Genomic DNA, 288,358 nt, shown 5'->3' on the forward strand with positions numbered 1-288,358 from the left:
AAATCAGTCGAACTTCGAATTCTGATTTACTCACCAGTTATCAGGAGAGAACCCAGTGCTGCATCTTTTAGCCCAGCACTGACCCTGAAAAGTAATTCTAAATGTACTTACCAGCAACTTGTATTTCCTTCCATAGGAATCCATTGTGTGGTTTTCAGCAGAAAAGTTTCAGTGTCGATTTTTGGAACGTACAAAAATTCCTCTAAAATCAGCCGAACTACGAATTCCGATTTATTCACCTTTTATCAGGAGAGACCTCAGTGCTGAATCTTTAAGGCCAGTACTGATCCTGAAAAGTAATTCTAACCGTACTTACCAGTAACTTGAATTTCCTTCCATAGGCTAACATTGACTGGTTTCACTTGGTAATTCTTCGAAGTGTGGAGTTTTAGAACTTACAAATACTCCTCTAAAATCAGCCGAGCTACGAATTCCGATTTACTCACCTGTTATCAGGAGAGACCTCAGTGCTGCATGTTTAAGCCCAGTACTGATCCTGAAAAATAATTCTAAGTGTACTTACCTGCAACTTGTATTTGCTTCCATAGGAATCCATTGTGTGGTTTTCAGCAGAAAAGTTTCTAAGTGTCGATTTTTGGAACGTACAAAAATTCCTCTAAAATCAGCCGAACTACGAATTCCGATTTACTCACCTGTTATCAGGAGAGACCTCAATGCTGCATCTTTAAGCCCAGTACTGATCCTGAAAAGTAATTCTAACCGTACTTACCAGTAACATGAATTTCCTTCCATAGGCTAACATTGACTGGTTTCACTTGGAAATTCTTCGAAGTGTGGAGTTTTGGAAGTTACAAATATTCCTCTAAAATCAGCCGAACTACGAATTCCGATTTACTTACCTGTTATCAGGAGAGACCTCAGTGCTGCATGTTTAAGCCCAGTACTGATCCTGAAAAGTCATTCTAACCATACTTACCAGTAACATGAATTTCCTTCCATAGGCTAACATTGGCTGGTTTCACTTGGAAATTCTTCGAAGTGTGGAGTTTTGGAACTTACAAATATTCCTCTAAAATCAGCCGAACTACGAATTCCGATTTACTCACCTGTTATCAGGAGAGACCTCAGTGCTGCATGTTTAAGCCCAGTACTGATCCTGAAAAGTCATTCTAACCATACTTACCAGTAACATGAATTTCGTTCCATAGGCTAACATTGACTGGTTTCACTTGGAAATTCTTCGAAGTGTGAAGTTTTGGAACTTACAAATATTCCTCTAAAATCAGCCGAACTACGAATTCCGATTTACTCACCTGTTATCAGGAGAGAACCCAGTGCTGCATCTTATAGCCAAGCACTGACCCTGAAAAGTAATTCTAAGCGTACTCACCAGTAACTTGTATTTCCTTCCATAGGAATCCATTGTGTGGTTTTCAGCAGAAAAGTTTCGAAGTGTGGAATTTTGGAACTTACAAATATTCCTCTAAAATCAGCTGAACTACGAATTCCGATTTACTCACCTGTTATCAGGAGAGAACTCAGTGCTGCATCTTTTAGCCCAGCACTGACCCTGAAAAGTAATTCTAAGCATACTTACCAGTAACTTGTATTTCCTTCTGTAGGAATCCACTGTGTGGTTTTCAGCATAAAAGTTTCGAAGTGTGGAATTTTGGAACTTACAAATATTCCTCTAAAATCAGTCGAACTTCGAATTCTGATTTACTCACCAGTTATCAGGAGAGAACCCAGTGCTGCATCTTTTAGCCCAGCACTGACCCTGAAAAGTAATTCTAAATGTACTTACCAGCAACTTGTATTTCCTTCCATAGGAATCCATTGTGTGGTTTTCAGCAGAAAAGTTTCAGTGTCGATTTTTGGAACGTACAAAAATTCCTCTAAAATCAGCCGAACTACGAATTCCTATTTATTCACCTTTTATCAGGAGAGACCTCAGTGCTGAATCTTTAAGGCCAGTACTGATCCTGAAAAGTAATTCTAACCGTACTTACCAGTAACTTGAATTTCCTTCCATAGGCTAACATTGACTGGTTTCACTTGGTAATTCTTCAAAGTGTGGAGTTTTGGAACTTACAAATACTCCTCTAAAATCAGCCGAGCTACGAATTCCGATTTACTCACCTGTTATCAGGAGAGACCTCAGTGCTGCATGTTTAAGCCCAGTACTGATCCTAAAAAGTAATTCTAAGTGTACTTACCTGCAACTTGTATTTCCTTCCATAGGAATCCATTGTGTGGTTTTCAGCAGAAAGGTTTCTAAGTGTCGATTTTTGGAACGTACAAAAATTCCTCTAAAATCAGCCGAAATACGAATTCCGATTTACTCACCTGTTATCAGGAGAGACCTCAATGCTGCATCTTTAAGCCCAGTACTGATCCTGAAAAGTAATTCTAACCATACTTACCAGTAACATGAATTTCCATCCATAAGCTAACATTGACTGGTTTCACTTGGAAATTCTTCGAAGTGTGGAGTTTTGGAAGTTACAAATATTCCTCTAAAATCAGCCGAACTACGAATTCCGATTTACTCACCTGTTATCAGGAGAGACCTCAGTGCTGCATGTTTAAGCCCAGTACTGATCCCGAAAATTCATTCTAACCATACTTACCAGTAACATGAATTTCCTTCCATAGGCTAACATTGGCTGGTTTCACTTGGAAATTCTTCGAAGTGTGGAGTTTTGGAACTTACAAATATTCCTCTAAAATCAGCCGAACTATGAATTCCGATTTACTCACCTGTTATCAGGAGAGAACCCAGTGCTGCATCTTTTAGCCAAGCACTGACCCTGAAAAGTAATTCTAAGCATACTCACCAGTAACTTGTATTTCCTTCCATAGGAATCCATTGTGTGGTTTTCAGCAGAAAAGTTTCTAAGTGTCGATTTTTGGAACGTACAAAAATTCCTCTAAAATCAGCCGAAGTACGAATTCCGATTTACTCACCTGTTATCAGGAGAGACCTCAGTGCTGCATGTTTAAGCCCAGTACTGATCCTGAAAAGTAATTCTAACCGTACTTACCAGTAACTTGAATTTCCTTCCATAGGCTAACATTGACTGGTTTCACTTGGAAATTCTTCGAAGTGTGGAGTTTTGAAACTTACAAATATTCCTCTAAAATCAGCTGAACTACGAATTCCGATTTACTCACCTGTTATCAGGAGAGAACTCAGTGCTGCATCTTTTAGCCCAGCACTGACCCTGAAAAGTAATTCTAAGCATACTTACCAGTAACTTGTATTTCCTTCCGTAGGAATCCACTGTGTGGTTTTCAGCAGAAAAGTTTCGAAGTGTGGAATTTTGGAACTTACAAATATTCCTCTAAAATCAGTCGAACTTCGAATTCTGATTTACTCACCAGTTATCAGGATAGAACCCAGTGCTGCATCTTTTAGCCCAGCACTGACCCTGAAAAGTAATTCTAAATGTACTTACCAGCAACTTGTATTTCCTTCCATAGGAATCCATTGTGTGGTTTTCAGCAGAAAAGTTTCAGTGTCGATTTTTGGAATGTACAAAAATTCCTCTAAAATCAGCCGAACTACGAATTGCGATTTATTCACCTTTTATCAGGAGAGACCTCAGTGCTGAATCTTTAAGGCCAGTACTGATCCTGAAAAGTAATTCTAACCGTACTTACCAGTAACTTTAATTTCCTTCCATAGGCTAACATTGACTGGTTTCACTTGAAAATTCTTCGAAGTGTGGAGTTTTGAAACTTACAAATATTCCTCTAAAATCGACCGAACTACGAATTCCGATTTACTTACCTGTTATCAGGAGAAAACTCAGTGCTGCATCTTTTAGCCCAGCACTGACCCTGAAAAGTAATTCTAAGCGTACTTACCAGTAACTTGTATTTCCTTCCATAGGAATCCATTGTGTGGTTTTCAGCAGAAAAGTTTCTAAGTGTCGATTTTTGGAACGTACAAAAATTCCTCTAAAATCTGCCAAACTACGAATTCCGATTTACTCACCTGTTATCAGGAGAGACCTCAATGCTGCATCTTTAAGCCCAGTACTGATCCTGAAAAGTAATTCTAACCGTACTTACCAGGAACTTGAATTTCATTCCATAGGCTAACATTGACTGGTTTCACTTGGAAATTCTTCGAAGTGTGGAGTTTTGGAAGTTACAAATATTCCTCTAAAATCAGCTGAACTACGAATTCCGATTTACTCACCTGTTATCAGGAGAGACCTCAGTGCTGCATGTTTAAGCCCAGTACTGATCCTGAAAAGTCATTCTAACCATACTTACGAGTAACATGAATTTCCTTCCATAGGCTAACATTGGCTGGTTTCACTTCGAAATTCTTCGAAGTGTGGAGTTTTGGAACTTACAAATATTCCTCTAAAATCAGTCGAACTTCGAATTCTGATTTACTCACCAGTTATCAGGAGAGAACCCAGTGCTGCATCTTTTAGCCCAGCACTGACCCTGAAAAGTAATTCTAAATGTACTTACTAGCAACTTGTATTTCCTTCCATAGGAATCCATTGTGTGGTTTTCAGCAGAAAAGTTTCAGTGTCGATTTTTGGAACGTACAAAAATTCCTCTAAAATCAGCCGAACTACGAATTCCGATTTACTCACCTGTTATCAGGAGAAACCTCAGTGCTGCATGTTTAAGCCCAGTACTGATCCTGAAAAGTAATTCTAACCATACTTACCAGTAACTTGAATTTCCTTCCATAGGCTAACATTGACTGGTTTCACTTGGAAATTCTTCGAAGTGTGGAGTTTTGAAACTTACAAATATTCCTCTAAAATCAGCTGAACTACGAATTCCGATTTACTCACCTGTTATCAGGAGAGAACTCAGTGCTGCATCTTTTAGCCCAGCACTGATCCTGAAAAGTAATTCTAAGCATACTTACCAGTAACTTGTATTTCCTTCCGTAGGAATCCACTGTGTGGTTTTCAGCAGAAAAGTTTCGAAGTGTGGAATTTTGGAACTTACAAATATTCCTCTAAAATCAGTCGAACTTCGAATTCTGATTTACTCTCCAGTTATCAGGAGAGAACCCAGTGCTGCATCTTTTAGCCCAGCACTGACCCTGAAAAGTAATTCTAAATGTACTTACCAGCAACTTGTATTTCCTTCCATAGGAATCCATTGTGTGGTTTTCAGCAGAAAAGTTTCAGTGTCGATTTTTGGAACGTACAAAAATTCCTCTAAAATCAGCCGAACTACGAATTCCGATTTATTCACCTTTTATCAGGAGAGACCTCAGTGCTGAATCTTTAAGGCCAGTACTGATCCTGAAAAGTAATCCTAACCGTACTTACCAGTAACTTGAATTTTCTTCCATAGGCTAACATTGACTGGTTTCACTTGGTAATTCTTCGAAGTGTGGAATTTTGGAACTTACAAATACTCCTCTAAAATCAGCCGAGCTACGAATTCCGATTTACTCACCTGTTATCAGGAGAGACCTCAGTGCTGCATGTTTAAGCCCAGTACTGATCCTGAAAAGTAATTCTAAGTGTACTTACCTGCAACTTGTATTTGCTTCCATAGGAATCCATTGTGTGGTTTTCAGCAGAAAAGTTTCTAAGTGTCGATTTTTGGAACGTACAAAAATTCCTCTAAAATCAGCCGAACTACGAATTCCGATTTACTCACCTGTTATCAGGAGAGACCTCAGTGCTGCATCTTTAAGCCCAGTACTGATCCTGAAAAGTAATTCTAACCGTACTTACCAGTAACATGAATTTCCTTCCATAGGCTAACATTGACTGGTTTCACTTGGAAATTCTTCGAAGTGTGGAGTTTTGGAAGTTACAAATATTCCTCTAAAATCAGCCGAACTACGAATTCCGATTTACTCACCTGTTATCAGGAGAGACCTCAGTGCTGCATGTTTAAGCCCAGTACTGATCCTGAAAAGTCATTCTAACCATACTTACCAGTAACATGAATTTCCTTCCATAGGCTAACATTGACTGGTTTCACTTGGAAATTCTTCGAAGTGTGGAGTTTTGGAACTTACAAATATTCCTCTAAAATCAGCCGAACTACGAATTCCGATTTACTCACCTGTTATCAGGAGAGACCTCAGTGCTGCATGTTTAAGCCCAGTACTGATCCTGAAAAGTCATTCTAACCATACTTACAAGTAACATGAATTTCCTTCCATAGGCTAACATTGACTGGTTTCACTTGGAAATTCTTCGAAGTGTGGTTTTGGAACTTACAAATATTCCTCTAAAATCAGCCGAACTACGAATTCCGATTTACTCACCTGTTATCAGGAGAGAACCCAGTGCTGCATCTTATAGCCAAGCACTGACCCTGAAAAGTAATTCTAAGCGTACTCACCAGTAACTTGTATTTCCTTCCATAGGAATCCATTGTGTGGTTTTCAGCAGACAAGTTTCTAAGTGTCGATTTTTGGAACGTACAAAAATTCCTCTAAAATCAGCCGAACTACGAATTCCGATTTACTCACCTGTTATCAGGAGAGACCTCAGTGCTGCATGTTTAAGCCCAGTACTGATCCTGAAAAGTAATTTTAACCGTACTTACCAGTAACTTGAATTTCCTTCCATAGGCTAACATTGACTGGTTTCACTTGGAAATTCTTCGAAGTGTGGAGTTTTGGAACTTACAAATATTCCTCTAAAATCAGCTGAACTTTGAATTCCGATTTACTCACCTGTTATCAGGAGAGAACTCAGTGCTGCATCTTTTAGCCCAGCACTGACCCTGAAAAGTAATTCTAAGCATACTTACCAGTAACTTGTATTTCCTTCCGTAGGAATCCACTGTGTGGTGTTCAGCAGAAAAGTTTCGAAGTGTGGAATTTTGGAACTTACAAATATTCCTCTAAAATCAGTGGAACTTCGAATTCTGATTTACTCACCAGTTATCAGGAGAGAACCCAGTGCTGCATCTTTTAGCCCAGCACTGACCCTGAAAAGTAATTCTAAATGTACTTACCAGCAACTTGTATTTCCTTCCATAGGAATCCATTGTGTGGTTTTCAGCAGAAAAGTTTCAGTGTCGATTTTTGGAACGTACAAAAATTCCTCTAAAATCAGCCGAACTACGAATTCCTATTTATTCACCTTTTATTAGGAGAGACCTCAGTGCTGAATCTTTAAGGCCAGTACTGATCCTGAAAAGTAATTCTAACCGTACTTACCAGTAACTTGAATTTCCTTCCATAGGCTAACATTGACTGGTTTCACTTGGTAATTCTTCGAAGTGTGGAGTTTTGGAACTTACAAATACTCCTCTAAAATCAGCCGAGCTACGAATTCCGATTTACTCACCTGTTATCAGGAGAAAACTCAGTGCTGCATCTTTTAGCCCAGCACTGACCCTGAAAAGTAATTCTAAGCGTACTTACCAGTAACTTGTATTTCCTTCCATAGGAATCCATTGTGTGGTTTTCAGCAGAAAAGTTTCTAAGTGTCGATTTTTGGAACGTACAAAAATTCCTCTAAAATCTGCCAAACTACGAATTCCGATTTACTCACCTGTTATCAGGAGAGACCTCAATGCTGCTACTTTAAGCCCAGTACGGATCCTGAAAAGTAATTCTAACCGTACTTACCAGGAACTTGAATTTCCTTCCATAGGCTAACATTGACTGGTTTCACTTGGAAATTCTTCGAAGTGTGGAGTTTTGGAACTTACAAATATTCCTCTAAAATCAGCCGAACTACGAATTCCGATTTACTCACCTGTTATCAGGAGAGGCCTCAGTGCTGCATGTTTAAGCCCAGTACTGATCCTGAAAAGTCATTCTAACCATACTTACCAGTGACATGAATTTCCTTCCATAGGCTAACATTGACTGGTTTCACTTGGAAATTCTTCGAAGTGTGGAGTTTTGGAACTTACAAATATTCCTCTAAAATCAGCCGAACTACGAATTCCGATTTACTCACCTGTTATCAGGAGAGAACCCAGTGCTGCATCTCATAGCCAAGCACTGACCCTGAAAAGTAATTCTAAGCGTACTCACCAGTAACTTGTATTTCCTTCCATAGGAATCCATTGTGTGGTTTTCAGCAGAAAAGTTTCGAAGTGTGGAATTTTGGAACTTACAAATATTCCTCTAAAATCAGCTGAACTACGAATTCCGATTTACTCACCTGTTATCAGGAGAGAACTCAGTGCTGCATCTTTTAGCCCAGCACTGACCCTGAAAAGTAATTCTAAGCATACTTACCAGTAACTTGTATTTCCTTCCGTAGGAATCTACTGTGTGGTTTTCAGCAGAAAAGTTTCGAAGTGTGGAATTTTGGAACTTACAAATATTCCTCTAAAATCAGTCGAACTTCGAATTCTGATTTACTCACCAGTTATCAGGAGAGAACCCAGTGCTGCATCTTTTAGCCCAGCACTGACCCTGAAAAGTAATTCTAAATGTACTTACCAGCAACTTGTATTTCCTTCCATAGGAATCCATTGTGTGGTTTTCAGCAGAAAAGTTTCAGTGTCGATTTTTGGAACATAGAAAAATTCCTCTAAAATCAGCCGAACTACGAATTGCGATTTATTCACCTTTTATCAGGAGAGACCTCAGTGCTGAATCTTTAAGGCCAGTACTGATCCTGAAAAGTAATTCTAACCGTACTTACCAGGAACTTGAATTTCATTCTATAGGCTAACATTGACTGGTTTCACTTGGAAATTCTTCGAAGTGTGGAGTTTTGGAAGTTATAAATATTCCTCTAAAATCAGCCGAACTACGAATTCCGATTTACTCACCTGTTATCAGGAGAGACCTCAGTGCTGCATGTTTAAGCCCAGTACTGATCCTGAAAAGTCATTCTAACCATACTTACCAGTAACATGAATTTCCTTCCATAGGAATCCATTGTGTGGTTTTCAGCAGACAAGTTTCTAAGTGTCGATTTTTGGAACGTACAAAAATTCCTCTAAAATCAGCCGAACTACGAATTCCGATTTACTCACCTGTTATCAGGAGAGACCTCAGTGCTGCATGTTTAAGCCCAGTACTGATCCTGAAAAGTAATTCTAACCATACTTACCAGTAACATGAATTTCCTTCCATAGGCTAACATTGGCTGGTTTCACTTGGAAATTCTTCGAAGTGTGGAGTTTTGGAACTTACAAATATTTCTCTAAAATCAGCCGAACTACGAATTCCGATTTACTCACCTGTTATCAGGAGAGAACCCAGTGCTGCATCTTTTAGCCAAGCACTGACCCTGAAAAGTAATTCTAAGCGTACTCACCAGCAACTTGTATTTCCTTCCATAGGAATCCATTGTGTGGTTTTCAGCAGAAAAGTTTCAGTGTCGATTTTTGGAACGTACAAAAATTCCTCTAAAATCAGCCGAACTACGAATTGCGATTTATTCACCTTTTATCAGGAGAGACCTCAGTGCTGAATCTTTAAGGCCAGTACTGATCCTAAAAAGTAATTCTAACCGTACTTACCAGTAACTTGAATTTCCTTCCATAGGCTAACATTGACTGGTTTCACTTGGAAATTCTTCGAAGTGTGGAGTTTTGAAACTTACAAATATTCCTCTAAAATCGACCGAACTACAAATTCCGATTTACTTACCTGTTATCAGGAGAAAACTCAGTGCTGCATCTTTTAGCCCAGCACTGACCCTGAAAAGTAATTCTAAGCCTACTTACCAGCAACTTGTATTTCCTTCCATAGGAATCTATTGTGTGGTTTTCAGCAGAAAAGTTTCAGTGTCGATTTTTGGAACGTACAAAAATTCCTCTAAAATCAACTGAACTACGAATTCCGATTTACTCACCTGTTATCAGGAGAGACCTCAATGCTGCATCTTTAAGCCCAGTACTGATCCTGAAAAGTCATTCTAACCATGCTTACCAGTAACTTGAATTTCCTTCCATAGGCTAAGATTGACTGGTTTCACTTGGAAATTCTTCGAAGTGTGGAGTTTTGAAACTTACAAATATTCCTCTAAAATCAGCTGAACTACGAATTCCGATTTACTCACCTGTTATCAGGAGAGAACTCAGTGCTGCATCTTTTAGCCCAGCACTGATCCTGAAAAGTAATTCTAAGCATACTTACCAGTAACTTGTATTTCCTTCCGTAGGAATCCACTGTGTGGTTTTCAGCAGAAAAGTTTCGAAGTGTGGAATTTTGGCACTTACAAATATTCCTCTAAAATCAGCCGAACTTCGAATTCTGATTTACTCACCAGTTATCAGGAGAGAACCCAGTGCTGCATCTTTTAGCCCAGCACTGACCCTGAAAAGTAATTCTAAATGTACTTACCAGCAACTTGTATTTCCTTCCATAGGAATCCATTGTGTGGTTTTCAGCAGAAAAGTTTCAGTGTCGATTTTTGGAACGTACAAAAATTCCTCTAAAATCAGCCGAACTACGAATTCCGATTTATTCACCTTTTATCAGGAGAGACCTCAATGCTGCATCTTTAAGCCCAGTACTGATCCTGAAAAGTCATTCTAACCATGCTTACCAGTAACTTGAATTTCCTTCCATAGGCTAAGATTGACTGGTTTCACTTGGAAATTCTTCGAAGTGTGGAGTTTTGGAACTTACAAATATTCCTCTAAAATCAGCCGAACTACGAATTCCGATTTACTCAACTGTTATCAGGAGAGACCTCAATGCTGCATGTTTAAGCCCATTACTGATCGTGAAAAGTAATTCTAACCGTACTTACCAGTAACTTGAATTTCCTTCCATAGGCTCATATTGACTGGTTTCACTTGGAAATTCTTCGAAGTGTGGAGTTTTGGAACTTACAAATATTCCGATAAAATCAGCTGAACTACGAATTCCGATTTACTCACCTGTTATCAGGAGAGACCTCAGTGCTGCATGTTTAAGCCCAGTACTGATCCTGAAAAGTAATTCTAAGTGTACTTACCTGCAAATTGTATTTCCTTTCATAGGAATCCATTGTGTGGTTTTCAGCAGGAAAGTTTCTAAGTGTGGAGTTTTGGAACTTATAAATATTCCTCTAAAATCAGCCGAACTACGAATTCTGATTTACTCACCTGTTATCAGGAGAGAACCCAGTGCTGCATCTTTTAGCCCAGCACTGACCATGAAAAGTAATTCTAAGCGTACTTACCAGTAACTTGTATTTCCTTCCATAGGAATCCATTGTGTGGTTTTCGGCAGAAAACTTTCTAAGTGTCGATTTTTGGAACGTACAAAAATTCCTCTAAAATCAGCCGAACTACGAATTCCGATTTACTCACCAGTTATCAGGAGAGACCTCAATGCTGCATCTTTAAGCCCAGTATTGATCCTGAAAAGTAATTCTAACCGTACTTACCAGGAACTTGAATTTCATTCCATAGGCTAACATTGACTGGTTTCACTTGGAAATTCTTCGAAGTGTGGAGTTTTGGAACTTACAAATATTCCTCTAAAATCAGCCGAACTACGAATTCCGATTTACTCACCTGTTATCAGGAGAGAACCCAGTGCTGCATCTTTTAGCCAAGCACTGACCCCGAAAAGTAATTCTAAGCGTACTCACCAGTAACTTGTATTTCCTTCCATAGGAATCCATTGTGTGGTTTTCAGCAGAAAAGTTTCTAAGTGTCGATTTTTGGAACTTACAAATATTCCTCTAAAATCAGCCGAACTACGAATTCCGATTTACTCACCTGTTATCAGGAGAGAACCCAGTGCTGCATTTTTTAGCCAAGCACTGACCCTGAAAAGTAATTCTAAGCGTACTCACCAGTAACTTGCTGCATGTTTAAGCCCAGTACTAATCCTGAAAAGTAATTCTAACCATACTTACCAGTAACTTGAATTTCCTTCCATAGGCTAACATTGACTGGTTTCACTTGGAAATTATTCGAAGTGTGGAGTTTTGAAACTTACAAATATTCCTCTAAAATCAGCCGAACTACGAATTCCGATGTACTCACCTGTTATCAGGAGAGACCTCAATGCTGCATCTTTAAGCCAAGTACTGATCCTGAAAAGTAATTCTAACCGTACTTACCAGGAACTTGAATTTAATTCCATAGGCTAACATTGACTGGTTTCACTTGGAAATTCTTCGAAGTGTGGAGTTTTGGAAGTTACAAATATTCCTCTAAAATCAGCCGAACTACGAATTCCGATGTACTCACCTGTTATCAGGAGAGACCTCAATGCTGCATCTTTAAGCCAAGTACTGAGCCTGAAAAGTAATTCTAAGCATGCTTACCAGGACCTTGAATTTCATTCCATAGGCTAACATTGACTGGTTTCACTTGGAAATTCTTCGAAGTGTGGAATTTTGGAACTTACATTTATTCCTCTAAAATCAGCCGAACTACGAATTCCGATTTACTCACCTGTTATCAGGAGAGAACCCAGTGCTGCATCTTTTAGCCAAGCACTGACCCTGAAAAGTAATTCTAAGCGTACTTACCAGTAACTTGTATATCCTTCCATAGGAATCCACCGTGTGGTTTTCAGCAGAAAAGTTTCGAAGTGTGGAATTTTGGAACTTACATTTATTCCTCTAAAATCAGCCGAACTACGAATTCCGATTTACTTACCTGTTATCAGGAGAGAACTCAGTGCTGCATCTTTTAGCCCAGCACTGACCCTGAAAAGTAATTCTAAGCGTACTTACCAGTAACTTGTATTTCCTTCCATAGGAATCCACCGTGTGGTTTTCAGCAGAAAAGTTTCGAAGTTTGGAATTTTGGAACTTACAAATATTCCTCTAAAATCAGCCGAATTTCAAATTCCGATTTACTCACCTGTTATCAGGAGAGAACTCAGTGCTGCATCTTTTAGCACAGCACTGACCCTGAAAATTTATTCTAAGCGTACTTACCAGTAACTTGTATTTCCTTCCATAGGAATCCACTGTGTGCTTTTCAGCAGAAAAGTTCGAAGTGTGGAATTTTGGAACTTACAAATATTCCTCTAAAATCAGCCGAACTTCGAATTCCGATTTACTCACCTGTTATCAGGAGAGAACCCAGTGCTGCATCTTTTAGCCCAGCACTGACCCTGAAAAGTAATTCTAAAAATACTTACCAGCAACTTGTATTTCCTTCCATAGGAATCCATTGAGTGGTTTTCAGCAGAAAAGTTTCTAAGTGTGGAGTTTTGGAACGTACAAATATTCCTCTAAAATCAGCCGAACTACGAATTCCGATTTACTCACCTGTTATCAAGTGAGAACCCAGTGCTGCATCTTTTAGCCCAGCACTGACCCTGAAAAGTAATTCTAAGCGTACTTACCAGTAACTTGTATTTCATTCCATAGGAATCCATTGTGTGGTTTTCAGCAGAAAAGTTTCTAAGTGTGGAGTTTTGGAACTTACAAATATTCCTCTAAAATCAGCCGAACTACGAATTCCGATTTACTCAACTGTTATCAGGAGAGACCTCAATGCTGCATGTTTAAGCCCATTACTGATCGTGAAAAGTAATTCTAACCGTACTTACCAGTAACTTGAATTTCCTTCCATAGGCTCATATTGACTGGTTTCACTTGGAAATTCTTCGAAGTGTGGAGTTTTGGAACTTACAAATATTCCGATAAAATCAGCTGAACTACGAATTCCGATTTACTCACCTGTTATCAGGAGAGACCTCAGTGCTGCATGTTTAAGCCCAGTACTGATCCTGAAAAGTAATTCTAAGTGTACTTACCTGCAAATTGTATTTCCTTTCATAGGAATCCATTGTGTGGTTTTCAGCAGGAAAGTTTCTAAGTGTGGAGTTTTGGAACTTATAAATATTCCTCTAAAATCAGCCGAACTACGAATTCTGATTTACTCACCTGTTATCAGGAGAGAACCCAGTGCTGCATCTTTTAGCCCAGCACTGACCATGAAAAGTAATTCTAAGCGTACTTACCAGTAACTTGTATTTCCTTCCATAGGAATCCATTGTGTGGTTTTCGGCAGAAAACTTTCTAAGTGTCGATTTTTGGAACGTACAAAAATTCCTCTAAAATCAGCCGAACTACGAATTCCGATTTACTCACCAGTTATCAGGAGAGACCTCAATGCTGCATCTTTAAGCCCAGTATTGATCCTGAAAAGTAATTCTAACCGTACTTACCAGGAACTTGAATTTCATTCCATAGGCTAACATTGACTGGTTTCACTTGGAAATTCTTCGAAGTGTGGAGTTTTGGAACTTACAAATATTCCTCTAAAATCAGCCGAACTACGAATTCCGATTTACTCACCTGTTATCAGGAGAGAACCCAGTGCTGCATCTTTTAGCCAAGCACTGACCCCGAAAAGTAATTCTAAGCGTACTCACCAGTAACTTGTATTTCCTTCCATAGGAATCCATTGTGTGGTTTTCAGCAGAAAAGTTTCTAAGTGTCGATTTTTGGAACTTACAAATATTCCTCTAAAATCAGCCGAACTACGAATTCCGATTTACTCACCTGTTATCAGGAGAGAACCCAGTGCTGCATTTTTTAGCCAAGCACTGACCCTGAAAAGTAATTCTAAGCGTACTCACCAGTAACTTGCTGCATGTTTAAGCCCAGTACTAATCCTGAAAAGTAATTCTAACCATACTTACCAGTAACTTGAATTTCCTTCCATAGGCTAACATTGACTGGTTTCACTTGGAAATTATTCGAAGTGTGGAGTTTTGAAACTTACAAATATTCCTCTAAAATCAGCCGAACTACGAATTCCGATTTACTCACCTGTTATCAGGAGAGAACCCAGTGCTGCATTTTTTAGCCAAGCACTGACCCTGAAAAGTAATTCTAAGCGTACTCACCAGTAACTTGTATTTCCTTCCATAGGAATCCATTGTGTGGTTTTCAGTAGAAAAGTTTCTAAGTGTCGATTTTTGGAACGTACAAAAATTCCTCTAAAATCAGCCGAACTACGAATTCCGATTTACTCACCTGTTATCAGGAGAGACCTCAGTGCTGCATGTTTAAGCCCAGTACTGATCCTGAAAAGTAATTCTAACCGTACTTACCAGTAACTTGAATTTCCTTCCATAGGCTAACATTGACTGGTTTCACTTGGAAATTCTTCGAAGTGTGGAGTTTTGAAACTTACAAATATTCCTCTAAAATCAGCTGAACTACGAATTCCGATTTACTCACCTGTTATCAGGAGAGAACTCAGTGCTGCATCTTTTAGCCCAGCACTGACCCTGAAAAGTAATTCTAAGCATACTTACCAGTAACTTGTATTTCCTTCCGTAGGAATCCACTGTGTGGTTTTCAGCAGAAAAGTTTCTAAGTGTCGATTTTTGGAACGTACAAAAATTCCTCTAAAATCAGCCGAACTACGAATTCCGATTTACTCACCTGTTATCAGGAGAGACCTCAATGCTGCATCTTTAAGCCCAGTACAGATCCTGAAAAGTAATTCTAACCATACTTACCAGTAACATGAATTTCCTTCCATAGGCTAACATTGACTGGTTTCACTTGGAAATTCTTCGAAGTGTGGAGTTTTGGAAGTTACAAATATTCCTCTAAAATCAGCCGAACTACGAATTCCGAATTTACTCACCTGTTATCAGGAGAGACCTCAGTGCTGCATGTTTAAGCCCAGTACTGATCCTGAAAAGTCATTCTAACCATACTTACCAGTAACATGAATTTCCTTCCATAGGCTAACATTGGCTGGTTTCACTTGGAAATTCTTCAAAGTGTGGAGTTTTGGAACTTACAAATATTCCTCTAAAATCAGCTGAACTACGAATTCCGATTTACTCACCTGTTATCAGGAGAGACCTCAGTGCTGCATGTTTAAGCCCAGTACTGATCCTGAAAAGTCATTCTAACCATACTTACCAGTAACATGAATTTCCTTCCATAGGCTAACATTGACTGGTTTCACTTTGAAATTCTTCGAAGTATGGAGTTATGGAACTTACAAATATTCCTCTAAAATCAGCCGAACTACGAATTCCGAATTTACTCACCTGTTGTCAGGAGAGACCTCAGTGCTGCATGTTTAAGCCCAGTACTGATCCTGAAAAATCATTCTAACCATACTTACCAGTAACATGAATTTCCTTCCATAGGCTGACATTGGCTGGTTTCACTTGGAAATTCTTCGAAGTGTGGAGTTTTGGAACTTACAAATATTCCTCTAAAATCAGCCGAACTACGAATTCCGATTTACTCACCTGTTATCAGGAGAGACCTCAGTGCTGCATGTTTAAGCCCAGTACTGATCCTGAAAAGTAATTCTAACCGTACTTACCAGTAACTTGAATTTCCTTCCATAGGCTAACATTGACTGGTTTCACTTGGAAATTCTTCGAAGTGTGGAGTTTTGAAACTTACAAATATTCCTCTAAAATCAGCTGAACTACGAATTCCGATTTACTCACCTGTTATCAGGAGAGAACTCAGTGCTGCATCTTTTAGCCCAGCACTGACCCTGAAAAGTAATTCTAAGCATACTTACCAGTAACTTGTATTTCCTTCCGTAGGAATCCACTGTGTGGTTTTCAGCAGAAAAGTTTCTAAGTGTCGATTTTTGGAACTTACAAAAATTCCTCTAAAATCAGCCGAACTACGAATTCCGATTTACTCACCTGTTATCAGGAGAGACCTCAATGCTGCATCTTTAAGCCCAGTACAGATCCTGAAAAGTAATTCTAACCATACTTACCAGTAACATGAATTTCCTTCCATAGGCTAACATTGACTGGTTTCACTTGGAAATTCTTCGAAGTGTGGAGTTTTGGAAGTTACAAATATTCCTCTAAAATCAGCCGAACTACGAATTCTGAATTTACTCACCTGTTATCAGGAGAGACCTCAGTGCTGCATGTTTAAGCCCAGTACTGATCCTGAAAAGTCATTCTAACCGTACTTACCAGTAACATTAATTTCCTTCCATAGGCTAACATTGGCTGGTTTCACTTGGAAATTCTTCAAAGTGTGGAGTTTTGGAACTTACAAATATTCCTCTAAAATCAGCCGAACTACGAATTCCGATTTACTCACCTGTTATCAGGAGAGACCTCAGTGCTGCATGTTTAAGCCCAGTACTGATCCTGAAAAGTCATTCTAACCATACTTACCAGTAACATGAATTTCCTTCCATAGGCTAACATTGACTGGTTTCACTTTGAAATTCTTCGAAGTGTGGAGTTATGGAACTTACAAATATTCCTCTAAAATCAGCCGAACTACGAATTCCGAATTTACTCACCTGTTGTCAGGAGAGACCTCAGTGCTGCATGTTTAAGCCCAGTACTGATCCTGAAAAGTCATTCTAACCATACTTACCAGTAACATGAATTTCCTTCCATAGGCTGACATTGGCTGGTTTCACTTGGAAATTCTTCGAAGTGTGGAGTTTTGGAACTTACAAATATTCCTCTAAAATCAGCCGAACTACGAATTCCGATTTACTCACCTGTTATCAGGAGAGACCTCAGTGCTGCATGTTTAAGCCCAGTACTGATCCTGAAAAGTCATTCTAACCATACTTACCAGTAACATGAATTTCCTTCCATAGGCTAACATTGACTGGTTTCACTTGGAAATTCTTCGAAGTGTGGAGTTTTGGAACTTACAAATATTCCTCTAAAATCAGCCGAACTACGAATTCCGATTTACTCACCTGTTATCAGGAGAGAACCCAGTGCTGCATCTTTTAGCCAAGCACTGACCCCGAAAAGTAATTCTAAGCGTACTCACCAGTAACTTGTATTTCCTTCCATAGGAATCCATTGTGTGGTTTTCAGCAGAAAAGTTTCTAAGTGTCGATTTTTGGAACGTACAAAAATTCCTCTAAAATCAGCCGAACTACGAATTCCGATTTACTCACCTGTTATCAGGAGAGACCTCAGTGCTGCATGTTTAAGCCCAGTACTGATCCTGAAAAGTAATTCTAACCGTACTTACCAGTAACTTGAATTTCCTTCCATAGGCTAACATTGACTGGTTTCACTTGGAAATTCTTCGAAGTGTGGAGTGTTGAAACTTACAAATATTCCTCTAAAATCAGCTGAACTACGAATTCCGATTTACTCACCTGTTATCAGGAGAGAACTCAGTGCTGCATCTTTTAGCCCAGCACTGACCCTGAAAAGTAATTCTAAGCATACTTACCAGTAATTTGTATTTCCTTCCGTAGGAATCCACTGTGTGGTTTTCAGCAGAAAAGTTTCGAAGTGTGGAATTTTGGAACTTACAAATATTCCTCTAAAATCAGTCGAACTTCGAATTCTGATTTACTCACCAGTTATCAGGAGAAAACCCAGTGCAGCATCATTTAGCCCAGCACTGACCCTGAAAAGTAATTCTAAATGTACTTACCAGCAACTTGTATTTCCTTCCATAGGAATCCATTGTGTGGTTTTCAGCAGAAAAGTTTCAGTGTTGATTTTTGGAACGTACAAAAATTCCTCTAAAATCAGCCGAACTACGAATTCCGATTTATTCACCTTTTATCAGGAGAGACCTCAGTGCTGAATCTTTAAGGCCAGTACTGTTCCTGAAAAGTAATTCTAACCGTACTTACCAGTAACTTGAATTTCCTTCCATAGGCTAACATTGACTGGTTTCACTTGGTAATTCTTCGAAGTGTGGAGTTTTGGAACTTACAAATACTCCTCTAAAATCAGCTGAGCTACGAATTCCGATTGACTCACCTGTTATCAGGAGAGACCTCAGTGCTGCATGTTTAAGCCCAGTACTGATCCTGAAAAGTAATTCTAAGTGTACTTACCTGCAACTTGTATTTCCTTCCATAGGAATCCATTGTGTGGTTTTCAGCAGAAAAGTTTCTAAGTGTCGATTTTTGGAACGTACAAAAATTCCTCTAAAATCAGCCGAACTACGAATTCCGATTTACTCACCTGTTATCAGGAGAGACCTCAATGCTGCATCTTTAAGCCCAGTACTGATCCTGAAAAGTAATTCTAACCATACTTACCAGTAACATGAATTTCCTTCCATAGGCTAACATTGACTGGTTTCACTTGGAAATTCTTCGAAGTGTGGAGTTTTGGAACTTACAAATATTTCTCTAAAATCAGCCGAACTACGAATTCCGAATTTACTCACCTGTTGTCAGGAGAGACCTCAGTGCTGCATGTTTAAGCCCAGTACTGATCCTGAAAAGTCATTCTAACCATACTTACCAGTAACATGAATTTCCTTCCATAGGCTAACATTGGCTGGTTTCACTTGGAAATTCTTCGAAGTGTGGAGTTTTGGAACTTACAAATATTCCTCTAAAATCAGCCGAACTACGAATTCCGATTTACTCACCTGTTATCAGGAGAGACCTCAGTGCTGCATGTTTAAGCCCAGTACTGATCCTGAAAAGTCATTCTAACCATACTTACCAGTAACATGAATTTCCTTCTATAGGCTAACATTGACTGGTTTCACTTGGAAATTCTTCGAAGTGTGGAGTTTTGGAACTTACAAATATTCCTCTAAAATCAGCCGAACTACGAATTCCGATTTACTCACCTGTTATCAGGAGAGAACCCAGTGCTGCATCTTTTAGCCAAGCACTGACCCCGAAAAGTAATTCTAAGCGTACTCACCAGTAACTTGTATTTCCTTCCATAGGAATCCATTGTGTGGTTTTCAGCAGAAAAGTTTCTAAGTGTCGATTTTTGGAACGTACAAAAATTCCTCTAAAATCAGCCGAACTACGAATTCCGATTTACTCACCTGTTATCAGGAGAGACCTCAGTGCTGCATGTTTAAGCCCAGTACTGATCCTGAAAAGTAATTCTAACCGTACTTACCAGTAACTTCAATTTCCTTCCATAGGTTAACATTGACTGGTTTCACTTGGAAATTCTTCGAAGTGTGGAGTTTTGAAACTTACAAATATTCCTCTAAAATCAGCTGAACTACGAATTCCGATTTACTCACCTGTTATCAGGAGAGAACTCAGTGCTGCATCTTTTAGCTCAGCACTGACCCTGAAAAGTAATTCTAAGCATACTTACCAGTAACTTGTATTTCCTTCCGTAGGAATCCACTGTGTGGTTTTCAGCAGAAAAGTTTCGAAGTGTGGAATTTTGGAACTTACAAATATTCCTCTAAAATCAGTCGAACTTCGAATTCTGATTTACTCACCAGTTATCAGGAGAGAACCCAGTGCTGCATCTTTTAGCCCAGCACTGACCCTGAAAAGTAATTCTAAATGTACTTACCAGCAACTTGTATTTCCTTCCATAGGAATCCATTGTGTGGTTTTCAGCAGAAAAGTTTCAGTGTCGATTTTTGGAACGTACAAAAAATTCCTCTAAAATCAGCCGAACTACGAATTGCAATTTATTCACCTTTTCTCAGGAGAGACCTCAGTGCTGAATCTTTAAGGCCAGTACTGATCCTGAAAAGTAATTCTAACCGTACTTACCAGTAACTTGAATTTCCTTCCATAGGCTAACATTGACTGGTTTCACGTGGTAATTCTTCGAAGTCTGGAGTTTTGGAAGTTACAAATGTTCCTCTAAAATCAGCCGAACTACGAATTCCGATGTACTCACCTGTTATCAGGAGAGACCTCAATGCTGCATCTTTAAGCCAAGTACTGATCCTGAAAATAATTCTAACCGTACTTACCAGGAACTTGAATTTAATTCCATAGGCTAACATTGACTGGTTTCACTTGGAAATTCTTCGAAGTGTGGAGTTTTGGAAGTTACAAATATTCCTCTAAAATCAGCCGAACTACGAATTCCGATGTACTCACCTGTTATCAGGAGAGACCTCAATGCTGCATCTTTAAGCCAAGTACTGATCCTGAAAAGTAATTCTAAGCATGCTTACCAGGACCTTGAATTTCATTCCATAGGCTAACATTGACTGGTTTCACTTGGAAATTCTTCGAAGTGTGGAATTTTGGAACTTACATTTATTCCTCTAAAATCAGCCGAACTACGAATTCCGATTTACTCACCTGTTATCAGGAGAGAACCCAGTGCTGCATCTTTTAGCCAAGCACTGACCCTGAAAAGTAATTCTAAGCGTACTTACCAGTAACTTGTATATCCTTCCATAGGAATCCACCGTGTGGTTTTCAGCAGAAAAGTTTCGAAGTGTGGAATTTTGGAACTTACATTTATTCCTCTAAAATCAGCCGAACTACGAATTCCGATTTACTTACCTGTTATCAGGAGAGAACTCAGTGCTGCATCTTTTAGCCCAGCACTGACCCTGAAAAGTAATTCTAAGCGTACTTACCAGTAACTTGTATTTCCTTCCATAGGAATCCACCGTGTGGTTTTCAGCAGAAAAGTTTCGAAGTTTGGAATTTTGGAACTTACAAATATTCCTCTAAAATCAGCCGAATTTCAAATTCCGATTTACTCACCTGTTATCAGGAGAGAACTCAGTGCTGCATCTTTTAGCACAGCACTGACCCTGAAAATTTATTCTAAGCGTACTTACCAGTAACTTGTATTTCCTTCCATAGGAATCCACTGTGTGCTTTTCAGCAGAAAAGTTCGAAGTGTGGAATTTTGGAACTTACAAATATTCCTCTAAAATCAGCCGAACTTCGAATTCCGATTTACTCACCTGTTATCAGGAGAGAACCCAGTGCTGCATCTTTTAGCCCAGCACTGACCCTGAAAAGTAATTCTAAATATACTTACCAGCAACTTGTATTTCCTTCCATAGGAATCCATTGAGTGGTTTTCAGCAGAAAAGTTTCTAAGTGTGGAGTTTTGGAACGTACAAATATTCCTCTAAAATCAGCCGAACTACGAATTCCGATTTACTCACCTGTTATCAAGTGAGAACCCAGTGCTGCATCTTTTAGCCCAGCACTGACCCTGAAAAGTAATTCTAAGCGTACTTACCAGTAACTTGTATTTCATTCCATAGGAATCCATTGTGTGGTTTTCAGCAGAAAAGTTTCTAAGTGTGGAGTTTTGGAACTTACAAATATTCCTCTAAAATCAGCCGAACTACGAATTCCGATTTACTCAACTGTTATCAGGAGAGACCTCAATGCTGCATGTTTAAGCCCATTACTGATCGTGAAAAGTAATTCTAACCGTACTTACTAGTAACTTGAATTTCCTTCCATAGGCTCATATTGACTGGTTTCACTTGGAAATTCTTCGAAGTGTGGAGTTTTGGAACTTACAAATATTCCGATAAAATCAGCCGAACTACGAATTCCGATTTACTCACCTGTTATCAGGAGAGACCTCAGTGCTGCATGTTTAAGCCCAGTACTGATCCTGAAAAGTAATTCTAAGTGTACTTACCTGCAAATTGTATTTCCTTTCATAGGAATCCATTGTGTGGTTTTCAGCAGGAAAGTTTCTAAGTGTGGAGTTTTGGAACTTATAAATATTCCTCTAAAATCAGCCGAACTACGAATTCTGATTTACTCACCTGTTATCAGGAGAGAACCCAGTGCTGCATCTTTTAGCCCAGCACTGACCATGAAAAGTAATTCTAAGCGTACTTACCAGTAACTTGTATTTCCTTCCATAGGAATCCATTGTGTGGTTTTCGGCAGAAAACTTTCTAAGTGTCGATTTTTGGAACGTACAAAAATTCCTCTAAAATCAGCCGAACTACGAATTCCGATTTACTCACCAGTTATCAGGAGAGACCTCAATGCTGCATCTTTAAGCACAGTATTGATCCTGAAAAGTAATTCTAAGCGTACTTACCAGGAACTTGAATTTCATTCCATAGGCTAACATTGACTGGTTTCACTTGGAAATTCTTCGAAGTGTGGAGTTTTGGAATTTACAAATATTCCTCTAAAATCAGCCGAACTACGAATTCCGATTTACTCACCTGTTATCAGGAGAGAACCCAGTGCTGCATCTTTTAGCCAAGCACTGACCCCGAAAAGTAATTCTAAGCGTACTCACCAGTAACTTGTATTTCCTTCCATAGGAATCCATTGTGTGGTTTTCAGCAGAAAAGTTTCTAAGTGTCGATTTTTGGAACTTACAAATATTCCTCTAAAATCAGCCGAACTACGAATTCCGATTTACTCACCTGTTATCAGGAGAGAACCCAGTGCTGCATTTTTTAGCCAAGCACTGACCCTGAAAAGTAATTCTAAGCGTACTCACCAGTAACTTGCTGCATGTTTAAGCCCAGTACTAATCCTGAAAAGTAATTCTAACCATACTTACCAGTAACTTGAATTTCCTTCCATAGGCTAACATTGACTGGTTTCACTTGGAAATTATTCGAAGTGTGGAGTTTTGAAACTTACAAATATTCCTCTAAAATCAGCCGAACTACGAATTCCGATTTACTCACCTGTTATCAGGAGAGAACCCAGTGCTGCATTTTTTAGCAAAGCACTGACCCTGAAAAGTAATTCTAAGCGTACTCACCAGTAACTTGTATTTCCTTCCATAGGAATCCATTGTGTGGTTTTCAGTAGAAAAGTTTCTAAGTGTCGATTTTTGGAACGTACAAAAATTCCTCTAAAATCAGCCGAACTACGAATTCCGATTTACTCACCTGTTATCAGGAGAGACCTCAGTGCTGCATGTTTAAGCCCAGTACTGATCCTGAAAAGTAATTCTAACCGTACTTACCAGTAACTTGAATTTCCTTCCATAGGCTAACATTGACTGGTTTCACTTGGAAATTCTTCGAAGTGTGGAGTTTTGAAACTTACAAATATTCCTCTAAAATCAGCTGAACTACGAATTCCGATTTACTCACCTGTTATCAGGAGAGAACTCAGTGCTGCATCTTTTAGCCCAGCACTGACCCTGAAAAGTAATTCTAAGCATACTTACCAGTAACTTGTATTTCCTTCCGTAGGAATCCACTGTGTGGTTTTCAGCAGAAAAGTTTCTAAGTGTCGATTTTTGGAACGTACAAAAATTCCTCTAAAATCAGCCGAACTACGAATTCCGATTTACTCACCTGTTATCAGGAGAGACCTCAATGCTGCATCTTTAAGCCCAGTACAGATCCTGAAAAGTAATTCTAACCATACTTACCAGTAACATGAATTTCCTTCCATAGGCTAACATTGACTGGTTTCACTTGGAAATTCTTCGAAGTGTGGAGTTTTGGAAGTTACAAATATTCCTCTAAAATCAGCCGAACTACGAATTCCGATTTACTCACCTGTTATCAGGAGAGACCTCAGTGCTGCATGTTTAAGCCCAGTACTGATCCTGAAAAGTCATTCTAACCATACTTACCAGTAACATGAATTTGTTCCATAGGCTAACATTGACTGGTTTCACTTTGAAATTCTTCGAAGTGTGGAGTTATGGAACTTACAAATATTCCTCTAAAATCAGCCGAACTACGAATTCCGAATTTACTCACCTGTTGTCAGGAGAGACCTCAGTGCTGCATGTTTAAGCCCAGTACTGATCCTGAAAAGTCATTCTAACCATACTTACCAGTAACATGAATTTCCTTCCATAGGCTGACATTGGCTGGTTTCACTTGGAAATTCTTCGAAGTGTGGAGTTTTGGAACTTACAAATATTCCTCTAAAATCAGCCGAACTACGAATTCCGATTTACTCACCTGTTATCAGGAGAGACCTCAGTGCTGCATGTTTAAGCCCAGTACTGATCCTGAAAAGTAATTCTAAGCATACTTACCAGTAACTTGTATTTCCTTCCGTAGGAATCCACTGTGTGGTTTTCAGCAGAAAAGTTTCTAAGTGTCGATTTTTGGAACGTACAAAAATTCCTCTAAAATCAGCCGAACTACGAATTCCGATTTACTCACCTGTTATCAGGAGAGACCTCAATGCTGCATCTTTAAGCCCAGTACAGATCCTGAAAAGTAATTCTAACCATACTTACCAGTAACATGAATTTCCTTCCATAGGCTAACATTGACTGGTTTCACTTGGAAATTCTTCGAAGTGTGGAGTTTTGGAAGTTACAAATATTCCTCTAAAATCAGCCGAACTACGAATTCCGAATTTACTCACCTGTTATCAGGAGAGACCTCAGTGCTGCATGTTTAAGCCCAGTACTGATCCTGAAAAGTCATTCTAACCATACTTACCAGTAACATGAATTTCCTTCCATAGGCTAACATTGGCTGGTTTCACTTGGAAATTCTTCAAAGTGTGGAGTTTTGGAACTTACAAATATTCCTCTAAAATCAGCTGAACTACGAATTCCGATTTACTCACCTGTTATCAGGAGAGACCTCAGTGCTGCATGTTTAAGCCCAGTACTGATCCTGAAAAGTCATTCTAACCATACTTACCAGTAACATGAATTTCCTTCCATAGGCTAACATTGACTGGTTTCACTTTGAAATTCTTCGAAGTGTGGAGTTATGGAACTTACAAATATTCCTCTAAAATCAGCCGAACTACGAATTCCGAATGTACTCACCTGTTGTCAGGAGAGACCTCAGTGCTGCATGTTTAAGCCCAGTACTGATCCTGAAAAGTCATTCTAACCATACTTACCAGTAACATGAATTTCCTTCCATAGGCTGACATTGGCTGGTTTCACTTGGAAATTCTTCGAAGTGTGGAGTTTTGGAACTTACAAATATTCCTCTAAAATCAGCCGAACTACGAATTCCGATTTACTCACCTGTTATCAGGAGAGACCTCAGTGCTGCATGTTTAAGCCCAGTACTGATCCTGAAAAGTAATTCTAACCGTACTTACCAGTAACTTGAATTTCCTTCCATAGGCTAACATTGACTGGTTTCACTTGGAAATTCTTCGAAGTGTGGAGTTTTGAAACTTACAAATATTCCTCTAAAATCAGCTGAACTATGAAATTCCGATTTACTCACCTGTTATCAGGAGAGAACTCAGTGCTGCATCTTTTAGCCCAGCACTGACCCTGAAAAGTAATTCTAAGCATACTTACCAGTAACTTGTATTTCCTTCCGTAGGAATCCACTGTGTGGTTTTCAGCAGAAAAGTTTCTAAGTGTCGATTTTTGGAACGTACAAAAATTCCTCTAAAATCAGCCGAACTACGAATTCCGATTTACTCACCTGTTATCAGGAGAGACCTCAATGCTGCATCTTTAAGCCCAGTACAGATCCTGAAAAGTAATTCTAACCATACTTACCAGTAACATGAATTTCCTTCCATAGGCTAACATTGACTGGTTTCACTTGGAAATTCTTCGAAGTGTGGAGTTTTGGAAGTTACAAATATTCCTCTAAAATCAGCCGAACTACGAATTCCGAATTTACTCACCTGTTATCAGGAGAGACCTCAGTGCTGCATGTTTAAGCCCAGTACTGATCCTGAAAAGTCATTCTAACCATACTTACCAGTAACATGAATTTCCTTCCATAGGCTAACATTGTTTGGTTTCACTTGGAAATTCTTCAAAGTGTGGAGTTTTGGAACTTACAAATATTCCTCTAAAATCAGCCGAACTACGAATTCCGATTTACTCACCTGTTATCAGGAGAGACCTCAGTGCTGCATGTTTAAGCCCAGTACTGATCCTGAAAAGTCATTCTAACCATACTTACCAGTAACATGAATTTCCTTCCATAGGCTAACATTGACTGGTTTCACTTTGAAATTCTTCGAAGTGTGGAGTTATGGAACTTACAAATATTCCTCTAAAATCAGCCGAACTACGAATTCCGAATTTACTCACCTGTTGTCAGGAGAGACCTCAGTGCTGCATGTTTAAGCCCAGTACTGATCCTGAAAAGTCATTCTAACCATACTTACCAGTAACATGAATTTCCTTCCATAGGCTGACATTGGCTGGTTTCACTTGGAAATTCTTCGAAGTGTGGAGTTTTGGAACTTACAAATATTCCTCTAAAATCAGCCGAACTACGAATTCCGATTTACTCACCTGTTATCAGGAGAGACCTCAGTGCTGCATGTTTAAGCCCAGTACTGATCCTGAAAAGTCATTCTAACCATACTTACCAGTAACATGAATTTCCTTCCATAGGCTAACATTGACTGGTTTCACTTGGAAATTCTTCGAAGTGTGGAGTTTTGGAACTTACAAATATTCCTCTAAAATCAGCCGAACTACGAATTCCGATTTACTCACCTGTTATCAGGAGAGAACCCAGTGCTGCATCTTTTAGCCAAGCACTGACCCCGAAAAGTAATTCTAAGCGTACTCACCAGTAACTTGTATTTCCTTCCATAGGAATCCATTGTGTGGTTTTCAGCAGAAAAGTTTCTAAGTGTCGATTTTTGGAACGTACAAAAATTCCTCTAAAATCAGCCGAACTACGAATTCCGATTTACTCACCTGTTATCAGGAGAGACCTCAGTGCTGCATGTTTAAGCCCAGTACTGATCCTGAAAAGTAATTCTAACCGTACTTACCAGTAACTTGAATTTCCTTCCATAGGCTAACATTGACTGGTTTCACTTGGAAATTCTTCGAAGTGTGGAGTTTTGAAACTTACAAATATTCCTCTAAAATCAGCTGAACTACGAATTCCGATTTACTCACCTGTTATCAGGAGAGAACTCAGTGCTGCATCTTTTAGCCCAGCACTGACCCTGAAAAGTTATTCTAAGCATACTTACCAGTAACTTGTATTTCCTTCCGTAGGAATCCACTGTGTGGTTTTCAGCAGAAAAGTTTCGAAGTGTGGAATTTTGGAACTTACAAATATTCCTCTAAAATCAGTCGAACTTTGAATTCTGATTTACTCACCAGTTATCAGGAGAAAACCCAGTGCTGCATCTTTTAGCCCAGCACTGACCCTGAAAAGTAATTCTAAATGTACTTACCAGCAACTTGTATTTCCTTCCATAGGAATCCATTGTGTGGTTTTCAGCAGAAAAGTTTCAGTGTTGATTTTTGGAACGTACAAAAATTCCTCTAAAATCAGCCGAACTACGAATTCCGATTTATTCACCTTTTATCAGGAGAGACCTCAGTGCTGAATCTTTAAGGCCAGTACTGTTCCTGAAAAGTAATTCTAACCGTACTTACCAGTAACTTGAATTTCCTTCCATAGGCTAACATTGACTGGTTTCACTTGGTAATTCTTCGAAGTGTGGAGTTTTGGAACTTACAAATACTCCTCTAAAATCAGCTGAGCAACGAATTCCGATTGACTCACCTGTTATCAGGAGAGACCTCAGTGCTGCATGTTTAAGCCCAGTACTGATCCTGAAAAGTCATTCTAACCATACTTACCAGTAACATGAATTTCCTTCCATAGGCTAACATTGACTGGTTTCACTTGGAAATTCTTCGAAGTGTGGAGTTTTGGAACTTACAAATATTCCTCTAAAATCAGCCGAACTACGAATTCCGATTTACTCACCTGTTATCAGGAGAGAACCCAGTGCTGCATCTTTTAGCCAAGCACTGACCCCGAAAAGTAATTCTAAGCGTACTCACCAGTAACTTGTATTTCCTTCCATAGGAATCCATTGTGTGGTTTTCAGCAGAAAAGTTTCTAAGTGTCGATTTTTGGAACGTACAAAAATTCCTCTAAAATCAGCCGAACTACGAATTCCGATTTACTCACCTGTTATCAGGAGAGACCTCAGTGCTGCATGTTTAAGCCCAGTACTGATCCTGAAAAGTAATTCTAACCGTACTTACCAGTAACTTGAATTTCCTTCCATAGGCTAACATTGACTGGTTTCACTTGGAAATTCTTCGAAGTGTGGAGTTTTGAAACTTACAAATATTCCTCTAAAATCAGCTGAACTACGAATTCCGATTTACTCACCTGTTATCAGGAGAGAACTCAGTGCTGCATCTTTTAGCCCAGCACTGACCCTGAAAAGTTATTCTAAGCATACTTACCAGTAACTTGTATTTCCTTCCGTAGGAATCCACTGTGTGGTTTTCAGCAGAAAAGTTTCGAAGTGTGGAATTTTGGAACTTACAAATATTCCTCTAAAATCAGTCGAACTTTGAATTCTGATTTACTCACCAGTTATCAGGAGAAAACCCAGTGCTGCATCTTTTAGCCCAGCACTGACCCTGAAAAGTAATTCTAAATGTACTTACCAGCAACTTGTATTTCCTTCCATAGGAATCCATTGTGTGGTTTTCAGCAGAAAAGTTTCAGTGTTGATTTTTGGAACGTACAAAAATTCCTCTGAAATCAGCCGAACTACGAATTCCGATTTATTCACCTTTTATCAGGAGAGACCTCAGTGCTGAATCTTTAAGGCCAGTACTGTTCCTGAAAAGTAATTCTAACCGTACTTACCAGTAACTTGAATTTCCTTCCATAGGCTAACATTGACTGGTTTCACTTGGTAATTCTTCGAAGTGTGGAGTTTTGGAACTTACAAATACTCCTCTAAAATCAGCTGAGCTACGAATTCCGATTGACTCACCTGTTATCAGGAGAGACCTCAGTGCTGCATGTTTAAGCCCAGTACTGATCCTGAAAAGTAATTCTAACCGTACTTACCAGTAACTTGAATTTCCTTCCATAGGCTAACATTGACTGGTTTCACTTGGTAATTCTTCGAAGTGTCGATTTTTGGAACGTACAAAAATTCCTCTAAAATCAGCCGAACTACGAATTCCGATTTACTCACCTGTTATCAGGAGAGACCTCAATGCTGCATCTTTAAGCCCAGTACTGATCCTGAAAAGTAATTCTAACCATACTTACCAGTAACATGAATTTCCTTCCATAGGCTAACATTGACTGGTTTCACTTGGAAATTCTTCGAAGTGTGGAGTTTTGGAACTTACAAATATTCCTCTAAAATCAGCTGAACTACGAATTCCGAATTTACTCACCTGTTATCAGGAGAGACCTCAGTGCTGCATGTTTAAGCCCAGTACTGATCCTGAAAAGTCATTCTAACCATACTTACCAGTAACATGAATTTCCTTCCATAGGCTAACATTGACTGGTTTCACTTGGAAATTCTTCGAAGTGTGGAGTTTTGGAACTTACAAATATTCCTCTAAAATCAGCCGAACTACGAATTCCGATTTACTCACCTGTTATCAGGAGAGACCTCAGTGCTGCATGTTTAAGCCCAGTACTGATCCTGAAAAGTCATTCTAACCATACTTACCAGTAACATGAATTTCCTTCCATAGGCTAACATTGACTGGTTTCACTTGGAAATTCTTCGAAGTGTGGAGTTTTGGAACTTACAAATATTCCTCTAAAATCAGCCGAACTACGAATTCCGATTTACTCACCTGTTATCAGGAGAGAACCCAGTGCTGCATCTTTTAGCCAAGCACTGACCCCGAAAAGTAATTCTAAGCGTACTCACCAGTAACTTGTATTTCCTTCCATAGGAATCCATTGTGTGGTTTTCAGCAGAAAAGTTTCTAAGTGTCGATTTTTGGAACGTACAAAAATTCCTCTAAAATCAGCCGAACTACGAATTCCGATTTACTCACCTGTTATCAGGAGAGACCTCAGTGCTGCATGTTTAAGCCCAGTACTGATCCTGAAAAGTAATTCTAACCGTACTTACCAGTAACTTCAATTTCCTTCCATAGGTTAACATTGACTGGTTTCACTTGGAAATTCTTCGAAGTGTGGAGTTTTGAAACTTACAAATATTCCTCTAAAATCAGCTGAACTACGAATTCCGATTTACTCACCTGTTATCAGGAGAGACCTCAGTGCTGCATGTTTAAGCCCAGTACTGATCCTGAAAAGTCATTCTAACCATACTTACCAGTAACATGAATTTCCTTCCATAGGCTGACATTGGCTGGTTTCACTTGGAAATTCTTCGAAGTGTGGAGTTTTGGAACTTACAAATATTCCTCTAAAATCAGCCGAACTACGAATTCCGATTTACTCACCTGTTATCAGGAGAGACCTCAGTGCTGCATGTTTAAGCCCAGTACTGATCCTGAAAAGTAATTCTAACCGTACTTACCAGTAACTTGAATTTCCTTCCATAGGCTAACATTGACTGGTTTCACTTGGAAATTCTTTGAAGTGTGGAGTTTTAGAAGTTACAAATATTCCTCTAAAATCAGCCGAACTACGAATTCCGATTTACTCACCTGTTATCAGGAGAGACCTCAGTGCTGAATCTTTAAGGCCAGTACTGATCCTGAAAAGTAATTCTAACCGTACTTACCAGTAACTTGAATTTCCTTCCATAGGCTAACATTGACTGGTTTCACTTGGAAAATCTTCGAAGTGTGGAGTTTTGGAACTTACAAATATTCCTCTAAAATCAGCCGAACTACGAATTCCGATTTACTCACCTGTTATCAGGAGAGACCTCAGTGCTGAATCTTTAAGGCCAGTACTGATCCTGAAAAGTAATTCTAACCGTACTTACCAGTAACTTGAATTTCCTTCCATAGGCTAACATTGACTGGTTTCACTTGGAAAATCTTCGAAGTGTGGAGTTTTGGAACTTACAAATATTCCTCTAAAATCAGCTGAACTACGAATTCCGATTTACTCACCTGTTATCAGGAGAGACCTCAGTGCTGCATCTTTTAGCCCAGCACTGACCCTGAAAAGTAATTCTAAGCATACTTACCAGTAACTTGTATTTCCTTCCGTAGGAATCCACTGTGTGGTTTTCAGCAGAAAAGTTTCTAAGTGTCGATTTTTGGAACGTACAAAAATTCCTCTAAAATCAGCCGAACTACGAATTCCGATTTACTCACCTGTTATCAGGAGAGACCTCAATGCTGCATCTTTAAGCCCAGTACAGATCCTGAAAAGTAATTCTAACCATACTTACCAGTAACATGAATTTCCTTCCATAGGCTAACATTGACTGGTTTCACTTGGAAATTCTTCGAAGTGTGGAGTTTTGGAAGTTACAAATATTCCTCTAAAATCAGCCGAACTACGAATTCCGAATTTACTCACCTGTTATCAGGAGAGACCTCAGTGCTGCATGTTTAAGCCCAGTACTGATCCTGAAAAGTCATTCTAACCATACTTACCAGTAACATGAATTTCCTTCCATAGGCTAACATTGGCTGGTTTCACTTGGAAATTCTTCAAAGTGTGGAGTTTTGGAACTTACAAATATTCCTCTAAAATCAGCCGAACTACGAATTCCGATTTACTCACCTGTTATCAGGAGAGACCTCAGTGCTGCATGTTTAAGCCCAGTACTGATCCTGAAAAGTCATTCTAACCATACTTACCAGTAACATGAATTTCCTTCCATAGGCTAACATTGACTGGTTTCACTTTGAAATTCTTCGAAGTGTGGAGTTATGGAACTTACAAATATTCCTCTAAAATCAGCCGAACTACGAATTCCGAATTTACTCACCTGTTGTCAGGAGAGACCTCAGTGCTGCATGTTTAAGCCCAGTACTGATCCTGAAAGGTCATTCTAACCATACTTACCAGTAACATGAATTTCCTTCCATAGGCTGACATTGGCTGGTTTCACTTGGAAATTCTTCGAAGTGTGGAGTTTTGGAACTTACAAATATTCCTCTAAAATCAGCCGAACTTCGAATTCCGATTTACTCACCTGTTATCAAGTGAGAACCCAGTGCTGCATCTTTTAGCCCAGCACTGACCCTGAAAAGTAATTCTAAGCGTACTTACCAGTAACTTGTATTTCATTCCATAGGAATCCATTGTGTGGTTTTCAGCAGAAAAGTTTCTAAGTGTGGAGTTTTGGAACTTACAAATATTCCTCTAAAATCAGCCGAATTACAAATTCCGATTTACTCGCCTGTTATCAAGAGAGAAACCAGTGCTGCATGTTTTAACCCAGCACTGATCCTGAATAGTAATTCTAAGCGTACTTACCAGTAACTTGTACTTCCTTCCAAAGTAATCCATTGTGTGGTTTTCAGCAGAAAAGTTTCAGTGTCGATTTTTGGAACGTACAAAAATTCCTCTAAAATCAGCCGAACTACGAATTCCGATTTACTCACCTGTTATCAGGAGAGACCTCAGTGCTGAATCTTTAAGGCCAGTACTGATCCTGAAAAGTAATTCTAACCGTACTTACCAGTAACTTGAATTTCCTTCCATAGGCTAACATTGACTGGTTTCACTTGGAAAATCTTCGAAGTGTGGAGTTTTGGAACTTACAAATATTCCTCTAAAATCAGCCGAACTACGAATTCCGATTTACTCACCTGTTATCAGGAGAGACCTCAGTGCTGCATGTTTAAGCCCAGTACTGATCCTGAAAAGTCATTCTAACCATACTTACCAGTAACATGAATTTCCTTAAATAGGCTAACATTGGCTGGTTTCACTTGGAAATTCTTCGAAGTGTGGAGTTTTGGAACTTACAAATATTCCTCTAAAATCAGCCGAACTACGAATTCCGATTTACTCACCTGTTGTCAAGTGAGAACCCAGTGCTGCATCTTTTAGCCCAGTACTGATCCTGAAAAGTAATTCTAAGTGTACTTACCTGCAACTTGTATTTCCTTCTATAGGAATCCACTGTGTGGTTTTCAGCAGAAAAGTTTCTAAGTGTGGAGTTTTGGAACTTACAAATATTCCTCTAAAATCAGCCGAACTACGAATTCCGATTTACTCACCTGTTATCAGGAGAGTCCTCAGTGCTGCATGTTTAAGCCCAGTACTGATCCTGAAAATTAATTCTAAGTGTACTCACCTGCAACTTGTATTTCCTTCCATAGGAATCCATTGTGTGGTTTTCAGCAGAAAAGTTTCTAAGTGTGGAGTTTTGGAACTTACAAATATTCCTCTAAAATCAGCTGAACTACGAATTCCGATTTACTCACCTGTTATCAGGAGAGAACTCAGTGCTGCATCTTTTAGCCCAGCACTGACCCTGAAAAGTAATTCTAAGCATACTTACCAGTAACTTGTATTTCCTTCCGTAGGAATCCACTGTGTGGTTTTCAGCAGAAAAGTTTCTAAGTGTCGATTTTTGGAACGTACAAAAATTCCTCTAAAATCAGCCGAACTACGAATTCCGATTTACTCACCTGTTATCAGGAGAGACCTCAATGCTGCATCTTTAAGCCCAGTACAGATCCTGAAAAGTAATTCTAACCATACTTACCAGTAACATGAATTTCCTTCCATAGGCTAACATTGACTGGTTTCACTTGGAAATTCTTCGAAGTGTGGAGTTTTGGAAGTTACAAATATTCCTCTAAAATCAGCCGAACTACGAATTCCGAATTTACTCACCTGTTATCAGGAGAGACCTCAGTGCTGCATGTTTAAGCCCAGTACTGATCCTGAAAAGTCATTCTAACCATACTTACCAGTAACATGAATTTCCTTCCATAGGCTAACATTGGCTGGTTTCACTTGGAAATTCTTCAAAGTGTGGAGTTTTGGAACTTACAAATATTCCTCTAAAATCAGCCGAACTACGAATTCCGATTTACTCACCTGTTATCAGGAGAGACCTCAGTGCTGCATGTTTAAGCCCAGTACTGATCCTGAAAAGTCATTCTAACCATACTTACCAGTAACATGAATTTCCTTCCATAGGCTAACATTGACTGGTTTCACTTTGAAATTCTTCGAAGTGTGGAGTTATGGAACTTACAAATATTCCTCTAAAATCAGCCGAACTACGAATTCCGAATTTACTCACCTGTTGTCAGGAGAGACCTCAGTGCTGCATGTTTAAGCCCAGTACTGATCCTGAAAGGTCATTCTAACCATACTTACCAGTAACATGAATTTCCTTCCATAGGCTGACATTGGCTGGTTTCACTTGGAAATTCTTCGAAGTGTGGAGTTTTGGAACTTACAAATATTCCTCTAAAATCAGCCGAACTTCGAATTCCGATTTACTCACCTGTTATCAAGTGAGAACCCAGTGCTGCATCTTTTAGCCCAGCACTGACCCTGAAAAGTAATTCTAAGCGTACTTACCAGTAACTTGTATTTCATTCCATAGGAATCCATTGTGTGGTTTTCAGCAGAAAAGTTTCTAAGTGTGGAGTTTTGGAACTTACAAATATTCCTCTAAAATCAGCCGAATTACAAATTCCGATTTACTCGCCTGTTATCAAGAGAGAAACCAGTGCTGCATGTTTTAACCCAGCACTGATCCTGAATAGTAATTCTAAGCGTACTTACCAGTAACTTGTACTTCCTTCCAAAGTAATCCATTGTGTGGTTTTCAGCAGAAAAGTTTCAGTGTCGATTTTTGGAACGTACAAAAATTCCTCTAAAATCAGCCGAACTACGAATTCCGATTTACTCACCTGTTATCAGGAGAGACCTCAGTGCTGAATCTTTAAGGCCAGTACTGATCCTGAAAAGTAATTCTAACCGTACTTACCAGTAACTTGAATTTCCTTCCATAGGCTAACATTGACTGGTTTCACTTGGAAAATCTTCGAAGTGTGGAGTTTTGGAACTTACAAATATTCCTCTAAAATCAGCCGAACTACGAATTCCGATTTACTCACCTGTTATCAGGAGAGACCTCAGTGCTGCATGTTTAAGCCCAGTACTGATCCTGAAAAGTCATTCTAACTATACTTACCAGTAACATGAATTTCCTTCCATAGGCTAACATTGACTGGTTTCACTTGGAAATTCTTTGAAGTGTGGAGTTTTAGAAGTTACAAATATTCCTCTAAAATCAGCCGAACTACGAATTCCGATTTACTCACCTGTTATCAGGAGAGACCTCAGTGCTGAATCTTTAAGGCCAGTACTGATCCTGAAAAGTAATTCTAACCGTACTTACCAGTAACTTGAATTTCCTTCCATAGGCTAACATTGACTGGTTTCACTTGGAAAATCTTCGAAGTGTGGAGTTTTGGAACTTACAAATATTCCTCTAAAATCAGCCGAACTACGAATTCCGATTTACTCACCTGTTATCAGGAGAGACCTCAGTGCTGAATCTTTAAGGCCAGTACTGATCCTGAAAAGTAATTCTAACCGTACTTACCAGTAACTTGAATTTCCTTCCATAGGCTAACATTGACTGGTTTCACTTGGAAAATCTTCGAAGTGTGGAGTTTTGGAACTTACAAATATTCCTCTAAAATCAGCTGAACTACGAATTCCGATTTACTCACCTGTTATCAGGAGAGACCTCAGTGCTGCATCTTTTAGCCCAGCACTGACCCTGAAAAGTAATTCTAAGCATACTTACCAGTAACTTGTATTTCCTTCCGTAGGAATCCACTGTGTGGTTTTCAGCAGAAAAGTTTCTAAGTGTCGATTTTTGGAACGTACAAAAATTCCTCTAAAATCAGCTGAACTACGAATTCCGATTTACTCACCTGTTATCAGGAGAGACCTCAATGCTGCATCTTTAAGCCCAGTACAGATCCTGAAAAGTAATTCTAACCATACTTACCAGTAACATGAATTTCCTTCCATAGGCTAACATTGACTGGTTTCACTTGGAAATTCTTCGAAGTGTGGAGTTTTGGAAGTTACAAATATTCCTCTAAAATCAGCCGAACTACGAATTCCGAATTTACTCACCTGTTATCAGGAGAGACCTCAGTGCTGCATGTTTAAGCCCAGTACTGATCCTGAAAAGTCATTCTAACCATACTTACCAGTAACATGAATTTCCTTCCATAGGCTAACATTGGCTGGTTTCACTTGGAAATTCTTCAAAGTGTGGAGTTTTGGAACTTACAAATATTCCTCTAAAATCAGCCGAACTACGAATTCCGATTTACTCACCTGTTATCAGGAGAGACCTCAGTGCTGCATGTTTAAGCCCAGTACTGATCCTGAAAAGTCATTCTAACCATACTTACCAGTAACATGAATTTCCTTCCATAGGCTAACATTGACTGGTTTCACTTTGAAATTCTTCGAAGTGTGGAGTTATGGAACTTACAAATATTCCTCTAAAATCAGCCGAACTACGAATTCCGAATTTACTCACCTGTTGTCAGGAGAGACCTCAGTGCTGCATGTTTAAGCCCAGTACTGATCCTGAAAGGTCATTCTAACCATACTTACCAGTAACATGAATTTCCTTCCATAGGCTGACATTGGCTGGTTTCACTTGGAAATTCTTCGAAGTGTGGAGTTTTGGAACTTACAAATATTCCTCTAAAATCAGCCGAACTTCGAATTCCGATTTACTCACCTGTTATCAAGTGAGAACCCAGTGCTGCATCTTTTAGCCCAGCACTGACCCTGAAAAGTAATTCTAAGCGTACTTACCAGTAACTTGTATTTCATTCCATAGGAATCCATTGTGTGGTTTTCAGCAGAAAAGTTTCTAAGTGTGGAGTTTTGGAACTTACAAATATTCCTCTAAAATCAGCCGAATTACAAATTCCGATTTACTCGCCTGTTATCAAGAGAGAAACCAGTGCTGCATGTTTTAACCCAGCACTGATCCTGAATAGTAATTCTAAGCGTACTTACCAGTAACTTGTACTTCCTTCCAAAGTAATCCATTGTGTGGTTTTCAGCAGAAAAGTTTCAGTGTCGATTTTTGGAACGTACAAAAATTCCTCTAAAATCAGCCGAACTACGAATTCCGATTTACTCACCTGTTATCAGGAGAGACCTCAGTGCTGAATCTTTAAGGCCAGTACTGATCCTGAAAAGTAATTCTAACCGTACTTACCAGTAACTTGAATTTCCTTCCATAGGCTAACATTGACTGGTTTCACTTGGAAAATCTTCGAAGTGTGGAGTTTTGGAACTTACAAATATTCCTCTAAAATCAGCCGAACTACGAATTCCGATTTACTCACCTGTTATCAGGAGAGACCTCAGTGCTGCATGTTTAAGCCCAGTACTGATCCTGAAAAGTCATTCTAACTATACTTACCAGTAACATGAATTTCCTTCCATAGGCTAACATTGACTGGTTTCACTTGGAAATTCTTTGAAGTGTGGAGTTTTAGAAGTTACAAATATTCCTCTAAAATCAGCCGAACTACGAATTCCGATTTACTCACCTGTTATCAGGAGAGACCTCAGTGCTGAATCTTTAAGGCCAGTACTGATCCTGAAAAGTAATTCTAACCGTACTTACCAGTAACTTGAATTTCCTTCCATAGGCTAACATTGACTGGTTTCACTTGGAAAATCTTCGAAGTGTGGAGTTTTGGAACTTACAAATATTCCTCTAAAATCAGCCGAACTACGAATTCCGATTTACTCACCTGTTATCAGGAGAGACCTCAGTGCTGAATCTTTAAGGCCAGTACTGATCCTGAAAAGTAATTCTAACCGTACTTACCAGTAACTTGAATTTCCTTCCATAGGCTAACATTGACTGGTTTCACTTGGAAAATCTTCGAAGTGTGGAGTTTTGGAACTTACAAATATTCCTCTAAAATCAGCTGAACTACGAATTCCGATTTACTCACCTGTTATCAGGAGAGACCTCAGTGCTGCATCTTTTAGCCCAGCACTGACCCTGAAAAGTAATTCTAAGCATACTTACCAGTAACTTGTATTTCCTTCCGTAGGAATCCACTGTGTGGTTTTCAGCAGAAAAGTTTCTAAGTGTCGATTTTTGGAACGTACAAAAATTCCTCTAAAATCAGCCGAACTACGAATTCCGATTTACTCACCTGTTATCAGGAGAGACCTCAATGCTGCATCTTTAAGCCCAGTACAGATCCTGAAAAGTAATTCTAACCATACTTACCAGTAACATGAATTTCCTTCCATAGGCTAACATTGACTGGTTTCACTTGGAAATTCTTCGAAGTGTGGAGTTTTGGAAGTTACAAATATTCCTCTAAAATCAGCCGAACTACGAATTCCGAATTTACTCACCTGTTATCAGGAGAGACCTCAGTGCTGCATGTTTAAGCCCAGTACTGATCCTGAAAAGTCATTCTAACCATACTTACCAGTAACATGAATTTCCTTCCATAGGCTAACATTGGCTGGTTTCACTTGGAAATTCTTCAAAGTGTGGAGTTTTGGAACTTACAAATATTCCTCTAAAATCAGCCGAACTACGAATTCCGATTTACTCACCTGTTATCAGGAGAGACCTCAGTGCTGCATGTTTAAGCCCAGTACTGATCCTGAAAAGTCATTCTAACCATACTTACCAGTAACATGAATTTCCTTCCATAGGCTAACATTGACTGGTTTCACTTTGAAATTCTTCGAAGTGTGGAGTTATGGAACTTACAAATATTCCTCTAAAATCAGCCGAACTACGAATTCCGAATTTACTCACCTGTTGTCAGGAGAGACCTCAGTGCTGCATGTTTAAGCCCAGTACTGATCCTGAAAGGTCATTCTAACCATACTTACCAGTAACATGAATTTCCTTCCATAGGCTGACATTGGCTGGTTTCACTTGGAAATTCTTCGAAGTGTGGAGTTTTGGAACTTACAAATATTCCTCTAAAATCAGCCGAACTTCGAATTCCGATTTACTCACCTGTTATCAAGTGAGAACCCAGTGCTGCATCTTTTAGCCCAGCACTGACCCTGAAAAGTAATTCTAAGCGTACTTACCAGTAACTTGTATTTCATTCCATAGGAATCCATTGTGTGGTTTTCAGCAGAAAAGTTTCTAAGTGTGGAGTTTTGGAACTTACAAATATTCCTCTAAAATCAGCCGAATTACAAATTCCGATTTACTCGCCTGTTATCAAGAGAGAAACCAGTGCTGCATGTTTTAACCCAGCACTGATCCTGAATAGTAATTCTAAGCGTACTTACCAGTAACTTGTACTTCCTTCCAAAGTAATCCATTGTGTGGTTTTCAGCAGAAAAGTTTCAGTGTCGATTTTTGGAACGTACAAAAATTCCTCTAAAATCAGCCGAACTACGAATTCCGATTTACTCACCTGTTATCAGGAGAGACCTCAGTGCTGAATCTTTAAGGCCAGTACTGATCCTGAAAAGTAATTCTAACCGTACTTACCAGTAACTTGAATTTCCTTCCATAGGCTAACATTGACTGGTTTCACTTGGAAAATCTTCGAAGTGTGGAGTTTTGGAACTTACAAATATTCCTCTAAAATCAGCCGAACTACGAATTCCGATTTACTCACCTGTTATCAGGAGAGACCTCAGTGCTGCATGTTTAAGCCCAGTACTGATCCTGAAAAGTCATTCTAACCATACTTACCAGTAACATGAATTTCCTTAAATAGGCTAACATTGGCTGGTTTCACTTGGAAATTCTTCGAAGTGTGGAGTTTTGGAACTTACAAATATTCCTCTAAAATCAGCCGAACTACGAATTCCGATTTACTCACCTGTTGTCAAGTGAGAACCCAGTGCTGCATCTTTTAGCCCAGTACTGATCCTGAAAAGTAATTCTAAGTGTACTTACCTGCAACTTGTATTTCCTTCTATAGGAATCCACTGTGTGGTTTTCAGCAGAAAAGTTTCTAAGTGTGGAGTTTTGGAACTTACAAATATTCCTCTAAAATCAGCCGAACTACGAATTCCGATTTACTCACCTGTTATCAGGAGAGTCCTCAGTGCTGCATGTTTAAGCCCAGTACTGATCCTGAAAATTAATTCTAAGTGTACTCACCTGCAACTTGTATTTCCTTCCATAGGAATCCATTGTGTGGTTTTCAGCAGAAAAGTTTCTAAGTGTGGAGTTTTGGAACTTACAAATATTCCTCTAAAATCAGCCGAACTACGAATTCCGATTTACTCGCCTGTTATCAAGAGAGAACCCAGTGCTGCATGTTTTAGCCCAGCACTGACCCTGAAAAGTAATTCTAAGCGTACTTACCAGTAACTTGTATTTCCTTCCATAGGAATCCATTGTGTGGTTTTCAGTAGAAAAGTTTCTAAGTGTCAATTTTTGGAACGTACAAAAATTCCTCTAAAATATGCCGAACTACGAATTCCGATTTACTCACCTGTTATCAGGAGAGACCTCAATGCTGCATCTTTAAGCCCAGTACTGATCCTGAAAAGTAATTCTAACTGTACTTACCAGGAACTTGAATTTCATTCCATAGGCTAACATTGACTGGTTTCACTTGGAAATTCTTCGAAATGTGGAGTTTTGGAAGTTACAAATATTCCTCTAAAATCAGCCGAACTACGAATTCCGATTTACTCACTTGTTATCAGGAGAGACCTCAGTGCTGCATGTTTAAGCCCAGTACTGATCCTGAAAAGTCATTCTAACCATACTTACCAGTAACATGAATTTCCTTCCATAGGGTCACATTGGCTGGTTTCACTTGGAAATTCTCCGAAGTGTGGAGTTTTGGAACTTACAAATATTCCTCTAAAATCAGCCGAACTACGAATTCCGATTTACTCACCTGTTATCAGGAGAGACCTCAGTGCTGCATGTTTAAGCCCAGTACTGATCCTGAAAAGTCATTCTAACCATACTTACCAGTAACATGAATTTCCTTCCATAGGCTAACATTGACTGGTTTCACTTGGAAATTCTTCGAAGTGTGGAGTTTTGGAACTTACAAATATTCCTCTAAAAGCAGCCGAACTACGAATTCTGATTTACTCACCTGTTATCAGGAGAGACCTCAGTGCTGCATGTTTAAGCCCAGTACTGATCCTGAAAAGTCATTCTAACCATACTTACCAGTAACATGAATTTCCTTCCATAGGCTAACATTGACTGGTTTCACTTGGAAATTCTTCGAAGTGTGGAGTTTTGGAACTTACAAATATTCCTCTAAAATCAGCCGAACTACGAATTCCGATTTACTCACCTGTTATCAGGAGAGAACCCAGTGCTGCATCTTTTAGCCAAGCACTGACCCCGAAAAGTAATTCTAAGCGTACTCACCAGTAACTTGTATTTCCTTCCATAGGAATCCATTGTGTGGTTTTCAGCAGAAAAGTTTCTAAGTGTCGATTTTTGGAACGTACAAAAATTCCTCTAAAATCAGCCGAACTACGAATTCCGATTTACTCACCTGTTATCAGGAGAGACCTCAGTGCTGCATGTTTAAGCCCAGTACTGATCCTGAAAAGTAATTCTAACCGTACTTACCAGTAACTTCAATTTCCTTCCATAGGCTAACATTGACTGGTTTCACTTGGAAATTCTTCGAAGTGTGGAGTTTTGAAACTTACAAATATTCCTCTAAAATCAGCTGAACTACGAATTCCGATTTACTCACCTGTTATCAGGAGAGAACTCAGTGCTGCATCTTTTAGCTCAGCACTGACCCTGAAAAGTAATTCTAAGCATACTTACCAGTAACTTGTATTTCCTTCCATAGGAATCCACTGTGTGGTTTTCAGCAGAAAAGTTTTGAAGTGTGGAATTTTGGAACTTACAAATATTCCTCTAAAATCAGTCGAACTTCGAATTCTGATTTACTCACCAGTTATCAGGAGAGAACCCAGTGCTGCATCTTTTAGCCCAGCACTGACCCTGAAAAGTAATTCTAAATGTACTTACCAGCAACTTGTATTTCCTTCCATAGGAATCCATTGTGTGGTTTTCAGCAGAAAAGTTTCAGTGTCGATTTTTGGAACGTACAAAAATTCCTCTAAAATCAGCCGAACTACTAATTGCGATTTATTCACCTTTTCTCAGGAGAGACCTCAGTGCTGAATCTTTAAGGCCAGTACTGATCCAGAAAAGTAATTCTAACCGTACTTACCAGTAACTTGAATTTCCTTCCATAGGCTAACATTGACTGGTTTCACGTGGTAATTCTTCGAAGTGTGGAGTTTTGGAACTTACATATACTCCTCTAAAATCAGCCGAGCTACGAATTCCGATTTACTCACCTGTTATCAGGAAAGACCTCAGTGCTGCATGTTTAAGCCCAGTACTGATCCTGAAAAGTAATTATAAGTGTACTTACCTGCAACTTGTATTTCCTTCCTTAGGAATCCATTGTGTGGTTTTCAGCAGAAAAGTTTCTAAGTGTCGATTTTTGGAACGTACAAAAATTCCTCTAAAATCAGCCAAACTACGAATTCCGATTTACTCACCTGTTATCAGGAGAGACCTCAATGCTGCATCTTTAAGCCCAGTACTGATCCTGAAAAGTAATTCTAACCGTACTTACCAGGAACTTGAATTTAATTCCATAGGCTAACATTGACTGGTTTCACTTGGAAATTCTTCGAAGTGTGGAGTTTTGGAAGTTACAAATATTCCTCTAAAATCAGCCGAACTACGAATTCCGATGTACTCACCTGTTATCAGGAGAGACCTCAATGCTGCATCTTTAAGCCAAGTACTGATCCTGAAAAGTAATTCTAAGCATGCTTCCCAGGACCTTGAATTTCATTCCATAGGCTAACATTGACTGGTTTCACTTGGAAATTCTTCAAAGTGTGGAATTTTGGAACTTACATTTATTCCTCTAAAATCAGCCGAACTACGAATTCCGATTTACTCACCTGTTATCAGGAGAGAACCCAGTGCTGCATCTTTTAGCCAAGCACTGACCCTGAAAAGTAATTCTAAGCGTACTTACGAGTAACTTGTATTTCCTTCCATAGGAATCCACCGTGTGGTTTTCAGCAGAAAAGTTTCAAAGTGTGGAATTTTGGAACTTACAAATATTCCTCTAAAATCAGCCGAATTTCAAATTCCGATTTACTCACCTGTTATCAGGAGAGAACTCAGTGCTGCATCTTTTAGCACAGCACTGACCCTGAAAATTTATTCTAAGCGTACTTACCAGTAACTTGTATTTCCTTCCATAGGAATCCACTGTGTGGTTTTCAGCAGAAAAGTTTCGAAGTGTGGAATTTTGGAACTTACAAATATTCCTCTAAAATCAGCCGAACTTCGAATTCCGATTTACTCACCTGTTATCAGGAGAGAACCCAGTGCTGCATCTTTTAGCCCAGCACTGACCCTGAAAAGTAATTCTAAATATACTTACAAGCAACTTGTATTTCCTTCCATAGGAATCCATTGAGTGGTTTTCAGCAGAAAAGTTTCTAAGTGTGGAGTTTTGGAACGTACAAATATTCCTCTAAAATCAGCCGAACTACGAATTCCGATTTACTCACCTGTTATCAAGTGAGAACCCAGTGCTGCGTCTTTTAGCCCAGCACTGACCCTGAAAAGTAATTCTAAGCGTACTTACCAGTAACTTGTATTTCATTCCATAGGAATCCATTGTGTGGTTTTCAGCAGAAAAGTTTCTAAGTGTGGAGTTTTGGAACTTACAAATATTCCTCTAAAATCAGCCGAACTACGAATTCCGATTTACTCAACTGTTATCAGGAGAGACCTCAATGCTGCATGTTTAAGCCCATTACTGATCGTGAAAAGTAATTCTAACCGTACTTACCAGTAACTTGAATTTCCTTCCATAGGCTCACATTGACTGGTTTCACTTGGAAATTCTTCGAAGTGTGGAGTTTTGGAACTTACAAATATTCCGATAAAATCAGCCGAACTACGAATTCCGATTGACTCACCTGTTATCAGGAGAGACCTCAGTGCTGCATGTTTAAGCCCAGTACTGATCCTGAAAAGTCATTCTAACCATACTTACCAGTAACATGAATTTCCTTCCATAGGCTAACATTGGCTGGTTTCACTTGGAAATTCTTCGAAGTGTGGAGTTGTGGAACTTACAAATATTCCTCTAAAATCAGCCGAACTACGAATTCCGATTTACTCACCTGTTATCAGGAGAGACCTCAGTGCTGCATGTTTAAGTCCAGTACTGATCCTGAAAAGTAATTCTAACCATACTTACCAGTAACATGAATTTCCTTCCATAGGCTAACATTGACTGGTTTCACTTGGAAATTCTTCGAAGTGTGGAGTTTTGGAACTTACAAATATTCCTCTAAAAGCAGCCGAACTACGAATTCCGATTTACTCACCTGTTATCAGGAGAGACCTCAATGCTGCATCTTTAAGCCCAGTATTGATCCTGAAAAGTAATTCTAACCGTACTTACCAGGAACTTGAATTTCATTCCATAGGCTAACATTGACTGGTTTCACTTGAAAATTCTTCGAAGTGTGAGTTTTGGAAATTACAAATATTCCTCTAAAATCAGCCGAACTACGAATTGCAATTTACTCACCTGTTATCAGGAGAGAACCCAGTGCTGCATCTTTTAGCCCAGCACTGACCCTGAAAAGTAATTCTAAGCGTACTTACCAGTAACTTGTATTTTCTTCCATAGGAATCCACTGTGTGGTTTTCAGCAGAAAAGTTTCGAAGTGTGGAATTTTGGAACTTACAAATATTCCTCTAAAATCAGCCGAACTTCGAATTCCGATGTACTCACCTATTATCAGGAGAGAACCCAGTGCTGCATCTTTTAGCCCAGCACTCACCCTGAAAAGTAATTCTAAGCGTACTTACCAGTAACTTGTATTTCCTTCGATAGGAATCCACTGTGTGGTTTTCAGCAGAAAAGTTTCGAAGTGTGGAATTTTGAACTTGCAAAAATTCCTCTAAAATCAGCCGAAATTCGAATTCCGATTTACTCACCTGTTATCAGGAGAGACCTCAGTGCTGCATCTTTTAGTCCAGCACTGACCCTGAAAAGTAATTCTAAGCGTACTTACCAGTAACTTGTATTTCCTTCCATAGGAATCCACTGTGTGGTTTTCAGCAGAAAAGTTTTGAAGTGTGGAATTTTGGAACTTACAAATATTCCTCTAAAATCAGTTGAACTTCGAATTCCGATTTACTCACCTGTTATCAGGAGAGAACCCAGTGCTGCATCTTTTAACCCAGCACTGACCCTGAAAAGTAATTCTAAGCGTACTTAGCAGCAACTTGTATTTCCTTCCATAGGAATCTATTGTGTGGCTTTCTGCAGAAACGTTTCTAAGTGTGGAGTTTTGGAACTTACAAATATTCCTCTAAAACCAGCCGAAATACGAATTCCGATTTACTCACCTGTTATCAAGTGAGAACCCAGTGCTGCATCCTTTAGCCCAGCACTGACCCTGAAAAGTAATTCTAAGCGTACTTACCAGTAACTTGTATTTCATTCCATAGGAATCCATTGTGTGGTTTTCAGCAGAAAAGTTTCTAAGTGTGGAGTTTTGGAACTTACAAATATTCCTCTAAAATCAGCCGAACTACGAATTCCGATTTACTCGCCTGTTATCAAGAGAGAACCCAGTGCTGCATGTTTTAGCCCAGCACTTACCCTGAAAAGTAATTCTAAGCATACTTACCAGTAACTTTTACTTCCTTCCATAGGAATCCATTGTGTGGTTTTCAGCAGAAAAGTTTCAGTGTCGATTTTTGGAACGTACAAAAATTCCTATAAAATCAGCCGAACTACGAATTCCGATTTATTCACCTGTTATCAGGAGAGACCTCAGTGCTTAATCTTTAAGGCCAGTACTGATCCTGAAAAGTAATTCTAACCGTACTTACCAGTAACTTGAATTTCCTTCCATAGGCTAACACTGACTGGTTTCACTTGGAAATTCTTCGAAGTGTGGAGTTTTGAAAGTTACAAATATTCCTCTAAAATCAGCCGAACTACGAATTCTGATTTACTCACCTGTTATCGGGAGAGACCTCAATGCTGCATCTTTAAGCCCAGTACTGATATTGAAAAGTAATTCTAAGCGTGCTTACCAGGACCTTAAATTTCATTCCATAGGCTAACATTGACTGGTTTCACTTGGAAATTCTTCGAAGTGTGGAGTTTTGAAACTTACAAATATTCCTCTAAAATCGGCCGAACTACGAATTCCAATTTACTTACCTGTTATCAGGAGAGAACTCAGTGCTGCATCTTTTAGCCCAGCACTGACCCTGAAAAGTAATTCTAAGCGTACTTACCAGTAACTTGTATTTCCTTCCATAGGAATCCATTGTGTGGTTTTCAGTAGAAAAGTTTCTAAGTGTCGATTTTTGGAACGTACAAAAATTCCTCTAAAATCTGCCAAACTACGAATTCCGATTTACTCACCTGTTATCAGGAGAGACCTCAATGCTGCATCTTTAAGCCCAGTACTGATCCTGAAAAGTAATTCTAACCGTACTTACCAGGAACTTGAATTTCATTCCATAGGCTAACATTGACTGGTTTCACTTGGAAATTCTTCGAAGTGTGGAGTTTTGGAAGTTACAAATATTCCTCTAAAATCAGCCGAACTACGAATTCCGATGTACTCACCTGTTATCAGGAGAGACCTCAGTGCTGCATGTTTAAGCCCAGTACTGACCCTGAAAAGTAATTCTAAGCTTACTTAGCAGCAACTTGTATTTCCTTCCATAGGAATTTATTGTGTGGCTTTCTGCAGAAACGTTTCTAAGTGTGGAGTTTTGAAACTTACAAATATTCCTCTAAAATCAGCCGAAATACGAATTCCGATTTACTCACCTGTTATCAAGTGAGAACCCAGTGCTGCATCTTTTAGCCCAGCACTGACCCTGAAAAGTAATTCTAAGCGTACTTACCAGTAACTTGTATTTCATTCCATAGGAATCCATTGTGTGGTTTTCAGCAGAAAAGTTTCTAAGTGTGGAGTTTTGGAACTTACAAATATTTCTCTAAAATCAGCCGAACTACGAATTCTGATTTACTCGCCTGTTATCAAGAGAGAACCCAGTGCTGCATATTTTAGCCCAGCACTTACCCTGAAAAGTAATTCTAAGCATACTTACCAGTAACTTGTACTTCCTTCCATAGGAATCCATAGGAATCCATTGTGTGGTTTTCAGCAGAAAAGTTTCAGTGTCGATTTTTGGAACGTACAAAAATTCCTATAAAATCAGCCGAACTACGAATTCCGATTTATTCACCTGTTATCAGGAGAGACCTCAGTGCTTAATCTTTAAGGCCAGTACTGATCCTGAAAAGTAATTCTAAGCGTGCTTACCAGGACCTTGAATTTCATTCCATAGGCTAACATTGACTGGTTTCACTTGGAAATTCTTCGAAGTGTGGAATTTTGGAACTTACAAATATTCCTCTAAAATCAGCCGAACTACAAATTCCGATTTACTCACCTGTTATCAGGAGAGATCTCAGTGCTGCATGTTTAAGCCCAGTACTGATCCTGAAAAGTAATTCTAACCGTACTTACCAGTAACTTGAATTTCCTTCCATAGGCTAACATTGACTGGTTTCACTTGGAAATTCTTCGAAGTGTGGAGTTTTGAAACTTACAAATATTCCTCTAAAATTGGCCGAACTACGAATTCCGATTTACTTACCTGTTATCAGGAGAGAACTCAGTGCTGCATCTTTTAGCCCAGCACTGACCCTGAAAAGTAATTCTAAGCGTACTTACCAGTAACTTGTATTTCCTTCCATAGGAATCCATTGTGTGGTTTTCAGCAGAAAAGTTTCTAAGTGTCGATTTTTGGAACGTACAAAAATTCCTCTAAAATCTGCCGAACTACGAATTCCGATTTACTCACCTGTTATCAGGAGAGACCTCAATGCTGCATCTTTAAGCCCAGTACTGATCCTGAAAAGTAATTCTAACCGTACTTACCAGGAACTTGAATTTCATTCCATAGGCTAACATTGACTGGTTTCACTTGGAAATTCTTCGAAGTGTGGAGTTTTGGAAGTTACAAATATTCCTCTAAAATCAGCCGAACTACGAATTCCGATTTACTCACCTGTTATCAGGAGAGACCTCAGTGCTGCATGTTTAAGCCCAGTACTGAGCATGAAAAGTCATTCTAACCATACTTACCAGTAACATGAATTTCCTTCCATAGGCTAACATTGACTGGTTTCACTTGGAAATTCTTCGAAGTGTGGAGTTTTGGAACTTACAAATATTCCTCTAAAATCAGCCGAACTACGAATTCCGATTTACTCACCTGTTATCAGGAGAGAACCCAGTGCTGCATCTTTTAGCCAAGCACTGACCCCGAAAAGTAATTCTAAGCGTACTCACCAGTAACTTGTATTTCCTTCCATAGGAATCCATTGTGTGGTTTTCAGCAGAAAAGTTTCTAAGTGTCGATTTTTGGAACGTACAAAAATTCCTCTAAAATCAGCCGAACTACGAATTCCGATTTACTCACCTGTTATCAGGAGAGACCTCAGTGCTGCATGTTTAAGCCCAGTACTGATCCTGAAAAGTAATTCTAACCGTACTTACCAGTAACTTCAATTTCCTTCCATAGGCTAACATTGACTGGTTTCACTTGGAAATTCTTCGAAGTGTGGAGTTTTGAAACTTACAAATATTCCTCTAAAATCAGCTGAACTACGAATTCCGATTTACTCACCTGTTATCAGGAGAGAACTCAGTGCTGCATCTTTTAGCTCAGCACTGACCCTGAAAAGTAATTCTAAGCATACTTACCAGTAACTTGTATTTCCTTCCATAGGAATCCACTGTGTGGTTTTCAGCAGAAAAGTTTTGAAGTGTGGAATTTTGGAACTTACAAATATTCCTCTAAAATCAGTCGAACTTCGAATTCTGATTTACTCACCAGTTATCAGGAGAGAACCCAGTGCTGCATCTTTTAGCCCAGCACTGACCCTGAAAAGTAATTCTAAATGTACTTACCAGCAACTTGTATTTCCTTCCATAGGAATCCATTGTGTGGTTTTCAGCAGAAAAGTTTCAGTGTCGATTTTTGGAACGTACAAAAATTCCTCTAAAATCAGCCGAACTACTAATTGCGATTTATTCACCTTTTCTCAGGAGAGACCTCAGTGCTGAATCTTTAAGGCCAGTACTGATCCAGAAAAGTAATTCTAACCGTACTTACCAGTAACTTGAATTTCCTTCCATAGGCTAACATTGACTGGTTTCACGTGGTAATTCTTCGAAGTGTGGAGTTTTGGAACTTACATATACTCCTCTAAAATCAGCCGAGCTACGAATTCCGATTTACTCACCTGTTATCAGGAAAGACCTCAGTGCTGCATGTTTAAGCCCAGTACTGATCCTGAAAAGTAATTATAAGTGTACTTACCTGCAACTTGTATTTCCTTCCTTAGGAATCCATTGTGTGGTTTTCAGCAGAAAAGTTTCTAAGTGTCGATTTTTGGAACGTACAAAAATTCCTCTAAAATCAGCCAAACTACGAATTCCGATTTACTCACCTGTTATCAGGAGAGACCTCAATGCTGCATCTTTAAGCCCAGTACTGATCCTGAAAAGTAATTCTAACCGTACTTACCAGGAACTTGAATTTAATTCCATAGGCTAACATTGACTGGTTTCACTTGGAAATTCTTCGAAGTGTGGAGTTTTGGAAGTTACAAATATTCCTCTAAAATCAGCCGAACTACGAATTCCGATGTACTCACCTGTTATCAGGAGAGACCTCAATGCTGCATCTTTAAGCCAAGTACTGATCCTGAAAAGTAATTCTAAGCATGCTTCCCAGGACCTTGAATTTCATTCCATAGGCTAACATTGACTGGTTTCACTTGGAAATTCTTCAAAGTGTGGAATTTTGGAACTTACATTTATTCCTCTAAAATCAGCCGAACTACGAATTCCGATTTACTCACCTGTTATCAGGAGAGAACCCAGTGCTGCATCTTTTAGCCAAGCACTGACCCTGAAAAGTAATTCTAAGCGTACTTACGAGTAACTTGTATTTCCTTCCATAGGAATCCACCGTGTGGTTTTCAGCAGAAAAGTTTCAAAGTGTGGAATTTTGGAACTTACAAATATTCCTCTAAAATCAGCCGAATTTCAAATTCCGATTTACTCACCTGTTATCAGGAGAGAACTCAGTGCTGCATCTTTTAGCACAGCACTGACCCTGAAAATTTATTCTAAGCGTACTTACCAGTAACTTGTATTTCCTTCCATAGGAATCCACTGTGTGGTTTTCAGCAGAAAAGTTTCGAAGTGTGGAATTTTGGAACTTACAAATATTCCTCTAAAATCAGCCGAACTTCGAATTCCGATTTACTCACCTGTTATCAGGAGAGAACCCAGTGCTGCATCTTTTAGCCCAGCACTGACCCTGAAAAGTAATTCTAAATATACTTACAAGCAACTTGTATTTCCTTCCATAGGAATCCATTGAGTGGTTTTCAGCAGAAAAGTTTCTAAGTGTGGAGTTTTGGAACGTACAAATATTCCTCTAAAATCAGCCGAACTACGAATTCCGATTTACTCACCTGTTATCAAGTGAGAACCCAGTGCTGCGTCTTTTAGCCCAGCACTGACCCTGAAAAGTAATTCTAAGCGTACTTACCAGTAACTTGTATTTCATTCCATAGGAATCCATTGTGTGGTTTTCAGCAGAAAAGTTTCTAAGTGTGGAGTTTTGGAACTTACAAATATTCCTCTAAAATCAGCCGAACTACGAATTCCGATTTACTCAACTGTTATCAGGAGAGACCTCAATGCTGCATGTTTAAGCCCATTACTGATCGTGAAAAGTAATTCTAACCGTACTTACCAGTAACTTGAATTTCCTTCCATAGGCTCACATTGACTGGTTTCACTTGGAAATTCTTCGAAGTGTGGAGTTTTGGAACTTACAAATATTCCGATAAAATCAGCCGAACTACGAATTCCGATTGACTCACCTGTTATCAGGAGAGACCTCAGTGCTGCATGTTTAAGCCCAGTACTGATCCTGAAAAGTCATTCTAACCATACTTACCAGTAACATGAATTTCCTTCCATAGGCTAACATTGGCTGGTTTCACTTGGAAATTCTTCGAAGTGTGGAGTTGTGGAACTTACAAATATTCCTCTAAAATCAGCCGAACTACGAATTCCGATTTACTCACCTGTTATCAGGAGAGACCTCAGTGCTGCATGTTTAAGTCCAGTACTGATCCTGAAAAGTAATTCTAACCATACTTACCAGTAACATGAATTTCCTTCCATAGGCTAACATTGACTGGTTTCACTTGGAAATTCTTCGAAGTGTGGAGTTTTGGAACTTACAAATATTCCTCTAAAAGCAGCCGAACTACGAATTCCGATTTACTCACCTGTTATCAGGAGAGACCTCAATGCTGCATCTTTAAGCCCAGTATTGATCCTGAAAAGTAATTCTAACCGTACTTACCAGGAACTTGAATTTCATTCCATAGGCTAACATTGACTGGTTTCACTTGAAAATTCTTCGAAGTGTGAGTTTTGGAAATTACAAATATTCCTCTAAAATCAGCCGAACTACGAATTGCAATTTACTCACCTGTTATCAGGAGAGAACCCAGTGCTGCATCTTTTAGCCCAGCACTGACCCTGAAAAGTAATTCTAAGCGTACTTACCAGTAACTTGTATTTTCTTCCATAGGAATCCACTGTGTGGTTTTCAGCAGAAAAGTTTCGAAGTGTGGAATTTTGGAACTTACAAATATTCCTCTAAAATCAGCCGAACTTCGAATTCCGATGTACTCACCTATTATCAGGAGAGAACCCAGTGCTGCATCTTTTAGCCCAGCACTCACCCTGAAAAGTAATTCTAAGCGTACTTACCAGTAACTTGTATTTCCTTCGATAGGAATCCACTGTGTGGTTTTCAGCAGAAAAGTTTCGAAGTGTGGAATTTTGAACTTGCAAAAATTCCTCTAAAATCAGCCGAAATTCGAATTCCGATTTACTCACCTGTTATCAGGAGAGACCTCAGTGCTGCATCTTTTAGTCCAGCACTGACCCTGAAAAGTAATTCTAAGCGTACTTACCAGTAACTTGTATTTCCTTCCATAGGAATCCACTGTGTGGTTTTCAGCAGAAAAGTTTTGAAGTGTGGAATTTTGGAACTTACAAATATTCCTCTAAAATCAGTTGAACTTCGAATTCCGATTTACTCACCTGTTATCAGGAGAGAACCCAGTGCTGCATCTTTTAACCCAGCACTGACCCTGAAAAGTAATTCTAAGCGTACTTAGCAGCAACTTGTATTTCCTTCCATAGGAATCTATTGTGTGGCTTTCTGCAGAAACGTTTCTAAGTGTGGAGTTTTGGAACTTACAAATATTCCTCTAAAACCAGCCGAAATACGAATTCCGATTTACTCACCTGTTATCAAGTGAGAACCCAGTGCTGCATCCTTTAGCCCAGCACTGACCCTGAAAAGTAATTCTAAGCGTACTTACCAGTAACTTGTATTTCATTCCATAGGAATCCATTGTGTGGTTTTCAGCAGAAAAGTTTCTAAGTGTGGAGTTTTGGAACTTACAAATATTCCTCTAAAATCAGCCGAACTACGAATTCCGATTTACTCGCCTGTTATCAAGAGAGAACCCAGTGCTGCATGTTTTAGCCCAGCACTTACCCTGAAAAGTAATTCTAAGCATACTTACCAGTAACTTTTACTTCCTTCCATAGGAATCCATTGTGTGGTTTTCAGCAGAAAAGTTTCAGTGTCGATTTTTGGAACGTACAAAAATTCCTATAAAATCAGCCGAACTACGAATTCCGATTTATTCACCTGTTATCAGGAGAGACCTCAGTGCTTAATCTTTAAGGCCAGTACTGATCCTGAAAAGTAATTCTAACCGTACTTACCAGTAACTTGAATTTCCTTCCATAGGCTAACACTGACTGGTTTCACTTGGAAATTCTTCGAAGTGTGGAGTTTTGAAAGTTACAAATATTCCTCTAAAATCAGCCGAACTACGAATTCTGATTTACTCACCTGTTATCGGGAGAGACCTCAATGCTGCATCTTTAAGCCCAGTACTGATATTGAAAAGTAATTCTAAGCGTGCTTACCAGGACCTTAAATTTCATTCCATAGGCTAACATTGACTGGTTTCACTTGGAAATTCTTCGAAGTGTGGAGTTTTGAAACTTACAAATATTCCTCTAAAATCGGCCGAACTACGAATTCCAATTTACTTACCTGTTATCAGGAGAGAACTCAGTGCTGCATCTTTTAGCCCAGCACTGACCCTGAAAAGTAATTCTAAGCGTACTTACCAGTAACTTGTATTTCCTTCCATAGGAATCCATTGTGTGGTTTTCAGTAGAAAAGTTTCTAAGTGTCGATTTTTGGAACGTACAAAAATTCCTCTAAAATCTGCCAAACTACGAATTCCGATTTACTCACCTGTTATCAGGAGAGACCTCAATGCTGCATCTTTAAGCCCAGTACTGATCCTGAAAAGTAATTCTAACCGTACTTACCAGGAACTTGAATTTCATTCCATAGGCTAACATTGACTGGTTTCACTTGGAAATTCTTCGAAGTGTGGAGTTTTGGAAGTTACAAATATTCCTCTAAAATCAGCCGAACTACGAATTCCGATGTACTCACCTGTTATCAGGAGAGACCTCAGTGCTGCATGTTTAAGCCCAGTACTGACCCTGAAAAGTAATTCTAAGCTTACTTAGCAGCAACTTGTATTTCCTTCCATAGGAATTTATTGTGTGGCTTTCTGCAGAAACGTTTCTAAGTGTGGAGTTTTGAAACTTACAAATATTCCTCTAAAATCAGCCGAAATACGAATTCCGATTTACTCACCTGTTATCAAGTGAGAACCCAGTGCTGCATCTTTTAGCCCAGCACTGACCCTGAAAAGTAATTCTAAGCGTACTTACCAGTAACTTGTATTTCATTCCATAGGAATCCATTGTGTGGTTTTCAGCAGAAAAGTTTCTAAGTGTGGAGTTTTGGAACTTACAAATATTTCTCTAAAATCAGCCGAACTACGAATTCTGATTTACTCGCCTGTTATCAAGAGAGAACCCAGTGCTGCATATTTTAGCCCAGCACTTACCCTGAAAAGTAATTCTAAGCATACTTACCAGTAACTTGTACTTCCTTCCATAGGAATCCATAGGAATCCATTGTGTGGTTTTCAGCAGAAAAGTTTCAGTGTCGATTTTTGGAACGTACAAAAATTCCTATAAAATCAGCCGAACTACGAATTCCGATTTATTCACCTGTTATCAGGAGAGACCTCAGTGCTTAATCTTTAAGGCCAGTACTGATCCTGAAAAGTAATTCTAAGCGTGCTTACCAGGACCTTGAATTTCATTCCATAGGCTAACATTGACTGGTTTCACTTGGAAATTCTTCGAAGTGTGGAATTTTGGAACTTACAAATATTCCTCTAAAATCAGCCGAACTACAAATTCCGATTTACTCACCTGTTATCAGGAGAGATCTCAGTGCTGCATGTTTAAGCCCAGTACTGATCCTGAAAAGTAATTCTAACCGTACTTACCAGTAACTTGAATTTCCTTCCATAGGCTAACATTGACTGGTTTCACTTGGAAATTCTTCGAAGTGTGGAGTTTTGAAACTTACAAATATTCCTCTAAAATTGGCCGAACTACGAATTCCGATTTACTTACCTGTTATCAGGAGAGAACTCAGTGCTGCATCTTTTAGCCCAGCACTGACCCTGAAAAGTAATTCTAAGCGTACTTACCAGTAACTTGTATTTCCTTCCATAGGAATCCATTGTGTGGTTTTCAGCAGAAAAGTTTCTAAGTGTCGATTTTTGGAACGTACAAAAATTCCTCTAAAATCTGCCGAACTACGAATTCCGATTTACTCACCTGTTATCAGGAGAGACCTCAATGCTGCATCTTTAAGCCCAGTACTGATCCTGAAAAGTAATTCTAACCGTACTTACCAGGAACTTGAATTTCATTCCATAGGCTAACATTGACTGGTTTCACTTGGAAATTCTTCGAAGTGTGGAGTTTTGGAAGTTACAAATATTCCTCTAAAATCAGCCGAACTACGAATTCCGATTTACTCACCTGTTATCAGGAGAGACCTCAGTGCTGCATGTTTAAGCCCAGTACTGAGCATGAAAAGTCATTCTAACCATACTTACCAGTAACATGAATTTCCTTCCATAGGCTAACATTGGCTGGTTTCACTTGGAAATTCTTCGAAGTGTGGAGTTTTGGAACTTACAAATATTCCTCTAAAATCAGCCGAACTACGAATTCCGATTTACTCACCTGTTATCAGGAGAGACCTCAGTGCTGCATGTTTAAGCCCAGTACTGATCCTGAAAAGTCATTCTAACCATACTTACCAGTAACATGAATTTCCTTCCATAGGCTAACATTGACTGGTTTCACTTGGAAATTCTTCGAAGTGTGGAGTTTTGGAACTTACAAATATTCCTCTAAAATCAGCCGAACTACGAATTCCGATTTACTCGCCTGTTATCAAGAGAGAAACCAGTGCTGCATGTTTTAACCCAGCACTGATCCTGAATAGTAATTCTAAGCGTACTTACCAGTAACGTGTACTTCCTTCCATAGGAATCCATTGTGTGCTTTTCAGCAGAAAAGTTTCAGTGTCGATTTTTGGAACGTACAAAAATTCCTCTAAAATCAGCCGAACTACGAATTCCGATTTACTCACCTGTTATCAGGAGAGACCTCAGTGCTGAATCTTTAAGGCCAGTACTGATCCTGAAAAGTAATTCTAACCGTACTTACCAGTAACTTGAATTTCCTTCCATAGGCTAAGATTGACTGGTTTCACTTGGAAAATCTTCGAAGTGTGGAGTTTTGGAACTTACAAATATTCCTCTAAAATGAGCCGAACTACGAATTCCGATTTACTCACCTGTTATCAGGAGAGACCTCAGTGCTGCATGTTTGAGCCCAGTACTGATCCTGAAAAGTCATTCTAACCATACTTATCAGTAACATGAATTTCCTTCCATAGGCTAACATTGACTGGTTTCACTTGGAAATTCTTCGAAGTGTGGAATTTTGGAACTTACAAATATTCCTCTAAAATCAGCCGAACTACGAATTCCGATTTACTCACCTGTTATCAGGAGAGAACCCAGTGTCGCATCTTTTAGTCAAGCACTGACCCTGAAAAGTAATTCTAAGCGTACTCACCCGTAACTTGTATTTCCTTCCATAGGAATCCATTGTGTGTTTTTTTCAGCAGAAAAGTTTCTAAGTGTCGATTTTTGGAACGTACAAAAATTCCTCTAAAATCAGCCGAACTACGAATTCCGATTTACTCACCTGTTATCAGGAGAGACCTCAATGCTGCATCTTTAAGCCCAGTACTGATCCTGAAAAGTAATTCTAAGCATGCTTACCAGGACCTTGAATTTCATTCCATAGGCTAACATTGACTGGTTTCACTTGGAAATTCTTCGAAGTGTGGAATTTTGGAACTTACATTTATTCCTCTAAAATCAGCCAAACAACGAATTCTGATTTACTCACCTGTTATCAGGAGAGACCTCAGTGCTGCATGTTTAAGCTCAGTACTGATTCTGAAATGTAATTCTAACCGTACTTACCAGTAACTTGAATTTCCTTCCATAGGCTAACATTGACTGGTTTCACTTGGAAATTCTTCGAAGTGTGGAGTTTTGAAACTTACAAATATTCCTCTAAAATCAGCAGAACTACGAATTCCGATTTACTTACCTGTTATCAGGAGAGAACTCAGTGCTGCATCTTTTAGCCCAGCACTGACCCTGAAAAGTAATTCTAAGCGTACTTACCAGTAACTTGTATTTCCCTCCATAGGAATCCACCGTGTGGTTTTCAGCAGAAAAGTTTCGAAGTGTGGAATTTTGGAACTTACAAATATTCCTCTAAAATCAGCCGAATTTCAAATTCCGATTTACTCACCTGTTATCAGGAGAGAACTCAGTGCTGCATCTTTTAGCACAGCACTGACCCTGAAAATTTATTCTAAGCGTACTTACCAGTAACTTGTATTTCCTTCCATAGGAATCCACTGTGTGGTTTTCAGCAGAAAAGTTTCGAAGTGTGGAATTTTGGAACTTACAAATATTCCTCTAAAATCAGCCGAACTTCGAATTCCGATTTACTCACCTGTTATCAAGTGAGAACCCAGTGCTGCATCTTTTAGCCCAGCACTGACCCTGAAAAGTAATTCTAAGCGTACTTACCAGTAACTTGTATTTCATTCCATAGGAATCCATTGTGTGGTTTTCTGCAGAAAAGTTTCTAAGTGTGGAGTTTTAGAACTTACAAATATTTCTCTAAAATCAGCCGAATTACAAATTCCGATTTACTCGCCTGTTATCAAGAGAGAAACCAGTGCTGCATGTTTTAACCCAGCACTGATCCTGAATAGTAATTCTAAGCGTACTTACCAGTAACTTGAATTTCCTTCCATAGGCTAACATTGACTGGTTTCACTTGGAAATTCTTCGAAGTGTGGAGTTTTGAAACTTACAAATATTCCTCTAAAATCGGCCGAACTACGAATTCCGATTTACTTACCTGTTATCAGGAGAGAACTCAGTGCTGCATCTTTTAGCCCAGCACTGACCCTGAAAAGTAATTCTAAGCGTACTTACCAGTAACTTGAATTTCCTTCCATAGGAATCCATTGTGTGGTTTTCAGCAGAAAAGTTTCTAAGTGTCGATTTTTGGAACGTACAAAAATTCCTCTAAAATCTGCCGAACTACGAATTCTGATTTACTCACCTGTTATCAGGAGAGACCTCAATGCTGCATCTTTAAGCCCAGTACTGATCCTGAAAAGTAATTCTAACCGTACTTACCAGGAACTTGAATTTCATTCCATAGGCTAACATTGACTGGTTTCACTTGGAAATTCTTCGAAGTGTGGAGTTTTGGAACTTTCAAATATTCCTCTAAAATCAGCCGAACTATGAATTCCGATTTACTCGCCTGTTATCAAGAGAGAAACCAGTGCTGCATGTTTTAACCCAGCACTGATCCTGAATAGTAATTCTAAGCGTACTTACCAGTAACTTGTATTTCCTTCCATAGGAATCCATTGTGTGGTTGTCAGCAGAAAAGTTTCAGTGTCGATTTTTGGAACGTACAAAAATTCCTCTAAAATCAGCCGAACTACGAATTCCGATTTATTCACCTTTTATCAGGAGAGACCTCAGTGCTGAATCTTTAAGGCCAGTACTGATCCTGAAAAGTAATTCTAACGATACTTACCAGTAACATGAATTTCCTTCCATAGGCTAACATTGACTGGTTTCACTTGGAAATTCTTCGAAGTGTGGAGTTTTGGAAGTTACAAATATTCCTCTAAAATCAGCCGAACTACGAATTCCGATTTACTCACATGTTATCAGGAGAGACCTCAGTGATGCATGTTTAAGCCCAGTACTGATCCTGAAAAGTCATTCTAACCATACTTACCAGTAACATGAATTTCCTTCCATAGGCTAACATTGGCTGGTTTCACTTGGAAATTCTTCGGAATATGGAGTTTTGGAACTTACAAATATTCCTCTAAAATCAGCCGAACTACGAATTCTGATTTACTCACCTGTTATCAGGAGAGACCTCAGTGCTGCATGTTTAAGCCCAGTACTGATCCTGAAAAGTCATTCTAACCATACTTACCAGTAACATGAATTTCCTTCCATAGGCTAACATTGACTGGTTTCACTTGGAAATTCTTCGAAGTGTGGAGTTTTGGAAGTTACAAATATTCCTCTAAAATCAGCCGAACTACGAATTCCAATTTACTCACCTGTTATCAGGAGAGAACCCAGTGCTGCATCTTTTAGCCAAGCACTGACCCTGAAAAGTAATTCTAAGCGTACTCACCAGTAACTTGTATTTCCTTCCATAGGAATCCATTGTGTGGTTTTCAGCAGAAAAGTTTCAGTGTCGATTTTTGGAACGTACAAAAATTCCTCTAAAATCAGCCGAACTACGAATTCCGATTTATTCACCTTTTATCAGGAGAGACCTCAGTGCTGAATCTTTAAGTCCAGTACTGATCCTGAAAAGTAATTTTAACCGTACTTACCAGTAACTTGAATTTCCTTTTATAGGCTAACATTGACTGGTTTCACTTGGTAATTCTTCGAAGTGTGGAGTTTTGGAACTTACAAATACTCCTCTAAAATCAGCCGAGCTACGAATTCCGATTTAACCACCTGTTATCAGGAGAGACCTCAGTGCTGCATGTTTAAGCCCAGTACTGATCCTGAAAAGTAATTCTAAGTGTACTTACCTGCAACTTGTATTTCCTTCCATAGGAATCCATTGTGTGGTTTTCAGCAGAAAAGTTTCTAAGTGTCGATTTTTGGAACGTACAAAAATTCCTCTAAAATCAGCCGAACTACGAATTCCGATTTACTCACCTGTTATCAGGAGAGACCTCAGTGCTGCATGTTTAAGCCCAGTACTGATCCTGAAAAGTCGTTCTAACCATACTTACCAGTAACTTGAATTTCCTTCCATAGGCTAACATTGACTGGTTTCACTTGGAAATTCTTCGAAGTGTGGGGTTTTGGAACTTACAAATATTCCTCTAAAATCAGCCGAACTACGAATTCCGATTTACTCACCTGTTATCAGGAGAGAACCCAGTGTCGCATCTTTTAGTCAAGCACTGACCCTGAAAAGTAATTCTAAGCGTACTCACCAGTAACTTGTATTTCCTTCCATAGGAATCCATTGTGTGGTTTTCAGCAGAAAAGTTTCTAAGTGTCGATTTTTGGAACGTACAAAAATTCCTTTAAAATCAGCCGAACTACGAATTCCGATTTACTCACCTGTTATCAGGAGAGACCTCAGTGCTGCATGTTTAAGCCCAGTACTGATCCTGAAAAGTAATTCTAAGCGTACTCACCAGTAACTTGTATTTCCTTCCATAGGAATCCATTGTGTGGTTTTCAGCAGAAAAGTTTCTAAGTGTGGAGTTTTGAAACTTACAAATATTCCTCTAAAATCAGCCGAACTACGAATTCCGATTTACTTACCTGTTATCAGGAGAGAACTCAGTGCTGCATCTTTTAGCCCAGCACTGACCCTGAAAAGTAATTCTAAGCGTACTTACCAGTAACTTGTATTTCCTTCCATAGGAATCCACCGTGTGGTTTTCAGCAGAAAAGTTTCGAAGTGTGGAATTTTGGAACTTACAAATATTCCTCTAAAATCAGCCGAATTTCAAATTCCGATTTACTCACCTGTTATCAGGAGAGAACTCAGTGCTGCATCTTTTAGCACAGCACTGACCCTGAAAATTTATTCTAAGCATACTTACCAGTAACTTGTATTTCCTTCCATAGGAATCCACTGTGTGGTTTTCAGCAGAAAAGTTTCGAAGTGTGGAATTTTGGAACTTACAAATATTCCTCTAAAATCAGCCGAACTTCGAATTCCGATTTACTCACCTGTTATCAAGTGAGAACCCAGTGCTGCATCTTTTAGCCCAGCACTGACCCTGAAAAGTAATTCTAAGCGTACTTACCAGTAACTTGTATTTCATTCCATAGGAATCCATTGTGTGGTTTTCAGCAGAAAAGTTTCTAAGTGTGGAGTTTTGGAACTTACAAATATTTCTCTAAAATCAGCCGAATTACAAATTCCGATTTACTCGCCTGTTATCAAGAGAGAAACCAGTGCTGCATGTTTTAACCCAGCACTGATCCTGAATAGTAATTCTAAGCGTACTTACCAGTAACTTGTACTTCCTTCCATAGGAATCCATTGTGTGGTTTTCAGCAGAAAAGTTTCAGTGTCGATTTTTGGAACGTACAAAAATTCCTCTAAAATCAACCGAACTACGAATTCCGATTTACTCACCTGTTATCAGGAGAGACCTCAGTGCTGAATCTTTAAGGCCAGTACTGATCCTGAAAAGTAATTCTAACCGTACTTACCAGTAACTTGAATTTCCTTCCATAGGCTAACATTGACTGGTTTCACTTGGAAAATCTTCGAAGTGTGGAGTTTTGGAACTTACAAATATTCTTCTAAAATGAGCCGAACTACGAATTCCGATTTACTCACCTGTTATCAGGAGAGACCTCAGTGCTGCATGTTTAAGCCCAGTACTGATCCTGAAAAGTAATTCTAAGTGTACTTACCTGCAACTTGTATTTCCTTCTATAGGAATCCACTGTGTGGTTTTCAGCAGAAAAGTTTCTAAGTGTGGAGTTTTGGAACTTACAAATATTCCTCTAAAATCAGCCGAACTACGAATTCCGATTTACTTACCTGTTATCAGGAGAGACCTCAGTGCTGCATGTTTAAGCCCAGTACTGATCCTGAAAAGTAATTCTAAGTGTACTCACCTGCAACTTGTATTTCCTTCCATAGGAATCCATTGTGTGGTTTTCAGCAGAAAAGTTTCTAAGTGTGGAGTTTTGGAACTTACAAATATTCCTCTAAAATCAGCCGAACTACGAATTCCGATTTACTTACCTGTTATCAGGAGAGAACTCAGTGCTGCATCTTTTAGCCCAGCACTGACCCTGAAAAGTAATTCTAAGCGTACTTACCAGTAGCTTGCATTTCCTTCCATAGGAATCCACTGTGTGGTTTTCAGCAGAAAAGTTTCTAAGTGTGGAGTTTTAGAACTTACAAATATTCCTCTAAAATCAGCCGAACTACGAATTCCGATTTTCCCACCTGTTATCAAGTGAGAACCCAGTGCTGCATCTTTTTGCCCAGCACTGACCTTGAAAAGTAATTCTAACCGTACTTACCAGTAACTTGTATTTCCTTCCATAGGAATCCACTGTGTGGTTTTCAGCAGAAAAGTTTCGAAGTGTGGAATTTTGGAACTTACAAATATTCCTCTAAAATCAGCCGAACTTCGAATTCCGATTTACTCACCTGTTATCAGGAGAGACCTCAGTGCTGCATCTTTTAGCCCAGCACTGACCCTGAAAAGTAATTCTAAGCGTACTTACCAGTAACTTGTATTTCCTTCCATAGGAATCCACTGTGTGGTTTTCAGCAGAAAAGTTTCGAAGTGTGGAATTTTGGAACTTACAAATATTCCTCTAAAATCAGCCGAATTTCAAATTCCGATTTACTCACCTGTTATCAGGAGAGAACTCAGTGCTGCATCTTTTAGCACAGCACTGACCCTGAAAATTTATTCTAAGCGTACTTACCAGTAACTTGTATTTCCTTCCATAGGAATCCACTGTGTGGTTTTCAGCAGAAAAGTTTCGAAGTGTGGAATTTTGGAACTTACAAATATTCCTCTAAAATCAGCCGAACTTCGAATTCCGATTTACTCACCTGTTATCAAGTGAGAACCCAGTGCTGCATCTTTTAGCCCAGCACTGACCCTGAAAAGTAATTCTAAGCGTACTTACCAGTAACTTGTATTTCATTCCATAGGAATCCATTGTGTGGTTTTCAGCAGAAAAGTTTCTAAGTGTGGAGTTTTGGAACTTACAAATATTTCTCTAAAATCAGCCGAATTACAAATTCCGATTTACTCGCCTGTTATCAAGAGAGAAACCAGTGCTGCATGTTTTAACCCAGCACTGATCCTGAATAGTAATTCTAAGCGTACTTACCAGTAACTTGTACTTCCTTCCATAGGAATCCATTGTGTGGTTTTCAGCAGAAAAGTTTCAGTGTCGATTTTTGGAACGTACAAAAATTCCTCTAAAATCAGCCGAACTACGAATTCCGATTTACTCACCTGTTATCAGGAGAGACCTCAGTGCTGAATCTTTAAGGCCAGTACTGATCCTGAAAAGTAATTCTAACTGTACTTACCAGTAACTTGAATTTCCTTCCATAGGCTAAGATTGACTGGTTTCACTTGGAAAATCTTCGAAGTGTGGAGTTTTGGAACTTACAAATATTCCTCTAAAATGAGCCGAACTACGAATTCCGATTTACTCACCTGTTATCAGGAGAGACCTCAGTGCTGCATGTTTAAGCCCAGTACTGATCCTGAAAAGTAATTCTAAGTGTACTTACCTGCAACTTGTATTTCCTTCTATAGGAATCCACTGTGTGGTTTTCAGCAGAAAAGTTTCTAAGTGTGGAGTTTTGGAACTTACAAATATTCCTCTAAAATCAGCCGAACTACGAATTCCGATTTACTTACCTGTTATCAGGAGAGACCTCAGTGCTGCATGTTTAAGCCCAGTACTGATCCTGAAAAGTAATTCTAAGTGTACTCACCTGCAACTTGTATTTCCTTCCATAGGAATCCATTGTGTGGTTTTCAGCAGAAAAGTTTCTAAGTGTGGAGTTTTGGAACTTACAAATATTCCTCTAAAATCAGCCGAACTACGAATTCCGATTTACTTACCTGTTATCAGGAGGGAACTCAGTGCTGCATCTTTTAGCCCAGCACTGACCCTGAAAAGTAATTCTAAGCGTACTTACCAGTAGCTTGCATTTCCTTCCATAGGAATCCACTGTGTGGTTTTCAGCAGAAAAGTTTCTAAGTGTGGAGTTTTGGAACTTACAAATATTCCTCTAAAATTAGCCGAACTACGAATTCCGATTTTCCCACCTGTTATCAAGTGAGAACCCAGTGCTGCATCTTTTTGCCCAGCACTGACCTTGAAAAGTAATTCTAACCGTACTTACCAGTAACTTGTATTTCCTTCCATAGGAATCCACTGTGTGGTTTTCAGCACAAAAGTTTTGAAGTGTGGAATTTTGGAACTTACAAATATTCCTCTAAAATCAGCAGAATATCGAATTACGATTTACTCAACTGTTATCAGGAGAGAACTCAGTGCTGCATCTTTTAGCACAGCACTGACCCTGAAAATGTATTCTAAGCGTACTTACCAGTAACTTGTATTTCCTTCCATAGGAATCCACTGTGTGGTTTTCAGCAGAAAAGTTTCGAAGTGTGGAATTTTGGAACTTACAAATATTCCTCTAAAATCAGCCGAACTTCGAATTCTGATTTACTCACCTGTTATCAGGAGAGACCTCAGTGCTGCATGTTTAAGCCCAGTACTGATCCTGAAAAGTAATTCTAAGTGTACTCACCTGCAACTTGTATTTCCTTCCATAGGAATCCATTGTGTGGTTTTCAGCAGAAAAGTTTCAAAGTGTGGAGTTTTGGAACTTACAAATATTCCTCTAAAATCAGCCGAATTCCGATTTACTCGCCTGTTATCAAGAGAGAAGCAAGTGCTGCATGCTTTAGCCCAGCACTGATCCTGAAAAGTAATTCTAAGCGTACTCACCAGTAAATTGTTTTTCCTTCCATAGGAATCGATTATGTGGTTTTCAGCGGAAAAGTTTCTAAGTGTCGATTTTTGGAACGTACAAAAATTCCTCTAAAATCAGCCGAACTACGAATTCCGATTTACTCACCTGTTATCAGGAGAGACCTCAATGCTGCATCTTTAAGCCCAGTACTGATCCTGAAAAGTAATTCTAAGCGTGCTTACCAGGACCTTGAATTTCATTCCATAGGCTAACATTGACTGGTTTCACTTGGAAATTCTTCGAAGTGTGGAATTTTGGAACTTACAAATATTCCTCTAAAATCAGCCGAACTACGAATTCCGATTTACTCATCTGTTATCAGGAGAGACCTCAGTGCTGCATGTTTAAGCCCAGTACTGATCCTGAAAAGTAATTCTAACCGTACTTACCAGTAACTTGAATTTCCTTCCATAGGCTAACATTGACTGGTTTCACTTGGAAATTCTTCGAAGTGTGGAGTTTTGAAACTTACAAATATTCCTCTAAAATCGGCCGAACTACGAATTCTGATTTACTTACCTGTTATCAGGAGAGAACTAGGTGCTGCATCGTTTAGCCCAGCACTGACCCTGAAAAGTAATTCTAAGCGTACTTACCAGTAACTTACATTTCCTTCCATAGGAATCCATTGTGTGGTTTTCAGAAGAAAAGTTTCTAAGTGTCGATTTTTGGAACGTACAAAAATTCCTCTAAAATCAGCCGATTTACGAATTCCGATTTACTCACCTGTTATCAGGAGAGACCTCAATGCTGCATCTTTAAGCCCAGTACTGATCCTGAAAAGTAATTCTAACCGTACTTACCAGGAACTTGAATTTCATTCCATAGGCTAACATTGACTGGTTTCACTTGGAAATTCTTCGAAGTGTGGAGTTTTGGAAGTTACAAATATTCCTCTAAAATCATCCGAACTACGAATTCCGATTTACTCACCTGTTATCAGGAGAGACCTCAGTGCTGCATGTTTAAGCCCAGTACTGATCGTGAAAAGTAATTCTAACCGTACTTACCAGTATCTTGAATTTCCTTCCATAGGCTCACATTGACTGGTTTCACTTGGAAATTCTTTGAAGTGTGGAGTTTTGGAACTTACAAATATTCCTATAAAATCAGCCGAACTACGAATTCCGATTTACTCACCTGTTATCAGGAGAGACATCAGTGCTGCATCTTTTAGCCCAGCACTGACCCTGAAAAGTAATTCTAAGCGTACTTACCAGTAACTTGTATTTCCTTCCATAGGAATCCACTGTGTGGTTTTCAGCAGAAAAGTTTCGAAGTGTGGAATTTTGGAACTTACAAATATTCCTCTAAAATCAGCCGAACTTCGAATTCTGATTTACTCACCTGTTATCAGGAGAGACCTCAGTGCTGCATGTTTAAGCCCAGTGCTGATCCTGAAAAGTAATTCTAAGTGTACTCACCTGCAACTTGTATTTCCTTCCATAGGAATCCATTGTGTGGTTTTCAGCAGAAAAGTTTCAAAGTGTGGAGTTTTGGAACTTACAAATATTCCTCTAAAATCAGCCGAATTCCGAATTCCGATTTACTCGCCTGTTATCAAGAGAGAAACCAGTGCTGCATGCTTTAGCCCAGCACTGATCCTGAAAAGTAATTCTAAGCGTACTCACCAGTAAATTGTTTTTCCTTCCATAGGAATCGATTATGTGGTTTTCAGCGAAAAAGTTTCTAAGTGTCGATTTTTGGAACCTACAAAAATTCCTCTAAAATCAGCCGAACTACGAATTCCGATTTACTCACCTGTTGTCAGGAGAGACCTCAATGCTGCATCTTTAAGCCCAGTACTGATCCTGAAAAGTAATTCTAAGCGTGCTTACCAGGACCTTGAATTTCATTCCATAGGCTAACATTGACTGGTTTCACTTGGAAATTCTTCGAAGTGTGGAATTTTGGAACTTACAAATATTCCTCTAAAATCAGCCGAACTACGAATTCCGATTTACTCATCTGTTATCAGGAGTGACCTCAGTGCTGCATGTTTAAGCCCAGTACTGATCCTGAAAAGTAATTCTAACCGTACTTACCAGTAACTTGAATTTCCTTCCATAGGCTAACATTGACTGGTTTCACTTGGAAATTCTTCGAAGTGTGGAGTTTTGAAACTTACAAATATTCCTCTAAAATCGGCCGAACTACGAATTCTGATTTACTTACCTGTTATCAGGAGAGAACTAGGTGCTGCATCGTTTAGCCCAGCACTGACCCTGAAAAGTAATTCTAAGCATACTTACCAGTAACTTATATTTCCTTCCATAGGAATCCATTGTGTGGTTTTCAGAAGAAAAGTTTCTAAGTGTCGATTTTTGGAACGTACAAAAATTCCTCTAAAATCAGCCGATTTACGAATTCCGATTTACTCACCTGTTATCAGGAGAGACCTCAATGCTGCATCTTTAAGCCCAGTACTGATCCTGAAAAGTAATTCTAACCGTACTTACCAGGAACTTGAATTTCATTCCATAGGCTAACATTGACTGGTTTCACTTGGAAATTCTTCGAAGTGTGGAGTTTTGGAAGTTACAAATATTCCTCTAAAATCATCCGAACTACGAATTCCGATTTACTCACCTGTTATCAGGAGAGACCTCAGTGCTGCATGTTTAAGCTCAGTACTGATCGTGAAAAGTAATTCTAACCGTACTTACCAGTATCTTGAATTTCCTTCCATAGGCTCACATTGACTGGTTTCACTTGGAAATTCTTTGAAGTGTGGAGTTTTGGAACTTACAAATATTCCTATAAAATCAGCCGAACTACGAATTTTGATTTACTCACCTGTTATCAGGAGAGACATCAGTGCTGCATCTTTTAGCCCAGCACTGACCCTGAAAAGTAATTCTAAGCGTACTTACCAGTAACTTGTATTTCCTTCCATAGGAATCCACTGTGTGGTTTTCAGCAGAAAAGTTTCGAAGTGTGGAATTTTGGAACTTACAAATATTCCTCTAAAATCAGTTGAACTCTGAATTCCGATTTACTCACCTGTTATCAGGAGAGAACTCAGTGCTGCATCTTTTAGCCCAGCACTGACCCTGAAAAGTAATTCTAAATGTACTTACCAGCAACTTGTATTTCCTTCCATAGGAATCTATTTTGTGGCTTTCTGCAGAAACGTTTCTAAGTGTGGAGTTTTGGAACTTACAAATATTCCTCTAAAATCAGCCGAACTACGAATTCCGATTTACTCACCTGTTATCAAGTGAGAACCCAGTGCTGCATCTTTTAGCCCAGCACTGACCCTGAAAAGTAATTCTAAGCATACTTACCAGTAACTTGTACTTCCTTCCATAGGAATCCATTGTGTGCTTTTCAGCAGAAAAGTTTCAGTGTCGATTTTTGGAAAGTACAAAAATTCCTCTAAAATCAGCCGAATTACGAATTCCGATTTATTCACCTGTTATCAGGAGAGACCTCAGTGCTTAATCTTTAAGGCCAGCACTGACCCTGAAAAGTAATTCTAAGCGTACTTACCAGTAACTTGAATTTCCTTCCATAGGAATCCATTGTGTGGTTTTCAGCAGAAAAGTTTCTAAGTGTCGATTTTTGGAACGTACAAAAATTCCTCTAAAATCTGCCGAACTACGAATTCTGATTTACTCACCTGTTATCAGGAGAGACCTCAATGCTGCATCTTTAAGCCCAGTACTGATCCTGAAAAGTAATTCTAACCGTACTTACCAGGAACTTGAATTTCATTCCATAGGCTAACATTGACTGGTTTCACTTGGAAATTCTTCGAAGTGTGGAGTTTTGGAACTTTCAAATATTCCTCTAAAATCAGCCGAACTATGAATTCCGATTTACTCGCCTGTTATCAAGAGAGAAACCAGTGCTGCATGTTTTAACCCAGCACTGATCCTGAATAGTAATTCTAAGCGTACTTACCAGTAACTTGTATTTCCTTCCATAGGAATCCATTGTGTGGTTGTCAGAAGAAAAGTTTCAGTGTCGATTTTTGGAACGTACAAAAATTCCTCTAAAATCAGCCGAACTACGAATTCCGATTTATTCACCTTTTATCAGGAGAGACCTCAGTGCTGAATCTTTAAGGCCAGTACTGATCCTGAAAAGTAATTCTAACCGTACTTACCAGGAACTTGAATTTCCTTCCATAGGCTAAAATTGACTGGTTTCACTTGGTAATTCTTCGAAGTGTGGAGTTTTGGAACTTACAAATACTCCTCTAAAATCAGCCAAGCTACGAATTCTGATTTACTCACCTGTTATCAGGAGAGACCTCAGTGCTGCATGTTTAAGCCCAGTACTGATCCTGAAAAGTAATTCTAAGTGTACTTACCTGCAACTTGTATTTCCTTCCATAGGAATCCATTGTGTGGTTTTCAGCAGAAAAGTTTCTAAGTGTCGATTTTTGCAACGTACTAAAATTCCTCTAAAATCAGCCGAACTACGAATTCCGATTTACTCACCTGTTATCAGGAGAGACCTCAATGCTGCATCTTTAAGCCCAGTACTGATCCTGAAAAGTAATTCTAACCATACTTACCAGTAAGATGAATTTCCTTCCATAGGCTAACATTGACTGGTTTCACTTGGAAATTCTTCGAAGTGTGGAGTTTTGGAAGTTACAAATATTCCTCTAAAATCAGCCGAACTACGAATTCCGATTTACTCACATGTTATCAGGAGAGACCTCAGTGATGCATGTTTAAGCCCAGTACTGATCCTGAAAAGTCATTCTAACCATACTTACCAGTAACATGAATTTCCTTCCATAGGCTAACATTGGCTGGTTTCACTTGGAAATTCTTCGGAATATGGAGTTTTGGAACTTACAAATATTCCTCTAAAATCAGCCGAACTACGAATTCTGATTTACTCACCTGTTATCAGGAGAGACCTCAGTGCTGCATGTTTAAGCCCAGTACTGATCCTGAAAAGTCATTCTAACCATACTTACCAGTAACATGAATTTCCTTCCATAGGCTAACATTGACTGGTTTCACTTGGAAATTCTTCGAAGTGTGGAGTTTTGGAAGTTACAAATATTCCTCTAAAATCAGCCGAACTACGAATTCCAATTTACTCACCTGTTATCAGGAGAGAACCCAGTGCTGCATCTTTTAGCCAAGCACTGACCCTGAAAAGTAATTCTAAGCGTACTCACCAGTAACTTGTATTTCCTTCCATAGGAATCCATTGTGTGGTTTTCAGCAGAAAAGTTTCAGTGTCGATTTTTGGAACGTACAAAAATTCCTCTAAAATCAGCCGAACTACGAATTCCGATTTATTCACCTTTTATCAGGAGAGACCTCAGTGCTGAATCTTTAAGTCCAGTACTGATCCTGAAAAGTAATTTTAACCGTACTTACCAGTAACTTGAATTTCCTTTTATAGGCTAACATTGACTGGTTTCACTTGGTAATTCTTCGAAGTGTGGAGTTTTGGAACTTACAAATACTCCTCTAAAATCAGCCGAGCTACGAATTCCGATTTAACCACCTGTTATCAGGAGAGACCTCAGTGCTGCATGTTTAAGCCCAGTACTGATCCTGAAAAGTAATTCTAAGTGTACTTACCTGCAACTTGTATTTCCTTCCATAGGAATCCATTGTGTGGTTTTCAGCAGAAAAGTTTCTAAGTGTCGATTTTTGGAACGTACAAAAATTCCTCTAAAATCAGCCGAACTACGAATTCCGATTTACTCACCTGTTATCAGGAGAGACCTCAGTGCTGCATGTTTAAGCCCAGTACTGATCCTGAAAAGTCGTTCTAACCATACTTACCAGTAACTTGAATTTCCTTCCATAGGCTAACATTGACTGGTTTCACTTGGAAATTCTTCGAAGTGTGGAGTTTTGGAACTTACAAATATTCCTCTAAAATCAGCCGAACTACGAATTCCGATTTACTCACCTGTTACCAGGAGAGAACCCAGTGTCGCATCTTTTAGTCAAGCACTGACCCTGAAAAGTAATTCTAAGCGTACTCACCAGTAACTTGTATTTCCTTCCATAGGAATCCATTGTGTGGTTTTCAGCAGAAAAGTTTCTAAGTGTCGATTTTTGGAACGTACAAAAATTCCTTTAAAATCAGCCGAACTACGAATTCCGATTTACTCACCTGTTATCAGGAGAGACCTCAGTGCTGCATGTTTAAGCCCAGTACTGATCCTGAAAAGTAATTCTAACCGTACTTACCAGTAACTTGAATTTCCTTCCATAGGCTAACATTGACTGGTTTCACTTGGAAATTCTTCAAAGTGTGGAGTTTTGAAACTTACAAATATTCCTCTAAAATCAGCCGAACTACGAATTCCGATTTACTTACCTGTTATCAGGAGAGAACTCAGTGCTGCATCTTTTAGCCCAGCACTGACCCTGAAAAGTAATTCTAAGCGTACTTACCAGTAACTTGTATTTCCTTCCATAGGAATCCACCATGTGGTTTTCAGCAGAAAAGTTTCGAAGTGTGGAATTTTGGAACTTACAAATATTCCTCTAAAATCAGCCGAATTTCAAATTCCGATTTACTCACCTGTTATCAGGAGAGAACTCAGTGCTGCATCTTTTAGCACAGCACTGACCCTGAAAATTTATTCTAAGCGTACTTACCAGTAACTTGTATTTCCTTCCATAGGAATCCACTGTGTGGTTTTCAGCAGAAAAGTTTCGAAGTGTGGAATTTTGGAACTTACAAATATTCCTCTAAAATCAGCCGAACTTCGAATTCCGATTTACTCACCTGTTATCAAGTGAGAACCCAGTGCTGCATCTTTTAGCCCAGCACTGACCCTGAAAAGTAATTCTAAGCGTACTTACCAGTAACTTGTATTTCATTCCATAGGAATCCATTGTGTGGTTTTCAGCAGAAAAGTTTCTAAGTGTGGAGTTTTGGAACTTACAAATATTTCTCTAAAATCAGCCGAATTACAAATTCCGATTTACTCGCCTGTTATCAAGAGAGAAACCAGTGCTGCATGTTTTAACCCAGCACTGATCCTGAATAGTAATTCTAAGCGTACTTACCAGTAACTTGTACTTCCTTCCATAGGAATCCATTGTGTGGTTTTCAGCAGAAAAGTTTCAGTGTCGATTTTTGGAACGTACAAAAATTCCTCTAAAATCAGCCGAACTACGAATTCCGATTTACTCACCTGTTATCAGGAGAGACCTCAGTGCTGAATCTTTAAGGCCAGTACTGATCCTGAAAAGTAATTCTAACCGTACTTACCAGTAACTTGAATTTCCTTCCATAGGCTAACATTGACTGGTTTCACTTGGAAAATCTTCGAAGTGTGGACTTTTGGAACTTACAAATATTCTTCTAAAATGAGCCGAACTACGAATTCCGATTTACTCACCTGTTATCAGGAGAGACCTCAGTGCTGCATGTTTAAGCCCAGTACTGATCCTGAAAAGTAATTCTAAGTGTACTTACCTGCAACTTGTATTTCCTTCTATAGGAATCCACTGTGTGGTTTTCAGCAGAAAAGTTTCTAAGTGTGGAGTTTTGGAACTTACAAATATTCCTCTAAAATCAGCCGAACTACGAATTCCGATTTACTTACCTGTTATCAGGAGAGACCTCAGTGCTGCATGTTTAAGCCCAGTACTGATCCTGAAAAGTAATTCTAAGTGTACTCACCTGCAACTTGTATTTCCTTCCATAGGAATCCATTGTGTGGTTTTCAGCAGAAAAGTTTCTAAGTGTGGAGTTTTGGAACTTACAAATATTCCTCTAAAATCAGCCGAACTACGAATTCCGATTTACTTACCTGTTATCAGGAGAGAACTCAGTGCTGCATCTTTTAGCCCAGCACTGACCCTGAAAAGTAATTCTAAGTGTACTTACCAGTAGCTTGCATTTCCTTCCATAGGAATCCACTGTGTGGTTTTCAGCAGAAAAGTTTCTAAGTGTGGAGTTTTGGAACTTACAAATATTCCTCTAAAATCAGCCGAACTACGAATTCCGATTTTCCCACCTGTTATCAAGTGAGAACCCAGTGCTGCATCTTTTTGCCCAGCACTGACCTTGAAAAGTAATTCTAACCGTACTTACCAGTAACTTGTATTTCCTTCGATAGGAATCCACTGTGTGGTTTTCAGCAGAAAAGTTTCGAAGTGTGGAATTTTGGAACTTACAAATATTCCTCTAAAATCAGCCGAACTTCGAATTCCGATTTACTCACCTGTTATCAGGAGAGACCTTAGTGCTGCATCTTTTAGCCCAGCACTGACCCTGAAAAGTAATTCTAAGCGTACTTACCAGTAACTTGTATTTCCTTCCATAGGAATCCACTGTGTGGTTTTCAGCAGAAAAGTTTCGAAGGGTGGAATTTTGGAACTTACAAATATTCCTCTAAAATCAGCCGAATTTCAAATTCCGATTTACTCACCTGTTATCAGGAGAGAACTCAGTGCTGCATCTTTTAGCACAGCACTGACCCTGAAAATTTATTCTAAGCGTACTTACCAGTAACTTGTATTTCCTTCCATAGGAATCCACTGTGTGGTTTTCAGCAGAAAAGTTTCGAAGTGTGGAATTTTGGAACTTACAAATATTCCTCTAAAATCAGCCGAACTTCGAATTCCGATTTACTCACCTGTTATCAAGTGAGAACCCAGTGCTGCATCTTTTAGCCCAGCACTGACCCTGAAAAGTAATTCTAAGCGTACTTACCAGTAACTTGTATTTCATTCCATAGGAATCCATTGTGTGGTTTTCAGCAGAAAAGTTTCTAAGTGTGGAGTTTTGGAACTTACAAATATTTCTCTAAAATCAGCCGAATTACAAATTCCGATTTACTCGCCTGTTATCAAGAGAGAAACCAGTGCTGCATGTTTTAACCCAGCACTGATCCTGAATAGTAATTCTAAGCGTACTTACCAGTAACTTGTACTTCCTTCCATAGGAATCCATTGTGTGGTTTTCAGCAGAAAAGTTTCAGTGTTGATTTTTGGAACGTACAAAAATTCCTCTAAAATCAGCCGAACTACGAATTCCGATTTACTCACCTGTTATCAGGAGAGACCTCAGTGCTGAATCTTTAAGGCCAGTACTGATCCTGAAAAGTAATTCTAACCGTACTTACCAGTAACTTGAATTTCCTTCCATAGGCTAAGATTGACTGGTTTCACTTGGAAAATCTTCGAAGTGTGGAGTTTTGGAACTTACAAATATTCCTCTATAATGAGCCGAACTACGAATTCCGATTTACTCACCTGTTATCAGGAGAGACCTCAGTGCTGCATGTTTAAGCCCAGTACTGATCCTGAAAAGTAATTCTAAGTGTACTTACCTGCAACTTGTATTTCCTTCTATAGGAATCCACTGTGTGGTTTTCAGCAGAAAAGTTTCTAAGTGTGGAGTTTTGGAACTTACAAATATTCCTCTAAAATCAGCCGAACTACGAATTCCGATTTACTTACCTGTTATCAGGAGAGACCTCAGTGCTGCATGTTTAAGCCCAGTACTGATCCTGAAAAGTAATTCTAAGTGTACTCACCTGCAACTTGTATTTCCTTCCATAGGAATCCATTGTGTGGTTTTCAGCAGAAAAGTTTCTAAGTGTGGAGTTTTGGAACTTACAAATATTCCTCTAAAATCAGCCGAACTACGAATTCCGATTTACTTACCTGTTATCAGGAGGGAACTCAGTGCTGCATCTTTTAGCCCAGCACTGACCCTGAAAAGTAATTCTAAGCGTACTTACCAGTAGCTTGCATTTCCTTCCATAGGAATCCACTGTGTGGTTTTCAGCAGAAAAGTTTCTAAGTGTGGAGTTTTGGAACTTACAAATATTCCTCTAAAATTAGCCGAACTACGAATTCCGATTTTCCCACCTGTTATCAAGTGAGAACCCAGTGCTGCATCTTTTTGCCCAGCACTGACCTTGAAAAGTAATTCTAACCGTACTTACCAGTAACTTGTATTTCCTTCCATAGGAATCCACTGTGTGGTTTTCAGCACAAAAGTTTTGAAGTGTGGAATTTTGGAACTTACAAATATTCCTCTAAAATCAGCAGAATATCGAATTACGATTTACTCAACTGTTATCAGGAGAGAACTCAGTGCTGCATCTTTTAGCACAGCACTGACCCTGAAAATTTATTCTAAGCGTACTTACCAGTAACTTGTATTTCCTTCCATAGGAATCCACTGTGTGGTTTTCAGCAGAAAAGTTTCGAAGTGTGGAATTTTGGAACTTACAAATATTCCTCTAAAATCAGCCGAACTTCGAATTCTGATTTACTCACCTGTTATCAGGAGAGACCTCAGTGCTGCATGTTTAAGCCCAGTACTGATCCTGAAAAGTAATTCTAAGTGTACTCACCTGCAACTTGTATTTCCTTCCATAGGAATCCATTGTGTGGTTTTCAGCAGAAAAGTTTCAAAGTGTGGAGTTTTGGAACTTACAAATATTCCTCTAAAATCAGCCGAATTCCGATTTACTCGCCTGTTATCAAGAGAGAAACCAGTGCTGCATGCTTTAGCCCAGCACTGATCCTGAAAAGTAATTCTAAGCGTACTCACCAGTAAATTGTTTTTCCTTCCATAGGAATCGATTATGTGGTTTTCAGCGGAAAAGTTTCTAAGTGTCGATTTTTGGAACGTACAAAAATTCCTCTAAAATCAGCCGAGCTACGAATTCCGATTTACTCACCTGTTATCAGGAGAAACCTCAATGCTGCATCTTTAAGCCCAGTACTGATCCTGAAAAGTAATTCTAAGCGTGCTTACCAGGACCTTGAATTTCATTCCATAGGCTAACATTGACTGGTTTCACTTGGAAATTCTTCGAAGTGTGGAATTTTGGAACTTACAAATATTCCTCTAAAATCAGCCGAACTACGAATTCCGATTTACTCATCTGTTATCAGGAGAGACCTCAGTGCTGCATGTTTAAGCCCAGTACTGATCCTGAAAAGTAATTCTAACCGTACTTACCAGTAACTTGAATTTCCTTCCATAGGCTAACATTGACTGGTTTCACTTGGAAATTCTTCGAAGTGTGGAGTTTTGAAACTTACAAATATTCCTCTAAAATCGGCCGAACTACGAATTCTGATTTACTTACCTGTTATCAGGAGAGAACTAGGTGCTGCATCGTTTAGCCCAGCACTGACCCTGAAAAGTAATTCTAAGCGTACTTACCAGTAACTTATATTTCCTTCCATAGGAATCCATTGTGTGGTTTTCAGAAGAAAAGTTTCTAAGTGTCGATTTTTGGAACGTACAAAAATTCCTCTAAAATCAGCCGATTTACGAATTCCGATTTACTCACCTGTTATCAGGAGAGACCTCAATGCTGCATCTTTAAGCCCAGTACTGATCCTGAAAAGTAATTCTAACCGTACTTACCAGGAACTTGAATTTCATTCCATAGGCTAACATTGACTGGTTTCACTTGGAAATTCTTCGAAGTGTGGAGTTTTGGAAGTTACAAATATTCCTCTAAAATCATCCGAACTACGAATTCCGATTTACTCACCTGTTATCAGGAGAGACCTCAGTGCTGCATGTTTAAGCCCAGTACTGATCGTGAAAAGTAATTCTAACCGTACTTACCAGTATCTTGAATTTCCTTCCATAGGCTCACATTGACTGGTTTCACTTGGAAATTCTTTGAAGTGTGGAGTTTTGGAACTTACAAATATTCCTATAAAATCAGCCGAACTACGAATTCCGATTTACTCACCTGTTATCAGGAGAGACATCAGTGCTGCATCTTTTAGCCCAGCACTGACCCTGAAAAGTAATTCTAAGCGTACTTACCAGTAACTTGTATTTCCTTCCATAGGAATCCACTGTGTGGTTTTCAGCAGAAAAGTTTCGAAGTGTGGAATTTTGGAACTTACAAATATTCCTCTAAAATCAGCCGAACTTCGAATTCTGATTTACTCACCTGTTATCAGGAGAGACCACAGTGCTGCATGTTTAAGCCCAGTGCTGATCCTGAAAAGTAATTCTAAGTGTACTCACCTGCAACTTGTATTTCCTTCCATAGGAATCCATTGTGTGGTTTTCAGCAGAAAAGTTTCAAAGTGTGGAGTTTTGGAACTTACAAATATTCCTCTAAAATCAGCCGAATTCCGAATTCCGATTTACTCGCCTGTTATCAAGAGAGAAACCAGTGCTGCATGCTTTAGCCCAGCACTGATCCTGAAAAGTAATTCTAAGCGTACTCACCAGTAAATTGTTTTTCCTTCCATAGGAATCGATTATGTGGTTTTCAGCGAAAAAGTTTCTAAGTGTCGATTTTTGGAACCTACAAAAATTCCTCTAAAATCAGCCGAACTACGAATTCCGATTTACTCACCTGTTATCAGGAGAGACCTCAATGCTGCATCTTTAAGCCCAGTACTGATCCTGAAAAGTAATTCTAAGCGTGCTTACCAGGACCTTGAATTTCATTCCATAGGCTAACATTGACTGGTTTCACTTGGAAATTCTTCGAAGTGTGGAATTTTAGAACTTACAAATATTCCTCTAAAATCAGCCGAACTACGAATTCCGATTTACTCATCTGTTATCAGGAGTGACCTCAGTGCTGCATGTTTAAGCCCAGTACTGATCCTGAAAAGTAATTCTAACCGTACTTACCAGTAACTTGAATTTCCTTCCATAGGCTAACATTGACTGGTTTCACTTGGAAATTCTTCGAAGTGTGGAGTTTTGAAACTTACAAATATTCCTCTAAAATCGGCCGAACTACGAATTCTGATTTACTTACCTGTTATCAGGAGAGAACTAGGTGCTGCATCGTTTAGCCCAGCACTGACCCTGAAAAGTAATTCTAAGCGTACTTACCAGTAACTTATATTTCCTTCCATAGGAATCCATTGTGTGGTTTTCAGAAGAAAAGTTTCTAAGTGTCGATTTTTGGAACGTACAAAAATTCCTCTAAAATCAGCCGATTTACGAATTCCGATTTACTCACCTGTTATCAGGAGAGACCTCAATGCTGCATCTTTAAGCCCAGTACTGATCCTGAAAAGTAATTCTAACCGTACTTACCAGGAACTTGAATTTCATTCCATAGGCTAACATTGACTGGTTTCACTTGGAAATTCTTCGAAGTGTGGAGTTTTGGAAGTTACAAATATTCCTCTAAAATCATCCGAACTACGAATTCCGATTTACTCACCTGTTATCAGGAGAGACCTCAGTGCTGCATGTTTAAGCTCAGTACTGATCGTGAAAAGTAATTCTAACCGTACTTACCAGTATCTTGAATTTCCTTCCATAGGCTCACATTGACTGGTTTCACTTGGAAATTCTTTGAAGTGTGGAGTTTTGGAACTTACAAATATTCCTATAAAATCAGCCGAACTACGAATTTTGATTTACTCACCTGTTATCAGGAGAGACATCAGTGCTGCATCTTTTAGCCCAGCACTGACCCTGAAAAGTAATTCTAAGCGTACTTACCAGTAACTTGTATTTCCTTCCATAGGAATCCACTGTGTGGTTTTCAGCAGAAAAGTTTCGAAGTGTGGAATTTTGGAACTTACAAATATTCCTCTAAAATCAGTTGAACTCTGAATTCCGATTTACTCACCTGTTATCAGGAGAGAACTCAGTGCTGCATCTTTTAGCCCAGCACTGACCCTGAAAAGTAATTCTAAATGTACTTACCAGCAACTTGTATTTCCTTCCATAGGAATCTATTTTGTGGCTTTCTGCAGAAACGTTTCTAAGTGTGGAGTTTTGGAACTTACAAATATTCCTCTAAAATCAGCCGAACTACGAATTCCGATTTACTCACCTGTTATCAAGTGAGAACCCAGTGCTGCATCTTTTAGCCCAGCACTGACCCTGAAAAGTAATTCTAAGCATACTTACCAGTAACTTGTACTTCCTTCCATAGGAATCCATTGTGTGCTTTTCAGCAGAAAAGTTTCAGTGTCGATTTTTGGAAAGTACAAAAATTCCTCTAAAATCAGCCGAATTACGAATTCCGATTTATTCACCTGTTATCAGGAGAGACCTCAGTGCTTAATCTTTAAGGCCAGTACTGATCCTGAAAAGTAATTCTAACCGTACTTACCAGTAACATCAATTTCCTTCTATAGGCTAACACTGACTGGTTTCACTTGGAAATTCTTCGAAGTGTGGAGTTTTGGAAGTTACAAATATTCCTCTAAAATCAGCCGAACTACGAATTCCGATTTACTCACCTGTTATCAGGAGAGACCTCAGTGCTGCATGTTTAAGCCCAGTACTGATCCTCAAAAGTAACTCTAAGTGTACTTACCTGCAACTCGTATTTCCTTCCATAGGAATCCATTGTGTGGTTTTCAGCAGAAAAGTTTCTAAGTGTGGAGTTTTGGAACTTACAAATATTCCTCTAAAATCAGCCGAACTACGAATTCCGATTTACTCACCTGTTATCAGGAGAGAACCCAGTGCTGCATCTGTTAGCCCAGCACTGACCCTGAAAAGTAATTCTAAGCGTACTTACCAGTAACTTGTATTTCCTTCCGTAGGAATCCATTGTGTGGTTTTCAGCAGAAAAGTTTCTAAGTGTCGATTTTTGGAACGTACAAAAATTCCTCTAAATTCAGCCGAAGTACGAATTCCGATTTACTCAACTGTTATCAGGAGAGACCTCAATGCTGCATCTTTAAGCCCAGTACTGATCCTGAAAAGTAATTCTAACCGTACTTACCAGGAACTTGAATTTCATTCCATAGGCTAACATTGACTGGTTTCACTTGAAAATTCTTCGAAGTGTGAGTTTTGGAAATTACAAATATTCCTCTAAAATCAGCTGAACTACGAATTGCAATTTACTCACCTGTTATTAGGAGTGAACCCAGTGCTGCATCTTTTAGCACAGCACTGACCCTGAAAAGTAATTCTAAGCGTACTTACCAGTAACTTGTATTTCCTTCCATAGGAATCCACTGTGTGGTTTTCAGCAGAAAAGTTTCGAAGTGTGGAATTTTGGAACTTACAAGTATTCCTCTAAAATCAGCCGAACTACGAATTCCGATTTACTTACCTGTTATCAGGAGAGACCTCAGTGCTGCATGTTTAAGCCCAGTACTGATCCTGAAAAGTAATTCTAAGTGTACTCACCTGCAACTTGTATTTCCTTCCATAGGAATCCATTGTGTGGTTTTCAGCAGAAAAGTTTCTAAGTGTGGAGTTTTGGAACTTACAAATATTCCTCTAAAATCAGCCGAACTACGAATTCCGATTTTCCCACCTGTTATCAAGTGAGAACCCAGTGCTGCATCTTTTTGCCCAGCACTGACCTTGAAAAGTAATTCTAACCGTACTTACCAGTAACTTGTATTTCCTTCCATAGGAATCCACTGTGTGGTTTTCAGCACAAAAGTTTTGAAGTGTGGAATTTTGGAACTTACAAATATTCCTCTAAAATCAGCAGAACATCGAATTACGATTTACTCAACTGTTATCAGGAGAGAACTCAGTGCTGCATCTTTTAGCACAGCACTGACCCTGAAAATTTATTCTAAGCGTACTTACCAGTAACTTGTATTTCCTTCCATAGGAATCCACTGTGTGGTTTTCAGCAGAAAAGTTTCGAAGTGTGGAATTTTGGAACTTACAAATATTCCTCTAAAATCAGCCGAACTTCGAATTACGATTTACTCAACTGTTATCAGGAGAGAACCCAGTGCTGCATCTTTTAGCCCAGCACTGACCCTGAAAAGTAATTCTAAATATACTTACCAGCAACTTCTATTTCCTTCCATAGGAATCCATTGTGTGGTTTTCAGCAGAAAAGTTTCTAAGTGTGGAGTTTTGGAACTTACAAATATTCCTCTAAAATCAGCCGAACTACGAATTCCGATTTACTCACCTGTTATCAAGTGAGAACCCAGTGCTGCATCTTTTAGCCCAACACTGACCCTGAAAAGTAATTCTAAGCGTACTTACCAGTAACTTGTATTTCATTCCATAGGAATCCATTGTGTGGTTTTCAGCAGAAAAGTTTCAAAGTGTGGAGTTTTGGAGCTTACAAATATTCCTCTAAAATCAGCCGAATTCCGAATTCCGATTTACTCGCCTGTTATCAAGAGAGAAACCAGTGCTGCATGCTTTAGCCCAGCACTGATCCTGAAAAGTAATTCTAAGCGTACTTACCAGTAACTTTTACTTCCTTCCATAGGAATCCATTGTGTGGTTTTCAGCAGAAAAGTTTCAGTGTCGATTTTTGGAACGTACAAAAATTCCTCTAAAATCAGCCGAACTACGAATTCCGATTTACTCACCTGTTATCAGGAGAGACCTCAGTGCTGAATCTTTAAGGCCAGTACTGATCCTGAAAAGTAATTCTAACCGTACTTACCAGTAACTTGAATTTCCTTCTATAGGCTAACATTGACTGGTTTCACTTGGAAAAACTTCGAAGTGTGGAGTTTTGGAACTTACAAATATTCCTCTAAAATCAGCCGAACTACGAATTCCGATTTACTCACCTGTTATCAGGAGAGACCTCAGTGCTGCATGTTTAAGCCCAGTACTGATCCTGACAAGTAATTCTAAGTGTACTTACCTGCAACTTGTATTTCCTTTCATAGGAATCCATTGTGTGGTTTTCAGCAGGAAAGTTTGTAAGTGTGGAGTTTTGGAACTTACAAATATTCCTCTAAAATCAGCCGAACTACGAATTCTGACTTACTCACCTGTTATCAGGAGAGAACCCAGTGCTGCATCTTTTAGCCCAGCACTGACCATGAAAAGTAATTTTAAGCGTACTTACCAGTAACTTGTATTTCCTTCCATAGGAATCCATTGTGTGGTTATCAGCAGAAAACTTTCTAAGTGTCGATTTTTGGAACGTACAAAAATTCCTCTAAAATCAGCCGAACTACGAATTCCGATTTACTCACCTGTTATCAGGAGAGACCTCAATGCTGCATCTTTAAGCCCAGTACTGATCCTGAAAAGTAATTCTAACCGTACTTACCAGGAACTTGAATTTCATTCCATCGGCTAACATCGACTGGTTTCACTTGAAAATTCTTCGAAGTGTGAGTTTTGGAAATTACAAATATTCCTCTAAAATCAGCCGAACTACGAATTGCAATTTACTCACCTGTTATCAGGAGTGAACCCAGTGCTGCATCTTTTAGCCCAGCACTGACCCTGAAAAGTAATTCTAAGCGTACTTACCAGTAACTTGTATTTCCTTCCATTGGAATCCACTGTGTGGTTTTCAGCAGAAAAGTTTCTAAGTGTGGAGTTTAGGAAATTACATATATTCCTCTAAAATCAGCCGAACTACGAATTCCGATTTACTCACCTGTTATCAGGAGAGACCTCAATGCTGCATCTTTAAGCCCAGTACTGATCCTGAAAAGTAATTCTAACCGTACTTACCAGGAACTTGAATTTCATTCCATCGGCTAACATCGACTGGTTTCACTTGAAAATTCTTCGAAGTGTGAGTTTTGGAAATTACAAATATTCCTCTAAAATCAGCCGAACTACGAATTGCAATTTACTCACCTGTTATCAGGAGTGAACCCAGTGCTGCATCTTTTAGCCCAGCACTGACCCTGAAAAGTAATTCTAAGCGTACTTACCAGTAACTTGTATTTCCTTCCATTGGAATCCACTGTGTGGTTTTCAGCAGAAAAGTTTCTAAGTGTGGAGTTTAGGAAATTACATATATTCCTCTAAAATCAGCCGAACTACGAATTCCGATTTACTCACCTGTTATCAGGAGAGACCTCAATGCTGCATCTTTAAGCCCAGTACTGATCCTGAAAAGTAATTCTAACCGTACTTACCAGGAACTTGAATTTCATTCCATCGGCTAACATCGACTGGTTTCACTTGAAAATTCTTCGAAGTGTGAGTTTTGGAAATTACAAATATTCCTCTAAAATCAGCCGAACTACGAATTGCAATTTACTCACCTGTTATCAGGAGTGAACCCAGTGCTGCATCTTTTAGCCCAGCACTGACCCTGAAAAGTAATTCTAAGCGTACTTACCAGTAACTTGCATTTCCTTCCATTGGAATCCACTGTGTGGTTTTCAGCAGAAAAGTTTCTAAGTGTGGAGTTTAGGAAATTACATATATTCCTCTAAAATCAGCCGAACTACGAATTCCGATTTACTCACCTGTTATCAGGAGAGACCTCAGTGCTGCATCTTTTAGCCCAGCACTGACCCTGAAAAGTAATTCTAAGCGTACTTACCAGTAACTTGTATTTCCTTCCATAGGAATCCATTGTGTGGTTTTCAACAGAAAATGTTCTAAGTGTCCATTTTTGAAACGTACAAATATTCGTCTAAAGTCACCCTAACTACGAATTCCGATTTACTCACCTATAATCAGGAGAGAACCCAGGGCTGCGTCTTTTAGCCTAGCACTGACTCTGAAAAGTAATTCTAAGCGTACTTACCAGTAACTTGTATTTCCTTCCATAGGAATCCATTGTGTGGTTTTCACCAGAAAATGTTCTTAGTGTCCAATTTTGAAAAGTACAAATATTCCTCTACAATCAGCCGAACTACGAATTCCGATGTACTCACCTGTTATCAGGAGAGAAAACAGTGCTGCATCTTTTAGCCCAGCACTGACCCTGAAAAGTAATTCAAAGCGTACTTACCAGTAACTTGTATTTCCTTCTATAGGAATCCATTGTGTGGTTTTCACCAGAAAATTTTCTGTGTCCATTTTTGAAACGTACAAATATTCCTCTAAAATCAGGAGAACTACGAATTCCGATTTACTCAGCTGTAATCAGGAGACAACCCAGGGCTGCCTCTTTTAACCCAACACTGACTCTGAAAAGTAATTCTAAGCATACTTACCAGTTACTTGCATTTCCTTCCATAGGAATCCATTGTGTGGTTTTCACCAGAAAATTTTCTGTGTCCATTTTTGAAATGTAGAAATATTCGTATAAAATCAGCCGAACTACGAATTCCGATTTACTCACCTGTAATCAGGAGAACCCAGTGCTGCATCTTTTAGCCCAGCACTGACCCTGAAAAGTAATTCTAAGCGTACTTACCAGTAACTTGTAATTCCTTCCATAGGAATCCATTGTGTGGTTTTCACCAGAAAATTTTCTGTGTTCATTTTTCAAAACGTACAAATATTCCTCTAAAATCAGCCGAACTACGAATTCCGATTTACTCAGCTGTAATCAGGAGAGAACCCAGGGCTGCATCTTTTTTAGCCCAGCACTGACTCTGAAAAGTAATTCTAAGCGTACTTACCAGTAACTTGTATTTCCTTCCATAGGAATCCATTGTGTGGTTTTCACCAGAAAAGATTCTAAGTGTCCAATTTTGAAACGTACAAATATTCCTCTAAAATCAGCTGAACTACGAATTCCGATTTACTCACCTGTAATCAGGAGAGAACCCAGGGCTGCATCTTTTTTAGCCCAGCACTGACTCTGAAAAGTAATTCTAAGCGTACTTACCAGTAACTTGTATTTCCTTCCATAGGAATCCATTGTGTGGTTTTCACCAGAAAAGATTCTAAGTGTCCAATTTTGAAACGTACAAATATTCCTCTAAAATCAGCTGAACTACGAATTCCGATTTACTCACCTGTAATCAGGAGAGAACCCAGAGCTGCATCTTTTAGCCCAACACTGACTCTGAAAAGTAATTCTAAGTGTACTTACCAGTAACTTGTATTTCCTTCCATAGGAATCCATTGTGTGGTTTTCACTAGAAAATTTTCTGTGTCCATTTTTGAAACGTACAAATATTCCTCTAAAATCTGGCGAACTACGAATTCCGATTTACTCAGCTGTAATCAGGAGAGAACCCAGGGCTGCATCTTTTAGCCCAACACTGACTCTGAAAAGTAATTCTAAGCATATTTACCAGTAACTTGTACTTCCTTCCATAGGAATCCATTATGTGGTTTTCACCAGAAAATTTTCTGTGTTCATTTTTGAAATGTACAAATATTCCTCTAAAATCAGCCGAACTACGAATTCCGATTTACTCAGCTGTAATGAGGAGAGAACCCAGGGCTGCATCTTTTTTAGCCCAGCACTGACTCTGAAAAGTAATTCTAAGCGTACTTACCAGTAACTTGTATTTCCTTCCATAGGAATCCATTGTGTGGTTTTCACCAGAAAAGATTCTAAGTGTCCAATTTTGAAACGTACAAATATTCCTCTAAAATCAGCTGAACTACGAATTCCGATTTACTCACCTGTAATCAGGAGAGAACCCAGAGCTGCATCTTTTAGCCCAACACTGACTCTGAAAAGTAATTCTAAGCGTACTTACCAGTAACTTGTATTTCCTTCCATAGGAATCCATTGTGTGGTTTTCACCATAAAAGGTTCTTAGTGTCCAATTTTGAAATGTACAAATATTCCTCTAAAATCAGCCGAACTACGAATTCTGATGTACTCACCTGTTATCAGGAGAGAACCCAGTGCTGCATCTTTTAGCCCAGCACTGACCCTGAAAAGTAATTCAAAGCGTACTTACCAGTAACTTGTATTTCCTTCCATAGGAATCCATTGTGTGGTTTTCAGCAGAAAAGTTTCGAAGTGTGGAATTTTGAAACGTACAAATATTCCTCTAAAATCAGCTGAACTACGAATTCCGATTTACTCACCTGTAATCAGGAGAGAACCCAGAGCTGCATCTTTTAGCCCAACACTGACTCTGAAAAGTAATTCTAAGCGTACTTACCAGTAACTTGTATTTCCTTCCATAGGAATCCATTGTGTGGTTTTCACCAGAAAAGATTCTAAGTGTCCAATTTTGAAACGTACAAATATTCCTCTAAAATCAGCTGAACTACGAATTCCGATTTACTCACCTGTAATCAGGAGAGAACCCAGAGCTGCATCTTTTAGCCCAACACTGACTCTGAAAAGTAATTCTAAGCGTACTTACCAGTAACTTGTATTTCCTTCCATAGGAATCCATTGTGTGGTTTTCAACAGAAAATGTTCTAAGTGTCCATTTTTGAAACGTACAAATATTCGTCTAAAGTCACCCTAACTACGAATTCCGATTTACTCACCTATAATCAGGAGAGAACCCAGGGCTGCGTCTTCTAGCCTAGCACTGACTCTGAAAAGTAATTCTAAGCGTACTTACCAGTAACTTGTATTTCCTTCCATAGGAATCCATTGTGTGGTTTTCACCAGAAAATGTTCTTAGTGTCCAATTTTGAAAAGTACAAATATTCCTCTAAAATCAGCCGAACTACGAATTCCGATGTACTCACCTGTTATCAGGAGATAACCCAGTGCTGCCTCTTTTAACCCAACACTGACTCTGAAAAGTAATTCTAAGCATACTTACCAGTTACTTGCATTTCCTTCCATAGGAATCCATTGTGTGGTTTTCACCAGAAAATTTTCTGTGTCTATTTTTGAAATGTAGAAATATTCGTATAAAATCAGCCAAACTACGAATTCCGATTTACTCACCTGTAATCAGGAGAACTCAGTGCTGCATATTTTAGCCCAGCACTGACCCTGAAAAGTAATTCTAAGTGTACTTTCCAGTAACTTGTATTTCCTTCCATAGGAATCCATTGTGTGGTTTTCACTAGAATGTTTTCGGTGTCCATTTTTGAAACTTACAAATATTCCTCTAAAATCAGCCGAACTATGAATTCCGATTTACTCACCTGTTATCAGGAGAGAACCCAGGGCTTCATCTTTTAGCCAAGCACTGACTCTGAAAAGTAATTCTAAGCGTACTTACCAGTAACTTGTATTTCCTTCCATAGGAATCCATTGTGTGCTTTTCACCAGAAAATTTTCTGTGTCCATTTTTGAAACGTACAAATATTCCTCTAAAATCAGCCAAAGTACGAATTCCGATTTACTCAACTGTAATCAGGAGAGAACCCAGTGCTGCATCTTTTAGCCCAACACTGACCCTGAAAAGTAATTCTAAGCGTACTTACCAATAACTTGTATTTCCTTCCATAGGAATACATTGTGTGGTTTTCACTAGAAAGTTTTCTGTGTCCATTTTTGAAACGTACAAATATTCGTCTAAAATCAGCCAAAGTACGAATTCCGATAAACTCACCTGTTATCAGGAGAGAACCCAGGGCTGCATCTTTTAGCCCAGCACTGACTCTGAAATGTAATTCTAAGAGTACTTACCAGTAACTTGTATTTCCTTCCATAGGAATCCATTGTGTGGTTTTCACCAGAAAAGTTTCTGTGTTCATTTTTCAAAACGTACAAATATTCCTCTAAAATCAGCCGAACTACGAATTCCGATTTACTCAGCTGTAATGAGGAGAGAACCCAGGGCTGCATCTTTTAGCCCAGCACTGACCCTGAAAAGTAATTCTAAGTGTACTTACCAGTAACTTGTATTTCCTTCCATAGGAATCCATTGTGTGGTTTTCACTAGAAAATTTTCTGTGTCCATTTTTGAAACGTACAAATATTCCTCTAAAATCTTGCGAACTACGAATTCCGATTTACTCAGCTGTAATCAGGAGAGAACCCAGGGCTGCATCTTTTAGCCCAACACTGACTCTGAAAAGTAATTCTAAGCATATTTACCAGTAACTTGTACTTCCTTCCATAGGAATCCATTGTGTGGTTTTCACCAGAAAATTTTCTGTGTTCATTTTTGAAACGTACAAATATTCCTCTAAAATCAGCCGAACTACGAATTCCGATTTACTCAGCTGTAATGAGGAGAGAACCCAGGGCTGCATCTTTTTTAGCCCAGCACTGACTCTGAAAAGTAATTCTAAGCGTACTTACCAGTAACTTGTATTTCCTTCCATAGGAATCCATTGTGTGGTTTTCACCAGAAAAGATTATAAGTGTCCAATTTTGAAACGTACAAATATTCCTCTAAAATCAGCTGAACTACGAATTCCGATTTACTCACCTGTAATCAGGAGAGAACCCAGAGCTGCATCTTTTAGCACAACACTGACTCTGAAAAGTAATTCTAAGCGTACTTACCAGTAACTTGTATTTCCTTCCATAGGAATCCATAGTGTGGTTTTCACCATAAAAGGTTCTTAGTGTCCAATTTTGAAATGTACAAATATTCCTCTAAAATCAGCCGAACTACGAATTCCGATGTACTCACCTGTTATCAGGAGAGAACCCAGTGCTGCATCTTTTAGCCCAGCACTGACCCTGAAAAGTAATTCAAAGCGTACTTACCAGTAACTTGTATTTCCTTCCATAGGAATCCATTGTGTGGTTTTCACCAGAAAATTTTCTGTGTCCATTTTTGAAACGTACAAATATTCCTCTAAAATCAGGCGAACTACGAATTCCGATTTACTCAGCTGTAATCAGGAGACAACCCAGGGCTGCATCTTTTAACCGAACACTGACTCTGAAAAGTAATTCTAAGCATACTTACCAGTAACTTGTATTTCCTTCCATAGGAATCCATTGTGTGGTTTTCTCCAGAAAATTTTCTGTCTATTTTTGAAACGTAGAAATATTCGTCAAAAATCAGCCAAACTACGAATTCCAATTTACTCACCTGTGATCAGGAGAGAACCCAGTGCTGCATCTTTTAGCCCAGCACTGACCCTGAATAGTAATTCTAAGCATACTTACCAGTAACTTGTATTCCCTTCCATAGGAATCCATTGTGTGGTTTTCACCAGAACATTTTCTGTGTCCATTTTTGAAACGTACAAATATTCGTCTAAAATCACCCTAACTACGATTTCCGATTTACTCAACTATAATCAGGAGAGAACCCAGGGCTGCGTCTTTTAGCCTAGCACTGACTCTGAAAAGTAATTCTAAGCGTACTTACCAGTAACTTGTATTTCCTTCCATAGGAATCCATTGTGTGGTTTTCACCAGAAAAGGTTCTTAGTGTCCAATTTTGAAAAGTGCAAATATTCCTCTAAAATCAGCCGAACTACGAATTCCGATGTACTCACCTATTATCAGGAGAGAACCCAGTGCTGCATCTTTTAGCCCAGCACTGATCCTGAAAATAATTCAAAGCGTACTTACCAGTAACTTGTATTTCCTTCCATAGGAATCCATTGTGTGGTTTTCACCAGAAAATGTTCCGTGTCCATTTTTGAAACGTACAAATATTCGTCTAAAATCAGCCGAACTACGAATTTCGATTTACTCACTTGTAATCAGGAGAACCCAGTGCTGCATCCTTTAGCCCAGCACTGACCCTGAAAAGTAATTCTAAGTGTACTTACCAGTAACTTGTATTTCCTTCCATAGGAATCCATTGTGTGGTTTTCACTAGAATGTTTTCGGTGTCCATTTTTGAAACTTACAAATATTCCTCTAAAATCAGCCGAACTATGAATTCTGATTTACTCACCTGTTATCAGGAGAGAACCCAGGGCTGCATCTTTTAGCCAAGCACTGACTCTGAAAAGTAATTCTAAGCGTACTTACCAGTAACTTGTATTTCCTTCCATAGGAATCCATTGTGTGGTTTTCAGCAGGAAAGTTTCTAAGTGTGGAGTTTTGGAACTTACAAATATTCCTCTAAAATCAGCCGAACTACGAATTCTGACTTACTCACCTGTTATCAGGAGAGAACCCAGTGCTGCATCTTTTAGCCCAGCACTGACCATGAAAAGTAATTCTAAGCGTACTTACCAGTAACTTGTATTTCCTTCCATAGGAATCCATTGTGTGGTTATCAGCAGAAAACTTTCTAAGTGTCGATTTTTGGAACGTACAAAAATTCCTCTAAAATCAGCCGAACTACGAATTCCGATTTACTCACCTGTTATCAGGAGAGACCTCAATGCTGCATCTTTAAGCCCAGTACTGATCCTGAAAAGTAATTCTAAGCGTACTTACCAGTAACTTGTATTTCCTTCGATAGGAATCCACTGTGTGGTTTTCAGCAGAAAAGTTTCGAAGTGTGGAATTTTGGAACTTACAAATATTCCTCTAAAATCAGTTGAACTTCGAATTCCGATTTACTCGCCTGTTATCAGGAGAGAACTCAGTGCTGCATCTTTTAGCCCAGCACTGACCCTGAAAAGTAATTCTAAGCATACTTACCAGGAACTTGAATTTCATTCCATCGGCTAACATTGACTGGTTTCACTTGAAAATTCTTCGAAGTGTGAGTTTTGGAAATTACAAATATTCCTCTAAAATCAGCTGAACTACGAATTGCAATTTACTCACCTGTTATCAGGAGTGAACCCAGTGCTGCATCTTTTAGCCCAGCACTGACCCTGAAAAGTAATTCTAAGCGTACTTACCAGTAACTTGTATTTCCTTCCATAGGAATCCACTGTGTGGTTTTCAGCAGAAAAGTTTCGAAGTGTGGAATTTTGGAACTTACAAATATTCCTCTAAAATCAGTTGAACTTCGAATTCCGATTTACTCACCTGTTATCAGGAGAGAACTCAGTGCTGCATCTTTTAGCCCAGCACTAACCCTGAAAAGTAATTCTAAGCATACTTACCAGTAACTTGTATTTCATTCCATAGGAATCCATTGTGTGGTTTTCAGCAGAAAAGTTTCTAAGTGTGGAGTTTTGGAACTTACAAATATTCCTCTAAAATCAGCCGAACTACGAATTCCGATTTACTCAACTGTTATCAAGTGAGAACCCAGTGCTGCATCTTTTAGCCCAGCACTGACCCTGAAAAGTAATTCTAAGCGTACTTACCAGTAACTTGTATTTCATTCCATAGGAATCCATTGTGTGGTTTTCAGCAGAAAAGTTTCTAAGTGTGGAGTTTTGAAACTTACAAATATTCCTCTAAAATCAGCCGAACTACGAATTCCGATTTACTCGCCTGTTATCAAGAGAGAACCCAGTGCTGCATGTTTTAGCCCAGCACTGACCCTGAAAAGTAATTCTAAGCGTACTTGCCAGTAACTTGTGCTTCCTTCCATAGGAATCCATTGTGTGGTTTTCAGCAGAAAAGTTTCAGTGTCGATTTTTGGAACGTACAAAAATTCCTCTAAAATCAGCCGAACTACGAATTCCGATTTATTCACCTGTTATCAGGAGAGACCTCAGTGCTTAATCTTTAAGGCCAGTACTGATCCTGAAAAGTAATTCTAACCGTACTTACCAGTAACTTGAATTTCCTTCCATAGGCTAACACTGACTGGTTTCACTTGGAAATTCTTCGAAGTGTGGAATTTTGGAAGTTACAAATATTCCTCTAAAATCAGCCGAACTATGAATTCCGATTTACTCGCCTGTTATCAAGAGAGAACCCAGTGCTGCATGTTTTAGCCCAGCACTGACCCTGAAAAGTAATTCTAAGCGTACTTGCCAGTAACTTGTACTTCCTTCCATAGGAATCCATTGTGTGGTTTTCAGCAGAAAAGTTTCAGTGTCGATTTTTGGAACGTACAAAAATTCCTCTAAAATCAGCCGAACTATGAATTCCGATTTATTCACCTGTTATCAGGAGAGACCTCAGTGCTTAATCTTTAAGGCCAGTACTGATCCTGAAAAGTAATTCTAACCGTACTTACCAGTAACTTGAATTTCCTTCCATAGGCTAACATTGACTGGTTTCACTTGGAAATTCTTCGAAGTGTGGAATTTTGGAATTTACAAATATTCCTCTAAAATCAGCCGAACTACGAATTCCGATTTACTCACCTGTTATCAGGAGAGACCTCAGTGCTGCATGTTTAAGCCCAGTACTGATCCTGAAAAGTAATACTAACCGTATTTACCAGTAACTTGAATTTCCTTCCATAGGCTAACATTGACTGGTTTCACTTGGAAATTCTTCAAAGTGTGGAGTTTTGAAACTTACAAATATTCCTCTAAAATCGGCCGAACTATGAATTCCGATTTACTTACCTGTTATCAGGAGAGAACTCAGTGCTCCATCTCTTAGCCCAGCACTGACCCTGAAAAGTAATTCTAACCGTACTTACCAGTAACTTGTATTTCCTTCCATAGGAATCCACCGTGTGGTTTTCAGCAGAAAAGTTTCGAAGTGTGGAATTTTTGAACTTACAAATATTCCTCTAAAATCAGCCGAACTTCGAATTCCGATTTATTCACCTGTTATCAGGTGTGAACTCAGTGCTGCATCTTTTAGCCCAGCACTGACCCTGAAAAGTAATTCTAAGCGTACTTACCAGTAACTTTTATTTCCTTCCATAGGAATCCACTGTGTGGTTTTCAGCAGAAAAGTTTCGAAGTGTGGAATTTTGGAATTTACAAATATTCCTCTAAAATCAGCCGAACTACGAATTCCGATTTACTCACCTGTTATCAGGAGAGACCTCAGTGCTGAATCTTTAAGGCCAGTACTGATCCTGAAAAGTAATTCTAACCGTACTTACCAGTAACTTGAATTTCCTTCCATAGGCTAACATTGACTGGTTTCACTTGGAAAATCTTCGAAGTGTGGAGTTTTGGAACTTACAAATATTCCTCTAAAATCAGCCGAACTACGAATTCCGATTTACTCACCTGTTATCAGGAGAGACCTCAGTGCTGCATGTTTAAGCCCAGTACTGATCCTGAAAAGTAATTCTAAGTGTACTTATCTGCAACTTGTATTTCCTTTCATAGGAATCCATTGTGTGGTTTTCAGCAGGAAAGTTTCTAAGTGTGGAGTTTTGGAACTTACAAATATTCCTCTAAAATCAGCCGAACTACGAATTCTGACTTACTCACCTGTTATCAGGAGAGAACCCAGTGCTGCATCTTTTAGCCCAGCACTGACCATGAAAAGTAATTCTAAGCGTACTTACCAGTAACTTGTATTTCCTTCCATAGGAATCCATTGTGTGGTTATCAGCAGAAAACTTTCTAAGTGTCGATTTTTGGAACGTACAAAAATTCCTCTAAAATCAGCCGAACTACGAATTCCGATTTACTCACCTGTTATCAGGAGAGACCTCAATGCTGCATCTTTAAGCCCAGTACTGATCCTGAAAAGTAATTCTAACCGTACTTACCAGGAACTTGAATTTCATTCCATCGGCTAACATTGACTGGTTTCACTTGAAAATTCTTCGAAGTGTGAGTTTTGGAAATTACAAATATTCCTCTAAAATCAGCTGAACTACGAATTGCAATTTACTCACCTGTTATCAGGAGTGAACCCAGTGCTGCATCTTTTAGCCCAGCACTGACCCTGAAAAGTAATTCTAAGTGTACTTACCAGTAACTTGTATTTCCTTCCATAGGAATCCACTGTGTGGTTTTCAGCAGAAAAGTTTCGAAGTGTGGAATTTTGAACATGCAAATATTCCTCTAAAATCAGCCGAACTTCGAATTCCGATTTACTCACCTGTTATCAGGAGAGACCTCAGTGCTGCATCTTTTAGCCCAGCACTGACCCTGAAAAGTAATTCTAAGCGTACTTACCAGTAACTTGTATTTCCTTCCATAGGAATCCACTGTGTGGTTTTCAGCAGAAAAGTTTCGAAGTGTGGAATTTTGGAACTTACAAATATTCCTCTAAAATCAGTTGAACTTCGAATTCCGATTTACTCACCAGTTATCAGGAGAGAACTCAGTGCTGCATCTTTTAGCCCAGCACTGACCCTGAAAAGTAATTCTAAGCATACTTACCAGTAACTTGTATTTCATTCCATAGGAATCCATTGTGTGGTTTTCAGCAGAAAAGTTTCTAAGTGTGGAGTTTTGGAACTTACAAATATTCCTCTAAAATCAGCCGAACTGCGAATTTCGATTTACTCAACTGTTATCAAGTGAGAACCCAGTGCTGCATCTTTTAGCCCAGCACTGACCCTGAAAAGTAATTCTAAGCGTACTTACCAGTAACTTGTATTTCATTCCATAGGAATCCATTGTGTGGTTTTCAGCAGAAAAGTTTCTAAGTGTGGAGTTTTGGAACTTACAAATATTCCTCTAAAATCAGCCGAACTACGAATTCCGATTTACTCGCCTGTTATCAAGAGAGAACCCAGTGCTGCATGTTTTAGCCCAGCACTGACCCTGAAAAGTAATTCTAAGCGTACTTGCCAGTAACTTGTACTTCCCTCCATAGGAATCCATTGTGTGGTTTTCAGCAGAAAAGTTTCAGTGTCGATTTTTGGAACATACAAAAATTCCTCTAAAAACAGCCGAACTACGAATTCCGATTTATTCACCTGTTATCAGGAGAGACCTCAGTGCTTAATCTTTAAGGCCAGTACTGATCCTGAAAAGTAATTCTAACCGTACTTACCAGTAACTTGAATTTCCTTCCATAGGCTAACACTGACTGGTTTCACTTGGAAATTCTTCGAAGTGTGGAGTTTTGGAAGTTACAAATATTCCTCTAAAATCAGCCGAACTGCGAATTCCGATTTACTCAACTGTTATCAAGTGAGAACCCAGTGCTGCATCTTTTAGCCCAGCATTGACCCTGAAAAGTAATTCTAAGCGTACTTACCAGTAACTTGTATTTCATTCCATAGGAATCCATTGTGTGGATTTCAGCAGAAAAGTTTCTAAGTGTGGAGTTTTGGAACTTACAAATATTCCTCTAAAATCAGCCGAACTACGAATTCCGATTTACTCGCCTGTTATCAAGAGAGAACCCAGTGCTGCATGTTTTAGCCCAGCACTGACCCTGAAAAGTAATTCTAAGCGTACTTGCCAGTAACTTGTACTTCCCTCCATAGGAATCCATTGTGTGGTTTTCAGCAGAAAAGTTTCAGTGTCGATTTTTGGAACATACAAAAATTCCTCTAAAAACAGCCGAACTACGAATTCCGATTTATTCACCTATCAGGAGAGACCTCAGTGCTTAATCTTTAAGGCCAGTACTGATCCTGAAAAGTAATTCTAACCGTACTTACCAGTAACTTGAATTTCCTTCCATAGGCTAACACTGACTGGTTTCACTTGGAAATTCTTCGAAGTGTGGAGTTTTGGAACTTACAAATATTCCTCTAAAATCAGCCGAACTGCGAATTCCGATTTACTCAACTGTTATCAAGTGAGAACCCAGTGCTGCATCTTTTAGCCCAGCACTGACCCTGAAAAGTAATTCTAAGCGTACTTACCAGTAACTTGTATTTCATTCCATAGGAATCCATTGTGTGGATTTCAGCAGAAAAGTTTCTAAGTGTGGAGTTTTGGAACTTACAAATATTCCTCTAAAATCAGCCGAACTACGAATTCCGATTTACTCGCCTGTTATCAAGAGAGAACCCAGTGCTGCATGTTTTAGCCCAGCACTGACCCTGAAAAGTAATTCTAAGCGTACTTGCCAGTAACTTGTACTTCCCTCCATAGGAATCCATTGTGTGGTTTTCAGCAGAAAAGTTTCAGTGTCGATTTTTGGAACATACAAAAATTCCTCTAAAAACAGCCGAACTACGAATTCCGATTTATTCACCTGTTATCAGGAGAGACCTCAGTGCTTAATCTTTAAGGCCAGTACTGATCCTGAAAAGTAATTCTAACCGTACTTACCAGTAACTTGAATTTCCTTCCATAGGCTAACACTGACTGGTTTCACTTGGAAATTCTTCGAAGTGTGGAGTTTTGGAACTTACAAATATTCCTCTAAAATCAGCCGAACTGCGAATTCCGATTTACTCAACTGTTATCAATTGAGAACCCAGTGCTGCATCTTTTAGCCCAGCACTGACCCTGAAAAGTAATTCTAAGCGTACTTACCAGTAACTTGTATTTCATTCCATAGGAATCCATTGTGTGGTTTTCAGCAGAAAAGTTTTAGTGTCGATTTTTGGAACGTACAAAAATTCCTCTAAAATCAGCCGAACTACGAATTCTGATTTACTCACCTGTTATCAGGAGAGACCTCAGTGCTGCATGTTTAAGCCCAGTACTGATCCTGAAAAGTAATTCTAACCGTACTTACCAGTAACTTGAATTTCTTTCCATAGGCTAACACTGACTGGTTTCACTTGGAAATTCTTCGAAGTGTGGAGTTTTGGAAGTTACAAATATTCCTCTAAAATCAGCCGAACTACGAATTCCGATTTACTCGCCTGTTATCAAGAGAGAACCCAGTGCTGCATGTTTTAGCCCAGCACTGACCCTGAAAAGTAATTCTAAGCGTACTTACCAGTAACGTGTACTTCCTTCCATAGGAATCCATTGTGTGGTTTTCAGCAGAAAAGTTTTAGTGTCGATTTTTGGAACGTACAAAAATTCCTCTAAAATCAGCCGAACTACGAATTCTGATTTACTCACCTGTTATCAGGAGAGACCTCAGTGCTGCATGTTTAAGCCCAGTACTGATCCTGAAAAGTAATTCTAACCGTACTTACCAGTAACTTGAATTTCCTTCCATAGGCTAACACTGACTGGTTTCACTTGGAAATTCTTCGAAGTGTGGAGTTTTGGAACTTACAAATATTCCTCTAAAATCAGCCGAACTTCGAATTCCGATTTACTCACCTGTTATCAGGAGAGAACTCAGTGCTGCATCTTTTAGCCCAGCACTGACCCTGAAAAGTAATTCTAAGCGTACTTACCAGTAACTTGTATTTCCTTCCATAGGAATCCACTGTGTGGTTTTCAGCAGAAAAGTTTCGAAGTGTGGAATTTTGGAACTTACACATATTCCTCTAAAATCAGCCGAACTTCAAATTACGATTTACTCAACTGTTATCAGGAGAGAACCCAGTGCTGCATCTTTTAGCCCAGCACTGACCCTGAAAAGTAATTCTAAATATACTTACCAGCAACTTCTATTTCCTTCCATAGGAATCCATTGTGTGGTTTTCAGCAGAAAAGTTTCTAAGTGTGGAGTTTTGGAACTTACAAATATTCCTCTAAAATCAGCCGAACTACGAATTCCGATTTACTCACCTGTTATCAAGTGAGAACCCAGTGCTGCATCTTTTAGCCCAACACTGACCCTGAAAAGTAATTCTAAGCGTACTTACCAGTAACTTGTATTTCATTCCATAGGAATCCATTGTGTGGTTTTCAGCAGAAAAGTTTCAAAGTGTGGAGTTTTGGAGCTTACAAATATTCCTCTAAAATCAGCCGAATTCCGAATTCCGATTTACTCGCCTGTTATCAAGAGAGAAACCAGTGCTGCATGCTTTAGCCCAGCACTGATCCTGAAAAGTAATTCTAAGCGTACTTACCAGTAACTTTTACTTCCTTCCATAGGAATCCATTGTGTGGTTTTCAGCAGAAAAGTTTCAGTGTCGATTTTTGGAACGTACAAAAATTCCTCTAAAATCAGCCGAACTACGAATTCCGATTTACTCACCTGTTATCAGGAGAGACCTCAGTGCTGAATCTTTAAGGCCAGTACTGATCCTGAAAAGTAATTCTAACCGTACTTACCAGTAACTTGAATTTCCTTCTATAGGCTAACATTGACTGGTTTCACTTGGAAAAACTTCGAAGTGTGGAGTTTTGGAACTTACAAATATTCCTCTAAAATCAGCCGAACTACGAATTCCGATTTACTCACCTGTTATCAGGAGAGACCTCAGTGCTGCATGTTTAAGCCCAGTACTGATCCTGACAAGTAATTCTAAGTGTACTTACCTGCAACTTGTATTTCCTTTCATAGGAATCCATTGTGTGGTTTTCAGCAGGAAAGTTTGTAAGTGTGGAGTTTTGGAACTTACAAATATTCCTCTAAAATCAGCCGAACTACGAATTCTGACTTACTCACCTGTTATCAGGAGAGAACCCAGTGCTGCATCTTTTAGCCCAGCACTGACCATGAAAAGTAATTTTAAGCGTACTTACCAGTAACTTGTATTTCCTTCCATAGGAATCCATTGTGTGGTTATCAGCAGAAAACTTTCTAAGTGTCGATTTTTGGAACGTACAAAAATTCCTCTAAAATCTGCCGAACTACGAATTCCGATTTACTCACCTGTTATCAGGAGAGACCTCAATGCTGCATCTTTAAGCCCAGTACTGATCCTGAAAAGTAATTCTAACCGTACTTACCAGGAACTTGAATTTCATTCCATCGGCTAACATCGACTGGTTTCACTTGAAAATTCTTCGAAGTGTGAGTTTTGGAAATTACAAATATTCCTCTAAAATCAGCCGAACTACGAATTGCAATTTACTCACCTGTTATCAGGAGTGAACCCAGTGCTGCATCTTTTAGCCCAGCACTGACCCTGAAAAGTAATTCTAAGCGTACTTACCAGTAACTTGTATTTCCTTCCATTGGAATCCACTGTGTGGTTTTCAGCAGAAAAGTTTCTAAGTGTGGAGTTTAGGAAATTACATATATTCCTCTAAAATCAGCCGAACTACGAATTCCGATTTACTCACCTGTTATCAGGAGAGACCTCAATGCTGCATCTTTAAGCCCAGTACTGATCCTGAAAAGTAATTCTAACCGTACTTACCAGGAACTTGAATTTCATTCCATCGGCTAACATCGACTGGTTTCACTTGAAAATTCTTCGGTGTGAGTTTTGGAAATTACAAATAGTCCTCTAAAATCAGCCGAACTACGAATTGCAATTTACTCACCTGTTATCAGGAGTGAACCCAGTGCTGCATCTTTTAGCCCAGCACTGACCCTGAAAAGTAATTCTAAGCGTACTTACCAGTAACTTGTATTTCCTTCCATTGGAATCCACTGTGTGGTTTTCAGCAGAAAAGTTTCTAAGTGTGGAGTTTAGGAAATTACATATATTCCTCTAAAATCAGCCGAACTACGAATTCCGATTTACTCACCTGTTATCAGGAGAGACCTCAATGCTGCATCTTTAAGCCCAGTACTGATCCTGAAAAGTAATTCTAACCGTACTTACCAGGAACTTGAATTTCATTCCATCGGCTAACATCGACTGGTTTCACTTGAAAATTCTTCGAAGTGTGAGTTTTGGAAATTACAAATATTCCTCTAAAATCAGCCGAACTACGAATTGCAATTTACTCACCTGTTATCAGGAGTGAACCCAGTGCTGCATCTTTTAGCCCAGCACTGACCCTGAAAAGTAATTCTAAGCGTACTTACCAGTAACTTGCATTTCCTTCCATTGGAATCCACTGTGTGGTTTTCAGCAGAAAAGTTTCTAAGTGTGGAGTTTAGGAAATTACATATATTCCTCTAAAATCAGCCGAACTACGAATTCCGATTTACTCACCTGTTATCAGGAGAGACCTCAGTGCTGCATCTTTTAGCCCAGCACTGACCCTGAAAAGTAATTCTAAGCGTACTTACCAGTAACTTGTATTTCCTTCCATAGGAATCCATTGTGTGGTTTTCAACAGAAAATGTTCTAAGTGTCCATTTTTGAAACGTACAAATATTCGTCTAAAGTCACCCTAATTACGAATTCCGATTTACTCACCTATAATCAGGAGAGAACCCAGGGCTGCGTCTTTTAGCCTAGCACTGACTCTGAAAAGTAATTCTAAGCGTACTTACCAGTAACTTGTATTTCCTTCCATAGGAATCCATTGTGTGGTTTTCACCAGAAAATGTTCTTAGTGTCCAATTTTGAAAAGTACAAATATTCCTCTACAATCAGCCGAACTACGAATTCCGATGTACTCACCTGTTATCAGGAGAGAAAACAGTGCTGCATCTTTTAGCCCAGCACTGACCCTGAAAAGTAATTCAAAGCGTACTTACCAGTAACTTGTATTTCCTTCTATAGGAATCCATTGTGTGGTTTTCACCAGAAAATTTTCTGTGTCCATTTTTGAAACGTACAAATATTCCTCTAAAATCAGGAGAACTACGAATTCCGATTTACTCAGCTGTAATCAGGAGACAACCCAGGGCTGCCTCTTTTAACCCAACACTGACTCTGAAAAGTAATTCTAAGCATACTTACCAGTTACTTGCATTTCCTTCCATAGGAATCCATTGTGTGGTTTTCACCAGAAAATTTTCTGTGTCCATTTTTGAAATGTAGAAATATTCGTATAAAATCAGCCGAACTACGAATTCCGATTTACTCACCTGTAATCAGGAGAACCCAGTGCTGCATCTTTTAGCCCAGCACTGACCCTGAAAAGTAATTCTAAGCGTACTTACCAGTAACTTGTAATTCCTTCCATAGGAATCCATTGTGTGGTTTTCACCAGAAAATTTTCTGTGTTCATTTTTCAAAACGTACAAATATTCCTCTAATATCAGCCGAACTACGAATTCCGATTTACTCAGCTGTAATCAGGAGAGAACCCAGGGCTGCATCTTTTTTAGCCCAGCACTGACTCTGAAAAGTAATTCTAAGCGTACTTACCAGTAACTTGTATTTCCTTCCATAGGAATCCATTGTGTGGTTTTCACCAGAAAAGATTCTAAGTGTCCAATTTTGAAACGTACAAATATTCCTCTAAAATCAGCTGAACTACGAATTCCGATTTACTCACCTGTAATCAGGAGAGAACCCAGAGCTGCATCTTTTAGCCCAACACTGACTCTGAAAAGTAATTCTAAGTGTACTTACCAGTAACTTGTATTTCCTTCCATAGGAATCCATTGTGTGGTTTTCACTAGAAAATTTTCTGTGTCCATTTTTGAAACGTACAAATATTCCTCTAAAATCTGGCGAACTACGAATTCCGATTTACTCAGCTGTAATCAGGAGAGAACCCAGGGCTGCATCTTTAGCCCAACACTGACTCTGAAAAGTAATTCTAAGCATATTTACCAGTAACTTGTACTTCCTTCCATAGGAATCCATTGTGTGGTTTTCACCAGAAAATTTTCTGTGTTCATTTTTGAAATGTACAAATATTCCTCTAAAATCAGCCGAACTACGAATTCCGATTTACTCAGCTGTAATGAGGAGAGAACCCAGGGCTGCATCTTTTTTAGCCCAGCACTGACTCTGAAAAGTAATTCTAAGCGTACTTACCAGTAACTTGTATTTCCTTCCATAGGAATCCATTGTGTGGTTTTCACCAGAAAAGATTCTAAGTGTCCAATTTTGAAACGTACAAATATTCCTCTAAAATCAGCTGAACTACGAATTCCGATTTACTCACCTGTAATCAGGAGAGAACCCAGAGCTGCATCTTTTAGCCCAACACTGACTCTGAAAAGTAATTCTAAGCGTACTTACCAGTAACTTGTATTTCCTTCCATAGGAATCCATTGTGTGGTTTTCACCATAAAAGGTTCTTAGTGTCCAATTTTGAAATGTACAAATATTCCTCTAAAATCAGCCGAACTACGAATTCTGATGTACTCACCTGTTATCAGGAGAGAACCCAGTGCTGCATCTTTTAGCCCAGCACTGACCCTGAAAAGTAATTCAAAGCGTACTTACCAGTAACTTGTATTTCCTTCCATAGGAATCCATTGTGTGGTTTTCAGCAGAAAAGTTTCGAAGTGTGGAATTTTGAAACGTACAAATATTCCTCTAAAATCAGCTGAACTACGAATTCCGATTTACTCACCTGTAATCAGGAGAGAACCCAGAGCTGCATCTTTTAGCCCAACACTGACTCTGAAAAGTAATTCTAAGCGTACTTACCAGTAACTTGTATTTCCTTCCATAGGAATCCATTGTGTGGTTTTCACCAGAAAAGATTCTAAGTGTCCAATTTTGAAACGTACAAATATTCCTCTAAAATCAGCTGAACTACGAATTCCGATTTACTCACCTGTAATCAGGAGAGAACCCAGAGCTGCATCTTTTAGCCCAACACTGACTCTGAAAAGTAATTCTAAGCGTACTTACCAGTAACTTGTATTTCCTTCCATAGGAATCCATTGTGTGGTTTTCAACAGAAAATGTTCTAAGTGTCCATTTTTGAAACGTACAAATATTCGTCTAAAGTCACCCTAACTACGAATTCCGATTTACTCACCTATAATCAGGAGAGAACCCAGGGCTGCGTCTTCTAGCCTAGCACTGACTCTGAAAAGTAATTCTAAGCGTACTTACCAGTAACTTGTATTTCCTTCCATAGGAATCCATTGTGTGGTTTTCACCAGAAAATGTTCTTAGTGTCCAATTTTGAAAAGTACAAATATTCCTCTAAAATCAGCCGAACTACGAATTCCGATGTACTCACCTGTTATCAGGAGATAACCCAGTGCTGCATCTTTTAGCCCAACACTGACTCTGAAAAGTAATTCTAAGCATACTTACCAGTTACTTGCATTTCCTTCCATAGGAATCCATTGTGTGGTTTTCACCAGAAAATTTTCTGTGTCTATTTTTGAAATGTAGAAATATTCGTATAAAATCAGCCAAACTACGAATTCCGATTTACTCACCTGTAATCAGGAGAACTCAGTGCTGCATATTTTAGCCCAGCACTGACCCTGAAAAGTAATTCTAAGTGTACTTTCCAGTAACTTGTATTTCCTTCCATAGGAATCCATTGTGTGGTTTTCACTAGAATGTTTTCGGTGTCCATTTTTGAAACTTACAAATATTCCTCTAAAATCAGCCGAACTATGAATTCCGATTTACTCACCTGTTATCAGGAGAGAACCCAGGGCTTCATCTTTTAGCCAAGCACTGACTCTGAAAAGTAATTCTAAGCGTACTTACCAGTAACTTGTATTTCCTTCCATAGGAATCCATTGTGTGCTTTTCACCAGAAAATTTTCTGTGTCCATTTTTGAAACGTACAAATATTCCTCTAAAATCAGCCAAAGTACGAATTCCGATTTACTCAACTGTAATCAGGAGAGAACCCAGTGCTGCATCTTTTAGCCCAACACTGACCCTGAAAAGTAATTCTAAGCGTACTTACCAATAACTTGTATTTCCTTCCATAGGAATACATTGTGTGGTTTTCACTAGAAAGTTTTCTGTGTCCATTTTTGAAACGTACAAATATTCGCCTAAAATCAGCCAAAGTACGAATTCCGATAAACTCACCTGTTATCAGGAGAGAACCCAGGGCTGCATCTTTTAGCCCAGCACTGACTCTGAAATGTAATTCTAAGAGTACTTACCAGTAACTTGTATTTCCTTCCATAGGAATCCATTGTGTGGTTTTCACCAGAAAAGTTTCTGTGTTCATTTTTCAAAACGTACAAATATTCCTCTAAAATCAGCCGAACTACGAATTCCGATTTACTCAGCTGTAATGAGGAGAGAACCCAGGGCTGCATCTTTTAGCCCAGCACTGACCCTGAAAAGTAATTCTAAGTGTACTTACCAGTAACTTGTATTTCCTTCCATAGGAATCCATTGTGTGGTTTTCACTAGAAAATTTTCTGTGTCCATTTTTGAAACGTACAAATATTCCTCTAAAATCTTGCGAACTACGAATTCCGATTTACTCAGCTGTAATCAGGAGAGAACCCAGGGCTGCATCTTTTAGCCCAACACTGACTCTGAAAAGTAATTCTAAGCATATTTACCAGTAACTTGTACTTCCTTCCATAGGAATCCATTGTGTGGTTTTCACCAGAAAATTTTCTGTGTTCATTTTTGAAACGTACAAATATTCCTCTAAAATCAGCCGAACTACGAATTCCGATTTACTCAGCTGTAATGAGGAGAGAACCCAGGGCTGCATCTTTTTTAGCCCAGCACTGACTCTGAAAAGTAATTCTAAGCGTACTTACCAGTAACTTGTATTTCCTTCCATAGGAATCCATTGTGTGGTTTTCACCAGAAAAGATTATAAGTGTCCAATTTTGAAACGTACAAATATTCCTCTAAAATCAGCTGAACTCTGAATTCCGATTTACTCACCTGTAATCAGGAGAGAACCCAGAGCTGCATCTTTTAGCACAACACTGACTCTGAAAAGTAATTCTAAGCGTACTTACCAGTAACTTGTATTTCCTTCCATAGGAATCCATAGTGTGGTTTTCACCATAAAAGGTTCTTAGTGTCCAATTTTGAAATGTACAAATATTCCTCTAAAATCAGCCGAACTACGAATTCCGATGTACTCACCTGTTATCAGGAGAGAACCCAGTGCTGCATCTTTTAGCCCAGCACTGACCCTGAAAAGTAATTCAAAGCGTACTTACCAGTAACTTGTATTTCCTTCCATAGGAATCCATTGTGTGGTTTTCACCAGAAAATTTTCTGTGTCCATTTTTGAAACGTACAAATATTCCTCTAAAATCAGGCGAACTACGAATTCCGATTTACTCAGCTGTAATCAGGAGACAACCCAGGGCTGCATCTTTTAACCGAACACTGACTCTGAAAAGTAATTCTAAGCATACTTACCAGTAACTTGTATTTCCTTCCATAGGAATCCATTGTGTGGTTTTCTCCAGAAAATTTTCTGTGTCTATTTTTGAAACGTAGAAATATTCGTCAAAAATCAGCCAAACTACGAATTCCAATTTACTCACCTGTGATCAGGAGAGAACCCAGTGCTGCATCTTTTAGCCCAGCACTGACCCTGAATAGTAATTCTAAGCATACTTACCAGTAACTTGTATTCCCTTCCATAGGAATCCATTGTGTGGTTTTCACCAGAACATTTTCTGTGTCCATTTTTGAAACGTACAAATATTCGTCTAAAATCACCCTAACTACGAATTCCGATTTACTCACCTATAATCAAGAGAGAACCCAGGGCTGCGTCTTTAAGCCCAACACTGACCCTGAAAAGTAATTCTAAGTGTACTTACCAGTAACTTTTATTTCCTTCCATAGGAATCCATTGTGTGGTTTTCACCAGAAAATGTTCTAAGTGTCCATTTTTGAAACGTACAAATATTCGTCTAAAATCACCCTAACTACGATTTCCGATTTACTCAACTATAATCAGGAGAGAACCCAGGGCTGCGTCTTTTAGCCTAGCACTGACTCTGAAAAGTAATTCTAAGCGTACTTACCAGTAACTTGTATCTCCTTCCATAGGAATCCATTGTGTGGTTTTCACCAGAAAAGGTTCTTAGTGTCCAATTTTGAAAAGTGCAAATATTCCTCTAAAATCAGCCGAACTACGAATTCCGATGTACTCACCTATTATCAGGAGAGAACCCAGTGCTGCATCTTTTAGCCCAGCACTGATCCTGAAAAGTAATTCAAAGCGTACTTACCAGTAACTTGTATTTCCTTCCATAGGAATCCATTGTGTGGTTTTCACCAGAAAATGTTCCGTGTCCATTTTTGAAACGTACAAATATTCGTCTAAAATCAGCCGAACTACGAATTTCGATTTACTCACTTGTAATCAGGAGAACCCAGTGCTGCATCCTTTAGCCCAGCACTGACCCTGAAAAGTAATTCTAAGTGTACTTACCAGTAACTTGTATTTCCTTCCATAGGAATCCATTGTGTGGTTTTCACTAGAATGTTTTCGGTGTCCATTTTTGAAACTTACAAATATTCCTCTAAAATCAGCCGAACTATGAATTCTGATTTACTCACCTGTTATCAGGAGAGAACCCAGGGCTGCATCTTTTAGCCAAGCACTGACTCTGAAAAGTAATTCTAAGCGTACTTACCAGTAACTTGTATTTCCTTCCATAGGAATCCATTGTGTGCTTTTCACCAGAAAATTTTCTGTGTCCATTTTTGAAACGTACAAATATTCCTCTAAAATCAGCCAAAGTACAAATTCCGATTTACTCAACTGTAATCAGGAGAGAACCCGGTGCTGCATCTTTTAGCCCAACACTGACCCTGAAAAGTAATTCTAAGCGTATTTACCAATAACTTGTATTTCCTTCCATAGGAATCCATTGTGTGGTTTTCACTAGAAAGTTTTCTGTGTCCATTTTTGAAACGTACAAATATTCCTCTAAAATCAGCCAAAGTACGAATTCCGATAAACTCACCTGTCATCAGGAGAGAACCCAGGGCTGCAGCTTTTAGCCCAGCACTGACTCTGAAAAGTAATTCTAAGAGTATTACCAGTAACTTGTATTTCCTTCCATAGGAATCCATTGTGTGGTTTTCACCAGAAAAGTTTCTTAGTGTCCAATTTTGAAATGTACAAATATTCCTCTAAAATCAGCCGAACTACGAATTCCAATGTACTCACCTGTTATCAGGAGAGAACCCAGTGCTGCATCTTTTAGCCCAGCACTGACCCTGAAAAGTAATTCTAAGCGTACTTACTAGTAACTTGTATTTCCTTCCATAGGAATCCATTGTGTGGTTTTCACCAGAAAATTTTCTATGTCCATTTTTGAAACGTACAAATATTCCTCTAAAATCTGGCGAACTACGAATTCTGATTTACTCAGCTGTAATCAGGAGAGAACCCAGGGCTGCATCTTTTAGCCCAACACTGACTCTGAAAAGTAATTCTAAGCGTACTTACCAGTAACTTGTATTTCCTTCCATAGGAATCCATTGTGTGGTTTTCACCAGAAAATTTTCTGTGTCCATTGTTGAAACGTACAAATATTCCTCTAAAATCAGGCGAACTACGAATTCCGATTCACTCAGCTGTAATCAGGAGACAACCCAGGGCTGCATCTTTTAACCCAACACTGACTCTGAAAAGTAATTCTAAGCATACTTACCAGTAACTTGTATTTCCTTCCATAGGAATCCATTGTGTGGTTTTCACCAGAAAATTTTCTGTGTCTATTTTTGAAACATAGAAATATTCGTCAAAAATCAGCCAAAGTACGAATTCCGATTTACTCACCTGTAATCAGGAGAGAACCCAGTGCTGCATCTTTTAGCCCAGCACTGACCCTGAATAGTAATTCTAAGCATACTTACCAGTAACTTGTATTCCCTTCCATAGGAATCCATTGTGTGGTTTTCACCAGAACATTTTCTGTGTCCATTTTAGAAATGTACAAATATTTGTTTAAAATCACCCTAACTACGAATTCCGATTTACTCACCTATAATCAAGAGAGAACCCATTGCTGCGTCTTTAAGCCCAACACTGACCCTGAAAAGTAATTCTAAGCGTACTTACCAGTAACTTTTATTTCCTTCCATAGGAATCCATTGTGTGGTTTTCACCAGAAAATGTTCTAAGTGTCCATTTTTGAAACGTTCAAATATTCGTCTAAAATCACCCTAACTACGAATTCCGATTTACTCACCTATAATCAGGAGAGAACCCAGGGCTGCGTCTTTTAGCCTAGCACTGACTCTGAAAAGTAATTCTTAGCGTACTTACCAGTAACTTGTATTTCCTTCCATAGGAATCCATTGTGTGGTTTTCACCAGAAAAGGTTCTTAGTGTCCAATTTTGAAAAGTGCAAATATTCCTCTAAAATCAGCCGAACTACGAATTCCGATGTACTCACCTATTATCAGGAGAGAACCCAGTGCTGCATCTTTTAGCCCAGCACTGATCCTGAAAAGTAATTCAAAGCGTACTTACCAGTAACTTGTATTTCCTTCCATAGGAATCCATTGTGTGGTTTTCACCAGAAAAATTTCTGTGTCCATTTTTGAAACGTAGAAATATTCGTCAAAAATTAGCCAAAGTACGAATTCCGATTTACTCACCTGTAATCAGGAGAGAACCCAGTGCTGCATCTTTTAGCCCAGCACTGACCCTGAATAGTAATTCTAAGCATACTTACCAGTAACTTGTATTCCCTTCAATAGGAATCCATTGTGTGGTTTTCACCAGAACGTTTTCTGTGTCCATTTTTGAAACGTACAAATATTCGTCTAAAATCACCCTAACTACGAATTCCGATTTACTTACCTATAATCAAGAGAGAACCCAGGGCTGCGTCTTTAAGCCCAACACTGACCCTGAAAAGTAATTCTAAGCATACTTACCAGTAACTTTTATTTCCTTCCATAGGAATCCATTGTGTGGCTTTCACCAGAAAATGTTCTAAGTGTCCATTTTTGAAACGTACAAATATTCGTCTAAAATCACCCTAACTACGAATTCCGATTTACTCACCTATAATCTGGAGAGAACCCAGGGCTGCGTCTTTTAGCCTAGCACTGACTCTGAAAAGTAATTCTTAGCGTACTTACCAGTAACTTGTATTTCCTTCCATAGGAATCCATTGTGTGGTTTTCACCAGAAAAGGTTCTTAGTGTCCAATTTTGAAAAGTGCAAATATTCCTCTAAAATCAGCCGAACTACGAATTCCGATGTACTCACCTATTATCAGGAGAGAACCCAGTGCTGCATCTTTTAGCCCAGCACTGATCCTAAAAAGTAATTCAAAGCCTACTTACCAGTAACTTGTATTTCCTTCCATAGGAATCCATTGTGTGGTTTTCACCAGAAAATTTTCTGTGTCCATTTTTGAAACGTACAAATATTCGTCTAAAATCAGCCGAACTACGAATTCCGATTTACTCACCTGTAATCAGGAGAACCCAGTGCTGCATCTTTTAGCCCAGCACTGACCCTGAAAAGTAATTCTAAGTGTACTTACCAGTAACTTGTATTTCCTTCCATAGGAATCCATTGTGTGGTTTTCACTAGAATGTTTTCGTTGTCCATTTTTGAAACTTACAAATATTCCTCTAAAATCAGCCGAACTATGAATTCTGATTTACTCACCTGTTATCAGGAGAGAACCCAGGGCTGCATCTTTTAGCCAAGCACTGACTCTGAAAAGTAATTCTTAGCGTACTTACCAGTAACTTGTATTTCCTTCCATAGGAATCCATTGTGTGCTTTTCACCAGAAAATTTTCTGTGTCCATTTTTGAAACGTACAAATATTCTTCTAAAATCAGCCAAAGTACAAATTCCGATTTACTCAACTGTAATCAGGAGAGAACCCAGTGCTGCATCTTTTAGCCCAACACTGACCCTGAAAAGTAATTCTAAGCGTACTTACCAATAACTTGTATTTCCTTCCATAGGAATCCATTGTGTGGTTTTCACTAGAAAGTTTTCTGTGGCCATTTTTGAAACGTACACATATTCCTCTAAAATCAGCCAAAGTACGAATTCCGATAAACTCACCTGTTATCAGGAGAGAACCCAGGGCTGCAGCTTTTAGCCCAGCACTGACTCTGAAAAGTAATTCTAAGAGTACTTACCAGTAACTTGTATTTTCTTCCATAGGAATCCATTGTGTGGTTTTCACCAGAAAAGTTTCTTAGTGTCCAATTTTGAAATGTACAAATATTCCTCTAAAATCAGCCGAACTACGAATTCCAATGTACTCACCTGTTATCAGGAGAGAACCCAGTGCTGCATCTTTTAGCCCAGCACTGACCCTGAAAAGTAATTCTAAGCGTACTTACTAGTAACTTGTATTTCCTTCCATAGGAATCCATTGTGTGGTTTTCACCAGAAAATTTTCTGTGTCCATTTTTGAAACGTACAAATATTCCTCTAAAATCTGGCGAACTACGAATTCCGATTTACTCAGCTGTAATCAGGAGAGAACCCAGGGCTGCATCTTTTAGCCCAACACTGACTCTGAAAAGTAATTCTAAGCGTATTTACCAGTAACTTGTATTTCCTTCCATAGGAATCCATTGTGTGGTTTTCACCAGAAAATTTTCTGTGTCTATTTTTGAAACGTAGAAATATTCCTCTAAAATCAGGCGAACTACGAATTCCGATTTACTCAGCTGTAATCAGGAGACAACCCAGGGCTGCATCTTATAACCCAACACTGACTCTGAAAAGTAATTCTAAGCATACTTACCAGTAACTTGTATTTCCTTCCATAGGAATCCATTGTGTGGTTTTCACCAGAAAGTTTTCTGTGTCCATTTTTGAAACGTAGAAATATTCGTCAAAAATCAGCCAAAGTACGAATTCCGATTTACTCACCTGTAATCAGGAGAGAACCCAGTGCTGCATCTTTTAGCCCAGCACTGACCCTGAATAGTAATTCTAAGCATACTTACCAGTAACTTGTATTCCCTTCCATAGGAATCCATTGTGTGGTTTTCACCAGAACATTTTCTGTGTCCATTTTTGAAACGTACAAATATTCGTCTAAAATCACCCTAACTACGAATTCCGATTTACTCACCTATAATCAAGAGAGAACCCAGGGCTGCGTCTTTAAGCCCAACACTGACCCTGAAAAGTAATTCTAAGCGTACTTACCAGTAACTTGTATTTCCTTCCATTAAAATCCATTGTGTGGTTTTCACCAGAAAAGGTTCTTAGTGTCCAATTTTGAAAAGTGCAAATATTCCTCTAAAATCAGCCGAACTACGAATTCCGATGTACTCACCTATTATCAGGAGAGAACCCAGTGCTGCATCTTTTAGCCCAGCACTGATCCTGAAAAGTAATTCTAAGCGTACTTACCAGTAACTTGTATTTCCTTCCATAGGAATCCATTGTGTGGTTTTCACCAGAAAATTTTCTGTGTCCATTTTTGAAACGTACAAATATTCGTCTAAAATCAGCCGAACTACGAATTCCGATTTACTCACCTGTAATCAGGAGAACCCAGTGCTGCATCTTTTAGCCCAGCACTGACCCTGAAAAGTAATTCTAAGTGTACTTACCAGTAACTTGTATTTCCTTCCATAGGAATCCATTGTGTGGTTTTCACTAGAATGTTTTCGGTGTCCATTTTTGAAACTTACAAATATTCCTCTAAAATCAGCCGAACTATGAATTCTGATTTACTCACCTGTTATCAGGAGAGAACCCAGGGCTGCATCTTTTAGCCAAGCACTGACTCTGAAAAGTAATTCTAAGCGTACTTACCAGTAACTTGTATTTCCTTCCATAGGAATCGATTGTGTGGTTTTCACTAGAAAGTTTTCTGTGGCCATTTTTGAAAAGTACAAATATTCCTCTAAAATCAGCCAAAGTACGAATTCCGATAAACTCACCTGTTATCAGGAGAGAACCCAGGGCTGCAGCTTTTAGCCCAGCACCGACTCTGAAAAGTAATTCTAAGAGTACTTACCAGTAACTTGTATTTCCTTCCATAGAAATCCATTGTGTGGTTTTCACCAGAAAAGTTTCTTAGTGTCCAATTTTGAAATGTACAAATATTCCTCTAAAATCAGCCGAACTACAAATTCCAATGTACTCACCTGTAATCAGGAGATAACCCAGGGCTGCATCTTTTAGCCCAACACTGACTCTGAAAAGTAATTCTAAGCGTACTTACCAGTAACTTGTATTTCCTTCCATAGGAATCCATTGTGTGGTTTTCACCAGAAAATGTTCTGTGTCCATTTTTGAAACGTACAAATATTCCTCTAAAATCAGGCGAACTACGAATTCCGATTTACTCAGCTGTAATCAGGAGACAACACAGGGCTGCATCTTTTAACCCAACACTGACTCTGAAAAGTAATTCTAAGCATACTTACCTGTAACTTGTATTTCCTTCCATAGGAATCCATTGTGTGGTTTTCTCCAGAAAATTTTCTGTGTCTATTTTTGAAACGTAGAAATATTCGTCAAAAATCAGCCAAACTACGAATTCCAATTTACTCACCTGTGATCAGGAGAGAACCCAGTGCTGCATCTTTTAGCCTAGCACTGACCCTGAATAGTAATTCTAAGCATACTTTCCAGTAACTTGTATTCCCTTCCATAGGAATCCATTGTGTGGTTTTCACCAGAACATTTTCTGTGTCCATTTTTGAAACGTACAAATATTTGTCTAAATTCACCCTAACTACGAATTCCGATTTACTCAACTATAATCAGGAGAGAACCAAGGGCTGCGTCTTTTAGCCTAGCACTGACTCTGAAAAGTAATTCTAAGCGTACTTACCAGTAACTTGTATTTCCTTCCATAGGAATCCATTGTGTGGTTTTCACCAGAAAAGGTTCTTAGTGTCCAATTTTGAAAAGTGCAAATATTCCTCTAAAATCAGCCGAACTACGAATTCCGATGTACTCACCTATTATCAGGAGAGAACCCAGTGCTGCATCTTTTAGCCCAGCACTGATCCTGAAAAGTAATTCAAAGCGTACTTACCAGTAACTTGTATTTCCTGCCATAGGAATCCATTAAGTGGTTTTCACCAGAAAATGTTCTGTGTCCATTTTTGAAACGTACAAATATTCGTCTAAAATCAGCCGAACTACGAATTCCGATTTATTCACCTGTAATCAGGAGAACCCAGTGCTGCATCTTTTAGCCCAACACTGACCCTGAAAAGTAATTCTAAGTGTACTTACCAGTAACTTGTATTTCCTTCCATAGGAATCCATTGTGTGGTTTTCACTAGAATGTTTTCGGTGTCCATTTTTGAAACTTACAAATATTCCTCTAAAATCAGCCGAACTATGAATTCTGATTTACTCACCTGTTATCAGGAGAGAACCCAGGGCTGCATCTTTTAGCCAAGCACTGACTCTGAACAGTAATTCTAAGCGTACTTACCAGTAACTTGTATTTCCTTCCATAGGAATCCATTGTGTGCTTTTCACCAGAAAATTTTCTGTGTCCATTTTTGAAACGTACAAATATTCCTCTAAAATCAGCCAAAGTACAAATTCCGATTTACTCAACTGTAATCAGGAGAGAACCCGGTGCTGCATCTTTTAGCCCAACACTGACCCTGAAAAGTAATTCTAAGCGTATTTACCAATAACTTGTATTTCCTTCCATAGGAATCCATTGTGTGGTTTTCACTAGAAAATTTTCTGTGTCCATTTTTGAAACGTACAAATATTCCTCTAAAATCAGCCAAAGTACGAATTCCGATAAACTCACCTGTCATCAGGAGAGAACATAGGGCTGCAGCTTTTAGCCCAGCACTGACTCTGAAAAGTAATTCTAAGAGTATTACCAGTAACTTGTATTTCCTTCCATAGGAATCCATTGTGTGGTTTTCACCAGAAAAGTTTCTTAGTGTCCAATTTTGAAATGTACAAATATTCCTCTAAAATCAGGCGAACTACCAATTCCAATGTACTCACCTGTTATCAGGAGAGAACCCAGTGCTGCATCTTTTAGCCCAGCACTGACCCTGAAAAGTAATTCTAAGCGTACTTACTAGTAACTTGTATTTCCTTCCATAGGAATCCATTGTGTGGTTTTCACCAGAAAATTTTCTATGTCCATTTTTGAAACGTACAAATATTCCTCTAAAATCTGGCGAACTACGAATTCCGATTTACTCAGCTGTAATCAGGAGATAACCCAGGGCTGCATCTTTTAGCCCAACACTGACTCTGAAAAGTAATTCTAAGCGTACTTACCAGTAACTTGTATTTCCTTCCATAGGAATCCATTGTGTGGTTTTCACCAGAAAATTTTCAGTGTCCATTTTTGAAACGTACAAATATTCCTCTAAAATCAGGCGAACTACTAATTCCGATTTACTCAGCTGTAATCAGGAGACAACCCAGGGCTGCATCTTTTAACCCAACACTGACTCTGAAAAGTAATTCTAAGCATACTTACCAGTAACTTGTATTTCCTTCCATAGGAATCCATTGTGTGGTTTTCTCCAGAAAATTTTCTGTGTCTATTTTTGAAACGTAGAAATATTCGTCAAAAATCAGCCAAACTACGAATTCCAATTTACTCACCTGTGATCAGGAGAGAACCCAGTGCTGCATCTTTTAGCCTAGCACTGACCCTGAATAGTAATTCTAAGCATACTTTCCAGTAACTTGTATTCCCTTCCATAGGAATCCATTGTGTGGTTTTCACCAGAACATTTTCTGTGTCCATTTTTGAAACGTACAAATATTTGTCTAAAATCACCCTAACTACGAATTCCGATTTACTCAACTATAATCAGGAGAGAACCAAGGGCTGCGTCTTTTAGCCTAGCACTGACTCTGAAAAGTAATTCTAAGCATACTTACCAGTAACTTGTATTTCCTTCCATAGGAATCCATTGTGTGGTTTTCACCAGAAAAGGTTCTTAGTGTCCAATTTTGAAAAGTGCAAATATTCCTCTAAAATCAGCCGAACTACGAATTCCGATGTACTCACCTATTATCAGGAGAGAACCCAGTGCTGCATCTTTTAGCCCAGCACTGATCCTGAAAAGTAATTCAAAGCGTACTTACCAGTAACTTGTATTTCCTGCCATAGGAATCCATTGTGTGGTTTTCACCAGAAAATGTTCTGTGTCCATTTTTGAAACGTACAAATATTCGTCTAAAATCAGCCGAACTACGAATTCCGATTTATTCACCTGTAATCAGGAGAACCCAGTGCTGCATCTTTTAGCCCAGCACTGACCCTGAAAAGTAATTCTAAGTGTACTTACCAGTAACTTGTATTTCCTTCCATAGGAATCCATTGTGTGGTTTTCACTAGAATGTTTTCGGTGTCCATTTTTGAAACTTACAAATATTCCTCTAAAATCAGCCGAACTATGAATTCTGATTTACTCACCTGTTATCAGGAGAGAACCCAGGGCTGCATCTTTTAGCCAAGCACTGACTCTGAAAAGTAATTCTAAGCGTACTTACCAGTAACTTGTATTTCCTTCCATAGGAATCCATTGTGTGCTTTTCACCAGAAAATTTTCTGTGTCCATTTTTGAAACGTACAAATATTCCTCTAAAATCAGCCAAAGTACAAATTCCGATTTACTCAACTGTAATCAGGAGAGAACCCGGTGCTGCATCTTTTAGCCCAACACTGACCCTGAAAAGTAAGTCTAAGCGTATTTACCAATAACTTGTATTTCCTTCCATAGGAATCCATTGTGTGGTTTTCACTAGAAAATTTTCTGTGTCCATTTTTGAAACGTACAAATATTCCTCTAAAATCAGCCAAAGTACGAATTCCGATAAACTCACCTGTCATCAGGAGAGAACCCAGGGCTGCAGCTTTTAGCCCAGCACTGACTCTGAAAAGTAATTCTAAGAGTATTACCAGTAACTTGTATTTCCTTCCATAGGAATCCATTGTGTGGTTTTCACCAGAAAAGTTTCTTAGTGTCCAATTTTGAAATGTACAAATATTCCTCTAAAATCAGCCGAACTACCAATTCCAATGTACTCACCTGTTATCAGGAGAGAACCCAGTGCTGAATCTTTTAGCCCAGCACTGACCCTGAAAAGTAATTCTAAGCATACTTACTAGTAACTTGTATTTCCTTCCATAGGAATCCATTGTGTGGTTTTCACCAGAAAATTTTCTATGTCCATTTTTGAAACGTACAAATATTCCTCTAAAATCTGGCAAACTACGAATTCCGATTTACTCAGCTGTAATCAGGAGAGAACCCAGGGCTGCATCTTTTAGCCCAACACTGACTCTGAAAAGTAATTCTAAGCGTACTTACCAGTAACTTGTATTTCCTTCCATAGGAATCCATTGTGTGGTTTTCACCAGAAAATTTTCTGTGTCCATTTTTGAAACGTACAAATATTCCTCTAAAATCAGGCGAACTACGAATTCTGATTTACTCAGCTGTAACTAGGAGACAACCCAGGGCTGCATCTTTTAACCCAACACTGACTCTGAAAAGTAATTCTAAGCATACTTACCAGTAACTTGTATTTCCTTCCATAGGAATCCATTGTGTGGTTTTCTCCAGAAAATTTTCTGTGTCTATTTTTGAAACGTAGAAATATTCGTCAAAAATCAGCCAAACTACGAATTCCAATTTACTCACCTGTGATCAGGAGAGAACCCAGTGCTGCATCTTTTAGCCTAGCACTGACCCTGAATAGTAATTCTAAGCATACTTTCCAGTAACTTGTATTCCCTTCCATAGGAATCCATTGTGTGGTTTTCACCAGAACATTTTCTGTGTCCATTTTTGAAACGTACAAATATTTGTCTAAAATCACCCTAACTACGAATTCCGATTTACTCAACTATAATCAGGAGAGAACCAAGGGCTGCGTCTTTTAGCCTAGCACTGACTCTGAAAAGTAATTCTAAGCGTACTTACCAGTAACTTGTATTTCCTTCCATAGGAATCCATTGTGTGGTTTTCACCAGAAAAGGTTCTTAGTGTCCAATTTTGAAAAGTGCAAATATTCCTCTAAAATCAGCCGAACTACGAATTCCGATGTACTCACCTATTATCAGGAGAGAACCCAGTGCTGCATCTTTTAGCCCAGCACTGATCCTGAAAAGTAATTCAAAGCGTACTTACCAGTAACTTGTATTTCCTGCCATAGGAATCCATTGTGTGGTTTTCACCAGAAAATGTTCTGTGTCCATTTTTGAAACGTACAAATATTCGTCTAAAATCAGCCGAACTACGAATTCCGATTTATTCACCTGTAATCAGGAGAACCCAGTGCTGCATCTTTTAGCCCAGCACTGACCCTGAAAAGTAATTCTAAGTGTACTTACCAGTAACTTGTATTTCCTTCCATAGGAATCCATTGTGTGGTTTTCACTAGAATGTTTTCGGTGTCCATTTTTGAAACTTACAAATATTCCTCTAAAATCAGCCGAACTATGAATTCTGATTTACTCACCTGTTATCAGGAGAGAACCCAGGGCTGCATCTTTTAGCCAATCACTGACTCTGAACAGTAATTCTAAGCGTACTTACCAGTAACTTGTATTTCCTTCCATAGGAATCCATTGTGTGCTTTTCACCAGAAAATTTTCTGTGTCCATTTTTGAAACGTACAAATATTCCTCTAAAATCAGCCAAAGTACAAATTCCGATTTACTCAACTGTAATCAGGAGAGAACCCGGTGCTGCATCTTTTAGCCCAACACTGACCCTGAAAAGTAATTCTAAGCGTATTTACCAATAACTTGTATTTCCTTCCATAGGAATCCATTGTGTGGTTTTCACTAGAAAATTTTCTGTGTCCATTTTTGAAACGTACAAATATTCCTCTAAAATCAGCCAAAGTACGAATTCCGATAAACTCACCTGTCATCAGGAGAGAACCCAGGGCTGCAGCTTTTAGCCCAGCACTGACTCTGAAAAGTAATTCTAAGAGTATTACCAGTAACTTGTATTTCCTTCCATAGGAATCCATTGTGTGGTTTTCACCAGAAAAGTTTCTTAGTGTCCAATTTTGAAATGTACAAATATTCCTCTAAAATCAGCCGAACTACCAATTCCAATGTACTCACCTGTTATCAGGAGAGAACCCAGTGCTGCATCTTTTAGCCCAGCACTGACCCTGAAAAGTAATTCTAAGCGTACTTACCAGTAACTTGTATTTCCTTCCATAGGAATCCATTGTGTGGTTTTCACCAGAAAATTTTCTGTGTCTATTTTTGAAACGTACAAATATTCCTCTAAAATCTGGCGAACTACGAATTCCGATTTACTCAGCTGTAATCAGGAGAGAACCCAGGGCTGCATCTTTTAGCCCAACACTGACTCTGAAAAGTAATTCTAAGCGTACTTACCAGTAACTTGTATTTCCTTCCATAGGAATCCATTGTGTGGTTTTCACCAGAAAATTTTCTGTCCATTTTTGAAACGTACAAATATTCCTCTAAAATCAGGCGAACTACGAATTCCGATTTACTCAGCTGTAATCAGGAGACAACCCAGGGCTGCATCTTTTAACCCAACACTGACTCTGAAAAGTAATTCTAAGCATACTTACCAGTAACTTGTATTTCCTTCCATAGGAATCCATTGTGTGGTTTTCACCAGAAAATTTTCTGTGTCCATTTTTGAAACATAGAAATATTCGTCAAAAATCAGCCAAAGTACGAATTCCGATTTACTCACCTGTAATCAGGAGAGAACCCAGTGCTGCATCTTTTAGCCCAGCACTGACCCTGAATAGTAATTCTAAGCATACTTACCAGTAACTTGTATTCCCTTCCATAGGAATCCATTGTGTGGTTTTCACCAGAACATTTTCTGTGTCCATTTTTGAAACGTACAAATATTTGTCTAAAATCACCCTAACTACGAATTCCGATTTACTCACCTATAATCAAGAGAGAACCCAGGGCTGCGTCTTTAAGCCCAACACTGACCCTGAAAAGTAATTCTAAGCGTACTTACCAGTAACTTTTATTTCCTTCCATAGGAATCCATTGTGTGGTTTTCACCAGTAAATGTTCTAAGTGTCCATTTTTGAAACGTACAAATATTCGTCTAAAATCACCATAACTACGAATTCCGATTTACTCACCTATAATCAGGAGAGAACCCAGGGCTGCGTCTTTTAGCCTAGCACTGACTCTGAAAAGTAATTCTTAGCGTACTTACCAGTAACTTGTATTTCCTTCCATAGGAATCCATTGTGTGGTTTTCACCAGAAAAGGTTCTTAGTGTCCAATTTTGAAAAGTGCAAATATTCCTCTAAAATCAGCCGAACTACGAATTCCGATGTACTCACCTATTATCAGGAGAGAACCCAGTGCTGCATCTTTTAGCCCAGCACTGATCCTGAAAAGTAATTCAAAGCGTACTTACCAGTAACTTGTATTTCCTTCCATAGGAATCCATTGTGTGGTTTTCACCAGAAAATTTTCTGTGTCCATTTTTGAAACGTAGAAATATTCGTCAAAAATCAGCGAAAGTACGAATTCCGATTTACTCACCTGTAATCAGGAGGGAACCCAGTGCTGCATCTTTTAGCCCAGCACTGACCCTGAATAGTAATTCAAAGCATACTTACCAGTAACTTGTATTCCCTTCCATAGGAATCCATTGTGTGGTTTTCACCAGAACATTTTCTGTGTCCATTTTTGAAACGTACAAATATTCGTCTAAAATCACCCTAACTACGAATTCCGATTTACTTACCTATAATCAAGAGAGAACCCAGGGCTGCGTCTTTAAGCCCAACACTGACCCTGAAAAGTAATTCTAAGCGTACTTACCAGTAACTTTTATTTCCTTCCATAGGAATCCATTGTGTGGTTTTCACCAGAAAATGTTCTAAGTGTCCATTTTTGAAACGTACAAATATTCGTCTAAAATCACCCTAAATACGAATTCCGATTTACTCACCTATAATCAGGAGAGAACCCAGGGCTGCGTCTTTTAGCCTAGCACTGACTCTGAAAAGTAATTCTTAGCGTACTTACCAGTAACTTGTATTTCCTTCCATAGGAATCCATTGTGTGGTTTTCACCAGAAAAGGTTCTTAGTGTCCAATTTTGAAAAGTGCAAATATTCCTCTAAAATCAGCCGAACTACGAATTCCGATGTACTCACCTATTATCAGGAGAGAACCCAGTGCTGCATCTTTTAGCCCAGCACTGATCCTGAAAAGTAATTCAAAGCGTACTTACCAGTAACTTGTATTTCCTTCCATAGGAATCCATTGTGTGGTTTTCACCAGAAAATTTTCTGTGTCCATTTTTGAAACGTACAAATATACGTCTAAAATCAGCCGAACTACGAATTCCGATTTACTCACCTGTAATCAGGAGAACCCAGTGCTGCATCTTTTAGCCCAGCACTGACCCTGAAAAGTAATTCTAAGTGTACTTACCAGTAACTTTTATTTCCTTCCATAGGAATCCATTGTGTGGTTTTCACTAGAATGTTTTCGGTGTCCATTTTTGAAACTTACAAATATTCCTCTAAAATCAGCCGAACTATGAATTCTGATTTACTCACCTGTTATCAGGAGAGAACCCAGGGCTGCATCTTTTAGCCAAGCACTGACTCTGAAAAGTAATTCTAAGCGTACTTACCAGTAACTTGTATTTCCTTCCATAGGAATCCATTGTGTGCTTTTCACCAGAAAATTTTCTGTGTCCATTTTTGAAATGTACAAATATTCTTCTAAAATCAGCCAAAGTACAAATTCCGATTTACTCAACTGTAATCAGGAGAGAACCCAGTGCTGCATCTTTTAGCCCAACACTGACCCTGAAAAGTAATTCTAAGCGTACTTACCAATAACTTGTATTTCCTTCCATAGGAATCCATTGTGTGGTTTTCACTAGAAAGTTTTCTGTGGCCATTTTTGAAACGTACAAATATTCCTCTAAAATCAGCCAAAGTACGAATTCCGATAAACTCACCTGTTATCAGGAGAGAACCCAGGGCTCTAGCTTTTAGCCCAGCACTGACTCTGAAAAGTAATTCTAAGAGTACTTACCAGTAACTTGTATTTCCTTCCATAGGAATCCATTGTGTGGTTTTCACCAGAAAAGTTTCTTAGTGTCCAATTTTGAAATGTACAAATATTCCTCTAAAATCAGCCGAACTTCGAATTCCAATGTACTCACCTGTTATCAGGAGAGAACCCAGTGCTGCATCTTTTAGCCCAGCACTGACCCTGAAAAGTAATTCTAAGCGTACTTACTAGTAACTTGTATTTCCTTCCATAGGAATCCATTGTGTGGTTTTCACCAGAAAATTTTCTGTGTCCATTTTTAAAACGTACAAATATTCCTCTAAAATCTGGCGAACTACGAATTCCGATTTACTCAGCTGTAATCAGGAGAGAACCCAGGGCTGCATCTTTTAGCCCAACACTGACTCTGAAAAGTAATTCTAAGCGTATTTACCAGTAACTTGTATTTCCTTCCATAGGAATCCATTGTGTGGTTTTCACCAGAAAATTTTCTGTGTCCATTTTTGAAACGTAGAAATATTCCTCTAAAATCAGGCGAACTACGAATTCCGATTTACTCAGCTGTAATCAGGAGACAACCCAGGGCTGCATCTTTTAACCCAACACTGACTTTGAAAAGTAATTCTAAGCATACTTACCAGTAACTTGTATTTCCTTCCATAGGAATCCATTGTGTGGTTTTCACCAGAAAATTTTCTGTGTCCATTTTTGAAACGTAGAAATATTCATCAAAAATCAGCCAAAGTACGAATTCCGATTTACTCACCTGTAATCAGGAGAGAACCCAGTGCTGCATCTTTTAGCCCAGCACTGACCCTGAATAGTAATTCTAAGCATACTTACCAGTAACTTGTATTCCCTTCCATAGGAATCCATTGTGTGGTTTTCACCAGAACATTTTCTGTGTCCATTTTTGAAACGTACAAATATTAGTCTAAAATCACCCTAACTACGAATTCCGATTTACTCACCTATAATCAAGAGAGAACCCAGGGCTGCGTCTTTAAGCCCAACACTGACCCTGAAAAGTAATTCTAAGCGTACTTACCAGTAACTTGTATTTCCTTCCATAGGAATCCATTGTGTGGTTTTCACCAGAAAAGGTTCTTAGTGTCCAATTTTGAAAAGTGCAAATATTCCTCTAAAATCAGCCGAACTACGAATTCCGATGTACTCACCTATTATCAGGAGAGAACCCAGTGCTGCATCTTTTAGCCCAGCACTGATCCTGAAAAGTAATTCTAAGCGTACTTACCAGTAACTTGTATTTCCTTCCATAGGAATCCATTGTGTGGTTTTCACCAGAAAATTTTCTGTGTCCATTTTTGAAACGTACAAATATTCGTCTAAAATCAGCCGAACTACGAATTCCGATTTACTCACCTGTAATCAGGAGAACCCAGTGCTGCATCTTTTAGCCCAGCACTGACCCTGAAAAGTAATTCTAAGTGTACTTACCAGTAACTTGTATTTCCTTCCATAGGAATCCATTGTGTGGTTTTCACTAGAATGTTTTCGGTGTCCATTTTTGAAACTTACAAATATTCCTCTAAAATCAGCCGAACTATGAATTCTGATTTACTCACCTGTTATCAGGAGAGAACCCAGGGCTGCATCTTTTAGCCAAGCACTGACTCTGAAAAGTAATTCTAAGCGTACTTACCAGTAACTTGTATTTCCTTCCATAGGAATCGATTGTGTGGTTTTCACTAGAAAGTTTTGTGTGGCCATTTTTGAAAAGTACAAATATTCCTCTAAAATCAGCCAAAGTACGAATTTCGATAAACTCACCTGTTATCAGGAGAGAACCCAGGGCTGCAGCTTTTAGCCCAGCACTGACTCTGAAAAGTAATTCTAAGAGTACTTACCAGTAACTTGTATTTCCTTCCATAGAAATCCATTGTGTGGTTTTCACCAGAAAAGTTTCTTAGTGTCCAATTTTGAAATGTACAAATATTCCTCTAAAATCAGCCGAACTACAAATTCCAATGTACTCACCTGTTATCAGGAGAGAACCCAGTGCTGCATCTTTTAGCCCAGCACTGACCCTGAAAAGTAATTCTAAGCGTACTTACTAGTAACTTGTATTTCCTTCCATAGGAATCCATTGTGTGGTTTTCACCAGAAAATTTTCTGTGTCCATTTTTGAAACGTACAAATATTCCTCTAAAATCTGGCGAACTACGAATTCCGATTTACTCAGCTGTAATCAGGAGAGAACCCAGGGCTGCATCTTTTAGCCCAACACTGACTCTGAAAAGTAATTCTAAGCGTACTTACCAGTAACTTGTATTTCCTTCCATAGGAATCCATTGTGTGGTTTTCACCAGAAAATTTTCTGTGTCCATTTTTGAAACGTACAAATATTCCTCTAAAATCAGGCGAACTACGAATTCCGATTTACTCAGCTATAATCAGGAGACAACCCAGGGCTGCATCTTTTAACCCAACACTGACTCTGAAAAGTAATTCTAAGCATACTTACCAGTAACTTGTATTTCCTTCCATAGGAATCCATTGTGTGGTTTTCACCAGAAAATTTTCTGTGTCCATTTTTGAAACGTAGAAATATTCGTCAAAAATCAGCCAAAGTACGAATTCCGATTTACTCACCTGTAATCAGGAGAGAACCCAGTGCTGCATCTTTTAGCCCAGCACTGACCCTGAATAGTAATTCTAAGCATACTTACCAGTAACTTGTATTCCCTTCCATAGGAATCCATTGTGTGGTTTTCACCAGAACATTTTCTGTGTCCATTTTTGAAAAGTGCTAATATTCCTCTAAAATCAGCCGAACTACGAATTCCGATGTACTCACCTATTATCAGGAGAGAACCCAGTGCTGCATCTTTTAGCCCAGCACTGATCCTGAAAAGTAATTCTAAGCGTACTTACCAGTAACTTGTATTTCATTCCATAGGAATCCATTGTGTGGTTTTCACCAGAAAATTTTCTGTGTCCATTTTTGAAACGTACAAATATTCGTCTAAAATCAGCCGAACTACGAATTCCGATTTACTCACCTGTAATCAGGAGAACCCAGTGCTGCATCTTTTAGCCCAGCACTGACCCTGAAAAGTAATTCTAAGTGTACTTACCAGTAACTTGTATTTCCTTCCATAGGAATCCATTGTGTGGTTTTCACTAGAATGTTTTCGGTGTCCATTTTTGAAACTTACAAATATTCCTCTAAAATCAGCCGAACTATGAATTCTGATTTACTCACCTGTTATCAGGAGAGAACCCAGGGCTGCATCTTTTAGCCAAGCACTGACTCTGAAAAGTAATTCTAAGCGTACTTACCAGTAACTTGTATTTCCTTCCATAGGAATCCATTGTGTGCTTTTCACCAGAAAATTTTCTGTGTCCATTTTTGAAACGTACAAATATTCTTCTAAAATCAGCCAAAGTACAAATTCCGATTTACTCAACTGTAATCAGGAGAGAACCCAGTGCTGCATCTTTTAGCCCAACACTGACCCTGAAAAGTAATTCTAAGCGTACTTACCAATAACTTGTATTTCCTTCCATAGGAATCCATTGTGTGGTTTTCACTAGAAAGTTTTCTGTGGCCATTTTTGAAACGTACAAATATTCCTCTAAAATCAGCCAAAGTACGAATTCCGATAAACTCACCTGTTATCAGGAGAGAACCCAGGGCTGGAGCTTTTAGCCCAGCACTGACTCTGAAAAGTAATTCTAAGAGTACTTACCAGTAACTTGTATTTCCTTCCATAGGAATCCATTGTGTGGTTTTCACCAGAAAAGTTTCTTAGTGTCCAATTTTGAAATGTACAAATATTCCTCTAAAATCAGCCGAACTACGAATTCCAATGTACTCACCTGTTATCAGGAGAGAACCCAGTGCTGCATCTTTTAGCCCAGCACTGACCCTGAAAAGTAATTCTAAGCGTACTTACTAGTAACTTGTATTTCCTTCCATAGGAATCCATTGTGTGGTTTTCACCAGAAAATTTTCTGTGTCCATTTTTGAAACGTACAAATATTCCTCTAAAATCTGGCGAACTACGAATTCCGATTTACTCAGCTGTAATCAGGAGAGAACCCAGGGCTGCATCTTTTAGCCCAACACTGACTCTGAAAAGTAATTCTAAGCGTATTTACCAGTAACTTGTATTTCCTTCCATAGGAATCCATTGTGTGGTTTTCACCAGAAAATTTTCTGTGTCCATTTTTGAAACGTAGAAATATTCCTCTAAAATCAGGCGAACTACGAATTCCGATTTACTCAGCTGTAATCAGGAGACAACCCAGGGCTGCATCTTTTAACCCAACACTGACTCTGAAAAGTAATTCTAAGCATACTTACCAGTAACTTGTATTTCCTTCCATAGGAATCCATTGTGTGGTTTTCACCAGAAAATTTTCTGTGTCCATTTTTGAAACGTAGAAATATTCATCAAAAATCAGCCAAAGTACGAATTCCGATTTACTCACCTGTAATCAGGAGAGAACCCAGTGCTGCATCTTTTAGCCCAGCACTGACCCTGAATAGTAATTCTAAGCATACTTACCAGTAACTTGTATTCCCTTCCATAGGAATCCATTGTGTGGTTTTCACCAGAACATTTTCTGTGTCCATTTTTGAAACGTACAAATATTCGTCTAAAATCACCCTAACTACGAATTCCGATTTACTCACCTATAATCAAGAGAGAACCCAGGGCTGCGTCTTTAAGCCCAACACTGACCCTGAAAAGTAATTCTAAGCGTACTTACCAGTAACTTGTATTTCCTTCCATAGGAATCCATTGTGTGGTTTTCACCAGAAAAGGTTCTTAGTGTCCAATTTTGAAAAGTGCAAATATTCCTCTAAAATCAGCCGAACTACGAATTCCGATGTACTCACCTATTATCAGGAGAGAACCCAGTGCTGCATCTTTTAGCCCAGCATTGATCCTGAAAAGTAATTCTAAGCGTACTTACCAGTAACTTGTATTTCCTTCCATAGGAATCCATTGTGTGGTTTTCACCAGAAAATTTTCTGTGTCCATTTTTGAAACGTACAAATATTCGTCTAAAATCAGCCGAACTACGAATTCCGATTTACTCACCTGTAATCAGGAGAACCCAGTGCTGCATCTTTTAGCCCAGCACTGACCCTGAAAAGTAATTCTAAGTGTACTTACCAGTAACTTGTATTTCCTTCCATAGGAATCCATTGTGTGGTTTTCACTAGAATGTTTTCGGTGTCCATTTTTGAAACTTACAAATATTCCTCTAAAATCAGCCGAACTATGAATTCTGATTTACTCACCTGTTATCAGGAGAGAACCCAGGGCTGCATCTTTTAGCCAAGCACTGACTCTGAAAAGTAATTCTAAGCGTACTTACCAGTAACTTGTATTTCCTTCCATAGGAATCGATTGTGTGGTTTTCACTAGAAAGTTTTCTGTGGCCATTTTTGAAAAGTACAAATATTCCTCTAAAATCAGCCAAAGTACGAATTCCGATAAACTCACCTGTTATCAGGAGAGAACCCAGGGCTGCAGCTTTTAGCCCAGCACTGACTCTGAAAAGTAATTCTAAGAGTACTTACCAGTAACTTGTATTTCCTTCCATAGAAATCCATTGTGTGGTTTTCACCAGAAAAGTTTCTTAGTGTCCAATTTTGAAATGTACAAATATTCCTCTAAAATCAGCCGAACTACAAATTCCAATGTACTCACCTGTTATCAGGAGAGAACCCAGTGCTGTATCTTTTAGCCCAGCACTGACCCTGAAAAGTAATTCTAAGCGTACTTACTAGTAACTTGTATTTCCTTCCATAGGAATCCATTGTGTGGTTTTCACCAGAAAATTTTCTGTGTCCATTTTTGAAACGTACAAATATTCCTCTAAAATCTGGCGAACTACGAATTCCGATTTACTCAGCTGTAATCAGGAGAGAACCCAGGGCTGCATCTTTTAGCCCAACACTGACTCTGAAAAGTAATTCTAAGCGTACTTACCAGTAACTTGTATTTCCTTCCATAGGAATCCATTGTGTGGTTTTCACCAGAAAATTTTCTGTGTCCATTTTTGAAACGTACAAATATTCCTCTAAAATCAGGCGAACTACGAATTCCGATTTACTCAGCTATAATCAGGAGACAACCCAGGGCTGCATCTTTTAACCCAACACTGACTCTGAAAAGTAATTCTAAGCATACTTACCAGTAACTTGTATTTCCTTCCATAGGAATCCATTGTGTGGTTTTCACCAGAAAATTTTCTGTGTCCATTTTTGAAACGTAGAAATATTCGTCAAAAATCAGCCAAAGTACGAATTCCGATTTACTCACCTGTAATCAGGAGAGAACCCAGTGCTGCATCTTTTAGCCCAGCACTGACCCTGAATAGTAATTCTAAGCATACTTACCAGTAACTTGTATTCCCTTCCATAGGAATCCATTGTGTGGTTTTCACCAGAACATTTTCTGTGTCCATTTTTGAAAAGTGCAAATATTCCTCTAAAATCAGCCGAACTACGAATTCCGATGTACTCACCTATTATCAGGAGAGAACCCAGTGCTGCATCTTTTAGCCCAGCACTGATCCTGAAAAGTAATTCTAAGCGTACTTACCAGTAACTTGTATTTCCTTCCATAGGAATCCATTGTGTGGTTTTCACCAGAAAATTTTCTGTGTCCATTTTTGAAACGTACAAATATTCGTCTAAAATCACCCTAACTACGAATTCCGATTTACTCACCTATAATCAAGAGAGAACCCAGGGCTGCGTCTTTAAGCCCAACACTGACCCTGAAAAGTAATTCTAAGCGTACTTACCAGTAACTTGTATTTCCTTCCATAGGAATCCATTGTGTGGTTTTCACCAGAAAAGGTTCTTAGTGTCCAATTTTGAAAAGTGCAAATATTCCTCTAAAATCAGCCGAACTACGAATTCCGATGTACTCACCTATTATCAGGAGAGAACCCAGTGCTGCATCTTTTAGCCCAGCACTGATCCTGAAAAGTAATTCTAAGCATACTTACCAGTAACTTGTATTTCCTTCCATAGGAATCCATTGTGTGGTTTTCACCAGAAAATTTTCTGTGTCCATTTTTGAAACGTACAAATATTCGTCTAAAATCAGCCGAACTACGAATTCCGATTTACTCACCTGTAATCAGGAGAACCCAGTGCTGCATCTTTTAGCCCAGCACTGACCCTGAAAAGTAATTCTAAGTGTACTTACCAGTAACTTGTATTTCCTTCCATAGGAATCCATTGTGTGGTTTTCACTAGAATGTTTTCGGTGTCCATTTTTGAAACTTACAAATATTCCTCTAAAATCAGCCGAACTATGAATTCTGATTTACTCACCTGTTATCAGGAGAGAACCCAGGGCTGCATCTTTTAGCCAAGCACTGACTCTGAAAAGTAATTCTAAGCGTACTTACCAGTAACTTGTATTTCCTTCCATAGGAATCGATTGTGTGGTTTTCACTAGAAAGTTTTCTGTGGCCATTTTTGAAAAGTACAAATATTCCTCTAAAATCAGCCAAAGTACGAATTCCGATAAACTCACCTGTTATCAGGAGAGAACCCAGGGCTGCAGCTTTTAGCCCAGCACTGACTCTGAAAAGTAATTCTAAGAGTACTTACCAGTAACTTGTATTTCCTTCCATAGAAATCCATTGTGTGGTTTTCACCAGAAAAGTTTCTTAGTGTCCAATTTTGAAATGTACAAATATTCCTCTAAAATCAGCCGAACTACAAATTCCAATGTACTCACCTGTTATCAGGAGAGAACCCAGTGCTGTATCTTTTAGCCCAGCACTGACCCTGAAAAGTAATTCTAAGCGTACTTACTAGTAACTTGTATTTCCTTCCATAGGAATCCATTGTGTGGTTTTCACCAGAAAATTTTCTGTGTCCATTTTTGAAACGTACAAATATTCCTCTAAAATCTGGCGAACTACGAATTCCGATTTACTCAGCTGTAATCAGGAGAGAACCCAGGGCTGCATCTTTTAGCCCAACACTGACTCTGAAAAGTAATTCTAAGCGTACTTACCAGTAACTTGTATTTCCTTCCATAGGAATCCATTGTGTGGTTTTCACCAGAAAATTTTCTGTGTCCATTTTTGAAACGTACAAATATTCCTCTAAAATCAGGCGAACTACGAATTCCGATTTACTCAGCTATAATCAGGAGACAACCCAGGGCTGCATCTTTTAACCCAACACTGACTCTGAAAAGTAATTCTAAGCATACTTACCAGTAACTTGTATTTCCTTCCATAGGAATCCATTGTGTGGTTTTCACCAGAAAATTTTCTGTGTCCATTTTTGAAACGTAGAAATATTCGTCAAAAATCAGCCAAAGTACGAATTCTGATTTACTCACCTGTAATCAGGAGAGAACCCAGTGCTGCATCTTTTAGCCCAGCACTGACCCTGAATAGTAATTCTAAGCATACTTACCAGTAACTTGTATTCCCTTCCATAGGAATCCATTGTGTGGTTTTCACCAGAACATTTTCTGTGTCCATTTTTGAAAAGTGCAAATATTCCTCTTAAATCAGCCGAACTACGAATTCCGATGTACTCACCTATTATCAGGAGAGAACCCAGTGCTGCATCTTTTAGCCCAGCACTGATCCTGAAAAGTAATTCTAAGCGTACTTACCAGTAACTTGTATTTCCTTCCATAGGAATCCATTGTGTGGTTTTCACCAGAAAATTTTCTGTGTCCATTTTTGAAACGTACAAATATTCGTCTAAAATCAGCCGAACTACGAATTCCGATTTACTCACCTGTAATCAGGAGAACCCAGTGCTGCATCTTTTAGCCCAGCACTGACCCTGAAAAGTAATTCTAAGTGTACTTACCAGTAACTTGTATTTCCTTCCATAGGAATCCATTGTGTGGTTTTCACTAGAATGTTTTCGGTGTCCATTTTTGAAACTTACAAATATTCCTCTAAAATCAGCCGAACTATGAATTCTGATTTACTCACCTGTTATCAGGAGAGAACCCAGGGCTGCATCTTTTAGCCAAGCACTGACTCTGAAAAGTAATTCTAAGCGTACTTACCAGTAACTTGTATTTCCTTCCATAGGAATCCATTGTGTGCTTTTCACCAGAAAATTTTCTGTGTCCATTTTTGAAACGTACAAATATTCCTCTAAAATCAGCCAAAGTACAAATTCCGATTTACTCAACTGTAATCAGGAGAGAACCCAGTGCTGCATCTTTTAGCCCAGCACTGACCCTGAATAGTAATTCTAAGCATACTTACCAGTAACTTGTATTCCCTTCCATAGGAATCCATTGTGTGGTTTTCACCAGAACATTTTCTGTGTCCATTTTTGAAACGTACAAATATTCGTCTAAAATCACCCTAACTACGAATTCCGATTTACTCACCTATAATCAAGAGAGAACCCAGGGCTGCGTCTTTAAGCCCAACACTGACCCTGAAAAGTAATTCTAAGCGTACTTACCAGTAACTTTTATTTCCTTCCATAGGAATCCATTGTGTGGTTTTCACCAGAAAATGTTCTAAGTGTCCATTTTTGAAACGTACAAATATTCGTCTAAAATCACCCTAACTACGAATTCCGATTTACTCACCTATAATCAGGAGAGAACCCAGGGCTGTGTCTTTTAGCCTAGCACTGACTCTGAAAAGTAATTCTAAGCGTACTTACCAGTAACTTGTATTTCCTTCCATAGGAATCCATTGTGTGGTTTTCACCAGAAAAGGTTCTTAGTGTCCAATTTTGAAAAGTGCAAATATTCCTCTAAAATCAGCCGAACTACGAATTCCGATGTACTCACCTATTATCAGGAGAGAACCCAGTGCTGCATCTTTTAGCCCAACACTGATCCTGAAAAGTAATTCTAAGCGTACTTACCAGTAACTTGTATTTCCTTCCATAGGAATCCATTGTGTGGTTTTCACCAGAAAATTTTCTGTCCATTTTTGAAACGTACAAATATTCGTCTAAAATCAGCCGAACTACGAATTCCGATTTACTCACCTGTAATCAGGAGAACCCAGTGCTGCATCTTTTAGCCCAGCACTGACCCTGAAAAGTAATTCTAAGTGTACTTACCAGTAACTTGTATTTCCTTCCATAGGAATCCATTGTGTGGTTTTCACTAGAATGTTTTCGGTGTCCATTTTTGAAACTTACAAATATTCCTCTAAAATCAGCCGAACTATGAATTCTGATTTACTCACCTGTTATCAGGAGAGAACCCAGGGCTGCATCTTTTAGCCAAGCACTGACTCTGAAAAGTAATTCTAAGCGTACTTACTAATAACTTGTATTTCCTTACATAGGAATCCATTGTGTGGTTTTCACTAGAAAGTTTTCTGTGTCCATTTTTGAAACGTACAAATATTCCTCCAAAATCAGCCAAAGTACGAATTCCGATAAACTCACCTGTTATCAGGAGAGAACCCAGGGCTGCATCTTTTAGCCCAACACTGACCCTGAAAAGTAATTCTAAGCGTACTTACTAATAACTTGTATTTCCTTACATAGGAATCCATTGTGTGGTTTTCACTAGAAAGTTTTCTGTGTCCATTTTTGAAACGTACAAATATTCCTCCAAAATCAGCCAAAGTACGAATTCCGATAAACTCACCTGTTATCAGGAGAGAACCCAGGGCTGCAGCTTTTAGCCCAGCACTGACTCTGAAAAGTAATTCTAAGAGTACTTACCAGTAACTTGTATTTCGTTCCATAGGAATCCATTGTGTGGTTTTCACCAGAAAACTTTCTTAGTGTCCAATTTTGAAATGTACAAATATTCCTCTAAAATCAGCCAAACTACGAATTCCAATGTACTCACCTGTTATCAGGAGAGAACCCAGTGCTGCATCTTTTAGCCCAGCACTGACCCTGAAAAGTAATTCTAAGCATACTTACTAGTAATTTGTATTTCCTTCCATAGGAATCCATTGTGTGGTTTTCACCAGAAAATTTTCTGTGTCCATTTTTGAAACGTACAAATATTCCTCTAAAATCTGGCGAACTACGAATTCCGATTTACTCAGCTGTAATCAGGAGAGAACCCAGGGCTGCATCTTTTAGCCCAACACTGACTCTGAAAAGTAATTCTAAGCATACTTACCAGTAACTTGTACTTCCTTCTATAGGAATCCATTGTGTGGTTTTCACCAGAAAATGTTCTGTGTTCATTTTTGAAACGTACAAATATTCCTCTAAAATCAGCCGAACTACGAATTCTGATTTACTCAGCTGTAATGAGGAGAGAACCCAGGGCTGCATCTTTTTTAGCCCAGCACTGACTCTGAAAAGTAATTCTAAGCGTACTTACCAGTAACTTGTATTTCCTTCCATAGGAATCCATTGTGTGGTTTTCACCAGAAAATTTTCTGTGTCCATTTTTGAAACGTACAAATATTCCTCTAAAATCAGGCGAACTACGAATTCCGATTTACTCAGCTATAATCAGGAGACAACCCAGGGCTGCATCTTTTAACCCAACACTGACTCTGAAAAGTAATTCTAAGCATACTTACCAGTAACTTGTATTTCCTTCCATAGGAATCCATTGTGTGGTTTTCACCAGAAAATTTTCTGTGTCCATTTTTGAAACGTAGAAATATTCGTCAAAAATCAGCCAAAGTACGAATTCCGATTTACTCACCTGTAATCAGGAGAGAACCCAGTGCTGCATCTTTTAGCCCAGCACTGACCCTGAATAGTAATTCTAAGCATACTTACCAGTAACTTGTATTCCCTTCCATAGGAATCCATTGTGTGGTTTTCACCAGAACATTTTCTGTGTCCATTTTTGAAAAGTGCAAATATTCCTCTAAAATCAGCCGAACTACGAATTCCGATGTACTCACCTATTATCAGGAGAGAACCCAGTGCTGCATCTTTTAGCCCAGCACTGATCCTGAAAAGTAATTCTAAGCGTACTTACCAGTAACTTGTATTTCCTTCCATAGGAATCCATTGTGTGGTTTTCACCAGAAAATTTTCTGTGTCCATTTTTGAAACGTACAAATATTCGTCTAAAATCACCCTAACTACGAATTCCGATTTACTCACCTATAATCAAGAGAGAACCCAGGGCTGCGTCTTTAAGCCCAACACTGACCCTGAAAAGTAATTCTAAGCGTACTTACCAGTAACTTGTATTTCCTTCCATAGGAATCCATTGTGTGGTTTTCACCAGAAAAGGTTCTTAGTGTCCAATTTTGAAAAGTGCAAATATTCCTCTAAAATCAGCCGAACTACGAATTCCGATGTACTCACCTATTATCAGGAGAGAACCCAGTGCTGCATCTTTTAGCCCAGCACTGATCCTGAAAAGTAATTCTAAGCATACTTACCAGTAACTTGTATTTCCTTCCATAGGAATCCATTGTGTGGTTTTCACCAGAAAATTTTCTGTGTCCATTTTTGAAACGTACAAATATTCGTCTAAAATCAGCCGAACTACGAATTCCGATTTACTCACCTGTAATCAGGAGAACCCAGTGCTGCATCTTTTAGCCCAGCACTGACCCTGAAAAGTAATTCTAAGTGTACTTACCAGTAACTTGTATTTCCTTCCATAGGAATCCATTGTGTGGTTTTCACTAGAATGTTTTCGGTGTCCATTTTTGAAACTTACAAATATTCCTCTAAAATCAGCCGAACTATGAATTCTGATTTACTCACCTGTTATCAGGAGAGAACCCAGGGCTGCATCTTTTAGCCAAGCACTGACTCTGAAAAGTAATTCTAAGCGTACTTACCAGTAACTTGTATTTCCTTCCATAGGAATCGATTGTGTGGTTTTCACTAGAAAGTTTTCTGTGGCCATTTTTGAAAAGTACAAATATTCCTCTAAAATCAGCCAAAGTACGAATTCCGATAAACTCACCTGTTATCAGGAGAGAACCCAGGGCTGCAGCTTTTAGCCCAGCACTGACTCTGAAAAGTAATTCTAAGAGTACTTACCAGTAACTTGTATTTCCTTCCATAGAAATCCATTGTGTGGTTTTCACCAGAAAAGTTTCTTAGTGTCCAATTTTGAAATGTACAAATATTCCTCTAAAATCAGCCGAACTACAAATTCCAATGTACTCACCTGTTATCAGGAGAGAACCCAGTGCTGTATCTTTTAGCCCAGCACTGACCCTGAAAAGTAATTCTAAGCGTACTTACTAGTAACTTGTATTTCCTTCCATAGGAATCCATTGTGTGGTTTTCACCAGAAAATTTTCTGTGTCCATTTTTGAAACGTACAAATATTCCTCTAAAATCTGGCGAACTACGAATTCCGATTTACTCAGCTGTAATCAGGAGAGAACCCAGGGCTGCATCTTTTAGCCCAACACTGACTCTGAAAAGTAATTCTAAGCGTACTTACCAGTAACTTGTATTTCCTTCCATAGGAATCCATTGTGTGGTTTTCACCAGAAAATTTTCTGTGTCCATTTTTGAAACGTACAAATATTCCTCTAAAATCAGGCGAACTACGAATTCCGATTTACTCAGCTATAATCAGGAGACAACCCAGGGCTGCATCTTTTAACCCAACACTGACTCTGAAAAGTAATTCTAAGCATACTTACCAGTAACTTGTATTTCCTTCCATAGGAATCCATTGTGTGGTTTTCACCAGAAAATTTTCTGTGTCCATTTTTGAAACGTAGAAATATTCGTCAAAAATCAGCCAAAGTACGAATTCTGATTTACTCACCTGTAATCAGGAGAGAACCCAGTGCTGCATCTTTTAGCCCAGCACTGACCCTGAATAGTAATTCTAAGCATACTTACCAGTAACTTGTATTCCCTTCCATAGGAATCCATTGTGTGGTTTTTACCAGAACATTTTCTGTGTCCATTTTTGAAAAGTGCAAATATTCCACTAAAATCAGCCGAACTACGAATTCCGATGTACTCACCTATTATCAGGAGAGAACCCAGTGCTGCATCTTTTAGCCCAGCACTGATCCTGAAAAGTAATTCTAAGCGTACTTACCAGTAACTTGTATTTCCTTCCATAGGAATCCATTGTGTGGTTTTCACCAGAAAATTTTCTGTGTCCATTTTTGAAACGTACAAATATTCGTCTAAAATCAGCCGAACTACGAATTCCGATTTACTCACCTGTAATCAGGAGAACCCAGTGCTGCATCTTTTAGCCCAGCACTGACCCTGAAAAGTAATTCTAAGTGTACTTACCAGTAACTTGTATTTCCTTCCATAGGAATCCATTGTGTGGTTTTCACTAGAATGTTTTCGGTGTCCATTTTTGAAACTTACAAATATTCCTCTAAAATCAGCCGAACTATGAATTCTGATTTACTCACCTGTTATCAGGAGAGAACCCAGGGCTGCATCTTTTAGCCAAGCACTGACTCTGAAAAGTAATTCTAAGCGTACTTACCAGTAACTTGTATTTCCTTCCATAGGAATCCATTGTGTGCTTTTCACCAGAAAATTTTCTGTGTCCATTTTTGAAACGTACAAATATTCCTCTAAAATCAGCCAAAGTACAAATTCCGATTTACTCAACTGTAATCAGGAGAGAACCCAGTGCTGCATCTTTTAGCCCAGCACTGACCCTGAATAGTAATTCTAAGCATACTTACCAGTAACTTGTATTCCCTTCCATAGGAATCCATTGTGTGGTTTTCACCAGAACATTTTCTGTGTCCATTTTTGAAACGTACAAATATTCGTCTAAAATCACCCTAACTACGAATTCCGATTTACTCACCTATAATCAAGAGAGAACCCAGGGCTGCGTCTTTAAGCCCAACACTGACCCTGAAAAGTAATTCTAAGCGTACTTACCAGTAACTTTTATTTCCTTCCATAGGAATCCATTGTGTGGTTTTCACCAGAAAATGTTCTAAGTGTCCATTTTTGAAACGTACAAATATTCGTCTAAAATCACCCTAACTACGAATTCCGATTTACTCACCTATAATCAGGAGAGAACCCAGGGCTGTGTCTTTTAGCCTAGCACTGACTCTGAAAAGTAATTCTAAGCGTACTTACCAGTAACTTGTATTTCCTTCCATAGGAATCCATTGTGTGGTTTTCACCAGAAAAGGTTCTTAGTGTCCAATTTTGAAAAGTGCAAATATTCCTCTAAAATCAGCCGAACTACGAATTCCGATGTACTCACCTATTATCAGGAGAGAACCCAGTGCTGCATCTTTTAGCCCAACACTGATCCTGAAAAGTAATTCTAAGCGTACTTACCAGTAACTTGTATTTCCTTCCATAGGAATCCATTGTGTGGTTTTCACCAGAAAATTTTCTGTCCATTTTTGAAACGTACAAATATTCGTCTAAAATCAGCCGAACTACGAATTCCGATTTACTCACCTGTAATCAGGAGAACCCAGTGCTGCATCTTTTAGCCCAGCACTGACCCTGAAAAGTAATTCTAAGTGTACTTACCAGTAACTTGTATTTCCTTCCATAGGAATCCATTGTGTGGTTTTCACTAGAATGTTTTCGGTGTCCATTTTTGAAACTTACAAATATTCCTCTAAAATCAGCCGAACTATGAATTCTGATTTACTCACCTGTTATCAGGAGAGAACCCAGGGCTGCATCTTTTAGCCAAGCACTGACTCTGAAAAGTAATTCTAAGCGTACTTACTAATAACTTGTATTTCCTTACATAGGAATCCATTGTGTGGTTTTCACTAGAAAGTTTTCTGTGTCCATTTTTGAAACGTACAAATATTCCTCCAAAATCAGCCAAAGTACGAATTCCGATAAACTCACCTGTTATCAGGAGAGAACCCAGGGCTGCATCTTTTAGCCCAACACTGACCCTGAAAAGTAATTCTAAGCGTACTTACTAATAACTTGTATTTCCTTACATAGGAATCCATTGTGTGGTTTTCACTAGAAAGTTTTCTGTGTCCATTTTTGAAACGTACAAATATTCCTCCAAAATCAGCCAAAGTACGAATTCCGATAAACTCACCTGTTATCAGGAGAGAACCCAGGGCTGCAGCTTTTAGCCCAGCACTGACTCTGAAAAGTAATTCTAAGAGTACTTACCAGTAACTTGTATTTCGTTCCATAGGAATCCATTGTGTGGTTTTCACCAGAAAACTTTCTTAGTGTCCAATTTTGAAATGTACAAATATTCCTCTAAAATCAGCCAAACTACGAATTCCAATGTACTCACCTGTTATCAGGAGAGAACCCAGTGCTGCATCTTTTAGCCCAGCACTGACCCTGAAAAGTAATTCTAAGCATACTTACTAGTAATTTGTATTTCCTTCCATAGGAATCCATTGTGTGGTTTTCACCAGAAAATTTTCTGTGTCCATTTTTGAAACGTACAAATATTCCTCTAAAATCTGGCGAACTACGAATTCCGATTTACTCAGCTGTAATCAGGAGAGAACCCAGGGCTGCATCTTTTAGCCCAACACTGACTCTGAAAAGTAATTCTAAGCATACTTACCAGTAACTTGTACTTCCTTCTATAGGAATCCATTGTGTGGTTTTCACCAGAAAATGTTCTGTGTTCATTTTTGAAACGTACAAATATTCCTCTAAAATCAGCCGAACTACGAATTCTGATTTACTCAGCTGTAATGAGGAGAGAACCCAGGGCTGCATCTTTTTTAGCCCAGCACTGACTCTGAAAAGTAATTCTAAGCGTACTTACCAGTAACTTGTATTTCCTTCCATAGGAATCCATTGTGTGGTTTTCACCAGAAAAGATTCTAAGTGTCCAATTTCGAAACGTACAAATATTCCTCTAAAATCAGCTGAACTACGAATTCCGATTTACTCACCTGTAATCAGGAGAGAACCAAGAGCTGCATCTTTTAGCCCAACACTGACTCTGAAAAGTAATTCTAAGCGTACTTACGAGTAACTTGTATTTCCTTCCAAAGGAATCCATTGTGTGGTTTTTACCAGAAAAGGTTCTTAGTGTCCAATTTTGAAATGTACAAATATTCCTCTAAAATCAGCCGAACTACGAATTCTGATGTACTCACCTGTTATCAGGAGAGAACCCAGTGCTGCATCTTTTAGCCCAGCACTGACCCTGAAAAGTAATTCAAAGCGTAATTACCAGTAACTTGTATTTCCTTCCATAGGAATCCATTGTGTGGTTTTCACCAGAAAATGTTCTGTTTCCATTTTTGAAACGTACAAATATTCCTCTAAAATCAGGCGAACTACGAATTCCGATTTACTCAGCTGTAATCAGGAGACAACCCAGGGCTGCATCTTTTAACCCAACACTGACTCTGAAAATTAATTCTAAGCATACTTACCAGTAACTTGTATTTCCTTCCAAAGGAATCCATTGTGTGGTTTTCACCAGAAAATTTTCTGTGTCCATTTTTGAAACGTAGAAATATTCGTCTAAAATCAGCAGAACTACGAATTTCGATTTACTCACCTGTAATCAGGAGAGAACCCAGTGCTGCATCTTTTAGCCCAACACTGTCCCTGAAAAGTAATTCTAAGCGTACTTACCAGTAACTTGTATTTCCTTCCCTAGGAATCCATTGTGTGGTTTTCACCAGAAAATGTTCTAAGTGTCCATTTTTGAAACGTACAAATATTCGTCTAAAATCACCCTAACTACGAATTCCAATTTACTCACCTATAATCAGGAGAGAACCCAGGGCTGCGTCTTTTAGCCTAGCACTGACTCTGAAAAGTAATTCTAAGCGTACTTGCCAGTAACTTGTATTTCCTTCAATAGGAATCCATTGTGTGGTGTTCACCAGAAAAGGTTCTTAGTGTCCAATTTTGAAAAGTACAAATATTCCTCTAAAATCAGCCGAACGACGAATTCCGATGTACTCACCTGTTATCAGGAGAGAACCCAGTGCTGCATCTTTTAGCCCAGCACTGACCCTGAAAAGTAATTCTAAGCATACTTACCAGTAACTTGTATTTCCTTCCACAGGAATCCATTGTGTGGTTTTCACCAGAAAATTTTCTGTGTCCATTTTTGAAACGTACAAATATTCCTCTAAAATCTGGCGAACTACGAATTCCGATTTACTCAGCTGTAATCAGGAGAGAACCCAGGTCTGCATCTTTTAGCCCAACACTGACTCTGAAAAGTAATTCTAAGCATACTTACCAGTAACTTGTAGTTCCTTCCATAGGAATCCATTATGTGGTTTTCACCAGAAAATTTTCTGTGTTCATTTTTGAAACGTACAAATATTCCTCTAAAATCAGCCGAACTACGAATTCCGATTTACTCAGCTGTAATGAGGAGAGAACCCAGGGCTGCATCTTTTTTAGCCCAGCACTGACTCTGAAAAGTAATTCTAAGCGTACCTACCAGTAACTTTTATTTCCTTCCATAGGAATCCATTGTGTGGTTTTCACCAGAAAAGATTCTAAGTGTCCAATTTTGAAACGTACAAATATTCCTCTAAAATCAGCTGAACTACGAATTCCGATTTACTCACCTGTAATCAGGAGAGAACCCAGAGCTGCATCTTTTAGCCCAACACTGACTCTGTAAAGTAATTCTAAGCGTACTTACCAGTAACTTGTATTTCCTTCCATAGGAATCCATTGTGTGGTTTTCACCAGAAAAGGTTCTTAGTGTCCAATTTTGAAACATACAAATATTCCTCTAAAATCAGCTGAACTATGAATTCCGATTTACTCACCTGTAATCAGAAGAGAACCCAGAGCTGCATCTTTTAGCCCAACCCTGACTCTGAAAATTAATTCTAAGCGTACTTATGAGTAACTTGTATTTCCTTCCATAGGAATCCATTGTGTGGTTTTCACCAGAAAAGGTTCTGTGTCCATTTTTGAAATGTACAAATATTCCTCTAAAATCAGGCGAACTACGAATTCCGATTTACTCAGCTGTAATCAGGAGACAACCCAGGGCTGCATCTTTTAACCCAACACTGACTCTGAAAAGTAATTTTAAGCATACTTACCAGTAACTTGTATTTCCTTCCATAGGAATCCATTGTGTGGTTTTCACCAGAACATTTTCTGTGTCCATTTTTGAAACGTACAAATATTCGTCTAAAATCACCCTAACTACGAATTCCGATTTACTCACCTATAATCAGGAGAGAACCCAGGGCTGAGTCTTTTAGCCTAGCACTGACTCTGAAAAAAAATTCTAAGCGTACTTACCAGCAACTTGTATTTCCTTCCATAGGAATCCATTGTGTGGTTTTCACCAGAAAAGGTTCTTAGTGTCCAATTTTGAAAAGTACAAATATTCCTCTAAAATCAGCCGAACTACGAATTCCGATGTACTCACCTGTTATCAGGAGAGAACCCAGTGCTGCATCTTTTAGCCCAGCACTGACCCTGAAAAGTAATTCAAAGCGTACTTACCAGTAACTTGTATTTCCTTCCATAGGAATCTATTGTGTGGTTTTCACCAGAAAATTTTCTGTGTCCATTTTTGAAACGTACAACTATTCCTCTAAAATCAGGAGAACTACGAATTCCGATTTACTCAGCTGTAATCAGGAGACAACCCAGGGCTGCATCTTTTAACCCAACACTGACTCTGAAAAGTAATTTCAAGCATATTTACCAGTAACTTGTATTTCCTTCCATAGGAATCTTTTGTGTGGTTTTCACCAGAAAATTTTCTGTGTCCATTTTTGAAACGTAGAAATATTCGTCTAAAATCAGCCGAACTACGAATTCCGATTTACTCACCTGTAATCAGGAGAGAACCCAGTGCTTCATCTTTTAGCCCAACACTGACCCTGAAAAGTAATTCTAAGTGTACTTACCAGTAACTTGTATTTCCTTCCATAGGAATCCATTGTGTGGTTTTAACCAGAACATTTTCTGTGACCATTTTTGAAATGTACAATTATTCCTCTAAAATCAGCCGATCTACGAATTCCGATTTACTCACCTGTTATCAGGAGAGAACCCAGTGCTGCATCTTTTAGCCCAGCACTGACCCTGAAAAGTAATTATAAGTGTACTTACCAGTAACTTGTATTTCCTTCCAAAGGAATCCATTGTGTGGTTTTTACTAGAAAGTTTTCGGTGTCAATTTTTGAAACGTACAAATATTCCTCTAAAATCAGCCGAACTATGAATTCCGATTTACTCACCTGTTGTCAGGAGAGAACCCAGGGCTACATCTTTTAGCCAAGCACTGACTCTGAAAAGTAATTCTAAGCGTATTTACCAGTAACTTGTATTTCCTTCCATAGGAATCCATTGTGTGCTTTTCACCAGAAAATTTTCTGTGTCCATTTTTGAAACGTACAAATATTCCTCTAAAATCAGCCAAAGTACGAATTCCGATTTACTCAACTGTAATCAGGAGAGAACCCAGTGCTGCATCTTTTAGCCCAACACTGACCCTGAAAAGTAATTCTAAGCGTACTTACCAATAACTTGTATTTCCTTCCATAGGAATCCATTGTGTGGTTTTCACTAGAAAGTTTTCTGTGTCCATTTTTGAAACGTACAAATATTCCTCTAAAATCAGCCGAACTACGAATTCCGATTTACTCACCTGTAATCAGGAGAGAACCCAGAGCTGCATCTTTTTTAGCCCAGCACTGACTCTGAAAAGTAATTCTAAGCGTACTTACCAATAACTTGTATTTCCTTCCATAGGAATCCATTGTGTGGTTTTCACCAGAAAAGAATGTAAGTGTCCAATTTTGAAACATACAAATATTCCTCTAAAATCAGCCGAACTACGAATTCCGATGTACTCACCTGTTATCAGGAGAGAACACAGTGCTGCATCTTTTAGCCCAGCAGTGACCCTGAAAAGTAATTCAAAGCATAATTACCAGTAACTTGTATTTCCTTCCATAGGAATCCATTGTGTGGTTTTCACCAGAAAACTTTCTGTGTCCATTTTTGAAACGTACAAATATTCCTCTAAAATCTGGCGAACTACGAATTCCGATTTACTCAGCTGTAATCAGGAGAGAACCCGGGGCTGCATCTTTTAGCCCAACACTGACTCTGAAAAGTAATTCTAAGCATACTTACCAGTAACTTGTACTTCCTTCCATAGGAATCCATTGTGTGGTTTTCACCAGAAAATTTTCTGTGTTCATTTTTGAAACGTACAAATATTCCTCTAAAATCAGCCGAACTACGAATTCTGATTTACTCAGCTGTAATGAGGAGAGAACCCAGGGCTGCATCTTTTTTAGCCCAGCACTGACTCTGAAAAGTAATTCTAAGCGTACTTACCAGTAACATGTATTTCCTTCCATAGGAATCCATTGTGTGGTTTTCACCAGAAAAGATTCTAAGCGTCCAATTTTGAAACGTACAAATATTCCTCTAAAATCAGCTGAACTACAAATTCCGATTTACTCACCTGTAATCAGGAGAGAACCCAGAGCTGCATCTTTTAGCCCAACACTGACTCTGAAAAGTAATTCTAAGCGTACTTACGAGTAACTTGTATTTCCTTTCAAAGGAATCCATTGTGTGGTTTTTACCAGAAAAGGTTCTTAGTGTCCAATTTTGAAATGTACAAATATTCCTCTAAAATCAGCCGAACTACGAATTCCGATGTACTCACCTGTTATCAGGAGAGAACCCAGTGCTGCATCTTTTAGCCCAGCACTGACCCTGAAAAGTAATTCAAAGCGTAATTACCAGTAACTTGTATTTCCTTCCATAGGAATCCATTGTGTGGTTTTCACCAGAAAATGTTCTGTTTCCATTTTTGAAACGTACAAATATTCCTCTAAAATCAGGCGAACTACGAATTCCGATTTACTCAGCTGTAATCAGGAGACAACCCAGGGCTGCATCTTTTAACCCAACACTGACTCTGAAAAGTAATTCTAAGCATACTTACCAGTAACTTGTATTTCCTTCCAAAGGAATCCATTGTGTGGTTTTCACCAGAACATTTTCTGTGTCCATTTTTGAAACGTAGAAATATTCGTCTAAAATCAGCCGAACTACGAATTTCGATTTACTCACCTGTAATCAGGAGAGAACCCAGTGCTGCATCTTTTAGCCCAACACTGACCCTGAAAAGTAATTCTAAGCATACTTACCAGTAACTTGTATTTCCTTCCATAGGAATCCATTGTGTGGTTTTCACCAGAAATGTTCTAAGTGTCCATTTTTGAAACGTACAAATATTCGTCAAAAATCACCCTAACTACGAATTCCGATTTACTCACCTATAATCAGGAGAGAACCCAGGGCTGCGTCTTTCAGCCTAGCACTGACTCTGAAAAGTAATTCTAAGCGTACTTACCAGTAACTTGTATTTCCTTCCATAGGAATCCATTGTGTGCTGTTCACCAGAAAAGGTTCTTAGTGTCCAATTTTGAAAAGTACAAATATTCCTCTAAAATCAGCCGAACTACGAATTCCGATGTACTCACCTGTAATCAGAAGAGAACCCAGAGCTGCATCTTTTAGCCCAACCCTGACTCTGAAAAGTAATTCTAAGCGTACTTATGAGTAACTTGTATTTCCTTCCATAGGAATCCATTGTGTGGTTTTCACCAGAAAAGGTTCTTAGTGTCCAATTTTGAAATGTACAAATATTCCTCTAAAATCAGCCAAACTACGAATTCCGATGTACTCACCTGTTATCAGGAGAGAACACAGTGCTGCATCTTTTAGCCCAGCAGTGACCCTGAAAAGTAATTCAAAGCGTAATTACCAGTAACTTGTATTTCCTTCCATAGGAATCCATTGTGTGGTTTTCACCAGAAAATTTTCTGTGTCCATTTTTGAAACGTACAAATATTCCTCTAAAATCTGGCGAACTACGAATTCCGATTTACTCAGCTGTAATCAGGAGAGAACCCGGGGCTGCATCTTTTAGCCCAACACTGACTCTGAAAAGTAATTCTAAGCATACTTACCAGTAACTTGTACTTCCTTCCATAGGAATCCATTGTGTGGTTTTCACCAGAACATTTTCTGTGTTCATTTTTGAAACGTACAAATATTCCTCTAAAATCAGCCGAACTACGAATTCCGATTTACTCAGCTGTAATGAGGAGAGAACCCAGGGCTGCATCTTTTTTAGCCCAGCACTGACTCTGAAAAGTAATTCTAAGCGTACTTACCAGTAACATGTATTTCCTTCCATAGGAATCCATTGTGTGGTTTTCACCAGAAAAGATTCTAAGTGTCCAATTTTGAAACGTACAAATATTCCTCTAAAATCAGGCGAACTACGAATTCCGATTTACTCAGCTGTAATCAGGAGACAACCCAGGGCTGCATCTTTTAACCCAACACTGACTCTGAAAAGTAATTCTAAGCATACTTACCAGTAACTTGTATTTCCTTCCATAGGAATCCATTGTGTGGTTTTCACCAGAAAATTTTCTGTGTCCATTTTTGAAACGTAGAAATATTCGTCAAAAATCAGCCAAAGTACGAATTCCGATTTACTCACCTGTAATCAGGAGAGAACCCAGTGCTGCATCTTTTAGCCCAGCACTGACCCTGAATAGTAATTCTAAGCATACTTACCAGTAACTTGTATTCCCTTCCATAGGAATCCATTGTGTGGTTTTCACCAGAACATTTTCTGTGTCCATTTTTGAAACGTACAAATATTCGTCTAAAATCACCCTAACTACGAATTCCGATTTACTCACCTATAATCAAGAGAGCACCCAGGGCTGCGTCTTTAAGCCCAACACTGACCCTGAAAAGTAATTCTAAGCGTACTTACCAGTAACTTTTATTTCCTTCCATAGGAATCCATTGTGTGGTTTTCACCAGAAAATGTTCTAAGTGTCCATTTTTGAAACGTACAAATATTCGTCTAAAATCACCCTAACTACGAATTCCGATTTACTCACCTATAATCAGGAGAGAACCCAGGGCTGTGTCTTTTAGCCTAGCACTGACTCTGAAAAGTAATTCTAAGCGTACTTACCAGTAACTTGTATTTCCTTCCATAGGAATCCATTGTGTGGTTTTCACCAGAAAAGGTTCTTAGTGTCCAATTTTGAAAAGTGCAAATATTCCTCTAAAATCAGCCGAACTACGAATTCCGATGTACTCACCTATTATCAGGAGAGAACCCAGTGCTGCATCTTTTAGCCCAACACTGATCCTGAAAAGTAATTCTAAGCGTACTTACCAGTAACTTGTATTTCCTTCCATAGGAATCCATTGTGTGGTTTTCACCAGAAAATTTTCTGTCCATTTTTGAAACGTACAAATATTCGTCTAAAATCAGCCGAACTACGAATTCCGATTTACTCACCTGTAATCAGGAGAACCCAGTGCTGCATCTTTTAGCCCAGCACTGACCCTGAAAAGTAATTCTAAGTGTACTTACCAGTAACTTGTATTTCCTTCCATAGGAATCCATTGTGTGGTTTTCACTAGAATGTTTTCGGTGTCCATTTTTGAAACTTACAAATATTCGTCTAAAATCAGCAGAACTACGAATTTCGATTTACTCACCTGTAATCAGGAGAGAACCCAGTGCTGCATCTTTTAGCCCAACACTGACCCTGAAAAGTAATTCTAAGCGTACTTACCAGTAACTTGTATTTCCTTCCCTAGGAATCCATTGTGTGGTTTTCACCAGAAAATGTTCTAAGTGTCCATTTTTGAAACGTACAAATATTCGTCTAAAATCACCCTAAATACGAATTCCGATTTACTCACCTATAATCAGGAGAGAACCCAGGGCTGCGTCTTTTAGCCTAGCACTGACTCTGAAAAGTAATTCTTAGCGCACTTACCAGTAACTTGTATTTCCTTCCATAGGAATCCATTGTGTGGTTTTCACCAGAAAAGGTTCTTAGTGTCCAATTTTGAAAAGTGCAAATATTCCTCTAAAATCAGCCGAACTACGAATTCCGATGTACTCACCTATTATCAGGAGAGAACCCAGTGCTGCATCTTTTAGCCCAGCACTGATCCTGAAAAGTAATTCAAAGCGTACTTACCAGTAACTTGTATTTCCTTCCATAGGAATCCATTGTGTGGTTTTCACCAGAAAAGTTTCTGTGTCCATTTTTGAAACGTACAAATATACGTCTAAAATCAGCCGAACTACGAATTCCGATTTACTCACCTGTAATCAGGAGAACCCAGTGCTGCATCTTTTAGCCCAGCACTGACCCTGAAAAGTAATTCTAAGTGTACTTACCAGTAACTTGTATTTCCTTCCATAGGAATCCATTGTGTGGTTTTCACTAGAATGTTTTCGGTGTCCATTTTTGAAACTTACAAATATTCCTCTAAAATCAGCCGAACTATGAATTCTGATTTACTCACCTGTTATCAGGAGAGAACCCAGGGCTGCATCTTTTAGCCAAGCACTGACTCTGAAAAGTAATTCTAAGCGTACTTACCAGTAACTTGTATTTCCTTCCATAGGAATCCATTGTGTGCTTTTCACCAGAAAATTTTCTGTGTCCATTTTTGAAACGTACAAATATTCTTCTAAAATCAGCCAAAGTACAAATTCCGATTTACTCAACTGTAATCAGGAGAGAACCCAGTGCTGCATCTTTTAGCCCAACACTGACCCTGAAAAGTAATTCTAAGCGTACTTACCAATAACTTGTATTTCCTTCCATAGGAATCCATTGTGTGGTTTTCACTAGAAAGTTTTCTGTGGCCATTTTTGAAATGTACAAATATTCCTCTAAAATCAGCCAAAGTACGAATTCCGATAAACTCACCTGTTATCAGGAGAGAACCCAGGGCTGGAGCTTTTAGCCCAGCACTGACTCTGAAAAGTAATTCTAAGAGTACTTACCAGTAACTTGTATTTCCTTCCATAGGAATCCATTGTGTGGTTTTCACCAGAAAAGTTTCTTAGTGTCCAATTTTGAAATGTACAAATATTCCTCTAAAATCAGCCGAACTACGAATTCCAATGTACTCACCTGTTATCAGGACAGAACCCAGTGCTGCATCTTTTAGCCCAGCACTGACCCTGAAAAGTAATTCTAAGCGTACTTACTAGTAACTTGTATTTCCTTCCATAGGAATCCATTGTGTGGTTTTCACCAGAAAATTTTCTGTGTCCATTTTTGAAACGTACAAATATTCCTCTAAAATCTGGCGAACTACGAATTCCGATTTACTCAGCTGTAATCAGGAGAGAACCCAGGGCTGCATCTTTTAGCCCAACACTGACTCTGAAAAGTAATTCTAAGCGTATTTACCAGTAACTTGTATTTCCTTCCATAGGAATCCATTGTGTGGTTTTCACCAGAAAATTTTCTGTGTCCATTTTTGAAACGTAGAAATATTCCTCTAAAATCAGGCGAACTACGAATTCCGATTTACTCAGCTGTAATCAGGAGACAACCCAGGGCTGCATCTTTTAACCCAACACTGACTCTGAAAAGTAATTCTAAGCATACTTACCAGTAACTTGTATTTCCTGCCATAGGAATCCATTGTGTGGTTTTCACCAGAAAATTTTCTGTGTCCATTTTTGAAACGTAGAAATATTCATCAAAAATCAGCCAAAGTACGAATTCCGATTTACTCACCTGTAATCAGGAGAGAACCCAGTGCTGCATCTTTTAGCCCAGCACTGACCCTGAATAGTAATTCTAAGCATACTTACCAGTAACTTGTATTCCCTTCCATAGGAATCCATTGTGTGGTTTTCACCAGAACATTTTCTGTGTCCATTTTTGAAACGTACAAATATTCGTCTAAAATCACCCTAACTACGAATTCCGATTTACTCACCTATAATCAAGAGAGAACCCAGGGCTGCGTCTTTAAGCCCAACACTGACCCTGAAAAGTAATTCTAAGCGTACTTACCAGTAACTTGTATTTCCTTCCATAGGAATCCATTGTGTGGTTTTCACCAGAAAAGGTTCTTAGTGTCCAATTTTGAAAAGTGCAAATATTCCTCTAAAATCAGCCGAACTACGAATTCCGATGTACTCACCTATTATCAGGAGAGAACCCAGTGCTGCATCTTTTAGCCCAGCACTGATCCTGAAAAGTAATTCTAAGCGTACTTACCAGTAACTTGTATTTCCTTCCATAGGAATCCATTGTGTGGTTTTCACCAGAAAATTTTCTGTGTCCATTTTTGAAACGTACAAATATTCGTCTAAAATCAGCCGAACTACGAATTCCGATTTACTCACCTGTAATCAGGAGAACCCAGTGCTGCATCTTTTAGCCCAGCACTGACCCTGAAAAGTAATTCTAAGTGTACTTACCAGTAACTTGTATTTCCTTCCATAGGAATCCATTGTGTGGTTTTCACTAGAATGTTTTTGGTGTCCATTTTTGAAACTTACAAATATTCCTCTAAAATCAGCCGAACTATGAATTCTGATTTACTCACCTGTTATCAGGAGAGAACCCAGGGCTGCATCTTTTAGCCAAGCACTGACTCTGAAAAGTAATTCTAAGCGTACTTACCAGTAACTTGTATTTCCTTCCATAGGAATCGATTGTGTGGTTTTCACTAGAAAGTTTTCTGTGGCCATTTTTGAAAAGTACAAATATTCCTCTAAAATCAGCCAAAGTACGAATTCCGATAAACTCACCTGTTATCAGGAGAGAACCCAGGGCTGCAGCTTTTAGCCCAGCACTGACTCTGAAAAGTAATTCTAAGCGTACTTACCAGTAACTTGTATTTCCTTCCATAGGAATCCATTGTGTGGTTTTCACCAGAAAAGTTTCTTAGTGTCCAATTTTGAAATGTACAAATATTCCTCTAAAATCAGCCGAACTACAAATTCCAATGTACTCACCTGTTATCAGGAGAGAACCCAGTGCTGCATCTTTTAGCCCAGCACTGACCCTGAAAAGTAATTCTAAGCGTACTTACTAGTAACTTGTATTTCCTTCCATAGGAATCCATTGTGTGGTTTTCACCAGAAAATTTTCTGTGTCCATTTTTGAAACGTACAAATATTCCTCTAAAATCTGGCGAACTACGAATTCCGATTTACTCAGCTGTAATCAGGAGAGAACCCAGGGCTGCATCTTTTAGCCCAACACTGACTCTGAAAAGTAATTCTAAGCGTACTTACCAGTAACTTGTATTTCCTTCCATAGGAATCCATTGTGTGGTTTTCACCAGAAAATTTTCTGTGTCCATTTTTGAAACGTAGAAATATTCGTCAAAAATCAGCCAAAGTACGAATTCCGATTTACTCACCTGTAATCAGGAGAGAACCCAGTGCTGCATCTTTTAGCCCAGCACTGACCCTGAATAGTAATTCTAAGCATACTTACCAGTAACTTGTATTCCCTTCCATAGGAATCCATTGTGTGGTTTTCACCAGAACATTTTCTGTGTCCATTTTTGAAAAGTGCAAATATTCCTCTAAAATCAGCCGAACTACGAATTCCGATGTACTCACCTATTATCAGGAGAGAACCCAGTGCTGCATCTTTTAGCCCAGCACTGATCCTGAAAAGTAATTCTAAGCGTACTTACCAGTAACTTGTATTTCCTTCCATAGGAATCCATTGTGTGGTTTTCACCAGAAAATTTTCTGTGTCCATTTTTGAAACGTACAAATATTCGTCTAAAATCAGCCGAACTACGAATTCCGATTTACTCACCTGTAATCAGGAGAACCCAGTGCTGCATCTTTTAGCCCAGCACTGACCCTGAAAAGTAATTCTAAGTGTACTTACCAGTAACTTGTATTTCCTTCCATAGGAATCCATTGTGTGGTTTTCACTAGAATGTTTTCGGTGTCCATTTTTGAAACTTACAAATATTCCTCTAAAATCAGCCGAACTATGAATTCTGATTTACTCACCTGTTATCAGGAGAGAACCCAGGGCTGCATCTTTTAGCCAAGCACTGACTCTGAAAAGTAATTCTAAGCGTACTTACCAGTAACTTGTATTTCCTTCCATAGGAATCCATTGTGTGCTTTTCACCAGAAAATTTTCTGTGTCCATTTTTGAAACGTACAAATATTCCTCTAAAATCAGCCAAAGTACAAATTCCGATTTACTCAACTGTAATCAGGAGAGAACCCAGTGCTGCATCTTTTAGCCCAACACTGACCCTGAAAAGTAATTCTAAGCGTACTTACCAATAACTTGTATTTCCTTCCATAGGAATCGATTGTGTGGTTTTCACTAGAAAGTTTTCTGTGGCCATTTTTGAAAAGTACAAATATTCCTCTAAAATCAGCCAAAGTACGAATTCCGATAAACTCACCTGTTATCAGGAGAGAACCCAGGGCTGCAGCTTTTAGCCCAGCACTGACTCTGAAAAGTAATTCTAAGAGTACTTACCAGTAACTTTTATTTCCTTCCATAGAAATCCATTGTGTGGTTTTCACCAGAAAAGTTTCTTAGTGTCCAATTTTGAAATGTACAAATATTCCTCTAAAATCAGCCGAACTACAAATTCCAATGTACTCACCTGTTATCAGGAGAGAACCCAGTGCTGCATCTTTTAGCCCAGCACTGACCCTGAAAAGTAATTCTAAGCGTACTTACTAGTAACTTGTATTTCCTTCCATAGGAATCCATTGTGTGGTTTTCACCAGAAAATTTTCTGTGTCCATTTTTGAAACGTACAAATATTCCTCTAAAATCTGGCGAACTACGAATTCCGATTTACTCAGCTGTAATCAGGAGAGAACCCAGGGCTGCATCTTTTAGCCCAACACTGACTCTGAAAAGTAATTCTAAGCGTACTTACCAGTAACTTGTATTTCCTTCCAAAGGAATCCATTGTGTGGTTTTCACCAGAAAATTTTCTGTGTCCATTTTTGAAACGTACAAATATTCCTCTAAAATCAGGCGAACTACGAATTCCGATTTACTCAGCTGTAATCAGGAGACAACCCAGGGCTGCATCTTTTAACCCAACACTGACTCTGAAAAGTAATTCTAAGCATACTTACCAGTAACTTGTATTTCCTTCCATAGGAATCCATTGTGTGGTTTTCACCAGAAAATTTTCTGTGTCCATTTTTGAAACGTAGAAATATTCGTCAAAAATCAGCCAAAGTACGAATTCCGATTTACTCACCTGTAATCAGGAGAGAACCCAGTGCTGCATCTTTTAGCCCAGCACTGACCCTGAATAGTAATTCTAAGCATACTTACCAGTAACTTGTATTCCCTTCCATAGGAATCCATTGTGTGGTTTTCACCAGAACATTTTCTGTGTCCATTTTTGAAACGTACAAATATTCGTCTAAAATCACCCTAACTACGAATTCCGATTTACTCACCTATAATCAAGAGAGAACCCAGGGCTGCGTCTTTAAGCCCAACACTGACACTGAAAAGTAATTCTAAGCGTACTTACCAGTAACTTTTATTTCCTTCCATAGGAATCCATTGTGTGGTTTTCACCAGAAAATGTTCTAAGTGTCCATTTTTGAAACGTACAAATATTCGTCTAAAATCACCCTAACTACGAATTCCGATTTACTCACCTATAATCAGGAGAGAACCCAGGGCTGTGTCTTTTAGCCTAGCACTGACTCTGAAAAGTAATTCTAAGCGTACTTACCAGTAACTTGTATTTCCTTCCATAGGAATCCATTGTGTGGTTTTCACCAGAAAAGGTTCTTAGAGTCCAATTTTGAAAAGTGCAAATATTCCTCTAAAATCAGCCGAACTACGAATTCCGATGTACTCACCTATTATCAGGGGAGAACCCAGTGCTGCATCTTTTAGCCCAACACTGATCCTGAAAAGTAATTCTAAGCGTACTTACCAGTAACTTGTATTTCCTTCCATAGAAATCCATTGTGTGGTTTTCACCAGAACATTTTCTGTCCATTTTTGAAACGTACAAATATTCGTCTAAAATCAGCCGAACTACGAATTCCGATTTACTCACCTGTAATCAGGAGAACCCAGTGCTGCATCTTTTAGCCCAGCACTGACCCTGAAAAGTAATTCTAAGTGTACTTACCAGTAACTTGTATTTCCTTCCATAGGAATCCATTGTGTGGTTTTCACTAGAATGTTTTCGGTGTCCATTTTTGAAACTTACAAATATTCCTCTAAAATCAGCCGAACTATGAATTCTGATTTACTCACCTGTTATCAGGAGAGAACCCAGGGCTGCATCTTTTAGCCAAGCACTGACTCTGAAAAGTAATTCTAAGCGTACTTACCAGTAACTTGTATTTCCTTCCATAGGAATCCATTGTGTGCTTTTCACCAGAAAATTTTCTGTGTCCATTTTTGAAACGTACAAATATTCCTCTAAAATCAGCCAAAGTACGAATTCCGATTTACTCAACTGTAATCAGGAGAGAACCCAGTGCTGCATCTTTTAGCCCAACACTGACCCTGAAAAGTAATTCTAAGCGTACTTACTAATAACTTGTATTTCCTTCCATAGGAATCCATTGTGTGGTTTTCACTAGAAAGTTTTCTGTGTCCATTTTTGAAACGTACAAATATTCCTCTAAAATCAGCCAAAGTACGAATTCCGATAAACTCACCTGTTATCAGGAGAGAACCCAGGGCTGCAGCTTTTAGCCCAGCACTGACTCTGAAAAGTAATTCTAAGAGTACTTACCAGTAACTTGTATTTCGTTCCATAGGAATCCATTGTGTGGTTTTCACCAGAAAAGTTTCTTAGTGTCCAATTTTGAAATGTACAAATATTCCTCTAAAATCAGCCGAACTACGAATTCCAATGTACTCACCTGTTATCAGGAGAGAACCCAGTGCTGCATCTTTTAGCCCAGCACTGACCCTGAAAAGTAATTCTAAGCATATTTACTAGTAACTTGTATTTCCTTCCATAGGAATCCATTGTGTGGTTTTCACCAGAAAATTTTCTGTGTCCATTTTTGAAACGTACAAATATTCCTCTAAAATCTGGCGAACTACGAATTCCAATTTACTCAGCTGTAATCAGGAGAGAACCCAGGGCTGCATCTTTTAGCCCAACACTGACTCTGAAAAGTAATTCTAAGCATACTTACCAGTAACTTGTACTTCCTTCTATAGGAATCCATTGTGTGGTTTTCACCAGAAAATTTTCTGTGTTCATTTTTGAAACGTACAAATATTCCTCTAAAATCAGCCGAACTACGAATTCTGATTTACTCAGCTGTAATGAGGAGAGAACCCAGGGCTGCATCTTTTTTAGCCCAGCACTGACTCTGAAAAGTAATTCTAAGCGTACTTACCAGTAACTTGTATTTCCTTCCATAGGAATCCATTGTGTGGTTTTCACCAGAAAAGATTCTAAGTGTCCAATTTTGAAACGTACAAATATTCCTCTAAAATCAGCTGAACTCACCTGTAATCAGGAGAGAACCAAGAGCTGCATCTTTTAGCCCAACACTGACTCTGAAAAGTAATTCTAAGCGTACTTACGAGTAACTTGTATTTCCTTCCAAAGGAATCCATTGTGTGGTTTTTACCAGAAAAGGTTCTTAGTGTCCAATTTTGAAATGTACAAATATTCCTCTAAAATCAGCCGAACTACGAATTCCGATTTACTCAGCTGTAATCAGGAGAGAACCCAGGGCTGCATCTTTTAGCCCAACACTGACTCTGAAAAGTAATTCTAAGCATACTTACCAGTAACTTGTACTTCCTTCCATAGGAATCCATTATGTGGTTTTCACCAGAAAATTTTCTGTGTTCATTTTTGAAACGTACAAATATTCCTCTAAAATCAGCCGAACTACGAATTCAGATTTACTCAGCTGTAATGAGGAGAGAACCCAGGGCTGCATCTTTTTTAGCCCAGCACTGACTCTGAAAAGTAATTCTAAGCGTACCTACCAGTAACTTTTATTTCCTTCCATAGGAATCCATTGTGTGGTTTTCACCAGAAAAGATTCTAAGTGTCCAATTTTGAAACGTACAAATATTCCTCTAAAATCAGCTGAACTACGAATTCCGATTTACTCACCTGTAATCAGGAGAGAACCCAGAGCTGCATCTTTTAGCCCAACACTGACTCTGAAAAGTAATTCTAAGCGTACTTACCAGTAACTTGTATTTCCTTCCATAGGAATCCATTGTGTGGTTTTCACCAGAACAGGTTCTTAGTGTCCAATTTTGAAACATACAAATATTCCTCTAAAATCAGCTGAACTATGAATTCCGATTTACTCACCTGTAATCAGAAGAGAACCCAGAGCTGCATCTTTTAGCCCAACCCTGACTCTGAAAATTAATTCTAAGCGTACTTATGAGTAACTTGTATTTCCTTCCATAGGAATCCATTGTGTGGTTTTCACCAGAAAAGGTTCTGTGTCCATTTTTGAAACGTACAAATATTCCTCTAAAATCAGGCGAACTACGAATTCCGATTTACTCAGCTGTAATCAGGAGACAACCCAGGGCTGCATCTTTTAACCCAACACTGACTCTGAAAAGTAATTCTAAGCATACTTACCAGTAACTTGTATTTCCTTCCATAGGAATCCATTGTGTGGTTTTCACCAGAAAATGTTCTAAGTGTCCATTTTTGAAACGTACAAATATTCGTCTAAAATCACCCTAACTACGAATTCCGATTTACTCACCTATAATCAGGAGAGAACCCAGGGCTGAGTCTTTTAGCCTAGCACTGACTCTGAAAAAAAATTCTAAGCGTACTTACCAGCAACTTGTATTTCCTTCCATAGGAATCCATTGTGTGGTTTTCACCAGAAAAGGTTCTTAGTGTCCAATTTTGAAAAGTACAAATATTCCTCTAAAATCAGCCGAACTACGAATTCCGATGTACTCACCTGTTATCAGGAGAGAACCCAGTGCTGCATCTTTTAGCCCAGCACTGACCCTGAAAAGTAATTCAAAGCGTACTTACCAGTAACTTGTATTTCCTTCCATAGGAATCTATTGTGTGGTTTTCACCAGAAAATTTTCTGTGTCCATTTTTGAAACGTACAACTATTCCTCTAAAATCAGGAGAACTACGAATTCCGATTTACTCAGCTGTAATCAGGAGACAACCCAGGGCTGCATCTTTTAACCCAACACTGACTCTGAAAAGTAATTTCAAGCATACTTACCAGTAACTTGTATTTCCTTCCATAGGAATCTTTTGTGTGGTTTTCACCAGAAAATTTTCTGTGTCCATTTTTGAAACGTAGAAATATTCGTCTAAAATCAGCCGAACTACGAATTCCGATTTACTCACCTGTAATCAGGAGAGAACCCAGTGCTTCATCTTTTAGCCCAACACTGACCCTGAAAAGTAATTCTAAGTGTACTTACCAGTAACTTGTATTTCCTTCCATAGGAATCCATTGTGTGGTTTTCACCAGAACATTTTCTGTGTCCATTTTTGAAATGTACAATTATTCCTCTAAAATCAGCCGATCTACGAATTCCGATTTACTCACCTGTTATCAGGAGAGAACCCAGTGCTGCATCTTTTAGCCCAGCACTGACCCTGAAAAGTAATTAGAAGTGTACTTACCAGTAACTTGTATTTCCTTCCAAAGGAATCCATTGTGTGGTTTTTACTAGAAAGTTTTCGGTGTCAATTTTTGAAACGTACAAATATTCCTCTAAAATCAGCCGAACTATGAATTCCGATTTACTCACCTGTTATCAGGAGAGAACACAGTGCTGCATCTTTTAGCCCAGCAGTGACCCTGAAAAGTAATTCAAAGCATAATTACCAGTAACTTGTATTTCCTTCCATAGGAATCCATTGTGTGGTTTTCACCAGAAAATTTTCTGTGTCCATTTTTGAAACGTACAAATATTCCTTAAAATCTGGCGAACTACGAATTCCGATTTACTCAGCTGTAATCAGGAGAGAACCCGGGGCTGCATCTTTTAGCCCAACACTGACTCTGAAAAGTAATTCTAAGCATACTTACCAGTAACTTGTACTTCCTTCCATAGGAATCCATTGTGTGGTTTTCACCAGAAAATTTTCTGTGTTCATTTTTGAAACGTACAAATATTCCTCTAAAATCAGCCGAACTACGAATTCCGATTTACTCAGCTGTAATGAGGAGAGAACCCAGGGCTGCATCTTTTTTAGCCCAGCACTGACTCTGAAAAGTAATTCTAAGCGTACTTACCAGTAACATGTATTTCCTTCCATAGGAATCCATTGTGTGGTTTTCACCAGAAAAGATTCTAAGCGTCCAATTTTGAAACGTACAAATATTCCTCTAAAATCAGCTGAACTACGAATTCCGATGTACTCACCTGTTATCAGGAGAGAACCCAGTGCTGCATCTTTTAGCCCAGCACTGACCCTGAAAAGTAATTCAAAGCGTAATTACCAGTAACTTGTATTTCCTTCCATAGGAATCCATTGTGTGGTTTTCACCAGAAAATGTTCTGTTTCCATTTTTGAAACGTACAAATATTCCTCTAAAATCAGGAGAACTACGAATTCCGATTTACTCAGCTGTAATCAGGAGACAACCCAGGGCTGCATCTTTTAACCCAACACTGACTCTGAAAAGTAATTCTAAGCATACTTACCAGTAACTTGTATTTCCTTCCAAAGGAATCCATTGTGTGGTTTTCACCAGAAAATTTTCTGTGTCCATTTTTGAAACGCAGAAATATTCGTCTAAAATCAGCCGAACTACGAATTTCGATTTACTCACCTGTAATCAGGAGAGAACCCAGTGCTGCATCTTTTAGCCCAACACTGACCCTGAAAAGTAATTCTAAGCATACTTACCAGTAACTTGTATTTCCTTCCATAGGAATCCATTGTGTGGTTTTCACCAGAAATGTTCTAAGTGTTCATTTTTGAAACGTACAAATATTCGTCAAAAATCACCCTAACTACGAATTCCGATTTACTCACCTATAATCAGGAGAGAACCCAGGGCTGCGTCTTTTAGCCTAGCACTGACTCTGAAAAGTAATTCTAAGCGTACTTACCAGTAACTTGTATTTCCTTCCATAGGAATCCATTGTGTGCTGTTCACCAGAAAAGGTTCTTAGTGTCCAATTTTGAAAAGTACAAATATTCCTCTAAAATCAGCCGAACTACGAATTCCGATGTACTCACCTGTAATCAGAAGAGAACCCAGAGCTGCATCTTTTAGCCCAACCCTGACTCTGAAAAGTAATTCTAAGCGTACTTATGAGTAACTTTTATTTCCTTCCATAGGAATCCATTGTGTGGTTTTCACCAGAAAAGGTTCTTAGTGTCCAATTTTGAAATGTACAAATATTCCTCTAAAATCAGCCAAACTACGAATTCCGATGTACTCACCTGTTATCAGGAGAGAACACAGTGCTGCATCTTTTAGCCCAGCAGTGACCCTGAAAAGTAATTCAAAGCGTAATTACCAGTAACTTGTATTTCCTTCCATAGGAATCCATTGTGTGGTTTTCACCAGAAAATTTTCTGTGTCCATTTTTGAAACGTACAAATATTCCTCTAAAATCTGGCGAACTACGAATTCCGATTTACTCAGCTGTAATCAGGAGAGAACCCGGGGCTGCATCTTTTAGCCCAACACTGACTCTGAAAAGTAATTCTAAACATTCTTACCAGTAACTTGTACTTCCTTCCATAGGAATCCATTGTGTGGTTTTCACCAGAAAATTTTCTGTGTTCATTTTTGAAACGTACAAATATTCCTCTAAAATCAGCCAAAGTACGAATTCCGATTTACTCAACTGTAATCAGGAGAGAACCCAGTGCTGCATCTTTTAGCCCAACACTGACCCTGAAAAGTAATTCTAAGCGTACTTACCAATAACTTGTATTTCCTTCCATAGGAATCCATTGTGTGGTTTTCACTAGAAAGTTTTCTGTGTCCATTTTTGAAACGTACAAATATTCCTCTAAAATCAGCCGAACTACGAATTCCGATTTACTCACCTGTAATCAGGAGAGAACCCAGAGCTGCATCTTTTTTAGCCCAGCACTGACTCTGAAAAGTAATTCTAAGCGTACTTACCAGTAACTTGTATTTCCTTCCATAGGAATCCATTGTGTGGTTTTCACCAGAAAAGAATCTAAGTGTCCAATTTTGAAACATACAAATATTCCTCTAAAATCAGCTGAACTACGAATTCCGATTTACTCACCTGTAATCAGAAGAGAACCCAGAGATGCATCTTTTAGCCCAACCCTGACTCTGAAAAGTAATTCTAAGCATACTTATGAGTAACTTGTATTTCCTTCCATAGGAATCCATTGTGTGGTTTTCACCAGAAAAGGTTCTTAGTGTCCAATTTTGATTGTACAAATATTCCTCTAAAATCAGTCGAACTACGAATTCCGATGTACTCACCTGTTATCAGGAGAGAACACAGTGCTGCATCTTTTAGCCCAGCAGTGACCCTGAAAAGTAATTCAAAGCATAATTACCAGTAACTTGTATTTCCTTCCATAGGAATCCATTGTGTGGTTATCACCAGAAAATTTTCTGTGTCCATTTTTGAAACGTACAAATATTCCTCTAAAATCTGGCGAACTACGAATTCCGATTTACTCAGCTGTAATCAGGAGAGAACCCGGGGCTGCATCTTTTAGCCCAACACTGACTCTGAAAAGTAATTCTAAGCATACTTACCAGTAACTTGTACTTCCTTCCATAGGAATCCATTGTGTGGTTTTCACCAGAAAATTTTCTGTGTTCATTTTTGAAACGTACAAATATTCCTCTAAAATCAGCCGAACTACGAATTCCGATTTACTCAGCTGTAATGAGGAGAGAACCCAGGGCTGCATCTTTTTTAGCCCAGCACTGACTCTGAAAAGTAATTCTAAGCGTACTTACCATTAACATGTATTTCCTTCCATAGGAATCTATTGTGTGGTTTTCACCAGAAAAGATTCTAAGTGTCCAATTTTGAAACGTACAAATATTCCTCTAAAATCAGCTGAACTACGAATTCCGATTTACTCACCTGTAATCAGGAGAGAACCCAGAGCTGCATCTTTTAGCCCAACACTGACTCTGAAAAGTAATTCTAAGCGTACTTACGAGTAACTTGTATTTCCTTTCAAAGGAATCCATTGTGTGGTTTTTACCAGAAAAGGTTCTTAGTGTCCAATTTTGAAATGTACAAATATTCCTCTAAAATCAGCCGAACTACGAATTCTGATGTACTCACCTGTTATCAGGAGAGAACCCAGTGCTGCATCTTTTAGCCCAGCACTGACCCTGAAAAGTAATTCAAAGCGTAATTACCAGTAACTTGTATTTCCTTCCATAGGAATCCATTGTGTGGTTTTCACCAGAAAATGTTCTGTTTCCATTTTTGAAACGTACAAATATTCCTCTAAAATCAGGCGAACTACGAATTCCGATTTACTCAGCTGTAATCAGGAGACAACCCAGGGCTGCATCTTTTAACCCAACACTGACTCTGAAAAGTAATTCTAAGCATACTTACCAGTAACTTGTATTTCCTTCCAAAGGAATCCATTGTGTGGTTTTCACCAGAAAATTTTCTGTGTCCATTTTTGAAACGTAGAAATATTCGTCTAAAATCAGCCGAACTACGAATTTCGATTTACTCACCTGTAATCAGGAGAGAACCCAGTGCTGCATCTTTTAGCCCAACACTGACCCTGAAAAGTAATTCTAAGCATACTTACCAGTTACTTGTATTTCCTTCCATAGGAATCCATTGTGTGGTTTTCACCAGAAATGTTCTAAGTGTCCATTTTTGAAACGTACAAATATTCGTCAAAAATCACCCTAACTACGAATTCCGATTTACTCACCTATAATCAGGAGAGAACCCAGGGCTGCGTCTTTTAGCCTAGCACTGACTCTGAAAAGTAATTCTAAGCGTACTTACCAGTAACTTGTATTTCCTTCCATAGGAATCCATTGTGTGCTGTTCACCAGAAAAGGTTCTTAGTGTCCAATTTTGAAAAGTACAAATATTCCTCTAAAATCAGCCGAACTACGAATTCCGATGTACTCACCTGTAATCAGAAGAGAACCCAGAGCTGCATCTTTTAGCCCAACCCTGACTCTGAAAAGTAATTCTAAGCGTACTTATGAGTAACTTGTATTTCCTTCCATAGGAATCCATTGTGTGGTTTTCACCAGAAAAGGTTCTTAGTGTCCAATTTTGAAATGTACAAATATTCCTCTAAAATCAGCCAAACTACGAATTCCGATGTACTCACCTGTTATCAGGAGAGAACACAGTGCTGCATCTTTTAGCCCAGCAGTTACCCTGAAAAGTAATTCAAAGCGTAATAACCAGTAACTTGTATTTCCTTCCATAGGAATCCATTGAGTGGTTTTCACCAGAAAATTTTCTGTGTCCATTTTTGAAACGTACAAATATTCCTCTAAAATCTGGCGAACTACGAATTCCGATTTACTCAGCTGTAATCAGGAGAGAACCCGGGGCTGCATCTTTTAGCCCAACACTGACTCTGAAAAGTAATTCTAAGCATACTTACCAGTAACTTGTACTTCCTTCCATAGGAATCCATTGTGTGGTTTTCACCAGAAAATTTTCTGTGTTCATTTTTGAAACGTACAAATATTCCTCTAAAATCAGCCGAACTACGAATTCCGATTTACTCAGCTGTAATGAGGAGAGAACCCAGGGATGCATCTTTTTTTGCCCAGCACTGACTCTGAAAAGTAATTCTAAGCGTACTTACCAGTAACATGTATTTCCTTCCATAGGAATCCATTGTGTGGTTTTCACCAGAAAAGATTCTAAGTGTCCAATTTTGAAACGTACAAATATTCCTCTAAAATCAGCTGAACTACGAATTCCGATTTACTCACCTGTAATCAGGAGAGAACCCAGAGCTGCATTAGCCCAACACTGACTCTGAAAAGTAATTCTAAGCGTACTTACGAGTAACTTGTATTTCCTTCCAAAGGAATCCATTGTGTGGTTTTTACCAGAAAAGGTTCTTAGTGTCCAATTTTGAAATGTACAAATATTCCTCTAAAATCAGCCGAACTACGAATTCCGATGTACTCACCTGGTATCAGGAGAGAACCCAGTGCTGCATCTTTTAGCCAAGCACTGACCCTGAAAAGTAATTCAAAGCGTAATTACCAGTAACTTGTATTTCCTTCCATAGGAATCCATTGTGTGGTTTTCACCAGAAAATGTTCTGTTTCCATTTTTGAAACGTACAAATATTCCTCTAAAATCAGGCGAACTACGAATTCCGATTTACTCAGCTGTAATCAGGAGACAACCCAGGGCTGCATCTTTTAACCCAACACTGACTCTGAAAAGTAATTCTAAGCATACTAACCAGTAACTTGTTTTTCCTTCCAAAGGAATCCATTGTGTGGTTTTCACCAGAACATTTTCTGTGTCCATTTTTGAAACGTAGAAAATTCGTCTAAAATCAGCCGAATTTCGATTTACTCACCTGTAATCAGGAGAGAACCCAGTGCTGCATCTTTTAGCCCAACACTGACCCTGAAAAGCAATTCTAAGCGTACTTACCAGTAACTTGTATTTCCTTCCATAGGAATCCATTGTGTGGTTTTCACCAGAAAATGTTCTAAGTGTCCAGTTTTTGAAACGTACAAATATTCGTCAAAAATCACCTTAACTACGAATTCCGATGTACTCACCTGTAATCAGAAGAGAACCCAGAGCTGCATGTTTTAGCCCAACCCTGACTCTGAAAAGTAATTCTAAGCGTACTTATGAGTAACTTGTATTTCCTTCCATAGGAATCCATTGTGTGATTTTCACCAGAAAAGGTTCTTAGTGTCCAATTTTGAAATGTACAAATATTCCTCTAAAATCAGCCAAACTACGAATTCCGATGTACTCACCTGTTATCAGGAGAGAACACAGTGCTGCATCTTTTAGCCCAGCAGTGACCCTGAAAAGTAATTCAAAGCGTAATTACCAGTAACTTGTATTTCCTTCCATAGGAATCCATTGTGTGGTTTTCACCAGAAAATTTTCTGTGTCCATTTTTGAAACGTACAAATATTCCTCTAAATTCTGGTGAACTACGAATTCCGATTTACTCAGCTGTAATCAGGAGAGAACCCGGGGCTGCATCTTTTAGCCCAACACTGACTCTGAAAAGTAATTCTAAGCATACTTACCAGTAACTTGTACTTCCTTCCATAGGAATCCATTGTGTGGTTTTCACCAGAAAATTTTCTGTGTTCATTTTTGAAACGTACAAATATTCCTCTAAAATCAGCCGAACTACGAATTCCGATTTACTCAGCTGTAATGAGGAGAGAACCCAGGGCTGCATCTTTTTTAGCCCAGCACTGACTCTGAAAAGTAATTCTAAGCGTACTTACCAGTAAAATGTATTTCCTTCCATAGGAATCCATTGTGTGGTTTTCACCAGAAAAGATTCTAAGTGTCTAATTTTGAAACGTACAAATATTCCTCTAAAATCAGCTGAACTACGAATTCCGATTTACTCACCTGTAATCAGGAGAGAACCCAGAGCTGCATCTTTTAGCCCAACACTGACTCTGAAAAGTAATTCTAAGCGTACTTACGAGTAACTTGTATTTCCTTCCAAAGCAATCCATTGTGTGGTTTTTACCAGAAAAGGTTCTTAGTGTCCAATTTTGAAATGTACAAATATTCCTCTAAAATCAGCCGAACTACGAATTCCGATGTACTCACCTGTTATCAGGAGAGAACCCAGTGCTGCATCTTTTAGCCAAGCACTGACCCTGAAAAGTAATTCAAAGCGTAATTACCAGTAACTTGTATTTCCTTCCATAGGAATCCATTGTGTGGTTTTCACCAGAAAATGTTCTGTTTCCATTTTTGAAACGTACAAATATTCCTCTAAAATCAGGCGAACTACGAATTCCGATTTACTCAGCTGTAATCAGGAGACAACCCAGGGCTGCATCTTTTAACCCAACACTGACTCTGAAAAGTAATTCTAAGCATACTAACCAGTAACTTGTATTTCCTTCCAAAGGAATCCAGTGTGTGGTTTTCACCAGAAAATTTTCTGTGTCCATTTTTGAAACGTAGAAAATTTGTCTAAAATCAGCCGAACTACGAATTTCGATTTACTCACCTGTAATCAGGAGAGAACCCAGTGCTGCATCTTTTAGCCCAACACTGACCCTGAAAAGCAATTCTAAGCGTACTTACCAGTAACTTGTATTTCCTTCCATAGGAATCCATTGTGTGGTTTTCACCAGAAAATGTTCTAAGTGTCCAGTTTTTGAAACGTACAAATATTCGTCAAAAATCACCCTAACTACGAATTCCGATTTACTCACCTATAATCAGGAGAGAACCCAGGGCTGCGTCTTTTAGCCTTGCACTGACTCTGAAAAGTAATTCTAAGCGTACTTACCAGTAACTTGTATTTCCTTCCATAGGAATCCATTGTGTGGTGTTCACCAGAAAAGGTTCTTAGTGTCCAATTTTGAAAAGTACAAATATTCCTCTAAAATCAGCCGAACTACGAATTCCGATGTACTCACCTGTTATCAGGAGAGAACCCAGTGCTGCATCTTTTAGCCCAGCACTGACCCTGAAAAGTAATTCAAAGCGTACTTAACAGTAACTTGTATTTCCTTCCATAGGAATCCATTGTGTGGTTTTCACCAGAAAATTTTCTGTGTCTATTTTTGAAACGTACAAATATTCCTCTAAAATCAGGAGAACTACGAATTCCGATTTACTCAGCTGTAATCAGGAGACAACCCAGGGCTGCATCTTTTAACCCAACACTGACTCTGAAAAGTAATTCTAAGCATACTTACCAGTAACTTGTATTTCCTTCCACAGGAATCCATTGTGTGGTTTTCACCAGAAAATTTTCTGTGTCCATTTTTGAAATGTAGAAATATTTGTCTAAAATCAGCCGAACTACAAATTCCGATTTACTCACCTGTAATCAGGAGAGAACCCAGTGCTGCATCTTTTAGCCCAGCACTGACCCTGAAAAGTAATTCTAAGCGTACTTACCAGTAACTTGTATTTCCTTCCATAGGAATCCATTGTGTGGTTTTCACCAGAAAATTTTCTGTGTCCATTTTTGAAACGTACAAATATTCCTCTAAAATCTGTCGAACTACGAATTCCGATTTACTCAGCTGTAATCAGGAGAGAACCCAGGGCTGCATCTTTTAGCCCAACACTGACTCTGAAAAGTAATTCTAAGCGTACCTACCAGTAACTTGTATTTCCTTCCATAGGAATCCATTGTGTGGTTTTCACCAGAAAAGATTCTAAGTGTCCAATTTTGAAACGTACAAATATTCCTCTAAAATCAGCTGAACTACGAATTCCGATTTACTCACCTGTAATCAGGAGAGAACCCAGAGCTGCATCTTTTAGCCCAACACTGACTCCGAAAAGTAATTCTAAGCGTACTTACCAGTAACTTGTATTTCCTTCCATAGAAATCCATTGTGTGGTTTTCACCCGAAAAGGTTCTTAGTGTCCAATTTTGAAATGTACAAATATTCCTCTAAAATCAGCCGAACTACGAATTCCGGTGTACTCACCTGTTATCAGGAGAGAACCCAGTGCTGCATCTTTTAGCCCAGCACTGACCCTGAAAAGTAATTCAAAGCGTACTTACCAGTAACTTGTATTTCCTTCCATAGGAATCCATTGTGTGGTTTTCACCAGAAAATTTTCTGTGTCCATTTTTTAAACGTACAAATATTCCTCTAAAATCAGGCGAACTACGAATTCCGATTTACTCACCTGTAATCAGGAGAGAACCCAGAGCTGCATCTTTTAGCCCAACACTGACTCCGAAAAGTAATTCTAAGCGTACTTACCAGTAACTTGTATTTCCTTCCATAGAAATCCATTGTGTGGTTTTCACCCGAAAAGGTTCTTAGTGTCCAATTTTGAAATGTACAAATATTCCTCTAAAATCAGCCGAACTACGAATTCCGGTGTACTCACCTGTTATCAGGAGAGAACCCAGTGCTGCATCTTTTAGCCCAGCACTGACCCTGAAAAGTAATTCAAAGCGTACTTACCAGTAACTTGTATTTCCTTCCATAGGAATCCATTGTGTGGTTTTCACCAGAAAATTTTCTGTGTCCATTTTTTAAACGTACAAATATTCCTCTAAAATCAGGCGAACTACGAATTCCGATTTACTCAGCTGTAATCAGGAGACAACCCAGGGCTGAATCTTTTAACCCAACACTGACTCTGAAAAGTAATTCTAAGCATACGTACCAGTAACTTGTATTTCCTTCCATAGGAATCCATTGTGTGGTTTTCACCAGAAAATGTTCTAAGTGTCCATTTTTGAAACGTACAAATATTCGTCTAAAATCACCCTAACTACGAATTCCGATTTACTCACCTATAATCAGGAGAGAACCCAGGGCTGAGTCTTTTAGCCTAGCACTGACTCTGAAAAGTAATTCTAAGCGTACTTACTAGTAACTTGCATTTCCTTCCATGGGAATCCATTGTGTGGTTTTCACCAGAAAAGGTTCTTAGTGCCCAATTTTGAAAAGTACAAATATTCCTCTAAAATCAGCCGAACTACGAATTCCGATGTACTCACCTGTTATCAGGAGAGAACCCAGTGCTGCATCTTTTAGCCCAGCACTGACCCTGAAAAGTAATTCAAAGCGTACTTACCAGTAACTTGTATTTCCTTCTATAGGAATCCATTGTGTGGTTTTCACCAGAAAATTTTCTGTGTCCATTTTTGAAACGTACAACTATTCCTCTAAAATCAGGAGAACTACGAATTCCGATTTACTCAGCTGTAATCAGGAGACAACCCAGGGCTTCATCTTTTCACCCAACACTGACTCTGAAAAGTAATTTCAAGCATACTTACCAGTAACTTGTATGTCCTTCCATAGGAATCTTTGGTGTGGTTTTCACCAGAAAATTTTCTGTGTCCATTTTTGAAACGTAGAAATATTCGTCTAAAATCAGCCGAACTACGAATTCCGATTTACTCACCTGTAATCAGGAGAGAACCCAGTGCTTCATCTTTTAGCCCAACACTGACCCTGAAAAGTAATTCTAAGTGTACTTACCAGTAACTTGTATTTCCTTCCATAGGAATCCATTGTGTGGTTTTCACCAGAACATTTTCTGTGTCCATTTTTGAAAAGTACAAATATTCCTCTAAAATCAGCCGAACTACGAATTCCGATGTACTCACCTGTAATCAGGAGACAACCCAGGGCTTCATCTTTTCACCCAACACTGACTCTGAAAAGTAATTTCAAGCATACTTACCAGTAACTTGTATGTCCTTCCATAGGAATCTTTTGTGTGGTTTTCACCAGAAAATGTTCTGTGTCCATTTTTGAAACGTAGAAATATTCGTCTAAAATCAGCCGAACTACGAATTCCGATTTACTCACCTGTAATCAGGAGAGAACCCAGTGCTTCATCTTTTAGCCCAACACTGACCCTGAAAAGTAATTCTAAGTGTACTTACCAGTAACTTGTATTTCCTTCCATAGGAATCCATTGTGTGGTTTTCACCAGAACATTTTCTGTGTCCATTTTTGAAAAGTACAAATATTCCTCTAAAATCAGCCGAACTACGAATTCCGATGTACTCACCTGTTATCAGGAGAGAACCCAGTGCTGCATCTTTTAGCCCAGCACTGACCCTGAAGAATAATTCAAAGCGTACTTACCAGTAACTTGTATTTCCTTCCATAGGAATCCATTGTGTGGTTTTCACCAGAACATTTTCTGTGTCCATTTTTGAAACGTACAACTATTCCTCTAAAATCAGGAGAACTACGAATTCCGATTTACTCAGCTGTAATCAGGAGACAACCCAGGGCTTCATCTTTTCACCCAACACTGACTCTGAAAAGTAATTTCAAGCATACTTACCAGTAACTTGTATGTCCTTCCATAGGAATCTTTTGTGTGGTTTTCACCAGAAAATTTTCTCTGTCCATTTTTGAAACGTAGAAATATTCGTCTAAAATCAGCCGAACTACGAATTCCGATTTACTCACCTGTAATCAGGAGAGAACCCAGTGCGTCATCTTTTAGCCCAACACTGACCCTGAAAAGTAATTCTAAGTGTACTTACCAGTAACTTGTATTTCCTTCTATAGGAATCCATTGTGTGGTTTTCACAAGAACATTTTCTGTGTCCATTTTTGAAATGTACAATTATTCCGCTAAAATCAGCCGAACTACGAATTTCGATTTACTCACCTGTTATCAGGAGAGAACCCAGTGCTGCATCTTTTAGCCCAGCACTGACCCTGAAAAGTAATTATAAGTGTACTTACCAGTAACTTGTATTTCCTTCCAAAGGAATCCATTGTGTGGTTTTCACTAGAAAGTTTTCGGTGTCCATTTTTGAAACGTACAAATATTCCTCTAAAATCAGCCGAACTATGAATTCCGATTTACTCACCTGTTATCAAGAGAGAACCCAGGACTGCATCTTTTAGCCAAGCACTGACTCTGAAAAGTAATTCTAAGCGTATTTACCAGTAACTTGTATTTCCTTCCATAAGAATCCATTGTGTGCTTTTCACCAGAAAATTTTCTGTGTCCATTTTTGAAACGTACAAATATTCCTCTAAAATCAGCCAAAGTACGAATTTCGATTTACTCAACTGTAATCAGGAGAGAACCCAGTGCTGCATCTTTTAGACCAACACTGACCCTGAAAAGTAATTCTAAGCGTACTTACCAATAACTTGTATTTCCTTCCATAGGAATCCATTGTGTGGTTTTCACTAGAAAGTTTTCTCTGTCCATTTTTGAAACGTACAAATATTCCTCTAAAATCAGCCGAACTACGAAATCCGATTTATTCAGCTGTAATGAGGAGAGAACCCAGGGCTGCATCTTTTTTAGCCCAGCACTGACTCTGAAAAGTAATTCTAAGCGTACTTACGAGTAACTTGTATTTCCTTCCATAGGAATCCATTGTGTGGTTTTCACCAGAAAAGGTTCTTAGTGTCCAATTTTGAAATGTACAAATATTCCTCTAAAATCAGCCGAACTACGAATTCCGATGTACTCACCTGTTATCAGGAGAGAACCCAGTGCTGCATCTTTTAGCCCAGCACTGACCCTGAAAAGTAATTCAAAGCGTAATTACCAGTAACTTGTATTTCCTTCCATAGGAATCCATTGTGTGGTTTTCACCAGAAAATGTTCTGTTTCCATTTTTGAAACGTACAAATATTCCTCTAAAATCAGGCGAACTACGAATTCCGATTTACTCAGCTGTAATCAGGAGACAACCCAGGGCTGCATCTTTTAACCCAACACTGACTCTGAAAAGTAATTCTAAGCGTATTTACCAGTAACTTGTATTTCCTTTCATAGGAATCCATTGTGTGCTTTTCACCAGAAAATTTTCTGTGTCCATTTTTGAAACGTACAAATATTCCTCTAAAATCAGCCAAAGTACGAATTCCGATTTACTCAACTGTAATCAGGAGAGAACCCAGTGCTGCATCTTTTAGCCCAACACTGACCCTGAAAAGTAATTCTAAGCGTACTTACCAATAACTTGTATTTCCTTCCATAGGAATCCATTGTGTGGTTTTCACCAGAAAAGAATCTAAGTGTCCAATTTTGAATCATACAAATATTCCTCTAAAATCAGCTGAACTACGAATTCTGATTTACTCACCTGTAATCAGAAGAGAAACCAGAGCTGCATCTTTTAGCCCAACCCTGACTCTGAAAAGTAATTCTAAGCGTACTTATGAGTAACTTGTATTTCCTTCCATAGAAATCCATTGTGTGGTTTTCACCAGAAAAGGTTCTTAGTGTCCAATTTTGAAATGTACAAATATTCCTCTAAAATCAGCCGAACTACGAATTCCGATGTACTCACCTGTTATCAGGAGAGAACACAGTGCTGCATCTTTTAGCCCAGCAGTGACCCTGAAAAGTAATTCAAAGCGTAATTACCAGTAACTTGTATTTCCTTCCATAGGAATCAATTGTGTGTTTTTCACCAGAAAATTTTCTGTGTGCATTTTTGAAACGTACAAATATTCCTCTAAAATCTGGCGAACTACGAATTCCAATTTACTCAGCTGTAATCAGGAGAGAACCCGGGGCTGCGTCTTTTAGCCTAGTACTGACTCTGAAAAGTAATTCTAAGCGTACTTACCAGTAACTTGTATTTCCTTCCATAGGAATCCATTGTGTGGTGTTCACCAGAAAAGGTTCTTAGTGTCCAATTTTTAAAAGTACAAATATTCCTCTAAAATCAGGCGAACTACGAATTCCGATGTACTCACCTGTTATCAGGAGAGAACCCAGTGCTGCATCTTTTAGCCCAGCACTGACCCTGAAAAGTAATTCAAAGCGTACTTACCAGTAACTTGTATTTCCTTCCATAGGAATCCATTGTGTGGTTTTCACCAGAAAATTTTCTGTGTCCATTTTTGAAACGTACAAATATTCCTCTAAAATCAGGAGAACTACGAATTCCGATTTACTCAGCTGCAATCAGGAGACAACCCAGGGCTGCATCTTTTAGCCCAACACTGACCCTGAAAAGTAATTCTAAGCGTACTTACCAGTAACTTGTATTTCCTTCCATAGGAATCCATTGTGTGGTTTTCACTAGAAAGTTTTCTGTGTCCATTTTTGAAACGTACAAATATTCCTCTAAAATCAGCCAAAGTACGAATTCCGATTTACTCACCTGTTATCAGGAGAGAAGCCAGGGCTGCATCTTTTAGCCCAGCACTGACTCTGAAAAGTAATTCTAAGAGTACTTACCAGTAACTTGTATTTCCTTCCATAGGAATCCATTGTGTGGTTTTCACCAGAAAAGTTTCTTAGTGTCCAATTTTGAAATGTACAAATATTCCTCTAAAATCAGCCGAACTACGAATTCCAATGTACTCACCTGTTATCAGGAGAGAACCCAGTGCTGCATCTTTTAGCCCAGCGCTGACCCTGAAAAGTAATTCTAAGCGTACTTACCAGTAACTTGTATTTCCTTCCATAGAAATCCATTGTGTGGTTTTCACCAGAAAATTTTCTGTGTCCATTTTTGAAACGTACAAATATTCCTCTAAAATCTGGCGAACTACGAATTCCGATTTACTCAGCTGTAATCAGGAGAGAAACCAGGGCTGCATCTTTTAGCCCAACACTGACTCTGAAAAGTAATTCTAAGCATACTTACCAGTAACTTGTACTTCCTTCCATAGGAATCCATTGTGTGGTTTTCGCCAGAAAATTTTCTGTGTTCATTTTTGAAACGTACAAATATTCCTCTAAAATCAGCCGAACTACGAATTCTGATTTACTCAGCTGTAATGAGGAGAGAACCCAGGGCTGCATCTTTTTTAGCCCAGCACTGACTCTGAAAAGTAATTCTAAGCGTACCTACCAGTAACTTGTATTTCCTTCCATAGGAATCCATTGTGTGGTTTTCACCAGAAAAGATTCTAAGTGTCCAATTTTGAAACGTACAAATATTCCTCTAAAATCAGCTGAACTACGAATTCCGATTTACTCACCTGTAATCAGGAGAGAACCCAGAGCTGCAGCTTTTAGCCCAACACTGACTCTGAAAAGTAATTCTAAGCGTACTTACCAGTAACTTGTATTTCCTTCCATAGGAATCCATTGTGTGGTTTTCACCAGAAAAGGTTCTTAGTGTCCAATTTTGAAATGTACAAATATTCCTCTAAAATCAACCGAACTACGAATTCCGATGTACTCACCTGTTATCAGGAGAGAACCCAGTGCTGCATGTTTTAGCCCAGCACTGACCCTGAAAAGTAATTCAAAGCGTACTTACCTGTAACTTGTATTTCCTTCCATAGGAATCCATTGTGTGGTTTTCACCAGAAAATTTTCTGTGTCCATTTTTGAAACGTACAAATATTCCTCTAAAATCAGCCGAACTACGAATTCTGATTTACTCAGTTGTATTGAGGAGAGAACCCAGGGCTGCATCTTTTTTAGCCCAGCACTGACTCTGAAAAGTAATTCTAAGCGTACCTACGAGTAACTTTTATTTCCTTCCATAGGAATCCATTCTGTGGTTTTCACCAAAAAAGATTCTAAGTGTCCAATTTTGAAACGTACAAATATTCGTCTAAAATCACCCTAACTACGAATTCCGATTTACTCACCTATAATCAGGAGAGAACCCAGGGCTGAGTCTTTTAGCCTAGCACTGACTCTGAAAAGTAATTCTAAGCGTACTTACCAGTAACTTGTATTTCCTTACATAGGAATCCATTGTGTGGTTTTCATCAGAAAAGGTTCTTAGTGTCCAATTTTGAAAAGTACAAATATTCCTCTAAAATCAGCCGAACTACGAATTCCGATGTACTCACCTGTTATCAGGAGAGAACCCAGTGCTGCATCTTTTAGCCCAGCACTGACCCTGAAAAGTAATTCAAAGCGTACTTACCAGTAACTTGTATTTCCTTCCATAGGAATCCATTGTGTGGTTTTCACCAGAAAATTTTCTGTGTCCATTTTTGAAACGTACAAATATTCCTCTAAAATCAGCCGATCTACGAATTCTGATTTACTCACGTGTTATCAGGAGAGAACCCAGTGCTGCATCTTTTAACCCAACACTGACTCTGAAAAGAAATTCTAAGAGTACTTACCAGTAACTTGTATTTCCTTCCATAGGAATCTTTTGTGTGGTTTTCACCAGAAATTTTTTTGTGTCCATTTTTGAAACGTAGAAATATTCGTCTAAAATCAGCCGAACTACGAATTCCGATTTACTCACCTGTAATCAGGAGAGAACCCAGTGCTTCATCTTTTAGCCCAACACTGACCCTGAAAAGTAATTCTAAGTGTACTTACCAGTAACTTGTATTTCCTTCCATAGAAATCCATTGTGTGGTTTTCACCAGAACATTTTCTGTGTCCATTTTTGAAATGTACAACTATTCCTCTAAAATCAGCCGATCTACGAATTCTGATTTACTCACGTGTTATCAGGAGAGAACCCAGTGCTGCATCTTTTAGCCCAGCACTGACCCTGAAAAGTAATTCAAAGCGTACTTACCAGTAACTTGTATTTCCTTCCAAAGGAATCCATTGTGTGGTTTTCACTAGAAAGTTTTCGGTGTCCATTTTTGAAACGTACAAATATTCCTCTAAAATCAGCCGAACTATGAATTCCGATTTACTCACCTGTTATCAGGAGAGAACCCAGGGCTGCATCCTTTAGCCAAGCACTGACTCTGAAAAGTAATTCTAAGCGTATTTACCAGTAACTTGTATTTCCTTCCATAGGAATCCATTGTGTGCTTTTCACCAGAAAATTTTCTGTGTCCATTTTTGAAACGTACAAATATTCCTCTAAAATCAGCCAAAGTACGAATTCCGATTTACTCAACTGTAATCAGGAGAGAACCCAGTGCTGCATCTTTTAGCCCAACACTGACCCTGAAAAGTAATTCTAAGCGTACTTACCAATAACTTGTATTTCCTTCCATAGGAATCCATTGTGTGGTTTTCACTAGAAAGTTTTCTGTGTCCATTTTTGAAACGTACAAATATTCCTCTAAAATCAGCCAAAGTACGAATTCCGATTTACTCACCTGTTATCAGGAGAGAACCCAGGGCTGCATCTTTTAGCCCAGCACTGACTCTCAAAAGTAATTCTAAGAGTACTTACCAGTAACTTGTATTTCCTTCCATAGGAATCCATAGTGTGGTTTTCACCAGAAAAGTTTCTTAGTGTCCAATTTTGAAATGTACAAATATTCCTCTAAAATCAGCCGAACTACGAATTCCAATGTACTCACCTGTTATCAGGAGAGAACCCAGTGCTGCATCTTTTAGCCCAGCACTGACCCTGAAAAGTAATTCTAAGCGTACTTACCAGTAACTTGTATTTCCTTCCATAGGAATCCATTGTGTGGTTTTCACCAGAAAATTTTCTGTGTCCATTTTTGAAACGTACAAATATTCCTCTAAAATCTGGCGAACTACGAATTCCGATTTACTCAGCTGTAATCAGGAGAGAACCCAGGGCTGCATCTTTTAGCCCAACACTGACTCTGAAAAGTAATTCTAAGCATACTTACCAGTAACTTGTAATTCCTTCCATAGGAATCCATTGTGTGGTTTTCACCAGAACATTTTCTGTGTTCATTTTTGAAACGTACAAATATTCCTCTAAAATCAGCCGAACTACGAATTCCCATTTACTCAGCTGTAATGAGGAGAGAACCCAGGGCTGCATCTTTTTTAGCCCAGCACTGACTCTGAAAAGTAATTCTAAGCGTACCTACCAGTAACTTGTATTTCCTTCCATAGGAATCCATTGTGTGGTTTTCACCAGAAAAGATTCTAAGTGTCCAATTTTGAAACGTACAAATATTCCTCTAAAATCAGCTGAACTACGAATTCCGATTTACTCACCTGTAATCAGGAGAGAACCCAGAGCTGCATCTTTTAGCCCAACACGGACTCTGAAAAGTAATTCTAAGCGTACTTACCAGTAACTTGTATTTCCTTCCATAGGAATCCATTGTGTGGTTTTCACCAGAAAAGGTTCTTAGTGTCCAATTTTGAAAAGTACAAATATTCCTCTAAAATCAGCCAAACTACGAATTCCGATGTACTCACCTGTCATCAGGAGAGAACCCAGTGCTGCATCTTTTAGCCCAGCACTGACCCTGAAAAGTAATTCAAAGCGTACTTACCAGTAACTTGTATTTCCTTCCATAGGAATCCATTGTGTGGTTTTCACCAGAAAATTTTCTGTGTCCATTTTTGAAACGTACAAATATTCCTCTAAAATCAGGAGAACTACGAATTCCGATTTACTCAGCTGTAATCAGGAGACAACCCAGGGCTGCATCTTTTAACCCAACACTGACTCCGAAAAGTAATTTCAAGCATATTTACCAGTAACTTGTATTTCCTTCCATAGGAATCTTTTGTGTGGTTTTCACCAGAAAAGGTTCTTAGTGTCCATTTTTGAAACGTAGAAATTTTCGTCTAAAATCATCCGAACTACGAATTCCGATTTACTCACCTGTAATCAGGAGAGAACCCAGTGCTTCATCTTTTAGCCCAACACTGACCCTGAAAAGTAATTCTAAGTGTACTTACCAGTAACTTGTATTTCCTTTCATAGGAATCCATTGTGTGGTTTTCACCAGAACATTTTCTGTGTCCATTTTTGAAATGTACAATTATTTCTCTAAAATCAGCTGATCTACGAATTCCGATTTACTCACCTGTTATCAGGAGAGAACCCAGTGCTGCATCTTTTAGCCCAGCACTGACCCTGAAAAGTAATTATAAGTGTACTTACCAGTAACTTGTATTTCCTTCCAAAGGAATCCATTGTGTGGTTTTCACTAGAAAGTTTTCGGTGTCCATTTTTGAAACGTACAAATATTCCTCTAAAATCAGCCGAACTATGAATTCCGATTTACTCACCTGTTATCAGGAGAGAACCCAGGGCTGCATCTTTTAGCCAAGCACTGACTCTGAAAAGTAATTCTAAGCGTATTTACCAGTAACTTGTATTTCCTTCCATAGGAATCCATTGTGTGCTTTTCACCAGAAAATTTTCTGTGTCCATTTTTGAAATGTACAAATATTCCTCTACAGTCAGCCAAAGTACGAATTCCGATTTACTCAACTGTAATCAGGAGAGAACCCAGTGCTGCATCTTTTAGCCCGACACTGACCCTGAAAAGTAATTCTAAGCGTACTTACCAATAACTTGTATTTCCTTCCATAGGAATCCATTGGGTGGTTTTCACTAGAAAGTTTTCTGTGTCCATTTTTGAAACGTACAAATATTCCTCTAATATCAGCCAAAGTACGAATTCCAATTTACTCACCTGTTACCAGGAGAGAACCCAGTGCTGCATCTTTTAGCCCAGCACTGACCCTGAAAAGTAATTCTAAGCGTACTTACCAGTAACTTGTATTTCCTTCCATAGGAATCCATTGTGTGGTTTTCACCAGAAAATTTTCTGTGTCCATTTTTGAAACGTACAAATATTCCTCTAAAATCTGGCGAACTACGAATTCCGATTTACTCAGCTGTAATCAGGAGAGAACCCAGGGCTGCATCTTTTAGTCCAACACTGACTCTGAAAAGTAATTCTAAGCATACTTACCAGTAACTTGTACTTCCTTCCATAGGAATCCATTGTGTGGTTTTCACCAGAAAATTTTCTGTGTTCATTTTTGAAAGGTACAAATATTCCTCTAAAATCAGGCGAACTACGAATTCCGATTTACTCAGCTGTAATCAGGAGACAACCCAGGGCTGCATCTTTTAACCCAACACTGACTCTGAAAGGTAATTCTAAGCATACTTACCAGTAACTTGTATTTCCTTCCATAGGAATCCATTGTGTGGTTTTCACCAGAAAATGTTCTAAGTGTCCATTTTTGAAACGTACAAATATTCATCTAACATCACCCTAACTACGAATTCCGATTTACTCACCTATAATCAGGAGAGAACCCAGGGCTGAGTCTTTTAGCCTAGCACTGACTCTGAAAAGTAATTCTAAGCGTACTTACCAGTAACTTGTATTTCCTTCCATAGGAATGCATTGTGTGGTTTTCACCAGAAAAGGTTCTTAGTGTCCAATTTTGAAAAGTACAAATATTCCTCTAAAATCAGCCGAACTACGAATTCCGATGTACTCACCTGTTATCAGGAGAGAACCCAGTGCTGCATCTTTTAGCCCAGCACTGACCCTGAAAAGTAATTCAAAGCGTACTTACCAGTAACTTGTATTTCCTTCCATAGGAATCCATTCTGTGGTTTTCACCAGAAAATTTTCTGTGTCCATTTTTGAAACGTACAAATATTCCTCTAAAATCAGGAGAACTACGAATTCCGATTTACACAGCTGTAATCAGGAGACAACCCAGGGCTGCATCTTTTAACCCAACACTGACTCTGAAAAGTAATTTCAAGCATACTTACCAGTAACTTGTATTTCCTTCCATAGGAATCTTTTGTGTGGTTTTCACCAGAAAATTTTCTGTGTCCATTTTTGAAATGTAGAAATATTCGTCTAAAATCAGCCGAACTACGAATTCCGATTTACTCACCTGTAATCAGGAGAGAACCCAGTGCTTCATCTTTTAGCCCAACACTGACCCTGAAAAGTAATTCTAAGTGTACTTACCTGTAACTTGTATTTTCTTCCATAGGAATCCATTGTGTGGTTTTCACCAGAACATTTTCTGTGTCCATTTTTGAAATGTACAATTATTCCTCTAAAATCAGCCGATCTACGAATTCCGATTTACTCACCTGTTATCAGGAGAGAACCCAGTGCTGCATCTTTTAGCCCAGCACTGACACTGAAAAGTAATTATAAGTGTACTTACCAGTAACTTGTATTTCCTTCCATAGGAATCCATTGTTTGTTTTTCACCAGAAAATTTTCTGTGTCCATTTTTGAAACGTACAAATATTCCTCTAAAATCTGGCGAACTACGAATTCCGATTTACTCAGCTGTAATCAGGAGAGAACCCAGGGCTGCATCTTTTAGCCCAACACTGACCCTGAAAAGTAATTCTAAGCGTACTTACCAGTAACTTGTATTTCCTTCCATAGGAATCCATTGTGTGGTTTTCACCAGAAAATGTTCTAAGTGTCCATTTTTGAAACGTACAAATATTCCTCTAAAATCAGCTGAACTACGAATTCTGATTTACTCAGCTGTAATCAGGAGAGAACCCAGGGCTGCATCTTTTAGCCCAACACTGACTCTGAAAAATAATTCTAAGCATACTTACCAGTAACTTGTACTTCCTTCCATAGGAATCCATTGTGTGGTTTTCACCTGAAAATTTTCTGTGTCCATTTTTGAAACGTAGAAATATTCGTCTAAAATCAGCCGAACTACGAATTCCGATTTACTCAGCTGTAATGAGGAGAGAACCCAGGGCTGCATCTTTTGTAGCCTAGCACTGACTCTGAAAAGTAATTCTAAGCGTACTTGCCAGTAACTTGTATTTCCTTCCATAGGAATGCATTGTGTGGTTTTCACCAGAAAAGGTTCTTAGTGTCCAATTTTGAAAAGTACAAATATTCCTCTAAAATCAGCCGAACTACGAATTCCGATGTACTCACCTGTTATCAGGAGAGAACCCAGTGCTGCATCTTTTAGCCCAGAACTGACCCTGAAAAGTAATTCAAAGCGTACTTACCAGTAACTTGTATTTCCTTCCATAGGAATCCATTCTGTGGTTTTCACCAGAAAATTTTCTGTGTCCATTTTTGAAACGTAGAAATATTCCTCTAAAATCAGGAGAACTACGAATTCCGATTTACACAGCTGTAATCAGGAGACAACCCAGGGCTGCATCTTTTAACCCAACACTGACTCTGAAAAGTAATTTCAAGCATACTTACCAGTAACTTGTATTTCCTTCCATAGGAATCTTTTGTGTGGTTTTCACCAGAAAATTTTCTGTGTCCATTTTTGAAACGTAGAAATATTCGTCTAAAATCAGCCGAACTACGAATTCCGATTTACTCACCTGTAATCAGGAGAGAACCCAGTGCTTCATCTTTTAGCCCAACACTGACCCTGAAAAGTAATTCTAAGTGTACTTACCTGTAACTTGTATTTCCTTCCATAGGAATCCATTGTGTGGTTTTCACCAGAACATTTTCTGTGTCCATTTTTGAAATGTACAATTATTCCTCTAAAATCAGCCGATCTACGAATTCCGATTTACTCACCTGTTATCAGGAGAGAACCCAGTGCTGCATCTTTTAGCCCAGCACTGACACTGAAAAGTAATTATAAGTGTACTTACCAGTAACTTGTATTTCCTTCCATAGGAATCCATTGTTTGTTTTTCACCAGAAAATTTTCTGTGTCCATTTTTGAAACGTACAAATATTCCTCTAAAATCTGGCGAACTACGAATTCCGATTTACTCAGCTGTAATCAGGAGAGAACCCAGGGCTGCATCTTTTAGCCCAACACTGACCCTGAAAAGTAATTCTAAGCGTACTTACCAGTAACTTGTATTTCCTTCCATAGGAATCCATTGTGTGGTTTTCACCAGAAAATGTTCTAAGTGTCCATTTTTGAAACGTACAAATATTCCTCTAAAATCAGCTGAACTACGAATTCTGATTTACTCAGCTGTAATCAGGAGAGAACCCAGGGCTGCATCTTTTAGCCCAACACTGACTCTGAAAAATAATTCTAAGCATACTTACCAGTAAATTGTACTTCCTTCCATAGGAATCCATTGTGTGGTTTTCACCTGAAAATTTTCTGTGTCCATTTTTGAAACGTAGAAATATTCGTCTAAAATCAGCCGAACTACGAATTCCGATTTACTCAGCTGTAATGAGGAGAGAACCCAGGGCTGCATCTTTTGTAGCCTAGCACTGACTCTGAAAAGTAATTCTAAGCGTACTTACCAGTAACTTGTATTTCCTTCCATAGGAATCCATTGTGTGGTTTTCACGAGAAAAGGTTCTTAGTGTCCAATTTTGAAAAGTACAAATATTCCTCTAAAATCAGCCGAACTACGAATTCCGATGTACTCACCTGTTATCAGGAGAGAACCCAGTGCTGCATCTTTTAGCCCAGCACTGACCCTGAAAAGTAATTCAAAGCGTACTTACCAGTAACTTGTATTTCCTTCCATAGGAATCCATTGTGTGGTTTTCACCAGAAAATTTTCTATGTCCATTTTTGAAACGTACAAATATTCCTCTAAAATCAGGAGAACTACGAATTCCGATTTACTCAGCTGTAATCAGGAGACAACCCAGGGCTGCATCTTTTAACCCAACACTGACTCTGAAAAGTAATTCTAAGCATACTTACCAGTAGCTTGTATTTCCTTCCATAGGAATCCATTGTGTGGTTTTCACCAGAAAATTTTCTGTGTCCATTTTTGAAACGTAGAAATATTCGTCTAAAATCAGCCGAACTACGAATTCTGATTTACTCACCTGTAATCAGGAGAGAACCCAGTGCTGCATCTTTTAGCCCAACACTAACCCTGAATTGTAATTCTAAGTGTACTTACTAGTAACTTGTATTTCCTTCCATAGGAATCCATTGTGTGGTTTTCACTAGAAAGTTTTCGGTGTTCATTTTTTAAATGTACAAATATTCCTCTAAAATCAGCCGAACTATGAATTCCGATTTACTCACCTGTTATCAGGACAGAACCCAGGGCTGCATCTTTTAGCCAAGCACTGACTCTGAAAAGTAATTCTAAGCGTACTTACCAGTAACTTGTATTTCCTTCCATAGGAATCCATTGTGTGCTTTTCACCAGAACATTTTCTGTGTCCATTTTTGAAACGTACAAATATTCCTCTAAAATCTGGCAAACTACGAATTCCGATTTACTCAGCTGTAATCAGGAGAGAACCCAGGGCTGCATCTTTTAGCCCAACACTGACTCTGAAAAGTAATTCTAAGCATACTTACCAGTAACTTGTACTTCCTTCTATAGGAATCCATTGTGTGGTTTTCACCTGAAAATTTTCTGTGTTCATTTTTGAAACGTACAAATATTCCTCTAAAATCAGCCGAACTACGAATTCCGATTTACTCAGCTGTAATCAGGAGAGAACCCAGGGCTGCATCTTTTAGCCCAACACTGACTCTGAAAAATAATTCTAAGCATACTTACCAGTAACTTGTACTTCCTTCCATAGGAATCCATTGTGTGGTTTTCACCTGAAAATTTTCTGTGTCCATTTTTGAAACGTAGAAATATTCGTCTAAAATCAGCCGAACTACGAATTCCGATTTACTCAGCTGTAATGAGGAGAGAACCCAGGGCTGCATCTTTTTTAGCCTAGCACTGACTCTGAAAAGTAATTCTAAGCGTACTTACCAGTAACTTGTATTTCCTTCCATAGGAATCCATTGTGTGGTTTTCACCAGAAAAGTTTCTTAGTGTCCAACTTTGAAAAGTACAAATATTCCTCTAAAATCAGCCGAACTACGAATTCCGATGTACTCACCTGTTATCAGGAGAGAACCCAGTGCTGCATCTTTTAGCCCATCACTGACCCTGAAAAGTAATTCAAAGCCTACTTACCAGTAACTTGTATTTACTTCCATAGGAATCCATTGTGTGGTTTTCACCAGAAAATTTTCTGTGTCCATTTTTGAAACGTACAAATATTCCTCTAAAATCAGGAGAACTACGAATTCCGATTTACTCAGCTGTAATCAGGAGACAACCCAGGGCTGCATCTTTTAACCCAACACTGACCCTGAAAAGTAATTCTAAGTGTACTTACCAGTAACTTGTATTTCCTTCCATAGAAATCCATTGTGTGGTGTTCACCAGAACATTTTCTGTGTCCATTTTTGAAATGTACAACTATTCCTCTAAAATCAGCCGATCTACGAATTCTGATTTACTCACCTGTTATCAGGAGAGAACCCAGTGCTGCATCTTTTAGCCCAGCACTGACCCTGAAAAGTAATTCAAAGCGTACTTACCAGTAACTTGTATTTCCTTCCAAAGGAATCCATTGTGTGGTTTTCACTAGAAAGTTTTCGATGTCCATTTTTGAAACGTACAAATATTCCTCTAAAATCAGCCGAACTATGAATTCCGATTTACTCACCTGTTATCAGGAGAGAACCCAGGGCTGCATCCTTTAGCCAAGCACTGACTCTGAAAAGTAATTCTAAGCGTATTTACCAGTAACTTGTATTTCCTTCCATAGGAATCCATTGTGTGCTTTTCACCAGAAAATTTTCTGTGTCAATTTTTGAAACGTACAAATATTCCTCTAAAATCAGCCAAAGTACGAATTCCGATTTACTCAACTGTAATCAGGAGAGAACCCAGTGCTGCATCTTTTAGCCCAACACTGACCCTGAAAAGTAATTCTAAGCGTACTTACCAATAACTTGTATTTCCTTCCATAGGAATCCATTGTGTGGTTTTCACTAGAAAGTTTTCTGTGTCCATTTTTGAAACGTACAAATATTCCTCTAAAATCAGCCAAAGTACGAATTCCGATTTACTCACCTGTTATCAGGAGAGAACCCAGGGCTGCATCTTTTAGCCCAGCACTGACTCTGAAAAGTAATTCTAAGAGTACTTACCAGTAACTTGTATTTCCTTCCATAGGAATCCATAGTGTGGTTTTCACCAGAAAAGTTTCTTAGTGTCCAATTTTGAAATGTACAAATATTCCTCTAAAATCAGCCGAACTACGAATTCCAATGTACTCACCTGTTATCAGGAGAGAACCCAGTGCTGCATCTTTTAGCCCAGCACTGACCCTGAAAAGTAATTCTAAGCGTACTTACCAGTAACTTGTATTTCCTTCCATAGGAATCCATTGTGTGGTTTTCACCAGAAAATTTTCTGTGTCCATTTTTGAAACGTACAAATATTCCTCTAAAATCTGGCGAACTACGAATTCCAATTTACTCAGCTGTAATCAGGAGAGAACCCAGGGCTGCATCTTTTAGCCCAACACTGACTCTGAAAAGTAATTCTAAGCATACTTACCAGTAACTTGTAATTCCTTCCATAGGAATCCATTGTGTGGTTTTCACCAGAACATTTTCTGTGTTCATTTTTGAAACGTACAAATATTCCTCTAAAATCAGCCGAACTACAAATTCCGATTTACTCAGCTGTAATGAGGAGAGAACCCAGGGCTGCATCTTTTTTAGCCCAGCACTGACTCTGAAAAGTAATTCTAAGCGTACCTACCAGTAACTTGTATTTCCTTCCATAGGAATCCATTGTGTGGTTTTCACCAGAAAAGATTCTAAGTGTCCAATTTTGAAACGTACAAATATTCCTCTAAAATCAGCTGAACTACGAATTCCGATTTACTCACCTGTAATCAGGAGAGAACCCAGAGCTGCATCTTTTAGCCCAACACTGACTCTGAAAAGTAATTCTAAGCGTACTTACCAGTAACTTGTATTTCCTTCCATAGGAATCCATTGTGTGGTTTTCACCAGAAAAGGTTCTTAGTGTCCAATTTTGAAAAGTACAAATATTCCTCTAAAATCAGCCAAACTACGAATTCCGATGTACTCACCTGTCATCAGGAGAGAACCCAGTGCTGCATCTTTTAGCCCAGCACTGACCCTGAAAAGTAATTCAAAGCGTACTTACCAGTAACTTGTATTTCCTTCCATAGGAATCCATTGTGTGGTTTTCACCAGAAAATTTTCTGTGTCCATTTTTGAAACGTACAAATATTCCTCTAAAATCAGGAGAACTACGAATTCCGATTTACTCAGCTGTAATCAGGAGACAACCCAGGGCTGCATCTTTTAACCCAACACTGACTCCGAAAAGTAATTTCAAGCATATTTACCAGTAACTTGTATTTCCTTCCATAGGAATCTTTTGTGTGGTTTTCACCAGAAAATTTTCTGTGTCCATTTTTGAAACGTAGAAATTTTCGTCTAAAATCATCCGAACTACGAATTCCGATTTACTCACCTGTAATCAGGAGAGAACCCAGTGCTTCATCTTTTAGCCCAACACTGACCCTGAAAAGTAATTCTAAGTGTACTTACCAGTAACTTGTATTTCCTTCCATAGGAATCCATTGTGTGGTTTTCACCAGAACATTTTCTGTGTCCATTTTTGAAATGTACAATTATTTCTCTAAAATCAGCCGATCTACGAATTCCGATTTACTCACCTGTTATCAGGAGAGAACCCAGTGCTGCATCTTTTAGCCCAGCACTGACCCTGAAAAGTAATTATAAGTGTACTTACCAGTAACTTGTATTTCCTTCCAAAGGAATCCATTGTGTGGTTTTCACTAGAAAGTTTTCGGTGTCCATTTTTGAAACGTACAAATATTCCTCTAAAATCAGCCGAACTATGAATTCCGATTTACTCACCTGTTATCAGGAGAGAACCCAGGGCTGCATCTTTTAGCCAAGCACTGACTCTGAAAAGTAATTCTAAGCGTATTTACCAGTAACTTGTATTTCCTTCCATAGGAATCCATTGTGTGCTTTTCACCAGAAAATTTTCTGTGTCCATTTTTGAAATGTACAAATATTCCTCTACAGTCAGCCAAAGTACGAATTCCGATTTACTCAACTGTAATCAGGAGAGAACCCAGTGCTGCATCTTTTAGCCCAACACTGACCCTGAAAAGTAATTCTAAGCGTACTTACCAATAACTTGTATTTCCTTCCATAGGAATCCATTGTGTGGTTTTCACTAGAAAGTTTTCTGTGTCCATTTTTGAAACGTACAAATATTCCTCTAATATCAGCCAAAGTACGAATTCCAATTTACTCACCTGTTACCAGGAGAGAACCCAGTGCTGCATCTTTTAGCCCAGCACTGACCCTGAAAAGTAATTCTAAGCGTACCTACCAGTAACTTGTATTTCCTTCCATAGGAATCCATTGTGTGGTTTTCACCAGAAAATTTTCTGTGTCCATTTTTGAAACGTACAAATATTCCTCTAAAATCTGGCGAACTACGAATTCCGATTTACTCAGCTGTAATCAGGAGAGAACCCAGGGCTGCATCTTTTAGTCCAACACTGACTCTGAAAAGTAATTCTAAGCATACTTACCAGTAACTTGTACTTCCTTCCATAGGAATCCATTGTGTGGTTTTCACCAGAAAATTTTCTGTGTTCATTTTTGAAAGGTACAAATATTCCTCTAAAATCTGGCGAACTACGAATTCCAATTTACTCAGCTGTAATCAGGAGAGAACCCGGGGCTGCGTCTTTTAGCCTAGCACTGACTCTGAAAAGTAATTCTAAGCTTACTTACCAGTAACTTGTATTTCCTTCCATAGGAATCCATTGTGTGGTGTTCACCAGAAAAGGTTCTTAGTGTCCAATTTTTAAAAGTACAAATATTCCTCTAAAATCAGCCGAACTACGAATTCCGATGTACTCACCTGTTATCAGGAGAGAACCCAGTGCTGCATCTTTTAGCCCAGCACTGACCCTGAAAAGTAATTCAAAGCGTACTTACCAGTAACTTGTATTTCCTTCCATAGGAATCCATTGTGTGGTTTTCACCAGAAAAGATTCTAAGTGTCCAATTTTGAAACGTACAAATATTCCTCTAAAATCAGCTGAACTACGAATTCCGATTTACTCAGCTGCAATCAGGAGACAACCCAGGGCTGCATCTTTTAGCCCAACACTGACCCTGAAAAGTAATTCTAAGCGTACTTACCAGTAACTTGTATTTCCTTCCATAGGAATCCATTGTGTGGTTTTCACTAGAAAGTTTTCTGTGTCCATTTTTGAAACGTACAAATATTCCTCTAAAATCAGCCAAAGTACGAATTCCGATTTACTCACCTGTTATCAGGAGAGAAGCCAGGGCTGCATCTTTTAGCCCAGCACTGACTCTGAAAAGTAATTCTAAGAGTACTTACCAGTAACTTGTATTTCCTTCCATAGGAATCCATTGTGTGGTTTTCACCAGAAAAGTTTCTTAGTGTCCAATTTTGAAATGTACAAATATTCCTCTAAAATCAGCCGAACTACGAATTCCAATGTACTCACCTGTTATCAGGAGAGAACCCAGTGCTGCATCTTTTAGCCCAGCGCTGACCCTGAAAAGTAATTCTAAGCATACTTACCAGTAACTTGTATTTCCTTCCATAGGAATCCATTGTGTGGTTTTCACCAGAAAATTTTCTGTGTCCATTTTTGAAACGTACAAATATTCCTCTAAAATCTGGCGAACTACGAATTCCGATTTACTCAGCTGTAATCAGGAGAGAAACCAGGGCTGCATCTTTTAGCCCAACACTGACTCTGAAAAGTAATTCTAAGCATACTTACCAGTAACTTGTACTTCCTTCCATAGGAATCCATTGTGTGGTTTTCACCAGAAAAGATTCTAAGTGTCCAATTTTGAAACGTACAAATATTCCTCTAAAATCAGCTGAACTACGAATTCCGATTTACTCACCTGTAATCAGGAGAGAACCCAGAGCTGCATCTTTTAGCCCAACACTGACTCTGAAAAGTAATTCTAAGCGTACTTACCAGTAACTTGTATTTCCTTCCATAGGAATCCATTGTGTGGTTTTCACCAGAAAAGGTTCTAAGTGTCCAATTTTGAAATGTACAAATATTCCTCTAAAATCAGCCGAACTACGAATTCCGATGTACTCACCTGTTATCAGGAGAGAACCCAGTGCTGCATGTTTTAGCCCAGCACTGACCCTGAAAAGTAATTCAAAGCGTACTTACCAGTAACTTGTATTTCCTTCCATAGGAATCCATTGTGTGGTTTTCACCAGAAAATTTTCTGTGTCCATTTTTGAAACGTACAAATATTCCTCTAAAATCAGCCGAACTACGAATTCTGATTTACTCAGCTGTATTGAGGAGAGAACCCAGGGCTGCATCTTTTTTAGCCCAGCACTGACTCTGAAAAGTAATTCTAAGCGTACCTACGAGTAACTTTTATTTCCTTCCATAGGAATCCATTCTGTGGTTTTCACCAAAAAAGATTCTAAGTGTCCAATTTTGAAACGTACAAATATTCGTCTAAAATCACCCTAACTACGAATTCCGATTTACTCACCTATAATCAGGAGAGAACCCAGGGCTGAGACTTTTAGCCTAGCACTGACTCTGAAAAGTAATTCTAAGCGTACTTACCAGTAACTTGTATTTCCTTACATAGGAATCCATTGTGTGGTTTTCATCAGAAAAGGTTCTTAGTGTCCAATTTTGAAAAGTACAAATATTCCTCTAAAATCAGCCGAACTACGAATTCCGATGTACTCCCCTGTTATCAGGAGAGAACCCAGTGCTGCATCTTTTAGCCCAGCACTGACCCTGAAAAGTAATTCAAAGCGTACTTACCAGTAACTTGTATTTCCTTCCATAGGAATCCATTGTGTGGTTTTCACCAGAAAATTTTCTGTGTCCATTTTTGAAACGTACAAATATTCCTCTAAAATCAGTAGAACTACGAATTCCGATTTACTCAGCTGTAATCAGGAGACACCCCAGGGCTGCATCTTTTAACCCAACACTGACTCTGAAAAGTAATTCTAAGAGTACTTACCAGTAACTTGTATTTCCTTCCATAGGAATCTTTTGTGTGGTTTTCACCAGAAATTTTTTTGTGTCCATTTTTGAAACGTAGAAATATTCATCTAAAATCAGCCGAACTACGAATTCCGATTTACTCACCGGTAATCAGGAGAGAACCCAGTGCTTCATCTTTTAGCCCAACACTGACCCTGAAAAGTAATTCTAAGTGTACTTACCAGTAACTTGTATTTCCTTCCATAGAAATCCATTGTGTGGTTTTCACCAGAACATTTTCTGTGTCCATTTTTGAAATGTACAACTATTCCTCTAAAATCAGCCGATCTACGAATTCTGATTTACTCACCTGTTATCAGGAGAGAACCCAGTGCTGCATCTTTTAGCCCAGCACTGACCCTGAAAAGTAATTCAAAGCGTACTTACCAGTAACTTGTATTTCCTTCCAAAGGAATCCATTGTGTGGTTTTCACTAGAAAGTTTTCGGTGTCCATTTTTGAAACGTACAAATATTCCTCTAAAATCAGCCGAACTATGAATTCCGATTTACTCACCTGTTATCAGGAGAGAACCCAGGGCTGCATCCTTTAGCCAAGCACTGACTCTGAAAAGTAATTCTAAGCGTATTTACCAGTAACTTGTATTTCCTTCCATAGGAATCCATTGTGTGCTTTTCACCAGAAAATTTTCTGTGTCCATTTTTGAAACGTACAAATATTCCTCTAAAATCAGCCAAAGTACAAATTCCGATTTACTCAACTGTAATCAGGAGAGAACCCAGTGCTGCATCTTTTAGCCCAACACTGACCCTGAAAAGTAATTCTAAGCGTACTTACCAATAACTTGTATTTCCTTCCATAGGAATCCATTGTGTGGTTTTCACTAGAAAGTTTTCTGTGTCCATTTTTGAAACGTACAAATATTCCTCTAAAATCAGCCAAAGTACGAATTCCGATTTACTCACCTGTTATCAGGAGAGAACCCAGGGCTGCATCTTTTAGCCCAGCACTGACTCTGAAAAGTAATTCTAAGAGTACTTACCAGTAACTTGTATTTCCTTCCATAGGAATCCATAGTGTGGTTTTCACCAGAAAAGTTTCTTAGTGTCCATTTTTGAAACGTACAAATATTCCTCTAAAATCTGGCGAACTACGAATTCCGATTTACTCAGCTGTAATCATGAGAGAACCCAGGGCTGCATCTTTTAGCCCAACACTGACTCTGAAAAGTAATTCTAAGCATACTTACCAGTAACTTGTAATTCCTTCCATAGGAATCCATTGTGTGGTTTTCACCAGAACATTTTCTGTGTTCATTTTTGAAACGTACAAATATTCCTCTAAAATCAGCCGAACTACGAATTCCGATTTACTCAGCTGTAATGAGGAGAGAACCCAGGGCTGCATCTTTTTTAGCCCAGCACTGACTCTGAAAAGTAATTCTAAGCGTACCTACCAGTAACTTGTATTTCCTTCCATAGGAATCCATTGTGTGGTTTTCACCAGAAAATTTTCTGTGTCCATTTTTGAAACGTACAAATATTCCTCTAAAATCAGCCGAACTACGAATTCTGATTTACTCAGCTGTATTGAGGAGAGAACCCAGGGCTGCATCTTTTTTAGCCCAGCACTGACTCTGAAAAGTAATTCTAAGCGTACCTACGAGTAACTTTTATTTCCTTCCATAGGAATCCATTCTGTGGTTTTCACCAAAAAAGATTCTAAGTGTCCAATTTTGAAACGTACAAATATTCGTCTAAAATCACCCTAACTACGAATTCCGATTTACTCACCTATAATCAGGAGAGAACCCAGGGCTGAGACTTTTAGCCTAGCACTGACTCTGAAAAGTAATTCTAAGCGTACTTACCAGTAACTTGTATTTCCTTACATAGGAATACATTGTGTGGTTTTCATCAGAAAAGGTTCTTAGTGTCCAATTTTGAAAAGTACAAATATTCCTCTAAAATCAGCCGAACTACGAATTCCGATGTACTCCCCTGTTATCAGGAGAGAACCCAGTGCTGCATCTTTTAGCCCAGCACTGACCCTGAAAAGTAATTCAAAGCGTACTTACCAGTAACTTGTATTTCCTTCCATAGGAATCCATTGTGTGGTTTTCACCAGAAAATTTTCTGTGTCCATTTTTGAAACGTACAAATATTCCTCTAAAATCAGTAGAACTACGAATTCTGATTTACTCAGCTGTAATCAGGAGACAACCCAGGGCTGCATCTTTTAACCCAACACTGACTCTGAAAAGTAATTCTAAGAGTACTTACCAGTAACTTGTATTTCCTTCCATAGGAATCTTTTGTGTGGTTTTCACCAGAAATTTTTTTGTGTCCATTTTTGAAACGTAGAAATATTCGTCTAAAATCAGCCGAACTACGAATTCCGATTTACTCACCTGTAATCAGGAGAGAACCCAGTGCTTCATCTTTTAGCCCAACACTGACCCTGAAAAGTAATTCTAAGTGTACTTACCAGTAACTTGTATTTCCTTCCATAGAAATCCATTGTGTGGTTTTCACCAGAACATTTTCTGTGTCCATTTTTGAAATGTACAACTATTCCTCTAAAATCAGCCGATCTACGAATTCTGATTTACTCACCTGTTATCAGGAGAGAACCCAGTGCTGCATCTTTTAGCCCAGCACTGACCCTGAAAAGTAATTCAAAGCGTACTTACCAGTAACTTGTATTTCCTTCCATAGGAATCCATTGTGTGCTTTTCACCAGAACATTTTCTGTGTCCATTTTTGAAACGTACAAATATTCCTCTAAAATCTGGCAAACTACGAATTCCGATTTACTCAGCTGTAATCAGGAGAGAACCCAGTGCTGCATCTTTTAGCCCAACACTGACTCTGAAAAGTAATTCTAAGCATACTTACCAGTAACTTGTACTTCCTTCTATAGGAATCCATTGTGTGGTTTTCACCTGAAAATTTTCTGTGTTCATTTTTGAAACGTACAAATATTCCTCTAAAATCAGCCGAACTACGAATTCCGATTTACTCAGCTGTAATGAGGAGAGAACCCAGGGCTGCATCTTTTGTAGCCTAGCACTGACTCTGAAAAGTAATTCTAAGCGTACTTACCAGTAACTTGTATTTCCTTCCATAGGAATCCATTGTGTGGTTTTCACGAGAAAAGGTTCTTAGTGTCCAATTTTGAAAAGTACAAATATTCCTCTAAAATCAGCCGAACTACGAATTCCGATGTACTCACCTGTTATCAGGAGAGAACCCAGTGCTGCATCTTTTAGCCCAGCACTGACCCTGAAAAGTAATTCAAAGCGTACTTACCAGTAACTTGTATTTCCTTCCATAGGAATCCATTGTGTGGTTTTCACCAGAAAATTTTCTATGTCCATTTTTGAAACGTACAAATATTCCTCTAAAATCAGGAGAACTACGAATTCCGATTTACTCAGCTGTAATCAGGAGACAACCCAGGGCTGCATCTTTTAACCCAACACTGACTCTGAAAAGTAATTCTAAGCATACTTACCAGTAGCTTGTATTTCCTTCCATAGGAATCCATTGTGTGGTTTTCACCAGAAAATTTTCTGTGTCCATTTTTGAAACGTAGAAATATTCGTCTAAAATCAGCCGAACTACGAATTCTGATTTACTCACCTGTAATCAGGAGAGAACCCAGTGCTGCATCTTTTAGCCCAACACTAACCCTGAATTGTAATTCTAAGTGTACTTACTAGTAACTTGTATTTCCTTCCATAGGAATCCATTGTGTGGTTTTCACTAGAAAGTTTTCGGTGTTCATTTTTTAAATGTACAAATATTCCTCTAAAATCAGCCGAACTATGAATTCCGATTTACTCACCTGTTATCAGGACAGAACCCAGGGCTGCATCTTTTAGCCAAGCACTGACTCTGAAAAGTAATTCTAAGCGTACTTACCAGTAACTTGTATTTCCTTCCATAGGAATCCATTGTGTGCTTTTCACCAGAACATTTTCTGTGTCCATTTTTGAAACGTACAAATATTCCTCTAAAATCTGGCAAACTACGAATTCCGATTTACTCAGCTGTAATCAGGAGAGAACCCAGGGCTGCATCTTTTAGCCCAACACTGACTCTGAAAAGTAATTCTAAGCATACTTACCAGTAACTTGTACTTCCTTCTATAGGAATCCATTGTGTGGTTTTCACCTGAAAATTTTCTGTGTTCATTTTTGAAACGTACAAATATTCCTCTAAAATCAGCCGAACTACGAATTCCGATTTACTCAGCTGTAATCAGGAGAGAACCCAGGGCTGCATCTTTTAGCCCAACACTGACTCTGAAAAATAATTCTAAGCATACTTACCAGTAACTTGTACTTCCTTCCATAGGAATCCATTGTGTGGTTTTCACCTGAAAATTTTCTGTGTCCATTTTTGAAACGTAGAAATATTCGTCTAAAATCAGCCGAACTACGAATTCCGATTTACTCAGCTGTAATGAGGAGAGAACCCAGGGCTGCATCTTTTTTAGCCTAGCACTGACTCTGAAAAGTAATTCTAAGCGTACTTACCAGTAACTTGTATTTCCTTCCATAGGAATCCATTGTGTGGTTTTCACCAGAAAAGTTTCTTAGTGTCCAACTTTGAAAAGTACAAATATTCCTCTAAAATCAGCCGAACTACGAATTCCGATGTACTCACCTGTTATCAGGAGAGAACCCAGTGCTGCATCTTTTAGCCCATCACTGACCCTGAAAAGTAATTCAAAGCGTACTTACCAGTAACTTGTATTTACTTCCATAGGAATCCATTGTGTGGTTTTCACCAGAAAATTTTCTGTGTCCATTTTTGAAACGTACAAATATTCCTCTAAAATCAGGAGAACTACGAATTCCGATTTACTCAGCTGTAATCAGGAGACAACCCAGGGCTGCATCTTTTAACCCAACACTGACCCTGAAAAGTAATTCTAAGTGTACTTACCAGTAACTTGTATTTCCTTCCATAGAAATCCATTGTGTGGTGTTCACCAGAACATTTTCTGTGTCCATTTTTGAAATGTACAACTATTCCTCTAAAATCAGCCGATCTACGAATTCTGATTTACTCACCTGTTATCAGGAGAGAACCCAGTGCTGCATCTTTTAGCCCAGCACTGACCCTGAAAAGTAATTCAAAGCGTACTTACCAGTAACTTGTATTTCCTTCCAAAGGAATCCATTGTGTGGTTTTCACTAGAAAGTTTTCGATGTCCATTTTTGAAACGTACAAATATTCCTCTAAAATCAGCCGAACTATGAATTCCGATTTACTCACCTGTTATCAGGAGAGAACCCAGGGCTGCATCCTTTAGCCAAGCACTGACTCTGAAAAGTAATTCTAAGTGTATTTACCAGTAACTTGTATTTCCTTCCATAGGAATCCATTGTGTGCTTTTCACCAGAAAATTTTCTGTGTCAATTTTTGAAACGTACAAATATTCCTCTAAAATCAGCCAAAGTACGAATTCCGATTTACTCAACTGTAATCAGGAGAGAACCCAGTGCTGCATCTTTTAGCCCAACACTGACCCTGAAAAGTAATTCTAAGCGTACTTACCAATAACTTGTATTTCCTTCCATAGGAATCCATTGTGTGGTTTTCACTAGAAAGTTTTCTGTGTCCATTTTTGAAACGTACAAATATTCCTCTAAAATCAGCCAAAGTACGAATTCCGATTTACTCACCTGTTATCAGGAGAGAACCCAGGGCTGCATCTTTTAGCCCAGCACTGACTCTGAAAAGTAATTCTAAGAGTACTTACCAGTAACTTGTATTTCCTTCCATAGGAATCCATAGTGTGGTTTTCACCAGAAAAGTTTCTTAGTGTCCAATTTTGAAATGTACAAATATTCCTCTAAAATCAGCCGAACTACGAATTCCAATGTACTCACCTGTTATCAGGAGAGAACCCAGTGCTGCATCTTTTAGCCCAGCACTGACCCTGAAAAGTAATTCTAAGCGTACTTACCAGTAACTTGTATTTCCTTCCATAGGAATCCATTGTGTAGTTTTCACCAGAAAATTTTCTGTGTCCATTTTTGAAACGTACAAATATTCCTCTAAAATCTGGCGAACTACGAATTCCAATTTACTCAGCTGTAATCAGGAGAGAACCCAGGGCTGCATCTTTTAGCCCAACACTGACTCTGAAAAGTAATTCTAAGCATACTTACCAGTAACTTGTAATTCCTTCCATAGGAATCCATTGTGTGGTTTTCACCAGAACATTTTCTGTGTTCATTTTTGAAACGTACAAATATTCCTCTAAAATCAGCCGAACTACAAATTCCGATTTACTCAGCTGTAATGAGGAGAGAACCCAGGGCTGCATCTTTTTTAGCCCAGCACTGACTCTGAAAAGTAATTCTAAGCGTACCTACCAGTAACTTGTATTTCCTTCCATAGGAATCCATTGTGTGGTTTTCACCAGAAAAGATTCTAAGTGTCCAATTTTGAAACGTACAAATATTCCTCTAAAATCAGCTGAACTACGAATTCCGATTTACTCACCTGTAATCAGGAGAGAACCCAGAGCTGCATCTTTTAGCCCAACACTGACTCTGAAAAGTAATTCTAAGCGTACTTACCAGTAACTTGTATTTCCTTCCATAGGAATCCATTGTGTGGTTTTCACCAGAAAAGGTTCTTAGTGTCCAATTTTGAAAAGTACAAATATTCCTCTAAAATCAGCCAAACTACGAATTCCGATGTACTCACCTGTCATCAGGAGAGAACCCAGTGCTGCATCTTTTAGCCCAGCACTGACCCTGAAAAGTAATTCAAAGCGTACTTACCAGTAACTTGTATTTCCTTCCATAGGAATCCATTGTGTGGTTTTCACCAGAAAATTTTCTGTGTCCATTTTTGAAACGTACAAATATTCCTCTAAAATCAGGAGAACTACGAATTCCGATTTACTCAGCTGTAATCAGGAGACAACCCAGGGCTGCATCTTTTAACCCAACACTGACTCCGAAAAGTAATTTCAAGCATATTTACCAGTAACTTGTATTTCCTTCCATAGGAATCTTTTGTGTGGTTTTCACCAGAAAATTTTCTGTGTCCATTTTTGAAACGTAGAAATTTTCGTCTAAAATCATCCGAACTACGAATTCCGATTTACTCACCTGTAATCAGGAGAGAACCCAGTGCTTCATCTTTTAGCCCAACACTGACCCTGAAAAGTAATTCTAAGTGTACTTACCAGTAACTTGTATTTCCTTCCATAGGAATCCATTGTGTGGTTTTCACCAGAACATTTTCTGTGTCCATTTTTGAAATGTACAATTATTTCTCTAAAATCAGCCGATCTACGAATTCCGATTTACTCACCTGTTATCAGGAGAGAACCCAGTGCTGCATCTTTTAGCCCAGCACTGACCCTGAAAAGTAATTATAAGTGTACTTACCAGTAACTTGTATTTCCTTCCAAAGGAATCCATTGTGTGGTTTTCACTAGAAAGTTTTCGGTGTCCATTTTTGAAACGTACAAATATTCCGCTAAAATCAGCCGAACTATGAATTCCGATTTACTCACCTGTTATCAGGAGAGAACCCAGGGCTGCATCTTTTAGCCAAGCACTGACTCTGAAAAGTAATTCTAAGCGTATTTACCAGTAACTTGTATTTCCTTCCATAGGAATCCATTGTGTGCTTTTCACCAGAAAATTTTCTGTGTCCATTTTTGAAATGTACAAATATTCCTCTACAGTCAGCCAAAGTACGAATTCCGATTTACTCAACTGTAATCAGGAGAGAACCCAGTGCTGCATCTTTTAGCCCAACACTGACCCTGAAAAGTAATTCTAAGCGTACTTACCAATAACTTGTATTTCCTTCCATAGGAATCCATTGTGTGGTTTTCACTAGAAAGTTTTCTGTGTCCATTTTTGAAACGTACAAATATTCCTCTAATATCAGCCAAAGTACGAATTCCAATTTACTCACCTGTTACCAGGAGAGAACCCAGTGCTGCATCTTTTAGCCCAGCACTGACCCTGAAAAGTAATTCTAAGCGTACCTACCAGTAACTTGTATTTCCTTCCATAGGAATCCATTGTGTGGTTTTCACCAGAAAATTTTCTGTGTCCATTTTTGAAACGTACAAATATTCCTCTAAAATCTGGCGAACTACGAATTCCGATTTACTCAGCTGTAATCAGGAGAGAACCCAGGGCTGCATCTTTTAGTCCAACACTGACTCTGAAAAGTAATTCTAAGCATACTTACCAGTAACTTGTACTTCCTTCCATAGGAATCCATTGTGTGGTTTTCACCAGAAAATTTTCTGTGTTCATTTTTGAAAGGTACAAATATTCCTCTAAAATCTGGCGAACTACGAATTCCAATTTACTCAGCTGTAATCAGGAGAGAACCCGGGGCTGCGTCTTTTAGCCTAGCACTGACTCTGAAAAGTAATTCTAAGCTTACTTACCAGTAACTTGTATTTCCTTCCATAGGAATCCATTGTGTGGTGTTCACCAGAAAAGGTTCTTAGTGTCCAATTTTTAAAAGTACAAATATTCCTCTAAAATCAGCCGAACTACGAATTCCGATGTACTCACCTGTTATCAGGAGAGAACCCAGTGCTGCATCTTTTAGCCCAGCACTGACCCTGAAAAGTAATTCAAAGCGTACTTACCAGTAACTTGTATTTCCTTCCATAGGAATCCATTGTGTGGTTTTCACCAGAAAATTTTCTGTGTCCATTTTTGAAACGTACAAATATTCCTCTAAAATCAGGAGAACTACGAATTCCGATTTACTCAGCTGCAATCAGGAGACAACCCAGGGCTGCATCTTTTAGCCCAACACTGACCCTGAAAAGTAATTCTAAGCGTACTTACCAGTAACTTGTATTTCCTTCCATAGGAATCCATTGTGTGGTTTTCACTAGAAAGTTTTCTGTGTCCATTTTTGAAACGTACAAATATTCCTCTAAAATCAGCCAAAGTACGAATTCCGATTTACTCACCTGTTATCAGGAGAGAAGCCAGGGCTGCATCTTTTAGCCCAGCACTGACTCTGAAAAGTAATTCTAAGAGTACTTACCAGTAACTTGTATTTCCTTCCATAGGAATCCATTGTGTGGTTTTCACCAGAAAAGTTTCTTAGTGTCCAATTTTGAAATGTACAAATATTCCTCTAAAATCAGCCGAACTACGAATTCCAATGTACTCACCTGTTATCAGGAGAGAACCCAGTGCTGCATCTTTTAGCCCAGCGCTGACCCTGAAAAGTAATTCTAAGCATACTTACCAGTAACTTGTATTTCCTTCCATAGGAATCCATTGTGTGGTTTTCACCAGAAAATTTTCTGTGTCCATTTTTGAAACGTACAAATATTCCTCTAAAATCTGGCGAACTACGAATTCCGATTTACTCAGCTGTAATCAGGAGAGAAACCAGGGCTGCATCTTTTAGCCCAACACTGACTCTGAAAAGTAATTCTAAGCATACTTACCAGTAACTTGTACTTCCTTCCATAGGAATCCATTGTGTGGTTTTCACCAGAAAAGATTCTAAGTGTCCAATTTTGAAACGTACAAATATTCCTCTAAAATCAGCTGAACTACGAATTCCGATTTACTCACCTGTAATCAGGAGAGAACCCAGAGCTGCATCTTTTAGCCCAACACTGACTCTGAAAAGTAATTCTAAGCGTACCTACGAGTAACTTTTATTTCCTTCCATAGGAATCCATTCTGTGGTTTTCACCAAAAAAGATTCTAAGTGTCCAATTTTGAAACGTACAAATATTCGTCTAAAATCACCCTAACTACGAATTCCGATTTACTCACCTATAATCAGGAGAGAACCCAGGGCTGAGACTTTTAGCCTAGCACTGACTCTGAAAAGTAATTCTAAGCGTACTTACCAGTAACTTGTATTTCCTTACATAGGAATCCATTGTGTGGTTTTCATCAGAAAAGGTTCTTAGTGTCCAATTTTGAAAAGTACAAATATTCCTCTAAAATCAGCCGAACTACGAATTCCGATGTACTCCCCTGTTATCAGGAGAGAACCCAGTGCTGCATCTTTTAGCCCAGCACTGACCCTGAAAAGTAATTCAAAGCGTACTTACCAGTAACTTGTATTTCCTTCCATAGGAATCCATTGTGTGGTTTTCACCAGAAAATTTTCTGTGTCCATTTTTGAAACGTACAAATATTCCTCTAAAATCAGTAGAACTACGAATTCCGATTTACTCAGCTGTAATCAGGAGACACCCCAGGGCTGCATCTTTTAACCCAACACTGACTCTGAAAAGTAATTCTAAGAGTACTTACCAGTAACTTGTATTTCCTTCCATAGGAATCTTTTGTGTGGTTTTCACCAGAAATTTTTTTGTGTCCATTTTTGAAACGTAGAAATATTCATCTAAAATCAGCCGAACTACGAATTCCGATTTACTCACCTGTAATCAGGAGAGAACCCAGTGCTTCATCTTTTAGCCCAACACTGACCCTGAAAAGTAATTCTAAGTGTACTTACCAGTAACTTGTATTTCCTTCCATAGAAATCCATTGTGTGGTTTTCACCAGAACATTTTCTGTGTCCATTTTTGAAATGTACAACTATTCCTCTAAAATCAGCCGATCTACGAATTCTGATTTACTCACCTGTTATCAGGAGAGAACCCAGTGCTGCATCTTTTAGCCCAGCACTGACCCTGAAAAGTAATTCAAAGCGTACTTACCAGTAACTTGTATTTCCTTCCAAAGGAATCCATTGTGTGGTTTTCACTAGAAAGTTTTCGGTGTCCATTTTTGAAACGTACAAATATTCCTCTAAAATCAGCCGAACTATGAATTCCGATTTACTCACCTGTTATCAGGAGAGAACCCAGGGCTGCATCCTTTAGCCAAGCACTGACTCTGAAAAGTAATTCTAAGCGTATTTACCAGTAACTTGTATTTCCTTCCATAGGAATCCATTGTGTGCTTTTCACCAGAAAATTTTCTGTGTCCATTTTTGAAACGTACAAATATTCCTCTAAAATCAGCCAAAGTACAAATTCCGATTTACTCAACTGTAATCAGGAGAGAACCCAGTGCTGCATCTTTTAGCCCAACACTGACCCTGAAAAGTAATTCTAAGCGTACTTACCAATAACTTGTATTTCCTTCCATAGGAATCCATTGTGTGGTTTTCACTAGAAAGTTTTCTGTGTCCATTTTTGAAACGTACAAATATTCCTCTAAAATCAGCCAAAGTACGAATTCCGATTTACTCACCTGTTATCAGGAGAGAACCCAGGGCTGCATCTTTTAGCCCAGCACTGACTCTGAAAAGTAATTCTAAGAGTACTTACCAGTAACTTGTATTTCCTTCCATAGGAATCCATAGTGTGGTTTTCACCAGAAAAGTTTCTTAGTGTCCATTTTTGAAACGTACAAATATTCCTCTAAAATCTGGCGAACTACGAATTCCGATTTACTCAGCTGTAATCATGAGAGAACCCAGGGCTGCATCTTTTAGCCCAACACTGACTCTGAAAAGTAATTCTAAGCATACTTACCAGTAACTTGTAATTCCTTCCATAGGAATCCATTGTGTGGTTTTCACCAGAACATTTTCTGTGTTCATTTTTGAAACGTACAAATATTCCTCTAAAATCAGCCGAACTACGAATTCCGATTTACTCAGCTGTAATGAGGAGAGAACCCAGGGCTGCATCTTTTTTAGCCCAGCACTGACTCTGAAAAGTAATTCTAAGCGTACCTACCAGTAACTTGTATTTCCTTCCATAGGAATCCATTGTGTGGTTTTCACCAGAAAATTTTCTGTGTCCATTTTTGAAACGTACAAATATTCCTCTAAAATCAGCCGAACTACGAATTCTGATTTACTCAGCTGTATTGAGGAGAGAACCCAGGGCTGCATCTTTTTTAGCCCAGCACTGACTCTGAAAAGTAATTCTAAGCGTACCTACGAGTAACTTTTATTTCCTTCCATAGGAATCCATTCTGTGGTTTTCACCAAAAAAGATTCTAAGTGTCCAATTTTGAAACGTACAAATATTCGTCTAAAATCACCCTAACTACGAATTCCGATTTACTCACCTATAATCAGGAGAGAACCCAGGGCTGAGACTTTTAGCCTAGCACTGACTCTGAAAAGTAATTCTAAGCGTACTTACCAGTAACTTGTATTTCCTTACATAGGAATACATTGTGTGGTTTTCATCAGAAAAGGTTCTTAGTGTCCAATTTTGAAAAGTACAAATATTCCTCTAAAATCAGCCGAACTACGAATTCCGATGTACTCCCCTGTTATCAGGAGAGAACCCAGTGCTGCATCTTTTAGCCCAGCACTGACCCTGAAAAGTAATTCAAAGCGTACTTACCAGTAACTTGTATTTCCTTCCATAGGAATCCATTGTGTGGTTTTCACCAGAAAATTTTCTGTGTCCATTTTTGAAACGTACAAATATTCCTCTAAAATCAGTAGAACTACGAATTCCGATTTACTCAGCTGTAATCAGGAGACAACCCAGGGCTGCATCTTTTAACCCAACACTGACTCTGAAAAGTAATTCTAAGAGTACTTACCAGTAACTTGTATTTCCTTCCATAGGAATCTTTTGTGTGGTTTTCACCAGAAATTTTTTTGTGTCCATTTTTGAAACGTAGAAATATTCGTCTAAAATCAGCCGAACTACGAATTCCGATTTACTCACCTGTAATCAGGAGAGAACCCAGTGCTTCATTTTTTAGCCCAACACTGACCCTGAAAAGTAATTCTAAGTGTACTTACCAGTAACTTGTATTTCCTTCCATAGAAATCCATTGTGTGGTTTTCACCAGAACATTTTCTGTGTCCATTTTTGAAATGTACAACTATTCCTCTAAAATCAGCCGATCTACGAATTCTGATTTACTCACCTGTTATCAGGAGAGAACCCAGTGCTGCATCTTTTAGCCCAGCACTGACCCTGAAAAGTAATTCAAAGCGTACTTACCAGTAACTTGTATTTCCTTCCAAAGGAATCCATTGTGTGGTTTTCACTAGAAAGTTTTCGGTGTCCATTTTTGAAACGTACAAATATTCCTCTAAAATCAGCCGAACTATGAATTCCGATTTACTCACCTGTTATCAGGAGAGAACCCAGGGCTGCATCCTTTAGCCAAGCACTGACTCTGAAAAGTAATTCTAAGCGTATTTACCAGTAACTTGTATTTCCTTCCATAGGAATCCATTGTGTGCTTTTCACCAGAAAATTTTCTGTGTCCATTTTTGAAACGTACAAATATTCCTCTAAAATCAGCCAAAGTACGAATTCCGATTTACTCAACTGTAATCAGGAGAGAACCCACTGCTGCATCTTTTAGCCCAACACTGACCCTGAAAAGTAATTCTAAGCGTACTTACCAATAACTTGTATTTCCTTCCATAGGAATCCATTGTGTGGTTTTCACTAGAAAGTTTTCTGTGTCCATTTTTGAAACGTACAAATATTCCTCTAAAATCAGCCAAAGTACGAATTCCGATTTACTCACCTGTTATCAGGAGAGAACCCAGGGCTGCATCTTTTAGCCCAGCACTGACTCTGAAAAGTAATTCTAAGAGTACTTACCAGTAACTTGTATTTCCTTCCATAGGAATCCATAGTGTGGTTTTCACCAGAAAAGTTTCTTAGTGTCCATTTTTGAAACGTACAAATATTCCTCTAAAATCTGGCGAACTACGAATTCCGATTTACTCAGCTGTAATCATGAGAGAACCCAGGGCTGCATCTTTTAGCCCAACACTGACTCTGAAAAGTAATTCTAAGCATACTTACCAGTAACTTGTAATTCCTTCCATAGGAATCCATTGTGTGGTTTTCACCAGAACATTTTCTGTGTTCATTTTTGAAACGTACAAATATTCCTCTAAAATCAGCCGAACTACGAATTCCAATTTACTCAGCTGTAATGAGGAGAGAACCCAGGGCTGCATCTTTTTTATCCCAGCACTGACTCTGAAAAGTAATTCTAAGCGTACCTACCAGTAACTTGTATTTCCTTCCATAGGAATCCATTGTGTGGTTTTCACCAGAAAAGATTCTAAGTGTCCAATTTTGAAACGTACAAATATTCCTCTAAAATCAGCTGAACTACGAATTCCGATTTACTCACCTGTAATCAGGAGAGAACCCAGAGCTGCATCTTTTAGCCCAACACGGACTCTGAAAAGTAATTCTAAGCGTACTTACCAGTAACTTGTATTTCCTTGCATAGGAATCCATTGTGTGGTTTTCACCAGAAAAGGTTCTTAGTGTCCAATTTTGAAAAGTACAAATATTCCTCTAAAATCAGCCAAACTATGAATTCCGATGTACTCACCTGTCATCAGGAGAGAACCCAGTGCTGCATCTTTTAGCCCAGCACTGACCCTGAAAAGTAATTCAAAGCGTACTTACCAGTAACTTGTATTTCCTTCCATAGGAATCCATTGTGTGGTTTTCACCAGAAAATTTTCTGTGTCCATTTTTGAAACGTACAAATATTCCTCTAAAATCAGGAGAACTACGAATTCCGATTTACTCAGCTGTAATCAGGAGACAACCCAGGGCTGCATCTTTTAACCCAACACTGACTCCGAAAAGTAATTTCAAGCATATTTACCAGTAACTTGTATTTCCTTCCATAGGAATCTTTTGTGTGGTTTTCACCAGAAAATTTTCTGTGTCCATTTTTGAAACGTAGAAATTTTCGTCTAAAATCATCCGAACTACGAATTCCGATTTACTCACCTGTAATCAGGAGAGAACCCAGTGCTTCATCTTTTAGCCCAACACTGACCCTGAAAAGTAATTCTAAGTGTACTTACCAGTAACTTGTATTTCCTTCCATAGGAATCCATTGTGTGGTTTTCACCAGAACATTTTCTGTGTCCATTTTTGAAATGTACAATTATTTCTCGAAAATCAGCCGATCTACGAATTCCGATTTACTCACCTGTTATCAGGAGAGAACCCAGTGCTGCATCTTTTAGCCCAGCACTGACCCTGAAAAGTAATTATAAGTGTACTTACCAGTAACTTGTATTTCCTTCCAAAGGAATCCATTGTGTGGTTTTCACTAGAAAGTTTTCGGTGTCCATTTTTGAAACGTACAAATATTCCTCTAAAATCAGCCGAACTATGAATTCCGATTTACTCACCTATTATCAGGAGAGAACCCAGGGCTGCATCTTTTAGCCAAGCACTGACTCTGAAAAGCAATTCTAAGCGTATTTACCAGTAACTTGTATTTCCTTCCATAGGAATCCATTGTGTGCTTTTCACCAGAAAATTTTCTGTGTCCATTTTTGAAATGTACAAATATTCCTCTACAGTCAGCCAAAGTACGAATTCCGATTTACTCAACTGTAATCAGGAGAGAACCCAGTGCTGCATCTTTTAGCCCGACACTGACCCTGAAAAGTAATTCTAAGCGTACTTACCAATAACTTGTATTTCCTTCCATAGGAATCCATTGTGTGGTTTTCACTAGAAAGTTTTCTGTGTCCATTTTTGAAACGTACAAATATTCCTCTAATATCAGCCAAAGTACGAATTCCAATTTACTCACCTGTTACCAGGAGAGAACCCAGTGCTGCATCTTTTAGCCCAGCACTGACCCTGAAAAGTAATTCTAAGCGTACTTACCAGTAACTTGTATTTCCTTCCATAGGAATCCATTGTGTGGTTTTCACCAGAAAATTTTCTGTGTCCATTTTTGAAACGTACAAATATTCCTCTAAAATCTGGCGAACTACGAATTCCGATTTACTCAGCTGTAATCAGGAGAGAACCCAGGGCTGCATCTTTTAGTCCAACACTGACTCTGAAAAGTAATTCTAAGCATACTTACCAGTAACTTGTACTTCCTTCCATAGGAATCCATTGTGTGGTTTTCACCAGAAAATTTTCTGTGTTCATTTTTGAAAGGTACAAATATTCCTCTAAAATCAGGCGAACTACGAATTCCGATTTACTCAGCTGTAATCAGGAGACAACCCAGGGCTGCATCTTTTAACCCAACACTGACTCTGAAAGGTAATTCTAAGCATACTTACCAGTAACTTGTATTTCCTTCCATAGGAATCCATTGTGTGGTTTTCACCAGAAAATGTTCTAAGTGTCCATTTTTGAAACGTACAAATATTCGTCTAACATCACCCTAACTACGAATTCCGATTTACTCACCTATAATCAGGAGAGAACCCAGGGCTGAGTCTTTTAGCCTAGCACTGACTCTGAAAAGTAATTCTAAGCGTACTTACCAGTAACTTGTATTTCCTTCCATAGGAATGCATTGTGTGGTTTTCACCAGAAAAGGTTCTTAGTGTCCAATTTTGAAAAGTACAAATATTCCTCTAAAATCAGCCGAACTACGAATTCCGATGTACTCATCTGTTATCAGGAGAGAACCCAGTGCTGCATCTTTTAGCCCAGCACTGACCCTGAAAAGTAATTCAAAGCGTACTTACCAGTAACTTGTATTTCCTTCCATAGGAATCCATTCTGTGGTTTTCACCAGAAAATTTTCTGTGTCCATTTTTGAAACGTACAAATATTCCTCTAAAATCAGGAGAACTACGAATTCCGATTTACACAGCTGTAATCAGGAGACAACCCAGGGCTGCATCTTTTAACCCAACACTGACTCTGAAAAGTAATTTCAAGCATACTTACCAGTAACTTGTATTTCCTTCCATAGGAATCTTTTGTGTGGTTTTCACCAGAAAATTTTCTGTGTCCATTTTTGAAACGTAGAAATATTCGTCTAAAATCAGCCGAACTACGAATTCCGATTTACTCACCTGTAATCAGGAGAGAACCCAGTGCTTCATCTTTTAGCCCAACACTGACCCTGAAAAGTAATTCTAAGTGTACTTACCTGTAACTTGTATTTCCTTCCATAGGAATCCATTGTGTGGTTTTCACCAGAACATTTTCTGTGTCCATTTTTGAAATGTACAATTATTCCTCTAAAATCAGCCGATCTACGAATTCTGATTTACTCACCTGTTATCAGGAGAGAACCCAGTGCTGCATCTTTTAGCCCAGCACTGACACTGAAAAGTAATTATAAGTGTACTTACCAGTAACTTGTATTTCCTTCCATAGGAATCCATTGTTTGTTTTTCACCAGAAAATGTTTTGTGTCCATTTTTGAAACGTACAAATATTCCTCTAAAATCTGGCGAACTACGAATTCCGATTTACTCAGCTGTAATCAGGAGAGAACCCAGGGCTGCATCTTTTAGCCCAACACTGACCCTGAAAAGTAATTCTAAGCGTACTTACCAGTAACTTGTATTTCCTTCCATAGGAATCCATTGTGTGGTTTTCACCAGAAAATGTTCTAAGTGTCCATTTTTGAAACGTACAAATATTCCTCTAAAATCAGCTGAACTACGAATTCTGATTTACTCAGCTGTAATCAGGAGAGAACCCAGGGCTGCATCTTTTAGCCCAACACTGACTCTGAAAAATAATTCTAAGCATACTTACCAGTAACTTGTACTTCCTTCCATAGGAATCCATTGTGTGGTTTTCACCTGAAAATTTTCTGTGTCCATTTTTGAAACGTAGAAATATTCGTCTAAAATCAGCCGAACTACGAATTCCGATTTACTCAGCTGTAATGAGGAGAGAACCCAGGGCTGCATCTTTTGTAGCCTAGCACTGACTCTGAAAAGTAATTCTAAGCGTACTTACCAGTAACTTGTATTTCCTTCCATAGGAATCCATTGTGTGGTTTTCACTAGAAAGTTTTCATTTTTGAAATGTACAAATATTCCTCTAAAATCAGCCGAACTATGAATTCCGATTTACTTACCTGTTATCAGGAGAGAAATCAGTGCTGCATCTTTTAGCCCAGCACTGACCCTGAAAAGTAATTGAAAGCGTACTTACCAGTAACTTGTATTTCCTTCCATAGGAATCCATTGTGTGGTTTTCACCAGAAAATTTTCTATGTCCATTTTTGAAACGTACAAATCTTCCTCTAAAATCAGGAGAACTACGAATTCCGATTTACTCAGCTGTAATCAGGAGACAACCCAGGGCTGCATCTTTTAACCCAACACTGACTCTGAAAAGTAATTCTAAGCATACTTACCAGTAGCTTGTATTTCCTTCCATAGGAATCCATTGTGTGGTTTTCACCAGAAAATTTTCTGTGTCCATTTTTGAAACGTAGAAATATTCGTCTAAAATCAGCCGAACTACGAATTCTGATTTACTCACCTGTAATCAGGAGAGAACCCAGTGCTGCATCTTTTAGCCCAACACTAACCCTGAATTGTAATTCTAAGTGTACTTACCAGTAACTTGTATTTCCTTCCATAGGAATCCATTGTGTGGTTTTCACTAGAAAGTTTTCGGTGTTCATTTTTTAAATGTACAAATATTCCTCTAAAATCAGCCAAACTATGAATTCCGATTTACTCACCTGTTATCAGGACAGAACCCAGGGCTGCATCTTTTAGCCAAGCACTGACTCTGAAAAGTAATTCTAAGCGTACTTACCAGTAACTTGTATTTCCTTCCATAGGAATCCATTGTGTGCTTTTCACCAGAACATTTTCCGTGTCCATTTTTGAAACGTACAAATATTCCTCTAAAATCAGCCGAAATACGAATTCCGATTTACTCACCTGTAATCAGGAGAGAACCCAGTGCTGCATCTTTTAGCCCAGCACTGACCCTGAAAAGAAATTCTAAGCGTAGTTACCAGTAACTTGTATTTCCTTCCATAGGAATCCATTGTGTGGTTTTCACCAGAAAAGTTTCTTAGTGTCCAATTTTGAAATGTACAAATATTCCTCTAAAATCAGCCGAACTACGAATTCCAATGTACTCACCTGTTATCAGGAGAGAACCCAGTGCTGCATCTTTTAGCCCAGCACTGACCCTGAAAAGTAATTCTAAGCGTACTTACCAGTAACTTGTATTTCCTTCCATAGGAATCCATTGTTTGTTTTTCACCAGAAAATTTTCTGTGTCCATTTTTGAAACGTACAAATATTCCTCTAAAATTTGGCAAACTACGAATTCCGATTTACTCAGCTGTAATCAGGAGAGAACCCAGGGCTGCATCTTTTAGCCCAACACTGACTCTGAAAAGTAATTCTAAGCATACTTACCAGTAACTTGTACTTCCTTCTATAGGAATCCATTGTGTGGTTTTCACCTGAAAATTTTCTGTGTTCATTTTTGAAACGTACAAATATTCCTCTAAAATCAGCCGAACTACGAATTCTGATTTACTCAGCTGTAATCAGGAGAGAACCCAGGGCTGCATCTTTTAGCCCAACACTGACTCTGAAAAATAATTCTAAGCATACTTACCAGTAACTTGTACTTCCTTCCATAGGAATCCATTGTGTGGTTTTCACCTGAAAATTTTCTGTGTCCATTTTTGAAACGTAGAAATATTCGTCTAAAATCAGCCGAACTACGAATTCCGATTTACTCAGCTGTAATGAGGAGAGAACCCAGGGCTGCATCTTTTTTAGCCTAGCACTGACTCTGAAAAGTAATTCTAAGCGTACTTACCAGTAACTTGTATTTCCTTCCATAGGAATCCATTGTGTGGTTTTCACCAGAAAAGTTTCTTAGTGTCCAACTTTGAAAAGTACAAATATTCCTCTAAAATCAGCCGAACTACGAATTCCGATGTACTCACCTGTTATCAGGAGAGAACCCAGTGCTGCATCTTTTAGCCCATCACTGACCCTGAAAAGTAATTCAAAGCGTACTTACCAGTAACTTGTATTTACTTCCATAGGAATCCATTGTGTGGTTTTCACCAGAAAATTTTCTGTGTCCATTTTTGAAACGTACAAATATTCCTCTAAAATCAGGAGAACTACGAATTCCGATTTACTCAGCTGTAATCAGGAGACAACCCAGGGCTGCATCTTTTAACCCAACACTGACCCTGAAAAGTAATTCTAAGTGTACTTACCAGTAACTTGTATTTCCTTCCATAGAAATCCATTGTGTGGTTTTCACCAGAACATTTTCTGTGTCCATTTTTGAAATGTACAACTATTCCTCTAAAATCAGCCGATCTACGAATTCTGATTTACTCACCTGTTATCAGGAGAGAACCCAGTGCTGCATCTTTTAGCCCAGCACTGACCCTGAAAAGTAATTCAAAGCGTACTTACCAGTAACTTGTATTTCCTTCCAAAGGAATCCATTGTGTGGTTTTCACTAGAAAGTTTTCGATGTCCATTTTGGAAACGTACAAATATTCCTCTAAAATCAGCCGAACTATGAATTCCGATTTACTCACCTGTTATCAGGAGAGAACCCAGGGCTGCATCCTTTAGCCAAGCACTGACTCTGAAAAGTAATTCTAAGCGTATTTACCAGTAACTTGTATTTCCTTCCATAGGAATCCATTGTGTGCTTTTCACCAGAACATTTTCTGTGTCCATTTTTGAAACGTACAAATATTCCTCTAAAATCAGCTGAACTACGAATTCCGATTTACTCACCTGTAATCAGGAGAGAACCCAGTGCTGCATCTTTTAGCCCAGCACTGACCCTGAAAAGAAATTCTAAGCGTAGTTACCAGTAACTTGTATTTCCTTCCATAGGAATCCATTGTGTGGTTTTCACCAGAAAAGTTTCTTAGTGTCCAATTTTGAAATGTACAAATATTCCTCTAAAATCAGCCGAACTACGAATTCCAATGTACTCACCTGTTATCAGGAGAGAACCCAGGGCTGCATCTTTTAGCCCAGCACTGACCCTGAAAAGTAATTCTAAGCGTACTTACCAGTAACTTGTATTTCCTTCCATAGGAATCCATTGTTTGTTTTTCACCAGAACATTTTCTGTGTCCATTTTTGAAACGTACAAATATTCCTCTAAAATCTGGCGAGCAACGAATTCTGATTTACTCAGCTGTAATCAGGAGAGAACCCAGGGCTGCATCTTTTAGCCCAACACTGACTCTGAAAAGTAATTCTAAGCATACTTACCAGTAACTTGTACTTCCTTTCATAGGAATCCATTGTGTGGTTTTCACCTGAAAAATTTTTGTGTTCATTTTTGAAACGTACAAATATTCCTCTAAAATCAGCTGAACTACGAATTCCGATTTACTCAGCTGTAATGAGGAGAGAACCCAGGGCTGCATCTTTTTTAGCCCAGCACTGACTCTCAAAAGTAATTCTAAGCGTACTTACCAGTAACTTGTATTTCCTTCCATAGGAATCCATTGTATGGTTTTCACCAGAAAAGATTCTAAGTGTCCAATTTTGAAACGTACAAATATTCCTCTAAAATCAGCTGAACTACGAATTCCGATTTACTCACCTGTAATCAGGAGAGAACCCAGAGCTGCATCTTTTAGCCCAACACTGACTCTGAAAAGTAATTCTAAGCGTACTTACCAGTAACTTGTATTTCCTTCCATAGGAATCCATTGTGTGGTTTTCACCAGAAAAGGTTCTTTGTGTCCAATTTTGAAAAGTACAAACATTCCTCTAAAATCAGCTGAACTACGAATTTCGATGTACTCACCTGTCATCAGGAGAGAACCCAGTGCTGCATCTTTTAGCCCAGCACTGACCCTGAAAAGTAATTCAAAGCGTACTTACCAGTAACTTGTATTTCCTTCCATAGGAATCCATTGTGTGCTTTTCACCAGAAAATTTTCTGTGTCCATTTTTGAAACGTACAAATATTCCTCTAAAATCAGCCAAAGTACGAATTCCGATTTACTCACCTGTTATCAGGAGAGAACCCAGGGCTGCATCTTTTAGCCCAGCACTGACTCTGAAAAGTAATTCTAAGAGTACTTACCAGTAACTTGTCTTTCCTTCCATAGGAATCCATTGTGTGGTTTTCACCAGAAAAGTTTCTTAGTGTCCAATTTTGAAATGTACAAATATTCCTCTAAAATCTGCCGAACTACGAATTCCAATGTACTCACCTGTTATCAGGAGAGAACCCAGTGCTGCATCTTTTAGCCCAGCACTGACCCTGAAAAGTAATTCTAAGCGTACTTACCAGTAACTTGTATTTCCTTCCACAGGAATCCATTGTGTGGTGTTCACCAAAACATTTTCTGTGTCCATTTTTGAAACATACAAATATTCCTCTAAAATCTGGCGAACTACGAATTCCGATTTACTCAGCTGTAATCAGGAGAGAACCCAGGGCTGCAACGTTTAGCCCAACACTGACTCTGAAAAGTAATTCTAAGCATACTTACCAGTAACTTGTACTTCCTTCCATAGGAATCCATTGTGTGGTTTTCACCTGAAAATTTTCTGTGTTCATTTTTGAAACGTACAAATATTCCTCTAAAATCAGCCGAACTACAAATTCCGATTTACTCAGCTGTAATGAGGAGAGAACCCAGGGCTGCATCTTTTTTAGCCCAGCACTGACTCTGAAAAGTAATTCTAAGCGTACTTACCAGTAACTTGTACTTCCTTCCATAGGAATCCATTGTGTGGTTTTCACCTGAAAATTTTCTGTGTCCATTTTTGAAACGTAGAAATATTCGTCTAAAATCAGCCGAACTACGAATTCCGATTTACTCAGCTGTAATGAGGAGAGAACCCAGGGCTGCATCTTTTTTAGCCTAGCACTGACTCTGAAAAGTAATTCTAAGCGTACTTACCAGTAACTTGTATTTCCTTCCATAGGAATCCATTGTGTGGTTTTCACCAGAAAAGGTTTTTAGTGTCCAATTTTGAAAAGTACAAATATTCCTCTAAAATCAGCCGAACTACGAATTCCGATGTACTCACCTGTTATCAGGAGAGAACCCAGTGCTGCATCTTTTAGCCCAGCACTGACCCTGAAAAGTAATTCAAAGCGTACTTACCAGTAACTTGTATTTCCTTCCATAGGAATCCATTGTGTGGTTTTCACCAGAAAATTTTCTGTGTCCATTTTTGAAACGTACAAATATTCCTCTAAAATCAGGAGAACTACGAATTCCGATTTACTCAGCTGTAATCAGGAGACAACCCAGGGCTGCATCTTTTAACCCAATACTGACTCTGAAAAGTAATTCTAAGCATACTTACCAGTAGCTTGTATTTCCTTCCATAGGAATCCATTGTGTGGTTTTCACCAGAAAATTTTCTGTGTCCATTTTTGAAACGTAGAAATATTCATCTAAAATCAGCCGAACTACGAATTCTGATTTACTCACCTGTAATCAGGAGAGAACCCAGTGCTGCATCTTTTAGCCCAACACTGACCCTGAATTGTAATTCTAAGTGTACTTACCAGTAACTTGTATTTCCTTCCATAGGAATCCATTGTGTGGTTTTCACTAGAAAGTTTTCGGTGTTCATTTTTGAAATGTACAAATATTCCTCTAAAATCAGCCGAACTATGAATTCCGATTTACTCACCTGTTATCAGGACAAAACCCAGGGCTGCATCTTTTAGCCAAGCACTGACTCTGAAAAGTAATTCTAAGCGTACTTACCAGTAACTTGTATTTCCTTCCATAGGAATCCATTGTGTGCTTTTCACCAGAACATTTTCTGTGTCCATTTTTGAAACGTACAAATATTCCTCTAAAATCAGCCGAAATACGAATTCCGATTTACTCACCTGTAATCAGGAGAGAACCCAGTGCTGCATCTTTTAGCCCAGCACTGACCCTGAAAAGAAATTCTAAGCGTAGTTATCAGTAACTTGTATTTCCTTCCATAGGAATCCATTGTGTGGTTTTCACCAGAAAAGTTTCTTAGTGTGCAATTTTGAAATGTACAAATATTCCTCTAAAATCAGCCGAACTACGAATTCCAATGTACTCACCTGTTATCAGGAGAGAACCCAGTGCTGCATCTTTTAGCCCAGCACTGACCCTGAAAAGTAATTCTAAGCGTACTTACCAGTAACTTGTATTTCCTCCCATAGGAATCCATTGTTTGTTTTTCACCAGAAAATTTTCTGTGTCCATTTTTGAAACGTACAAATATTCCTCTAAAATCTGGCAAACTACGAATTCCGATTTACTCAGCTGTTATCAGGAGAGAACCCAGTGCTGCATCTTTTAGCCCAGCACTGACCCTGAAAAGTAATTCTAAGCGTACTTACCAGTAACTTGTATTTCCGTCCATAGGAATCCATTGTGTGGTTTTCACCTGAAAATTTTCTGTGTTCATTTTTGAAACGTACAAATATTCCTCTAAAATCAGCCGAACTACAAATTCCGATTTACTCAGCTGTAATGAGGAGAGAACCCAGGGCTGCATCTTTTTTAGCCCAGCACTGACTCTGAAAAGTAATTCTAAGCGTACTTACCAGTAACTTGTACTTCCTTCCATAGGAATCCATTGTGTGGTTTTCACCTGAAAATTTTCTGTGTCCATTTTTGAAACGTAGAAATATTCGTCTAAAATCAGCCGAACTACGAATTCCGATTTACTCAGCTGTAATGAGGAGAGAACCCAGGGCTGCATCTTTTTTAGCCTAGCACTGACTCTGAAAAGTAATTCTAAGCGTACTTACCAGTAACTTGTATTTCCTTCCATAGGAATCCATTGTGTGGTTTTCACCAGAAAAGGTTTTTAGTGTCCAATTTTGAAAAGTACAAATATTCCTCTAAAATCAGCCGAACTACGAATTCCGATGTACTCACCTGTTATCAGGAGAGAACCCAGTGCTGCATCTTTTAGCCCAGCACTGACCCTGAAAAGTAATTCAAAGCGTACTTACCAGTAACTTGTATTTCCTTCCATAGGAATCCATTGTGTGGTTTTCACCAGAAAATTTTCTGTGTCCATTTTTGAAACGTACAAATATTCCTCTAAAATCAGGAGAACTACGAATTCCGATTTACTCAGCTGTAATCAGGAGACAACCCAGGGCTGCATCTTTTAACCCAATACTGATTCTGAAAAGTAATTCTAAGCATACTTACCAGTAGCTTGTATTTCCTTCCATAGGAATCCATTGTGTGGTTTTCACCAGAAAATGTTCTGTGTCCATTTTTGAAACGTAGAAATATTCATCTAAAATCAGCCGAACTACGAATTCTGATTTACTCACCTGTAATCAGGAGAGAACCCAGTGCTGCATCTTTTAGCCCAACACTGACCCTGAATTGTAATTCTAAGTGTACTTACCAGTAACTTGTATTTCCTTCCATAGGAATCCATTGTGTCGTTTTCACTAGAAAGTTTTCATTTTTGAAATGTACAAATATTCCTCTAAAATCAGCCGAACTATGAATTCCGATTTACTCACCTGTTATCAGGACAAAACCCAGGGCTGCATCTTTTAGCCAAGCACTGACTCTGAAAAGTAATTCTAAGCGTACTTACCAGTAACTTGTATTTCCTTCCATAGGAATCCATTGTGTGCTTTTCACCAGAACATTTTCTGTGTCCATTTTTGAAACGTACAAATATTCCTCTAAAATCAGCCGAAATACGAATTCCGATTTACTCACCTGTAATCAGGAGAGAACCCAGTGCTGCATCTTTTAGCCCAGCACTGACCCTGAAAAGAAATTCTAAGCGTAGTTATCAGTAACTTGTATTTCCTTCCATAGGAATCCATTGTGTGGTTTTCACCAGAAAAGTTTCTTAGTGTGCAATTTTGAAATGTACAAATATTCCTCTAAAATCAGCCGAACTACGAATTCCAATGTACTCACCTGTTATCAGGAGAGAACCCAGTGCTGCATCTTTTAGCCCAGCACTGACCCTGAAAAGTAATTCAAAGCGTACTTACCAGTAACTTGTATTTCCTTCCATAGGAATCCATTGTGTGGTTTTCACCAGAAAAATTTCTGTGTCCATTTTTGAAACGTACAAATATTCCTCTAAAATCAGGAGAACTACGAATTCCGATTTACTCAGCTGTAATCAGGAGACGACCCAGGGCTGCATCTTTTAACCCAACACTGACTTTGAAAAGTAATTTCAAGCATACTTACCAGTAACTTGTATTTCCTTCCATAGGAATCCATTGTGTGGTTTTCACCAGAAAATTTTCTGTGTCCATTTTTGAAACGTAGAAATATTCGTCTAAAATCAGCCGAAGTACGAATTCCGATTTACTCACCTGTAATCAGGAGAGAACCCAGGGCTGCATCTTTTAGCCCAGCACTGACTCTGAAAAGTAATTCTAAGAGTACTTACCAGTAACTTGTATTTCCTTCCATAGGAATCCATTGTGTGGTTTTCACCAGAAAAGTTTCTTAGTGTCCAATTTTGAAATGTACAAATATTCCTCTAAAATCTGCCGAACTACGAATTCCAATGTACTCACCTGTTATCAGGAGAGAACCCAGTGCTGCATCTTTTAGTCCAGCACTGACCCTGAAAAGTAATTCTAAGCGTACTTACCAGTAACTTGTATTTCCTTCCATAGGAATCCATTGTGTGGTTTTCACCAGAAAATGTTCTGTGTCCATTTTTGAAACGTAGAAATATTCGTCTAAAATCAGCCGAACTACGAATTCCGATTTACTCAGCTGTAATGAGGAGAGAACCCAGGGCTGCATCTTTTTTAGCCCAGCACTGACTCTGAAAAGTAATTCTAAGCGTACTTACCAGTAACTTGTACTTCCTTCCATAGGAATCCATTGTGTGGTTTTCACCTGAAAATGTTCTGTGTCCATTTTTGAAACGTAGAAATATTCGTCTAAAATCAGCCGAAGTACGAATTCCGATTTACTCACCTGTAATCAGGAGAGAACCCAGGGCTGCATCTTTTAGCCCAGCACTGACTCTGAAAAGTAATTCTAAGAGTACTTACCAGTAACTTGTATTTCCTTCCATAGGAATCCATTGTGTGGTTTTCACCAGAAAAGTTTCTTAGTGTCCAATTTTGAAATGTACAAATATTCCTCTAAAATCTGCCGAACTACGAATTCCAATGTACTCACCTGTTATCAGGAGAGAACCCAGTGCTGCATCTTTTAGCCCAGCACTGACCCTGAAAAGTAATTCTAAGCGTACTTACCAGTAACTTGTATTTCCTTCCATAGGAATCCATTGTGTGGTTTTCACCTGAAAATTTTCTGTGTTCATTTTTGAAACGTACAAATATTCCTCTAAAATCAGCCGAACTACAAATTCCGATTTACTCAGCTGTAATGAGGAGAGAACCCAGGGCTGCATCTTTTTTAGCCCAGCACTGACTCTGAAAAGTAATTCTAAGCGTACTTACCAGTAACTTGTACTTCCTTCCATAGGAATCCATTGTGTGGTTTTCACCTGAAAATTTTCTGTGTCCATTTTTGAAACGTAGAAATATTCGTCTAAAATCAGCCGAACTACGAATTCCGATTTACTCAGCTGTAATGAGGAGAGAACCCAGGGCTGCATCTTTTTTAGCCTAGCACTGACTCTGAAAAGTAATTCTAAGCGTACTTACCAGTAACTTGTATTTCCTTCCATAGGAATCCATTGTGTGGTTTTCACCAGAAAAGGTTTTTAGTGTCCAATTTTGAAAAGTACAAATATTCCTCTAAAATCAGCCGAACTACGAATTCCGATGTACTCACCTGTTATCAGGAGAGAACCCAGTGCTGCATCTTTTAGCCCAGCACTGACCCTGAAAAGTAATTCAAAGCGTACTTACCAGTAACTTGTATTTCCTTCCATAGGAATCCATTGTGTGGTTTTCACCAGAAAATTTTCTGTGTCCATTTTTGAAACGTACAAATATTCCTCTAAAATCAGGAGAACTACGAATTCCGATTTACTCAGCTGTAATCAGGAGACAACCCAGGGCTGCATCTTTTAACCCAATACTGACTCTGAAAAGTAATTCTAAGCATACTTACCAGTAGCTTGTATTTCCTTCCATAGGAATCCATTGTGTGGTTTTCACCAGAAAATTTTCTGTGTCCATTTTTGAAACGTAGAAATATTCATCTAAAATCAGCCGAACTACGAATTCTGATTTACTCACCTGTAATCAGGAGAGAACCCAGTGCTGCATCTTTTAGCCCAACACTGACCCTGAATTGTAATTCTAAGTGTACTTACCAGTAACTTGTATTTCCTTCCATAGGAATCCATTGTGTGGTTTTCACTAGAAAGTTTTCGGTGTTCATTTTTGAAATGTACAAATATTCCTCTAAAATCAGCCGAACTATGAATTCCGATTTACTCACCTGTTATCAGGACAAAACCCAGGGCTGCATCTTTTAGCCAAGCACTGACTCTGAAAAGTAATTCTAAGCGTACTTACCAGTAACTTGTATTTCCTTCCATAGGAATCCATTGTGTGCTTTTCACCAGAACATTTTCTTAGTGTGCAATTTTGAAATGTACAAATATTCCTCTAAAATCAGCCGAACTACGAATTCCAATGTACTCACCTGTTATCAGGAGAGAACCCAGTGCTGCATCTTTTAGCCCAGCACTGACCCTGAATTGTAATTCTAAGTGTACTTACCAGTAACTTGTATTTCCTTCCATAGGAATCCATTGTGTGGTTTTCACTAGAAAGTTTTCGGTGTTCATTTTTGAAATGTACAAATATTCCTCTAAAATCAGCCGAACTATGAATTCCGATTTACTCACCTGTTATCAGGACAAAACCCAGGGCTGCATCTTTTAGCCAAGCACTGACTCTGAAAAGTAATTCTAAGCGTACTTACCAGTAACTTGTATTTCCTTCCATAGGAATCCATTGTGTGCTTTTCACCAGAACATTTTCTTAGTGTGCAATTTTGAAATGTACAAATATTCCTCTAAAATCAGCCGAACTACGAATTCCAATGTACTCACCTGTTATCAGGAGAGAACCCAGTGCTGCATCTTTTAGCCCAACACTGACCCTGAATTGTAATTCTAAGCGTACTTACCAGTAACTTGTATTTCCTTCCATAGGAATCCATTGTGTGGTTTTCACTAGAAAGTTTTCTGTGTCCATTTTTGAAACTTACAAATATTCCTCTAAAATCAGCCAAAGTACGAATTCCGATTTACTCACCTGTTATCAGGAGAGAACCCAGGGCTGCATCTTTTAGCCCAGCACTGACTCTGAAAAGTAATTCTAAGAGTACTTACCAGTAACTTGTATTTCCTTCCATAGGAATCCATTGTGTGGTTTTCACCAGAAAAGTTTCTTAGTGTCCAATTTTGAAATGTACAAATATTCCTCTAAAATCTGCCGAACTACGAATTCCAATGTACTCACCTGTTATCAGGAGAGAACCCAGTGCTGCATCTTTTAGCCCAGCACTGACCCTGAAAAGTAATTCTAAGCGTACTTACCAGTAACTTGTATTTCCTTCCATAGGAATCCATTGTGTGGTTTTCACCAAAAAAATTTCTGTGTCCATTTTTGAAACGTACAAATATTCCTCTAAAATCTGGCGAACTACGAATTCCGATTTACTCAGCTGTAATCAGGAGAGAACCCAGGGCTGCAACTTTTAGCCCAACACTGACTCTGAAAAGTAATTCTAAGCTTACCTACCAGTAACTTGTACTTCCTTCCATAGGAATCCATTGTGTGGTTTTCACCCGAAAATTTTCTGTGTCCATTTTTGAAACATAGAAATATTCGTCTAAAATCAGCCAAACTACGAATTCTGATTTACTCACCTGTAATCAGGAGAGAACCCAGTGCTGCATATTTTAGCCCAATACTGACCCTGAAAAGTAATTCTAAGCGTACTTACCAGTAACTTGTATTTCCTTCCATAGGAATCCATTGTGTGGTTTTCACCAGAAAAGGTTCTTAGTGTCCAATTTTGAAAAGTACAAATATTCCTCTAAAATCAGCCGAACTACGAATTCCGATGTACTCACCTGTTATCAGGAGAGAACCCAGTGCTGCATCTTTTAGCCCAGCACTGACCCTGAAAAGTAATTCAAAGTGTACTTACCAGAAACTTGTATTTCCTTTCATAGGAATCCATTGTGTGGTTTTCACCAGAAAATTTTCTGTGTCCATTTTTGAAACGTACAAATATTCCTCTAAAATCAGGAGAACTACGAATTCCGATTTACTCAGCTGTAATCAGGAGACAACCCAGGGCTGCATCTTTTAACCCAACACTGACTCTGAAAAGTAATTCTAAGCATACTTACCAGTAACTTGTATTTCCTTCCATAGGAATCCATTGTGTGGTTTTCACCAGAAAATTTTCTGTGTCCATTTTTGAAACGTAGAAATATTCGTCTAAAATCAGCCGAACTACGAATTCTGATTTACTCACCTGTAATCAGGAGAGAACCTAGTGCTGCATCTTTTAGCCCAACACTGACCCTGAAAAGTAATTCTAAGTGTACTTACCAGTAACTTGTATTTCCTTCCATAGGAATCCATTGTGTGGTTTTCACTAGAAAGTTTTCGGTGTTCATTTTTGAAATGTACAAATATTCCTCTAAAATCAGCCGAACTATGAATTCCGATTTACTCACCTGTTATCAGGACAGAACCCAAGGCTGCATCTTTTAGCCAAGCACTGACTCTGAAAAGTAATTCTAAGCGTACTTACCAGTCACTTGTATTTCCTTCCATAGGAATCCATTGTGTGCTTTTCACCAGAACATTTTCTGTGTCCATTTTTGAAACGTACAAATATTCCTCTAAAATCAGCCGAAATACGAATTCCGATTTACTCACCTGTAATCAGGAGAGAACCCAGTGCTGCATCTTTTAGCCCAGCACTGACCCTGAAAAGAAATTCTAAGCGTAGTTACCAGTAACTTGTATTTCCTTCCATAGGAATCCATTGTGTGGTTTTCACCAGAAAAGTTTCTTAGCGTCCAATTTTGAAATGTACAAATATTCCTCTAAAATCAGCCGAACTACGAATTCCAATGTACTCACCTGTTATCAGGAGAGAACCCAGGGCTGCATCTTTTAGCCCAGCACTGACCCTGAAAAGTAATTCTAAGCGTACTTACCAGTAACTTGTATTTCCTTCCATAGGAATCCATTGTTTGTTTTTCACCAGAAAATTTTCTGTGTCCATTTTTGAAACATACAAATATTCCTCTAAAATCTGGCGAACAACGAATTCTGATTTACTCAGCTGTAATCAGGAGAGAACCCAGGGCTGCATCTTTTAGCCCAACACTGACTCTGAAAAGTAATTCTAAGCATACTTACCAGTAACTTGTACTTCCTTTCATAGGAATCCATTGTGTGGTTTTCACCTGAAAATTTTCTGTGTTCATTTTTGAAACGTACAAATATTCCTCTAAAATCAGCCGAACTACGAATTCCGATTTACTCAGCTGTAATGAGGAGAGAACCCAGGGCTGCATCTTTTTTAGCCCAGCACTGACTCTGAAAAGTAATTCTAAGCGTACTTACCAGTAACTTGTATTTCCTTCCATAGGAATCCATTGTGTGGTTTTCACCAGAAAATTTTCTGTGTCCATTTTTGAAACGTACAAATATTCCTCTAAAATCATGAGAACTACGAATTCCGATTTACTCAGCTGTAATCAGGAGACGACCCAGGGCTGCATCTTTTAACCCAACACTGACTCTGAAAAGTAATTTCAAGCATACTTACCAGTAACTTGTATTTCCTTCCATAGGAATCCATTGTGTGGTTTTCACCAGAAAATTTTCTGTGTCCATTTTTGAAACGTAGAAATATTCGTCTAAAATCAGCCGAAGTACGAATTCCGATTTACTCACCTGTAATCAGGAGAGAACCCAGGGCTGCATCTTTTAGCCCAGCACTGACTCTGAAAAGTAATTCTAAGAGTACTTACCAGTAACTTGTATTTCCTTCCATAGGAATCCATTGTGTGGTTTTCACCAGAAAAGTTTTTTAGTGTCCAATTTTGAAATGTACAAATATTCCTCTAAAATCTGCCGAACTACGAATTCCAATGTACTCACCTGTTATCAGGAGAGAACCCAGTGCTGCATCTTTTAGCCCAGCACTGACCCTGAAAAGTAATTCTAAGCGTACTTACCAGTAACTTGTATTTCCTTCCATAGGAATCCATTGTGTGGTTTTCACCAGAAAATTTTCTGTGTCCATTTTTGAAACGTAGAAATATTCGTCTAAAATCAGCCGAACTACGAATTCCGATTTACTCAGCTGTAATGAGGAGAGAACCCAGGGCTGCATCTTTTTTAGCCCAGCACTGACTCTGAAAAGTAATTCTAAGCGTACTTACCAGTAACTTGTACTTCCTTCCATAGGAATCCATTGTGTGGTTTTCACCTGAAAATGTTCTGTGTCCATTTTTGAAACGTAGAAATATTCGTCTAAAATCAGCCGAAGTACGAATTCCGATTTACTCACCTGTAATCAGGAGAGAACCCAGGGCTGCATCTTTTAGCCCAGCACTGACTCTGAAAAGTAATTCTAAGAGTACTTACCAGTAACTTGTATTTCCTTCCATAGGAATCCATTGTGTGGTTTTCACCAGAAAAGTTTCTTAGTGTCCAATTTTGAAATGTACAAATATTCCTCTAAAATCTGCCGAACTACGAATTCCAATGTACTCACCTGTTATCAGGAGAGAACCCAGTGCTGCATCTTTTAGCCCAGCACTGACCCTGAAAAGTAATTCTAAGCGTACTTACCAGTAACTTGTATTTACTTCCATAGGAATCCATTGTGTGGTTTTCACCTGAAAATTTTCTGTGTCCATTTTTGAAACGTAGAAATATTCGTCTAAAATCAGCCGAACTACGAATTCTGATTTACTCAGCTGTAATGAGGAGAGAACCCAGGGCTGCATCTTTTTTAACCTAGCACTGACTCTGAAAAGTAATTCTAAGAGTACTTACCAGTAACTTGTATTTCCTTCCATAGGAATCCATTGTGTGGTTTTCACCAGAAAAGGTTTTTAGTGTCCAATTTTGAAAAGTACAAATATTCCTCTAAAATCAGCCGAACTACGAATTCCGATGTACTCACCTGTTATCAGGAGAGAACCCAGTGCTGCATCTTTTAGCCCAGCACTGACCCTGAAAAGTAATTCAAAGCGTACTTACCAGTAACTTGTATTTCCTTCCATAGGAATCCATTGTGTGGTTTTCACCAGAAAATTTTCTGTGTCCATTTTTGAAACGTACAAATATTCCTCTAAAATCAGGAGAACTACGAATTCCGATTTACTCAGCTGTAATCAGGAGACAACCCAGGGCTGCATCTTTTAACCCAATACTGACTCTGAAAAGTAATTCTAAGCATACTTACCAGTAGCTTGTATTTCCTTCCATAGGAATCCATTGTGTGGTTTTCACCAGAAAATTTTCTGTGTCCATTTTTGAAACGTAGAAATATTCATCTAAAATCAGCCGAACTACGAGTTCTGATTTACTCACCTGTAATCAGGAGAGAACCCAGGGCTGCATCTTTTAGCCCAACACTGACCCTGAATTGTAATTCTAAGTGTACTTACCAGTAAGTTGTATTTCCTTCCATAGGAATCCATTGTGTGGTTTTCACTAGAAAGTTTTCGGTGTTCATTTTTTAAATGTACAAATATTCCTCTAAAATCAGCCGAACTATGAATTCCGATTTACTCACCTGTTATCAGGACAAAACCCAGGGCTGCATCTTTTAGCCAAGCACTGACTCTGAAAAGTAATTCTAAGCGTACTTACCAGTAACGTGTATTTCCTTCCATAGAAATCCATTGTGTGATTTTCACCAGAACATTTTCTGTGTCCATTTTTGAAACGTACAAATATTCCTCTAAAATCAGCCGAAATACGAATTCCGATTTACTCACCTGTAATCAGGAGAGAACCCAGTGCTGCATCTTTTAGCCCAGCACTGACCCTGAAAAGAAATTCTAAGCGTAGTTATCAGTAACTTGTATTTCCTTCCATAGGAATCCATTGTGTGGTTTTCACCAGAAAAGTTTCTTAGTGTGCAATTTTGAAATGTACAAATATTCCTCTAAAATCAGCCGAACTACGAATTCCAATGTACTCACCTGTTATCAGGAGAGAACCCAGTGCTGCATCGTTTAGCCCAGCACTGACCCTGAAAAGTAATTCTAAGCGTACTTACCAGTAACTTGTATTTCCTTCCATAGGAATCCATTGTTTGTTTTTCACCAGAAAATTTTCTGTGTCCATTTTTGAAACGTACAAATATTCCTCTAAAATCTGGCAAACTACGAATTCCGATTTACTCAGCTGTAATCAGGAGAGAACCCAGGGCTGCATCTTTTAGCGAAACACTGACTCTGAAAAGTAATTCTAAGCATACTTACCAGTAACTTGTACTTCCTTCCATAGGAATCCATTGTGTGGTTTTCACCTGAAAATTTTCTGTGTTCATTTTTGAAACGTACAAATATTCCTCTAAAATCAGCCGAACTACGAATTCCAATTTACTCAGCTGTAATGAGGGGAGAACCCAGGGCTGCATCTTTTTTAGCCCAGCACTGACTCTGAAAAGTAATTCTAAGCGTACTTACCAGTAACTTGTATTTCCTTCCATAGGAATCCATTGTATGGTTTTCACCAGAAAAGATTCTAAGTGTCCAATTTTGAAACGTACAAATATTCCTCTAAAATCAGCTGAACTACGAATTCCGATTTACTCACCTGTAATCAGGAGAGAACCCAGAGCTGCATCTTTTAGCCCAACACTGACTCTGAAAAGTAATTCTAAGCGTACTTACCAGTAACTTGTATTTCATTCCATAGGAATCCATTGTGTGGTTTTCACCAGAAAAGGTTCTTTGTGTCCAATTTTGAAAAGTACAAATATTCCTCTAAAATCAGCCGAACTACGAATTCCGATGTACTCACCTGTCATCAGGAGAGAACCCAGTGCTGCATCTTTTAGCCCAGCACTGACCCTGAAAAGTAATTCAAAGCGTACTTACCAGTAACTTGTATTTCCTTCCATAGGAATCCATTGTGTGCTTTTCACCAGAAAATTTTCTGTGTCCATTTTTGAAACGTACAAATATTCCTCTAAAATCAGCCAAAGTACGAATTCCGATTTACTCAACTGTAAACAGGAGAGAACCCAGTGCTGCATCTTTTAGCCCAACACTGACCCTGAAAAGTAATTCTAAGCGTACTTACCAATAACTTGTATTTCCTTCCATAGGAATCCATTGTGTGGTTTTCACTAGAAAGTTTTCTGTGTCCATTTTTGAAACTTACAAATATTCCTCTAAAATCAGCCAAAGTACGAATTCCGATTTACTCACCTGTTATCAGGAGAGAACCCAGGGCTGCATCTTTTAGCCCAGCACTGACTCTGAAAAGTAATTCTAAGAGTACTTACCAGTAACTTGTATTTCCTTCCATAGGAATCCATTGTGTGGTTTTCACCAGAAAAGTTTCTTAGTGTCCAATTTTGAAATGTACAAATATTCCTCTAAAATCTGCCGAACTACGAATTCCAATGTACTCACCTGTTATCAGGAGAGAACCCAGTGCTGCATCTTTTAGCCCAGCACTGACCCTGAAAAGTAATTCTAAGCGTACTTACCAGTAACTTGTATTTCCTTCCATAGGAATCCATTGTGTGGTTTTCACCCCAAAAATTTCTGTGTCCGTTTTTGAAACGTACAAATATTCCTCTAAAATCTGGCGAACTACGAATTCCGATTTACTCAGCTGTAATCAGGAGAGAACCCAGGGCTGCAACTTTTAGCCCAACACTGACTCTGAAAAGTAATTCTAAGCATACTTACCAGTAACTTGTACTTCCTTCCATAGGAATCCATTGTGTGGTTTTCACCAGAAAATTTTCTGTGTCCATTTTTGAAACATAGAAATATTCGTCTAAAATCAGCCAAACTACGAATTCTGATTTACTCACCTGTAATCAGGAGAGAACCCAGTGCTGCATATTTTAGCCCAATACTGACCCTGAAAAGTAATTCTAAGCGTACTTACCAGTAACTTGTATTTCCTTCCATAGGAATCCACTGTGTGGTTTTCACCAGAAAATGTTCTAAGTGTCCATTTTTGAAACGTACAAATATTCGTCTAAAATCACCCTAACTACGAATTCCGATTTACTCACCTATAATCAGGAGAGAACCCAGGGCTGCGTCTTTTAGCCTAGCACTGACTCTGAAAAGTAATTCTAAGCGTACTTACCAGTAACTTGTATTTCCTTCCATAGGAATCCATTGTGTGGTTTTCACCAGAAAAGGTTCTTAGTATCCAATTTTGAAAAGTACAAATATTCCTCTAAAATCAGCCGAACTACGAATTCCGATGTACTCACCTGTTATCAGGAGAGAACCCAGTGCTGCATCTTTTAGCCCAGCACTGACCCTGAAAAGTAATTCAAAGTGTACTTACCAGTGACTTGTATTTCCTTTCATAGGAATCCATTGTGTGGTTTTCACCAGAAAATTTTCTGTGTCCATTTTTGAAACGTACAAATATTCCTCTAAAATCAGGAGAACTACGAATTCCGATTTACTCAGCTGTAATCAGGAGACAACCCAGGGCTGCATCTTTTAACCCAACACTGACTCTGAAAAGTAATTCTAAGCATACTTACCAGTAACTTGTATTTCCTTCCATAGGAATCCATTGTGTGGTTTTCACCAGAAAATTTTCTGTGTCCATTTTTGAAACGTAGAAATATTCGTCTAAAATCAGCCGAACTACGAATTCTGATTTACTCACCTGTAATCAGGAGAGAACCCAGTGCTGCATCTTTTAGCCCAACACTGACCCTGAAAAGTAATTCTAAGTGTACTTACCAGTAACTTGTATTTCCTTCCATAGGAATCCATTGTGTGGTTTTCACTAGAAAGTTTTCGGTGTTCATTTTTGAAATGTACAAATATTCCTCTAAAATCAGCCGAACTATGAATTCTGATTTACTCACCTGTTATCAGGACAGAACCCAGGGCTGCATCTTTTAGCCAAGCACTGACTCTGAAAAGTAATTCTAAGCGTACTTATCAGTCACTTGTATTTCCTTCCATAGGAATCCATTGTGTGCTTTTCACCAGAACATTTTCTGTGTCCATTTTTGAAACGTACAAATATTCCTCTAAAATCAGCCGAAATACGAATTCCGATTTACTCACCTGTAATCAGGAGAGAACCCAGTGCTGCATCTTTTAGCCCAGCACTGACCCTGAAAAGAAATTCTAAGCGTAGTTACCAGTAACTTGTATTTCCTTCCATAGGAATCCATTGTGTGGTTTTCACCAGAAAAGTTTCTTACTGGCCAATTTTGAAATGTACAAATATTCCTCTAAAATCAGCCGAACTACGAATTCCAATGTACTCACGTGTTATCAGGAGAGAACCCAGGGCTGCATCTTTTAGCCCAGCACTGACCCTGAAAAGTAATTCTAAGCGTACTTACCAGTAACTTGTATTTCCTTCCATAGGAATCCATTGTTTGTTTTTCACCAGAAAATTTTCAGTGTCCATTTTTGAAACATACAAATATTCCTCTAAAATCTGGCGAACAACGAATTCTGATTTACTCAGCTGTAATCAGGAGAGAACCCAGGGCTGCATCTTTTAGCCCAACACTGACTCTGAAAAGTAATTCTAAGCATACTTACCAGTAACTTGTACTTCCTTTCATAGGAATCCATTGTGTGGTTTTCACCTGAAAATTTTCTGTGTTCATTTTTGAAACGTACAAATATTCCTCTAAAATCAGCCGAACTACGAATTCCGATTTACTCAGCTGTAATGAGGAGAGTACCCAGGGCTGCATCATTTTTAGCCCAGCACTGACTCTGAAAAGTAATTCTAAGCGTACTTAACAGTAACTTGTATTTCCTTCCATAGGAATCCATTGTATGGTTTTCACCAGAAAAGATTCTAAGTGTCCAATTTTGAAATGTACAAATATTCCTCTAAAATCAGCTGAACTACGAATTCCGATTTACTCACCTGTAATCAGGAGATAACCCAGAGCTGCATCTTTTAGCCCAACACTGACTCTGAAAAGTAATTCTAAGCGTACTTACCAGTAACTTGTATTTCCTTCCATAGGAATCCATTGTGTGGTTTTCACCAGAAAAGGTTCTTTGTGTCCAATTTTGAAAAGTACAAACATTTCTCTAAAATCAGCTGAACTACGAATTCCGATGTACTCACCTGTCATCAGGAGAGAACCCAGTGCTGCATCTTTTAGCCCAGCACTGACCCTGAAAAGTAATTCAAAGCGTACTTACCAGTAACTTGTATTTCCTTCCATAGGAATCCATTGTGTGGTTTTCACCAGAAAATTTTATGTGTCCATTTTTGAAACGTACAAATATTCCTCTAAAATCAGGAGAACTACGAATTCCGATTTACTCAGCTGTAATCAGGAGACGACCCAGGGCTGCATCTTTTAACCCAACACTGACTCTGAAAAGTAATTTCAAGCATACTTACCAGTAACTTGTATTTCCTTCCATAGGAATCCATTGTGTGGTTTTCACCAGAAAATTTTCTGTGTCCATTTTTGAAACGTAGAAATATTCATCTAAAATCAGCCGAAGTACGAATTCCGATTTACTCACCTGTAATCAGGAGAGAAACCAGTGCTTCATCGTTTAGCCCAACACTGACCCTGAAAAGTAATTCTAAGCGTACTTAACAATAACTTGTATTTCATTCCATAGGAATCCATTGTGTGGTTTTCACTAGAAAGTTTTCTGTGTCCATTTTTGAAACGTACAAATATTCCTCTAAAATCAGCCAAAGTACGAATTCCGATTTACTCACTTGTTATCAGGAGAGAACCCAGGGCTGCATCTTTTAGCCCAGCACTGACTCTGAAAAGTAATTCTAAGAGTACTTACCAGTAACTTGTATTTCCTTCCGTAGGAATCCATTCTGTGGATTTCACCAGAAAAGTTTCTTAGTGTCCAATTTTGAAATGTACAAATATTCCTCTAAAATCTGCCGAACTACGAATTCCAATGTACTCACCTGTTATCAGGAGAGAACCCAGTGCTGCATCTTTTAGCCCAGCACTGACCCTGAAAAGTAATTCTAAGCGTACTTACCAGTAACTTGTATTTCCTTCCATAGGAATCCATTGTGTGGTTTTCACCAGAAAATTTTCTGTGTCCATTTTTGAAACGTACAAATATTCCTCTAAAATCTGGCGAACTACGAATTCCGTTTACTCAGCTGTAATCAGGAGAGAACCCAGGGCTGCAACTTTTAGCCCAACACTGACTCTGAAAAGTAATTCTAAGCATACTTACCAGTAACTTGTACTTCCTTCCATAGGAATCCATTGTGTGGTTTTCACCAGAAAATTTTCTGTGTCCATTTTTGAAACATAGAAATATTCGTCTAAAATCAGCCAAACTACGATTTCCGATTTACTCACCTGTAATCAGGAGAGAACCCAGTGCTGCATCTTTTAGCCCAACACTGACCCTGAAAAGTAATTCTAAGCGTACTTACCAGTAACTTGTATTTCCTTCCATAGGAATCCATTGTGTGGTTTTCACCAGAAAATGTTCTAAGTGTCCATTTTTGAAACGTACAAATATTCGTCTAAAATCACCCTAACTACGAATTCCGATTTACTCACCTGTTATCAGGAGAGAACCCAGTGCTGCATCTTTTAGCCCAGCACTGACCCTGAAAAGTAATTCAAAGCATACTTACCAGTATCTTGTATTTCCTTCCATAGGAATCCATTGTGTGGTTTTCACCAGAAAATTTTCTGTGTCCATTTTTGAAACGTACAAATATTCCTCTAAAATCAGGAGAACTACGAATTCCGATTTACTCAGCTGTAATCAGGAGATAACCCAGGGCTGCATCTTTTAACCCAACACTGACTCTGAAAAGTAATTCTAAGCATACTTACCAGTAACTTGTATTTCCTTCCATAGGAATCCATTGTGTGGTTTTCACCAGAAAATTTTCTGTGTCCATTTTTGAAACGTAGAAATATTCGTCTAAAATCAGCCGAACTACGAATTCTGATTTACTCACCTGTAATCAGGAGAGAACCCAGTGCTGCATCTTTTAGCCCAACACTGGCCCTGAATTGTAATTCTAAGTGTACTTACCAGTAACTTGTATTTCCTTCCATAGGAATCCATTGTGTGGTTTTCACCAGAAAAGTTTCTTAGTGTCCAATTTTGAAATGTACAAATATTCCTCTAAAATCAGCCTAACTACGAATTCCAATGTACTCACCTGTTATCAGGAGAGAACCCAGTGCTGCATCTTTTAGCCCAGCACTGACCCTGAAAAGTAATTCAAGTGTACTTACCAGTAACTTGTATTTCCTTCCATAGGAATCCATTGTGTGGTTTTCACTAGAAAGTTTTCGGTGTTCATTTTTGAAATGTACAAATATTCCTCTAAAATCAGCCGAACAATGAATTCCGATTTACTCACCTGTTATCAGGACAGAACCCAGGGCTGCATCTTTTAGCCAAGCACTGACTCTGAAAAGTAATTCTAAGCGTACTTACTAGTAACTTGTATTTCCTTCCATAGGAATCCATTGTGTGCTTTTCACCAGAACATTTTCTGTGTCCATTTTTGAAACGTACAAATATTCCTCTAAAATCAGCCGAAATACGAATTCCGATTTACTCACCTGTAATCAGGAGAGAACCCAGTGCTGCATCTTTTAGCCCAGCACTGACCCTGAAAAGAAATTCTAAGCATAGTTACCAGTAACTTGTATTTCCTTCCATAGGAATCCATTGTGTGGTTTTCACCAGAAAAGTTTCTTAGTGTCCAATTTTGAAATGTACAAATATTCCTCTAAAATCAGCCGAACTACGAATTCCAATGTACTCACCTGTTATCAGGAGAGAACCCAGTGCTGCATCTTTTAGCCCAGCACTGACCCTGAAAAGTAATTCTAAGCGTACTTACCAGTAACTTGTATTTCCTTCCATAGGAATCCATTGTTTGTTTTTCACCAGAAAATTTTCTGTGTCCATTTTTGAAACGTACAAATATTCCTCTTAAATCTGGCGAACTACGAATTCTGATTTACTCAGCTGTAATCAGGAGAGAACCCAGGGCTGCATCTTTTAGCCCAACACTGACTCTAAAAAGTAATTCTAAGCATACTTACCAGTAACTTGTACTTCCTTCCATAGGAATCCATTGTGTGGTTTTCACCTGAAAATGTTCTGTGTCCATTTTTGAAACGTAGAAATATTCGTCTAAAATCAGCCGAACTACGAATTCCGATTTACTCAGCTGTAATGAGGAGAGAACCCAGGGCTGCATCTTTTTTAGCCCAGCACTGACTCTGAAAAGTAATTCTAAGCGTACTTACCAGTAACTTGTATTTCCTTCCATAGGAATCCATTGTATGGTTTTCACCAGAAAAGATTCTAAGTGTCCAATTTTGAAACGTACAAATATTCCTCTAAAATCAGCTGAACTACGAATTCCGATTTACTCACCTGTAATCAGGAGAGAACCCAGAGCTGCATCTTTTAGCCCAACACTGACTCTGAAAAGTAATTCTAAGCGTACTTACCAGTAACTTGTATTTCCTTCCATAGGAATCCATTGTGTGGTTTTCACCAGAAAAGGTTCTTTGTGTCCAATTTTGAAAAGTACAAATATTCCTCTAAAATCAGCCGAACTACGAATTCTGATGTACTCACCTGTCATCAGGAGAGAACCCAGTGCTGCATCTTTTAGCCCAGCACTGACCCTGAAAAGTAATTCAAAGCGTACTTACCAGTAACTTGTATTTCCTTCCATAGGAATCCATTGTGTGGTTTTCACCAGAAAATTTTCTGTGTCCATTTTTGAAACGAACAAATATTCCTCTAAAATCAGGAGAACTACGAATTCCGATTTACTCACCTGTAATCAGGAGACGACCCAGGGCTGCATCTTTTAACCCAACACTGACTCTGAAAAGTAATTTCAAGCATACTTACCAGTAACTTGTATTTCCTTCCATAGGAATCCATTGTGTGCTTTCACCAGAAAATTTTCTGTGTCCATTTTTGAAACGTAGATATATTCGTCTAAAATCAGCCGAAGTACGAATTCCGATTTACTCACCTGTAATCAGGAGTGAAACCAGTGCTTCATCGTTTAGCCCAACACTGACCCTGAAAAGTAATTCTAAGTGTACTTACCAGTAACTTGTATTTCCTTCCATAGGAATCCATTGTGTGGTTTTCACCAGAAATTTTCTGTGTCCATTTTTGAAACGTACAAATATTCCTCAAAAATCTGGCGAACTACGAATTCCGATTTACTCAGCTGTAATCAGGAGAGAACCCAGGGCTGCATCTTTTAGCCCAACACTGACTCTGAAAAGTAATTCTAAGCATACTTACCAGTAACTTGTACTTCCTTCCATAGGAATCCATTGTGTGGTTTTCACCAGAAAATTTTCTTTGTTCATTTTTGAAACATACAAGTATTCCTCTAAAATCAACCGAACTACGAATTCCGATTTACTCAGCTGTAATGAGGAGTGAACCCAGGGCTGCATCTTTTTTAGCCCAGCACTGACTCTGAAAAGTAATTCTAAGCGTACCTACCAGTAACTGTTATTTCCTTCCATAGGAATCCATTGTGTGGTTTTCACCAGAAAAGATTCTAAGTGTCCAATTTTGAAACGTACAAATATTCCTCTAAAATCAGCTGAACTACGAATTCCGATTTACTCACCTGTAATCAGGAGAGAACCCAGTGCTGCATCTTATAGCCAAGCATTGACCCTGAAAAGTAATTCTAAGCGTACTTACCAGTAACTTGTATTTCCTTCCATAGGAATCCATTGTGTGGTTTTCACCAGAAAATGTTGTGTCCATTTTTGAAACGTACAAATATTCCTCTAAAATCAGGCGAACTACGAATTCCGATTTACTCAGCTGTAATGAGGAGAGAACCCAGGGCTGCATCTTTTTTAGCCCAGCACTGACTCTGAAAAGTAATTCTAAGCGTACCTACCAGTAACTTGTATTTCCTTCCATAGGAATCCATTGTGTGGTTTTCACCAGAAAAGTTTCTTAGTGTGCAATTTTGAAATGTACAAATATTCCTCTAAAATCAGCCGAACTACGAATTCCAATGTACTCACCTGTTATCAGGAGAGAACCCAGTGCTGCATCTTTTAGCCCAGCACTGACCCTGAAAAGTAATTCTAAGCGTACTTACCAGTAACTTGTATTTCCTTCCATAGGAATCCATTGTTTGTTTTTCACCAGAAAATTTTCTGTGTCCATTTTTGAAACGTACAAATATTCCTCTAAAATCTGGCAAACTACGAATTCCGATTTACTCAGCTGTAATCAGGAGAGAACCCAGGGCTGCATCTTTTAGCCCAACACTGACTCTGAAAAGTAATTCTAAGCATACTTACCAGTAACTTGTACTTCCTTCCATAGGAATCCATTGTGTGTTTTTCACCTGAAAATTTTCTGTATTCATTTTTGAAACGTACAAATATTCCTCTAAATTCAGCCGAACTACGAATTCCGATTTACTCAGCTGTCATCAGGAGAGAACCCAGTGCTGCATCTTTTAGCCCAGCACTGACTCTGAAAAGTAATTCTAAGAGTACTTACCAGTAACTTGTATTTCCTTCCATAGGAATCCATTGTGTGGTTTTCACCAGAAAAGTTTCTTAGTGTCCAATTTTGAAATGTACAAATATTCCTCTAAAATCAGCCGAACTACGAATTCCAATGTACTCACCTGTTATCAGGAGAGAACCCAGTGCTGCATCTTTTAGCCCAGCACTGACCCTGAAAAGTAATTCAAAGCGTACTTACCAGTAACTTGTATTTCCTTCCATAGGAATCCATTGTGTGGTTTTCACCAGAAAATTTTCAATGTCCATTTTTGAAACGAACAAATATTCCTCTAAAATCAGGAGAACTACGAATTCCGATTTACTCACCTGTAATCAGGAGACGACCCAGGGCTGCATCTTTTAACCCAACACTGACTCTGAAAAGTAATTTCAAGCATACTTACCAGTAACTTGTATTTCCTTCCATAGGAATCCATTGTGTGCTTTCACCAGAAAATTTTCTGTGTCCATTTTTGAAACGTAGATATATTCGTCTAAAATCAGCCGAAGTACGAATTCCGATTTACTCACCTGTAATCAGGAGTGAAACCAGTGCTTCATCGTTTAGCCCAACACTGACCCTGAAAAGTAATTCTAAGTGTACTTACCAGTAACTTGTATTTCCTTCCATAGGAATCCATTGTGTGGTTTTCACCAGAAAATTTTCTGTGTCCATTTTTGAAACGTACAAATATTCCTCTAAAATCTGGCGAACTACGAATTCCGATTTACTCAGCTGTAATCAGGAGAGAACCCAGGGCTGCATCTTTTAGCCCAGCACTGACTCTGAAAAGTAATTCTAAGAGTACTTACCAGTAACTTGTCTTTCCTTCCATAGGAATCCATTGTGTGGTTTTCACCAGAAAAGTTTCTGAGTGTCCAATTTTGAAATGTACAAATATTCCTCTAAAATCTGCCGAACTACGAATTCCAATGTACTCACCTGTTATCAGGAGAGAACCTAGTGCTGCATCTTTTAGCCCAGCACTGACCCTGAAAAGTAATTCTAAGCGTACTTACCAGTAACTTGTATTTCCTTCCACAGGAATCCATTGTGTGGTGTTCACCAAAAAATTTTCTGTGTCGATTTTTGAAACATACAAATATTCCTCTAAAATCTGGCGAACTACGAATTCCGATTTACTCAGCTGTAATCAGGAGAGAACCCAGGGCTGCAACTTTTAGCCCAACACTGACTCTGAAAAGTAATTCTAAGCATACTTACCAGTAACTTGTACTTCCTTCCATAGGAATCCATTGTGTGGTTTTCACCAGAAAATTTTCTGTGTCCATTTTTGAAACATAGAAATATTCGTCTAAAATCAGCCAAACTACGAATTCCGATTTACTCACCTGTAATCAGGAGAGAACCCAGTGCTGCATCTTTTAGCCCAATACTGACCCTGAAAAGTAATTCTAAGCGTACTTACCAGTAACTTGTATTTCCTTCCATAGGAATCCACTGTGTGGTTTTCACCAGAAAATGTTCTAAGTGTCCATTTTTGAAACATACAAATATTCGTCTAAAATCACCCTAACTACGAATTCCGATTTACTCACCTATAATCAGGAGAGAACCCAGGGCTGCGTCTTTTAGCCTAGCACTGACTCTGAAAAGTAATTCTAAGCGTACTTACCAGTAACTTGTATTTCCTTCCATAGGAATCCATTGTGTGGTTTTCACCAGAAAAGGTTCTTAGTGTCCAATTTTGAAAAGTACAAATATTCCTCTAAAATCAGCCGAACTACGAATTCCGATGTACTCACCTGTTATCAGGAGAGAACCCAGTGCTGCATCGTTTAGCCCAGCACTGACCCTGAAAAGTAATTCAAATTGTACTTACCAGTAACTTGTATTTCCTTTCATAGGAATCCATTGTGTGGTTTTCACCAGAACATTTTCTGTGTCCATTTTTGAAACGTACAAATATTCCTCTAAAATCAGGAGAACTACGAATTCCGATTTACTCAGCTGTAATCAGGAGACAACCCAGGGCTGCATCTTTTAACCCAACACTGACTCTGAAAAGTAATTCTAAGCATACTTACCAGTAACTTGTATTTCCTTCCATAGGAATCCATTGTGTGGTTTTCACCAGAAAATCTTCTGTGTCCATTTTTGAAACGTAGAAATATTCGTCTAAAATCAGCCGAACTACGAATTCTGATTTACTCACCTGTAATCAGGAGAGAACCCAGTGCTGCATCTTTTAGCCCAACACTGACCCTGAAAAGTAATTCTAAGTGTACTTACCAGTAACTTGTATTTCCTTCCATAGGAATCCATTGTGTGGTTTTCACTAGAAAGTTTTCGGTGTTCATTTTTGAAATGTACAAATATTCCTCTAAAATCAGCCGAACTATGAATTCCGATTTACTCACCTGTTATCAGGACAGAACCCAGGGCTGCATCTTTTAGCCAAGCACTGACTCTGAAAAGTAATTCTAAGCGTACTTACCAGTCACTTGTATTTCCTTCCATAGGAATCCATTGTGTGCTTTTCACCAGAACATTTTCTGTGTCCATTTTTGAAACGTACAAATATTCCTCTAAAATCAGCTGAACTACAAATTCCGATTTACTCACCTGTAATCAGGAGAGAACCCAGTGCTGCATCTTTTAGCCCAGCACTGACCCTGAAAAGAAATTCTAAGCGTAGTTACCAGTAACTTGTATTTCCTTCCATAGGAATCCATTGTGTGGTTTTCACCAGAAAAGTTTCTTAGTGTCCAATTTTGAAATGTACAAATATTCCTCTAAAATCAGCCGAACTACGAATTCCAATGTACTCACCTGTTATCAGGAGAGAACCCAGGGCTGCATCTTTTAGCCCAGCACTGACCCTGAAAAGTAATTCTAAGCCTACTTACCAGTAACTTGTATTTCCTTCCATAGGAATCCATTGTGTGGTTTTCACCAGAAAATTTTCTGTGTCCATTTTTGAAACGTACAAATATTCCTCTAAAATCTGGCGAACAACGAATTCTGATTTACTCAGCTGTAATCAGGAGAGAACCCAGGGCTGCATCTTTTAGCCCAACACTGACTCTGAAAAGTAATTCTAAGCATACTTACCAGTAACTTGTACTTCCTTTCATAGGAATCCATTGTGTGGTTTTCACCTGAAAATTTTCTGTGTTCATTTTTGAAACGTACAAATATTCCTCTAAAATCAGCCGAACTACGAATTCCGATTTACTCAGCTGTAATGAGGAGAGAACCCAGGGCTGCATCTTTTTTAGCCCAGCACTGACTCTGAAAAGTAATTCTAAGCGTACTTACCAGTAACTTGTATTTCCTTCCATAGGAATCCATTGTATGGTTTTCACCAGAAAAGATTCTAAGTGTCCAATTTTGAAATGTACAAATATTCCTCTAAAATCAGCTGAACTACGAATTCCGATTTACTCACCTGTAATCAGGAGAGAACCCAGAGCTGCATCTTTTAGCCCAACACTGACTCTAAAAAGTAATTCTAAGCGTACTTACCAGTAACTTGTATTTCCTTCCATAGGAATCCATTGTGTGGTTTTCACCAGAAAAGGTTCTTTGTGTCCAATTTTGAAAAGTACAAACATTCCTCTAAAATCAGCTGAACTACGAATTCCGATGTACTCACCTGTCATCAGGAGAGAACCCAGTGCTGCATCTTTTAGCCCAGCACTGACCCTGAAAAGTAATTCAAAGCGTACTTACCAGTAACTTGTATTTCCTTCCATAGGAATCCATTGTGTGGTTTTCACCAGAAAATTTTCTGTGTCCATTTTTGAAACGTACAAATATTCCTCTAAAATCAGGAGAACTACGAATTCCGATTTACTCAGCTGTAATCAGGAGACGACCCAGGGCTGCATCTTTTAACCCAACACTGACTCTGAAAAGTAATTTCAAGCATACTTACGAGTAACTTGTATTTCCTTCCATAGGAATCCATTGTGTGGTTTTCACCAGAAAATTTTCTGTGTCCATTTTTGAAACGTAGAAATATTCGTCTAAAATCAGCCGAAGTACGAATTCCGATTTACTCACCTGTAATCAGGAGAGAACCCAGGGCTGCATCTTTTAGCCCAGCACTGACTCTGAAAAGTAATTCTAAGAGTACTTACCAGTAACTTGTATTTCCTTCCATAGGAATCCATTGTGTGGTTTTCACCAGAAAAGTTTCTTAGTGTCCAATTTTGAAATGTACAAATATTCCTCTAAAATCTGCCGAACTACGAATTCCAATGTACTCACCTGTTATCAGGAGAGAACCCAGTGCTGCATCTTTTAGTCCAGCACTGACCCTGAAAAGTAATTCTAAGCGTACTTACCAGTAACTTGTATTTCCTTCCATAGGAATCCATTGTGTGGTTTTCACCAGAAAATTTTCTGTGTCCATTTTTGAAACGTAGAAATATTCGTCTAAAATCAGCCGAACTACGAATTCCGATTTACTCAGCTGTAATGAGGAGAGAACCCAGGGCTGCATCTTTTTTAGCCCAGCACTGACTCTGAAAAGTAATTCTAAGCGTACTTACCAGTAACTTGTACTTCCTTCCATAGGAATCCATTGTGTGGTTTTCACCTGAAAATGTTCTGTGTCCATTTTTGAAACGTAGAAATATTCGTCTAAAATCAGCCGAAGTACGAATTCCGATTTACTCACCTGTAATCAGGAGAGAACCCAGGGCTGCATCTTTTAGCCCAGCACTGACTCTGAAAAGTAATTCTAAGAGTACTTACCAGTAACTTGTATTTCCTTCCATAGGAATCCATTGTGTGGTTTTCACCAGAAAAGTTTCTTAGTGTCCAATTTTGAAATGTACAAATATTCCTCTAAAATCTGCCGAACTACGAATTCCAATGTACTCACCTGTTATCAGGAGAGAACCCAGTGCTGCATCTTTTAGCCCAGCACTGACCCTGAAAAGTAATTCTAAGCGTACTTACCAGTAACTTGTATTTCCTTCCATAGGAATCCATTGTGTGGTTTTCACCTGAAAATTTTCTGTGTTCATTTTTGAAACGTACAAATATTCCTCTAAAATCAGCCGAACTACAAATTCCGATTTACTCAGCTGTAATGAGGAGAGAACCCAGGGCTGCATCTTTTTTAGCCCAGCACTGCCTCTGAAAAGTAATTCTAAGCGTACTTACCAGTAACTTGTACTTCCTTCCATAGGAATCCATTGTGTGGTTTTCACCTGAACATTTTCTGTGTCCATTTTTGAAACGTAGAAATATTCGTCTAAAATCAGCCGAACTACGAATTCCGATTTACTCAGCTGTAATGAGGAGAGAACCCAGGGCTGCATCTTTTTTAGCCTAGCACTGACTCTGAAAAGTAATTCTAAGCGTACTTACCAGTAACTTGTATTTCCTTCCATAGGAATCCATTGTGTGGTTTTCACCAGAAAAGGTTTTTAGTGTCCAATTTTGAAAAGTACAAATATTCCTCTAAAATCAGCCGAACTACGAATTCCGATGTACTCACCTGTTATCAGGAGAGAACCCAGTGCTGCATCTTTTAGCCCAGCACTGACCCTGAAAAGTAATTCAAAGCGTACTTACCAGTAACTTGTATTTCCTTCCATAGGAATCCATTGTGTGGTTTTCACCAGAAAATTTTCTGTGTCCATTTTTGAAACGTACAAATATTCCTCTAAAATCAGGAGAACTACGAATTCCGATTTACTCAGCTGTAATCAGGAGACAACCCAGGGCTGCATCTTTTAACCCAATACTGACTCTGAAAAGTAATTCTAAGCATACTTACCAGTAGCTTGTATTTCCTTCCATAGGAATCCATTGTGTGGTTTTCACCAGAAAATTTTCTGTGTCCATTTTTGAAACGTAGAAATATTCATCTAAAATCAGCCGAACTACGAATTCTGATTTACTCACCTGTAATCAGGAGAGAACCCAGTGCTGCATCTTTTAGCCCAACACTGACCCTGAATTGTAATTCTAAGGGTACTTACCAGTAACTTGTAATTCCTTCCATAGGAATCCATTGTGTGGTTTTCACTAGAAAGTTTTCGGTGTTCATTTTTGAAATGTACAAATATTCCTCTAAAATCAGCCGAACTATGAATTCCGATTTACTCACCTGTTATCAGGACAAAACCCAGGGCTGCATCTTTTAGCCAAGCACTGACTCTGAAAAGTAATTCTAAGCGTACTTACCAGTAACTTGTATTTCCTTCCATAGGAATCCATTGTGTGCTTTTCACCAGAACATTTTCTGTGTCCATTTTTGAAACGTACAAATATTCCTCTAAAATCAGCCGAAATTCGAATTCCGATTTACTCCCCTGTAATCAGGAGAGAACCCAGTGCTGCATCTTTTAGCCCAGCACTGACCCTGAAAAGAAATTCTAAGCGTAGTTACCAGTAACTTGTATTTCCTTCCATAGGAATCCATTGTGTGGTTTTCACCAGAAAAGTTTCTTAGTGTCCAATTTTGAAATGTACAAATATTCCTCTAAAATCAGCCGAACTACGAATTCCAATGTACTCACCTGTTATCAGGAGAGAACCCAGTGCTGCATCTTTTAGCCCAGCACTGACCCTGAAAAGTAATTCTAAGCGTACTTACCAGTAACTTGTATTTCCTTCCATAGGAATCCATTGTTTGTTTTTCACCAGAAAATTTTCTGTGTCCATTTTTGAAACGTACAAATATTCCTCTAAAATCTGGCAAACTACGAATTCCGATTTACTCAGCTGTAATCAGGAGAGAACCCAGAGCTGCATCTTTTAGCCCAACACTGACTCTAAAAAGTAATTCTAAGCATACTTACCAGTAACTTGTACTTCCTTCCATAGGAATCCACTGTGTGGTTTTCACCAGAAAATGTTCTAAGTGTCCATTTTTGAAACATACAAATATTCGTCTAAAATCACCCTAACTACGAATTCCGATTTACTCACCTATAATCAGGAGAGAACCCAGGGCTGCGTCTTTTAGCCTAGCACTGACTCTGAAAAGTAATTCTAAGCGTACTTACCAGTAACTTGTATTTCCTTCCATAGGAATCCATTGTGTGGTTTTCACCAGAAAAGGTTCTTAGTGTCCAATTTTGAAAAGTACAAATATTCCTCTAAAATCAGCCGAACTACGAATTCCAATGTACTCACCTGTTATCAGGAGAGAACCCAGTGCTGCATCTTTTAGCCCAGCACTGACCCTGAAAAGTAATTCAAAGTGTACTTACCAGTAACTTGTATTTCCTTTCATAGGAATCCATTGTGTGGTTTTCACCAGAAAATTTTCTGTGTCCATTTTTGAAACGTACAAATATTCCTCTAAAATCAGGAGAACTACGAATTCCGATTTACTCAGCTGTAATCAGGAGACAACCCAGGGCTGCATCTTTTAACCCAACACTGACTCTGAAAAGTAATTCTAAGCATACTTACCAGTAACTTGTATTTCCTTCCATAGGAATCCATTGTGTGGTTTTCACCAGAAAATTTTCTGTGTCCATTTTTGAAACGTAGAAATATTCGTCTAAAATCAGCCGAACTACGAATTCTGATTTACTCACCTGTAATCAGGAGAGAACCCAGTGCTGCATCTTTTAGCCCAACACTGACCCTGAAAAGTAATTCTAAGTGTACTTACCAGTAACTTGTATTTCCTTCCATAGGAATCCATTGTGTGGTTTTCACTAGAAAGTTTTCGGTGTTCATTTTTTAAATGTACAAATATTCCTCTAAAATCAGCCGAACTATGAAATCCGATTTACTCACCTGTTATCAGGACAGAACCCAGGGCTGCATCTTTTAGCCAAGCACTGACCCTGAAAAGAAATTCTAAGCGTAGTTACCAGTAACTTGTATTTCCTTCCATAGGAATCCATTGTGTGGTTTTCACCAGAAAAGTTTCTTAGTGTCCAATTTTGAAATGTACAAATATTCCTCTAAAATCAGCCGAACTACGAATTCCAATATACTCACCTGTTATCAGGAGAGAACCCAGGGCTGCATCTTTTAGCCCAGCACTGACCCTGAAAAGTAATTCTAAGCGTACTTACCAGTAACTTGTATTTCCTTCCATAGGAATCCATTGTTTGTTTTTCACCAGAAAATTTTCTGTGTCCATTTTTGAAACGTACAAATATTCCTCTAAAATCTGGCGAACAACGAATTCTGATTTACTCAGCTGTAATCAGGAGAGAACCCAGGGCTGCATCTTTTTTAGCCCAGCACTGACTCTGAAAAGTAATTCTAAGCGTACTTACCAGTAACTTGTACTTCCTTCCATAGGAATCCATTGTGTGGTTTTCACCTGAAAATTTTCTGTGTCCATTTTTGAAACGTAGAAATATTCGTCTAAAATCAGCCGAACTACAAATTCCGATTTACTCAGCTGTAATGAGGAGAGAACCCAGGGCTGCATCATTTTTAGCCTAGCACTGACTCTGAAAAGTAATTCTAAGCGTACTGACCAGTAACTTGTATTTCCTTCCATAGGAATCCATTGTGTGGTTTTCACCAGAAAAGGTTTTTAGTGTCCAATTTTGAAAAGTACAAATATTCCTCTAAAATCAGCCGAACTACGAATTCCGATGTACTCACCTGTTATCAGGAGAGAACCCAGTGCTGCATCTTTTTACCCAACACTGACTGAAAAGTAATTCTAAGCATACTTACCAGTAGCTTGTATTTCCTTCCATAGGAATCCATTGTGTGGTTTTCACCAGAAAATTTTCTGTGTCCATTTTTGAAACGTAGAAATATTCGTCTAAAATAAGCCGAACTACGAATTCTGATTTACTCACATGTAATCAGGAGAGAACCCAGTGCTGCATCTTTTAGCCCAACACTGACCCTGAATTGTAATTCTAAGTGTACTTACCAGTAACTTGTATTTCCTTCCATAGGAATCCATTGTTTGGTTTTCACTAGAAAGTTTTCGGTGTTCATTTTTGAAATGTACAAATATTCCTCTAAAATCAGCCGAACTATGAATTCCGATTTACTCACCTGTTATCAGGACAAAACCCAGGGCTGCATCTTTTAGCCAAGCACTGACTCTGAAAAGTCATTCTAAGCGTACTTACCAGTAACTTGTATTTCCTTCCATAGGAATCCATTGTGTACTTTTCACCAGAACATTTTCTGTGTCCATTTTTGAAACGTACAAATATTCCTCTAAAATCAGCCGAAATACGAATTCCGATTTACTCACCTGTAATCAGGAGAGAACCCAGTGCTGCATCTTTTAGCCCAGCACTGACCCTGAAAAGAAATTCTAAGCGTAGTTATCAGTAACTTGTATTTCCTTCCATAGGAATCCATTGTGTGGTTTTCACCAGAAAAGTTTCTTAGTGTGCAATTTTGAAATGTACAAATATTCCTATAAAATCAGCCGAACTACGAATTCCAATGTACTCACCTGTTATCAGGAGAGAACCCAGTGCTGCATCTTTTAGCCCAGCACTGACCCTGAAAAGTAATTCTAAGCGTACTTACCAGTAACTTGTATTTCCTTCCATAGGAATCCATTGTTTGTTTTTCACCAGAAAATTTTCTGTGTCCATTTTTGAAACGTACAAATATTCCTCTAAAATCTGGCAAACTACGAATTCCGATTTACTCAGCTGTAATCAGGAGAGAACCCAGTGCTGCATCTTTTAGCCCAGCACTGACCCTGAAAAGTAATTCAAAGCGTACTTACCAGTAACTTGTATTTCCTTCCATAGGAATCCATTGTGTGCTTTTCACCAGAAAATTTTCTGTGTCCATTTTTGAAACGTACAAATATTCCTCTAAAATCAGCCAAAGTACGAATTCCGATTTACTCACCTGTTATCAGGAGAGAACCCAGGGCTGCATCTTTTAGCCCAGCACTGACTCTGAAAAGTAATTCTAAGAGTACTTACCAGTAACTTGTCTTTCCTTCCATAGGAATCCATTGTGTGGTTTTCACCAGAAAAGTTTCTTAGTGTCCAATTTTGAAATGTACAAATATTCCTCTAAAATCTGCCGAACTACGAATTCCAATGTACTCACCTGTTATCAGGAGAGAACCCAGTGCTGCATCTTTTAGCCCAGCACTGACCCTGAAAAGTAATTCTAAGCGTACTTACCAGTAACTTGTATTTCCTTCCACAGGAATCCATTGTGTGGTTTTCACCCAAAAATTTTCTGTGTCCATTTTTGAAACATACAAATATTCCTCTAAAATCTGGCGAACTACGAATTCCGATTTACTCAGCTGTAATCAGGAGAGAACCCAGGGCTGCAACTTTTAGCCCAACACTGACTCTGAAAAGTAATTCTAAGCGTACTTACCAGTAACTTGTATTTCCTTCCATAGGAATCCACTGTGTGGTTTTCACCAGAAAATGTTCTAAGTGTCTATTTTTGAAACATACAAATATTCGTCTAAAATCACCCTAACTACGAATTCCGATTTACTCACCTATAATCAGGAGAGAACCCAGGGCTGCGTCTTTTAGCCTAGCACTGACTCTGAAAAGTAATTCTAAGCGTACTTACCAGTAACTTGTATTTCCTTCCATAGGAATCCATTGTGTGGTTTTCACCAGAAAAGGTTCTTAGTGTCCAATTTTGAAAAGTACAAATATTCCTCTAAAATCAGCCGAACTACGAATTCCGATGTACTCACCTGTTATCAGGAGAGAACCCAGTGCTGCATCTTGTAGCCCAGCACTGACCCTGAAAAGTAATTCAAAGTGTACTTACCAGTAACTTGTATTTCCTTTCATAGGAATCCATTGTGTGGTTTTCACCAGAAAATTTTCTGTGTCCATTTTTGAAACATACAAATATTCCTCTAAAATCAGGAGAACTACGAATTCCGATTTACTCAGCTGTAATCAGGAGACAACCCAGGGCTGCATCTTTTAACCCAACACTGACTCTGAAAAGTAATTCTAAGCATACTTACCAGTAACTTGTATTTCCTTCCATAGGAATCCATTGTGTGGTTTTCACCAGAAAATGTTCTGTGTCCATTTTTGAAACGTAGAAATATTCGTCTAAAATCAGCCGAACTACGAATTCTGATTTACTCACCTGTAATCAGGAGAGAACCCAGTGCTGCATCTTTTAGCCCAACACTGACCCTGAAAAGTAATTCTAAGTGTACTTACCAGTAACTTGTATTTCCTTCCATAGGAATCCATTGTGTGGTTTTCACTAGAAAGTTTTCGGTGTTCATTTTTGAAATGTACAAATATTCCTCTAAAATCAGCCGAACTATGAATTCCGATTTACTCACCTGTTATCAGGACAGAACCCAGGGCTGCATCTTTTAGCCAAGCACTGACTCTGAAAAGTAATTCTAAGCGTACTTACCAGTCACTTGTATTTCCTTCCATAGGAATCCATTGTGTGCTTTTCACCAGAACATTTTCTGTGTCCATTTTTGAAACGTACAAATATTCCTCTAAAATCAGCTGAACTACGAATTCCGATTTACTCACCTGTAATCAGGAGAGAACCCAGTGCTGCATCTTTTAGCCCAGCACTGACCCTGAAAAGAAATTCTAAGCGTAGTTACCAGTAACTTGTATTTCTTTCCATAGGAATCCATTGTGTGGTTTTCACCAGAAAAGTTTCTTAGTGTCCAATTTTGAAATGTACAAATATTCCTCTAAAATCAGCCGAACTACGAATTCCAATGTACTCACCTGTTATCAGGAGAGAACCCAGGGCTGCATCTTTTAGCCCAGCACTGACCCTGAAAAGTAATTCTAAGCGTACTTACCAGTAACTTGTATTTCCTTCCATAGGAATCCATTGTTTGTTTTTCACCAGAACATTTTCTGTGTCCATTTTTGAAACGTACAAATATTCCTCTAAAATCTGGCGAACAACGAATTCTGATTTACTCAGCTGTAATCAGGAGAGAACCCAGGGCTGCATCTTTTAGCCCAACACTGACTCTGAAAAGTAATTCTAAGCATACTTACCAGTAACTTGTACTTCCTTTCATAGGAATCCATTGTGTGGTTTTCACCTGAAAAATTTTTGTGTTCATTTTTGAAACGTACAAATATTCCTCTAAAATCAGCCGAACTACGAATTCCGATTTACTCAGCTGTAATGAGGAGAGAACCCAGGGCTGCATCTTTTTTAGCCTAGCACTGACTCTCAAAAGTAATTCTAAGCGTACTTACCAGTAACTTGTATTTCCTTCCATAGGAATCCATTGTATGGTTTTCACCAGAAAAGATTCTAAGTGTCCAATTTTGAAACGTACAAATATTCCTCTAAAATCAGCTGAACTACGAATTCCGATTTACTCACCTGTAATCAGGAGAGAACCCAGAGCTGCATCTTTTAGCCCAACACTGACTCTGAAAAGTAATTCTAAGCGTACTTACCAGTAACTTGTATTTCCTTCCATAGGAATCCATTGTGTGGTTTTCACCAGAAAAGGTTCTTTGTGTCCAATTTTGAAAAGTACAAACATTCCTCTAAAATCAGCTGAACTACGAATTTCGATGTACTCACCTGTCATCAGGAGAGAACCCAGTGCTGCATCTTTTAGCCCAGCACTGACCCTGAAAAGTAATTCAAAGCGTACTTACCAGTAACTTGTATTTCCTTCCATAGGAATCCATTGTGTGCTTTTCACCAGAAAGTTTTCTGTGTCCATTTTTGAAACGTACAAATATTCCTCTAAAATCAGCCAAAGTACGAATTCCGATTTACTCACCTGTTATCAGGAGAGAACCCAGGGCTGCATCTTTTAGCCCAGCACTGACTCTGAAAAGTAATTCTAAGAGTACTTACCAGTAACTTGTCTTTCCTTCCATAGGAATCCATTGTGTGGTTTTCACCAGAAAAGTTTCTTAGTGTCCAATTTTGAAATGTACAAATATTCCTCTAAAATCTGCCGAACTACGAATTCCAATGTACTCACCTGTTATCAGGAGAGAACCCAGTGCTGCATCTTTTAGCCCAGCACTGACCCTGAAAAGTAATTCTAAGCGTACTTACCAGTAACTTGTATTTCCTTCCACAGGAATCCATTGTGTGGTGTTCACCAAAAAATTTTCTGTGTCCATTTTTGAAACATACAAATATTCCTCTAAAATCTGGCGAACTACGAATTCCGATTTACTCAGCTGTAATCAGGAGAGAACCCAGGGCTGCAACGTTTAGCCCAACACTGACTCTGAAAAGTAATTCTAAGCATACTTACCAGTAACTTGTACTTCCTTCCATAGGAATCCATTGTGTGGTTTTCACCAGATAATTTTCTGTGTCCATTTTTGAAACATAGAAATATTCGTCTAAAATCAGCCAAACTACGAATTCCGATTTACTCACCTGTAATCAGGAGAGAACCCAGTGCTGCATCGTTTAGCCCAATACTGACCCTGAAAAGTAATTCTAAGCATACTTACCAGTAACTTGTATTTCCTTCCATAGGAATCCACTGTGTGGTTTTCACCAGAAAATGTTCTAAGTGTCCATTTTTGAAACATACAAATATTCGTCTAAAATCACCCTAACTACGAATTCCGATTTACTCACCTATAATCAGGAGAGAACCCAGGGCTGCGTCTTTTAGCCTAGCACTGACTCTGAAAAGTAATTCTAAGCGTACTTACCAGTAACTTGTATTTCCTTCCATAGGAATCCATTGTGTGGTTTTCACCAGAAAAGGTTCTTAGTGTCCAATTTTGAAAAGTACAAATATTCCTCTAAAATCAGCCGAACTACGAATTCCGATGTACTCACCTGTTATCAGGAGAGAACCCAGTGCTGCATCTTTTAGCCCAGCACTGACCCTGAAAAGTAATTCAAAGTGTACTTACCAGTAACTTGTATTTCCTTTCATAGGAATCCATTGTGTGGTTTTCACCAGAACATTTTCTGTGTCCATTTTTGAAACGTACAAATATTCCTCTAAAATCAGGAGAACTACGAATTCCGATTTACTCAGCTGTAATCAGGAGACAACCCAGGGCTGCATCTTTTAACCCAACACTGACTCTGAAAAGTAATTCTAAGCATACTTACCAGTAACTTGTATTTCCTTCCATAGGAATCCATTGTGTGGTTTTCACCGGAAAATCTTCTGTGTCCATTTTTGAAACGTAGAAATATTCGTCTAAAATCAGCCGAACTACGAATTCTGATTTACTCACCTGTAATCAGGAGAGAACCCAGTGCTGCATCTTTTAGCCCAACACTGACCCTGAAAAGTAATTCTAAGTGTACTTACCAGTAACTTGTATTTCCTTCCATAGGAATCCATTGTGTGGTTTTCACTAGAAAGTTTTCGGTGTTCATTTTTGAAATGTACAAATATTCCTCTAAAATCAGCCGAACTATGAATTCCGATTTACTCACCTGTTATCAGGACAGAACCCAGGGCTGCATCTTTTAGCCAAGCACTGACTCTGAAAAGTAATTCTAAGCGTACTTACCAGTCACTTGTATTTCCTTCCATAGGAATCCACTGTGTGCTTTTCACCAGAACATTTTCTGTGTCCATTTTTTAAACGTACAAATATTCCTCTAAAATCAGCTGAACTACAAATTCCGATTTACTCACTTGTAATCAGGAGAGAACCCAGTGCTGCATCTTTTAGCCCAGCACTGACCCTGAAAAGAAATTCTAAGCGTAGTTACCAGTAACTTGTATTTCCTTCCATAGGAATCCATTGTGTGGTTTTCACCAGAAAAGTTTCTTAGTGTCCAATTTTGAAATGTACAAATATTCCTCTAAAATCAGCCGAACTACGAATTCCAATGTACTCACCTGTTATCAGGAGAGAACCCAGGGCTGCATCTTTTAGCCCAGCACTGACCCTGAAAAGTAATTCTAAGCGTACTTACCAGTAACTTGTATTTCCTTCCATAGGAATCCATTGTGTGGTTTTCACCAGAAAATTTTCTGTGTCCATTTTTGAAACGTACAAATATTCCTCTAAAATCTGGCGAACAACGAATTCTGATTTACTCAGCTGTAATCAGGAGAGAACCCAGGGCTGCATCTTTTAGCCCAACACTGACTCTGAAAAGTAATTCTAAGCATACTTACCAGTAACTTGTACTTCCTTTCATAGGAATCCATTGTGTGGTTTTCACCTGAAAATTTTCTGTGTTCATTTTTGAAACGTACAAATATTCCTCTAAAATCAGCCGAACTACGAATTCCGATTTACTCAGCTGTAATGAGGAGAGAACCCAGGGCTGCATCTTTTTTAGCCCAGCACTGACTCTGAAAAGTAATTCTAAGCGTACTTACCACTAACTTGTATTTCCTTCCATAGGAATCCATTGTATGGTTTTCACCAGAAAAGATTCTAAGTGTCCAATTTTGAAACGTACAAATATTCCTCTAAAATCAGCTGAACTACGAATTCCGATTTACTCACCTGTAATCAGGAGAGAACCCAGAGCTGCATCTTTTAGCCCAACACTGACTCTGAAAAGTAATTCTAAGCGTACTTACCAGTAACTTGTATTTCCTTCCATAGGAATCCATTGTGTGGTTTTCACCAGAAAAGGTTCTTTGTGTCCAATTTTGAAAAGTACAAACATTCCTCTAAAATCAGCTGAACTACGAATTCCGATGTACTCACCTGTCATCAGGAGAGAACCCAGTGCTGCATCTTTTAGCCCAGCACTGACCCTGAAAAGTAATTCAAAGCGTACTTACCAGTAACTTGTATTTCCTTCCATAGGAATCCATTGTGTGGTTTTCACCAGAAAAATTTCTGTGTCCATTTTTGAAACGTACAAATATTCCTCTAAAATCAGGAGAACTACGAATTCCGATTTACTCAGCTGTAATCAGGAGACGACCCAGGGCTGCATCTTTTAACCCAACACTGACTCTGAAAAGTAATTTCAAGCATACTTACCAGTAACTTGTATTTCCTTCCATAGGAATCCATTGTGTGGTTTTCACCAGAAAATTTTCTGTGTCCATTTTTGAAACGTAGAAATATTCGTCTAAAATCAGCCAAAGTACGAATTCCGATTTACTCACCTGTAATCAGGAGAGAACCCAGGGCTGCATCTTTTAGCCCAGCACTGACTCTGAAAAGTAATTCTAAGAGTACTTACCAGTAACTTGTATTTCCTTCCATAGGAATCCATTGTGTGGTTTTCACCAGAAAAGTTTCTTAGTGTCCAATTTTGAAATGTACAAATATTCCTCTAAAATCTGCCGAACTACGAATTCCAATGTACTCACCTGTTATCAGGAGAGAACCCAGTGCTGCATCTTTTAGTCCAGCACTGACCCTGAAAAGTAATTCTAAGCGTACTTACCAGTAACTTGTATTTCCTTCCATAGGAATCCATTGTGTGGTTTTCACCAGAAAATTTTCTGTGTCCATTTTTGAAACGTAGAAATATTCGTCTAAAATCAGCCGAACTACGAATTCCGATTTACTCAGCTGTAATGAGGAGAGAACCCAGGGCTGCATCTTTTTTAGCCCAGCACTGACTCTGAAAAGTAATTCTAAGCGTACTTACCAGTAACTTGTACTTCCTTCCATAGGAATCCATTGTGTGGTTTTCACCTGAAAATGTTCTGTGTCCATTTTTGAAACGTAGAAATATTCGTCTAAAATCAGCCGAAGTACGAATTCCGATTTACTCACCTGTAATCAGGAGAGAACCCAGGGCTGCATCTTTTAGCCCAGCACTGACTCTGAAAAGTAATTCTAAGAGTACTTACCAGTAACTTGTATTTCCTTCCATAGGAATCCATTGTGTGGTTTTCACCAGAAAAGTTTCTTAGTGTCCAATTTTGAAATGTACAAATATTCCTCTAAAATCTGCCGAACTACGAATTCCAATGTACTCACCTGTTATCAGGAGAGAACCCAGTGCTGCATCTTTTAGCCCAGCACTGACCCTGAAAAGTAATTCTAAGCGTACTTACCAGTAACTTGTATTTCCTTCCATAGGAATCCATTGTGTGGTTTTCACCTGAAAATTTTCTGTGTTCATTTTTGAAACGTACAAATATTCCTCTAAAATCAGCCGAACTACAAATTCCGATTTACTCAGCTGTAATGAGGAGAGAACCCAGGGCTGCATCTTTTTTAGCCCAGCACTGACTCTGAAAAGTAATTCTAAGCGTACTTACCAGTAACTTGTACTTCCTTCCATAGGAATCCATTGTGTGGTTTTCACCTGAAAATTTTCTGTGTCCATTTTTGAAACGTAGAAATATTCGTCTAAAATCAGCCGAACTACGAATTCCGATTTACTCAGCTGTAATGAGGAGAGAACCCAGGGCTGCATCTTTTTTAGCCTAGCACTGACTCTGAAAAGTAATTCTAAGCGTACTTACTAGTAACTTGGATTTCCTTCCATAGGAATCCATTGTGTGGTTTTCACCAGAAAAGGTTTTTAGTGTCCAATTTTGAAAAGTACAAATATTCCTCTAAAATCAGCCGAACTACGAATTCCGATATACTCACCTGTTATCAGGAGAGAACCCAGTGCTGCATCTTTTAGCCCAGCACTGACCCTGAAAAGTAATTCAAAGCGTACTTACCAGTAACTTGTATTTCCTTCCATAGGAATCCATTGTGTGGTTTTCACCAGAAAATTTTCTGTGTCCATTTTTGAAACGTACAAATATTCCTCTAAAATCAGGAGAACTACGAATTCCGATTTACTCAGCTGTAATCAGGAGACAACCCAGGGCTGCATCTTTTAACCCAATACTGACTCTGAAAAGTAATTCTAAGCATACTTACCAGTAGCTTGTATTTCCTTCCATAGGAATCCATTGTGTGGTTTTCACCAGAAAATTTTCTGTGTCCATTTTTGAAACGTAGAAATATTCATCTAAAATCAGCCGAACTACGAATTCTGATTTACTCACCTGTAATCAGGTGAGAACCCAGTGCTGCATCTTTTAGCCCAACACTGACCCTGAATTGTAATTCTAAGTGTACTTACCAGTAACTTGTATTTCCTTCCATAGGAATCCATTGTGTGGTTTTCACTAGAAAGTTTTCGGTGTTCATTTTTGAAATGTACAAATATTCCTCTAAAATCAGCCGAACTATGAATTCCGATTTACTCACCTGTTATCAGGACAAAACCCAGGGCTCCATCTTTTAGCCAAGCACTGACTCTGAAAAGTAATTCTAAGCGTACTTACCAGTAACTTGTATTTCCTTCCATAGGAATCCATTGTGTGCTTTTCACCAGAACATTTTCTGTGTCCATTTTTGAAACGTACAAATATTCCTCTAAAATCAGCCGAAATACGAATTCCGATTTACTCAGCTGTAATGAGGAGAGAACCCAGGGCTGCATCTTTTTTAGCCCAGCACTGACTCTGAAAAGTAATTCTAAGCGTACTTACCAGTAACTTGTACTTCCTTCCATAGGAATCCATTGTGTGGTTTTCACCTGAAAATTTTCTGTGTCCATTTTTGAAACGTAGAAATATTCGTCTAAAATCAGCCGAACTACGAATTCCGATTTACTCAGCTGTAATGAGGAGAGAACCCAGGGCTGCATCTTTTTTAGCCTAGCACTGACTCTGAAAAGTAATTCTAAGCGTACTTACCAGTAACTTGGATTTCCTTCCATAGGAATCCATTGTGTGGTTTTCACCAGAAAAGGTTTTTAGTGTCCAATTTTGAAAAGTACAAATATTCCTCTAAAATCAGCCGAACTACGAATTCCGATGTACTCACCTGTTATCAGGAGAGAACCCAGTGCTGCATCTTTTAGCCCAGCACTGACCCTGAAAAGTAATTCAAAGCGTACTTACCAGTAACTTGTATTTCCTTCCATAGGAATCCATTGTGTGGTTTTCACCAGAAAATTTTCTGTGTCCATTTTTGAAACGTACAAATATTCCTCTAAAATCAGGAGAACTACGAATTCCGATTTACTCAGCTGTAATCAGGAGACAACCCAGGGCTGCATCTTTTAACCCAATACTGACTCTGAAAAGTAATTCTAAGCATACTTACCAGTAGCTTGTATTTCCTTCCATAGGAATCCATTGTGTGGTTTTCACCAGAAAATTTTCTGTGTCCATTTTTGAAACGTAGAAATATTCATCTAAAATCAGCCGAACTACGAATTCTGATTTACTCACCTGTAATCAGGTGAGAACCCAGTGCTGCATCTTTTAGCCCAACACTGACCCTGAATTGTAATTCTAAGTGTACTTACCAGTAACTTGTATTTCCTTCCATAGGAATCCATTGTGTGGTTTTCACTAGAAAGTTTTCGGTGTTCATTTTTGAAATGTACAAATATTCCTCTAAAATCAGCAGAACTATGAATTCCGATTTACTCACCTGTTATCAGGACAAAACCCAGGGCTGCATCTTTTAGCCAAGCACTGACTCTGAAAAGTAATTCTAAGCGTACTTACCAGTAACTTGTATTTCCTTCCATAGGAATCCATTGTGTGCTTTTCACCAGAACATTTTCTGTGTCCATTTTTGAAACGTACAAATATTCCTCTAAAATCAGCCGAAATACGAATTCCGATTTACTCACCTGTAATCAGGAGAGAACCCAGTGCTGCATCTTTTAGCCCAGCACTGACCCTGAAAAGAAATTCTAAGCGTAGTTATCAGTAACTTGTATTTCCTTCCATAGGAATCCATTGTGTGGTTTTCACCAGAAAAGTTTCTTAGTGTGCAATTTTGAAATGTACAAATATTCCTCTAAAATCAGCCGAACTACGAATTCCAATGTACTCACCTGTTATCAGGAGAGAACCCAGTGCTGCATCTTTTAGCCCAGCACTGACCCTGAAAAGTAATTCTAAGCGTACTTACCAGTAACTTGTATTTCCTTCCATAGGAATCCATTGTTTGTTTTTCACCAGAAAATTTTCTGTGTCCATTTTTGAAACGTACAAATATTCCTCTAAAATCTGGCAAACTACGAATTCCGATTTACTCAGCTGTTATCAGGAGAGAACCCAGTGCTGCATCTTTTAGCCCAGCACTGACCCTGAAAAGTAATTCTAAGCGTACTTACCAGTAACTTGTATTTCCTTCCATAGGAATCCATTGTGTGGTTTTCACCTCAAAATTTTCTGTGTTCATTTTTGAAACGTACAAATATTCCTCTAAAATCAGCCGAACTACAAATTCCGATTTACTCAGCTGTAATGAGGAGAGAACCCAGGGCTGCATCTTTTTTAGCCCAGCACTGACTCTGAAAAGTAATTCTAAGCGTACTTACCAGTAACTTGTATTTCCTTCCATAGGAATCCATTGTGTGGTTTTCACCAGAAAAGGTTTTTAGTGTCCAATTTTGAAAAGTACAAATATTCCTCTAAAATCAGCCGAACTACGAATTCCGATGTACTCACCTGTTATCAGGAGAGAACCCAGTGCTGCATCTTTTAGCCCAGCACTGACCCTGAAAAGTAATTCAAAGCGTACTTACCAGTAACTTGTATTTCCTTCCATAGGAATCCATTGTGTGGTTTTCACCAGAAAATTTTCTGTGTCCATTTTTGAAACGTACAAATATTCCTCTAAAATCAGGAGAACTACGAATTCCGATTTACTCAGCTGTAATCAGGAGACAACCCAGGGCTGCATCTTTTAACCCAATACTGACTCTGAAAAGTAATTCTAAGCATACTTACCAGTAGATTGTATTTCCTTCCATAGGAATCCATTGTGTGGTTTTCACCAGAAAATTTTCTGTGTCCATTTTTGAAACGTAGAAATATTCATCTAAAATCAGCCGAACTACGAGTTCTGATTTACTCACCTGTAATCAGGAGAGAGCCCAGGGCTGCATCTTTTAGCCCAAAACTGACCCTGAATTGTAATTCTAAGTGTACTTACCAGTAAGTTGTATTTCCTTCCATAGGAATCCATTGTGTGGTTTTCACTAGAAAGTTTTCGGTGTTCATTTTTTAAATGTACAAATATTCCTCTAAAATCAGCCGAACTATGAATTCCGATTTACTCACCTGTTATCAGGACAAAACCCAGGGCTGCATCTTTTAGCCAAGCACTGACTCTGAAAAGTAATTCTAAGCGTACTTACCAGTAACGTGTATTTCCTTCCATAGAAATCTATTGTGTGATTTTCACCAGAACATTTTCTGTGTCCATTTTTGAAACGTACAAATATTCCTCTAAAATCAGCCGAAATACGAATTCCGATTTACTCACCTGTAATCAGGAGAGAACCCAGTGCTGCATCTTTTAGCCCAGCACTGACCCTGAAAAGAAATTCTAAGCGTAGTTATCAGTAACTTGTATTTCCTTCCATAGGAATCCATTGTGTGGTTTTCACCAGAAAAGTTTCTTAGTGTGCAATTTTGAAATGTACAAATATTCCTCTAAAATCAGCCGAACTACGAATTCCAATGTACTCACCTGTTATCAGGAGAGAACCCAGTGCTGCATCGTTTAGCCCAGCACTGACCCTGAAAAGTAATTCTAAGCGTACTTACCAGTAACTTGTATTTCCTTCCATAGGAATCCATTGTTTGTTTTTCACCAGAAAATTTTCTGTGTCCATTTTTGAAACGTACAAATATTCCTCTAAAATCTGGCAAACTACGAATTCCGATTTACTCAGCTGTAATCAGGAGAGAACCCAGGGCTGCATCTTTTAGCGAAACACTGACTCTGAAAAGTAATTCTAAGCATACTTACCAGTAACTTGTACTTCCTTCCATAGGAATCCATTGTGTGGTTTTCACCTGAAAATTTTCTGTGTTCATTTTTGAAACGTACAAATATTCCTCTAAAATCAGCCGAACTACGAATTCCAATTTACTCAGCTGTAATGAGGGGAGAACCCAGGGCTGCATCTTTTTTAGCCCAGCACTGACTCTGAAAAGTAATTCTAAGCGTACTTACCAGTAACTTGTATTTCCTTCCATAGGAATCCATTGTATGGTTTTCACCAGAAAAGATTCTAAGTGTCCAATTTTGAAACGTACAAATATTCCTCTAAAATCAGCTGAACTACGAATTCCGATTTACTCACCTGTAATCAGGAGAGAACCCAGAGCTGCATCTTTTAGTCCAGCACTGACCCTGAAAAGTAATTCTAAGCATACTTACCAGTAACTTGTATTTCCTTCCATAGGAATCCATTGTGTGGTTTTCACCAGAAAATTTTCTGTGTCCATTTTTGAAACGTAGAAATATTCGTCTAAAATCAGCCGAACTACGAATTCCGATTTACTCAGCTGTAATGAGGAGAGAACCCAGGGCTGCATCTTTTTTAGCCCAGCACTGACTCTGAAAAGTAATTCTAAGCGTACTTACCAGTAACTTGTACTTCCTTCCATAGGAATCCATTGTGTGGTTTTCACCTGAAAATGTTCTGTGTCCATTTTTGAAACGTAGAAATATTCGTCTAAAATCAGCCGAAGTACGAATTCCGATTTACTCACCTGTAATCAGGAGAGAACCCAGGGCTGCATCTTTTAGCCCAGCACTGACTCTGAAAAGTAATTCTAAGAGTACTTACCAGTAACTTGTATTTCCTTCCATAGGAATCCATTGTGTGGTTTTCACCAGAAAAGTTTCTTAGTGTCCAATTTTGAAATGTACAAATATTCCTCTAAAATCTGCCGAACTACGAATTCCAATGTACTCACCTGTTATCAGGAGAGAACCCAGTGCTGCATCTTTTAGCCCAGCACTGACCCTGAAAAGTAATTCTAAGCGTACTTACCAGTAACTTGTATTTCCTTCCATAGGAATCCATTGTGTGGTTTTCACCTGAAAATTTTCTGTGTTCATTTTTGAAACGTACAAATATTCCTCTAAAATCAGCCGAACTACAAATTCCGATTTACTCAGCTGTAATGAGGAGAGAACCCAGGGCTGCATCTTTTTTAGCCCAGCACTGACTCTGAAAAGTAATTCTAAGCGTACTTACCAGTAACTTGTACTTCCTTCCATAGGAATCCATTGTGTGGTTTTCACCTGAAAATTTTCTGTGTCCATTTTTGAAACGTAGAAATATTCGTCTAAAATCAGCCGAACTACGAATTCCGATTTACTCAGCTGTAATGAGGAGAGAACCCAGGGCTGCATCTTTTTTAGCCTAGCACTGACTCTGAAAAGTAATTCTAAGCGTACTTACCAGTAACTTGTATTTCCTTCCATAGGAATCCATTGTGTGGTTTTCACCAGAAAAGGTTTTTAGTGTCCAATTTTGAAAAGTACAAATATTCCTCTAAAATCAGCCGAACTACGAATTCCGATGTACTCACCTGTTATCAGGAGAGAACCCAGTGCTGCATCTTTTAGCCCAGCACTGACCCTGAAAAGTAATTCAAAGCGTACTTACCAGTAACTTGTATTTCCTTCCATAGGAATCCATTGTGTGGTTTTCACCCGAAAATTTTCTGTGTCCATTTTTGAAACGTACAAATATTCCTCTAAAATCAGGAGAACTACGAATTCCGATTTACTCAGCTGTAATCAGGAGACAACCCAGGGCTGCATCTTTTAACCCAATACTGACTCTGAAAAGTAATTCTAAGCATACTTACCAGTAGCTTGTATTTCCTTCCATAGGAATCCATTGTGTGGTTTTCACCAGAAAATTTTCTGTGTCCATTTTTGAAACGTAGAAATATTCATCTAAAATCAGCCGAACTACGAATTCTGATTTACTCACCTGTAATCAGGAGAGAACCCAGTGCTGCATCTTTTAGCCCAACACTGACCCTGAATTGTAATTCTAAGTGTACTTACCAGTAACTTCTATTTCCTTCCATAGGAATCCATTGTGTGGTTTTCACTAGAAAGTTTTCATTTTTGAAATGTACAAATATTCCTCTAAAATCAGCCGAACTATGAATTCCGATTTACTCACCTGTTATCAGGACAAAACCCAGGGCTGCATCTTTTAGCCAAGCACTGACTCTGAAAAGTAATTCTAAGCGTACTTACCAGTAACTTGTATTTCCTTCCATAGAAATCCATTGTGTGCTTTTCACCAGAACATTTTCTGTGTCCATTTTTGAAACGTACAAATATTCCTCTAAAATCAGCCGAAATACGAATTCCGATTTACTCACCTGTAATCAGGAGAGAACCCAGTGCTGCATCTTTTAGCCCAGCACTGACCCTGAAAAGAAATTCTAAGCGTAGTTATCAGTAACTTGTATTTCCTTCCATAGGAATCCATTGTGTGGTTTTCACCAGAAAAGTTTCTTAGTGTGCAATTTTGAAATGTACAAATATTCCTCTAAAATCAGCCGAACTACGAATTCCAATGTACTCACCTGTTATCAGGAGAGAACCCAGTGCTGCATCTTTTAGCCCAGCACTGACCCTGAAAAGTAATTCTAAGCGTACTTACCAGTAACTTGTATTTCCTTCCATAGGAATCCATTGTTTGTTTTTCACCAGAAAATTTTCTGTGTCCATTTTTGAAACGTACAAATATTCCTCTAAAATCTGGCAAACTACGAATTCCGATTTACTCAGCTGTAATCAGGAGAGAACCCAGGGCTGCATCTTTTAGCCCAACACTGACTCTGAAAAGTAATTCTAAGCATACTTACCAGTAACTTGTACTTCCTTCCATAGGAATCCATTGTGTGGTTTTCACCTGAAAATTTTCTGTGTTCATTTTTGAATCGTACAAATATTCCTCTAAAATCAGCCGAACTACGAATTCCGATTTACTCAGCTGTAATGAGGAGAGAACCCAGGGCTGCATCTTTTTTAGCCCAGCACTGACTCTGAAAAGTAATTCTAAGCGTACTTACCAGTAACTTGTATTTCCTTCCATAGGAATCCATTGTATGGTTTTCACCAGAAAAGATTCTAAGTGTCCAATTTTAAAACGTACAAATATTCCTCTAAAATCAGCTGAACTACGAATTCCGATTTACTCACCTGTAATCAGGAGAGAACCCAGAGCTGCATCTTTTAGCCCAACACTGACTCTGAAAAGTAATTCTAAGCGTACTTACCAGTAACTTGTATTTCATTCCATAGGAATCCATTGTGTGGTTTTCACCAGAAAAGGTTCTTTGTGTCCAATTTTGAAAAGTACAAATATTCCTCTAAAATCAGCCGATCTACGAATTCCGATGTACTCACCTGTCATCAGGAGAGAACCCAGTGCTGCATCTTTTAGCCCAGCACTGACCCTGAAAAGTAATTCAAAGCGTACTTGCCAGTAACTTGTATTTCCTTCCATAGGAATCCATTGTGTGCTTTTCACCAGAAAATTTTCTGTGTCCATTTTTGAAACGTACAAATATTCCTCTAAAATCAGCCAAAGTACGAATTCCGATTTACTCAACTGTAAACAGGAGAGAACCCAGTGCTGCATCTTTTAGCCCAACACTGACCCTGAAAAGTAATTCTAAGCGTACTTACCAATAACTTGTATTTCCTTCCATAGGAATCCATTGTGTGGTTTTCACTAGAAAGTTTTTATTGTGTCCATTTTTGAAACTTACAAATATTCCTCTAAAATCAGCCAAAGTACGAATTCCGATTTACTCACCTGTTATCAGGAGAGAACCCAGGGCTGCATCTTTTAGCCCAGCACTGACTCTGAAAAGTAATTCTAAGAGTACTTACCAGTAACTTGTATTTCCTTCCATAGGAATCCATTGTGTGGTTTTCACCAGAAAAGTTTCTTAGTGTCCAATTTTGAAATGTACAAATATTCCTCTAAAATCTGCCGAACTACGAATTCCAATGTACTCACCTGTTATCAGGAGAGAACCCAGTGCTGCATCTTTTAGCCCAGCACTGACCCTGAAAAGTAATTCTAAGCGTACTTACCAGTAACTTGTATTTCCTTCCATAGGAATCCATTGTGTGGTTTTCACCAAAAAAATTTCTGTGTCCATTTTTGAAACGTACAAATATTCCTCTAAAATCTGGCGAACTACGAATTCCGATTTACTCAGCTGTAATCAGGAGAGAACCCAGGGCTGCAACTTTTAGCCCAACACTGACTCTGAAAAGTAATTCTAAGCTTACCTACCAGTAACTTGTACTTCCTTCCATAGGAATCCATTGTGTGGTTTTCACCAGAAAATTTTCTGTGTCCATTTTTGAAACATAGAAATATTCGTCTAAAATCAGCCAAACTACGAATTCTGATTTACTCACCTGTAATCAGGAGAGAACCCAGTGCTGCATATTTTAGCCCAATACTGACCCTGAAAAGTAATTCTAAGCGTACTTACCAGTAACTTGTATTTCCTTCCATAGGAATCCATTGTGTGGTTTTCACCAGAAAAGGTTCTTAGTGTCCAATTTTGAAAAGTACAAATATTCCTCTAAAATCAGCCGAACTACGAATTCCGATGTACTCACCTGTTATCAGGAGAGAACCCAGTGCTGCATCTTTTAGCCCAGCACTGACCCTGAAAAGTAATTCAAAGTGTACTTACCAGAAACTTGTATTTCCTTTCATAGGAATCCATTGTGTGGTTTTCACCAGAAAATTTTCTGTGTCCATTTTTGAAACGTACAAATATTCCTCTAAAATCAGGAGAACTACGAATTCCGATTTACTCAGCTGTAATCAGGAGACAACCCAGGGCTGCATCTTTTAACCCAACACTGACTCTGAAAAGTAATTCTAAGCATACTTACCAGTAACTTGTATTTCCTTCCATAGGAATCCATTGTGTGGTTTTCACCAGAAAATTTTCTGTGTCCATTTTTGAAACGTAGAAATATTCGTCTAAAATTAGCCGAACTACGAATTCTGATTTACTCACCTGTAATCAGGAGAGAACCCAGTGCTGCATCTTTTAGCCCAACACTGACCCTGAAAAGTAATTCTAAGTGTACTTACCAGTAACTTGTATTTCCTTCCATAGGAATCCATTGTGTGGTTTTCACTAGAAAGTTTTCGGTGTTCATTTTTGAAATGTACAAATATTCCTCTAAAATCAGCCGAACTATGAATTCCGATTTACTCACCTGTTATCAGGACAGAACCCAAGGCTGCATCTTTTAGCCAAGCACTGACTCTGAAAAGTAATTCTAAGCGTACTTACCAGTCACTTGTATTTCCTTCCATAGGAATCCATTGTGTGCTTTTCACCAGAACATTTTCTGTGTCCATTTTTGAAACGTACAAATATTCCTCTAAAATCAGCCGAAATACGAATTCCGATTTACTCACCTGTAATCAGGAGAGAACCCAGTGCTGCATCTTTTAGCCCAGCACTGACCCTGAAAAGAAATTCTAAGCGTAGTTACCAGTAACTTGTATTTCCTTCCATAGGAATCCATTGTGTGGTTTTCACCAGAAAAGTTTCTTAGCGTCCAATTTTGAAATGTACAAATATTCCTCTAAAATCAGCCGAACTACGAATTCCAATGTACTCACCTGTTATCAGGAGAGAACCCAGGGCTGCATCTTTTAGCCCAGCACTGATCCTGAAAAGTAATTCTAAGCGTACTTACCAGTAACTTGTATTTCCTTCCATAGGAATCCATTGTTTGTTTTTCACCAGAAAATTTTCTGTGTCCATTTTTGAAACATACAAATATTCCTCTAAAATCTGGCGAACAACGAATTCTGATTTACTCAGCTGTAATCAGGAGAGAACCCAGGGCTGCATCTTTTAGCCCAACACTGACTCTGAAAAGTAATTCTAAGCATACTTACCAGTAACTTGTACTTCCTTTCATAGGAATCCATTGTGTGGTTTTCACCTGAAAATTTTCTGTGTTCATTTTTGAAACGTACAAATATTCCTCTAAAATCAGCCGAACTACGAATTCCGATTTACTCAGCTGTAATGAGGAGAGAACCCAGGGCTGCATCTTTTTTAGCCCAGCACTGACTCTGAAAAGTAATTCTAAGCGTACTTACCAGTAACTTGTATTTCCTTCCATAGGAATCCATTGTGTGGTTTTCACCAGAAAATTTTCTGTGTCCATTTTTGAAACGTACAAATATTCCTCTAAAATCATGAGAACTACGAATTCCGATTTACTCAGCTGTAATCAGGAGACGACCCAGGGCTGCATCTTTTAACCCAACACTGACTCTGAAAAGTAATTTCAAGCATACTTACCAGTAACTTGTATTTCCTTCCATAGGAATCCATTGTGTGGTTTTCACCAGAAAATTTTCTGTGTCCATTTTTGAAACGTAGAAATATTCGTCTAAAATCAGCCGAAGTACGAATTCCGATTTACTCACCTGTAATCAGGAGAGAACCCAGGGCTGCATCTTTTAGCCCAGCACTGACTCTGAAAAGTAATTCTAAGAGTACTTACCAGTAACTTGTATTTCCTTCCATAGGAATCCATTGTGTGGTTTTCACCAGAAAAGTTTCTTAGTGTCCAATTTTGAAATGTACAAATATTCCTCTAAAATCTGCCGAACTACGAATTCCAATGTACTCACCTGTTATCAGGAGAGAACCCAGTGCTGCATCTTTTAGCCCAGCACTGACCCTGAAAAGTAATTCTAAGCGTACTTACCAGTAACTTGTATTTCCTTCCATAGGAATCCATTGTGTGGTTTTCACCAGAAAATTTTCTGTGTCCATTTTTGAAACGTAGAAATATTCGTCTAAAATCAGCCGAACTACGAATTCCGATTTACTCAGCTGTAATGAAGAGAGAACCCAGGGCTGCATCTTTTTTAGCCCAGCACTGACTCTGAAAAGTAATTCTAAGCGTACTTACCAGTAACTTGTACTTCCTTCCATAGGAATCCATTGTGTGGTTTTCACCTGAAAATGTTGTGTGTCCATTTTTGAAACGTAGAAATATTCGTCTAAAATCAGCCGAAGTACGAATTCCGATTTACTCACCTGTAATCAGGAGAGAACCCAGGGCTGCATCTTTTAGCCCAGCACTGACTCTGAAAAGTAATTCTAAGAGTACTTACCAGTAACTTGTATTTCCTTCCATAGGAATCCATTGTGTGGTTTTCACCAGAAAAGTTTCTTAGTGTCCAATTTTGAAATGTACAAATATTCCTCTAAAATCTGCCGAACTACGAATTCCAATGTACTCACCTGTTATCAGGAGAGAATCCAGTGCTGCATCTTTTAGCCCAGCACTGACCCTGAAAAGTAATTCTAAGCGTACTTACCAGTAACTTGTATTTACTTCCATAGGAATCCATTGTGTGGTTTTCACCTGAAAATTTTCTGTGTTCATTTTTGAAACGTACAAATAATTCTCTAAAATCAGCCGAACTACGAATTCCGATTTACTCAGCTGTAATGAGGAGAGAACCCAGGGCTGCATCTTTTTTAGCCCAGCACTGACTCTGAAAAGTAATTCGAAGCGTACTTACCAGTAACTTGTACTTCCTTCCATAGGAATCCATTGTGTGGTTTTCACCTGAAAATTTTCTGTGTCCATTTTTGAAACGTAGAAATATTCGTCTAAAATCAGCAGAACTACGAATTCTGATTTACTCAGCTGTTATGAGGAGAGAACCCAGGGCTGCATCTTTTTTAGCCTAGCACTGACTCTGAAAAGTAATTCTAAGAGTACTTACCAGTAACTTGTATTTCCTTCCATAGGAATCCATTGTGTGGTTTTCACCAGAAAAGGTTTTTAGTGTCCAATTTTGAAAAGTACAAATATTCCTCTAAAATCAGCCGAACTACGAATTCCGATGTACTCACCTGTTATCAGGAGAGAACCCAGTGCTGCATCTTTTAGCCCAGCACTGACCCTGAAAAGTAATTCAAAGCGTACTTACCAGTAACTTGTATTTCCTTCCATAGGAATCCATTGTGTGGTTTTCACCAGAAAATTTTCTGTGTCCATTTTTGAAACGTACAAATATTCCTCTAAAATCAGGAGAACTACGAATTCCGATTTACTCAGCTGTAATCAGGAGACAACCCAGGGCTGCATCTTTTAACCCAATACTGACTCTGAAAAGTAATTCTAAGCATACTTACCAGTAGCTTGTATTTCCTTCCATAGGAATCCATTGTGTGGTTTTCACCAGAAAATTTTCTGTGTCCATTTTTGAAACGTAGAAATATTCATCTAAAATCAGCCGAACTACGAGTTCTGATTTACTCACCTGTAATCAGGAGAGAGCCCAGGGCTGCATCTTTTAGCCCAACACTGACCCTGAATTGTAATTCTAAGTGTACTTACCAGTAAGTTGTATTTCCTTCCATAGGAATCCATTGTGTGGTTTTCACTAGAAAGTTTTCGGTGTTCATTTTTTAAATGTACAAATATTCCTCTAAAATCAGCCGAACTATGAATTCCGATTTACTCACCTGTTATCAGGACAAAACCCAGGGCTGCATCTTTTAGCCAAGCACTGACTCTGAAAAGTAATTCTAAGCGTACTTACCAGTAACGTGTATTTCCTTCCATAGAAATCCATTGTGTGATTTTCACCAGAACATTTTCTGTGTCCATTTTTGAAACGTACAAATATTCCTCTAAAATCAGCCGAAATACGAATTCCGATTTACTCACCTGTAATCAGGAGAGAACCCAGTGCTGCATCTTTTAGCCCAGCACTGACCCTGAAAAGAAATTCTAAGCGTAGTTATCAGTAACTTGTATTTCCTTCCATAGGAATCCATTGTGTGGTTTTCACCAGAAAAGTTTCTTAGTGTGCAATTTTGAAATGTACAAATATTCCTCTAAAATCAGCCGAACTACGAATTCCAATGTACTCACCTGTTATCAGGAGAGAACCCAGTGCTGCATCGTTTAGCCCAGCACTGACCCTGAAAAGTAATTCTAAGCGTACTTACCAGTAACTTGTATTTCCTTCCATAGGAATCCATTGTTTGTTTTTCACCAGAAAATTTTCTGTGTCCATTTTTGAAACGTACAAATATTCCTCTAAAATCTGGCAAACTACGAATTCCGATTTACTCAGCTGTAATCAGGAGAGAACCCAGGGCTGCATCTTTTAGCGAAACACTGACTCTGAAAAGTAATTCTAAGCATACTTACCTGTAACTTGTACTTCCTTCCATAGGAATCCATTGTGTGGTTTTCACCTGAAAATTTTCTGTGTTCATTTTTGAAACGTACAAATATTCCTCTAAAATCAGCCGAACTACGAATTCCAATTTACTCAGCTGTAATGAGGGGAGAACCCAGGGCTGCATCTTTTTTAGCCCAGCACTGACTCTGAAAAGTAATTCTAAGCGTACTTACCAGTAACTTGTATTTCCTTCCATAGGAATCCATTGTATGGTTTTCACCAGAAAAGATTCTAAGTGTCCAATTTTGAAACGTACAAATATTCCTCTAAAATCAGCTGAACTACGAATTCCGATTTACTCACCTGTAATCAGGAGAGAACCCAGAGCTGCATCTTTTAGTCCAGCACTGACCCTGAAAAGTAATTCTAAGCGTACTTACCAGTAACTTGTATTTCCTTCCATAGGAATCCATTGTGTGGTTTTCACCAGAAAATTTTCTGTGTCCATTTTTGAAACGTAGAAATATTCGTCTAAAATCAGCCGAACTACGAATTCCGATTTACTCAGCTGTAATGAGGAGAGAACCCAGGGCTGCATCTTTTTTAGCCCAGCACTGACTCTGAAAAGTAATTCTAAGCGTACTTACCAGTAACTTGTACTTCCTTCCATAGGAATCCATTGTGTGGTTTTCACCTGAAAATGTTCTGTGTCCATTTTTGAAACGTAGAAATATTCGTCTAAAATCAGCCGAAGTACGAATTCTGATTTACTCACCTGTAATCAGGAGAGAACCCAGGGCTGCATCTTTTAGCCCAGCACTGACTCTGAAAAGTAATTCTAAGAGTACTTACCAGTAACTTGTATTTCCTTCCATAGGAATCCATTGTGTGGTTTTCACCAGAAAAGTTTCTTAGTGTCCAATTTTGAAATGTACAAATATTCCTCTAAAATCTGCCGAACTACGAATTCCAATGTACTCACCTGTTATCAGGAGAGAACCCAGTGCTGCATCTTTTAGCCCAGCACTGACCCTGAAAAGTAATTCTAAGCGTACTTACCAGTAACTTGTATTTCCTTCCATAGGAATCCATTGTGTGGTTTTCACCTGAAAATTTTCTGTGTTCATTTTTGAAACGTACAAATATTCCTCTAAAATCAGCCGAACTACAAATTCCGATTTACTCAGCTGTAATGAGGAGAGAACCCAGGGCTGCATCTTTTTTAGCCCAGCACTGACTCTGAAAAGTAATTCTAAGCGTACTTACCAGTAACTTGTACTTCCTTCCATAGGAATCCATTGTGTGGTTTTCACCTGAAAATTTTCTGTGTCCATTTTTGAAACGTAGAAATGTTCGTCTAAAATCAGCCGAACTACGAATTCCGATTTACTCAGCTGTAATGAGGAGAGAACCCAGGGCTGCATCTTTTTTAGCCTAGCACTGACTCTGAAAAGTAATTCTAAGCGTACTTACCAGTAACTTGTATTTCCTTCCATAGGAATCCATTGTGTGGTTTTCACCAGAAAAGGTTTTTAGTGTCCAATTTTGAAAAGTACAAATATTCCTCTAAAATCAGCCGAACTACGAATTCCGATGTACTCACCTGTTATCAGGAGAGAACCCAGTGCTGCATCTTTTAGCCCAGCACTGACCCTGAAAAGTAATTCAAAGCGTACTTACCAGTAACTTGTATTTCCTTCCATAGGAATCCATTGTGTGGTTTTCACCAGAAAATTTTCTGTGTCCATTTTTGAAACGTACAAATATTCCTCTAAAATCAGGAGAACTACGAATTCCGATTTACTCAGCTGTAATCAGGAGACAACCCAGGGCTGCATCTTTTAACCCAATACTGACTCTGAAAAGTAATTCTAAGCATACTTACCAGTAGCTTGTATTTCCTTCCATAGGAATCCATTGTGTGGTTTTCACCAGAAAATTTTCTGTGTCCATTTTTGAAACGTAGAAATATTCATCTAAAATCAGCCGAACTACGAATTCTGATTTACTCACCTGTAATCAGGAGAGAACCCAGTGCTGCATCTTTTAGCCCAACACTGACCCTGAATTGTAATTCTAAGTGTACTTACCAGTAACTTGTATTTCCTTCCATAGGAATCCATTGTGTGGTTTTCACTAGAAAGTTTTCGGTGTTCATTTTTGAAATGTACAAATATTCCTCTAAAATCAGCCGAACTATGAATTCCGATTTACTCACCTGTTATCAGGACAAAACCCAGGGCTGCATCTTTTAGCCAAGCACTGACTCTGAAAAGTAATTCTAAGCGTACTTACCAGTAACTTGTATTTCCTTCCATAGGAATCCATTGTGTGCTTTTCACCAGAACATTTTCTGTGTCCATTTTTGAAACGTACAAATATTCCTCTAAAATCAGCCGAAATACGAATTCCGATTTACTCACCTGTAATCAGGAGAGAACCCAGTGCTGCATCTTTTAGCCCAGCACTGACCCTGAAAAGAAATTCTAAGCGTAGTTATCAGTAACTTGTATTTCCTTCCATAGGAATCCATTGTGTGGTTTTCACCAGAAAAGTTTCTTAGTGTGCAATTTTGAAATGTACAAATATTCCTCTAAAATCAGCCGAACTACGAATTCCAATGTACTCACCTGTTATCAGGAGAGAACCCAGTGCTGCATCTTTTAGCCCAGCACTGACCCTGAAAAGTAATTCTAAGCGTACTTACCAGTAACTTGTATTTCCTTCCATAGGAATCCATTGTTTGTTTTTCACCAGAAAATTTTCTGTGTCCATTTTTGAAACGTACAAATATTCCTCTAAAATCTGGCAAACTACGAATTCCGATTTACTCAGCTGTTATCAGGAGAGAACCCAGTGCTGCATCTTTTAGCCCAGCACTGACCCTGAAAAGTAATTCTAAGCGTACTTACCAGTAACTTGTATTTCCTTCCATAGGAATCCATTGTGTGGTTTTCACCTGAAAATTTTCTGTGTTCATTTTTGAAACGTACAAATATTCCTCTAAAATCAGCCGAACTACAAATTCCGATTTACTCAGCTGTAATGAGGAGAGAACCCAGGGCTGCATCTTTTTTAGCCCAGCACTGACTCTGAAAAGTAATTCTAAGCGTACTTACCAGTAACTTGTACTTCCTTCCATAGGAATCCATTGTGTGGTTTTCACCTGAAAATTTTCTGTGTCCATTTTTGAAACGTAGAAATATTCGTCTAAAATCAGCCGAACTACGAATTCCGATTTACTCAGCTGTAATGAGGAGAGAACCCAGGGCTGCATCTTTTTTAGCCTAGCACTGACTCTGAAAAGTAATTCTAAGCGTACTTACCAGTAACTTGTATTTCCTTCCATAGGAATCCATTGTGTGGTTTTCACCAGAAAAGGTTTTTAGTGTCCAATTTTGAAAAGTGCAAATATTCCTCTAAAATCAGCCGAACTACGAATTCCGATGTACTCACCTGTTATCAGGAGAGAACCCAGTGCTGCATCTTTTAGCCCAGCACTGACCCTGAAAAGTAATTCAAAGCGTACTTACCAGTAACTTGTATTTCCTTCCATAGGAATCCATTGTGTGGTTTTCACCAGAAAATTTTCTGTGTCCATTTTTGAAACGTACAAATATTCCTCTAAAATCAGGAGAACTACGAATTCTGATTTACTCAGCTGTAATCAGGAGACAACCCAGGGCTGCATCTTTTAACCCAATACTGACTCTGAAAAGTAATTCTAAGCATACTTACCAGTAGCTTGTATTTCCTTCCATAGGAATCCATTGTGTGGTTTTCACCAGAAAATTTTCTGTGTCCATTTTTGAAACGTAGAAATATTCATCTAAAATCAGCCGAACTACGAATTCTGATTTACTCACCTGTAATCAGGAGAGAACCCAGTGCTGCATCTTTTAGCCCAACACTGACCCTGAATTGTAATTCTAAGTGTACTTACCAGTAACTTGTATTTCCTTCCATAGGAATCCATTGTGTGGTTTTCACTAGAAAGTTTTCATTTTTGAAATGTACAAATATTCCTCTAAAATCAGCCGAACTATGAATTCCGATTTACTCACCTGTTATCAGGACAAAACCCAGGGCTGCATCTTTTAGCCAAGCACTGACTCTGAAAAGTAATTCTAAGCGTACTTACCAGTAACTTGTATTTCCTTCCATAGGAATCCATTGTGTGCTTTTCACCAGAACATTTTCCGTGTCCATTTTTGAAACGTACAAATATTCCTCTAAAATCAGCCGAAATACGAATTCCGATTTACTCACCTGTAATCAGGAGAGAACCCAGTGCTGCATCTTTTAGCCCAGCACTGACCCTGAAAAGAAATTCTAAGCGTAGTTATCAGTAACTTGTATTTCCTTCCATAGGAATCCATTGTGTGGTTTTCACCAGAAAAGTTTCTTAGTGTGCAATTTTGAAATGTACAAATATTCCTCTAAAATCAGCCGAACTACGAATTCCAATGTACTCACCTGTTATCAGGAGAGAACCCAGTGCTGCATCTTTTAGCCCAGCACTGACCCTGAAAAGTAATTCTAAGCATACTTACCAGTAACTTGTATTTACTTCCATAGGAATCCATTGTGTGGTTTTCACCTGAAAATTTTCTGTGTTCATTTTTGAAACGTACAAATATTCCTCTAAAATCAGCCGAACTACGAATTCCGATTTACTCAGCTGTAATGAGGAGAGAACCCAGGGCTGCATCTTTTTTAGCCCAGCACTGACTCTGAAAAGTAATTCAAAGCGTACTTACCAGTAACTTGTACTTCCTTCCATAGGAATCCATTGTGTGGTTTTCACCTGAAAATTTTCTGTGTCCATTTTTGAAACGTAGAAATATTCATCTAAAATCAGCAGAACTACGAATTCTGATTTACTCAGCTGTTATGAGGAGAGAACCCAGGGCTGCATCTTTTTTAGCCTAGCACTGACTCTGAAAAGTAATTCTAAGAGTACTTACCAGTAACTTGTATTTCCTTCCATAGGAATCCATTGTGTGGTTTTCACCAGAAAAGGTTTTTAGTGTCCAATTTTGAAAAGTACAAATATTCCTCTAAAATCAGCCGAACTACGAATTCCGATGTACTCACCTGTTATCAGGAGAGAACCCAGTGCTGCATCTTTTAGCCCAGCACTGACCCTGAAAAGCAATTCAAAGCGTACTTACCAGTAACTTGTATTTCCTTCCATAGGAATCCATTGTGTGGTTTTCACCAGAAAATTTTCTGTGTCCATTTTTGAAACGTACAAATATTCCTCTAAAATCAGGAGAACTACGAATTCCGATTTACTCAGCTGTAATCAGGAGACAACCCAGGGCTGCATCTTTTAACCCAATACTGACTCTGAAAAGTAATTCTAAGCATACTTACCAGTAGCTTGTATTTCCTTCCATAGGAATCCATTGTGTGGTTTTCACCAGAAAATTTTCTGTGTCCATTTTTGAAACGTAGAAATATTCATCTAAAATCAGCCGAACTACGAGTTCTGATTTACTCACCTGTAATCAGGAGAGAACCCAGGGCTGCATCTTTTAGCCCAACACTGACCCTGAATTGTAATTCTAAGTGTACTTACCAGTAAGTTGTATTTCCTTCCATAGGAATCCATTGTGTGGTTTTCACTAGAAAGTTTTCGGTGTTCATTTTTTAAATGTACAAATATTCCTCTAAAATCAGCCGAACTATGAATTCCGATTTACTCACCTGTTATCAGGACAAAACCCAGGGCTGCATCTTTTAGCCAAGCACTGACTCTGAAAAGTAATTCTAAGCGTACTTACCAGTAACGTGTATTTCCTTCCATAGAAATCCATTGTGTGATTTTCACCAGAACATTTTCTGTGTCCATTTTTGAAATGTACAAATATTCCTCTAAAATCAGCCGAAATACGAATTCCGATTTACTCACCTGTAATCAGGAGAGAACCCAGTGCTGCATCTTTTAGCCCAGCACTGACCCTGAAAAGAAATTCTAAGCGTAGTTATCAGTAACTTGTATTTCCTTCCATAGGAATCCATTGTGTGGTTTTCACCAGAAAAGTTTCTTAGTGTGCAATTTTGAAATGTACAAATATTCCTCTAAAATCAGCCGAACTACGAATTCCAATGTACTCACCTGTTATCAGGAGAGAACCCAGTGCTGCATCGTTTAGCCCAGCACTGACCCTGAAAAGTAATTCTAAGCGTACTTACCAGTAACTTGTATTTCCTTCCATAGGAATCCATTGTTTGTTTTTCACCAGAAAATTTTCTGTGTCCATTTTTGAAACGTACAAATATTCCTCTAAAATCTGGCAAACTAAGAATTCCGATTTACTCAGCTGTAATCAGGAGAGAACCCAGGGCTGCATCTTTTAGCGAAACACTGACTCTGAAAAGTAATTCTAAGCATACTTACCAGTAACTTGTACTTCCTTCCATAGGAATCCATTGTGTGGTTTTCACCTGAAAATTTTCTGTGTTCATTTTTGAAACGTACAAATATTCCTCTAAAATCAGCCGAACTACGAATTCCAATTTACTCAGCTGTAATGAGGGGAGAACCCAGGGCTGCATCTTTTTTAGCCCAGCACTGACTCTGAAAAGTAATTCTAAGCGTACTTACCAGTAACTTGTATTTCCTTCCATAGGAATCCATTGTATGGTTTTCACCAGAAAAGATTCTAAGTGTCCAATTTTGAAACGTACAAATATTCCTCTAAAATCAGCTGAACTACGAATTCCGATTTACTCACCTGTAATCAGGAGAGAACCCAGAGCTGCATCTTTTAGCCCAACACTGACTCTGAAAAGTAATTCTAAGCGTACTTACCAGTAACTTGTATTTCATTCCATAGGAATCCATTGTGTGGTTTTCACCAGAAAAGGTTCTTTGTGTCCAATTTTGAAAAGTACAAATATTCCTCTAAAATCAGCCGAACTACGAATTCCGATGTACTCACCTGTCATCAGGAGAGAACCCAGTGCTGCATCTTTTAGCCCAGCACTGACTCTGAAAAGTAATTCTAAGCGTACTTACCAGTAACTTGTATTTCCTTCCATAGGAATCCATTGTATGGTTTTCACCAGAAAAGATTCTAAGTGTCCAATTTTGAAACGTACAAATATTCCTCTAAAATCAGCCGAACTACGAATTCCGATTTACTCAGCTGTAATGAGGAGAGAACCCAGGGCTGCATCTTTTTTAGCCCAGCACTGACTCTGAAAAGTAATTCTAAGCGTACTTACCAGTAACTTGTATTTCCTTCCATAGGAATCCATTGTGTGGTTTTCACCAGAAAATTTTCTGTGTCCATTTTTGAAACGTACAAATATTCCTCTAAAATCATGAGAACTACGAATTCCGATTTACTCAGCTGTAATCAGGAGACGACCCAGGGCTGCATCTTTTAACCCAACACTGACTCTGAAAAGTAATTTCAAGCATACTTACCAGTAACTTGTATTTCCTTCCATAGGAATCCATTGTGTGGTTTTCACCAGAAAATTTTCTGTGTCCATTTTTGAAACGTAGAAATATTCGTCTAAAATCAGCCGAAGTACGAATTCCGATTTACTCACCTGTAATCAGGAGAGAACCCAGGGCTGCATCTTTTAGCCCAGCACTGACTCTGAAAAGTAATTCTAAGAGTACTTACCAGTAACTTGTATTTCCTTCCATAGGAATCCATTGTGTGGTTTTCACCAGAAAAGTTTCTTAGTGTCCAATTTTGAAATGTACAAATATTCCTCTAAAATCTGCCGAACTACGAATTCCAATGTACTCACCTGTTATCAGGAGAGAACCCAGTGCTGCATCTTTTAGCCCAGCACTGACCCTGAAAAGTAATTCTAAGCGTACTTACCAGTAACTTGTATTTCCTTCCATAGGAATCCATTGTGTGGTTTTCACCAGAAAATTTTCTGTGTCCATTTTTGAAACGTAGAAATATTCGTCTAAAATCAGCCGAACTACGCATTCCGATTTACTCAGCTGTAATGAGGAGAGAACCCAGGGCTGCATCTTTTTTAGCCCAGCACTGACTCTGAAAAGTAATTCTAAGCGTACTTACCAGTAACTTGTACTTCCTTCCATAGGAATCCATTGTGTGGTTTTCACCTGAAAATGTTCTGTGTCCATTTTTGAAACGTAGAAATATTCGTCTAAAATCAGCCGAAGTACGAATTCCGATTTACTCACCTGTAATCAGGAGAGAACCCAGGGCTGCATCTTTTAGCCCAGCACTGACTCTGAAAAGTAATTCTAAGAGTACTTACCAGTAACTTGTATTTCCTTCCATAGGAATCCATTGTGTGGTTTTCACCAGAAAAGTTTCTTAGTGTCCAATTTTGAAATGTACAAATATTCCTCTAAAATCTGCCGAACTACGAATTCCAATGTACTCACCTGTTATCAGGAGAGAACCCAGTGCTGCATCTTTTAGCCCAGCACTGACCCTGAAAAGTAATTCTAAGCATACTTACCAGTAACTTGTATTTACTTCCATAGGAATCCATTGTGTGGTTTTCACCTGAAAATTTTCTGTGTTCATTTTTGAAACGTACAAATATTCCTCTAAAATCAGCCGAACTACGAATTCCGATTTACTCAGCTGTAATGAGAAGAGAACCCAGGGCTGCATCTTTTTTAGCCCAGCACTGACTCTGAAAAGTAATTCTAAGAGTACTTACCAGTAACTTGTATTTCCTTCCATAGGAATCCATTGTGTGGTTTTCACCAGAAAAGGTTTTTAGTGTCCAATTTTGAAAAGTACAAATATTCCTCTAAAATCAGCCGAACTACGAATTCCGATGTACTCACCTGTTATCAGGAGAGAACCCAGTGCTGCATCTTTTAGCCCAGCACTGACCCTGAAAAGCAATTCAAAGCGTACTTACCAGTAACTTGTATTTCCTTCCATAGGAATCCATTGTGTGGTTTTCACCAGAAAATTTTCTGTGTCCATTTTTGAAACGTACAAATATTCCTCTAAAATCAGGAGAACTACGAATTCCGATTTACTCAGCTGTAATCAGGAGACAACCCAGGGCTGCATCTTTTAACCCAATACTGACTCTGAAAAGTAATTCTAAGCATACTTACCAGTAGCTTGTATTTCCTTCCATAGGAATCCATTGTGTGGTTTTCACCAGAAAATTTTCTGTGTCCATTTTTGAAACGTAGAAATATTCATCTAAAATCAGCCGAACTACGAGTTCTGATTTACTCACCTGTAATCAGGAGAGAACCCAGGGCTGCATCTTTTAGCCCAACACTGACCCTGAATTGTAATTCTAAGTGTACTTACCAGTAAGTTGTATTTCCTTCCATAGGAATCCATTGTGTGGTTTTCACTAGAAAGTTTTCGGTGTTCATTTTTTAAATGTACAAATATTCCTCTAAAATCAGCCGAACTATGAATTCCGATTTACTCACCTGTTATCAGGACAAAACCCAGGGCTGCATCTTTTAGCCAAGCACTGACTCTGAAAAGTAATTCTAAGCGTACTTACCAGTAACGTGTATTTCCTTCCATAGAAATCCATTGTGTGATTTTCACCAGAACATTTTCTGTGTCCATTTTTGAAATGTACAAATATTCCTCTAAAATCAGCCGAAATACGAATTCCGATTTACTCACCTGTAATCAGGAGAGAACCCAGTGCTGCATCTTTTAGCCCAGCACTGACCCTGAAAAGAAATTCTAAGCATAGTTATCAGTAACTTGTATTTCCTTCCATAGGAATCCATTGTGTGGTTTTCACCAGAAAAGTTTCTTAGTGTGCAATTTTGAAATGTACAAATATTCCTCTAAAATCAGCCGAACTACGAATTCCAATGTACTCACCTGTTATCAGGAGAGAACCCAGTGCTGCATCGTTTAGCCCAGCACTGACCCTGAAAAGTAATTCTAAGCGTACTTACCAGTAACTTGTATTTCCTTCCATAGGAATCCATTGTTTGTTTTTCACCAGAAAATTTTCTGTGTCCATTTTTGAAACGTACAAATATTCCTCTAAAATCTGGCAAACTACGAATTCCGATTTACTCAGCTGTAATCAGGAGAGAACCCAGGGCTGCATCTTTTAGCGAAACACTGACTCTGAAAAGTAATTCTAAGCATACTTACCAGTAACTTGTACTTCCTTCCATAGGAATCCATTGTGTGGTTTTCACCTGAAAATTTTCTGTGTTCATTTTTGAAACGTACAAATATTCCTCTAAAATCAGCCGAACTACGAATTCCAATTTACTCAGCTGTAATGAGGGGAGAACCCAGGGCTGCATCTTTTTTAGCCCAGCACTGACTCTGAAAAGTAATTCTAAGCGTACTTACCAGTAACTTGTATTTCCTTCCATAGGAATCCATTGTATGGTTTTCACCAGAAAAGATTCTAAGTGTCCAATTTTGAAACGTACAAATATTCCTCTAAAATCAGCTGAACTACGAATTCCGATTTACTCACCTGTAATCAGGAGAGAACCCAGAGCTGCATCTTTTAGCCCAACACTGACTCTGAAAAGTAATTCTAAGCGTACTTACCAGTAACTTGTATTTCATTCCATAGGAATCCATTGTGTGGTTTTCACCAGAAAAGGTTCTTTGTGTCCAATTTTGAAAAGTACAAATATTCCTCTAAAATCAGCCGAACTACGAATTCCGATGTACTCACCTGTCATCAGGAGAGAACCCAGTGCTGCATCTTTTAGCCCAGCACTGACCCTGAAAAGTAATTCAAAGCGTACTTACCAGTAACTTGTATTTCCTTCCATAGGAATCCATTGTGTGCTTTTCACCAGAAAATTTTCTGTGTCCATTTTTGAAACGTACAAATATTCCTCTAAAATCAGCCAAAGTACGAATTCCGATTTACTCAACTGTAAACAGGAGAGAACCCAGTGCTGCATCTTTTAGCCCAACACTGACCCTGAAAAGTAATTCTAAGCGTACTTACCAATAACTTGTATTTCCTTCCATAGGAATCTATTGTGTGGTTTTCACTAGAAAGTTTTCTGTGTCCATTTTTGAAACTTACAAATATTCCTCTAAAATCAGCCAAAGTACGAATTCCGATTTACTCACCTGTTATCAGGAGAGAACCCAGGGCTGCATCTTTTAGCCCAGCACTGACTCTGAAAAGTAATTCTAAGAGTACTTACCAGTAACTTGTATTTCCTTCCATAGGAATCCATTGTGTGGTTTTCACCAGAAAAGTTTCTTAGTGTCCAATTTTGAAATGTACAAATATTCCTCTAAAATCTGCCGAACTACGAATTCCAATGTACTCACCTGTTATCAGGAGAGAACCCAGTGCTGCATCTTTTAGCCCAGCACTGACCCTGAAAAGTAATTCTAAGCGTACTTACCAGTAACTTGTATTTCCTTCCATAGGAATCCATTGTTTGTTTTTCACCAGAAAATTTTCTGTGTCCATTTTTGAAACGTACAAATATTCCTCTAAAATCTGGCAAACTACGAATTCCGATTTACTCAGCTGTTATCAGGAGAGAACCCAGTGCTGCATCTTTTAGCCCAGCACTGACCCTGAAAAGTAATTCTAAGCGTACTTACCAGTAACTTGTATTTCCTTCCATAGGAATCCATTGTGTGGTTTTCACCTGAAAATTTTCTGTGTTCATTTTTGAAACGTACAAATATTCCTCTAAAATCAGCCGAACTACAAATTCCGATTTACTCAGCTGTAATGAGGAGAGAACCCAGGGCTGCATCTTTTTTAGCCCAGCACTGACTCTGAAAAGTAATTCTAAGCGTACTTACCAGTAACTTGTACTTCCTTCCATAGGAATCCATTGTGTGGTTTTCACCTGAAAATTTTCTGTGTCCATTTTTGAAACGTAGAAATATTCGTCTAAAATCAGCCGAACTACGAATTCCGATTTACTCAGCTGTAATGAGGAGAGAACCCAGGGCTGCATCTTTTTTAGCCTAGCACTGACTCTGAAAAGTAATTCTAAGCGTACTTACCAGTAACTTGTATTTCCTTCCATAGGAATCCATTGTGTGGTTTTCACCAGAAAAGGTTTTTAGTGTCCAATTTTGAAAAGTGCAAATATTCCTCTAAAATCAGCCGAACTACGAATTCCGATGTACTCACCTGTTATCAGGAGAGAACCCAGTGCTGCATCTTTTAGCCCAGCACTGACCCTGAAAAGTAATTCAAAGCGTACTTACCAGTAACTTGTATTTCCTTCCATAGGAATCCATTGTGTGGTTTTCACCAGAAAATTTTCTGTGTCCATTTTTGAAACGTACAAATATTCCTCTAAAATCAGGAGAACTACGAATTCTGATTTACTCAGCTGTAATCAGGAGACAACCCAGGGCTGCATCTTTTAACCCAATACTGACTCTGAAAAGTAATTCTAAGCATACTTACCAGTAGCTTGTATTTCCTTCCATAGGAATCCATTGTGTGGTTTTCACCAGAAAATTTTCTGTGTCCATTTTTGAAACGTAGAAATATTCATCTAAAATCAGCCGAACTACGAATTCTGATTTACTCACCTGTAATCAGGAGAGAACCCAGTGCTGCATCTTTTAGCCCAACACTGACCCTGAATTGTAATTCTAAGTGTACTTACCAGTAACTTGTATTTCCTTCCATAGGAATCCATTGTGTGGTTTTCACTAGAAAGTTTTCATTTTTGAAATGTACAAATATTCCTCTAAAATCAGCCGAACTATGAATTCCGATTTACTCACCTGTTATCAGGACAAAACCCAGGGCTGCATCTTTTAGCCAAGCACTGACTCTGAAAAGTAATTCTAAGCGTACTTACCAGTAACTTGTATTTCCTTCCATAGGAATCCATTGTGTGCTTTTCACCAGAACATTTTCCGTGTCCATTTTTGAAACGTACAAATATTCCTCTAAAATCAGCCGAAATACGAATTCCGATTTACTCACCTGTAATTAGGAGAGAACCCAGTGCTGCATCTTTTAGCCCAGCACTGACCCTGAAAAGAAATTCTAAGCGTAGTTATCAGTAACTTGTATTTCCTTCCATAGGAATCCATTGTGTGGTTTTCACCAGAAAAGTTTCTTAGTGTGCAATTTTGAAATGTACAAATATTCCTCTAAAATCAGCCGAACTACGAATTCCAATGTACTCACCTGTTATCAGGAGAGAACCCAGTGCTGCATCTTTTAGCCCAGCACTGACCCTGAAAAGTAATTCTAAGCATACTTACCAGTAACTTGTATTTACTTCCATAGGAATCCATTGTGTGGTTTTCACCTGAAAATTTTCTGTGTTCATTTTTGAAACGTACAAATATTCCTCTAAAATCAGCCGAACTACGAATTCCGATTTACTCAGCTGTAATGAGGAGAGAACCCAGGGCTGCATCTTTTTTAGCCCAGCACTGACTCTGAAAAGTAATTCAAAGCGTACTTACCAGTAACTTGTACTTCCTTCCATAGGAATCCATTGTGTGGTTTTCACCTGAAAATTTTCTGTGTCCATTTTTGAAACGTAGAAATATTCGTCTAAAATCAGCAGAACTACGAATTCTGATTTACTCAGCTGTTATGAGGAGAGAACCCAGGGCTGCATCTTTTTTAGCCTAGCACTGACTCTGAAAAGTAATTCTAAGAGTACTTACCAGTAACTTGTATTTCCTTCCATAGGAATCCATTGTGTGGTTTTCACCAGAAAAGGTTTTTAGTGTCCAATTTTGAAAAGTACAAATATTCCTCTAAAATCAGCCGAACTACGAATTCCGATGTACTCACCTGTTATCAGGAGAGAACCCAGTGCTGCATCTTTTAGCCCAGCACTGACCCTGAAAAGCAATTCAAAGCGTACTTACCAGTAACTTGTATTTCCTTCCATAGGAATCCATTGTGTGGTTTTCACCAGAAAATTTTCTGTGTCCATTTTTGAAACGTACAAATATTCCTCTAAAATCAGGAGAACTACGAATTCCGATTTACTCAGCTGTAATCAGGAGACAACCCAGGGCTGCATCTTTTAACCCAATACTGACTCTGAAAAGTAATTCTAAGCATACTTACCAGTAGCTTGTATTTCCTTCCATAGGAATCCATTGTGTGGTTTTCACCAGAAAATTTTCTGTGTCCATTTTTGAAACGTAGAAATATTCATCTAAAATCAGCCGAACTACGAGTTCTGATTTACTCACCTGTAATCAGGAGAGAACCCAGGGCTGCATCTTTTAGCCCAACACTGACCCTGAATTGTAATTCTAAGTGTACTTACCAGTAAGTTGTATTTCCTTCCATAGGAATCCATTGTGTGGTTTTCACTAGAAAGTTTTCGGTGTTCATTTTTTAAATGTACAAATATTCCTCTAAAATCAGCCGAACTATGAATTCCGATTTACTCACCTGTTATCAGGACAAAACCCAGGGCTGCATCTTTTAGCCAAGCACTGACTCTGAAAAGTAATTCTAAGCGTACTTACCAGTAACATGTATTTCCTTCCATAGAAATCCATTGTGTGATTTTCACCAGAACATTTTCTGTGTCCATTTTTGAAATGTACAAATATTCCTCTAAAATCAGCCGAAATACGAATTCCGATTTACTCACCTGTAATCAGGAGAGAACCCAGTGCTGCATCTTTTAGCCCAGCACTGACCCTGAAAAGAAATTCTAAGCGTAGTTATCAGTAACTTGTATTTCCTTCCATAGGAATCCATTGTGTGGTTTTCACCAGAAAAGTTTCTTAGTGTGCAATTTTGAAATGTACAAATATTCCTCTAAAATCAGCCGAACTACGAATTCCAATGTACTCACCTGTTATCAGGAGAGAACCCAGTGCTGCATCGTTTAGCCCAGCACTGACCCTGAAAAGTAATTCTAAGCGTACTTACCAGTAACTTGTATTTCCTTCCATAGGAATCCATTGTTTGTTTTTCACCAGAAAATTTTCTGTGTCCATTTTTGAAACGTACAAATATTCCTCTAAAATCTGGCAAACTAAGAATTCCGATTTACTCAGCTGTAATCAGGAGAGAACCCAGGGCTGCATCTTTTAGCGAAACACTGACTCTGAAAAGTAATTCTAAGCATACTTACCAGTAACTTGTACTTCCTTCCATAGGAATCCATTGTGTGGTTTTCACCTGAAAATTTTCTGTGTTCATTTTTGAAACGTACAAATATTCCTCTAAAATCAGCCGAACTACGAATTCCAATTTACTCAGCTGTAATGAGGGGAGAACCCAGGGCTGCATCTTTTTTAGCCCAGCACTGACTCTGAAAAGTAATTCTAAGCGTACTTACCAGTAACTTGTATTTCCTTCCATAGGAATCCATTGTATGGTTTTCACCAGAAAAGATTCTAAGTGTCCAATTTTGAAACGTACAAATATTCCTCTAAAATCAGCTGAACTACGAATTCCGATTTACTCACCTGTAATCAGGAGAGAACCCAGAGCTGCATCTTTTAGCCCAACACTGACTCTGAAAAGTAATTCTAAGCGTACTTACCAGTAACTTGTATTTCATTCCATAGGAATCCATTGTGTGGTTTTCACCAGAAAAGGTTCTTTGTGTCCAATTTTGAAAAGTACAAATATTCCTCTAAAATCAGCCGAACTACGAATTCCGATGTACTCACCTGTCATCAGGAGAGAACCCAGTGCTGCATCTTTTAGCCCAGCACTGACTCTGAAAAGTAATTCTAAGCGTACTTACCAGTAACTTGTATTTCCTTCCATAGGAATCCATTGTATGGTTTTCACCAGAAAAGATTCTAAGTGTCCAATTTTGAAACGTACAAATATTCCTCTAAAATCAGCCGAACTACGAATTCCGATTTACTCAGCTGTAATGAGGAGAGAACCCAGGGCTGCATCTTTTTTAGCCCAGCACTGACTCTGAAAAGTAATTCTAAGCGTACTTACCAGTAACTTGTATTTCCTTCCATAGGAATCCATTGTGTGGTTTTCACCAGAAAATTTTCTGTGTCCATTTTTGAAACGTACAAATATTCCTCTAAAATCATGAGAACTACGAATTCCGATTTACTCAGCTGTAATCAGGAGACGACCCAGGGCTGCATCTTTTAACCCAACACTGACTCTGAAAAGTAATTTCAAGCATACTTACCAGTAACTTGTATTTCCTTCCATAGGAATCCATTGTGTGGTTTTCACCAGAAAATTTTCTGTGTCCATTTTTGAAACGTAGAAATATTCGTCTAAAATCAGCCGAAGTACGAATTCCGATTTACTCACCTGTAATCAGGAGAGAACCCAGGGCTGCATCTTTTAGCCCAGCACTGACTCTGAAAAGTAATTCTAAGAGTACTTACCAGTAACTTGTATTTCCTTCCATAGGAATCCATTGTGTGGTTTTCACCAGAAAAGTTTCTTAGTGTCCAATTTTGAAATGTACAAATATTCCTCTAAAATCTGCCGAACTACGAATTCCAATGTACTCACCTGTTATCAGGAGAGAACCCAGTGCTGCATCTTTTAGCCCAGCACTGACCCTGAAAAGTAATTCTAAGCGTACTTACCAGTAACTTGTATTTCCTTCCATAGGAATCCATTGTGTGGTTTTCACCAGAAAATTTTCTGTGTCCATTTTTGAAACGTAGAAATATTCGTCTAAAATCAGCCGAACTACGCATTCCGATTTACTCAGCTGTAATGAGGAGAGAACCCAGGGCTGCATCTTTTTTAGCCCAGCACTGACTCTGAAAAGTAATTCTAAGCGTACTTACCAGTAACTTGTACTTCCTTCCATAGGAATCCATTGTGTGGTTTTCACCTGAAAATGTTCTGTGTCCATTTTTGAAACGTAGAAATATTCGTCTAAAATCAGCCGAAGTACGAATTCCGATTTACTCACCTGTAATCAGGAGAGAACCCAGGGCTGCATCTTTTAGCCCAGCACTGACTCTGAAAAGTAATTCTAAGAGTACTTACCAGTAACTTGTATTTCCTTCCATAGGAATCCATTGTGTGGTTTTCACCAGAAAAGTTTCTTAGTGTCCAATTTTGAAATGTACAAATATTCCTCTAAAATCTGCCGAACTACGAATTCCAATGTACTCACCTGTTATCAGGAGAGAACCCAGTGCTGCATCTTTTAGCCCAGCACTGACCCTGAAAAGTAATTCTAAGCATACTTACCAGTAACTTGTATTTACTTCCATAGGAATCCATTGTGTGGTTTTCACCTGAAAATTTTCTGTGTTCATTTTTGAAACGTACAAATATTCCTCTAAAATCAGCCGAACTACGAATTCCGATTTACTCAGCTGTAATGAGAAGAGAACCCAGGGCTGCATCTTTTTTAGCCCAGCACTGACTCTGAAAAGTAATTCTAAGAGTACTTACTAGTAACTTGTATTTCCTTCCATAGGAATCCATTGTGTGGTTTTCACCAGAAAAGGTTTTTAGTGTCCAATTTTGAAAAGTACAAATATTCCTCTAAAATCAGCCGAACTACGAATTCCGATGTACTCACCTGTTATCAGGAGAGAACCCAGTGCTGCATCTTTTAGCCCAGCACTGACCCTGAAAAGCAATTCAAAGCGTACTTACCAGTAACTTGTATTTCCTTCCATAGGAATCCATTGTGTGGTTTTCACCAGAAAATTTTCTGTGTCCATTTTTGAAACGTACAAATATTCCTCTAAAATCAGGAGAACTACGAATTCCGATTTACTCAGCTGTAATCAGGAGACAACCCAGGGCTGCATCTTTTAACCCAATACTGACTCTGAAAAGTAATTCTAAGCATACTTACCAGTAGCTTGTATTTCCTTCCATAGGAATCCATTGTGTGGTTTTCACCAGAAAATTTTCTGTGTCCATTTTTGAAACGTAGAAATATTCATCTAAAATCAGCCGAACTACGAGTTCTGATTTACTCACCTGTAATCAGGAGAGAACCCAGGGCTGCATCTTTTAGCCCAACACTGACCCTGAATTGTAATTCTAAGTGTACTTACCAGTAAGTTGTATTTCCTTCCATAGGAATCCATTGTGTGGTTTTCACTAGAAAGTTTTCGGTGTTCATTTTTTAAATGTACAAATATTCCTCTAAAATCAGCCGAACTATGAATTCCGATTTACTCACCTGTTATCAGGACAAAACCCAGGGCTGCATCTTTTAGCCAAGCACTGACTCTGAAAAGTAATTCTAAGCGTACTTACCAGTAACGTGTATTTCCTTCCATAGAAATCCATTGTGTGATTTTCACCAGAACATTTTCTGTGTCCATTTTTGAAATGTACAAATATTCCTCTAAAATCAGCCGAAATACGAATTCCGATTTACTCACCTGTAATCAGGAGAGAACCCAGTGCTGCATCTTTTAGCCCAGCACTGACCCTGAAAAGAAATTCTAAGCATAGTTATCAGTAACTTGTATTTACTTCCATAGGAATCCATTGTGTGGTTTTCACCAGAAAAGTTTCTTAGTGTGCAATTTTGAAATGTACAAATATTCCTCTAAAATCAGCCGAACTACGAATTCCAATGTACTCACCTGTTATCAGGAGAGAACCCAGTGCTGCATCGTTTAGCCCAGCACTGACCCTGAAAAGTAATTCTAAGCGTACTTACCAGTAACTTGTATTTCCTTCCATAGGAATCCATTGTTTGTTTTTCACCAGAAAATTTTCTGTGTCCATTTTTGAAACGTACAAATATTCCTCTAAAATCTGGCAAACTACGAATTCCGATTTACTCAGCTGTAATCAGGAGAGAACCCAGGGCTGCATCTTTTAGCGAAACACTGACTCTGAAAAGTAATTCTAAGCATACTTACCAGTAACTTGTACTTCCTTCCATAGGAATCCATTGTGTGGTTTTCACCTGAAAATTTTCTGTGTTCATTTTTGAAACGTACAAATATTCCTCTAAAATCAGCCGAACTACGAATTCCAATTTACTCAGCTGTAATGAGGGGAGAACCCAGGGCTGCATCTTTTTTAGCCCAGCACTGACTCTGAAAAGTAATTCTAAGCGTACTTACCAGTAACTTGTATTTCCTTCCATAGGAATCCATTGTATGGTTTTCACCAGAAAAGATTCTAAGTGTCCAATTTTGAAACGTACAAATATTCCTCTAAAATCAGCTGAACTACGAATTCCGATTTACTCACCTGTAATCAGGAGAGAACCCAGAGCTGCATCTTTTAGCCCAACACTGACTCTGAAAAGTAATTCTAAGCGTACTTACCAGTAACTTGTATTTCATTCCATAGGAATCCATTGTGTGGTTTTCACCAGAAAAGGTTCTTTGTGTCCAATTTTGAAAAGTACAAATATTCCTCTAAAATCAGCCGAACTACGAATTCCGATGTACTCACCTGTCATCAGGAGAGAACCCAGTGCTGCATCTTTTAGCCCAGCACTGACCCTGAAAAGTAATTCAAAGCGTACTTACCAGTAACTTGTATTTCCTTCCATAGGAATCCATTGTGTGCTTTTCACCAGAAAATTTTCTGTGTCCATTTTTGAAACGTACAAATATTCCTCTAAAATCAGCCAAAGTACGAATTCCGATTTACTCAACTGTAAACAGGAGAGAACCCAGTGCTGCATCTTTTAGCCCAACACTGACCCTGAAAAGTAATTCTAAGCGTACTTACCAATAACTTGTATTTCCTTCCATAGGAATCTATTGTGTGGTTTTCACTAGAAAGTTTTCTGTGTCCATTTTTGAAACTTACAAATATTCCTCTAAAATCAGCCAAAGTACGAATTCCGATTTACTCACCTGTTATCAGGAGAGAACCCAGGGCTGCATCTTTTAGCCCAGCACTGACTCTGAAAAGTAATTCTAAGAGTACTTACCAGTAACTTGTATTTCCTTCCATAGGAATCCATTGTGTGGTTTTCACCAGAAAAGTTTCTTAGTGTCCAATTTTGAAATGTACAAATATTCCTCTAAAATCTGCCGAACTACGAATTCCAATGTACTCACCTGTTATCAGGAGAGAACCCAGTGCTGCATCTTTTAGCCCGGCACTGACCCTGAAAAGTAATTCTAAGCGTACTTACCAGTAACTTGTATTTCCTTCCATAGGAATCCATTGTGTGGTTTTCACCCAAAAAATTTCTGTGTCCGTTTTTGAAACGTACAAATATTCCTCTAAAATCTGGCGAACTACGAATTCCGATTTACTCAGCTGTAATCAGGAGAGAACCCAGGGCTGCAACTTTTAGCCCAACACTGACTCTGAAAAGTAATTCTAAGCATACTTACCAGTAACTTGTACTTCCTTCCATAGGAATCCATTGTGTGGTTTTCACCAGAAAATTTTCTGTGTCCATTTTTGAAACATAGAAATATTCGTCTAAAATCAGCCAAACTACGAATTCTGATTTACTCACCTGTAATCAGGAGAGAACCCAGTGCTGCATATTTTAGCCCAATACTGACCCTGAAAAGTAATTCTAAGCGTACTTACCAGTAACTTGTATTTCCTTCCATAGGAATCCACTGTGTGGTTTTCACCAGAAAATGTTCTAAGTGTCCATTTTTGAAACGTACAAATATTCGTCTAAAATCACCCTAACTACGAATTCCGATTTACTCACCTATAATCAGGAGAGAACCCAGGGCTGCGTCTTTTAGCCTAGCACTGACTCTGAAAAGTAATTCTAAGCGTACTTACCAGTAACTTGTATTTCCTTCCATAGGAATCCATTGTGTGGTTTTCACCAGAAAAGGTTCTTAGTGTCCAATTTTGAAAAGTACAAATATTCCTCTAAAATCAGCCGAACTACGAATTCCGATGTACTCACCTGTTATCAGGAGAGAACCCAGTGCTGCATCTTTTAGCCCAGCACTGACCCTGAAAAGTAATTCAAAGTGTACTTACCAGTAACTTGTATTTCCTTTCATAGGAATCCATTGTGTGGTTTTCACCAGAAAATTTTCTGTGTCCATTTTTGAAACGTACAAATATTCCTCTAAAATCAGGAGAACTACGAATTCCGATTTACTCAGCTGTAATCAGGAGACAACCCAGGGCTGCATCTTTTAACCCAATACTGACTCTGAAAAGTAATTCTAAGCATACTTACCAGTAGCTTGTATTTCCTTCCATAGGAATCCATTGTGTGGTTTTCACCAGAAAATTTTCTGTGTCCATTTTTGAAACGTAGAAATATTCATCTAAAATCAGCCGAACTACGAGTTCTGATTTACTCACCTGTAATCAGGAGAGAACCCAGGGCTGCATCTTTTAGCCCAACACTGACCCTGAATTGTAATTCTAAGTGTACTTACCAGTAAGTTGTATTTCCTTCCATAGGAATCCATTGTGTGGTTTTCACTAGAAAGTTTTCGGTGTTCATTTTTTAAATGTACAAATATTCCTCTAAAATCAGCCGAACTATGAATTCCGATTTACTCACCTGTTATCAGGACAAAACCCAGGGCTGCATCTTTTAGCCAAGCACTGACTCTGAAAAGTAATTCTAAGCGTACTTACCAGTAACGTGTATTTCCTTCCATAGAAATCCATTGTGTGATTTTCACCAGAACATTTTCTGTGTCCATTTTTGAAATGTACAAATATTCCTCTAAAATCAGCCGAAATACGAATTCCGATTTACTCACCTGTAATCAGGAGAGAACCCAGTGCTGCATCTTTTAGCCCAGCACTGACCCTGAAAAGAAATTCTAAGCGTAGTTATCAGTAACTTGTATTTCCTTCCATAGGAATCCATTGTGTGGTTTTCACCAGAAAAGTTTCTTAGTGTGCAATTTTGAAATGTACAAATATTCCTCTAAAATCAGCCGAACTACGAATTCCAATGTACTCACCTGTTATCAGGAGAGAACCCAGTGCTGCATCGTTTAGCCCAGCACTGACCCTGAAAAGTAATTCTAAGCGTACTTACCAGTAACTTGTATTTCCTTCCATAGGAATCCATTGTTTGTTTTTCACCAGAAAATTTTCTGTGTCCATTTTTGAAACGTACAAATATTCCTCTAAAATCTGGCAAACTAAGAATTCCGATTTACTCAGCTGTAATCAGGAGAGAACCCAGGGCTGCATCTTTTAGCGAAACACTGACTCTGAAAAGTAATTCTAAGCATACTTACCAGTAACTTGTACTTCCTTCCATAGGAATCCATTGTGTGGTTTTCACCTGAAAATTTTCTGTGTTCATTTTTGAAACGTACAAATATTCCTCTAAAATCAGCCGAACTACGAATTCCAATTTACTCAGCTGTAATGAGGGGAGAACCCAGGGCTGCATCTTTTTTAGCCCAGCACTGACTCTGAAAAGTAATTCTAAGCGTACTTACCAGTAACTTGTATTTCCTTCCATAGGAATCCATTGTATGGTTTTCACCAGAAAAGATTCTAAGTGTCCAATTTTGAAACGTACAAATATTCCTCTAAAATCAGCTGAACTACGAATTCCGATTTACTCACCTGTAATCAGGAGAGAACCCAGAGCTGCATCTTTTAGCCCAACACTGACTCTGAAAAGTAATTCTAAGCGTACTTACCAGTAACTTGTATTTCATTCCATAGGAATCCATTGTGTGGTTTTCACCAGAAAAGGTTCTTTGTGTCCAATTTTGAAAAGTACAAATATTCCTCTAAAATCAGCCGAACTACGAATTCCGATGTACTCACCTGTCATCAGGAGAGAACCCAGTGCTGCATCTTTTAGCCCAGCACTGACTCTGAAAAGTAATTCTAAGCGTACTTACCAGTAACTTGTATTTCCTTCCATAGGAATCCATTGTATGGTTTTCACCAGAAAAGATTCTAAGTGTCCAATTTTGAAACGTACAAATATTCCTCTAAAATCAGCCGAACTACGAATTCCGATTTACTCAGCTGTAATGAGGAGAGAACCCAGGGCTGCATCTTTTTTAGCCCAGCACTGACTCTGAAAAGTAATTCTAAGCGTACTTACCAGTAACTTGTATTTCCTTCCATAGGAATCCATTGTGTGGTTTTCACCAGAAAATTTTCTGTGTCCATTTTTGAAACGTACAAATATTCCTCTAAAATCATGAGAACTACGAATTCCGATTTACTCAGCTGTAATCAGGAGACGACCCAGGGCTGCATCTTTTAACCCAACACTGACTCTGAAAAGTAATTTCAAGCATACTTACCAGTAACTTGTATTTCCTTCCATAGGAATCCATTGTGTGGTTTTCACCAGAAAATTTTCTGTGTCCATTTTTGAAACGTAGAAATATTCGTCTAAAATCAGCCGAAGTACGAATTCCGATTTACTCACCTGTAATCAGGAGAGAACCCAGGGCTGCATCTTTTAGCCCAGCACTGACTCTGAAAAGTAATTCTAAGAGTACTTACCAGTAACTTGTATTTCCTTCCATAGGAATCCATTGTGTGGTTTTCACCAGAAAAGTTTCTTAGTGTCCAATTTTGAAATGTACAAATATTCCTCTAAAATCTGCCGAACTACGAATTCCAATGTACTCACCTGTTATCAGGAGAGAACCCAGTGCTGCATCTTTTAGCCCAGCACTGACCCTGAAAAGTAATTCTAAGCGTACTTACCAGTAACTTGTATTTCCTTCCATAGGAATCCATTGTGTGGTTTTCACCAGAAAATTTTCTGTGTCCATTTTTGAAACGTAGAAATATTCGTCTAAAATCAGCCGAACTACGCATTCCGATTTACTCAGCTGTAATGAGGAGAGAACCCAGGGCTGCATCTTTTTTAGCCCAGCACTGACTCTGAAAAGTAATTCTAAGCGTACTTACCAGTAACTTGTACTTCCTTCCATAGGAATCCATTGTGTGGTTTTCACCTGAAAATGTTCTGTGTCCATTTTTGAAACGTAGAAATATTCGTCTAAAATCAGCCGAAGTACGAATTCCGATTTACTCACCTGTAATCAGGAGAGAACCCAGGGCTGCATCTTTTAGCCCAGCACTGACTCTGAAAAGTAATTCTAAGAGTACTTACCAGTAACTTGTATTTCCTTCCATAGGAATCCATTGTGTGGTTTTCACCAGAAAAGTTTCTTAGTGTCCAATTTTGAAATGTACAAATATTCCTCTAAAATCTGCCGAACTACGAATTCCAATGTACTCACCTGTTATCAGGAGAGAACCCAGTGCTGCATCTTTTAGCCCAGCACTGACCCTGAAAAGTAATTCTAAGCATACTTACCAGTAACTTGTATTTACTTCCATAGGAATCCATTGTGTGGTTTTCACCTGAAAATTTTCTGTGTTCATTTTTGAAACGTACAAATATTCCTCTAAAATCAGCCGAACTACGAATTCCGATTTACTCAGCTGTAATGAGAAGAGAACCCAGGGCTGCATCTTTTTTAGCCCAGCACTGACTCTGAAAAGTAATTCTAAGAGTACTTACTAGTAACTTGTATTTCCTTCCATAGGAATCCATTGTGTGGTTTTCACCAGAAAAGGTTTTTAGTGTCCAATTTTGAAAAGTACAAATATTCCTCTAAAATCAGCCGAACTACGAATTCCGATGTACTCACCTGTTATCAGGAGAGAACCCAGTGCTGCATCTTTTAGCCCAGCACTGACCCTGAAAAGCAATTCAAAGCGTACTTACCAGTAACTTGTATTTCCTTCCATAGGAATCCATTGTGTGGTTTTCACCAGAAAATTTTCTGTGTCCATTTTTGAAACGTACAAATATTCCTCTAAAATCAGGAGAACTACGAATTCCGATTTACTCAGCTGTAATCAGGAGACAACCCAGGGCTGCATCTTTTAACCCAATACTGACTCTGAAAAGTAATTCTAAGCATACTTACCAGTAGCTTGTATTTCCTTCCATAGGAATCCATTGTGTGGTTTTCACCAGAAAATTTTCTGTGTCCATTTTTGAAACGTAGAAATATTCATCTAAAATCAGCCGAACTACGAGTTCTGATTTACTCACCTGTAATCAGGAGAGAACCCAGGGCTGCATCTTTTAGCCCAACACTGACCCTGAATTGTAATTCTAAGTGTACTTACCAGTAAGTTGTATTTCCTTCCATAGGAATCCATTGTGTGGTTTTCACTAGAAAGTTTTCGGTGTTCATTTTTTAAATGTACAAATATTCCTCTAAAATCAGCCGAACTATGAATTCCGATTTACTCACCTGTTATCAGGACAAAACCCAGGGCTGCATCTTTTAGCCAAGCACTGACTCTGAAAAGTAATTCTAAGCGTACTTACCAGTAACGTGTATTTCCTTCCATAGAAATCCATTGTGTGATTTTCACCAGAACATTTTCTGTGTCCATTTTTGAAATGTACAAATATTCCTCTAAAATCAGCCGAAATACGAATTCCGATTTACTCACCTGTAATCAGGAGAGAACCCAGTGCTGCATCTTTTAGCCCAGCACTGACCCTGAAAAGAAATTCTAAGCATAGTTATCAGTAACTTGTATTTCCTTCCATAGGAATCCATTGTGTGGTTTTCACCAGAAAAGTTTCTTAGTGTGCAATTTTGAAATGTACAAATATTCCTCTAAAATCAGCCGAACTACGAATTCCAATGTACTCACCTGTTATCAGGAGAGAACCCAGTGCTGCATCGTTTAGCCCAGCACTGACCCTGAAAAGTAATTCTAAGCGTACTTACCAGTAACTTGTATTTCCTTCCATAGGAATCCATTGTTTGTTTTTCACCAGAAAATTTTCTGTGTCCATTTTTGAAACGTACAAATATTCCTCTAAAATCTGGCAAACTACGAATTCCGATTTACTCAGCTGTAATCAGGAGAGAACCCAGGGCTGCATCTTTTAGCGAAACACTGACTCTGAAAAGTAATTCTAAGCATACTTACCAGTAACTTGTACTTCCTTCCATAGGAATCCATTGTGTGGTTTTCACCTGAAAATTTTCTGTGTTCATTTTTGAAACGTACAAATATTCCTCTAAAATCAGCCGAACTACGAATTCCAATTTACTCAGCTGTAATGAGGGGAGAACCCAGGGCTGCATCTTTTTTAGCCCAGCACTGACTCTGAAAAGTAATTCTAAGCGTACTTACCAGTAACTTGTATTTCCTTCCATAGGAATCCATTGTATGGTTTTCACCAGAAAAGATTCTAAGTGTCCAATTTTGAAACGTACAAATATTCCTCTAAAATCAGCTGAACTACGAATTCCGATTTACTCACCTGTAATCAGGAGAGAACCCAGAGCTGCATCTTTTAGCCCAACACTGACTCTGAAAAGTAATTCTAAGCGTACTTACCAGTAACTTGTATTTCATTCCATAGGAATCCATTGTGTGGTTTTCACCAGAAAAGGTTCTTTGTGTCCAATTTTGAAAAGTACAAATATTCCTCTAAAATCAGCCGAACTACGAATTCCGATGTACTCACCTGTCATCAGGAGAGAACCCAGTGCTGCATCTTTTAGCCCAGCACTGACCCTGAAAAGTAATTCAAAGCGTACTTACCAGTAACTTGTATTTCCTTCCATAGGAATCCATTGTGTGCTTTTCACCAGAAAATTTTCTGTGTCCATTTTTGAAACGTACAAATATTCCTCTAAAATCAGCCAAAGTACGAATTCCGATTTACTCAACTGTAAACAGGAGAGAACCCAGTGCTGCATCTTTTAGCCCAACACTGACCCTGAAAAGTAATTCTAAGCGTACTTACCAATAACTTGTATTTCCTTCCATAGGAATCTATTGTGTGGTTTTCACTAGAAAGTTTTCTGTGTCCATTTTTGAAACTTACAAATATTCCTCTAAAATCAGCCAAAGTACGAATTCCGATTTACTCACCTGTTATCAGGAGAGAACCCAGGGCTGCATCTTTTAGCCCAGCACTGACTCTGAAAAGTAATTCTAAGAGTACTTACCAGTAACTTGTATTTCCTTCCATAGGAATCCATTGTGTGGTTTTCACCAGAAAAGTTTCTTAGTGTCCAATTTTGAAATGTACAAATATTCCTCTAAAATCTGCCGAACTACGAATTCCAATGTACTCACCTGTTATCAGGAGAGAACCCAGTGCTGCATCTTTTAGCCCGGCACTGACCCTGAAAAGTAATTCTAAGCGTACTTACCAGTAACTTGTATTTCCTTCCATAGGAATCCATTGTGTGGTTTTCACCCAAAAAATTTCTGTGTCCGTTTTTGAAACGTACAAATATTCCTCTAAAATCTGGCGAACTACGAATTCCGATTTACTCAGCTGTAATCAGGAGAGAACCCAGGGCTGCAACTTTTAGCCCAACACTGACTCTGAAAAGTAATTCTAAGCATACTTACCAGTAACTTGTACTTCCTTCCATAGGAATCCATTGTGTGGTTTTCACCAGAAAATTTTCTGTGTCCATTTTTGAAACATAGAAATATTCGTCTAAAATCAGCCAAACTACGAATTCTGATTTACTCACCTGTAATCAGGAGAGAACCCAGTGCTGCATATTTTAGCCCAATACTGACCCTGAAAAGTAATTCTAAGCGTACTTACCAGTAACTTGTATTTCCTTCCATAGGAATCCACTGTGTGGTTTTCACCAGAAAATGTTCTAAGTGTCCATTTTTGAAACGTACAAATATTCGTCTAAAATCACCCTAACTACGAATTCCGATTTACTCACCTATAATCAGGAGAGAACCCAGGGCTGCGTCTTTTAGCCTAGCACTGACTCTGAAAAGTAATTCTAAGCGTACTTACCAGTAACTTGTATTTCCTTCCATAGGAATCCATTGTGTGGTTTTCACCAGAAAAGGTTCTTAGTGTCCAATTTTGAAAAGTACAAATATTCCTCTAAAATCAGCCGAACTACGAATTCCGATGTACTCACCTGTTATCAGGAGAGAACCCAGTGCTGCATCTTTTAGCCCAGCACTGACCCTGAAAAGTAATTCAAAGTGTACTTACCAGTAACTTGTATTTCCTTTCATAGGAATCCATTGTGTGGTTTTCACCAGAAAATTTTCTGTGTCCATTTTTGAAACGTACAAATATTCCTCTAAAATCAGGAGAACTACGAATTCCGATTTACTCAGCTGTAATCAGGAGACAACCCAGGGCTGCATCTTTTAACCCAACACTGACTCTGAAAAGTAATTCTAAGCATACTTACCAGTAACTTGTATTTCCTTCCATAGGAATCCATTGTGTGGTTTTCACCAGAAAATTTTCTGTGTCCATTTTTGAAACGTAGAAATATTCGTCTAAAATCAGCCGAACTACGAATTCTGATTTACTCACCTGTAATCAGGAGAGAACCCAGTGCTGCATCTTTTAGCCCAACACTGACCCTGAAAAGTAATTCTAAGTGTACCTACCAGTAACTTGTATTTCCTTCCATAGGAATCCATTGTGTGGTTTTCACTAGAAAGTTTTCGGTGTTCATTTTTGAAATGTACAAATATTCCTCTAAAATCAGCCGAACTATGAATTCTGATTTACTCACCTGTTATCAGGACAGAACCCAGGGCTGCATCTTTTAGCCAAGCACTGACTCTGAAAAGTAATTCTAAGCGTACTTATCAGTCACTTGTATTTCCTTCCATAGGAATCCATTGTGTGCTTTTCACCAGAACATTTTCTGTGTCCATTTTTGAAACGTACAAATATTCCTCTAAAATCAGCCGAAATACGAATTCCGATTTACTCACCTGTAATCAGGAGAGAACCCAGTGCTGCATCTTTTAGCCCAGCACTGACCCTGAAAAGAAATTCTAAGCGTAGTTACCAGTAACTTGTATTTCCTTCCATAGGAATCCATTGTGTGGTTTTCACCAGAAAAGTTTCTTACTGGCCAATTTTGAAATGTACAAATATTCCTCTAAAATCAGCCGAACTACGAATTCCAATGTACTCACGTGTTATCAGGAGAGAACCCAGGGCTGCATCTTTTAGCCCAGCACTGACCCTGAAAAGTAATTCTAAGCGTACTTACCAGTAACTTGTATTTCCTTCCATAGGAATCCATTGTTTGTTTTTCACCAGAAAATTTTCAGTGTCCATTTTTGAAACATACAAATATTCCTCTAAAATCTGGCGAACAACGAATTCTGATTTACTCAGCTGTAATCAGGAGAGAACCCAGGGCTGCATCTTTTAGCCCAACACTGACTCTGAAAAGTAATTCTAAGCATACTTACCAGTAACTTGTACTTCCTTTCATAGGAATCCATTGTGTGGTTTTCACCTGAAAATTTTCTGTGTTCATTTTTGAAACGTACAAATATTCCTCTAAAATCAGCCGAACTACGAATTCCGATTTACTCAGCTGTAATGAGGAGAGTACCCAGGGCTGCATCATTTTTAGCCCAGCACTGACTCTGAAAAGTAATTCTAAGCGTACTTAACAGTAACTTGTATTTCCTTCCATAGGAATCCATTGTATGGTTTTCACCAGAAAAGATTCTAAGTGTCCAATTTTGAAATGTACAAATATTCCTCTAAAATCAACTGAACTACGAATTCCGATTTACTCACCTGTAATCAGGAGATAACCCAGAGCTGCATCTTTTAGCCCAACACTGACTCTGAAAAGTAATTCTAAGCGTACTTACCAGTAACTTGTATTTCCTTCCATAGGAATCCATTGTGTGGTTTTCACCAGAAAAGGTTCTTTGTGTCCAATTTTGAAAAGTACAAACATTTCTCTAAAATCAGCTGAACTACGAATTCCGATGTACTCACCTGTCATCAGGAGAGAACCCAGTGCTGCATCTTTTAGCCCAGCACTGACCCTGAAAAGTAATTCAAAGCGTACTTACCAGTAACTTGTATTTCCTTCCATAGGAATCCATTGTGTGGTTTTCACCAGAAAATTTTATGTGTCCATTTTTGAAACGTACAAATATTCCTCTAAAATCAGGAGAAATACGAATTCCGATTTACTCAGCTGTAATCAGGAGACGACCCAGGGCTGCATCTTTTAACCCAACACTGACTCTGAAAAGTAATTTCAAGCATACTTACCAGTAACTTGTATTTCCTTCCATAGGAATCCATTGTGTGGTTTTCACCAGAACATTTTCTGTGTCCATTTTTGAAACGTAGAAATATTCATCTTAAATCAGCCGAAGTACGAATTCCGATTTACTCACCTGTAATCAGGAGAGAAACCAGTGCTTCATCGTTTAGCCCAACACTGACCCTGAAAAGTAATTCTAAGCGTACTTACCAATAACTTGTATTTCCTTCCATAGGAATCCATTGTGTGGTTTTCACTAGAAAGTTTTCTGTGTCCATTTTTGAAACGTACAAATATTCCTCTAAAATCAGCCAAAGTACGAATTCCGATTTACTCACTTGTTATCAGGAGAGAACCCAGGGCTGCATCTTTTAGCCCAGCACTGACTCTGAAAAGTAAT

Source organism: Triturus cristatus, chromosome 1_1, assembly GCF_964204655.1.
Source record: "Triturus cristatus chromosome 1_1, aTriCri1.1, whole genome shotgun sequence".
Taxonomy (NCBI): Eukaryota; Metazoa; Chordata; class Amphibia; order Caudata; family Salamandridae; genus Triturus; species Triturus cristatus.